At 49.4% G+C, this 260282-nt stretch overlaps 3 protein-coding genes across 8 annotated transcripts in view; 2 read left to right on the top strand and 1 right to left on the bottom strand.

The window, feature by feature from the left end:
• The first annotated feature begins 21169 nt into the window (after positions 1–21169).
• LOC149359615 (uncharacterized) lies at positions 21170–161450 on the top strand. Of its 2 annotated transcripts, none has more exons than XM_089571763.1 (3): positions 21170–21436; positions 159052–159837; positions 160637–161450. In XM_089571763.1, the coding sequence occupies exons 1-3, from the start codon at positions 21355–21357 to the stop codon at positions 161155–161157; spliced, it is 1389 nt and encodes a 462-aa protein (XP_089427889.1). In that variant the 5' UTR covers positions 21170–21354; the 3' UTR covers positions 161158–161450. The 2 variants fall into 2 exon arrangements, with proteins under 2 accessions (XP_089427889.1, XP_089427890.1); XM_089571764.1 differs by lacking the exon at positions 21170–21436 and adding an exon at positions 132686–132879.
• Positions 21453–38656, top strand: LOC149359616 (uncharacterized). 4 transcript variants are annotated; one of them, XM_089571766.1, is made up of 5 exons: positions 21453–27921; positions 28799–29122; positions 33051–34788; positions 35210–35316; positions 38417–38656. In XM_089571766.1, exons 1-2 carry the CDS (start codon positions 27843–27845, stop codon positions 28966–28968), a joined length of 249 nt encoding a protein of 82 aa, XP_089427892.1. In that variant the 5' UTR covers positions 21453–27842; the 3' UTR covers positions 28969–29122; positions 33051–34788; positions 35210–35316; positions 38417–38656. The 4 variants fall into 4 exon arrangements, 2 of the variants coding, with proteins under 2 accessions (XP_089427892.1, XP_089427891.1); XM_089571765.1 differs by lacking the exon at positions 33051–34788 and having other exon boundaries at positions 21456–27921; XR_016288790.1 differs by lacking the exon at positions 33051–34788 and having other exon boundaries at positions 21460–27921; positions 28814–29122.
• Positions 161451–216858: 55408 nt separating the features above from the next.
• The window catches only part of dgo (ankyrin repeat domain containing protein 6 diego), a 182131-nt gene continuing 138707 nt past the window's right edge, over positions 216859–260282 (bottom strand). The window contains exons 1-9 of one of the 2 annotated variants that reach the window (XM_089571761.1): positions 258529–258583; positions 240259–240360; positions 230106–230204; positions 229833–229931; positions 224934–225032; positions 224221–224319; positions 222735–222956; positions 221106–221297; positions 216859–219779 (exon numbers count right to left, since the gene is read on the bottom strand). In XM_089571761.1, the coding sequence (XP_089427887.1) occupies positions 218406–219779; positions 221106–221297; positions 222735–222956; positions 224221–224319; positions 224934–225032; positions 229833–229931; positions 230106–230204; positions 240259–240261 (2187 nt within the window). In that variant the 5' untranslated portion in view covers positions 240262–240360; positions 258529–258583 and the 3' untranslated portion in view covers positions 216859–218405. Of the gene's footprint in view, positions 219780–221105; positions 221298–222734; positions 222957–224220; positions 224320–224933; positions 225033–229832; positions 229932–230105; positions 230205–240258; positions 240361–258528; positions 258584–260282 lie in introns of those variants that run through there. The other variant, XM_089571760.1, reaches the window with a different exon arrangement.

Here is a 260282-nt window from a genome sequence, read left to right as displayed (position 1 = left end):
TCATGCTACTCTGCGATGGTATACCGAGCACCTCGTCGTGACCTTCCCTTCGCTCTCTTACATATGTCCGCCTCATCCGCCCCTGCGACAGCTTTGCACGTTTCCACTGCCGCGCTGTCCGTCATGTCGAGTGCAGCAATGATCGTTCCCCCGTGTAGGATCCGTTGTATACAAAGACCCTGGAACAAGCAGAGAAGGTGTATAATTGGACGTCATCTTCGTTTACCGCCGATGAAAGGGTCGACCAACGCCTCGACATGTCATTTAGCATGCGCGTCTCCGGTTTGTGCACGCCCACGGACATGGTCATCTTGACAGTGGTCAACGAAGCGGCAGAGCCAACTGCCGTTCAGCGTTTGCAGGTGGTTATAGTTTTACCTCGATCATCCCGACTTGACAGCATAAAGACTACCAATGCGCCGCAGGCAGTGATCATCCTGATAATATAGATGTGCAGCGGGAAGAGCACAGAGGGTGTAACCAGACTATAGATTAGCCGTACAGCCTTAGGCCCAGCAAGTTCCGTTGACTAACAAAGCACATTAGCACCTGGCCCTCGAGCTGCCATCTCAAATAAGCCTGCTTCTAATCCGCTTGCGCGCACACACCTCAGCACAAGACCAGGCATCATCCTATTGCCGTGAGAAATGTCGCGCCAGGAAGAACGGCCCGCGGCGGTACAAGGACCAATTTGCGGCCCCGCTCGCATCACGCGTCCGTGCACGGTTAGCCGGCTGTGGTGTCATCGAGGCACGAGATAATTACAGCCAATCTCTCGCGGCTGCATGAGCGCAGGCCGAGCGCCCGCCTTTAATGGCAAGCGGCGTACGGAAAAGAGAATGTCACTCGACTCTCCGGCCCTCTTCCGCACACACAGCCTGGCCCGAGACGTTACCCCTGTTAAGCCTGACTGCTTGCGCTCTGTCTTCGAACGCGATTATTGTGCAAGTATAGCCGAGTCTATATAATAGTCGCTCTTGCAAATACTCAGATGACCATCACGCGCACGCAACAACGTTAATCGCCAGCGCCTCTGCTTCTGTAGCTCGTCGGCATTAAGCTTATGGCCGTTGGAGTCGAAGCCTAAGCAATAGGAGTTGCGTAACTGCGGGCTGAGGATGAGCGCTTACGCCTCTCTCGCTCTCTCTATCTAGCTGTGCGTACGTGCCTCACTGTTCGATCTGTCAGATGCAGGTGAAATGCTATCTTGGCCGTTCGAAAAAAAAATTAAAATATAAAGGTAACTGAGCGCGTACGTGATTGGTTTTCGCGAGGTGAGGCAGTCAGGCGATTCCGCCGACGCTTTTCCGCTACACGGACACTGGGGGACGAGCAGTGAGTACAAAGAGCTAGAGACAGCCTTCACCGCGATAACTCGCTTTGGTTTTTGACGGCTCGCTCGCGTGCGTAGGCACTGAAGAGTTTCGACAGTCGACGGATTGATGTGGGCTGGTTCGGCGTCTTATAGCCCGCATCTTATCCGGTAGCAAACTGTCGTGTCCGGTCGCTGTGTTGAATGCAGCGAAAGACGCACACGGTACTTTAAGACTTCGTTTATTTAAAGCCGATGAGGGTGCGACCAGCGTCGACCGAGGCAGGAGCCGAACTGGCCGCCCGAAGAAAGGAGGGAGCGGACAAGCGTCCACGGGAGGGAGTGGCTTCCCAGAACAGGAGGAGGGTGCGGGGGCGCACCGTGGGGGGGCATCTGGCGACAGCGTGCGACGAGGGGCGAGTGGTCGTTAGGAGGAGGATTGAGTGGTCGTTAGGAGGAGGATGCGAACTGTCGTTAGGAGGAGGACGCGGGGGCGCACACACACAAAAGCAATAAGGGGACACAACACTTCCTTCCCCCTTAGAAAGTTGCCTGGTATCGTGCAGGGGGTCGGCGCTCACGCGTGGAGGCGCGCTGGCTTTGTGCGCTCGGGGGAGAAACACTTGTAGGCTGGCTGTTGTTCGCTGTGTCTCCTAGGTCTGTCCTGGGCGAAGTCTCTTCTTCCGGGAAGAGGTGCCAGGCTATGTGGGAAAATGGTGCACGTGTTCTCTCCGCTGGCGGACAGCTCTCAGACGGCGTCGTAAATCTACGCAGCTGGTTGAGATGTCGGCGTGCTACTGTGCCATGTATGTTGACGAGCCAAGAGCGCAGACCTATGCGTCTGACAATTGTAGCTTCCTCCCAGCGTGGCTTTTTCAGAAACTGTCGGGCGAGGACGCGCTGCCCCTCATTAAGCGTGCCGCAGCGCGGAATTGCTTTTTCTTCCCGGAACGTCTCTGCCTTTGGCTCGGGGAGGATGGCTGTGAGCTGGGTTCGCATTTCACGCTCGAACATCATTTTCGAGGGGGTCTCGCCTGTTGTGCTCTGAACCGTCGTGTGCTGCTTGAAGAGAAAGCGCGCAAGGCGGCGCTGCAGCGAGCCTGTCTGATCTCTTTCAAGGGCGCGTTTTAGCTCGGCTACGTAGCGCTCGGCTTGTCCGTTTGTCGCTGGGTGGTAGGGGGCCGATGTAACTGATGAGATCCCGTTGTCGCGATAAAACTTGAGGATCTCCGCAGACACAAACGGTGTTCCGTTGTCCGACACTACCTTGCGCGGCAGGCAGAACGTTGCAAATAGTGATCGGAGGTTGTCAATGACTGCTGCCGAAGTCGTCTGTCCCATTTGCCTTATCTCAAGCCACTTTGTGTAGGCATCTACGACCACAAGGAAAGTGCAGCCCTCAATTGGTCCTGCAAAATCAATGTGCAGTGTGTGCCATGGTGTGTCTGGCTTTTCCCATTCTGGGACAGGAGCTTTCGGCGGGGCGCTCCGGCTGCTCTGGCAAGGCTTGCATTCTCGCACCACTGTTTCGATGTCGTTGTCAATGCCAGGCCACCACATGTAGCTTCTGGCACACTTTTTCATTGCAACGATGCCCCGATGTCCGGCGTGGATGAGAGACATAGCTTGTGCGCGTAGTTCTCTCGGCATCACAACTCGGGACCCAAATATGATGCAGCCGCGATGGGTGCTCAACTCTGTAGCTCGCCTGCGGTAAGCGTCGAAGTTGTCCCCTTTGAGTTTATGCACGTTGCCTTGTTGAACAGCTGTGTAAACTAGCCGGAGAGCTGCGCACTTCTGCGTAGATGCTGCAACTGTGCCTGCTGTAAGCGGAGGTTCTGGCAGTGCTTCGAACATCAGAACGTCTCCTGGTGGAAATGGTTCGTCAACAGTTGCGTCTAGTGGCAGACGGCTTAGCGCATCGGCGTTTTGATGTTTACTCCCATTGCGGTAGACCAGAGCGTAGTCGTACGCTGAGAGTTTGATGGAATGCTGCGTCGGCTCGATGACACCTTGCTGCTCCAGTTTGTCCAACTCTTTTTCAACTGAATCTCGGAGAGCAAACGGCACCGGCCTGGCCTTCAGAAATTTGGGTTGCGCGTTGTCCAACAACTCCAGTGTGACCGGGGGCCCTTCGTTTCCTGGAATCTCTTCCGAGAATACTCTTTCGTATTTCTCTTGCAGTTGCTCAACCATGTTCTGGCTCGGCGTCTGGTGTATGCCGCATATCATCACGCCTAGTGGAGAAAACCAGTTTCTCCCTAGAAGGCTTGATCCTGTGCCCTTCACAACAAGCAGAGGTAGCGTATGGGTCTGGCCGTTGTAGTTAACCTGCACGTTGGCAGAGCCCAATAGTGGCAGATTCTGTCCTGACCACGTTCGCAGGTGCGTGTCGTCTTGTTGCAGGGCGGGTGCGTCAGATGGCCATGAAGTTCGGAACGTGTCCTCACTGATCAGAGTACAGGCTGCGCCGGAGTCCACCTCGAACTTAATCAGCTGGTGATGTACGCTTACTTCTGTAAAAATCTTCGGTCGCGTGCCGAGATTCATGGTGTTCAGGTCGTACAACACAGATGGTGTTGCTGATGTTGCTCCATGGAGATCAGATAGCGGCGTATTCTCTGAGGCGTTGACGCTGTGATTAGGCTGGGAAGGTGACTTTATCTTGGCAAGTCTCCGTTTCGTAATGCATGCTCTTTCGATATGCCCTCGCTTGTGGCAAAAATTACACGTGGCTGACTGGAATCGACATCCCTGGGGGTTGTGTTGGTCGTCACACCGCCAGCAGCGTTGTGCCTTTTTGACCGATTTTACAACAACAGAAGGCTTGCGCACCTGGTTGCTTGTCTGGTGTACCGGCTCGGTGTTCCGGCGAATCCCTCTCTGCTGGTGACCGGCGCTCTCCGCTCGAACGGCGATGTCGTAAGCTTTGCTGAATGTGAGGTCCTTCTCAGCGAACAGGCGCTGCTGCAGTGACTCGTCACTCAGTCCGCACACAAATCTGTCGCGTAACATCACGTCCAAGGGAAGCATGGTGGTGTTAGCAGAAGAAGCTGCGTCTCCCTCCTGCCCGGTAGCTGTTGTCGACAGCGTTCCAAAATTGCAGTCGGCAGCGAGCTTCTTGAGCGCGGCTACGTAGGCGCTCACAGTTTCTCCTCCCAGTTGATCTCGTCGTTGGAAGCGAGCCCGGCTGTAGACCTCGGATGGCCTTGGGTCGTAGTGCTTTTGCAGCGCTTTTACGATGTCGTCGTAAGACACTGCCGCTGGTGTGCTTGGCTGAATAAGGGCGCAGACAGTATCGTAGGTCTGCTCCCCGCACAGCGTCAGCAGGTTGGCCCTCTTCAAGGCTGGGTCTGTGATGTTGTTAGCTTCAAAGTAGAACTGAAGGCGTCCAACCCACGATGACCACGATGAGCCGTTGAATTCTGGTATCTGATTGGGAAACCCTCGCGTAGCCATGGCTTGTCAATAGCGTTGCGTAGCGCGGGTCGAATCCACTTTCTCGTCGCCACTGTCGTGTCCGGTCGCTGTGTTGAATGCAGCGAAAGACGCACACGGTACTTTAAGACTTCGTTTATTTAAAGCCGATGAGGGTGCGACCAGCGTCGACCGAGGCAGGAGCCGAACTGGCCGCCCGAAGAAAGGAGGGAGCGGACAAGCGTCCACGGGAGGGAGTGGCTTCCCAGAACAGGAGGAGGGTGCGGGGGCGCACCGTGGGGGGGCATCTGGCGACAGCGTGCGACGAGGGGCGAGTGGTCGTTAGGAGGAGGATTGAGTGGTCGTTAGGAGGAGGATGCGAACTGTCGTTAGGAGGAGGACGCGGGGGCGCACACACACAAAAGCAATAAGGGGACACAACACAAACGTAGCAAGGCGCAAGAAATAGTCTGTAACAAGGTACCCATGTGGGCTAGTTGGTGTACATCAGACATAACTTCTCCAGCGAAAGAACGAGACACGAGGAGTAGAAGAACACAGGACAACGCTGGACTAACAACTGAAGTTTACTCGAGAAACGGCCAACCTAGGTCACCAGAAGACGCATGCGTATCAGACACACCGAACAAAACAAACAGATACATAAGTGGCAGATCACCGAGGAGTGGATACACGCTCCGACACTGGCAAACAACAAAATACAGATAATATGTCTATCAATCTTTCACGCGCACACTTCTGCTTAGGAAATTAACTTCCTTGCTAGTGAGATGCAAGGACGGTGCATCACTAGTCACGGTGTATCAATAGTCTGTATAGGCAGGCGCTGCGTGTGATTTGGAAGAGAGCAATAAGGGCGAGCAGGCAGGGAGGAAGGTATAGGTAGGTAGTGCACGCTGTTAGATGTCTCGCATTCATCAGTATTCGACGACCAATAAATTACAAACCTCTCGTGTCTTCCCTGGTGCATTGGAATTAAGAGCATTGTGTTGGTGTCGTAGTGTGGAACGCATGCCGAGGAGCTCGCTGGCATTTTTCTACTAATAACTTTAAACCATTTGCTTGCCGGGGAGAAACGACTCCGAAGGAAATAGGCGCAGCTCACGAAAGTCAGGCACCTGAGCATCAGGGCACGCGCTGAATTCCACCAGTACCCCTTTTTCACCCTGATGCGAAATGCCAAAGGATTTGCAACTCCGAAAAATAAATCTTTTCAGAGAATTCTCTCACTCACTTCTCTTGCATAAGCATTAGAACCGCGGTGTTGGGAAAATCTGTCCGTACGTCTGACGCCTTGGTTGGCCCGTGGCAAAGTGGAGAGAGATAAATCCCCTTCTGCGCTTACAGAAGAGGGGGCAGGAAGTGGGAAAGAGGGAGAGTGAAGACGAATAGTGGGTTGTAGGCGATGGGTGGAGGTGGGGCAAGGGGGTATGGCGTGTGACCACGCCAGATGCTCGCGTGATCTGAACCCTTCAGCGGAAGCGGCTGCTCTGTCCAGTGGGAATATCAATGGTAACGCACAGTGGAGGAGTAGTGAAAGGATATTTCCCTCTCATCGCTCTGGCACCTGCCAACCAGGCCTTCAGACGGATGGACAGACTTTTAGGCATGGAGGTTCTAATGCTGGGGCATTAAAGAAAAGGAACTGACTATAAATAATACATTGCTAAAAAGATTAATAAAATTACCGTCAACCATATCACTCGCAGAAAATAAGCAATTCGTTAGAAAATTTCAAAAAGGTAATTTATTATAAATGGTCAATTACTTGCAGTGCTTTGCAAAAAATTCAGAAGGAGCACGTTGGAAGCAGCTTTCGTTCCACCACTTCATTTATGTGTGTGCGGCTTAATAGCCAGAATTGGCTCTGTTATATAACGTGAACAGTGCGCATCCATTCATTGCATGCAATTCCACTCCGATCCTTGCAGGAGCTAACTGACTGTGCGAAGCTCCACAGTCTCAGTTGCCATAGCAAGCAACGCAGATACGACGACATCACGACAACTGTGAAAATTATTTTGCGCCATATTTGCGCACTTCTTCGGCCTGGAAACCTCGCAAGCATCATGTACATGTGCAAGGAAGCAGAACATTAACAGCAAACCGCTACTCTCCTGCCGTTTATGGAATGACACACTCACTGTAAATAAAAGGAAACAAAAATTATATCGCTGTACGACAGATACTACGAATGGTCTTTCATCCAGGCTCATGGTTCTCAAGGAGGAGTTTGCGCTACAATCCGACAACACGCTTTTCTGTCTGCTAGCCAGCACACGCAAGCCCCTCTGCCATGTTCCAGCTCCATCCTCCGCGCGACCAACCTGTTCCTTGCTCGCCATTGCCGAGAACTTACATTGTGACACCAAGACGCACGTACGAAAAGCACAGCAGTTGAAGCGGACTGAAATGCGTAATTGGGGCCGGATGACCGAGGCCGTGGCGAAAGGAAGATGGTCCGGAGGGGGAATAAATTAAGAAAGCAAGAACACTCCGAAGTACTATGGAAAGAGAAAGAGAACTGAAGGCGGTGGACACACACATGTGCTGCCAACTTCCTGTCACCCGCACGCGACCCAAGATAGCAGTACGCTGAGCTAGTTGTGGAGGAGGGGGCATAGTACGTCTCGTCAGGACACATTGTCTCCGCCTCGTAATTAAGAGCAGTCCCGGTGTGGTATGGAGGGTGCGGGTAGCAATCAATGTGGCAGGGACCCTTTCCCCCCTGGCACGTCTTCTCTGAGGAGATCAGAGAGCACCCGGTCCCAGGTTCGTTGGATTCGAGTGACCCCTGTCCGCGGCGACAGGGCGCTTGGTGCTTGCGCGCACACTGACGCTGCTTGGGTGAGCGATGACTACTGCGATGCATGGCCGGCGTTTTGGTCGTGTTCCTGACCTATTCTTTTACCTTATGGTCAGTTGAATTTTACTAGCGGGAGAAGCAAACCACTCCCTTCGACGCAATTCGTACTGCAGAAGTCAATAAACCAGGCACCGGAGTGGATGCTTTGCAGTTTGTATCCTAACAAGCACTCTGGCGCTGTGCCTGGGACTTCCGAGTCCAAGATATTGAAGAACCTCTGAAGAATAAACCGGGAAGTTTCGAAATTGTGCTGAATGTGCAAGTGCGCGGCTTGTCAGTGTATGCCACAACCCACCACTTGCCACTAGGTAGAGCAAAAAATGTAAAAATGGTGGCATACTGTTCTGCAGTTTGTGGAATTCTCAGTTCGTTATACAGATCCCGGCGAGCTACTTATCCTGCTTACGTTAGTTAAACTAGTTCAGGAGATAGTCTGTACAGACTATTGTTGGCCTGATTTTTTTTTTTTTTTGCGACAAGATATGCTCTCTCAAGTAAACTAACGCAAACTAACCGGATGTGGGCTCAGAGAGACGGAAGAACAATTTAAAACGTATTTTTTTTTTTCAGCATGGAAATGTCCCTCTCTTCTGGTATTCGGCGTCTGCAAGCGCTGTAATTACTAATGCGACGACTGTACTCCCCATAGGCGGAGGGCAGTCGTCGCATAATGAGCGTGATATCAACCCAGATTCATAGGATTTATTGAAGGTATAGTTGAGAACTCTAATCTGGTTTAAAAAGTCCTCTCAATAAAATAAGGTTGCTGGCACCTATTACAGACACCAGCAACTATTTTTAGTGTGCTGTTACTCATAGTGGCCCTTTCCCGCATTTAGGCGTTGTGTGTTTGTGCGTTTTTTTGTCTGTCTGTCTGTTTGTCTGACCAGTTCCGCATATATGGACATTAAGCCATTATTGCTATCGAACTGCCATCAGTGAACACTGAATCTGAACACCGGAACCGAAGTGAAAACCGGCCTAACTATACGCAAATCGACCATCCTTTCTTTTTTCCAGCAGCGGCACTGTCGAGGGCCCCGCCACTCTTGGCAAAGCGTCATTCTGCCTTTTCAAAACATTTTAAGAGATTTTCAGAAAGTAGGGCTGAAGACAGCAAGTAAGGGTGACTAGTCCTAAGCAAAAAAAGAAAAAATATATTAGCCGGCGCCTAGGCAATGCCCAACGTTTGTCAGTAATCATGCCGGGATCGCCAATCATGACCTGGCACTACCACAAGTGTTCCATACACGGATTGAAATAGATTAGCCGCGATTTAGTGCACGAAGAAGACGGTGTAATGCACTGCGCATGAGTGCTTTGCAGTTTAGCACATAGGCGTGTTCAGCTCCTTGACTTGAAGCCTGTCAGGGTGGGTGTACTTCCATGCAGTAAAGAAAAAAACTTAGGCGAATTCGTAGTGTTTTCGTGCAAAGGCCTGAGCAGCTGATCTGTTCGCGCCACCTGGAGTTCGACTCACAGTCGTGGATGTTTATTCTATATGTAGATATTTATTTTATATTTTTTTATTTAATACTCTCACTTGGCACAAACCCACAAACGCGGCAAGCATACAAACATCTGAAGATTTTCCTCGGGGCTGACCTATCTCAATACTGCTTTCTTACTAACAGTTCTTGCTAGTTCTCGCGAACTCTTACTGCACTTTAGTGCGTACATCTTTGTTTTGCTGTGCATTTCCTATTGTAATTGTTGACCCACAATGTTACAGGATGTTCGCTTAAGTGATAAGTTCGCTCTTTATGTCATTAAACTCTTATATGTGACATTAACCTCATTCACCGGCCTCTTCTGCTGCACATTCGTATCAGTAACTAAATTAAATCCGCACAGGCACGTAGACAGATCAGAAACGTTGGTCGAAGAGTCAAGACAATTTCTTCCGTTCGTGCAGGAAGCCCCTTAGCTCAGCTTATTCTTTTTGTCCTCGTGCTTGATGACGCGGGTTTCATTTCAACAAAAAAGCGCGAGAACCCATCACGTTCGCAAATAAATGGAACAATAAGAAGACAGAAAAAGAAACGCAGAGGAACTGAGAGCGGCCGAAAATGCATTCGCGCGGTCTCTGCTCTTACCCCTGCATGGACGTATAAGACTGGTGTGGCATCGTATCCGCTGTGTTCCACATTTGGCGTGTGCTATGATATAGAGCATTATCTTATGCGCTGTCCAGTATACAACGCGGAAAGGTATGTATTGTTCGCTTTCCTCAAGAATACAGGATACCCTCATAGATTCCTTCATGACATTGTCCACCCGCGCGGAAAACAGTCGTGTAGACGGGAGGCTTCATACCCTCTTTCAAAGTTCCCCCAGGACTCGGATTTTTACTCCAGATGGTGGCAGCAGGAGTTGACTATTAACTTATAAGTGATCGTGTTTACAGCTATGCGGATCAGTCAGGTCTCACGTACGTGCTTGATCTGTGGACCTTATTTAGCGCTTAAATGATGCATGGTAGCGTGGATTGCGGGCACTGTGGAAAAACGTCTCGGCTATGCCATGCTTCACAGGAACGAAATGAAAATATTCAGGGGGCACTTTGACTGTCTAAAGTGCGTAGAGGCGAAAGCGTTTTCCGCACCACTTTGACTGCTTCTGTGGCACTGGTGGCGTCACATGTAATTGAGTGCTAATTACTAAGTGACGACATATCACTAATTAATGGTTAATTACTGATTCGTGCCTGAATACTAATTAACTGCTAATTAATGACGCTTAAGCTTCGCCTTTAGGAGTGGAACGCGACAGCGTGTTGTAGCGCTGCCAGGGAGTCCACGGAACGCCACCACCCGTTCGGCGCGATGCCTTGCCCTTTGAACGCTTTTTGAGGAAAGGACATGGCGCAGTAATTCTCTGTCATCTCGGTGGAGACCTGAACCGCACCGTAGAGGAAGGAAGTGGGAGTGGAAGAAGAAAGACAAAGATGGCCCGTAATGAAGAAAATGAACATTGTATTTGAGGAAAGGAAATTACGCAGTAACTGCCTCACATATCTCGGTGGACACCCGTCAAAATTCAGAAAGGGCACTTTTTTGACCTAAAGTGTGGGCACTGATGTGTGGTTAAGATGTTAAGCTTCGCCTCTAAGAGTGGAACGCGACAGCGTCTTGCAACGCTTCCAGCAGTCCATAGAACGCCATCGCCCATTCGGTTCTATGCCTCGCTAGTCGGCAAATCGGTTTTTGAGGAAAGGAAATTATGTGTCTCTCATATCTCGGTGGATACCTAAACCTCTCCGGAAGGGAAGGGAGGAGGATGAGAGTGAACGAAGACACCGTATTCACTACACGCGCCTTTGTTCATTCAAAACCATCGAGCTGGCATGGAGGAGTGGATAGCATGCTCGTCTCGCAAGCCGAAGACCGGGGTTCGATTCCCGAGCTCGACCAATTTCCTACTCGGTTTTATTTATTTATATGGCCTGACTAGTAAAGTTAACTAGGCTAATTGGGTAATTAAGCAATTAACTAAGCTCAGTCTCACTTACTTGGAGCATCACTATACGATCCCTTCAATTGGTTGCATGGTTACTAGGCAAAATACAATTGGCCCGTTTGAAATTCGCGCACTGTGACGTCACGACCGTTTCGACCAATTGAAAAGCGTGACATTTTCTGTCGACAACTGCTGCTTACAACGATGAGGCATTAAAGGCTTTCGCCTTAAAAAGTTTGGGGGGCACTTTGCCTCTCTAAAGTGCGCAGAGGCGAAAGCGTTTTCCGCACCACTTTGACTGCCTCTGTGGCACTGGGGATGTCACCACTGGATGACATCACACATAATTAACGACAAATTACTAAATAATGCTAATTATTGATGAATTACTAAAAACTGATAACTGCTAATTAATGACGCTGAAGCGTCGCCTTTAGCAGTGGAACACGAAAGAGTGTTGTAGCACTGCCAGGGAGTCCACGGTTTTGGCGCGATGCCTTGCCCTTTGAATGCAACGCTTTTTCAGGAAAGGAAATGGCGCAGTAAGTCATCTCGGTGGACGCCCGAACCGCACCGTACCGGAAGCGAGGAAGTGGGAGTGAAAGAGAAAGAAGGGCCGTAATGAAGAAAATGAAAATTCGTATTTGAGGAAAGGAAAATACGCAGCAGTAACTGTCTCACATATCTCGCTGGACGCCCGTCAGAAGCTTGACACCTCTGCTGACAAGCTTCCGCCGACAGCATTCTGTCGACAACGGTGAGGCATTAAAGGATTCCGCCTTAAAATACGCCGGCAGAGCGGGAAATGGAATTCGGGAATTTCGTTGGCGGTTCCCTCCATTCCGATCGGGCGCCTTCGTGTGTGGTCTGAGGAATGCCGAGCGTAATCCATTCTTGCTCGGCCATTTTGGCTCGACTCAGAGTACTGAGTGCAATATATGCCGAAATCGTCGAATTCAGCGCAAACTTATTATATCCGGCTTCAGAGCCACAAATTACAACACCCATTTTAAGAAACAATATGCGGCGTGTAAATTCGTCGCCTTCGATCTCGTATTACGTCATTACCAAAAACTATTGAGTTCTTCTGGCAGTCAATATGAGGATGAAGAGGGAAAACTTTATATACGGGGCCATTATTGATACAGCCCAGGGAAAAAGGATTGCGCTTGCTGCTCTATGGCCTGTTGGTCATCTGCAGAGTCTGAGTGAAGCTAGCACTCTTTTAAGCTAAACGAAATACACTCTCTAAGCTTTGACTTTGTATTGGCCCTTACAAAAAAGCTTTGGACAGTCTATAGAGTGCCTGTAGACTTCTGTCTATGAAGTCTTTAGACTGGTTTGGTTAATGAGGTTTAACGTCCCAAAGCGACTAAGGCTATGAGAGACGCCGTAGTGGAGGGCTCCGGAAATTTCGACCACCTGGGGTGCTTTAACGTGCACTGACATCGCACAGTACACGGGCCTCTTGAATTTCTCCTCCAAAGAAATTCTAGCCGCCGCGGCCAGGATCGAACGCGCGTCTTTTGGGTCAGCAGCCGAGCACCATAACCGCTGAGCCACCGCGGCGGCTCTTTAGACTTTAGTCTTTAGACTGTCTATAGACAAATTCTAAAGAACAGTCTATAGGCAATACAAATGCCATAGGCAGTCTGTTGACAATATATGTGTTTATGGCCAGACACTTTTAGTGGACTTTTATCTATAGGCAGTCCATAGACTATGGATAGACAAAAAGCAATATATGTAGGAAGTTAATAGAGTCAGTCTACAGCGCCTACGGAAGGGGGCAAAACCACATATTGAGACAAGACGACGAACTGTGCAGCGGCGCGGGCAGGAGTGCTCGCGGCAGGCCGTTAACCATTAAACGATATCATAGCCATCTTTCATCACGCCCAGTTGTTCGGCTTGCTGCCACGTAACAATTTATTTACGACGGAAAGAGCAGTGTGGGCATCTACGGGCAGGCCGGCTATAGCAAATCTATATGAACTGCGTGGCGCGAGCGCTTGCGGTCAATTGCTTTCCTTAAGAAGGCGTAGGAAGCCTGTTTTTCGGAGAACATATTTCTTTTATGTCTATTTTTATGTACAAGAAAGAGTAAGCGCGTGCAATATCCCATGCCCAGCCCATGAATCAAGTGGCAGCGCGCCGTACCTGTACATAATCCCGCTTACGTCGACTCGGCTAATCGCCTAGCGTGGGCGCGAGGGATGAAAAACGCCGACCTGGGTGGTGAATTACGGTGCGTAGAGTGTGTAGCGCATAAGCTTGCGCACACAGCAAGGTCTCGTTTGCATCGGCTGGTATACGACTCCGGTCTGCATGCAATCGCGGCCGACGCTCAGTTTACGCGCTCTGTGCACGATATTCCGCAGCAACCACCAGTCGATCGCCTTGCGCGAGCAGTCACTGCCACTGTCGCTGCATTAATATCAGAGGCCGCAAAAGCGAATACAGCACAGAGCGTACGCGCCTTTCAGCATGTCGATTCAAAGAGCCGTTTACTTCAGATCGCGAACCGCGGAGCTCTATCTGTACTTCCATCCATTTGATCAGGAGGATAAAAAATGTCTCTAAAAAGGATGGGAAGTTGAAAGAAGCCCGGGCTGTTTACATTCCAATAGAGTGAGAGAGAGAGAGACTTTAATGAATAATGGAGAGGTCTGCCTGGTTATTGGCCTGGCATGCTACTCCAGATGGGGCTGAAAGAAGAGGGTGAAAAAGAGACAGAGAAAAAAAGGTGACAGTGAGAGAGAGTTAATAAAAAAAATCTCTGCCTCCCCCGTAAACGAGAGTAGAGTAAGCATGAAATGTTTACGGGCCTAATGTCAACTCGGTGGACACCCGAACCGCACCGTACAGGAAGGGAGGAACGCCACCACCCGTTCAGCGCGATGCCTTGCCATTTGACCGCAAGGTTTTTTTGAGGAAAGGAAATGGCGCAGTAATTCTCTGCCATCTCGGTGGACACCCGAACCGCACCGTAAAGGAAGGGAGGAACGCCACCACCCGTTCGGCGCGATGCCTTGCCCTTTGAACGCAGCGCTTCTCCCCCGGGCCCCTGTGCGCCTGCGCGGCTTTGCTTCGATGCGCGAAGCCGCTAAGAGATCACGTATGACAATGGAGTGTAACGTGGCATTTATGTGCTTTTTGCACGCGTTATTAGAAATCAGAAATTATAATTCCGTGCATTATCAAACCCACAGCTCCACTGATATCTTGATAAACATTGAGAAGGCACTGGCAGCAGTTATTTTTTGTCTCGTTTGGAGACCAACCGGCGCTTGCATGCCGGTCGCGTAGGAGGGCTTAGAGAGTCTCGTTAAATCTCGTTAAGTCTCGTACGGTGCCCGGATGTTCTCGTTTCAGAGCCCGGATGACTGGAATTCAGTGCCCGGATGAGTGGATTTCAGTGCCCGGATGACTGGATTTCAGTGCCCGGATGACTGGATTTCAGTGCCCGGATGACAGGATTTCAGTGCCCGGATGATGGCTCTCTGTCTCGGCGTGACGTCACCACACTGCCGACAACGGGGGCTAAAAGCATTTCATGCTTAAAAAAAATTCAGGGAGGTGTACCAGGCAAAAATAAAAATCTCTTTTCATGAAAGGTGGTCGAAATTAATTCATTGAGCTCCACTACAGCACCCCTTTTTCACTTTCTTCTTCCATTCCGTCCTTCATCCCTTTTCTGTGAGAGATGTGAGAGAGTTACTGCACCCTTTGCTTTTTTCTCCTCAAAACCTATTGTTATTTACTACTTGGCTAACCTCCCTGGCTTTCTTTGTTCTGTCCCTCTCTCTCTTTCTATCCGAATGTAAACATCCCGAGTTTTGCTAGTGCGAAAGTACTTCTTCGACAGAGCTACGCTCATATTTCTCATTAGGGAGAATCGTAACCGCCCTTGAATTTTTTTTTAAATTCAGTGTCTGCCTTTCACTCTAAAAAGAACCGCAGCGTCGAAAGTCCACATTTTATAGCAACCTGAAAGTCATACTCCGCTTCACTAAAGGGAAACGGGTAACACTCACCCGAAAAAAAAAAATGATTTCTCAACGTGTATTGGGATTTGGAAGCACATACGCAAAAAAAAAAAAAAGAAATGTGGGAAAACTAACGTTCATTTTCTGTGCCACTTCATTTCTATAAAAGCCGACATGTTCGTAGCGAGAGGATTAAAGTAGCGCAAAATGCCTCAGAAAGAAGAAGCGTTATGACAGGCAGTGGTGGAGGGGGGAAGACTACCGAGGCGTTCCTCTGCCGCATTCCGATGAAGACTTCCTGCTGCTAGCTCTCAATAAATGTCTATAAATTGAATTATAAAAAAATGCAGCTTAAGATATTGGAGAAGTACAAGAGTATAAAGGAAGACGACTAATTGAGTACTACAGAAATTGTCGGGGAGATTGTCTATGTCCACGCAATCGACACTAAGTATTGCCGTTCCCGTGCAATACGATGCAATGAGAAAGGTGAAGGCAATGCTACAGGCTTTCCTGCTTCTTCCTGGTCGCAACATTAGCGTTAGCCAATTTCGCCATGCACACTACCTGCTGAAACGACTGATGTGTACTGATTATTCGTTGCGTTTGAATGGTACTGGGGTTTCTAAATTAAATTCTGCCTCTTTCCTAGGGAAACCTTCTCCTAGAGAGAAAAGATTGTTGCTGTGCAAAGCCTTCCTGTCCTGCGTTGGTCTGCACCAATGTCTTAAAGGAGGAACGCATTTAATGGCTACATTTTCACCTCTCTTAGTCCGCAGAATTTTGCCCGTTCGTCCTTACCAAGAGAAAATGACTGCGTCCATCTGGGCCACTATCGCCGCCGCGTGGAGACAGTAGGAATATTAATCCCCTCTGGAAAAACAGGGGGGAAAAACATTTATAGACGCTTAACAGCGCAGGAACATGGGTGCCGCCATATTTGGTCACGTGACCATTCCGCCATGCTGCCAGGGAGTCCACAGAACGCCATCGCCCGTTCGGTTGTACGCCTTGCTGGTCGGTAAATTGCTTTTTGAGAAAGGAAATGTATCTGTCTCGCATATCTCGGTGGACACCTGTACCTCGCCGTAACGGGAAGGGAGAAAGATGGGAATGAACGAAGACGCCGTATTCACCAGACGCGCCTTTGATCATTCCAAACTATCGACAAAAAAAAAAAGAGCTGGCATGGCGGAGTGGTTAGCGTGCTCTTCTCTTACTCCGGAGACCCTAGTTAGATTCCACAACTCGACCAATTTCCTACTCGGTGTTATTTTTTATTGATGTGGTCTGACTAGAAATCAGGCTAATTGCTTAATTAACCGATATCAATCGAATGCCATCGCCGGCTAACGCCGGCTTCGAAGCCCAGAAATGGCGGACTAAAGCCCCTCGATAATTTATGGCGGACCTCTTAGTGGCGCCATCTGTCGTAGACAGAGCAAACTGCTCGGCGCCGCTGCCGCGCGGCACGCCGACGGCGCTGCCATCTGGCGGAGCGCGCCTGAAGCAACGCTGTTCAAGGTCAACCGTGGCCACCGCCGGGGGCCCACGCGAAGGCTCGAAACCTGATACAGTATTGCTTACGCAATAAAAATTGGACTCTTAAGCTTTGCCTTTAGGAGTGGAACTTGACAGTGCGTTGCACGCTGCCAGGGAGTCCACGGAATGCTATCGCCCGTTCGGCCCGACGCCTTTTCCGTTGGAAACACCTTTAAACGCAACGCATTTTGTAGCGTGAGCTACATTGACCACAGACTCGCCGTTTCGCGTGCTCTCTTGCTCGACCATATTGCGCATGCGCAAGGAGCAAGTGACGTCACTGCGCACAGGTGTCATGCCTCACCGCGCGCGCTTGCCGCTGCGGGCTACTGCGCATGCGTGAGGAGATAGCGCCGCATGTATAAATGTGGAGGGATACACAGCTACTGCGCCGTGTTCCATGCAGGGAAAAATTGGCAGTTGCTTAGCTCTGGTTAAGCCTGGATATACAAGCGAAAAGCTGCAGTTATGCTTTGTTTGACGTCATGGCTGTCGCAGTTCGCGCACAATGCACGGGGAGCACCACGATAACGGTGTAGGCAAGCGCGTTATATAGTCACGTTGTAGTGACGGCAGTCCAGCGGTCAGGAATACAGCAACAAGGCTTGCAAACGAAGCTCTTTATTTGGGCTGACTAGCGCCCGCTCTTAATGGCTGTGATCAATCGAGATTAGTCCGGTCGCTTCTCGCTTCACAAACAAAAATGACAACACCGCTTTCCTGCTGCCTTGAGCGCCAACGAACGGACACTACAATGATACGTGGCAATATAGCCCTCCTTCCGCATGAGTAGTAACTGTGGTAAACACGTGGCTGCAGCGAAAGGTCAAACGGTGGCGAGGGGCTAGCGCGCAGTAGTAGCGGCGGTGAGGAGGCGGCGCACATGCGCAGTAGCGTGCGGCTGCGCCGAAAGGTCAGGCGGCGGTTGCGGCGGCGGCCGCTCCGACCACCCGCGCCTTTCTGTGGCGTCACTCGGTTCTGCGCTTGCGCAGCTGTGGCTGCCAGACCGGGTGTTGATTAGCCTAGTGAAGCTTTTCGCTTCAAAACGTCAACGGCAATGAACACAATGAACGCCAACGGCCTATGAAATGAAAATTGGTTTTTCAGGAAAGGAAAAGGCGCAGTAACTGTCTTACGTATCTCGGTGGACACCCGAACCGCGCCGTAAGGAAGAGATAAATGAAGACTGAAAGAAGAAAGGCAGGAATCAGCGCCGCGTTCCTGGCACAACGATTCAGGCGTCCACTGACCCAGGGAGCCATTATGCGCACTTCTTTTCCATAAAATTATCGCAGTGTAAACGTGTCAACGCCAACTCCAATGAACACAACGAACGCCGACGGCCTATGGCTTCAGCGACGCCGATGGCCTATGGCTTTACCAACGACGAGAACAAGAGAAACCATTAAGAAATAAATAAACGGTTCACTACTGATACTGCACATTATATCATCTTTAATTTAGTCATAGTTACACGTACCGGAATTTCAAGGTTTAACAGGGAGGAAACCCAGCTAATCACAACAAGCTTAACCACGATATACCAATACCTCACGCCTCACGCTTATGTATATCCTGAGGTGGAGCGAGCGCGGCTTCGGCCGCTTATCTGTTTTTTCAGCCAGCCTCCGCTTCGCGGACGCGGTTGTTGCTGCGACGCGCGTCTTTTTTTTTTTCTCTTTCTTCTGATCTTTTAACTCTCCTCTATCTGCACGTGGCAGCGGTGGTGGCTCGGCTGGAGCCAGTTGGCAGGCCCGTGCAATTTCCTTTTCATCCTTCTCTCAGTCGCAACAACATTAACAACAACACAACGTATATCCTGGCATAGCAGACAGAGCTAAGCCACTGCCGATTTTTTTGAGGAAAGGAAATGGCGCAGTTAGTAGTCTTCTGTGTGTGATTTTACTGATCTTCAATAAGCTATGACTTTGGTTTTAACAATTTGTTTTTAGTTCCCCTCTTTTGATTGAGGCCTGCCCACTGCTTAGACTGTCTGACTCTGATTTTTACTAGCACCTGTACTGTGCTGTGGCAATGATTTACTCCGCATTGAATGCGCGGCTTAGAAATCTTGTGCAAATAGCACTTGTTCGTGAAATAACTTGCAATTAATCAATGTTGAGAGCAATTGCTTTCCTAAAATAGGCACTGCTTTTGCACGAACCAAATCACAAGAAAGGAAGCAAGGATTGATATAAAAGGCACCGTAAGCAACAAACCGACCGTCGCTTGTGAATTTGCACTTTCTAAGAGGGAGGGACTATCCCTATGTATGAATAATCAGTCCAATAAACAACTCTTCAAGGCCTACGCTTCGTGATCCGCTCTCTGTTCCGTTCGAGCATAGTTTCGGTCCTCCTCCGCGTGATATCTTGTCTGCACCTTGGGCACATTGTGTGTGCTACGATGTCCGAGTGCTCTGTCAAGTTCTGTGTGCGCGCGAAGGGGGCGTCTAGGGCTGGGCCATGATATGATGATTTTAAAGAGGATTATCAGGGTGGTTAATATAGTCGTTGGAGGTTAGTGGAAACCTCTGGTGGAGTATGGGATCCAATGAAGCGTTCGAGAATGGGTGTGGATGAGGTTGACGTCCGAGAAGGGAGCGGCGAAGGTATGAGGATGATTTTCGATGTAAAGTTCCTGTGTCGTTGCGGAGTGCTTGCATTCTCTCGCGGAGCTGTGTGTTTTGTGACCTCCGTGAGCTACCCGGTGAAAATGTCTCTGGCAGCCACGCCGCTGCGCTAAGCCTCGCCGGCGCGCCGCGTTCCTCCCTACCCAACAGCCATGGAGGAGTCCGTGAGTAAAGTTGTGCCGGTGGTGTTGGTCCGGTGGTTTCCAGCAATTGGATGCACCGCTCGAAGGGCTTCTCGATGAAGTGACTTCCAGGCGAATCGATCCAGGGAGAAACGAAGAACTTTTATACAGGCTATTTGCAGATGGGTACAAGATTCAGTACGGCCAAACTATCCGCGGCCGGCCTAGCCGACCGCCTGCACAGAGGCGAGGGACACCACGTCCCAACAGTCGAACTGGCGCGCCTTGCACCAGCTCTCAACGGCCGCTACCTCCGCGCTCGGCCCGACCGAGCGCCTGACAGCTACGAGTAGCTAGAGCCAAAAAGCCCTCGGGCGCGGGTCTCTTCCCGAGTTCACCCCGATCCCGCGCCCCTTTTCCACACGCCAAATTTGAACTGTGTTACCGCTTCCCGCCTGACATCAGTTTTAACGAATGGGAAAGCTCAGAACTGATGTCAGGGTTTTTCCCTCACCCTGAAATTCCTCCCTACGTGGTTTCGCAATCCTCCGCCAAGTGGACCGGATGAGCGCTAGACATCTGGAGCCAACGGACACTTTCGGTTCCTAACGGGGCTGGCCTAGTATACCGCACGTCGCGTAACGCGACGAAACCGAGACCGTTCTCGCTTGTTTATGGCCGGCGTCTTCTCCCCCCGGGAGGCAGGATTCCTGGAAGATGGGGGACAGGAGCCCAAGGTCGATGTCGGCAGGTGGTGGTGGTGGTGAAAACATTTATTACGAATGAGCAGGAGGTATGTTTAGATCAGCCCGTAAGGGACCGATCCTTACAAACACTAGGTGGAGGTCCCTAGTATGGGACCCCAGTGGCGGTTGCCGCCGCCCGGGCGCGCCCGACTAAGGCTTGTTGGGCCTGTAAGTCGTGGCAGCCGAGCAGGGTCGCCTCCCAGTCCTCCCGGGTTGGGTTGGGGATGGGGGGAATAGCGGGGTTGGAGGGGCAGGCCCACACCATGTGATAAGTGTCAGAAGACACTGCACTACAGTGTGGGCAGCTGCCGCTAAAGGAGGGGTCAAAATGTTTTAGCGCTGCCGGGCACAGCAATGTATTGGTGAGAAGGCGGAGAAGGAGCCGCTCATCCGCCTTCTTCAGGCCTTTACATGGGCTAGGGTAAAGGCGATGACAATTTTGATAATATGTTGTAATATCTTTGAATGTATAGACCGGATTAAAATCGGGTTCCTGATCGGACGGGGAGGAGAAAAAATCTCTGCCTCTCCCGTAACCGAGAGTAGAGTAAGCATGGAATGTTTACGGGCCTAATGTCATCTCGGTGGACACCCGAACCGCACCGTACAGGAAGGGAGGAACGCCACCACCCGTTCAGCGCGATGCCTTGCCATTTGGTTTTTTGAGGAAAGGAAATGGCGCAGTAATTCTCTGCCATCTCGGTGGACACCCGAACCGCACCGTAAAGCAAGGGAGGAACGCCACCACCCGTTCGGCGCGATGCCTTGCCCTTTGAACGCAGCGCTTCTCCCCCGGGCCCCTGTGCACCTGCGCAGCTTTGCTTCGATGCGCGAAGCCCCTAAGAGATCACGTACGACAACGAAGTGTACGTGGCATTTATGTGCTTTTTGCAGGCGTTATTAGAAATCGGAAATTATAATTCCGTGTATTATCAAACGCACAGCGCGACTGATATCTTGATAAACATTGAGAAGGCACTGGCAGCAGTTATTTTTTGTGACTCGTTTGGAGACCAACCGTTGCTTGCATGCCGGTCGCGTAGGAGGGCTTAGAGAGTCTCGTTAAATCTCGTTAAGTCTCGTACGGTGCCCGGATGTTCTCGTTTCAGAGCCCGGATGACTGGAATTCAGTGCCCGGATGACTCCATTTCAGTGCCCGGATGACTCGATTTCAGTGCCCGGATGACTCGATTTCAGTGCCCGGATGACTCGATTTCAGTGCCCGGATGAGTGGATTTCAATGCCCGGATGAGTGGATCTCGGTCTCGGCGTGACGTCACCACACTGCCGACAACGGGGGCTAAAAGCATTTCATGCTTAAAACAGCCCGGTGAGAGAGCGCGCGGGCGGCTGCGTCTGCTGCCTCGTTTCCTGCCAACCCCTGATGAGCAGGGGCCCATATGAGGTGACGGTGTGCGGGGTCCGTATCCCGTATGCAATTTTGGTATATTCGATAGGCTAGGAAGGGAGTGCAGCCTTGTTCGACGTTCCGACAGGCCCCTCGCGAGTCGGTGATTATGTATTTTGAATTGGAATGTGAGGCCGCGAGAGCAATCGCGACCTCTTCTGCTTGTGTTGCACTGCGGGCTCTGAAAGTTAGGCCGTTAACTGTGTTGCTGTTGTGAACTACCGCGGCCGTGTACCATCCCCCGTGGTGAGGGCCGGAGGCGTCCACGTAGTATACACCTGTTTTGTTGCCATAATATCGGGCTAGCGCTTCCGCTCGTGCCAGGCGCCGACCATTATGGTTTTCATGTGACATGTTTGCTGGAAGAGGCCGCACGTGGAGGGCACGTCTCCACAGTTCCGGGATGCGAAACCTGTCTTCCATTGGAGGGGTGTGTTGGATATGGAGTCGAGCAAGAAGGCGGCGACCCGACTCCGTTAGCGACAAGCGCGTGTACTGGTTTGTAAGGTGCGCCTCCCGGAGTTCCCGGAAAGTATTCACCACCCCAAGAGCCATAAGCCGGCTGTTTGAAGTAGTGATGGGGAGGTCAAGGGCACGTTTAACAATTTTGCGAAGGATGACCTCAAGGGCGTCCTCCTCTTGTTTCCGTAGGTGGAGATAAGGAGTCGAATAGAGAATTCGACTAGTTACGAAGGCGTTTGCCAGCCGCAAGGCATCCTTACTTCGTAACCCTCCGCGTTTGTTGGAAACCCGGCGGACCATGCGGCCCCCCTGGTCCCCCACCTTACGGAGTTTGGCCAATGTAGTGTCTGGCCGCCTGTGTTTGTGGATGTAGAGTCCGAGTACCCGTATCTCATCCCTTTCGCGTATGGGACCACTCTCAAGAGAGAGAGATATTTTAGTTGTGCACTTCTGTGAGGGGCGGAGGTGCACAAATTCCGATTTTTGAGGGGAACATTGAAGACCGCAGCGGCGGGCGTAGCGGTTTACTGTCGTCGCCGCTGTTTGCAGGCTGGTTTCAATGTCTCCTGTGCTGCCCTGCGTGGCCCACAGAGTGATGTCATCGGCGTACAGGGCGTGCTGCACGCCGGCGACACCACTCAGCTGGGCCGGTAGGTGCATCATGGCCAGATTGAAGAGCAGCGGGGAAAGTACCGCGCCTTGAGGGGTTCCCCGCGTGCCGAGTAGGTAAGGACCATGGTCTCTATCTTGAATTCGAATGTAGGATTGACGATCTATTAAAAATTGGCTTATGTATTGGAATGTATTGAGGCCACAGTCGGTGTGACTTAGGTTAGTGAGTATGATCTCATGTGTTACATTGTCAAATGCCCCTTTAAGATCCAAGGCGAGTACTACCCGGTCATTATGGGGGCATTCGACGTGGTCAAGGACTTCCCGATTGAGTTGCAGGAGGACATCCTGTGCCGATCTGTGTGGGCGGAATCCGAACATGATGCTCGCAAAGACTTGTTTGTTTTCAAGATATGTAGATAACCGATCCCGCACCATCGTCTCCATTAGTTTGCCCACACATGAGGTGAGAGAGATGGGGAGGAGGTTATCTGTGTCAATTGGTTTGCCAGCTTTAGGAATAAAAGTGACCAAAGCCGTTTTCCATGTCGGCAGAGAGCCCCGCCATCTGGAGTGGCAAGGGAAAACGCAAGAACGAATGGGGAGACCAACCGAAGAGCATGGGCGTTCGAGCCGCTCCTCCCCTTCCAACGGCACGCACGAAAACAAAACAAAACGAAACAAAACGGGGCGCGCAGCCTAGGCCACTATCCTCTCGCGGAATGTTCGTAACACATGTACAAAAAGAGGCGGCAGCGTGCCGAACCCTACACCTTCCCCCCAAGACTCGGCTAGCTATATAGATAAGCCGAGGCAACAAACAACAAAAAGGGTTCGGCAAGTATAGCAGTTCAGTACATCGGCACGAGTAAGCTGCAGGAGCCTGTGGGCCAGCATGCCGCGGCCTTTCGCCACACACTTCACAGATACATGCTAGAGAGTCCACTAAACAAACACACACAGAAAACTACCACTTTCGCTGGGTTGGATCAGGGTGTGTCTCAAGTCCAACGGGTCAGTGTGCACTGTTCCCTGGTCCAGTTTCCCAGCGGTCACTGCGGGACGTCAGCCAGTGTACTATTCCAACAAGCGTTGGGGATCCTAGACAAGGCATCCGCGTCACCGTGGTCGACTCCCCTGCGATGCTCAATGTTAACATTGTAGCGTTGGAGCGCCAGAGCCCAGCGCGTAAGCTTTGCACTTTGGGGCACGCTGCTTCTAAGAAATGAGAGCGGATTGTAGTCAGTGATGGCTGTCACGGTGGCGGCAAACACCTACGTCTCAAACTTTTATTTAATGCCCAGAATAACCCGAATTCCTCCCTCTCGATTGCAGCCCCCAGCATTTGCAACGGTGTGGCTGGAGAAGGCTCTTGGCGCCTCCGTGCCGTGGCCAGAAAGCTGCACTAAACATGTACGCACTGCTACTGCCAACACGTCTGTAAAAAGCAGATACGGCTTTCGCGGGTCCAGAATGGTCAGTGAAATCGCCTCGCGCAGAGCTTTCCTTACGGCATTCAAACATTTCGTAACAGGCAAACGCAGTTAAGGGTGGACTGGCCCCGGCCAAAGCAACCGACGATTTCGGCGGTGTCCTCCCGGGTCGAACACCCGCACTTGCCGTTTACGACCGAACATCCCTGCGGCACCGGCAGTGCGCGCAGTGACGATATTCCCCTTTCGCAGCGCTGTTTTTGCTTCAATTGTGACACCGGCCGTCAGCGCACTCAGGCCGCGGGTTGTCACTCTAGACGCACTTTTGTGCGCTGAGGGCCCTCTCACGCACGGCATTCTCAGCTTAAAGTGTGCCGGTGTTCCTTTGTTCTGGCCACTGTGACTGACACATTCCCTGTCACCACTACTGCACTTCCTTTCATCTGGTAATCGCTCTGCTGCCTTATTGTCTGTACCTGCATTAGCTGTCTCAGAATCAGCTCTCAGCAGCTGCGACACGGGTTCCTCGTGCGCCACCGCTGCTACTGAGGTCGCTGTTTGAACCACGTCATCGCTGCAACACACCTGATGCACTGTTTCCACGTCGGTGGGCGACAAGAGCTCCCACGGGACACCAGCGCCTGTCCAGTCGCTCGTGTCCTCATGCTCATGTGGTTCAGCGCAAATGTCTTCCACGCCCTCACGCGCGTCGGCTACCTGGCCACTTTCGACGACATCTTGCATGTCACCCAGCACGCTCTCGAAGCTCATTTCAGTACAGGCAGGTCGGGATTGCTGTTCTCTTTCAACCTGAATGTCCGACTCAGCTACATCCGGCAACTCTGCGTCAACACTCTCTGAAGTACTAGACGGGACGCGCCATTCGACTCGCAATCTCTCAATTTCAGCCGGCTTCATGCCGTCGCGACCAGCCCGCTCATCTGCAGCATTGATCTGCGCCTTACTGACATCTCTATCTGAAGGGGATGATCGGCTCCGAGTTCGCTCTAGCTCATTACCGTCAGCCATCCGGTAGGGTTTCGCATTCGAACGCCAAGACTGGCTCGGCGCCTGCGTCTGGCCCTGATTCATCCGGTCTGTCTTCACCTGGCGGCGACAGAGTCCAAACCGCCTGCCCGAGACCCTCGCTGTCCGTTTTGCGCGAGCTATGCAGCCGTTTCCATGCGTCTGCGGAGATTAGACAGTCGGCGTGCGTGAGCTTGTCAGTGAGCGCACACGTCACCGGTGTCGCATCGTCCACGTTTTCAATAAAGGAAGCACCTCGATACAGCTTCAACGGAACAACTGCCAGCTTCGCCTCTACTTTTTCTCCGAAGGCGGAGATGAGATCGATTGTCCCATTTGGGGATACAAACTCCTCAGGTACAAGGCTTTCGCGCACTACGGTGATATCTGCGCCGGTGTCCACAATGGCGCTGATAACTGCTTCCCGACAGCTGATTTTAACGTCCCTGACCGTTGGACGCGTGGTTTCCATGGCATGGGTGGACACGCGTGCCGTTAGCTTATCCTCGTGCGGCGGATGCTCTCGTTTGTCAGCTGGGTTCTCACGATCAAATGGGCAGTTCGCAACAATGTGCCGCCAGCTCCCGCATCGGAAACAGCCACCCGATCGCGATGCCTTTCTCTTTTCTCCTCCTGGCCTGACTGCGGCTTTTCCGTCTCCTCGTTCTGCCCCAGGCTTCTGCGCAGGTGAGGACTCAGTCCTCGGTTTTGGGCGGTTGTCGAAACCCTTAAAGCTGTCGGCTTTCCTCTGTGCGCTTCCTTTCCCGGCGGCTTCCTCGTATGTCTGTAGCAATGCGGCTAACTCATCCGCGTTCAGCCATTTCTCACCCTCGCGCAGCTTGGCATATTTGAGTGCTTCTTCTGATAGCCCCTCCTTGAGCTGGTCGGCAACCAAGAGTTTCAGTAGTCCGTCAAAAGTCGACACGCCCCGAGACTTTAAATAAAAATTTAAATAACTCTGTACGCGTGTGACAAAACCCTTCCAAGTTTCTTCGCGCCGCTTGGTGGCCCCTGAAAACCGCCTTTGGTACTCTGCGGCTGAAAGTTTTAACTCGTCTAGGACCACCGTCTTCAACTTATCGTAGTCCCTGTGCTGTTCTGCGGTGAACCGAGTCGATAAGTAAGTCACCCGCTCGGCCAGCACTGGGAACACAAGCTGCGCCCAGTGTTCCTTCGGAACGTTGTAAGCCCTGAGCGAGCATTCCACTGATTCAAACCAGACGGGCACTTCACCGTCTGCAGGCAATTTGGGAAACGCGCCGGCGAGTAGCTTAGCGTACTGTCTCAACCGCTCGTCTTCGGAAGGCGCAGCATTCTGGCTTCGAGCACGAATGATTTGCATCTCAAGCTCCAAGGCTTTTATCTTTTTTTCGTGCAATTCCAGCTCTTTATCAATATTTTGGCTACGCCGTGACCTCAAGCCCCCACTGCTGCCCTTGTCACCACCGTCCCCACTGTCACCACTGTCACAATCGCTGTTCATTGTGGATGCCTTGTCGGGGTTAAGATGCCCAAATCGGGTTATCATTAACTACGCCCGCCGTAGTCCAACAGTGACCGCCAAGAAAAAGGAACCAGGGAACTCACTCGGAGCTGCTCGCAGTGTCCTCTTTTCGGGCAAGAATGGAGTCGACCTCTTAAGGTGCCGATTGAAGCCGCTAGCTGCTGCCGTTGCTCGGGGATGCCACTTGGCGTCCGCTGAAGGTCGTGTCCGCTTCAATTTCCCAATTGCCGCCGTTGCTCAGGGATGCCACCCTCTGTCCGCAGAAGGCCTTGTCTTCGGCGTTTCACGCCCGATGCTCCTCACACCTTCGTACCCTTAGCCTGTCGTCCACTCGGTATCTCGCCGATACCGAACTTCGTCCTCTCCTGGGGGCCGCTGCAGTGCACCAGTACTGTCGACTGCGCCAGTAAAGTTGTGCCGGTGGTGTTGGTCCGGTGGTTTCCAGCAATTGGATGCACCGCTCGAAGGGCTTCTCGATGAAGTGACTTCCAGGCGAATCGATCCAGGGATAAACGAAGAACTTTTATACAGGCTATTTACAGATGGGTACAAGATTCAGTACGGCCAAACTATCCGCGGCCGGCCTAGCCGACCGCCTGCACAGAGGCGAGGGACACCACGTCCCAACAGTCGAACTGGCGCGCCTTGCACCAGCTCTCAACGGCCGCTACCTCCGCGCTCGGCCCGACCGAGCGCCTGACAGCTACGAGTAGCTAGAGCCAAAAAGCCCTCGGGCGCGGGTCTCTTCCCGAGTTCACCCCGATCCCGCGCCCCTTTTCCACACGCCAAATTTGAACTGTGTTACCGCTTCCCGCCTGACATCAGTTTTAACGAATGGGAAAGCTCAGAACTGATGTCAGGGTTTTTCCCTCACCCTGAAATTCCTCCCTACGTGGTTTCGCAATCCTCCGCCAAGTGGACCGGATGCGCGCTAGACATCTGGAGCCAACGGACACTTTCGGTTCCTAACGGGGCTGGCCTAGTATACCGCACGTCGCGTAACGCGACGAAACCGAGACCGTTCTCGCTTGTTTATGGCCGGCGTCTTCTCCCCCCGGGAGGCAGGATTCCGGGAAGATGGGGGACAGGAGCCCAAGGTCGATGTCAGCAGAGAGCCCCGCCATCTGGAGTGGCAAGGGAAAACGCAAGAACGAACGGGGAGACCAACCGAAGAGCATGGGCGTTCGAGCCGCTCCTCCCCTTCCAACGGCACGCACGAAAACAAAACAAAACGAAACAAAACGGGGCGCGCAGCCTAGGCCACTATACTCTCGCGGAATGTTCGTAACACATGTACAAAAAGAGGCGGCAGCGTGCCGAACCCTACATCGTGGATGGAGAGACCTCTAACCCGTCGGACTGCCACCCTGGTGAGTGAAAAACTGTGCTCCATGCATACCGTAATCGGACCGTGGATTCGAATTCGCCCCCAAAACACCCGGCATCGGCCTCCGTTGAACCAAAGCCAAGCAATGCAAGAGCGGGGCTAGTTGGCGCTTCATACTGATCACTTCGCGCTAAAAGGCACAGACAAACAAAAACACAAACGGACGCGCTTCGTCCGTTTGTGTTTTTGTGTGTCTGTGCCTTTTAGCGCGAATTGATCGGTACAAAGCCAATCCCCAGCAACGCCGGCGCGCCACCGGACGCTGCGTCTGGGAGCTCCCGAAACGCGTTCAAGGAGACGCCGCATCTCCTACGCATGACGCGCGCCGTCGTCCATAGAAGTAAGCAACTCGCCGCACTGCCGGCGGGAACCATCAGAGTCGTCTTTCGCCCGCGAGGCGGTCTCTCCCTGGAGAAGCTCCCGGCTCCCAGTATCCTGCAAGCACTTCACTCGACGCTCAGCTGTTCAGTGATAGCCGAGTTGCACATAAGAATCCATCCAACTAACACCTTCACAGTGGCGACGGTAGCGGAGGCAACAGCCCTGGCATTGGTCAAAATTGAGCAAATTACTTTAGAGGGACAGCAATACCCGGTAGCCGCGTACATCGCGGCCCCTCCAGCGGCAGTCAAGGGTGTCATTTCCCGGGCGTACTGGAATGAGACACCTGAACAAATCCTTAGTGACCTCCAGTACAGAAACCCCGACGCTAACATTATAGCGGCCCCACGCATGGGAAAAACAGCATCCATCCTAATCACCTTTGCCTCAGGTCCCGTGCCTCACACAATTAAATATATGTGTGTGGTACACCGCTGCACCAAATACAAAAGTAGCCCCGACGCCTGCACTAACTGCAGGAAACCTGGACACAGGTACGACGTGTGCCCTCTCCCGAAGGCCTCTGCCTGCGGTGTGGCGAGAAGCACACCCTTCAAGAGACCCCGTGCACGCCAAGCTGCATTCTGTGTGGTGGTTCCCACCTTACCGGCCCAGGCTCGTGCAAAGCCAGGACCCCTCCACCTCGTAGACAGACCGCGCCGAAACTCAAGCAACCAGTGCCCACGCCAAAGGACTTTCCACCGCTAGTGCCTCATCAAGATCGCCAGCGAGCCTGGACCAAACCCACCGGTACACCCCAAACCTCACAGCGGGAGGAAGAGATAGCTCTCCTGCGGGAAGAGGTAAGGCATCTTAGGGCAGCCATTAATTCTATCCCTCCTACCGTTTCTCCACCCACTCCTTCACCAACACCCCAAACCTCTTTACCTACACCCCAACCCTCCACACCGCCTCCACAAAAGAAACGCAGGCCAGACGACATTCCAGACATGGATTCTGAATTGAAAAAACTTCGCCCAGCAGCTCGAAGCCAGTATTCTGGCCCAGACTCAAAATCACATTGAAGCCGCCATCACTAAGCTTACAGAAACCATTATCAGTCAGGTAACCACTGCCATTTCAAAACAAATTCCACAAAAACTGCTGGAATGTCTTCACATATCCCAGCTAGCAACCCCATAGCTGCTGCCATCTTTCGCCCCCCCCCCCCCCCCACTCTCCAGCATGGCCCAGTTGACGGGCAATAATCTCCGATTAAGCATCCTACAATGGACCTGCAGGGGGTTTCGTCGCAAACGAGATCCCCGCTGAAGTGAAATTTACAGGACAAGACGAAATTTTTGCGGATCAAACATTTCTCATGAAATAAGCCCAAATCAGAAGCACATTGGACTGGATAGCGCAGGAACAATGTTTATTTCCAATGATCAGTCATCTGTGGCATCTTCTGCAGTTTCGCCGTCAGTACTACTCGATTTTCACGCTCCGTTCACACCTGGATCGTTACTTCGCCATTGCCTGCGGCCCTACCATCTAAGACCCTACAGAAAGCGCGGCCTGATTTCGGAAACCTGATTTAAAAATTTGTACGAACATTTAATTCGACAACAACAACAAATTTAACCTGAAGCTTTTACCTTAGAAGTGCCTTGGAGAATGGAGATCAGTCGCTTCCGCATCATCCAATTGCTCCGGACGTCAACAAGCATTTTGTCGACACCATAAAAAGATAATAGCGATGCCGCCGCACTCACGCGCTTCACACTCCGCGGCCTAATCGCTGCACCACAGATGACCCCATGTGTTAAGTCGAACTTCAAATGCACAAGGGACCATGAAGTAGAAAGATAACTAGACTAGACATAGGTTCGTGAGTCAAACTGGTAGACACATCCACGCCAGGCACTCTCTCAGCTTTTAGTTTCGTTATTATCGCACTTCGCGTCACCGATCTCTGGCTGCTTACACTTTGGAAATTGGATGAAATGAACATAAGCGAATCGTCAGTTAATATTGGTATCGGTGGTGAAACTCTGGGCCATGAAAAATCATGTTCCGTGTGAGTGATGGCTGCTTTTAAGAAGACCGCCATTTTTGTCTCTTCATGGTCTGGCGTACCTAAATGTTTTCCAAGATGCTCCACTGCCTCCTCTCCGTGTATTAGCAAAGGTGTTGCCAAAGATTTCCTCTGGGTATAACTACAGCTTAAATATAAGGACATGCGGTAACACAATGAGCAAGGTTTCTCACATCCACAGTGCGTTTACTGAATGAGAGCCCAGTGGGAATGACAGTGACATCAGTTAATATCAGCCACTTTTGGTGAAGCCAAATGATATGGTGCTCAGAAGGCCTTCGAAAGAGTTAAAGTAAACCAATTAGCCTGATGTTCCCTCCTTGCATCATGCAATAAATTCCAAAGTTTACGTTTAGTTCACAAACTTTGTTGGAGCGGAAAACTGGTATGTAAATTTTTCACTAGGGCAAAAGCAGTTACATTATATTGGCATTACAGTACCATGCAGTTAGCTGATTCGGAAACTGCGATAAGTTCTTGAAGCTTAAATTTCGCGGTAATGCAATTTGCTGTACCTGTATTGCACTGTGGTGCTGAACGTCTATGCCTGATCAAACTGCGCAAGAATCATTGGACCTACATCAATAGCATTTATGGCAGGAGGAAGGAGCGGAAATGTGCGCACCGAGATTTGAGCAAACGCGACATTTTTAACAAGCAGAAGCTACGATAAGCATGCGTCTGAAAGACAATGCAGCTACGAAGAGCTGATTCACCGGCTATATCTTCATGGGGCTTCACCCCTGACCGGTCCGCTGCCTGACGAGTCAAGCCACAATCCGCAGCTACATTACTGTACTCGTATCTGATGCAGTTGTACCGCCTACGACAAAACAGAATATACACCCAGCTACTGGATATTGACTTCTCTTGAGTTCTTGTGAAGAATCTGAAGATACAACGCTTTAAATATATTGCTTATTCCTTGGTATTTCGCATCCAGTTCTTGCATTGGGAAGGGGAGGGCTCTTTCGTGAAAGGCACGCATAGCTGCCTGCGAGTCTTAGACCACGAATGTGGGGGCGGGGGTAGGGTTGTGAAGGGTGTGGTGAGCAGCCTCGGAGCAACCTAGGAGGCTGGTGGGCCACCTAGGTCACGTGACCTTGAGGCATCATAGCAACCGGCCCACCGGATAATGAGAAAACTGCCCACCGTGGCAGGTGCCAGTTTAATGAATGATTTGTCTCTTGGGAAGAGCAAACTGGGTCGCACAAGGCCCATCTCAGGGCAGCGCATGCAACTCAATCTCACGCTTACTTCGCCGCGTAGTATTAAAACATGCCGGCCTCTCCGAGGCACACGCCAGCCGCCTTGCTCAAGCGCTGACCCTGAACAGATTCCTGTACTACATCACTGTACTACTGCCCCTTTACACTGTACTACTGCCCCTTTACAGGCACACAAAAAGACAAACTAATCCGGGCCCTCAATACACTATACAGATCAACACTAGGACTCCCCCTTCAGGCTTCTACAGACACCCTGTACAGAACAGACCTTTCCATCCACTTCAAGCCCTCCTTAACCTGCACGGGGAGAGACAAATCACCCGCCTGTCCAGCTCACCAGCTGGGCGGTGGATACTATCCCAGACTCCCTACGCACCCATCCCTTCCCCAGGCCCACCACGGTCACCGATCTACGCCCCTAACCGCCGCTTCGCATCCATTCCACCCAGCATGCCTGCACACACACACGGAGGCCGCCGCCAAGCATACCAATACACCAACAAGCTACCCTTGAACACTACGGTGGAGACCGACACAGACGTCTGCCTCACGGAAACCGCGGGCTCCACAGCAGCCTTTTTCCTTCACCCTTGCCTCTTTACAGCCAGCACTCACACAACCGGTCCATACACCTCCCCACCCTCCACTCTCGCCCTAGAAATACACGGGATTGCCGATGGCACCACACCCTTCACAACCCTACCCCCCGCCCCCACATACGTGGTCTAAGACTCGCAGGCAGCTCTGCGTACCTTTCACGAAAGAGCCCTCCCCTTCCCAATGCAAGAACTGGATGCGAAATACTAAGGAATAAGGAATATATTTAAAGCGTTGCTATCTTCAGATTCTTCACAAGAACTCAAGAGAAGTCAATATCCAGTTGTATTTATAGCAGTAGCGTTAAAGGCCCCGTTTACCGGGAAATCTGGTGTCATCGTTTTGAGAGAAAAATCATGGCCATGACTCTGACAGGTTGTCCTAGGAGGCTGGGAGCAGCCTCGGAGAAACCTAGGAGGCTGGTAGGCCACCTAGGTCACGTGACCTTGAGGCATCATCGCAACCGGCCCACCGGATAATGAGAAAACTGCCCACCCTGGCAGGTGCCAGTTTAATGAATGATTTGTCTCTTGGGAAGAGCAAACTGGGTCGCACAAGGCCCATCGTAGGGCAGTGGTGCATTGCATAACTGCTACACCACTGTGCCATGAGGGGTATGAGGACTCCCAAGGATCTATCAGTGCAAAGTAGAGAATGACCTTCTGCATATATGGGAGTTAACCCATTACGATATCGCGGCATACCCTTAAGGTGGAGCAAAAATAAAAGCGAGAGGAAGAAGAGGAAGAGGGAAAGCACAGATGTGAGCGATAGCTAGGAAGGGCAGGGAGAGTCGTAAATGCGTGTGAACATTCACTAAAAGCGAAAGTAAGATGGCTACCACTAGCTTCGATCTCTCCGACTCAGGACCCTTCCCGACAATTAGACTACGAGAGGAAAAGAGCAAAGACCGGAGAACGAGACCAGAGTAGGAGCGGCGCGGCGCCGGTTACAGCAGCAGCACCAAGAGCAGCTGCTTACGGAAGCCTTGTATTGTGCAGTGAAGAGCCCAGCTCTGTAAGAAACACTGCAACAGGTTCGGCAGTGACGCGCGCTGGTGGCGAGGAGAAGACGAAATGGTCTTCGCCGGCAGCCCCGATGAGCGTGCTGTTTCCACTCGGCCGTACCGAGAGCTCCTTCACTGAGGAACGACGAGGAGGAAGAGCTGGAGCGAGGGAAGGGAGCCGCCCTTGCCTACTCCTCCATCTGGTTCGGGGCACTTGCGTGGCGTGGATCGCTGCCAGTCGCGGAGCGGCCGGCATGCTTCGCTCGTCCGCGGCGGGCTCTGTGGCCGAAGCAGGCGATTCCTCCTTCCACCGTGCTCTTCACGTGGTGTAATGTCTCCCTTGGTGGCTCTGTTCAGAGGGTGCTGTTGACTCCCGGTTAGAACGTGCTGCAGAGTGCTCACGAGGATACTCCAGCCAGATAACTTGGCCTCTGAGTGGCAGTGTTCCCGGCCAGTGATGAATCGTTTGGATACCGAAGACGATGACGATGATGAATTTTTATGGCGCAAGGGCATCTGTGGCCAAGGAGCGCCATGACACAAGGTTTTTCTTTTACTCAAGATGGGGTCAAAGACCCATTTTCCAAGCATTTCAACCTAAACAAGCCGAGCACCAGGAAGGGGAAAGCTTGTACCGATTGTATGACCGGTGGGAACCCGGCGACACTGGGGATCGAACCCCGCACCTCCCGCATGCGCCTCCCGCCTAGTCAAACGACTAGGCCACCGCTGCGGTCTGCATCACTGGGATACCGTCGGAGTTTTGTAAACCTCTCGGGATGTGTACTACGTCTTCCAGACATGGCGTGTTGCCTTCTTAAGGCCGGAGAAGAAATAGCACAGACCAATGTGCCCTCGTTGCCTTCGATCGGTGGCCCTGGATGGCTGTGACAAGGACAGGCAGTGGTTAGGCGCACCTGAGACGCTCTTTGTGGATGCAGCCATGTAAGCAGGTGAGTTTAGACGCCTCTGAGTTGTACACTGTGGGAATACTCTTCAGCGAAATTTTGTGTGTTGCACGCCGTGATTTCCAATGCGGCAATCAACGTTGTTTCGTAAATGGCTGGATTCCTCGGCTGACGCGCCCTCTTTTGAGTGATGGAATAAAACTGGAATTAGCGATGCTTAAGTGGGCACTGGAATGTTAACACCTACTCGTGTAAGCAGGCTACCGCCATGCGCTGTGGGCTGCAGGTGGCGGTGGATTGCTGTAGGGTAAAACATTCGCCCCTACGGCCAACCACACATTCCCGTAACCTTGTCGCTCACCAAGGTGGTAATATACAGGCAGGGGGCACATAGCAGTATAAAAGCGTGATGACGCGAGAAAACAAGAACAACACATAAAGACAGTACTGGCGCCTGCGCGTACGCAATTCATAATTTTTTCCAGTCTCATTTGTCCTTGGTAGGTGCGATAGTGCGAGTCACGGTTCTGACACCAATGTTCTTGTGCGCAGGAAGGCCTCCCTGAAGAGCAAAACAATACTAGTTATAATACTAGACAAGCGTAGCAAGCTGAGGATGAAAAAAACAAGAGATGGGACTTCAAAAAGTTTAGTACCCTGCCAACGGTGCCAACTGCATTCGTCAAAGGAGGTGGCGAGCGACTTTCTATTTCTTCGTTTAGGAGAAATTCACTGAGACACATTTAGGAGAGGTCCATTGCACTAACCACCTTTCAACTTTTGAATCATCAGAGCAACACTTTTTGACGAGGCAGTTGGTTCATCCTCTTTGAAAAACAACAGTAGGTGTGTCGTGTATGTCACCCTCTGTCATTGTCTGTTAAGCGCACTGTTGTTGTTTATTTTTAATATAATCAGTATTCTGCATTTTTACATGAACGCTGAAGGCTGTATTGGATTGTCAAGCGTTACAGCATGATTGCTGGACCTATTGCTAGCTTCCGAATAATCTGAATCCTCTGCATCGGCTTGTTTTCCGCTCTAAATTCGGGGGTTTTTCGTTTAGTTTTGTATGCTTGTTACAATGACCCTTTTATTCTCTTTTGTCGCAGGCACTATAACTGAAGCAAATGCGAGCACAATGATGGAGCTGCGGATTGTGGCTTGACTCGTCAGGCAGCAGACCGGCTAGGGGTGAAGCCCCATGAAGATATAGCCGGTGAGTCAGCTCTTCGTAGCTGCTTTTTCAATCGGACGTATGCTAATCGTAGCTTCTGCTTGTTGTTAAAAATGCAGCGTTTGTTCAAATCTCACTGCGCACATTTCTGCTTCTTCCTCCTGCCATAAATGTCATTGCTGTAATCCATTGATCCTTACACAGTTTGGTCACACATAGACGTTCAGCGCCACAGTGCAACGCAGCTGCAGAAAATTCCACGACCGTGAAATTTAGACTTCCCAAATACATTGTGATTGCCCCATCAGCAAACTGCATGGTAGTATAATGCCAATATAATGTAACTGCTTTTTCCCTAGTAAAGAATTTACAAACCAGTTTTCCGCTCCAACAAAATTTTTGAACTAAACCGCAACTTTAGAATTTATTACATGATGCAAGAAAAGAACTTCAGGCTAAATGGTTTACTTTCCCTCTTTCAAAGATTGAGCACCATACATTTGGCTTCACCAAAAGTGGCTGATATTAAGTGATGTCACTGGCATTCCCACTGGACTATCATCCATTAATCTCACCGGGAATGTGACAAACCTTCATATGATGTTGCCGCTGTCCTTCGCTGGGAATATTTAAGCTGTAGTTACAGCCAGAGGAAATCTTTGGGAACACCTTTCCTAATACACGAAGAGCAGGTAGTGGAGCATCTTAGAAAACATATAGCTATGCCAGACCATGAAGAGATAAAAATGGTGGTCTTCTTAAAAGCAGCCTTTACTCACAAAGGAACATAATTTTTCATGGCCCAGAGTGTCCCCACCGATACAAATATTACCTGACGATTCGCTTATGCTCGTCATCTAAGTTCCTAAGTGTAAGCAGCCAGAGATCGCGGACGCAAAGTGCAATAATAACGAGACTAAATTCTGAGAGAGTGCCTGGCATGGATGTGCTTACCTTCGACTCACGGTCCTCTGTCTACTTTAGTTATCTTTCTACTTCATAGTCCCTTTTGCGTTTGGAGCTTGACTTAACACATGGGGTCATGTGTGGTGTATCGAGGAGGCCGCTTAATGCGAAGCGCGTGAAGACGGTGGCATTGCTATTATCTTTTTATGGTGTCGACAAGAGGCTTGTTGATGTTCGGAGTAATGGGTTGGTGCGGAAGCGTAGGAATCTGCAAAAAATCACTGATCTCAATTCTCCGAGCCACTTGTAAGGTAAAAGCTTCAGGTTGACTGACTTTGTCGTTGTTGTTGAATGAAATGTTTCAGAAACCAGGCCGCGCTTTCTGAGGGATCTTAAATGGTAGGACCGCAAGCAACGGTGAGGTCGCGAATCAGGTGTTAACGGAGTGTGAAAGTCGAGTTTAGTCGTAGCACTGATGGTGAAACTTCAAAAGAAGCCATAGATGACAGATCTGTGGAAATAAACATTGTTTCTGCGCTATCTCGTCCAATCTTTTTCTGATTTGGAACGATTTCATTAGAAACTTTTGATTCGGCAAAAAATTTTGGTTTGTCTTTTGAATTTCACTCCAGCGAGATTTAGAGCGCGCGTAATCTGCAACTTCATTTTAAAAGCGATGTTTTAGAGCGCTTTGCTCTCTGGCAAGCACAAGTGTGCACAAGCAGTCCTTCATTCGTTTGTTTCTACCTTTTTTACTTGTAAAAGACTACTGCTTGGTGGAATATTTGGCCTGCATTATTTTAAAATACAGATAATATCACCTGGCGCTTCTACAGTACTGAGTGTGTGCCTATGGTCTTAGCCTGGCTGTCGCCAAAGAAACTTTAAGCTAGAAGGAAACAGCTTCCAAGACTGCCCTCTCTGTAGTGTTCCAGGAGCGGGCGCATTAGTTTGCAATGAAGAATACAAAGTTTCTTAGGTTCAGTGTTATTCAGTGCATGTGTGTGCATAAGTGCGCGTGCATACTTGTGTCCCTGCTGCCAAGCAACACTTCACATTTGTCAGTGGCTGTTCTCTCTTGCAGAATATAGCAACCAGGAGCAGTGTTTCAACTTCATTCGCGTGGAACTTTACTGATTAGCTGAAGCGGTGGCCTGGCCTTTTAGGAGTGACGAGTTCGCCGCTGTCTTCACGGTTTGCTCTCTGGCAGACGGCTTTTATAATCGTAGACCTGCTCATCTGTAGACCAGTATATCATAGTCAAAATAGCAGCTTATGCAACTGTCGCGACCTAACCTTCCTGCTGCTGCATAGTACGTGAACCTGAGCTTGCGGGACACCTGCTTTCGCTGCCTGAAACAGCCAGTTCTGAAGACACTGCCTAAAAGAATCGAAAAGTGAGTGAGATGGGATACATTGTCGTTTCCACAGTGAGAAATGGAAAGGTCAAGACGAAAGAGACTACGGAAGCTCCTTCATCGTCCTTTAAACGTGACGGCATTAAGGGTACCGTTCAGCGTAAAACCCGCTGCCGCGGGAGCAAACATTCCCAGAGAAGCAACCAAGGTGGGTCCCTTAGGTAACGTGACTTTGAGGCGTCATCAAAACCTGGCCACCGGATTGTGAGCTAACGGCCCACCGTGGTAGGCGGAAGTTAAATTAATGATAGGTCGCGAGTAAGTGGCCAACCTGAACCTCACAAGCACCACCGTTGGCAGCACTTGCTATCGCAGGACATTGGCGCATCACCTAACCTCTGTACAACTGCGCCCAGATTAGAATAAAGACTCCCAGTGATTTATGAGCGTAAAGATTTACCAATCCCGCAATATGGGCGTCAACTCATTAACTCAATCGCGGTATACCCTTAAGGTGGAGCTTAAATATCCTCTTACCTTTCTTCTCTCTCTTTTTCTGGCTTCTTTGCGCGGCAGGAACGTGCCACTGCGCGAGGTTAGATACTGAGCACAGATATCGCGAAATGAATATTCGATGATGCGCAAACTGCAGCTCTGACCTCGCGGCAGAAATGATGCACCACAAGACACCTGCCCTGGGGAATGCGGTATCGTCTAGCCTCAAGACGGAGCCTACATACGAACGCATCTGAGCTGCTTGAACTGTCCATGTGACCCAGGAGGGCAAACATAATTTGTGTCGGTGCGTTTAGACATCTAAAATGTTTGCTAGCAATGCATATAGCTTACAGTGCCTTCTATCGAATTTTGCTGCCCAGGATACTTGGCGCATGGAGAGCGGAAATCTTGGCACTGTCATTTGGCTTGGCTGGCGTCTGCAAAGGCGGAGGTGGTGCTTCCACTGTGTTCATTAAAACAACTGCAAGTCGGCCCCTTTTTTCGGACGGACAGATTCCCGGAGCAGAAATGTGAACTTCTTTGTCGGGTTTAATTAGTCTTCGAGACATGCCTCTACCGCATTTTCTTTTATAATGCCCACACTTCGTATTGTTCTTCACTGCCAATGTAAATATTTTTGGTACAATAAAACCTTTGATATTATTCATATGCTAATGTACAGTGTTTGTACATTTGTACAGGATTTTTTTTCTGGAATAAATACGTAAGAATGTCCTTGCGTTTCTCTCTTCTTTTTTTTTTACTGTATCACTCTTTTCCATTGCGAAGTTTTTTTTTCCTGGGCAGTATTCTGGAATTATCACCTTCGGTAACCATTCTTGTTGTCATTTTCTGGCATGGCGCTTCTTTTCTGACAGAGGCATTCATTAGCATAGCGACAGTCCTTCTGGTCAGGAGTGTTCAAAGTAACCCACCTAGTAGGTCAACATGAAGGTGTCAAGTTCAAATTTTGCCATACCAAGTAGTTGGTGCTCCTCCGGGAATGTCATCCAAGCAAGAGTAACAAAGACAGCAACATTCTGCTTCCCATGCACTTCACTGCCTCTTGAGACACTGGCTGTTTCATAAATTCAATAAAACGCCACTGCTAACTTTGCTCACTGAAGTAATTATCGCATTTGGTGTCCCTGTCATGAAGGCACCTTTCATGTCCACTGAGAATGGATTGAACTCGATGCCTGCTGACCAAAACTATACTGTCGCCTGCAATAAATATTAGTGACCAATATTCTGAAATACTCTCAGAAACGGGCTGTGTCCCACTAGGCATAGAGGAAGGCTGCTGTGTATATTTTGGTTCCCTGAAGACACCGCCATCCGAGCTGTAAAGAGGAACTGTTCATCAAGCATGCACTGTTCATAATGGTCGGGCCACAGCCGGCTTAAATTTATGCTGTCCCATGGCTGCTGTTATGTGAAGGGCGCTGTCTCAGTTCTGAAAAAAAAAAATCATAAGAAAGAGTCCACACTTTTCATATACACCACGGAAATGATAATCGACAAAATCTAGCCTATGCAAATAGCACAAGCCGCTGAAATTTTATAAAGAGTGCAAATGCTAGAACAGCGCAATAATGAATTCATCGGGTAGTATCGGCGTTTTTCTTCACTGTGAGCATTGCCACATCAGATCGCCTTCGATAGACTTCATGTCTAAAGGCAACTGCCTTCTTTCCTAACAAAACTATCATTTTTCATTGCCTGATCATGCAGGCTACCATCGCTTGTATACTCTACGAGCTTATGACATGTGAGCCTTCCTTTTCAGGTGAATCTAAATGTTATAATTATTACAGTAGAGCAGACATACATGCAGCTGACTCAAGCTGTCGTCTGCGAATTAGCTCGAAGCCGCAACAACGATACAGAAGTTCATGCAAGCACGAGTTGTCCCGCTGTTGGAAAAAAGTGGCGGCTGAAGATGAAGGATGTGAACCTCCGTGGAAGGAAGTTTATAAGTGACTTTGTTTCTGCGTGAAATCACTGAGAAAATGGCGCGCAGCGAAGAGTGAGAGTAAGAGCGGCGCTGTATCACCTTGTTCACTTCGCTGGCGTTGCAGAACGCGCTGATGAGTATCCGGAGCACCCCGGCGTGACCGTAGCGCGAGGCCGTGTGCAGAGGCGTGTCGCCGTACTGCAGCAGAGAAGACAAAAGAAAAAGATAATTGGGGCTGAAAACTCCAAAGTCTTAACCGGAAGCGCTGAATCTTTTCTTACAAACACTAAAAAAAAAAAAAACGAAGATTAAGAGCCGCACTTCGGCGCCGCACTGTTTGTTCCCTATTACGAACACTTTCTCAGTGACAAATTGGGATGGGTGCGATGCTACGGCTACAGGCAGAAGCAGTCACGCAGAGTTCCGATCCCAGCTTTAAGAGGCAATTCGTTCAGTATTTATTGCCGATTGCAAAAGGATAGCAGAGCGCATGCTAAAGGCCCCGGCTACACACCGGGCATTCGAATATAGCGGCAATAATAAAATTAGAGACGCGAAGCGCCATAACGCGATAAGATTCGGCTCTTTACTTTTGGTCGGCTATAAATGCTGCCGCGTCTGCCGGTTTCGATCCCTAATTTCCTAGCAGAGCCCCTGTTGTAGCATCTCGCTTGCGCGCTTTGGCGTGCTGGTTGGTCGTCACACCACCCCCTGCGATCGGAGACAAGCTCGTTCTTCGCACAGATGGCGTTGCTCACGTCGTCGTGACTTCTCGCGACGACGTTTCGGTGTTTCGAAGATTATGTACGAGTCGAACGGCAGCACGCGATGAAGCTGACTAGTCAGATCGTCTAACGCGAGAATGCACGCAGTGAATATCCGCCAGAAGGCAGATCTGTGGCTGCAAAGAAAACTGCGCACTTCTGTCAAAACATTCTTCAGAAAGATGTGCTACTTTCGAGCCGTGCGGGTGAAGGCCAGCTTGAGTTAACGAACCCCTGTCTGACTGCCAGTTTATAATCCTTTACTCTAAAAAACATATTTCATATTTCTGTGAATTGCTTTCAGCGCCCCAGAACCGAAATTCACCGCTTGGCGCGCACCTATATGTCCTGTTGGTATGTACTACAGGGCGCTAGCTTAGCCTAAATGCATATCACCGTCGCAACTCGTCCGGCTAGTGAGCTCACGTACTGTTGCATCATGGCAGCAATAACCTGGTTGCTTTAGTACATGTGAAACACACTGTATTAAATGGAAGTCACTTTTATCTTAAGTGCGTTTCCTGAAGAATGCTACAATGCGTAGGTGTTGGTCTCCTTAGTTTAAACTGAAAATGAAAAGATAAATGTTGACCAAATTCAATTTTAGTAGTTCGGTTTTCACCATAAAACCTAGCTCCATGACATCTTTTGAGTAGGAATCGTGGTACCGTTGGCTCAGGCAGCGTCCTCATGCGTTTTTAAGTATTCCTTCGCCACGTTACAGCCTCTGAAGACCGGAAGGATCTATCTCTTCGGCAAACGTAGACTGCGAGAGTACCGCATTTCACTCTAATCACCCGCCCAGGTCAGTTACTTAGTCAAGTAGGCTTCTCCACCGCATTTAATGACACTGACACAAAACGTACGTAGCCAAACAGTCACAAAAAATTTTGCGTTCTGCCTGCCCCGACGGGTGAGCGGAAGTTGAAAGCCCGCCGTCAATAAGCAGACTACGTTATGCCTTCTCCTGTGAACGCGTCCTGTGTACTTCTGTCCTGTGTCTTGTACCCTGCTCAGTTTTATGTTTTGTAATAACGGATAAAAGCTCTCCCCCGGTCTGGTACTCGTCGTATCTGGGGTGAAATGCTTGGAAAATGGTTCTTTGACGCCACATTGTGTACACGAGAAATACCTTGTGCCATGGCGCTGTTTATCAAAAGGTGGCCTTGAGCCATGAAAATTCATCATAATCATCACCCCCGTCATCATGGACACTACAATATATTGATACGTGGCGTCGTCCTCCCAGCGTCCGTAGCATGACCCCCCTCGCGGCAAAAGCACCGTCCCGGTGCGCACTACACAGGCCAGCTAGACGGCGAGTTGTAAGGTTTGAGGCGGGACACATGGACGATGTCGGTGCGGGGAGCAGCGGCCGAGGATGGCGGATGTAGCGGGGTGATCTCGTACGTCACCGCGGTCACCGGACGTACGACCCGATAAGGGCCTGTATATCGGGGAAGCAGTTTTTCACAAAGGCCCACACGGCGGGAAGGGACCCAGAGTAAAACAAGAGAGCCAGGAGAGTAGGTGACTTCACGACGGCGACAGTCATGACGTCGTTTCTGATTGACTTGGGAGGCTGACAGCCGCTGGCGGGCGACAAGACGGGCAGCGTCGGCGCGAGCGATGGCGTCCCGAGCGTAAGGACTCGTGGAGGCGGTGGCGGGCAGCACACTGTCGAAGGGCAGCAAAGGATCGCGGCCAAAGAGAAGATAAAAAGGGGAGAAACCGGCTGTATCGTGACGCGTAGAATTGTAGGCGAATGTAACAAATGGGAGGCTAATATCCCAGTCGCGGTGATGGTCGGAGACGTACATGGAAATCATGTTGGTGAGGGTACGGTTCAGACGTTCAGTGAGCCCGTTCGTCTGCGGATGGTAGGCCGTGGCGAATTGATGACGGACGGAGCAGAAGCGGAGCAGTTCGGCGACCACTTTGGAAAGAAAGCAGCGGCCGCGATCGGTGAGTAGGTGACGGGGAGCACCGTGGTGGAGTATGACGTCGTGCAGGAGAAAGTCAGCGACATCAGTTGCGCAGCTGGTTGGGATCGCTCGGGTAATAGCGTAGCGCGTGGAGTAGTCCGTCGCGACCGCGATCCATTTGTTTCCCATAGCAGACACCGGAAAAGGGCCGAGCAGGTCGAGACCGACACGGGAAAACGGGTCTTCGGGGATGGGAATCGGCTGAAGGTGTCCGGGAGGGAGAACCGAGGGCGTCTTCCGTCGTTGGCACAGCTCGCAAGCGGCCACATAACGGCGGACAGAACGGTATAGACCGGGCCAAAAGAAGCGGCGGCGCACGCTGTCGTAGGTGCGGGAGACTCCAAGATGACCGGCCGTGGGAACGTCATGAAGCTGCTCAAGGACGCTGCGGCGCAGGTGTTGCGGGACCACGAGCAAGAGGTCAGCGCCGTCAGGCCGCATATTGCGCCGGTAGAGGACGTTCTCATGGAGCACAAACGGGGCAAGGGACGCATCACAGCGGTTGGCAGTGAGGCGGTCGATGAGGGAACATAGAGAAGAATCCAAGCGCTGTTCTTGCGCAATGTTGCGGAAGGCTGAGATGGATAAGACGCAGGCGTCAGCCTCGCATTCGTTGGAGGTAGGCGCATCGACAGGGTAACGGGACAAGCAATCCGCGTCCTGGTGCAAGCGGCCGGACTTGTGGACGACACAAAATGTGTACTCTTGAAGGCGAAGAGCCCAGCGCCCCAGCCGGCCTGTAGGGTCTTTGAGCGAAGAAAGCCAGCATAAGGCGTGGTGATCCGTGATAACTGAGAAAGGGTGCCCAAACAAGTAAGGGCGGAATTTTGCAATAGCCCAAACCAGGGCGAGGCATTCCCGCTCGGTGATAGAATAGTTGCGCTCTGACACAGAAAGGAGACGGCTGGCGTACGCAATAATATCATTAAAAAAAGGTATATTCATCCGTAGAAAATATTACTCGCCGACAAACACCGAGAACTCTATTCTGAAATAAACACTCCAAAAAGTCCGGCAAACCAGAAGTCTGGCAAGAAGCCTGAAATGTCTGGCAAACCAGAAGCCTTCGCGATTATTAAGTACGTTGGTTAAATAGCTAAGCTAACACGCTTGCTAGCCACGCCTGTGTTGTTTCTCTTAATTTGTCCTGTGTTTGCGTTGCTTCCCTTTTTGTCATGTTATACCAGTTAGCCTGCAACAGCACCCTCGTAAGGCATTTCGTACGCCATGCGTGTGCGTCTGGGACGCAAGAAATGCACATTGAGTTTTCAAATCGTTTATTACAGAATACAGTTTTACTGCCACTCTGCACTGATAAAACGAGCGCTGCCATGCGTCGGATGATGCGCTTCTTGTGAATGGTAAAAGGATCGTCATTTTTACCCTAACTACGCCCATGTACAGCAGTAAGGATGCCTCCCCATATCCTTCCAAGAACGTGGTAGCACTTTTTCATGGCTTTATGCGGGAAAAATATATGTAGTTATAACGCAAATATAAAACTGCTTTCAAATGAAAAAAATTAGTTGCTGTCAGACTAGCGAAATGTTGCTGAAGTTTTGCTTTCGTCCCAGACAAACCAAAGCAAGGCGATTACAGCGGTGTTTCGCTACAGTCAGTGATCTAGTAGCAGATTTTCTTTTTTATGCGCCATATCTGCAAGTACATTCAAGCCTTGGCGCCTGTAGACGAAGCTGGCTGCCTGCCATCTGCTACCAAAGTTTGAATATGTTTGCTTCTAGCGCTACTCTTGCTTATGCCATATCTGTGAGTTGGCGCACTGTGTTCTATTACCAGCCGGCCGGTGAGATTACTACGAAGGCGGTCTTTTCCGGTAAGCAAAGCAGCAGCGCAAAAGTGAAGCACGGTATTCAACTAAACACCAGACTCACGCCAGCGTCATTCACACGGAAGGACAGTAACTCCGGTTATCATCTTTTGCACCCGGAAATACCACTGGCGGATATCCCTACTGACGGAGAGAGTACTTTAGTTCTTCTAGGTCCGTTGCTCCTGTGGAAGAAGATGCTCTACTTCCCCGTTTCTGCAGACACGCGGAGAAAAACACCCAAAAATTCTGGTCAAAACCATTTTGGACGGGAAGGAGTATATCGGAGCATTTTTTTCATATATTCGAATATTTCAGTATAACAATCAATATATCTGCACACCACCCGTCGGCAACGTTTCATTTTTTTGCAATTATAACGTTTTTGTTATCGTCATAAGCGTTCCCCCCATAGTTTTCTATGGCAGTCTTAACTGCCCGAAGCGAGCGATGGAAGCACTATACAAGAAAAATTTTGCTACATATCGCAAGAATGGCCTATTACAATCAATATTTCTGCACCGGTACCTTACCGTGTTCCCATAGTCAAAATTTTTGTCCTAGAATGTTGGACATGATGGACACGAAAAGCAGGAAGCTTTCTCGCATATGCAGTGCGCCGTCTCTCTGATCCGAATTGCTAATTCGCTATTGCTATGCAGGACGCGTAGATCAGGAGCTGAGCGACCTTTCGAAGGCACGGGAGCTACAAATGCGCGTGACCGAAGAGAAAAATAAAACGGCATAGGCAGCGCAACCGATCCCTAAGCACCTAATTTACCTGACGGGGTTTATTGTCAGTGGTCCTGCTTCTCGGCATCGCGGCAAAAATAAAGGTGTGCTCTGGAAGGCAGACGCAATGAAGCGTTTTACGGCATTGGGGGGTGCCGAAGAAGTCCACCCGGATGGTGGAAAGAAACTCTACGGTGGCCCGGTTGTCTCTATATCGACGTCGTAACCTGAACGTGTCTGAACCTTATGTATGGTTCCCGGTGCCAGCCGGACACGATGTTATCTGCTTGCTGAAGGGACTTTGTAGTATACGGGTCAGTGACTCCGCAAAGTTTCGTTTTCTAAGTAGGAAGGATCAAAGCGGGGCCAAATGACAGACACCAGTGGGCAAGCTGACGTGGCACCAACTTTATTCTTGGTGTCAGGTTTGCAGCTAGCGATGAGGAGGAGGAGTCTCGTACTCTGGCGGTTGTGGCGGCCTGGCACGCCAAGTGCAGTGGCGAGAAGCAGCACTGTTAAGCGCCAATAAAAACTGTTCACTCACCAGTAATCTGATGGCGAAGTTACGCAAGTTAACGATGAAATAAGATGTTCTTGCAAGGAAGCAGAATCGGAGAAAATCTCTGAGCAGTGTCCTTTTATATATTTCAGGAGGGAGCTTGTGAATGCAGACAGAACACTCACCTTGATTTTTTTATTCATATTTTAACCACGCAAACCAATAGCGAGCAAGACAGAGAATTCTAAACAAAAAGAAGTAAAAAGGGAGCAAGGTGTTCTCTTGCACACTCTCTATTATGAAAGGGTGTGCGCAAGACGACAACTTACTGCATTTTGCTCCCGCGTAGGCATATTAATGTTTGTAATGAAGGGACAGAGCAAGGCGGTTAAACTATGCATTCCAATTCGAGTCATCAACTAACCCGCCTTTCTGTGTTAACTTTGTGCGCACGTTAGCCTCGTGCTTGCAGAGAATTCCGATTTTTAGACTGTAGCTTTTCCAGGCAGCTTCGTGCGGAGCGGTATTCCCATTCTCCATTAAAGCCATAAATGGATGCCATGCACGCTGCTCGCATGTACTTGTCACGATGTTTCGAGAAAAGTTTGTGAGTGTTGGGATATGCAGTAATACAAGGAATATTTTTATGGAAGCCTCATTTCAAAACTCGGCAGTCATCAAAATCGTGGCATGCGGTCAAAAAACGTGCCCTCGCCTTCTTACTTAATTTGTTAGACATTGGACTAAGACCTGCCATTTCTGTTTTCACGTTCTCTAACGACATGTGAGTTTTTAGACGACAAGGATGCCGCTTCAGCAAATGAAAAAAAAGCCCACGGCACATTTGAGCAGACCCTGTACATGTATAAAAACCTGTTGGCAAGATGCTCCAGCGCGGCGAACTGACGCTGCCGCATCACGAGCATAGCTTCTCCGAGTGGGCGCTCCGCGTATCGTCTTACAGGTACAGGATGCGTCCCGGGAATAAATGGTTTTTATGTGCCTTCCGCGTCCTGCGGCACAGCCGACTGAAGCCCACGGAAAGGTTCTCCTTTTCGTTGGTGCCTTCACCTCGGCTGGGTAGGGTTACGTACTCGCAAGGCCGTGGTGATGAGCCTGACAGCGACAGCTGCACACTGCGCAGTGACCCCCTTGCCGGAAACCAAACCACCCGCACCTCACTCTTACTATACATAATAAAACATATATCAACTTGCGGCCCCAGGGTAACTCACACGTTATGAGCGGCGTGTTTCGCATTCTCGTCTTTGTAAGTGAGAGAATTATCTTTATGAGAGCACATATTCACTGTGCCCTCATGCACTGCGCCCATTCATTGCGCAAGTTCATGCTGCTTGAACATGATGAGCTGCCCCCAGGCGAGAAGAATGGATTTGAGCAAGTCGGTTATTTATATTTGACAAGAAAAGCTAGCCCTTAAACGAAGAAGAGAGGAGATACGACACGTGGACAGGCGCTTGTCCACGACTAGTTCGATCTTGGTTTGCGCGCCGCTTTCTTAAGCATCCAATTTTCTCAGCCCTCCAGTTCCACTAGTGCCAATCATTTGTGTTCTTGCCCACTGCATTAAAACTGCGAAGGTATGAAACACTCCCGAATTCAGCATGAAATGAAAATTCAAAGCTGATTAGCTTTATTATTTTTTCTTTAACTGGAAGACAAGATGCACCGGCAGAGCGCAGGACTCGAGCGAACTATGGCGGCACCGTAATACTTAGTACACCGCCCACGCATAAGAGAGCATCATGTCTACCTAGGCCCTTGTTGGCAAGTTCCAAGAGCAGGTACACCGTGCAGTTTTCAGAGCAACATGCTTGATAAGCGATTAACTGTTTTCGAGATAGAAGCGCGGTTGACTTTAAACAATCTAAATGCGCCCCAGAAGCGTTTATCTTCCAACGTTAGGGGGAAAGTAAGTGGTTTCGTGTGCAAAGGTTAACCTCCTCGTAGGTACGCCTAGGAGATGCATGTTGGCGACGAGAAACGTCCAACTGGAGTGCCACGGATTACCTGCATTAACGCGGTGATTTGCATTGCTTCCATCGCTGCCGAGATGCAATCCCTCGACCATGCGTTCAGCGACCATGCGACCATCCCTCGACCATGCGATCCCACTGCCATGCGTGCATGAGAGCCATGCTTCGGAGATGGACTGTTTAGCCGGAAGTGTATAACGCTTGAATGCAAAAAAAAATGCGCTGTTAGCCGAAACATGCCTCCTCACAAGACTACGAACTCTCTACCACGTAGCAAGAACAAAGCGTTGCGAGTTCACGGTCACTGGCCTGCTGGCTTCATTCCATGTTGTCAGCTTACGTCTGCGGCCCCGTCTTTCGCTAAATGGCCACGGCTTCGCGCACTGAGGAGTCGACTTGGTCCCTGCACCAACAATCGAGCCCCTCCATGCCCTGATCTAACTCCTAGGAGACTTAACCCCAGAACCCGTCCGCTGCCCCCTGCGCAAGGGCCGCGGTCGCCCATTCCATCGCGTCGCTACAGCGGCCACTCGGAAGAAATAAGAGGAAGAAGGGAAGGGAACCGGTGAGAGAGAGAAAGTGAGGTAGCTGACTTGGTGCGCATTTTGTTTTATGGGCGTCGTGCGTGGCCGTAAAAGGAGGGAGGGCGGAAGCAAATGCTGCCACGACACGCGGTGGAGACAGCAGCGTTAGAGGTGGCGCGGCGGGTGACCGCCTTCACCTCGATGGCCGCCTGCGTCGCAGTCGCTCGGCCTTTAGCTCCGCACTCTTACAGCGAACAATGAGCGTGTGTTAACGAGGATGAAGTGTCCTTTGTTTATTGGGTGCAATTCGTAATGGTTAGCCGCCTTTTCTCCTCGTGGAACATGCCAGTGTTTGCGGTTCCATCGAGGGAGACGACGAGGGTACGACGAACGGCATTTCTTGCCAGTCAACCCGGATGTCACAAGGGGACTTTGCGACCATAAAAGGGGGCAAAAGAATAGTTCACGAAATGAATTTTTGAAGAATAGGGCCCCAGAAGCTCCTCTTGTTTTTATGGAAGAAGCAGGTATTTGAGTTTTTCTTACCTGAATGGTTTTCGGATGCCGCTATCTTCTCAAAAAGTCGAAATCATCATTATTCCAAGAAAGCATTATCAAAGTTGGTGGTTGAATGATCAGCCTAAAAGTGTTAATTGTGTGAACTGCTGGGTTTAAAGTCCCGCAGCGATACATACGTTTACGAGGGATGCAGTAGTGGAGGGCTCCGGAATAATTTAGACCACCTGGGGTTCTTCAACGTGCGCTGACATCGCACAGCACACGGGCGCCTTTTCCGTTTCGCCTGCTTCGAAATGCGGCTTCCGTGGTCGGTATTGAACCCGCGACCTCAGGATCAAACGCCGAGCGCCACAGCCACTGAGCCACTGCGGCGGGTCGATAAGGTGAGAACCGCTGCTGGACGGTTCTTTACGGATGGTAACGCACTATAATATTTCCATAACGGAAGCTCATGCACGAAGTGCTTTGACGGCTTGGGTTCTCATAACTGCACCTTTCCCCCGCGCTTCGTGTGTGGCAAATGCGATTATCCATTCTTAGACCGGGCTGCGTTTATGCAAGAGCCGGATGAAGAACACGTTGTTGTATACAGGCAAACCATGTGTATAAAATACAAGTGTTCGCTTTGACCGGAATCAGTGCCAAATATGCGCAGCACTCATCTTGTCGTTTTATTTTGTGCCCCTATACTTTCTGGCGGTGATAAAACTATCAATAGAGGTAAACCTGGTATATAAGTACGCTTGTTGTCGTTGGTGGGGATAACTAACGGCTAAAACGACGTAGAGCTGTCTGATAGGGAGAGGTGTAACTTGACCACTTAGTCTCACAAAAAGGAATGCACTGCAGTGTTCACCTTCACAATTAATTCTTCAAATGATCTCGTGATGTGCACACTTGCGCCTCCCAATGTCCAATGGCCTAAGTGAATAAGCAGTCGTCTTGACGCAGCCCTTATCGAAAGCTTAACTGCTTTTCAGTTTGCACTTGGTTCATTTTATGGAAAGGGACATATGCTGCAGCTTTTGCCACTTTTCCTTCTTATCCCTAAATGCAATTTAACAGTAACCATAGAAAATTTATTTACCTCCCATGTATAAGACTGAAATGGCAATAGCGCTACAGCAAGACGTACTCAAGAAAGTTTAACGCAGGATAGAGCATGTCCTGCGTCAGACTTTCTTGTGTGTGTCTTGCTGTAGAGCTATTGTGATTTCAGTCTCAAATAGTGCACCATCTAGCCAAATTGGCGTTCTTCCCTCCCATATATAAGCTTTAGACGTTGGCGAAGAGATATATATGCATTGGTGCATCACAGAAAGCTTGCACACGTCTCACTGCACATAACGTGTACGCGGTTGAAAGTTAAGCCAATAAAAAAAAAACGAATAAGATGCTCTAAAGCAAGCAAGCCATCCATACGTTAGTGCCTCACCCCACTCTCAAAATTGTTTTCCTCGGCTCGTGACGGCAAAATCACAAAAAGAAGCTCCTCTCGGACCGAGTCAAGGGGGTGCGGTGAGGGTGGGGGTGAAACAGCGGCGAATGCCTTTGTCGATGACACGTGCTCGCCCGGACCACTTCCTGTATCCGTCACCTCGAGGACGGGGCCACTCTCTACTAAGACCGGACGCCTTCGCCTCTTACCTGACTCGGCTACAGGGCTGGGCTTGGCCCTTTGGCGCTCCGCGGGGACCAGCGCTTTCCGAAACCTCGCTCAACCGTCGGCGTCTGTGTGGGCGCGGTTAATACCCGCGGTTTAATGGCTAGGCTTTTTCGTTGTTGTTGTTGTTGCTCATGTGTTGTTGTTTTTTTAAGTCTGCTCCTCTTCACAGTAATGGTTGGCCTTTTGAACCTGGAAGAGTGAACCCATGAGGGCGCAGCCGCATAACGGAATGCTTTTAGGGGACCTCTTTTGATTTTTGACCTCAGCTCTCACTGACACGCCCCGCTGAAAGCCACATAACGCCACGCGGGTCTTCGCCCTCAGCATTTGTATAGGAAGAGCTGACCGGCCGCTGTTTCAAGACGACGTGTTTCAAGCCGACAGGCGGAGATATACTTCCGCCCCCCGCTGACGACTAACGAAGTGCTGCTCAATGCGAGGCGCATTCTTGGGAGGAGAGCGACCACCCCTTTCTGTGAGTGCGCATATTCGGAGTTGCTTTTAGCAGTATGACGCGTTTGGTGAAGCATTTGATTGACGGAAGAGGCTGGCAAGCATTCCCACGCTCTTTTCGTTGTTTTTGCTTCGAGAGGAAGTCGTATTTGATTCATAACGAAAAGGAATACATTCCACAACACGCGAACTACTAGATAGAAGTTCATTGGTGCTGACTAGTTCCTTCAGAAAAACTGACGCCTCGGAATCGCTACGCGTCCTTTGTTCGAAATGAGACAACCGCGACTATAGGTCGGGTTCTGTCTCACATATCAACGTCCCTAATGATTTGTTTATTATGTTATGCGTTGTTAAACTTATCAGTAATTCTCACTGCCTATTAATCGTGCGCATATATATTGTCTGTCTAAATGTGCAATGACGTGCATCTTTCCTCTCTTTTTGACTTTCAAAGTGCCTTTGCTTTCGCACTGTTCTCCCATAGAGTCGAGCCCAAGCAAACGAATGTAGCTTGCAGGGGAATTTTCGGAGCACAGCGTAAGGTCAAGCTACCCGACGTTCATGCTCGTAGGATAAGCAGTGGGGTTGCTTTCTACTGCCAGAACTCCAAATCTCTCGAGTTAATCGAACGATCTTCTTCGTACTTCCAGATATTAGTGTTGCAAGCGCATAAAAAGACCGCCACTAGGTGACCCAGTCGCAGTCTCTATAACTTTTTAGAAATTTTGTTCCTGCGCTTCTCTCTTTTTCCCCTTCATACGTCCCCTCATGGCGCGGTTCAGGTGTCCACCCAGACTGGGACACTTACCACACCCCTCTGATTCGCCTCATAACCTGCTCCCACCAGCTCGGGTAGCGTTTGTTTTTGGAGAATCTCATTTGTCAATGCTTCATCATCTTGCCGACCGTAGCGGCCATGTATCAGTGGAGGAGACACGCAAAGTGTCCGTGCACTGTAATGTTGCAGAACGTTAACCGGCTGGTCGGACAGAATACATGGACCCTGTGGCCCCTCCATTTAGGTATATGACACGACGCTCTTTTGGCGCGCAAGAATGAACTGGTTTAAACATAGCGGAGCAATAGCGGCCTTCTTTTGCCGATATATATATATTGACGCTAGCGCTCGTGCAGATGAAAACGCCTTTGAAGAACAGGAGGAAGTGTGTGTGTGCAAGGGTTCTGGAAGCGTACGTCCTGGGGTACGCCGCTGGGGTACATGACAATATATATATATATATATATATATATATATATATATATATATATATATATATATATATATATATATATATATATATATATATATATATATATATATATATATATATATATATATATATTTCAATTTCAATAAATAATAAATGACCGGTCCGTCTTCAAGGTGGCTGAGTGGCTTGTTGCCAACGTATAATTTTCGCTCATTTTTTTGGTCCAGACGTTTGCCTAAAGTCACGTATCCGTTTTCAGACCTCTCGAAGGTGTCTAACCAGAGGCAATCACAGCTCAATATCAAAGGCGTGTACGATTGTTCCTACTGGTTAATACCACTTTAAGTCTATCAAGAAGAAAAAACAGCGAAAGAGAGATGAAGAAAAACAGCGTGATAACAGAATAAAACTGTAACTCCCCACCGGCAGTTTTGATCAGCTCATGGTACAAACAGACGTGGAAGCAGGACGCACGAAAACCAGTTTAGAAGAGATACCGCGCATAAACTTCGCAGCTAGCCGACCGGTCAGATTTCCATTCGCCAAGAAGCAAACCAAAAGAAAGCCTTCCCTAAAGTTTTGTCCTGAGGCGCCGCAAAACTGTGTCGCAATGACTGATCATCGCCGTCGTGATCTTATCGCGGTGCGTAAACCGGACACGAAGACGCTGCTATACGGGCCGCAGTTGACAGTTCTCGCACCTCTTTGTAGTGCACCGAATCCTCCTTGCCACCTCCCCCGCATTTTATATTGAACGACAAAACAGTAAATGATTGAAGAGAACGCGTTCAAAAAGCATGCACAAAGCAGCGTAGAGACACTGTGCTCTCCTGTGGCCATGCTGTTTCGTCGCATTGTTGTTTTGTCGATGCAGTGTTTTGACGGGTGTTGTTTTGACACCATAACGCTTTTTTTTTATTTTGCTCTTCTAAGACCATCTCGCTTTTTCGGCAATGTTCTGATAAATGCTTTTTTGTCTTTATATGAATGACTCGCTGATACAGATATCCCAACCAGAAAACAATCACAAGAGGAGCGCTGACAGTGCACGCACTTTTCTTCCTGGATGTCGACGAGGCAGCGGTGCTGCCTGAGTGGCCGCACGACTTCCTCGTGGGTCTCGGTCACCTCCTGGTGCAGAAAAGAGTAGCTGCACTGCTAGAGAAGAACAGAAAGGGGTCGGAGGTGAGCACTTCGCGGTCCCGTACAGATGGCGCTGATTTAATGGCAGCAGTCGCCGATGCAGACAAACAGAAGTCAGCTTCGTACTGAACGTAAACCTAATGACGTGACGACATCTGCTAATAAAAATAAGCAGTTATCGGTGTTGTGACGAAAAGAAACTTAGCTATGTCTGCAGTTGGTTAAAGAAAATGGAGGTCAGCCGCAGTGAGATGAAATGTTGCTTCATGGTGTTCATCGGTGGTGTTGACAGCAGTCAGCGCTGAGCAAGTAAGATATTCAACCGGAAAAGAACACATGTACTTTTCTGTGTGAAGCATGAATGCCATCGATTGTAACGAAACTAGCACAGACAGAACCTCACCGGTCAGCGATGCTCAAAAGATTCTGAAGTGAAGTAGCCCCTTCGGTTTTGCAACCTTTCGCAGTAAGCTGAAACAATCCAGTTTACGTAAGCAGTAAGAGGTCTCGAAATGACAGTGCTGTACAGGTCCCTTGATGCTCGTTGACACCCTAAAGAGCGAGTCTCAGTTCCATCCTTTGGGAACAAAAACTAAACTGCGCAGCGGCAAGAGAGGCATGATTGTTTGCTCAGAAAAGACAAGTCCACGAACAGGCGCGCAGCGCGAGTACTGCGCATGCAGTAGCCTGCTGCATCGTTAGACTTTATCAAATTTGCATATAACCAGATTTGCCACAAGACCTCGACGTGTGCGACGGCGATAAGAGAGTGCAGACAGGTCAGAGTAAGGGGAGAGTGCGATCGACATTTTTCATTGACGGGCCGCTCGTCGGTCCTCACGCGTTAAATCCAAGACCCGCCGCTTCCTTTTCCCCGTGCGAGCACGGAGTAGCGAATGCAGCTCGATCGAGTGGTTGTCAATCCACGACGACGCGCTTCTTCGTGCGTGGGCCTTCCTTCTTTCCTTACCGTGAGGTCTTCGAGGCAGAGCCGTACTTGTCCCTGCGTTTCGGAGCAAGACAAAAGCAGTGCTGTCGTTCTGTTCTACGCAGTCTATAAGCTGAACAACACTTTTCTTTTTGCCTCTGCTCGAAGGCTGGTTTAGGCACGCCTACGAGGGCTTTGCAGCGACGTCATTATTTACGACATAATCTCTTCCTTTTATTTTTGTCACCCTTTTTCTCGTGAACTGGCGAGCAGCTAGACAAGAATTGATCTCCTCTGCCCTCACAGGCTAATCCCAGCCCACCGCGCTGCGTCATTGTGTATGCAGAAGCCACGGACTTTTTCATACCCGCCTTCCTTGATGCGCTCTTCAATGGGCCGCTTTATCTATCGTCCTGTCGTTGTCCTAAATCTTGCGTCTGCGGTAGGGTGGCCGCCTGTCAGTGTTCCGTGAGCAATGAAGATGGCTGGGCGGGTTTGGTGTTGCCGCCAAAGTGTGGGCAGTCCGCGTACTGTGGCCAGGAACGCAGACAAATGTGCGGCTTGTTGCTCTGACGAACGCGGGTCATCGCACGCCCCAGCTCCATGTATACGCTCGGTTGTGCTTGGAATCCCCGTCCGAGGAGTTGCCGAAGTAGCTCCCGCCCAGCTATTACTGACAGCGTGCGTCTATATATGATATAGTTGCACGTGGCCGGCCCTGCATCTCTCCTCGCCCGCATGCAGCATGAAGCTGCGCCAAGAGCGATGCCAAAAGAAATAAATAAAAGTATATACCCACTATACTGGGATTCGAACCCGCGGCGCCGTGAACACCAAACACCATGAGCTCCGCTGGCCAGGGCGCGCGCGCACGCACGCACGCACGCACGCACACACACACACACACACGCACACACACACACATACACACACACACGCACGCACACACACAACACGCACACACACACACGTACACACGCACACAACACGCACACACACACAACACGCCACACACACACACACAACACGCACACACACACACACACACAACGCGCGCACACACACACAACACGCGCGCACACACAACACGCACACACACACACACGCGCGCGCGCTGCGCCTGCAGAAAACAGTGCTAAACCGCCAGCCACGTTTTTGACGTTGTACTTGTAGCTGCAGTATGGAAGTGGCTTGATTCATACGTCTGGGGTAAAGGTCTACCGAAGTACAGCCTTTGTCAAAAATATACAGCCCAAGGGGTTTGCTTCTAAGCCGTGTAGCGGAGCCTTTAGCACATTTGACAGTCCTAAGCTTGGGAAGGTTGCGGCATTTAGTTCCTCCCGCCTTCGTGAGATTAGGTTACCTGAGTTTGCAAGAGGAGCCGCGCTGCAGTACTCAGAAGCAGACCCCTTGGGCTGTATACTTTTGACAAAGACTGTACATATGCATAAACAGGTTTGTATCGGATCTTCTTTAATTTATTTATTTATTTATTTATTTATTTATTTACTTATTTATTTATTTATTTATTTATTTATTTATTTATTTATTTATTTATTTATTTATTTCTTTATTTATTTATGTACATACTGCAGACCCTGGTTAGATCCAAGCAGGACGGGCACTGTATAGAAAGCGTAAGTCAGAAAAATCACATGGCAACTTGTAGTTTACAAAAAGAGAAAAATAACACATGCATTCAGTGACAAAGCGTGGCTCATGTCATACAAGTCAGTGTTGGTCCGTGGGGGACAGAGAGTTGCAGTCCGCTATTGTACAAGGAAAAAAAGAAAATTTGAACAGATTTGTGCGTGCAAAGTAAGGTGCTATCAGGCTAGTGTGATAGTGTCGCGTGCTTCTTGCGGGTTGAGGGAAAAGATATGATAATGGCTCAAGTCCCAACTTACGGTTGAGCAACAAGGAAATAAAATCTAAACGGGCACTTTTTCGCCGATACTCAAGGAGGAGGATACCGTGAGCTTGCATCATTTCGGAAGGTGAATCAGATTTATAAAATTTGGAGAACACAAACCTAACAGTTTTGCCAAGGTAGATGTACTATGGTAGCGTAGGCTGCATAGAAGCCCATACGTTCAAAACATGGCGGCTCATGGTGCGCAGCCAGCGCCGTCTTCGAAATGCGTGGACAACTAAAAAGTGACGTCATAATTAAAACAAAAACGCGACGTTGAAGTCACGTGTTTTAATGACGTCATATTCGTGACGTCAGCGTCACGTGCTGCTTGGCGGGAAAAATAAACTGCTGAACGCCGCGACGCTTCAGCGCGACACCCGACACGAGAACGAAGAAAGAAGACACGACGAGCGCCGACCACCAACGCTATTTTAGGTAGTCAGTTCTCGGTGTGCCTTTTTCCTTCGTCCTCGCCTCAGGTGCCGCGCTGAATGTCAGGAAAGCGATGAAATGCGACGCCGCCAGAGTGGCACTCGGCTCACAGCCTTCGGGCTGCGGCCGTGTATCTTTTTTTTCAGCCAGCGTCCGTTCCGGCGGACGCGGTTGTTGCGACGCGCGTCTTTACTCTCTCTTTTACTCTGTCCTCTTATCTTTGAACTCTCTTCTATCTGCAAGTGGCAGCGGTGGTGACTCGGCAGGAGCCAGTTGGCAGGCCCGTGCACTTTTCCTTTTCATCTTTCTCTCAGTCGCAACCAACCAACCAACCACCGCCAGACAGGTTATCGCTCGCACATCGTGCAACCGCACACCTCTTTTTTGCGTACGGGGGCCCCATGGCCACAGACGATGCCCTTTTGGGGCAAAAGCGACAGAACCGCACCCAACCGCACGAAACTACACAGAAGAGCTGGCAAAAGGGAAAAGCGGAAACTGTACACGAACGATGCACACCAAGAACTCGAGCAACAAGCAACGAGGAAAAAGTAGGGCTAGCAGAATCGAGTTTCAAACAAAAGCAAGCAGAATGGTCAGAAGATATGACAAGGGTATGACATCAGAGCACCGTCAACCTTGGCATCGTCCCGCTGCCATTGCCGCTGCTCTGAGCGAACGCTGTCATAAAATTTTTACAAAGCAGGCGCTATACTTTCTAACAAAATGCACACAACTAAAACATTTTAAGAAGGAATCACTGCAATTGTTTTTGAATGCTTTTGAAACACAAAATATATCCTAATTATTTTCCTCTTCTAGTCGTGTTTGTCCATTCATTTCATTTTGGCGCTTTAGTTCCACCACTAATTTGATGTCGCTAGCACTTGGTTCTGGACCGCATTCAAGCCCCGGCTTCGCGACCTATTTCAATTGACCTTGGCGTTGCTTTGTATTCTTTCAATCTTCTTTATGTTAGAAGTTGTATGTGGATCCCAGACTATACACGCATATTCGAGTTTTGGTCTGATCAAAGCTAGAGACTTAAGAAGCAGTCGGTGACGCACACATGCGCACTAACCACCAGCCAAGCTTTGGGTAGCACGCCACTATCCGATGCGCGATAACCCACTCGCCCCCTTACGCACCGAGTGTGCTATAAAAACACTCGCTGAATAAAGCCGTTCGTTCACTGTTCTCTGGCTGCGTCCACGTTTCGCTTCGGACAGTCGTGAAACGATACATGGTGTCAGAAGTGGGATGATCCTCAAGCCTGCTGTTTGCGGATTCCACTCGTAGTGCTCACCCGCCGACGGACGACCCGGAGCAGCTTTGCAGACATGGAAAGCATCAAGCCTCCAAAACCACTGATCCTGTCCGGACACGCCGGAAGAAGCTGGAAGCTGTTCCACCAAAGGTTTCAACTCTTCTTGGAGGCAACGTCACCTCAAAAACCAAGGACCGAAGCGGCAAAAACGGCGCCCTTGCTCAGCGTATCAGGCGAAGGTGCGATAGACATTTACAACAATGTCTCGTTCTTGGAGACAGAAGGCAAACAGGACTACAAGGTGGTTGTCGCCAAGTTTCAGGAATAGTAAGCCGAGCAGGAAAACGAAAGGCACGAAAGGTATGTGTTTCGTACACGCGTGTAGCAGCCGGCCGAACCTTTGGAACATTTTTTGCGAGAGGTGAAGAAACAGGCGAGGTTCTACAATTTCGGGGCCCTAACGGACGACGTGGTTCGTGACCAGGGGGCGTCCGTCGGAGGGGCAACTCGCAGGATCACCGCGGCAGGAAAGAAGAGACCTTCCCGCCGTCCCCTGCTCCCTTTTAACCCTCCGACATTCCACCCTACCGGTCTAGTGCGTAGCGACGTCACATCCGAGCTGGGCAGGAGAAGAGGGGCCAGGTGCCCTCTCTCCCCATGCCTGGCGGCATGCGGGCTCGTCACGTGACTCGGCGCGGGGGCGGTGAGGGATACTTGTATATCCCACAAGGTATTTGACGGTCTTTCTGGGGTTCACGTGTATGTTGACGATGTGTTGATTTGGGGTGCAACCCGAGAAGAACACGACAAGCGCCTACGAAGTGCACTAAAAGCAGGTGAATCCGCACGGCTTGAGCAAACATAAGCATAAGCAAACAAGTCAAAACCGCCGTTCCCCCCCCCCCCCCCCCCTTTCAACGCAACGACGTTGTGTGAGTCAAAGGGACGTCATGATCAGAGAGAGCCAAGGTATTAATTAACCTCATCTGCGCCACGATCCTTCTACGTCCGCACAGGGACACGGAAAATACTACGCCGCAACCGCCAGCACTTGCTGGCCACAAAAGAATCCTTCAATCCAGACCTGGCGGCAACTGAGTCGGACGATGAACAAGGTGACCAAAATACCCGACCTGTCTGATGGCGCACAGATACCATGGATTGCATCCCCATTGGCGAGTGTGAGATCCGCGAGTCCTCAAAGTTCTCCCCTAATGTTACCCAGGAGATCGCAGAGACAAGCCAGGCCGCCAGAACGCCTTGCATATGACGCCAATTTCGATCAAATCACCTCAACACGCTGAAACATTTATTTTTCGTGAGAAGGGAAGATGTATGGGATCTTCAGACGGTGACCCACGCATGCGCGCTAACCACCGGCCAAGGTCCGGGGAGCAAGCCGCTATATGGTGCGCGATAACCCACTCGCCCTCTTACGCATCGAGTATGCTATCAAAACACTCGCTGAATAAAGCCGTTCGTTCACTGTTCTCTGGCTGCGTCCACGTTTCGCTTCGGACAGTCGTGAAATGATACAAGGTTGTCAAGCAATATCTCACTGCGAAGAAGGAAAGCACAGTATGTGCGTTATCGCGTTTCATTCCGGCCTGACTGCGCGAACTCACTAACAAAGCGTAGACGCTTCCATAACGCCGCTATGGAGCCCAGATCATGCTAGCCCCTGCCTATGAGAGGACATTGATCGCCGTCACGGTCGACGCGGGAACACGCAGCGGTGGCACTTCCTAGGAAGTCGAAGGCTCGCGGAGAAAAACCGCTATTCTTCGAACAGTGGCCTTACGAAATAGGGTAACGACGCTGGGCAGGCTCCTTGCTCCCGCATGTGGCAGCATTGCCACACAGGACGGGGACAAACGGCCGCTCTTTCCCGGTTTCGAGGGCTCCTTGGTTCTTGGGCGTTCTCTCATGCCATTAAGTTGTCTGACCCCCGTCGCCTCCGGCCGCGGCTATAAATTCCTTCCCACTACTGTGAAAAGTCATAAATGAAACTCAACGGGCATCATATACAGCGAACACAGGCGCGGTAAGCATGCACAGTGTGACAAACTTTACACGTTGTAACCTTTGAACCATTTGTAATGTTTGGTGTCGTGGACCTTTGTCATGCAGTGAGTGTTGTGAGGAGGATGATGATGGTAACACCAGTGAATTGGCGCCATTTTTGGTGTTTTCTTCCCCGTGTAATTCCCTTCTTTCATGGATACTTTTCCGCCCAGTCTCTGACGCCGTAGAGCCTTGGCGACTAGTAGTACTTGTTACAGTTAAAAGCGATCACGCTGTAGGCGGAAACCACAAATAGCACAGTGGCGAAACAAAAGAAATGGAAGAATAATCTTTTTTTTTCTCAATACGGTTCACTGCAGGACCGGACAAGACAAGCAAAGTGTCTCGGTAGTTCTATATAATATATATAAAATATCGGTTTTGGTAACTTTAGTGGATGCTGGTAGCAAACTGCTTGTGGCATGCTGGCATGTTTTTTTTTTCTTTACTGGAAGAAATCTGCCGAGAAAAGAATCAACGACGGACACTGATAGTTGGACGACCACATTCCAAAATGTCGTGTGTGACACCGCACAGCAACACAAAGAGACGAAAAGTGATAATGAAACGCGAATTCATGCTTACGACTGGCACTAATCAAGTCTCCAAGTTGTCCCGATCATACAAGCTCTAAAGGCTCCAGCGCACGAAAAAATTTCGGTTAATGCTTCAAAACGACGCTCAAGGTAAAAACGAAGGAAAAATAGCGCTCCGCAGTCAACAATCATCAGCCTACGCATAAGAAACGCCTCGTAATAAACTATAGACACGCATACCTTCCTGTGCCGCGTCCTCCCTGCGTAAGCGGTACCGCGTCCTGTTCAAGGTACCGGTACGCGGCTGTAATTATACCACATCGCCTTTGCTGTTAGCTTGCTACTTGAACAGCAGAGCAAGCCCTCCATATTCATGCACTGCCCTGGACACGGTTCGGCAAACTGCTCTGCTACATTCGCGTGTATGCTGTTCCCCGGACGACACGATCCTTAGAAGTATTCTGGACACCCATGGACCCGCCGCGGTTGATGAATTGCGCGCGGTCCGAGGCGCTACCGGAATCACCATGACGCGGTTCTCGCGCATGATCAATGGTGCGTTTAACGCGGGCCGATCATACGACCGCCTCGCCGCCACTCGACCTCCCACCAAAAAATTATTACTCCCAAAGGACATTATTCACTAATTGACGACAGGTTCGCGTCATTTCGCGCAGCTGTGTGTGAATCGGAAGCATTTCTGCTCTCCCGGAAGTCCCACGCGATGTACCTGCGATGTTCGCGTGCATGGAAGGGTGACCGATTGCAGTTAGGATGGTAATGAGTGAGGAACTTCACCTATGCTGATCGGAGACTCTAGTAGGCAGTGAAAAAAGCAGAAAGCTTGCGTTTTCAAGCACTGTTATTTTAATTCCGTGGTTCTTAGCCGTTTCGCCAGCATTTATGCAAAGGCCCGGGCATGATGTGCGGCCGCCCTGTAGAGTACAGAGCAGAAGTTGATGGACCAATGCGGAAGTGTTGATACTGACCTCTCACAAACAGTCTCGCGCGATTTGAAGCTGGTCACTTCAGGCTTAACCTATCCAGATTAAACTGCTCTAATACAGATAATTTTTGCATGAACGCTACAAAGCATACTTGCGCGTGGCTAGCGGCTGAATTTCATGTCTTGCGCCTCATGGTTGTTGCGGAATAAGTGACCCCCACGCAAGGAAAAATTCCTTGGTTCGTATCATCCGGAACGATTGTGATAACCTTCAAATCGTGCTTGACTGTACATTAGATGCATGCAGTTCTTCAGCGCCAGTGCAAGCAGATTAGGCTGTTTAATCGTGCGTCTTCGCCATTGTTTTAGTACACGGTAATGTGCTGTGAGATCGTAATGAGGCGTTAACTGCGCCTATATATACGAACAAAGCACAATATTTTAGCTTTCCGCTATAGTATACAACTAGCGAGATTACGTTTCTCTATAGAGAGGACAGCAAATTGTTTATTCGTAAACCGGTTGCAGACGAATATTTTGCTGCACAGCAAAGAAAAATGCGGCATAGTTGTGTTAAGAGTTTCATATCAGCCCTATAATACATTTGCTGCTTCTAATTAACCTTTAGCATTCAGTCCACTATGGATCTCCAGGCTCCACGCGGAAGTTCTGGTTCGTTTTCGCTGTGCTATCCTGTTCTTTATTTGTTTTTTTTTTCTGTACCGTTTTTTAATCCTAACAAGAGTTTGCAATTGAAGCATGTGTGAATCGTATGAGTGTCTGAGTACAAGCTACCGGCAATCTCGCACTCAGTCTTTTTTGTTTTAATGGGGGAATTTCGGCTGACATTGTAGTTGCCTTGCGCGTTTTTCTGTACACATGACTATAAGAGTTGGCCACGATCCTCCTGTAAGCGTAGCTCACTGCCTACACTTGCAGAATCAAAAGGCCCAGTCAGGCAAATGTTCACATCAAGCCCGACCCCGGGAATCATGATGTAAATGTTCAAAATAAGCCAATAAAGAAACGGTAAGGGAAGCGCATATTTTGGGATCCTTGCTGCTTAATCATAGTACTTAACTTTATAAGCTGACCACAGACAAATGCATATGAACGAGGCCAAGCACTGCTCTGCCACCCAGAAACGTTTGTTAGTTCGTGTTGATGGCAACCCCTTATATCTCAGTTGGTTGAGGAGCCAACTGCAGAGGAATCAATAAAAGAAGAACGCTCTAGGGCCTTATTCTCTCTTTGCGCTCTGAAATGAATATCACAATTGCCCGGCCACCCAGCTGAAAATAACAGCCCATATTAATGACCGTTGCTTAAGATCATTGTTAGGTGTGCATTCAGCACGCGCTATGCTTAAACGTTATGGCAGGTCCATCTTGAGTACTCATACCCACGGGAGTTGTTTTCCTGCAGGGAACGACCATTGGTTCAAGACGTCACGATGCCCCTGGCGATACCGAGCAAGGGTTAAATGCTGGTTGTTCTCCCCACTGTTGATCGCGAAGAAAGTTAGAGGTGCTATTAAGGCAGACTTTCTGAGAGCACGACTCCTTGCCCTCTTAGTTCTGTGTGGTCCTTCGCAGCACGTGGAGGCCATATCAGTTCCTCGATGTACATCCGTGACGCTATAATGCTGGTGAGTGTCCGAATGGAGAGGTGTTTGGAAGGACGCATTCAAGAGCCACGCCTCACGACATTGCTAGCAGCTTTACGAGCGAAAGCGCCACTGTTACGAGGCTAACTCTTCCGGCACGACTCCATTATTCTGGGCTATGAGTCCGCGCCGAATAGCAGTTTGGCAGGCTATTTCTCGGTCATTATGCTTGGTAAAGGGTTCCGAAGTAAGAGACGAGAAATCAGATTTGATAGCGAAGTGATGGGCTGGTATATTTTATGTGTATACGTGATGTTACAACAGAGCGTATTAGAATGTCAGGGTTGATGCTTTCTCCGATTTTAAGAAAGATTTTCGACACTCCCGTACGCCATAAACTACGTTTATTGTCGAAACGATGTTCAAAATACATCGCCACCATAAGAGCTGGCTGTGCATGTGCTTACACGCATACGCAGTTCCTTGAAGCATGGGTTGTATACGGTAGATGTAGAAAGGTAGAGGTGAGCTTAAACCTTCTACTAACGGCGCATGCTTTCGGTACTCGTGTATATCTAGTGACTTTCCGGTAGGCGGCATCGGAAGGCTGAAGCTTTTCAATGTAATCCAGAACTAAAACTAAAGCTAAGGAAGGCAGCGACGATGCTTATGGACGAGGGTATACGGGCGATGCGATTTTGGTATGAGAGGCAGTGCCCACGGTATTCCCCGCAGTGGCTGGACACAATGCCTCCGCCGAAAGTAGGACTGCATTTATGCACATCGATAACATTCTAAGTCCGATATCGTAAGGAGATGGAGAGAGAGAGAAAGAGAATGGGCTAAACTAAAGACTCAAGTAAGCTGACGTAAAGAAACTTGCTATCTCAAACAGTGTTGGTATAGGCGACACCACAGATGCCACTTATTGATTTGATCCCAACGTGCCGACTCTTTGATGACCTTCGGATTCGCAGCGTAGGTCTCAATGACGAACAAGCAAATAAACTATCGCTCTTGTTGCGCTCCTCATAGGCGATCGGACAGAGATAGGAGAGCAGGCCCCTGCTCTCCACCATTGCGTGGAAAGTTGGCTGTCGGTGTAAAAAGTTCCCGGCATAAACATATATACCGCAAGGAAGTAAGCTTAGAGGACTGACTGTCGCTGACCACTTTGACGAAAAAGGAAAAACATCCCGCAGGAAGGAAAGGATCCTCGCTCAGTGCGGATGCCAACTTGCAGGGCGTAATGCATGTGGGCGCTCGACTGTGACGCCCGCTTGGGGGCAGACCTACCACCGTGCCTTCTTTCCTGATGAGGTCCTGACCCGCGAAAAGCGGAAGGTGGACACCACTGTGAACCCCACGTTTCTGGCTCGTTTTATGGTTTCCTCCGTTCCGTTTGTCCTCTCCTCGCTTAGCGCCCGGCACCCTTGCGAAGTACTACGTACACGCAGTAAATGCATGTTAAACGGCACAGGCACATTCGGCGCAGCGGGAGGAAGAGATGCCTCTCTTCCGGACGGCTGATACACCTAGCCACGCTATGAATTATTCGAACGCCCTTTCTGTGCGCGCAGTGAAGACAGAGACGGCACGGAGTGTGTGTATACCTTGCGTAGATCACTGACGCCTGCCGAGTTACGTCTGCTATAGAGCGCGCATTTGAACGGGGTGTCTGGCGTTGTCGGTCGCTGTGGGAGAACCGTAGCTTTACGATCGAGAGAGCTGGGTTGAGGTCTGCGGGAGAGGTTAGCAGCATTTCTCATCGGCTATCTTCGCACGACTCCATCGCAATCTCATGGTATGACTTACACGGATAGTGCTAGTACTTGAGAGGAAGTGTCCAGCCCACTCGCTTCATTAAGAATGAACTTTTTATGACCTACACCTGGACATTCCTGGACCAACAAGCAAATAATCACGGGTCCAAGCATGACACAGCCAGCTTCGCCACCGCTGTTCCCCGCTCTAGACTCTCCTCTCTGGTTCTTCGAAGGGACGCAACTGGAAGACTGAATCTAGAAGGGCCTTGCTTCCACCTGTTCCCCCATCCCGTCTGCCTGGGCAATTCCCATTCCTCCTTTCCTTCTCTGCATAAAACACGTTGACTGACAGCAGTGGAGAACGTTCGTAGTAAGGGTATCTCTCGCTCTCTTAATTTCTTAATATCAGCGATGTTATTGGCCTTTCTTCACATTGCGAGCGACGAATACATTCATGTTGTTTCTCTGAGAGACAGCACTCGTCATTGTTCTCTGAAACTTCTGCGTCGCCGTCAGGAGTAGCCTGAAATGCTCGTTGGCCTATACCTCGGCAGCATATACAGGGTGTCCCAGCTAACATGGACCAAGATTTTAAAAAAAGCTAAGCGTCCTTCAGAGCTGAACCCACGTGGATGTTGTTAGGGATTATCTAAAGTTACAGTACCATTTTTTCGCTCCTCCTATTTGAATATTTAGTCGAGATAAATAAATTAACTTTTTAAATATAGCTTGAAACGTTCAGGCGACAATAGGAAAGTTGTGGAGCTCCACAAATATTGTCCAACCGAGGCACTTCCAGCAAGATAGACTTAGCGTGGCTGTTTTTATTCGACAGAAACGAAAGCCCGCGGAGTTTAAAAAATACCACGTGACAGCGCGCTCCGTGCGCCCGAATGCGCCGCGATTGCAGCGCTCTCATCCGTGCTCCGTAAAAAACACTCGCTTCGCGCCTTTCGGGCTACCCAAGACAGAACTTCGCCGATTGCTTGGTTCCAAGATAAGCGCCTGTGGGTACGGGCGGCAGTTGAAAGCCCGGCTCCCGTTTCTGCAGCGATAATTGCACTCTCACGTTAGCAGAATGCATGTGGAGGAACGATGACACTAATGACTTTGAATTTGGGAACAAGATCACAACAAGCACAGACGCATACAACAAGGATGATAACGTCGTGTGAATTACGCTGAAAAACAGGAGCCGCGTTTTCTTTCGATTGCCGTCCGAACCCACTGCCGCTTATCTTGGAACCAAACACAACACGAAGCCCCGTCTTGAGCAGCACGAAATGTGCGAAGCGGGTGATGTTTTTTACAAAGCACGCATGAGAGCGCTGTAATCGCGGCGCATCCGGGCGCACGGAGCGCGCTGTCACGTGGTATTCTTTAAACTCCGCGGGATTTCGTTTTTCCCGAATAAAAACGGCCACGCTAAGTCTACCTCGTTGGAAGTGCTTGGGTTGGACAATATTTGTGGGGCTCCACAACTTTTCTATTGACGCCTGAACGTTTCAAGCTATATTTAAAAAGTTAATTTCTTTATCTCGACCAATTATTCAAATATGACGAGCGAAAAAATGTTACTGTAACTTTAGGTAAACCCTAACAACATCCACGCGGTTTCAGTTCTTAGAACGCTTAGTTTTTTTATAAATCTTGGTCCAAGTTAGCTGGGACACCCTGCATATATATGAAATAGTACCTACCTTTCTCGTTATCTCATCATTCTTGTATGCACATCCTGTCCCACGCGCAGAGCTTGCATTTTTAGCATGCGTCTGCCCTAAAATGCAATACTTGTACTGATGCAAGCTGACAAGGGCAGCTGGTCAACCCTTAAAGTGGCTTGGTCGTGAATGTGGACACGCGGAAAGCAAGGAAATAAAAAAACAGCCCTATTTACGTGACGTGCAATGCACACCCTTTCCCCATTTTTTATCAAGTTGATCCAGCAGATGCGGTCGCGTAATGTCGCTTAATCGGACATAATTGGGCATTTAGTCTCGGCGATTTCTCCGCCTCTTAACATTTGCTAGTTGCCGCGATTATGTGCACGCGGTCACGAAGACCCGCGCAAAAACATCAATGTGGACAGCCGAGCAACCAGCGGGCAGCCTCCGTGACGAGTGTAGTCCAGCGAGTTTCCAGTGGGAATCTCGCTGGACACGATTCGTCCTACCTTGATCAGCGCCAAACACTAGCATTCTGAACAAAAAAAAAAAACGCTCCTCGTGCGTTACGTGCCCGGAAAACAAGAGTGGCTGCCAGTGTGCGACCCGGAACAGTGGAGCTAGTCGTGCGTGTAAACGCCGTGGATTGCGCGGGTGTGGAGCCCCGTATCCGCCTGCAGAAGATGGAGAAGGCCTTGAGTGGGAACGTCAAGCGGGCGCGCGGTTCCCAGGCATCCTGCCTTGCTCTTCACACAGTGCGACTACGCGTACGGCCGCAGAGCATGCGAACAGCGCAGAGCCGGGCGGGAAGGAAGACAGGCAAGCACGCATCCCTGAACATGGAAGGCAATGCAGTGAGGACGTAAAGTCTTTGTCAAAAGTTTAAAGCCCAGGGGGTTCACTTCGAAGCTTTATTTTGGGGCTCCAGGAGCATTCATGGAAGTCCTACCTATCGCAGGAGGCAGTACCAGAAATCTTCTTATGTCCAGGAAATTTGGAGCGCTAGAGATCCATTAAGAACGACACAGTGTGGCTCGAAAGAAAACCGCCTGGGCTCCAAACTTTTGACAAAGGCTGTACGCGCCGAGCGCAGATTCCACGGAAATTAGCCCGAGACGTTACCTGTCCGGTCGAATCACGCAGATTGCGTTGGGGGAACCGAGCGTTGAAGAAGACTACAATTCATAAAGCAGTACTACTGCATCCGCTTAGCGGTCAGGGTAGTGCCGTACTGCCTCCGTAATGTCACAAAGAGGAGGGTTAACAGATCAAGAAAAAGTTGTAGGGTTTTAACGTAGTCAAACCGAGTAGACATGCGAAAGCATATATTTAGCCCGGTTGGCTCATGGTTTTGCTTTCTTGGTTGGTCGACATGTCTGGCGACATATTAGACTCAGGTTAAGCTCTCATCGAGGTTAATCTGATCTGATCTGATCACGCCGCGGATGGAAGACGACGATATGCAATGCACAGCGCGAGAGCGTTTTGCAGTTTAATACAAGGCGTGACCGGCTGCGGCGATAACCTCCTGAGAAGTTGATCTGTTCACGCCGCCGCGTTCTTTAAAAACAGTTTCCTCTGCACCCTCAATGGACGCCACAAGATTCTTGGTTGAGTTTGACCCCGTGAAGGAGTGCTTTCGGACAAAAATTACCGTTTTTTTCTGAAACCAAGAACAATACTCAATGCTGCAGCCGCAAGCACCCCTCTATGCACTGTCTAAGTCTACGTAGTGTCAATGGTCTGAACATTTGCCTGGGCGCATGCGCATGCAGCGAGGCGCGTAGCACAGGTGCAAAAACAACTCGCTGTCTGCAGTGAAAAGACGACGTCGACAGAGCAAAACAAGCAATGGACGTTTCTGAAGGGAATATTAGTGTATGTCAGGTTATCAATGTTTAGTGCGTTTTATACTTTTCATTTGATTATGTGATTGTTTGCTGGTAAACAAATAAGAAAAGATTCTTGCATCAGTGTCGCGTGTTTTCAGCTGCAAAAGTATCTGACCTCTTAAACTCGCATTCAGGTTGGTTTGGTTTGGTTTTGTGGGGTTTAACGTCCCAAAGCGACTAACGCTATGAGAGACGCCGTAGTGAAGGGCTCCGGAAATTTCGACCACCTGGAGTGTTTGCAGACACTTGAGAGTACACCATGTTTCATTCAACAACAAATGATTTCAGAGTGGCATTTATGAATTTTCTTTACTTTTTTTAGACTTTTGTGTTCACACTGCACCAGAAAAAGGCCTGTACGCTGTTGTGAGCTGAACAACTAACGACATGAGGTTGTATTTTATGATTACTTTACTTCGGCTGTGGTATTACGCGAAGTGTATCTTTCATCGTTTTTTTTTAGGCAAGTTAATATTTGTTGTGTCCCCATATTGCTTTTGTGTGTGTGCGCCCCCGCGTCCTCCTCCTAACGACCACTCGATCCTCCTCCTAACGACCACTCAATCCTCCTCCTAACGACACTTGCCCCTCGTCGCACGCTGTCACCAGATGCCCCCCCACGGTGCGCCCCCGCACCCTCCTCCTGTTCTGGGAAGCCACTCCCTCCCGTGGACGCTTCTCAGCTCCCTCCTTTCTTCGGGCGGCCAGTTCGGCTGCTGCCTCGGTCGACGCTGGTCGCACCCTCTTCAGCTTTAAATAAACGAAGTCTAAAAGTACCGTGTGCGTCTTTCGCTGCATTCAACACAGCGACCGGACACGACAGTGGCGACGAGAAAGTGGATTCGACCCGCGCTACGCAACGCTATTGACAAGCCATGGCTACGCGAGGGTTTCCCAATCAGATACCAGAATTCAACGGCTCATCGTGGTCATCGTGGGTTGGACGCCTTCAGTTCTACTTTGAAGCTAACAACATCACAGACCCAGCCTTGAAGAGGGCCAACCTGCTGACGCTGTGCGGGGAGCAGACCTACGATACTGTCTGTGCCCTTATTCAGCCAAGCACACCAGCGGCAGTGTCTTACGACGACATCGTAAAAGCGCTGCAAAAGCACTACGACCCAAGGCCATCCGAGGTCTACAGCCGGGCTCGCTTCCAACGACGAGATCAACTGGGAGGAGAAACTGTGAGCGCCTACGTAGCCGCGCTCAAGAAGCTCGCTGCCGACTGCAATTTTGGAACGCTGTCGACAACAGCTACCGGGCAGGAGGGAGACGCAGCTTCTTCTGCTAACACCACCATGCTTCCCTTGGACGTGATGTTACGCGACAGATTTGTGTGCGGACTGAGTGACGAGTCACTGCAGCAGCGCCTGTTCGCTGAGAAGGACCTCACATTCAGCAAAGCTTACGACATCGCCGTTCGAGCGGAGAGCGCCGGTCACCAGCAGAGAGGGATTCGCCGGAACACCGAGCCGGTACACCAGACAAGCAACCAGGTGCGCAAGCCTTCTGTTGTTGTAAAATCGGTCAAAAAGGCACAACGCTGCTGGCGGTGTGACGACCAACACAACCCCCAGGGATGTCGATTCCAGTCAGCCACGTGTAATTTTTGCCACAAGCGAGGGCATATCGAAAGAGCATGCATTACGAAACGGAGACTTGCCAAGATAAAGTCACCTTCCCAGCCTAATCACAGCGTCAACGCCTCAGAGAATACGCCGCTATCTGATCTCCATGGAACAACATCAGCAACACCATCTGTGTTGTACGACCTGAACACCATGAATCTCGGCACGCGACCGAAGATTTTTACAGAAGTAAGCGTACATCACCAGCTGATTAAGTTCGAGGTGGACTCCGGCGCAGCCTGTACTCTGATCAGTGAGGACACGTTCCGAACTTCATGGCCATCTGACGCACCCGCCCTGCAACAAGACGACACGCACCTGCGAACGTGGTCAGGACAGAATCTGCCACTATTGGGCTCTGCCAACGTGCAGGTTAACTACAACGGCCAGACCCATACGCTACCTCTGCTTGTTGTGAAGGGCACAGGATCAAGCCTTCTAGGGAGAAACTGGTTTTCTCCACTAGGCGTGATGATATGCGGCATACACCAGACGCCGAGCCAGAACATGGTTGAGCAACTGCAGGAGAAATACAAAAGAGTATTCTCGGAAGAGATTCCAGGAAACGAAGGGCCCCCGGTCACACTGGAGTTGTTGGACAACGCGCAACCCAAATTTCTGAAGGCCAGGCCGGTGCCGTTTGCTCTCCGAGATTCAGTTGAAAAAGAGTTGGACAAACTGGAGCAGCAAGGTGTCATCGAGCCGACGCAGCATTCCATCAAACTCTCAGCGTACGACTACGCTCTGGTCTACCGCAATGGGAGTAAACATCAAAACGCCGATGCGCTAAGCCGTCTGCCACTAGACGCAACTGTTGACGAACCATTTCCACCAGGAGACGTTCTGATGTTCGAAGCACTGCCAGAACCTCCGCTTACAGCAGGCACAGTTGCAGCATCTACGCAGAAGTGCGCAGCTCTCCGGCTAGTTTACACAGCTGTTCAACAAGGCAACGTGCATAAACTCAAAGGGGACAACTTCGACGCTTACCGCAGGCGAGCTACAGAGTTGAGCACCCATCGCGGCTGCATCATATTTGGGTCCCGAGTTGTGATGCCGAGAGAACTACGCGCACAAGCTATGTCTCTCATCCACGCCGGACATCGGGGCATCGTTGCAATGAAAAAGTGTGCCAGAAGCTACATGTGGTGGCCTGGCATTGACAACGACATCGAAACAGTGGTGCGAGAATGCAAGCCTTGCCAGAGCAGCCGGAGCGCCCCGCCGAAAGCTCCTGTCCCAGAATGGGAAAAGCCAGACGCACCATGGCACACACTGCACATTGATTTTGCAGGACCAATTGAGGGCTGCACTTTCCTTGTGGTCGTAGATGCCTACACAAAGTGGCTTGAGATAAGGCAAATGGGACAGACGACTTCGGCAGCAGTCATTGACAACCTCCGATCACTATTTGCAACGTTCGGCCTGCCGCGCAAGGTAGTGTCGGACAACGGAACACCGTTTGTGTCTGCGGAGATCCTCAAGTTTTATCGCGACAACGGGATCTCATCAGTTACATCGGCCCCCTACCACCCAGCGACAAACGGACAAGCCGAGCGCTACGTAGCCGAGCTAAAACGCGCCCTTGAAAGAGATCAGACAGGTTCGCTGCAGCGCCGCCTTGCGCGCTTTCTCTTCAAGCAGCACACGACGGTTCAGAGCACAACAGGCGAGACCCCCTCGAAAATGATGTTCGATCGTGAAATGCGAACCCAGCTCACAGCCATCCTCCCCGAGCCAAAGGCAGAGACGTTCCGGGAAGAAAAAGCAATTCCGCGCTGCGGCACGCTTAATGAGGGGCAGCGCGTCCTCGCCCGACAGTTTCTGAAAAAGCCACGCTGGGAGGAAGCTACAATTGTCAGACGCATAGGCCTGCGCTCTTGGCTCGTCAACATACATGGCACAGTAGCACGCCGACATCTCAACCAGCTGCGTAGATTTACGACGCCGTCTGAGAGCTGTCCGCCAGCGGAGAGAACACGTGCACCATCTTCCCACATAGCCTGGCACCTCTTCTCGGAAGAAGAGACTTCGCCCAGGACAGACCTAGGAGACACAGCGAACAACAGCCAGCCTACAAGTGTTTCTCCCCCGAGCGCACAAAGCCAGCGCGCCTCCACGCGTGAGCGCCGACCCCCTGCACGATACCAGGCAACTTTCTAAGGGGGAAGGAAGTGTTGTGTCCCCATATTGCTTTTGTGTGTGTGCGCCCCCGCGTCCTCCTCCTAACGACCACTCGATCCTCCTCCTAACGGCCACTCAATCCTCCTCCTAACGACACTTGCCCCTCGTCGCACGCTGTCACCAGATGCCCCCCCACGGTGCGCCCCCGCACCCTCCTCCTGTTCTGGGAAGCCACTCCCTCCCGTGGACGCTTCTCAGCTCCCTCCTTTCTTCGGGCGGCCAGTTCGGCTGCTGCCTCGGTCGACGCTGGTCGCACCCTCTTCAGCTTTAAATAAACGAAATCTAAAAGTACCGTGTGCGTCTTTCGCTGCATTCAACACAGCGACCGGACACGACAATATTATACTGCGTGCTGAAGTGCCAAACTTTTTCCAGGGAATGACATGATTGTATCGAAGCCCATTGTCCCAAATGTTGCGAGAAAACTCAGCAAAAATCTAGATTTTTATTTTATTTATGTTCCTTTGAATAGCTTCGCACCGACGATTGGGCACCTTCCAGGATTATTTCTGCAATGAGGAAGTAATCGTCTTAACCAGTCACGTCTGAACGGCGCTGCGATGCGCTACAACTGCTGTGCCGCCACGGTCGATACAAATGTATACAGTTTTCGCCAGAGGCAACCAGGCTGTATGGGTGGTTTCTCACTCGTGCAGTAGAACTTTTACGGCTTCCCTGGAGATCAAGTGGTCTTGGAAGGTAAGGACAAGGGTTCTCTTTACCTTGCAGAGCTTTAGAGCTTGAAAGCTGGCATAAGCGCTCCACTGTACGAGAGTGAAGCAACCATGCGGCTACCCCGCCCGCTGAGCGGATTCCGTGACACAGCTTAATGAATTCTTGTGATGTGATTTCCTTGTGCTTTCTGCAGCTCATGCGGCATAACGCAGCCGGTGGCGATTTCCGGCGTCAAAACATCTCGCTATGCCTCTGTCTTAATACGAAGTAATTAACAGATGCGTTGCTTAACATGTGCTTCGTAGTCATATTTTTGAAATAAAAATGTGGCAGCGATCTGAGTGGTATTTCTCAACGCTCCTTCCTTTCTCCAAAAAAAAAAAAAAGGCGAACAGAAATACAGCGAGAACAACGCAATGAACGTAAAACAGCAAGGGAATCCTTGGCGCACACTGTGCATTACAGACCATAGACGCTATGTAGATGAAGACTGCCCACAGATAGGTACTACCCCCGTCAAAGGTATACGGCCCGAGGGGTTTGCTTGTGAGGCCTGCTGTATGCCTCATTATGCATCTTCAGCAAGCGCAACCTCTCGATAGAGGAATGGCATCGCGTCCTCAACCCTCCCAAGCTTTGGACTGCTAGACATGCCCGCTAAGGAGCTTAGAAGCAAACCCCTTGGGCTGTATACTTTTGACGGGGGCTGTACATGCGTGGGCAGCACCATGGGGCATTCCTGTTGCTTTCAGAAAAGCGGTAATTATTCTATGCCTGCTAACAGTCCTCTTTGTGACATTGCAGAGGCAATACAACACTACCCCGCCCGCTGAGCGGATGCCATGACATTGCTTTATGAATTGTAGTGATGTGGTTTTGTAAAGACAGATTTGTTCACGTATGGACCCTTATCTTCGATGTCTCTGTGTTTTTATTAGCGTGCTTGGATGAGACAAACCGGATAAAATATGGGAAAGCTCGAGAAAGATAAAAGAAGGGCTTGGCCGTACCCATATTTATCGGTAGTTCTCTTTGACCTTAACCTGAAGCGCCACTGTCCAACAGCGATCAAAACACATCATCGCCCTGCGCTCTACAAGACCGCATCGTTGAGCCACTCCACGGAAGATTCGGCAGACCGCTATTCTGTCGACCGCGCAGTCCCTCCCCTCAATTCCTCCGCTCATCGATTCGGCATCGTCGTCTGTCCTGCGCTCCGAATAGTTCCGTAATTGGCTCCCGCAAGGCGTGCGGCGGCAGCTCGAGACTGTGTTGTCGGCGCACGCGACCTGGCGGCCAGAAACGATGATTTGGGTGGCAAACAAGATGCTCATCGCGGCGGGGAAGAGAAGAAACCGTGGAGGCCGAAGAAGGACGCAGAGACACAGTGTAGCAACTACTTCAGTGCCCAATCGCGCGAGGTCGCGTCGTAATGAGGCATGAGAACCAACCATGCGGGCGGGGCATCACGCTGGACCAAGGATCGAGGAAATATCTATATATGTTGTGATGCGAAGGCCGCTGCGCGGTTGACATTTGCCCGGAGAGGCGCTTTAAGACTGCTGGCCGGAACTACGTCACTCGACTGAGGTTTAAGGAGATGAGCTGTAAAGGATGTTTATTCTATAGGTGCACTTCGCTATCAAGCCTTTTGTATAGAGATTAAAGGGTGCGACCTGTAAGATGGTTTTGGGGCAAAGTAAACCTACCTGAGATTTGGGTAAATATACGGTACTTGGGCATTGCTGCCCCAGGCAAAAAAAAAAAAAGTGCAACTGGGCTTTACAATTCAACAATTTCAAATTACGTAATTGAACCCAACGGGAAGCTCTAATTCGTACGTCCAAATTGAATGACTGCCCATTTAAAGAAAAGCCATTGGCTTGCAAATGGAAGATTTCCAATCCCGAAATCGTAATTAACTCGAAGCTTCAACTGGAAAGCATGCCTCATCAAAAAAAAAAAAAAAACACCATTGAATCTCAATTAGGAAATTTCAAGTTGTGTATTTAGAACGAATTACAGATCCATTCTGAATTTGCTTACGGGGAATTTCAAATGGACCTTACACCTGGGGGCTCAGACTGGAACACTTATAAAATTGGCTCTCAACTTAAATACTTCTCCAAGTTGGCCAGAGACATGTATGCACGACACGTAAACCATAAGGACACTATAAACCTAAAAAGGCAGAACGGCATAAAAGAAGCAGCATATCTCAACAGAATTAACTGTTCTTTTCAGACTTATATGCCCCATGCATGGAATCCTCCCCTCAATGGCGCCTGTCCGTCGAGCGAAATTATTTGATTTAATGAGAAGTGCAGTGACGGTGAACATGATGAAAACAGTTCGGCACATCAATCATCCGACATTAATATGCATTAATCTTTTTACAAGAACCTAATTAGTTCACTGTTATGCATTTGTATGGAATGATATGCAGATCTCAATCAAGGAAAACATTAGCTTGTAATGTACTTTCTAATTAGAAAACGTCCAGTTTTGTACATTGAAACAATTAAAAGCTCTGACTGCAACGTACAGTTGGGAATTCGAATAGCACCACCCATTTGGACGATCTAAATGCATTGGCAGAACCAATGGAACAAATTGGGCTACCTTATTAGATTCATCATTCCAATTGGCTCTCCTGCAGGGTCGGTCTGATTCCAACTGGAATGCTTAGTTGTACCCAACCTCGTTTTTTTCTTGTTGGCCAGCAAATTTAGCAATTTCCTGCTCTGTTCTGGTTGGCCATCGAGTAATCATACATACTGTCCTCGAATACAAATTAGTGGGAAGAGAAGTGCGCTGATCGCACACCCATGTTGTGTAAGGATTACTTCTGTGAACCTAGCACTACTGACTGCGTTCCTTAGCGCGTCATCTTTTAGCGCAACTTCCTTCGCATGCTTCAACGCAATCAGGAGTTAAAAGAAACCACGGTTTAACTCTCCTTTAGGTCTCTCAAAACCACAGAGCAGAAAAATAAGAACACGAAACTTGACTTGCTACAACTCAAATGTTTGCTTTTCTAAATAGGATAAAAAAATCAGTGGAGATGTCTTCGAAGACAGGCAAATGTCAAAAAGTTCTATCATTTGGCTGATTTCTTCATGTGCTTCTCACTCAGAACCGAATTCGTCCGCTAACACACAATCTTTTTCATCCGAAAGCAAGCGTGCGCGACGGGGATCATGCCAATAAAGTAAAGTTAAAATAGCATAAATGCAGTCATCTACTTTCGTCGCCTGCAGCAGACTCACCGGTTTATGTTCGAATCTAGTGACGTCCACTCCACAAGAGCTCAGCGCTCCTGCACACCGCCAACTAAGGTCAGCGCAACTGAAAAGAGGAGAGGGACAACTAACGGCGGGCGCTTTTAGCGCACCTGAGTGCCACAGGGGTCACCATCATCATCATCATGATCATCATCTCCTCTCAATTTGCAGCCCCGTCGACGCTGCACCCGTCGGCAACAGGAGCTCTTTCAGTGAATTAGAGTACCACACCCTCAACAACACCAAAAAGAAATCTCTACTCGTCAAGCCATCAGTGTGTCTAGGATGCGATGACCCGAGTGTGCAACTGGGGCATGGATAGTGCGGGCACACTTCCGCGATATTTGCGCGCTCTCAGCAATGACCGTCAGCAGCATCAGAGCTCTTTTGTTCTTTTAAGTCTGGGGGGGAGCGCCCGCTAGATAACTGTCCATGCTTGGGTGGCTGGCTGCCCGATATAACGCTGTCAGTGGAACATTCTTTCTCTCTGTATTATGTAAACCTCGAATTAAGGACGGCGCGATCAATTTTCTGTGTAACGATGGTAACACGTCCCAGTCCCGTACACTCCTACACGTTTTATCTCTCCCTCTTTCTCTCTCTCTACTCTCACTGTTTCGTGCTCCCGATTCGCGCACTTCCGCTTTTGATGAATTTATGACTGCCGTCCCAACCTATTTCTTGTTTCTTTTTTTTCCTTTTTTTTTTTTGCTACGCGTCTCCGTTCGTCACATCTCAGCTTCAATATCGGATGATTCTGTATATTTTATCCACAAGCTGTTGTGCCAATGCGGCTATTCTTTTTTTTCCCTGTGACATAAAGCCAAGACTTGCTATATTACATAAAACAAAAGAAACAACAGCCTATTCCTACCCGCGCACTCCTGACTTCCCCTATTAGGAAAGGAGGGACGCTGCGCATTAAATATGTACACATATATACATATATACAGCACAAAACGAATGAGTGCATAGGGCGACCCGTGATAGGTAACGTTAAATAAGAGATGAGTTGGAGCGGAACTGGCTTAACCAAACAGCATATATAAGCAAACAAGGGAAGGGGTGAGGGGCTCGTTATAAATATGACAGAAGCCAACAGCCACAGAAACCAAGGGGCACAGGGGATTTTTTTTTTAATTAATTAATTTATTTTGTGCTGTTGATCAATTTAAGGCCCATTCACACTTGCGAGTCGCAAAGGGCACGCGACCAGCAGTCGCTTGCGACCAGGCAGCAGCTCGACAACACCGTTGTTCACACTTGCAAGCGCGACCAGTGGTGGTGGTGGTGGTGAAAAACTTTAATCAGAGAGAGCTTGAGGGTTAAAAAAAAAATAACCCTGCTGCATGGTCGGTATCCTTAGTCCGGGACACCGCATGACGAGGCCCCGTCTCGCGCCCGCTTGACCAGAGCCCTTTGGGACTCCAGTGTGGAGCAGTTGAGGAGGGCAGTCTCCCATGCCTCTCGGGTGGGGGTGGGGGAGGGGGGAAGGTGAGGATTCTGAGTACATGCCCACACCATGTGAAAGATATCGCAGATCTCTCCACAGTGCGGGCAGCGCCCATCTGTGTTCGGATCGAAGTGTTTTGCTATTGCAGGACAGAGAAGGGTTCCTGTCTGCAGGCGCCGCAGAGTTCGCTCCTCCGCCTTACTCAGCCCCTTGGCAGGTGCCGGGTAGAGACGGTGGCTGTCGCAATAATAAATTAGGATTTCGCGGAACCGCAGAAGCGGTTTATGAGCTTCTGAGCCATGAGAGCTAGGATGAGGAGCCCGGTGTGTGAGCGCTCGGGCGGCCGCATCAGCGGCCTCATTGCCTCGTAGACCCTGGTGGCCAGGAGCCCAGATCACTTTTGTGCGAGTTGGATCGGCGATAGCGCGTCTTAGAATTTGCGAGGCCAGAGGTGATATTTCGCCTGCAAGATAATGTTCACAGGCCCGGCGAGAGTCTGTGATAACCGTTTTCGATTTTGGATCGGCGGCAGCGAGAGCTATTGCGACTTCCTCCGCTCGTGTTGAATTTGGGGCCCGAAAAGATAGCCCATCGACATTCATTCCCCGGTGGACTACGGCAGCCGTGAAGAATCCCGCGGGCGACGGCCCTGTGATGTCCACGTAATAGACGCCCTCTTTATACCCATATTGCCTCTCAAGCGTGCGAACCCGCGCTTGTCGTCTGCCTTCATGTGAAGCCATGTCCATGTTACGCGGGAGCGGAGCGACCAAGAGCATGTGGCGCCACAGCACCGGGATGTTCTCCGTCCCCTCTGGTATGCATGTGTGTTGGATGTGTAAGCGGTTTAGCAGGCGGCGCCCAGGCACCGTCTGCGATAGCCGCGTATATTGGTTCACGAGGTGGGCCTCCCGCAACTCCTGATAGGAGTTTACCACTCCCAACGCCTTCAGTTTGGCGTTGGAGGTAGCCACCGGAAGGTCCAGTGCTCGCTTTGTTGCCTTCCTGATGATGGCGTCAATGCGCTCGTCTTGTTGTTTGGTGGTGCGTAGGTACGGCACGGCGTAGAGGATCCGGCTGGTCACGAAGGCATAGGCGAGCCGTAGCGCGTCCCTGCCCCGCAGACCACCCCACTTGTTGGAAACACGGCGGATCATGCGCCCTACCTGTTCACCTATGCTCTTGAGTTTCGCTATAGTAGAGTCCGGCCTAAGTTTGTTATTGATGAACAGACCCAGGATCCGGAGCTCCGCCACTTCTCTGATGGGACCGCCTGACAGAGATATGTGTAGAGACGTGTTGTCCTTGTGGTTTGTCCTGACGTGTAGAAGCTCTGATTTGGCGGGAGCACATTGGAGACCACAGTCGGCAGCATATGCTTCGACTATGGTGGCGGCCTGCTGAAGGCGGTCCTCTATCTCCCCAAGGCTCCCCTCGGTGGTCCAGATTGTAATGTCGTCTGCGTAGAGTGCGTGTTTTATGCCATCTACCTGAGCCAGTCGGCCGGGCAGGTGCATCATGGCGATGTTGAAAAGGAGCGGTGATAACACCGCCCCCTGTGGTGTACCTCGTGTACCCATAGAGTACGGGCCGTACTCCTCGTCCTCGATCCGGAGGAGTGCCTGACGCGCAGAGAGGAAGTCTCTGACATAGGCGAAGACCTTCGCCCCGCAGTTAGTGGTGTTCAAGTTAGAGAGTATGGTGGCATATTTAACATTGTCAAACGCCCCCTTAAGATCGAGGGCGAGAATGGCCTTGTCGTTTTGTTGCATGGCTGTGGGTCGTATTATGTCCCTGTGTAGTTGGAGTAGGACATCCTGTGCAGACATGTGCGGGCGGAACCCGAACATAGTGTCTGCAAAGAGGCCCTTACCCTCCATGTATGGAGAGAGGCGATCCCGAACCATCGTCTCCATGAGCTTTCCCACACACGAGGTTAATGAGATGGGTCTCAAGTTGTCCGTAGTCACGGCTTTACCTGCTTTGGGGATGAACGTTACAAGGGATGTTTTCCATTCGAGTGGGAGCGGACACCCATCCCAGATCTGAATTATGTATTGTAGCAAATTGAGATATGCAAAGTCGGAGAGGTTCGCCAACAGTTTCACTGTTATGCGATCCCGACCCGGTGCCCCACCTCGGCGCATTTTAGCCAGGGCCGCCTTAAGGTCATGCACCTCAAAAGGGGCGTCTAAATCCTGATTTGGCTTGCCGGAGTACGTGTACTCGGGCCCAACCGGGTCGTTTGTGCGGCAGAGATACCTGTCGCACAAAGTGTCCGCAAGTTGCGCCGTCGTACCTTGGTACCCGTGCAGAGCCCGCCGGAGCTGTTTTTGCGTCTCCCCTTTCGTTTGAGAAGGGTCGATGAGGCTGCGCAAGAGACGCCAAGACCCCTTCGAGCTCATCTGACGCGCTGCCGAGTTGCAGCGTTCTATCCAATTGGTGTCTGTGAGCTGGGCGGCATATGCCGCAGCCTGCTCCGTAAGTTGTGCAATACGAGCTCTAAGCTTGCGATTCGTCTTGTGTTTCTTCCATCGTTTTGTTAAGCTCCGGCGCGCCTCCCACACCAGCGGGTCGCTGTCTCGTTAGATTCTCGTTTGAAGCGATAACTCTCGGGAATGACGTTGTTCGCGCGCTTTCGAGAGTTTCGTCTGTTTTGGCTGCGCCTCCTGTACTCGCGTTGGGTCGTCTAAACTGCTATTCGCAATGTACTACAACGACCCGAGCGAATATTAGGTTGTCGTGACGGTTTTGATGTGCACCGCGGTCGTACAAGCGTCATGATGACAGAGGCGCGCTTCTCTGCAGGGCCGGCCTACCAGCCTGCAGTATGCCGGCCGCCGGCGTCAGAAAAACGCGCCAATACTGCTTGTTCGCGTTCATACCAAGCCCTTGGGTACAGGAATGTAAAAAAATGAATCATTTTTGAAGATCGCTGGCCACTACCGAGCTGCTGGTAGAAGTGATAATTGCGACACAAGCAAATTTCTTCCCATAGCCGCTTTGCTGCTCCATGCGGCTCGACTGCTGTTTGCTAGCCCCGCTGCTGAAGGCGTCGCGGAAGTCGAGCATGTCTTGATATTATTATGACACGAGGTCCACAATAAAGCGGAGACGAAAGCAGCATCTTAATTACTAGCGCTGGCCAGGATCCGAAACGCCCTCAGCTGCGGCATCGATATCAAGCCGGCTAGGCTTAGCGACTACTAGGGCAGTCAGCTGGGAGCAGCGCAGGTCGTCGCCCGGCGCGCCCGCGAGCGGTGTCGTTGCCGGAAGCTTGGCTCGCTCGCTGATTGGTTCAGCGGTTTGCGACTCGCAGTCGCGAGGCTGAAAAATCGAGCAGCGAGCGACTGGCCCGCGACTGTCGCTTTTCGACCAGGGCGACCGTTTGCGACTGTCGCTTTTCGACGAAAACAGTCGCGCGACCTCTGCGACTCGCAAGTGTGAACGAGCCTTTAGAATATTACTGAATATGTTATACATATTCAGTAATACTCAGTAATATATTCAGTAATATTCTAAATTGATCAACAGCACAAAATAAATTAATTAATTAAAAAAAATCCCCTGTGCCCCTTGGTTTCTGTGGCTGTTGGGTTCCAGCATTTTTTTTTTATTCGAGCTGTTTGCCATCAGGCATAATGAAAAAGGAAAGGAAGTTATAAAAAAAAGTGCAAACAAGCCTCACTTAAAAAGCGGCAAAAGTTCGTGATATAGCGATTATCTAGAGTCCACTTGGTATAGTCGTCTGCAACGTCCCATCGCAGGCCAACCTTTCTTAGTAAACGTCGTCTCACGGAAGCTGTAGCCGGGCAAGTCCACAGCAAGTGTTTTCAGAAAAGCCGTAAAGGAACGGCTTTTCTTCTTGGCCCCTTTCACAATGTGTACGTCATGTTGTGAAAAACAAATAAAATGCATGAATGAATGAATGAATGAATCACACTGGTCGGGCGCAGCACCACAATGGGGACACTTGTCTGTCACTTCGTAACGTTTGTCACGCCACCGATGACGCACACAAGGAGTCAGAGCCGCTCCTGCCCGAATCCGGCGCACAGATACCTCCTCCTCCCGAGTGAGACTCCGGGGGAGAGGGTACGAACACGGAGGAATTAGAGCGCGTGTTCGCTGACGCAAAGACTGTTTCTCGGAAACATGGGACAGGAACGGATCTGAGGGAAGAGGGGAAGGTGGCGGGATATCGGATGTGTCAAGGTGTGTCATTGCATCCACATGAATATTATGCGGATCCTGGGCATGCCCGCGAATCCAGTGTATACGCATATGTATGAGCGTTAGCCATAGCTGCTTGCCAATGTTGAAAATTCCTAAATATTTCAAATACGAACAGATATAAATATATTTTATTTTCCGACATTCGTTCCTTCTTTTGATCTATCGAACTCCTTTCTAGTTTTGTTTTCATTGTTCGTGCGTGAAAATAAAAAAAATATGGCGCATTTTTTTTTTCTTAGCAGATCGCATTCCTTCCCTGTTGAAGGTCGCTAAAGGCAGGTAACCACTCCTTGATGGATGCCTGTGATCGCCGAAGGATACTGCGCCTGCGCGTTGGTCTATTAACGTCTTTCACTGCAATAGCATCTATGCTGGTAGACACAAAAACAGTCTACGAGGCACTCTAACAAATGAAATTTAACCCTGCACTTGCCCAACGATATTTATTTAACTCAGGCGTTCACGCGTTGGAAGACGGGCGATGTGAAGAGCTCTTTAATCAACGAGCTTTTTATGCTACACACAGTATAGGATGGGCGCATTAGAACGCGTGTAGTAAGACAGCGAGCGCCCCCTAGAACTGCAATGAGTGAGCGTCAACAGCAAACGCATTCGTGTACGCAACCTCAAAGTCCGAACGGTGTACACTATAAGCACACACATCATTGAGGCCAAATTGGTCGGCACTATTCGTTTCTGCTAGGGCAATCCAATTAACTCGCTCCAGCACCATAACGAGAAGCCACGATGAGATGACGGCGACGACGACGCGTCTCTCCGCTACCTTCCCCCCACCGATGCAGGCATACAGGCATATAGATTATCGATATTCCAATCACAGCCGCGCCTATGTAGAAGCAGGCTTCACGAAGCGAGGATTAATCGAGATCGAACCGCGTCCCGCATCTGGCTCGGATGTAGCACAGGATCGGGAGCGCGATGCACCGATTCTTTTTCTCACTCCTGTTCTGGATATGCAGCGCTGATCATGCTCTTTTTTTGTTGTTGTTGTTGCTGCAGTAGCGGCGTTCAAGTTCTATTATGCGGTCGCTTCTTCTCCTGATCTCGTCGAGTACGATGGAATGCTCTAATTCAGTGGCGCTCCGCGCATGACTACGTCCAAGGCAGCTGCTGCTTTTTTGCGCAGCGGACTCGGAAGTGTAAGACCCTGTATAGGTTCGCGGCGCCGGACTGGTTTAGTGACTGCGAATGGATTAAAAGGAGCACCTGCGTGGTCAATAAAGAGAGAGCTCGTTAGACATGCCTCATCTGGCATGCATATATGGGCCGTGTGCTCACGTGTAGTTCACATTTTTTTTTTTCTTATCAGCAGGGAGGCGGGCGTATGGCGGGCCGTGTATGGCGGGCGCTGCGGTAACTGTTGGGTGTGGCTGACTTTGTATAATGAGACCTTCCAGCCCCGAATTTTATTAGTACAGCGCTGAGTGTCGGTATTAGCGGGTATTGGTTTTGAGCACCACGTGTCATTTCTTCTCGGAAGTTACGTCCATCACCACAATGATTTCTCAAGAAAAAGCTGTTGGACTAGCATGACCTGTCGACCTCGCCTTGTGCCGAAGCAGAAAAAACAAACGGGCACGGTGAAAACACATTAGCGATGATGCTATTTCGACACACTGGCCTTGTTCCACTAAAATCAAGTCATGATCATCATCGTCTAATGATGTGTCTTTCCTTTGGTTGGCGTTGGTGCCTGGTACGTTTAGGACATCTCAAATAGTAGTGGACAGTCGCGACGGTGGCTGCTTTTGGCAATACTCATTTCCAGAAGCTCAGAAGAAGCGTATTTTTCTACCCCGATTTTTTTTTTTTTATGAACGCAGCTTTCTTCTGCGAACACAGTATGGCGGACGGTGAAAGTTACGTTTGCAATAGTGATACGGTCTGGTGATGAGAGCTGGTAAGGGCTCGAAGCCGAAGAAGATGCTTCGTGTGAGCAGCTAAGAATTCTGCAAGAGCACAGCTCCAGACGTTTCGATCAGGAATGGGAGAAGTTTCTCACGCTTTCAAATAGTCCCCTCGAGAGGCCGTCATTAATAACCACCTCGTGGAATGGCCTTAGCTGGCAAGCACATGACCAACCCTTCTCGGGATTTTTTTTTTTTTTTGTGCTTCTGATACTGTCCACGCTCCCTCCTTGGCACTGCGAAAAGCGACTCTGTACCGGACTGGTTTCAACAAGCTACGCACCATTTACTGCGCCATTATTTTTCGTCGTGGCGATGTGTGTTGACAAGGGCGTCTGCGGGTTGAAAAGTCTGGCGATTGCTTCTCTACTGAGGGACATAGAACGGCACCCGTGCATGTGGACGTTCATCCGGTTTCGGCATAGTTCTGTCAAGTTTGGAACTTTGCTCGACCCACGTGGTGTCCGGGGTGCACTTGTTTGGGAAGCTTGGCTTTATATGAGCGTTGCAGAGTAGTCGGGCTGGGAGGCGCCGTGTACAGCGTTCGGGTATGGCATCCGGGCTGTGGCTGCCTATGGAACAGCTGTCGGCTTGTCAGTGCTGAGCGAAGCCGCTTTTGCTGGCCCGAGCACTGGGCCTCTGTGAGCTTGTCTAGGCTGTTAGGGAGGCCCAGGCAGATGACTCCGACTGCTGCTTCGCTCAGCACTGACGGCGGCTGTTACATAGGCAGCCACAGCAGCCCGGATGCCGTACCCGAACGCTGTACACGGCGCCCCCCAGCCCGACTACTCTGCAACGCTCACATTAAGCCAAGCTTCCCAAACAAGTGCACCCCGGACAGCACGCGGGTCAAGCACAGTTCGCAAACCTGACAAAACTATTCCGAAATTGGGTGGACGTCCATATGCCCGGGTGCCGTTCTGTGTCCACAGACGGAGACGGCGACGGCTACGTTCGCGGCCGAGTACCTTAACGACCGCAGTGGCCGCCCCCCCCCCCCCCCCCCCCCCCCCCGCACAACCGACGTATACGAGACGGAAGTAAGACTATGGTCCTCGCCATAGAACACGTTTTCAAGGTACAAAGCCACACTTGCAAGGCACAGAGGGAGGCGAGAAAATCGCTCCCGCGAAGCGACAGCAGCAAGTAAGTAAGAAGCCACGTTTTTAAAACGCTTCCCGCAACCATAGACGCCCCGCCTCCTTCACTACAAGCGTCGCTGCAAGCGCCGCTATATAGCGCGAGGTCAGCGCCCTCTGTGCGGCTGCCGGACGAGCCGCGCTCGGCGGTGGCGGCGACGGACCGCTGAAGTAATGCGAGCATTTTTCTAAAACCGGTTGCAGCAGCGCCCAACTGCAAAGACATGACAGAAGAAGGTTCCGCGCCAGTCGCTGCTACAGACGGCCCGAAAAGCGTTCACGTGTGCGTGTGCGAGCATCTTGTTTGCTTCTCGCGCCGGCCTGACTCCCGTTACGTCCAAATGGTCATTTTCGGAGGAATAGCCAATGGTCCTTGAGAGGCTGGCAGGGATAGAGATAACTATACGGAGCTACCAGACGAGCTAACTAGACGCGCTAGCTAGCAGATACAGCTGAAGACGGAGTGGATAACCAGAGCTAATTATGGTTGGCTACTCTGTACTGGGGTGAGGAGATGTAAAGATGAACAAGGCTGCCAAAGACAAAGAGGTGTTCCGCACACACAAGAAGAGAAAGACACGACGCTGTCTCTGCAAAACTGCAGTCAGTCTGCAATGTTACTGGAGAAGGCATACAAGGTGATGCACCTGACGTAACGACCCCGCCACGGTGGTTCAGTGGTTACGGTGCTCGGCTGCTGACCCGAAAGACGCGGGTTCGATCCCGGCCGCGGCAGCCGAATTTCGATGAAGGCGCAATTCTAGAGGCCCGTGTGCTGTGCGATGTCAGTGCACGTTAAAGAACCCCAGGTGGCCGATATTTCCGGAGCCCTTCACTACGGCGTACCTCATAGCCTAAGTTGCTTTGGGACGTTAAACCCCAATAAACCAACTAAACCTGACGTAACGATGAGGGATGAAGGGTCACACGCGCACAAAGCACAAACACAAGGGGTGGCTCCGCCGGGTACAAAAATCACCCCTGCGTGTATGCGTGGAAAACATTGAACGAAAAAGAATAAATCGAGGTTAGTTGAGTGGGCCATCATACCAGGAATTCATTGCAGTTTGCCGCCGCTCTTTCCCGCTTCACAAAGCAAAGCTGGTCTTCCGAGCCGCTGTAGAATAGTCTTCTTTCGATGAAAATGACGGCGGCCGACGGCCCGTGCGCTTGGCGCGTTGCTCACGGTTATTCCGATCGCTGAAGGTTCGATGCATTGCTGACACAGCTGGCGCCATCTGTGGGAGTCTTTCGTAAAAACCGCTTTTTTAACAATCCGGACTTTCCGGTACCGCCAACGGCAACGCCGACGCCGACTTTTCTGCAGAACAGGGCCCCTACGTTGTCGTGCAATACGCGCCTGTGGCTGCGCTCTGGCACTTGTTACAAGCCTCCAGTCGTGTAGACAGCAAGGCATAAAGCGTGAAAAACACCGGGATGGATTGCACAGCGGTTCACGCACTGGAAAGCGGGGGCGCGCCGAGGGCGGGCCACTGGATACAAAGCGTACGAAGGGCACTTGTAAGGTCCTTAATCAAAAAAGCTGATGAGCTAGGCAAACAAAACTAAGTGGTTGGTGTCAGAGGTGAATTCCCGGGGCAGGCAGGCTGAGAAACTCGAGATATAGCTCCGCATATCGGCGCTGAATCGAAGGCGTAGTCCACATACATCAAATGTCAGGATTTTTTTATCCGGGGTGTTTTGTTTAGTGTATTAAGAATGAGGTCTTAACATCTACAAATATCTTAATGAAGATATCGAGGTGCCTACGCCAGAAACACGCCGGCCCGTGCCCAGAGCAAACATGAGAGTTCTGCCAAGGCGGAGACGGGCGCGCCCAGACCGCGCCTGGCCGTTCTCTCACGCGCGGAGGAGACCGCTATCTGGGTTACGCCTGCCTGGCCGCGCGCCCAGCAAACGATGTTTACGAGATTCCCATCGCGTGCGTTATTTCTGATCAGCCGGGTTACGAGCAGGTCAGATCTTCATCTTTTTTTTTTTGTGTGTGTGTGATGAGTTGAAAGACGGAGGGGAGGCTGGGAGAAGTTAGACGTGAGGGCGAAAACGTAGCGACTACGCCATTTACTGACCGCGTATTATCGGTTCTCACGCGAAAGCGGGCTTCAGCTGTGCGTGTCACGAACGACTTCATGTAGGCAGTAGCGCGAAGGACGAAGAGCCTAGGGAGCAGTGTGACACGACACGATTCGCGACCAAATATTTATTGGAAGAACACAAATATATAAACCCAACTTGCAAAAAATAGCAAGAAGAAAAAAAAAACACAAAAAGGCATAAATTTAAAGATAATAATGACCACAAAAAAACGGTTTATTATCAAAAAGCCTGCTTCTTGTCGTATTTCCTCCCGTTGTCCTCGTTCTTCAAGTAGCTTCCATCATGAGTCCAGTTGGACAAGCCCCAGATTCCCGCATTAAATCTGACGAAACATTGGTCATGCTTCCATCGAAGGGCGTTTTGAATATCTGAGCCAGGGCCACTAACGAGTTCTACGCTAGGACGCCGAGGGAATAATGCTCCTTTTTTTTTTTTTTGAGTGAAGCCAAGCGGAAGTTTGTTGGCGCATTTGCCGCATCTGATATGCCAGCGTGCGGGGGCCCCGGATAAGGCGTATGCGCCCAGGAACCAGCGAAACACGTACGACCAGCGGCGTCGTTCTCTCTTCGGGTGGTTCAGGAGACAAAATTCTCGACTAACCATCGAGACATTCGGCCTACGTCCCAAGCTTGACCTGTAAGCTGTCCGCAGCACAACATTATATAGTTAAGCATTTTGAAAGCTTGTGATAATATGGAAATAACCAACAGGGGAGCTCCGAGAAGCTAAACTACTTTTACTTGGGTTTGGTGTTTAATAGCATATCATATCCATCATCAGCTTACATCCCACCTATAGCGTTGAGGATGAATCAGCGCCACATGGCACTCTTAAAACAAGTTTTGTGACTTTGCAGGGGGTGATATTTTCTAAGTGGATCTTTGCAAATTCGTTCTCCTCCCCTCTCCTCTCCCCAATACTAATCACAACCACCTGTGGCGTCACGGCTGGCGTCAAGCAAAGTATCCGAGTGAGTATGGGGTCCGGTATCCGAGATGGTGCACAACTAAAGCAAACAACGTATAACAAAACGAACGCGTCACAAAATACGGTGCATTGCGATTCTTCTTCAGTTTTGCCCGTTCGCAGCGTGCAATGCCATCTTAGGCAGGGTTTGCTAATGAAAAAGGCAATAATCCCCCGGATCAGACCGAATCTTTCTTTAACTACAGTGCTTTTATGGCAGCTGTATAGCTTGCGTTGAATCCGTATGGCTGCACTTTGGTGGACGCTAATGAGTAATTACTCCCTTATTACAAATCTACTCTAACTTGACGTATTCCCATAAAAAAAAACTTCAACTAAGGACGAATGAACTGGAAAACGAGTATTTAGAAAACACGGCTTACAGTCCCCAGGTGTTCGCATCAGCATCAGTTCATTCTCTCCTTGCGCACTGCCTAACGCGTATACCGCATGAGTATCGTATGTAGTATGTTCCGGAATATGTGTGTTTTACCATTCCAGGTACGAATGCGCTTCGAACAGCAGTTGGGCAATGTAAATGCGCCAGAAAGGAAAGCGTTGTTCTGTGTACTGCGTGCTCTTCGGCAAAAATGCATTCTCGATGAACAGTCGTTAGATATCGTTTCTGCATCGCTGCTGCTATCCCCGACAGTCCTTAATCCCCGGGGGACAAAAAAAACTGGAAGGGACGCTTAAGCTCCTCCTTAACTAGTATGACACGATAGCGTTAATGGGTTAATGGTCGTGTGAGCGGAATTGTTCATTCTCAACTTTACATTCATATGTCCCTGGGAGTCCTCATACCACTCCTGACGCATTGGTGCAGCGGTTAAGCGGTGCGCCACTGCCCTGCGATGACAGGTGCTCCCAGCGGTGGGGTATTGTGCAGCACAGGTTGCTCTTCCAAACAAATTACAAACTCCAAATTCTAAAATTCCAAAAAACTCCAAACGAATTCTTGCTTTCCAGACGCATCATTTATTTACACAAAGCACACGTCGCTTGACCGATACACAGCTGGCGCGAGCCAAGAAACACCGCGCAGGCGACAGTAGTGCTCGATAGATTCCCGCGGCTGCAGGAGCGATGTTCGATTAATGTTGTCTTTTAAAAAAAATCCACCGCCCAAGAGAGAAACACTCAAAAGAACACGACTACGAACATGAGCTGGAGCGGATGCTCCTGCTTAGACAAGCACAGTGGCGGGCGGCCCCACAAGCCAGCGTGGCAATCATGAATGCACCAGCAACCAGACGGCGCTGCTTCTTCAATACGACAGCGCACTTGAGAAAATGGTCTATAATGAAGCCTCTATTTTGTGTTTCTGGCTGTGTCTCCGTTCAGCTGTGTATTGATGATGAAAAAAATGTTGAAGAAAGAACAAATATGTGTCTGTTCTGCCTCACTACCGTTACCAGAGTTCCACCAGCTGCAGCTTTGAAATTGGGTGCAGGTTGACCCTTGCGCAAAAATTGTTGATGGACCGACCTGTGCCAAACAAACCTTGAGTTTTAATGAGTCAGCACTAGGGCTAGTAACCACAAAAATTGTTCGACGACTGAGGATACCGAGGGGCGATGAAAGAGAAAGAATCGAGACATGTAAAGATGCGGACAATAAGATTCGAACCCACAACCTTCAGGGACGGGAACCGAGCACACGTCCCACTAAGGCAGAGCCCACCTCTTGATAGCAGAAAAGGAATACCTTTACGCTGAGGCGGCGCTGGTTGTCGTCGCGCCACGCGCTTAAACGAAAGCAATTAGCAACAAAGTTTAAAGAAAACAAACAATGCAACCAGGCCTGTGTGTCAGCCTACGCAGAAGCAGAGAGTCATGCTCATGCATTAACGTCTAATCAGTCAACCGATCACCTGTTATTTTTTTTAGCAAATGGTCCACTAGGATCACCGAGCGGATTCCAAGGGAGGTTAAAAGTTGTTAAAAGGCACACAGGTGGCAGAGAGTGAGGAGGGAAAGTGCGACCAGGAAGTTATGGGGTACAGCATGGCCACAGCTGGGCCAGGAGAGGGCTAGCTGGAGATCAGCGGATGAGGCACACGACGACTGGTTTCGGCGATATTTTTTTCCCGCGTAATAATAAAAAAAAAACAGCATCTTGCGTTGGGTATTCCATTCTGCTATATTAAATTATATCTAGTTAGCACGCCAAACCAAATAAGCGAAATAATTTTTTTCGCTTTATTTATATGCTTATTATGGTGCAGTGTGACCGGAATCCTAGTAGCTATATAGCTACTACATCTTCCACTCCAGCCTCAAACTGGTTGAGAATCCGGTGTCGCCGCGTAATGTGATACACCGCGCCCTGTCTCGATTCCGGAGTAATCAGAAAATTGTTTCATCATTCAATCCATATTACCCGTGTGTTTACTGTGCAGTCTGACGGTTCTCAGAAACTCGCGCGCGTGCGTACGTACCCTTGCTTGCGCAGAAATCTGCCACGACGCGATGCCAAGAGCCCGCCACCACACCTTTAGTTTCCTCTGCAGATTCTATCAGGCTTGTTACGCCCGAATAGATAAGGTCTTAATATATAAAGTTTCCTCTTCAGATTCTATCAGGCATGGTACGCCCGAATAGATAAGGTCTTAATATATAAACTACGAGCCGCGGCGGTGGCTCAGTGGTTATGGTGCTCGGCTGCTGACCCAAAAGACGCGGGTTCGATCCCGGCCGCGGTGGTTGAATTTCTTTGGAGGAGAAATTCTAGAGGCCCGTGTACTGTGCGATGTCAGTGCACGTTAAAGATCCCCAGGTGGTCGAAATTTCCGGAGCCCTCCACTACGGTGTCTCCATAGCCTTAGTCGCTTTAGGACGTTAAACCCCATAAACCAACTGTTGTGTCCCCTTATTGCTTTTGTGTGTGTGCGCCCCCTCCTAACGACCACTCGCATTCCCCTCCTAACGACAGTTCGCATCCTCCTCCTAACGACCACTCAATCCCCTCCTAACGACCGCTTGCCCCTCGTCGCACGCTGTCGCCGGATGCCCCCCCACGGTGCGCCCCCGCACCCTCCTCCTGTTCTGGGAAGCCACTCCCTGCCGTGGACGCTTCTCCACTCCCTCCTTTCTTCGGGCGGCCAGTTCGGCTCCTGCCTCGGTCGACGCTGGTCGCACCCTCATCAGCTTTAAATAAACGAAGTCTTAAAGTACCGTGTGCGTCTTTCGCTGCATTCAACACAGCGACCGGACACGACAGTGGCGACGAGAAAGTGGATTCGACCCGCGCTACGCAACGCTATTGACAAGCCATGGCTACGCGAGGGTTTCCCAATCAGATACCAGAGTTCAACGGCTCATCGTGGTCATCGTGGGTTGGACGCCTTCAGTTCTACTTTGAAGCTAACAACATCACAGACCCAGCCTTGAAGAGGGCCAACCTGCTGACGCTGTGCGGGGAGCAGACCTACGATACTGTCTGCGCCCTTATTCAGCCAAGCACATCAGCGGCAGTGTCTTACGACGACATCGTAAAAGCGCTGCAAAAGCACTACGACCCAAGGCCATCCGAGGTCTACAGCCGGGCTCGCTTCCAACGACGAGATCAACTGGGAGGAGAAACTGTGAGCGCCTACGTAGCCGCGCTCAAGAAGCTCGCTGCCGACTGCAATTTTGGAACGCTGTCGACAACAGCTACCGGGCAGGAGGGAGACGCAGCTTCTTCTGCTAACACCACCATGCTTCCCTTGGACGTGATGTTACGCGACAGATTTGTGTGCGGACTGAGTGACGAGTCACTGCAGCAGCGCCTGTTCGCTGAGAAGGACCTCACATTCAGCAAAGCTTACGACATCGCCGTTCGAGCGGAGAGCGCCGGTCACCAGCAGAGAGGGATTCGCCGGAACACCGAGCCGGTACACCAGACAAGCAACCAGGTGCGCAAGCCTTCTGTTGTTGTAAAATCGGTCAAAAAGGCACAACGCTGCTGGCGGTGTGACGACCAACACAACCCCCAGGGATGTCGATTCCAGTCAGCCACGTGTAATTTTTGCCACAAGCGAGGGCATATCGAAAGAGCATGCATTACGAAACGGAGACTTGCCAAGATAAAGTCACCTTCCCAGCCTAATCACAGCGTCAACGCCTCAGAGAATACGCCGCTATCTGATCTCCATGGAACAACATCAGCAACACCATCTGTGTTGTACGACCTGAACACCATGAATCTCGGCACGCGACCGAAGATTTTTACAGAAGTAAGCGTACATCACCAGCTGATTAAGTTCGAGGTGGACTCCGGCGCAGCCTGTACTCTGATCAGTGAGGACACGTTCCGAACTTCATGGCCATCTGACGCACCCGCCCTGCAACAAGACGACACGCACCTGCGAACGTGGTCAGGACAGAATCTGCCACTATTGGGCTCTGCCAACGTGCAGGTTAACTACAACGGCCAGACCCATACGCTACCTCTGCTTGTTGTGAAGGGCACAGGATCAAGCCTTCTAGGGAGAAACTGGTTTTCTCCACTAGGCGTGATGATATGCAGTAAACATCAAAACGCCGATGCGCTAAGCCGTCTGCCACTAGACGCAACTGTTGACGAACCATTTCCACCAGGAGACGTTCTGATGTTCGAAGCACTGCCAGAACCTCCGCTTACAGCAGGCACAGTTGCAGCATCTACGCAGAAGTGCGCAGCTCTCCGGCTAGTTTACACAGCTGTTCAACAAGGCAACGTGCATAAACTCAAAGGGGACAACTTCGACGCTTACCGCAGGCGAGCTACAGAGTTGAGCACCCATCGCGGCTGCATCATATTTGGGTCCCGAGTTGTGATGCCGAGAGAACTACGCGCACAAGCTATGTCTCTCATCCACGCCGGACATCGGGGCATCGTTGCAATGAAAAAGTGTGCCAGAAGCTACATGTGGTGGCCTGGCATTGACAACGACATCGAAACAGTGGTGCGAGAATGCAAGCCTTGCCAGAGCAGCCGGAGCGCCCCGCCGAAAGCTCCTGTCCCAGAATGGGAAAAGCCAGACACACCATGGCACACACTGCACATTGATTTTGCAGGACCAATTGAGGGCTGCACTTTCCTTGTGTTCGTAGATGCCTACACAAAGTGGCTTGAGATAAGGCAAATGGGACAGACGACTTCGGCAGCAGTCATTGACAACCTCCGATCACTATTTGCAACGTTCGGCCTGCCGCGCAAGGTAGTGTCGGACAACGGAACACCGTTTGTGTCTGCGGAGATCCTCAAGTTTTATCGCGACAACGGGATCTCATCAGTTACATCGGCCCCCTACCACCCAGCGACAAACGGACAAGCCGAGCGCTACGTAGCCGAGCTAAAACGCGCCCTTGAAAGAGATCAGACAGGCCCGCTGCAGCGCCGCCTTGCGCGCTTTCTCTTCAAGCAGCACACGACGGTTCAGAGCACAACAGGCGAGACCCCCTCGAAAATGATGTTCGAGCGTGAAATGCGAACCCAGCTCACAGCCATCCTTCCCGAGCCAAAGGCAGAGACGTTCCGGGAAGAAAAAGCAATTCCGCGCTGCGGCACGCTTAATGAGGGGCAGCGCGTCCTCGCCCGACAGTTTCTGAAAAATCCACGCTGGGAGGAAGCTACAATTGTCAGACGCATAGGCCTGCGCTCTTGGCTCGTCAACATACATGGCACAGTAGCACGCCGACATCTCAACCAGCTGCGTAGATTTACGACGCCGTCTGAGAGCTGTCCGCCAGCGGAGAGAACACGTGCACCATTTTCCCACATAGCCTGGCACCTCTTCCCGGAAGAAGAGACTTCGCCCAGGACAGACCTAGGAGACACAGCGAACAACAGCCAGCCTACAAGTGTTTCTCCCCCGAGCGCACAAAGCCAGCGCGCCTCCACGCGTGAGCGCCGACCCCCTGCACGATACCAGGCAACTTTCTAAGGGGGAAGGAAGTGTTGTGTCCCCTTATTGCTTTTGTGTGTGTGCGCCCCCTCCTAACGACCACTCGCATTCCCCTCCTAACGACAGTTCGCATCCTCCTCCTAACGACCACTCAATCCCCTCCTAACGACCGCTTGCCCCTCGTCGCACGCTGTCGCCGGATGCCCCCCCACGGTGCGCCCCCGCACCCTCCTCCTGTTCTGGGAAGCCACTCCCTGCCGTGGACGCTTCTCCACTCCCTCCTTTCTTCGGGCGGCCAGTTCGGCTCCTGCCTCGGTCGACGCTGGTCGCACCCTCATCAGCTTTAAATAAACGAAGTCTTAAAGTACCGTGTGCGTCTTTCGCTGCATTCAACACAGCGACCGGACACGACACCAACCAACCAATATATAAATTACGAAAAGCCTTGGTGCAGCGTGTTTACATGACGAAAAAATGGCTGAGGCTTAGCTAAGGTTAAGCCTAGTCAGATGCGAAGCATATTGATGGCTAGGCTTGGTAATACATGGCTTTCCTTGGTTGACGTTCATCCCGCTCTTCATCGGTCTCTGTGGCACGCTGAAGCTTTCGCTTCTCGTTCAAATCAGCCCTGCTTCTAGGCGGCATCCCAACACCTGGCCGCCTCGTAAGTGCCCGGAGAGCGAGGCAAGCTCAGCTTTATACTGCTGCTGTAGCGTCACGTGGTCAGCTGCAGCGCCTCTGATGTGGAGCCTCCACCTCCGCGGCCGACCGCGCGAGCCGGCAGCCCATCTCTCCTCTGCTGTGACGTCATGTTGTCACGTGGTGTCACGTGGTCACGCTAAAGGTCAATGGTAGCTCCACCGCCGCGCTCGACGGGCTGTAGTGTAGCTCTAGTAATATGCTTCGCATAAAAAAAAAAACGAGGTGTGCATATACCAGGCACCCGGAGCATAAGTGCAGATGCGCGAATTTGGAAGCTGCCGGAGAAACTGGGCGTCCGCCACATGCCACACCCACCGATTCATCTTGGCGCGCATGTAGTCGGAAAATTATGCCGCGTAGCGGAAGCCGTATGCAGAGCTTGGTTGCCGCGCTTATGGCGACGCCTGGAGGCTGAAAGAAGAGGCTCGGCTTTAACGACTCCGTTGCCGCGATGAGTGGAACAATCACCTTGAGTCTCTCGGGGGTTCGCACGCGTGGAGCTGCTATACGTGATGATGTACGGCCGGCCGCAAGAGCCGAAGATTAGAGGCCAGCCAACATGTTGCGCATGCCAGCTAACACCTCTCGAACTACCCTACTTCAGCGCCCCCCCCCCCCCCCTCTCCTTATACTTCTCCATACAGCACCCTGGTGTACTTGAATGGGCACCGCTTTTCTATATGTATACACGTACACCCAGCGAGTGAACCTGTAGTTCGGCTGCGGAATCTTGTATGCCCCGTTCGAAATGCGCTCGGCGCACCATTCTTCTCCGGTGCAGTTCTGTTCGACCGGTAACTGTTAAGTCGTACGCCTTTTGTGAAGCCGCATGATCGCCTGCGCGTTTAGAGGTTTTTGCATGGCGCATAATCATCTAACAGTGAACGAGCTCACTTACATGCCCAGGCGCACCTTCAGGTAACGTCTGTATTTCCCTGCTTCTGCGATTAGCGTAATTTCTAAGCTCTGCCGCCGCAGCATTGAGAGCAAGTGAGGGTGCGCAGTTCGTACATAGTATGCGGTGCGCTGCGAGTTCTACAGATAAAGGAACAAGTTTTTCTCGGTCATGATCCGAAGAGGCTTGCAATCGACTTGCGTTTGCTTGAGTTGTCTTTGTGTGTGTGCGTGTGTGTGTGCGCGTGCGTGCGTGCGCGCGCGCGCGTGTGTGTGTGTGTGTGTGTGTGTGTGTGTGTGTGTGTGTGTGTGTGTGTGTGTGTGTGTGTGTGTGTGTGTGTGTGTGTGTGTGTGTGTGTGTGTGTGTGTGTGTGTGTGTGTGTGTGTGTGTGTGTGTGTGTGTGTGTGTGTGTGTGTGTGTGTGTGTGTGCGTGCGTGCGCGTGCGTGCGTGCGCGCGTTCTGCGCGTATCTCTGGTGACGACGGTGAGAGCATAATGAACGCTCACGAAAACTGCGCACACGAATTGGTGCAAAGATAACCGACAGCAAATGCTGCGTGATTCAAATTCAAAGAAGTACCCTGACGCGCGAAACTACTAAATCAGAAAAAGTGCAGGCTCGACGTACGGTCAGTGCGTTTATACCGGTTTCTGGTAGGTCTGGCTTTGTGCTCCGATTGGCTTAGTGCTTCAGTAGCAGTTCTGCTTCCTCATGATCAAGAAAGTTTAATAGAAAGGTGTGGGTTCGGGAATCCGTGTTGAAATAAAGCATAAATGAATGTTCGTAGTACAGGCAGCCAATAGAAATACAAATGTCTCGAATCTTGTGTTCACGTACCACTACTTAATTTCATCCCGGTTTCTGTTGTTGATTTCGGAAGTGCACATGCTAGTTGGTGTAAATATTGGTGCTAAAATTGTTCTGGTTAATGTTGGAGGTTTTGATTAATCGGGTCTTTTTGTTATCTGCCTGCCAATTTTCAACTTCATCCAAAATACCATCGAAGAAAAATGCGCAATTGATCATGCAATGTGGTGCGAGAAATCTGCGTTAGCAGTACTGGTCGTATATTGCGCTTCTATTATTTCTACAGTGATAGCCCTTGACTTTCGTCTTTGAGGTGTATTTCACCGTCACCTTTTCATTCCAGAGCTGCGTCGGCTTCTGGTGGGTGGAGGCGTATAGAAGATGGAAGTGGATGAGTGGTGGCCAGGCCCATCTGAGGGTTGGCTGTGGGTGGTTGGTGGCGGGTGAAGCTTCTCCGGTATATGTGGAATCGTTTGGTGGCGGGTGGCGGCTTCTGGACGGTGAAGGGCAGCAATGGATGGGCAGTGGGTGGACGTCTTATAGAGGGTAGTGGTGGGCACATGGTGGAGACGAGTGGGGGGTGCAAATGTGAAAGGTCGAGGGGGAGGTCATGAAACAGCAAACGGAAAGCTTTTGCGAAGATAAGGGTAGTAATGCTAACGCTTTATAAAGGGAAAAGGACCACCTGTTAGTGTAGACAGCGTGTCTAGATCGTAGCAGAGTTACACAGCCCCAACAGTCGATACATAGTGGCGTTTTTTCGCAATAAGGGGGCAACAATCAGATTAAGTTTATTGTAGGGTAACAGAGAAGCTCGAACAAGAACAATTTTCTTGTAACGCAGGTTTTCCGAGTGGTAATCAATGTGGATCATGAGCCGGTAGATAAAAAAAAAGTAGTAAAAAATAACGTGTCGTAACGAGCAGCTTTTCAGTAATGTTACATGCGTATGCTTCCGATAGGCTCTGCATGGAAGCACATGAATGCATGCGCTCTCAGTCTTCCAGCATTGGCGGCGAACGAGGCGAATCCCTGGCCCGGATGCGGACAAGGCCGGTGTCCGGCACTTAGCCTCAGCTGGTTCACAAACAGCGCGTACCCAGCTGTCACTCTTTGTAGAGGCGGCGAGACATACGCGTCCTAAAGGAACGTGCAGCGCCGACAAAAGCAGAAGCCGTTCCTTCCACAACGTTTCTTGATTCTCCCGCGATCTCCGCGATAAGATTCTAAAGAAGGACCGACCCAGCGATGTCCTATACGGCCACAATATACTCCCCATGTATCTCTGGTCTCGACGAAAAGTTCAGAACCACGCAAACGGCATTGCGACGCCGTACACGTTTCCAGACGGTGCAGATAATAAGCGCTCGCTTAGCCAACTCTTTCAGGGTTTGCGAAAAGAGGCTAGGCTCAGAGAGGTAGTAGAAGCTTTGGGGTACCCGATGGGCTGCAGAAAGTATGCTGAAATTAAGAATAAAAGTAAGAACTGTAGCTTTCCGGAACTGTCGCCGGTGGAAGCGGTTGACTAGTGCGCCGTAAAAAACGCGCTCATTTGCTCGCTGTTCGGCTCCACCGCGGCGGGGCACTCTGTTTTCCAAGCTCCGTGAGCGTAAATTTAACGGCTGCGCAGACGAGATCGTAGATTCGTGCGTGACGTTTACGCGTCCAGACCTCACGGAAGTCCTTGCGGCCATCTCAGACCGCACCGCGTCGAGGGCATAGTGTTTATACTGCTGCGGTGGTGTACGTCAGTTTAATGAGGCGAAGGTAGCTTCGACGTCGCAGTTTCAATCAGCGAGTCGTGGCGGTGCATAGTATTTGCTACCCAAAAGAAAAAAAGGAAAACAAGACACGCGTAAAACGCTGGGTGTGGCCAAGCTGCGTAAGCCTTTGAAGAATGGCAATATATTCAAGATGCGAGGCGGCTCTGAGAGCTACGACTCTATACCACTGCTGTCCTCTCCTGGAGATGAAAATCTCGAACCTGAATTCAGTTAAGCCTGCAAATGACTTCAGAGAACTCAACATCGTGGACTTTCATTTTACAGCTGCCGCACTTATTAAACTCGCTTTCAGCCCGGGCCACAGTATTAGCGTTCTCTAAGAATCTTTAACAGTCTTTCATATTGTTACGTTGCCCGAAAGGCTAGTCACAAGCAAGGGCGACCGGAGCGCAGAGCGAACAACACAGGAGACACCGAACAATAGCACGCGCACACCAGTCAGGCACTTCCTTCACATCGTCTTCTCTGAATATCCGTTGCATGGCCCCCCGTCCGGAAAAACACCGTCACGGTGTACTGGATGACGTTGAGGGGCATGGCAAGAGGTAGGCTTTCAGACGAGAGACGTGGGCGATATCACGTTGAAGGTGGCGGGAGGAAGCGTGCTGGAAGGCCGGAGCGATCTCGTAAGTGACAGCAGTAACCTGGCGCAGGACACGGTACGGGCCAACATAACGGGACAGAAGTTTTTCTGAGAGGCCGACGCGGCGAGATGGGGACCAAAGCAAGACGAGGGAGCCAGGAGAGAAAGAGACTGTGCGGTGACAGCGGTTGTAGAACTCCTGCTGGGAGGCCTGCGAGGCGAGAAGTCGGGTGCGTGCAAGTTGACGGGCGTAGTCAGCACGGGCAATGGCGTCTTGCGCGTATTCAGAGGACGGAGCAGCAGGAGTAGGCAGCAGAGTGTCCAAAGGCAATTGGGGCTCGCGGCCGTATAAAAGGTAAAAAGGGGAGTAACCGCCAGTATCGTGGCGGGAGGAATTGTATGCGAAGGTAACATACGGGAGAGCGAGGTCCCAGTCGCGGTGATCGGGGGAAACGTACATAGCGAGCATATCGGTCAGAGTGCGGTTGAGACGTTCAGTAAGTCCGTTTGTCTGCGGGTGATAGGCGGTGGTGAGCTTGTGCTTAGTAGAGCAGGACCGAAGAATGTCGTAGACAACCTTGGACAGAAAGCAGCGGCCGCGGTCGGTAAGAAGTTGGCGGGGAGCGCCATGGTGCAATATGAGGTCGTATAGCAAAAAGTCCGCAACATCAGTAGCTGTACTGGTTGGCAGTGCCCGCGTGATCGCGTAATGGGTGGCGTAGTCCGTGGCAACTGCAACCCATTTGTTTCCAGAGGTGGACTCTGGAAACTGACCCAGAAGATCCAAGCCGACGCCATGGAAAGGTTCTGGGGGCACGTCAATAGGTTGAAGTGTGCCAGCTGGGAGAGTAGCAGGGCGTTTGCGGCGCTGACACTCATCGCAGGCTGCAACATAGCGGCGTACGGAGCGGAACAGGCCGGGCCAAAAGAAGCGACGTCGCGCACGGTCGTATGTACGCGATGCACCTAAGTGGCCAGCAGTGGGGAGATCATGGAGTTCATGAAGGATAGCAGGACGAAGGTGCATGGGGACAACGAGTAGAAGGTTGGGGCCATCCGGATTGAGGCTGCGGCGATACAAAATTCCGTAAGAGAGCACAAAGCGCCGCATCGAGGGATCAGACGGAGTGGAATTGAGGCGGTCGATAATTGATCGCAAATCGTCATCGCGGCGCTGTTCTTCGCCCATGTTGGCAAGGACAGAGATAGAAAACAAGTCGGCTTCGGTGGCAGTGCCAATCAAGTCACACTGGCCAATGGGGTAACGGGAGAGGCAGTCGGCATCTTGGTGTAACCTGCCAGACTTGTAAGTCACGGTGTAATCATACTCTTGCAGACGCAATGCCCATCTCCCAAGCCGCCCTGTAGGGTTCTTCAGAGAAGAGAGCCAACATAGCGCATGGTGGTCGGTTTGAACCGCAAAAAGGGCGGCCGTATAAATAAGGACGGAATTTGCCAACTGCCCAGACAAGGGCTACGCACTCACGTTCTGTAATGGAGTAATTGCGCTCGGGCGCAGAAAGAAGGCGGCTGGCATAGGCGATGACACGGTCCTGACCGGATTGTCGCTGAGAGAGCACAGCGCCGATGCCGTAGCCACTGGCGTCAGTACGGACTTCGGTTGGGGCCGCAACATCAAAGTGCGCCAAAACTGGTGCGGTGGTCAGCTTGGCGATCAAAGTGGAGAAGGCTCGTTCTTTGTCAGGCCCCCCGACGAAGGTGGCGTCTTTCTTCAAAGGGTCGGTAAAGGGACGGGCGAGGTCGGCGAAGCCCTGAATGAATCGACGGAAGTACGAGCAGAGCCCCAAGAAGCTTCAGACGTCGTGGCAAGATCGGGGAAGGGGAGTCTTTCACGGCCCGGATCGTATCGGGATCAGGGTGAACCCCCTGGAAATCAACGACATGGCCCAAAATAGTGATCTGACGTCTCGCGAAACGGCACTTCGAGGAGTTAAGCTGGAGGCCGGCACGACGAAAGAGGGAAAGAATCTGGGAAAGGTCTTCGAGGTGGGATGAAAATGTAGGCGAAAATACAACGACGTCGTCTAGATAACACAGGCACGTGGTCCACTTAAATCCTTGCAAAAGGGCGTCCATCATGCGCTCAAATGTGGCTGGCGCGTTGCATAGGCCAAAAGGCAGTACTTTGGACTGATACGGGGACGAGTTTACTTTGAACGGGGACGAGTTTCCGATGGCGCACAAAGCCGGAGGGAGGTTGAGAGGGGCGAGGTCTTGCCGCACGACAGCCTGAATAAGCGACACGGAAGGCAGTGTGTCATTAGGTGTGGTCGATGATGTTACCACAGGGGCTAGGGCTTCGAGTTCACGGCGAACAATTCTTGTCACTGTGTCGGTGACAGGAGGAGACTCTGAGGGCACTTGAGTTCGAAGTCGTTGGTCCTGGCAAGAAGATGTAGCGGCTGTGTTTGGAAGTCGGGAAAACTGTTGAGAAATGCGACGGCTTTTGATTTGTTCAAATCGACGGCACTCCTTGATAATGCTGTCAACAGTTGTGCAGTCTTTGCAAACGAGCAGATGAAAGGCATCGTCAGCAATGCCTTTCAGCGCGTGGCCCACCTTGTCGGACTCGCTCATGGTGGCGTCGACTTTGTGGCTAAGTGCCAATACGTCCTGTATATAGGCCACGCAACATTCCGTCGACGACTGCGCACGAGAAGCAAGCTGTTTTTTCGCAGTGATCTGCCTATCGTTAGGTCTTCCGAACAGTGCTCGCATTTTCTCTTTGAATATATCCCAGCTTGTAAGTTCTTCTTCGTTGGTTTCAAACCACACCCTCGCCGTTCCATTCAGATAGAAAATTACGTTAGCAAGCATTAACGTTTGATCCCACCGGTTATATGCGCTTACTCTTTCGTAAAGGCTTAACCAGTCGTCGACATCGGTGCCGTCGTTTTCCGAAAAAGTACTGGGGTCACGGGACGAAGCCATGACCACGAAAGGAGCAGCAGAAGTGGTCGGCGACTCGCCGGGTGGGGCCATGATGGTAGTAGCGCCTGTTTGACGACCGCTTCGGAGCTCCGTGGTACTGGGAACGATACCCAGCACCTCCACCAAAAATGTTATGTTGCCCGAAAGGCTAGTCACAAGCAAGGGCGACCGGAGCGCAGAGCGAACAACACAGGAGGCACCGAACAATAGCACGCGCACACCAGTCAGGCACTTCCTTCACATCGTCTTCTGTGAATATCCGTTGCAATATCATCGCAATTTCGCCCAATCAGACAGTGATCAGTAGTTGCCTGTAATTAGACATTGAAGTGGAGATAACAATGCGCCACCTGCTGAGTCCTGCATTGATTGTTTGGAATCGTTGTGATTATATAGAATTAAGTTGCCTGCGAAGGCGTCTTGATATTCAAACGTCACGGTTATGCATTAGAGGGCGCGCCCCACCTCTCGAACCTAAACACGATCCGAACAGTCGGCTTGCAGATTCCAAGTAAGGCATGCTACGTTCTAACAAAGTCAAGATCCTATGAGCATGTCATTTCAGTTGGCAGCACTCATGCTTGCAGTGTATAACGTTGCGATGTACCCAGAAGGAAGAAAATTTTCGAACTTCGTAAAAAGCAAGATGGTGTTGGAATGATCTCGTTGACTTATCATCCAGCAGTGGTAGTCGGTAATATTCTGTGTAATCGGATCCATCATTTCGTTGATCAGTCGAATTAGGTTTAGTTCAGGACAGAGGCCCAGCCATCTCCTCCAATAACCTCCATGTAGGGCAAGCAACCGGGAGCTTACCCACGCGTTGGAACTGCCCGTGCCACTTCTAATTCGTGATATGGAGATCACTTTGAAGTCAAAGGAAAGAAGTAATGATGTTCCATGGGGCAGGTTGGTCAAAAGTCTCTAGGCCACGGGATCTGCTCAATGAAGATGAAGGTCATCATGGTCTTCAGAGATTAGAATGGCAATCCTCCACGCTCTCCACAGATTCGGGCCTTCGAGCGGGTCATAAATACCCCATTACAAGGCTGACACAGATATCCCGTGGCCTGGGGAGTTTTGACCAGTCCTGTACACCAGCATGCTCTGATTATGCTTAAGACACGGAGCAAATCCAAACTAGTTTTCAACCCGCGGAGAGCCTGCAAACTCCCTATCGAAACCGTGCACTTGTCCAAACGCAGTCCACGTGCAGCCCATGCATGAATGAAATCAAAATGTTATCGAGACGGCACCGTCGCTAACGATACGAACAAAGTTGTCATAGCTAAAAAATGGGTTCGCTGTAATAAGCGTAGCGCCCTTTCTAGAAGTAAAGGCATGGCAGCCACAATGTATCCGGCACCCAGCTTGACAGGCCGTTGAAAGGGTCCCGCCTCGCAGCGCACGCGTGTGCAGGTGAGAAGACAGAATCGAACTGGGCATTTCAATGGCGTCGACAGGAGGACATGACAGGCAGTAAGGGCGCGCTGAATGGCTGACCCCTGCGCGCTGGATTACGGGGCAGAGACGAAGCGCCTGTGCAGCGGTGAAGGCTGTTTAGAATTGCTGGCTCTGACACGCGTTTCTGTCCGTCTGGTACCCGTGGAGAATGGAGTGCCTGCCATAGCACGCATGCGTGGCTGCATAATATTGCCGTGCGGAAGGACGGGGCCCACCTGTGTGGTCTTTGAGGCGCACAAGCGCATTTGCTGGTTCCAGCGCGGGAGCGCGAAGTGGCCATTGGATCACGCTTGCGTGGCGTGCATGGCGAACGCAACCCTCTGCTTCTCTCTCATTTGCCGATAACTGATTACGTAGCTACGCTCGGCAATGGAAGTGTCGGCCGCGCACATGCGTAGCACACACCTCCCTATAGACTTTTTACTGTTCACAGCTTGACTGAGCGCGCATGCGTGTTGGGCTGTGCTGCGCATGCGCAGTAGATGCCTGATTGAAATCCGCCAATCAGAACGCTGCTGGCACAGTCCAGTGGTAATACGGCTGCGCTCAAAAAAGGAAAATGTGAAAAGGTCTACATAGGTACACGGCACAGTCGCTCGGCAGGGTACCTTCCCCGTGTTTATCGTTTGAGGACAGGAGTAACATAGTACCGCACCGTTTACCGTTCGTTTTTTTTTTTTTACTCTTCGTGTTTATCCCTCTGTATAGCTTTTTAATATTTCGAGCTGGGCATCGTGTGGCATCGGGTTGGATTTCCCATGCGCTCTTGAAGTGTTGCTCCATAGCTCCATGGGAACCTTCAGGTGCTGGGACGCTAGCTTAAGCTAGCATTGCCTAATTAGACAATTGTGGTGTCATTACGCGAGCGTGCGGATGCTGGGTGCAACGGCAGCCGCAGGAACGAATGGTTTGGCAACACCGTACGTGCGGATACATACGATATCCTACAGTGCGATATGCCCGAATGGCGTCTTTCGAAAACGCATTCGAGACATCGATGAAGACAAATTGTGGAATGTCCAGCATCGTTTCGGCAGTACTCGCCTACGCGTACCACACAGATTGTTTGTTTGTTTCGTTGCTTTTGGTGAGACGCCACATCTTACTCTAGACAACCACGCCAGGGCTTTATATATTGACCTCTGCGCGACGATAGTTCGAGTTGAATCGACATCACAGCCTGGAAGAGAAGCACATATTTCGTCGGGCTGAATTCCAAAGACTTCAATCACAGATGCTCTTGCCATAAAGGAGAGGGTCAATCAAAGTCCAAGGTTCTCACGTCTAAGTTTTCCTCACTCTGACGAGATTTTGAGAGGGCTATAACAAACGGCCCACTACATGGCTCAGAAGTAGACCTCGAGTAGCCTGGGAAGTTTTGATGAAACCTGCACGTATAGGAATATACCGTTCGACACAGTTTCTCTACCTTCTTTTACTCAACTCGAACGGTTTTTCTGCAAAGTGGCTTTTGCTAACGACAGTTTCTGAATCTCAGCCTGTGTCGAAAGTCTGCTATCAGCGGACGATGCAGTGCGCATGGTTTGTTCTCGCAAACGCTGGCTTTCCCTTCACCGCTGTGACAAAGAATAGAAACACGACAGATGGTCTTGTTTATGTCTCGGCAACAAATATGGTTTTCGCAAGCGCTTTTAACGGCTGGGAACTGAACGTGCAAAGAAGGGCGAGCACCGTCACATTAGAGGATCAAGAAGATCAAAACACGCGAAGAACGTGCGGCACGCTGGACGCGACTTTACGTCGCCCTGCGTCCCAAGAACAAAGGGCCGGCTACTGCTTCTCAGCTCTTCCGAAGCGTAGATGAGGGTGTTCCGGGCCAAATATGGGTCAAGCGAGCATTAACGCCGGTGCCGTCGGGCCTCCCAAAGCAAGAGCAGTTGGAGCTACCGCAACGGCCACCGCACTTGCATTCCAACGGACGCGGCTAGGCCAGCTCCGTCAACGGAGGCGTGAAGGCGGTACAAAGCTTACGCGAGCACTGTTTTAAAGAGACCGTGCACAAATACGTCTACAGGCTTTGGAACCTGCTTATAGAAGAATTGTTTACAGGCAGCTATGTTAAGTTAGAAAACAGAAAAAGCTTTTGTGGTCGACGCGGCAAGGTCGAGCTCCACTGGGAGCACGGTTGTCTATTCATGTAACCCAATGGATGAAAAACTTAAAAAGTGCTACGGTTTTAACGTAGCTAAGACCAATAGAAGTACGAAAGCATGTGTTTAGCCTGGGTGGCTGATGATTTTGCTTTACTGGGTCTCCGGTACGACTGCCGACGATATTAGACTCAGGTTAAGCTCTGATCGCGGTTAAGACGATCCGATCTGTTCGTGCCGTAGACTAAAGTTGATGAAAGCGACGACGGGCGGTGCAAAATGCGAGAGTGGGTTGCATTTAACACCGGCGCGGCGATAGCATAGTGCCCTCGTGCAACTGCAAGCGAAGTTAACCTGTTCGTGGTGCCGCGGCTGGATATGGCTGGATCCAGCCCGTATTTATGGCTTTCACTTACGAGGAATAACCGGGCCTTTTATTTCTTTGTCATTTCCTCTAGGACCACATATTCAAAGTGCCCGCTACCCGCACAAGAGAAATTATTCGTTGAACAAAACTTTTGAACAAGCACCAGAAGTGACAGGTCGCGTAAGCGGCCTCAAAAGCACTGATGCGAAGCAAGAGACCCGGCCTAATTTTCGTGAGTCGCCTGAACGGGCCGAAAGCGGCTCAGTACTGCTTGCACCGCTGGATACGTCACTGACACCTGTTCTGCCTCTTCTCTTGGTAGTCGCTCGTCAGAAAGCGCTTAAAGTCCCCTTCTCGGCATAGCAGAGTGAAGGCATGGCTTTACTAATGGCGACCTGCGAAATGGACTACGCCCAGTGCGAGAGCAGCCAACAAAGCGTTTTTTGCAGATCATGCAGCGGACGCACTACCCACGAAAATTAGGGACGTACGCTCAGGACCCAATTAGCAGACAATCCCTGCCGCTGCTGCCGTGTACTCCGCCGTATACGTGTCTGTGATGCGTTCTATGTGAACCTCTCCTCCCACAGAGGGAAGTTCCCTCCACACTGTCTCACTGCATACGCAATTGCGGGGGGTCATTACACCGATGGCTATTCAAATATAGCCTTTTTTCCTTTTATCTTTTTGTTTAGCTTCAAGGGTGAGATGCGTGCGGATGCATGAGTGCCCTCTGGACATAGTCCGCGCCATTTTGCTCGCCTCTAGTTGTGCTGTTTGCATTTCAGATGCGTGTCAACTGATGCGCTGCCGGAATGGGTTGAGTACACCATAGCACGTATAAGCAGCTCCGTTGATAGCCGGCACAACGACATCTAAACAAAGGGCCGTTCTCTTTTCCTCGTTGTAACCTTCCACGTCGTCCGCGCGTAACTGCAGCCTGCGCTGAAGGGTCGGTAGCCCTTGATTAGCGGGACTAGTGTGTCTGACCTGTCCTTGTGAGTCTTCGCTGCTGGCCGTGTTTTCTTTGCGACTTCGACAGGACCCGTTCGCTCCCCGCTCCTGCTTTTTGTCCGTCGTGTTGTTGGGCGCCTATCTGGCCATTGTTTCAGGTGACCGGTCTAGTCCTTGATACGTCGGTAGAAGTCCCCGTCGATCCTGAGGCTTGGACGATAACGGCACCGCGAGTGGACGGACTGAATGAGGCGTAAGTGGCAGGTCGCGGATTTCTAGACAGACACCGTGAGAGGCACGCCATAGCTTGGGACTCCCAAATTACAGCGGTCCATCCGAATCACCTCCCCGTGCGGCAGAGGCTGGGTAAGCACGGAGAAGGTTTATTACCGCGCCGAAACTAGTATGTCGTTGTTTGTGTTTCCGATGTCCTAAACGACGTTGCTTGTTTTACATAGAAGGAAGCTGCCTCGATGGCTAAACCACAGGACTTTTATTTTTGTACTGGTTAGCTCAGACGCCGTCCTGCCGCTACTACAGCGTGCCCCGGGGTCATCGGAGCTGAGCAGTCTTCTTGATCGCGTGGTCCCGTGCAGTTGAAGAACAGCAGTCGGGCGCATACGCCTTGAGAGCTTTCCAGCCGCTTACTAAAATCGGGTCGCAGCTGAGCTATAGGCGGTGCGTAGGGATTGAATGGTAATTGAATTTGCTGATGTGCGGCCTAAAAGCAACCTGTTATAGCGAGTCAGCGAATGAGTCTAGAGTTAGTGAAAATAAAGGGCGAGTGACTCATATGACAATCAGTTAGGAGAGAACGCAACAGTGTTGAGAGGGTGTCGTAGAGGGTAGGCAAGTGCATACAGCAGCATGCAAGGTAAGGGAGGGAGAGCTATCGAGCTGTCAGTGACCGATCCAGCGACTGCGATTCTTAGTGAGTGGTTCTCTGAATTATTGATGGCTGAGAAGACACAAAGTATACCCACTCATATACAACTGTAACATGATTATCATATAGTGTGCCCCATGAGCAGGGAAAACCATATACGCTAAAATAAAATAAAGCCAAAGGTCATACAGCTCTGACCAGGATATAGGTGGCCATAAAAGATGACGTCCTCACGCAGCCTGCCAGGTGGAGTTTAAATTAATGATTGGTGATGCGAAGTTGCTCGGGAAGAGCAACCTGTATCACACGAGTCCCACCGGTGGCAGCACCTGCCATCCGAGGGTAGTGGCGCAACCCTTAACCACTCCACCACTGCGCCAAGAGTGGTATGAGTACTCCCAGGCATCTATGATTGTTCAGTAGAGATGCCAATTCTGTATACATGGGCATTAAACCATTAACTATCGCGTCATACCCTTAATCTTCATGATGTTAGCCGTTAGCACAGACGCTTGGTAGCACCCTTGCAGAAATGGGCGTGGTCTTAAAATATTAAAATTAAAGTTTTTCTCTCTCTCTCTTTCTCCATCACTCCTCTTTCGGCAATAGGGAATTGGCCTAAGGCTTTCTTCTCGAACTAAAAGCGCTTTATCTGCTAAGAACTGAGAAAAACGGTGGAATTCAGTTGTCGTTGATAACATCACTCAAAACCAAAATTCCTTCCAGTGGCCTCAGTCGTTGGGGGATGGTCACAGTTCTTCACTACATGTTGCCTTCGCACTTTGCCTGAATTGTTAGCACACCATGACATAGGGTTAAAAATGTTCATGCAAGAAAATATTTTTACACGCCAAAAGAACATCCTGTTCCTTTTAAAGTTGCCAAGTCTATTGACTTGCTTGACAAGAGGGAGACGCGATTCAATCTGGACGAAGCCTGGGCTTCTCTTGGCCTCACATTTTGCATTATGGCTAAACTGGAATAAGTTATTTGAACCATGCACAGGCGGCGCGCCAGTTCTACAAGGCCCCACGAAGACTTGAATGGGAGGACAGAGGTGCGACACGAGCAAAGATGCCATCTGCTTCAACGTTACTGCAAGTAGCTTCCTCGACGTGAACACGACATTCGTAAAGGCATTAAAGCGTATTCCTCGGTCCCTTTTTCTTTTTTTTTTCAGAGCATATGCTTACGGGACAGGCGCACCAAAAACGTATAACTGCTGCATGCTAGGACTGAAAAAATGCTCTGCGATCACGCTTTCTCATTCCTGCGTTTGACGAGCCCAGCTGTATCTCAAGCGTATTTCTTTTTCTCTGAGCTTTTGTGATCTGCGATTACATAAAAAGACTTCATTAGCATCTGGGCCGAGCGCGGTCGGACAATTCTTTGCTGATGGCGACGTCACGTACCCTCAAGCGATAATCCACGTGACCGGTCTCGTGACATCGTTAAGTCACGTAGACGTGCTGGTCGCATGATGTGCTACGATAACGCTAGACTAGAACGCTCGCTGCACAAGTAAGCCACTACTCTGTAAATCTGCCCGCTGCTCCGGTTGAACCGCATTTAGCACAATATAAAGTTTTTTGGAGTGCTGACGTCAGCCAGAAGTTCGTGAGACAAGAAACCCAGGACTGCGGCTCCGTACATTTAGAGATCCCATTGTGTAGGGTACAACACACTGAAATGCCGAGACGTCTGCACCGGAGCATTCATCACGCTGGCCTTGGAGTACCCCAGCGCGGGGTGTGTTCTAAAACTCCATATGCAGAGTGTTCATGCCATCGTCGTGGCGTACGTAGTCTACGCCTTCGGTGGTCACGGCGGTCATGATCGTTCGTCACGCCCAGTGCATGTTCCACACTCTCGCGCCGATGGTATGCACCCTTCTCTATCTTCTCCCTCAGCCTCATCGCGCTCACTGGACATTCATACACCGCGACCAGTCTTCCTCCTCTTTGGTGTTTTCTTTTTCAATTGATCTCTTTCGCCGCTTTCCTGCCTGTACAGTCAGGGACAAAAGTCTCCGGACCACGTGTTCCTCGAACGAAGATTGTAGTTCAACTATCAGACAGCGGCTGGAGACCGTACTTGTGATGATGAAAGAACAAAAATTTAACTTTTACCTCCACAAGTGGGGTCTCCAGCCGCCGACTAATAACAGAGCTATCGGCTTCGTTAGAGGAACATGTGGTCCGGAGACTTTTGTCCCTGTCTGTACAGCCTTCTACTTCATATGCTTTGCTGCGAGCGCTGACGGTGAGGAAATCGTATGTACGGCGCGGATCCAGAACCCGCTTGTCTTGTTCTTGTGGTTGATTTTTTTCTACCACAACCCGCAGATATTATAATCGGTAACATGACGGCACTGCAACTGCGAGGCCCTTTGTGGAGTGTCGAGCTTCTTGGTATGACGCGCGGTGCTTGGCAGAAGCGCGCCGGATTCGCGTTTTCTTGCAACAGTTTTTTTTCTTTCTGGCAGCGTTAGAATTTTGATGACAGCGACGTGCCTATTTCCCTGCGCTCGATGTTCACACCCATGCAGACTTCCTGCGATAAGCCTATCTTTCGAAAATCAGTCGCAGAAGGAGTGCGAATGGTGTGATACGAATATCCCCTGTAACAGCAACTCGAGGAGCTGCACCCAACTCATCGAAGTACGTCCCGCTAACTGAGTGGCCGACTGGAGGTAGTCATGGCTAGTTGAAGTGAATACGCAGCCAGTATGTGAAAGAGCTGCTTCATTAAAACTTTGTCGACGGAACGAGCCACAAGCCCACCTGCAGACCCCTCGGTAGACAAAAGTCAGGCAGTGACATGCCATCGCCTGCAAACAAACTCATCTCCTAACCCGGTTGCTTGCAGCCATTATTATCCAGGGCAGTACACTGATAGGTGGGAGTCACGCAATGGCTGGGCTAATCTCAATCGTAGGTTAAGGGAATGCCGACAGGCGCCACCTGAGGGTCGCAATATTAGGACGCTAGAGCCATGGGGGACCCTACTACTCAGCTCTGACCAAGAGACTCAACTACGGATAGTCCGACTGTCCGAAGATGCCGCTGGAATCCAAGGACTCCTAGCCATCCTCTAGGGGGGACGGCGAAAGGCCTCCCTGCATTTGTTGGACATTAAAGTTATTCCATCCATCCATGAGTAAAACGGTGCATCTGCGAACTGGTGCCATTTGGAGCGTTCGTCGTGTCAGTCCATAACCAACAAGCAAAGTACTAAAGAACGAACGGCAGATGAAGCGCGCACACGACTTCAAGTTAAACGCCACCAAAAGAGGTGGATTAAAAGAAACGCAAAAATACATTTTATTTTCACTTTTCACGTGGTGTAAGAAAGAGTATATGTGCATCTACAGAATCATGCATCGCTAGCCGGTTCATTACAGTAATTCAGCGCCTTCGTACGGTGCTGAGGGATGGTGTCTCAGGCCCAATTGATGGCAACAATATTGTGCAATGCGTGCACCACTTCCACCAATAAGAAGAGGGTGAATAGCACTTACTGCATCCAGAGCGTTGACTTTGACTCCGGCTAGGATGAGTGCTCGTGCTGTGTCCACGTATCCGTTGGCTGCAGAGCCGCGTGCAGAGCCGTCCGGCCCTCTTGAGAACACAGGAAGACATGGACATCGGTTACTCGTCGCCGCACCCTTTCTTTAACCTTTCTAGACATTCTTAAGTTACACCTTGAGTCAGGTTGCCTTATTTTATGAAGCAGGCATCAGAGCCAGCAGAACGTATAGGAAGCGCTGCGCCGGCTATGCCGGTGAGGTTTTAGCAAATTAACTGGAATATATTCCTCGTGTTTCCTACCATTGCCTTCTGACCGCTGAGTAGTGCAACGAGCTTGATCGTCAGCCGCATCTAGATAACACAAAGGTCCTCTCCAGGGCTAAAAGTGATGCTGAAAGGTAGATAACTGAGGCTGTTCTTATTGCGAAGAATGTGAACAAATTTGTCGGCACGCCCTTCATTATACTTTCGGCTGAAGAAATCGAGTTTTTAGAAGGTGTCACTTCGCGCCGTCAGTTTTACTGCTGTGTTTCGTTGGAATCTTCATCATCTCCTTTACTCTTGTTACTTCTTGTTTCCATAATGTACGCCCATTTGGCTTTAGATTTGGTTTAGCTTCGGTTTTAATTGTTTCCACCCTTATTTTTTACCGCTGTTGATGTCATCCCTCGCATCCATGCTTTCAGCAAATCACAGTGTCACTTTATTGTGGTTTCTTGTTTGCATCTGTCTTTCTCAAGAGAATTATTTCTCCCCTCGTACCTTTTACCGCCGGTGTTTTTTTCGTCTACCGGCTCCTTCTGTTTCGGTTCTTTTTCTTTAACGCCTCTCCCGTGTTCTTCTCGCCTCGGCATATCGATGCGTGCTGTGTTCCCTTCCGCTTGAGTTTTTGCTGTTAAGGCTAATTAGCCACCTGCATCCCAGCGTCTAATGTGGTTCAGTCAGATTTTTATTTTTGTTTAGTTCTTAGTTCTTTTGATTTTTTCGCGCCTACGTTGCTAATTGATCTAGTCGAGCGTATGAAAAGACTGCCTGTCACCACCTTTGGAGTTGTTGAGATCGGAGAACACGGGCCTGAGAAGAATTACTTCCAGACGTGAGTCATCGTGAAGCAAACATGCAGCGAAGGCTGGAGACGGCGGCAGCAGCGGCGGAAGCAACGGCGATGGCGGGGGCGTCAAGTGGCCGAGTCTACCCTCGGGTCGCCGGACGACGGAGTGCTGCTGCACAAGTTCAAGCTGTTGCTGTTAATTAAAATACGGCTATGTCCTCGACAGAGGTATCGTGCTTCGGACATCCGGCAGGGTAGTAGGAGGGCGTTCGTTCACTTGCTGGCAAACTGAGGGAAATTCCTTTCCCACGGAGGCAACGAGCAGAAGACTTGCCGCAGTGGTCAAAGTGACACGTCAGTGTTTGATGAGTCTGTCTTTACCCCTTCCCATCGACCGAGCTGCGAGAGAGCCCAGCACCGCCACCTGCCACATCTGCCCACCTGATTGGACATCGTTCTTCGAACTTTATTCCCCAGTCAGGGATCTAGGGAATACGAACCCTATTTAACGGGATGTTGTTCGGTGACCATAGCACTCCCATCTCGACTATAAATATGTAAAATAAACCTTCTGCACAGTTTCCTCCATAATGGAGTTCGACACCGTCCTTCGGAGCCGGGACCTGCGGTATAGAAAGAGTCAGTCAACACCAGGGCCCATCCGTCTTTATAGAGTTAAAGTTGGAAATCTGCGTTATGTGCATGTCCTCTTTCCTTCTCGCTTTTTCATGCTCTTTTGAAGACGAACTGGAAATATAAACGTTCGTAAAAATTTGTGTTTACGCCCTCCTTGTTCACTAACAGATACGAGGGACTGTCGGCGCCACGATGAAGTAGTCACCAACAGCACTGAACGCTAACTGCTGCGCATCGCTATTTTAACAACCATTTGCGCTTCCAACTTTGGTGTACGGCACCTTGCCTTCTAACTTCACTGCCAGTGTTTCTGGATCTCCACGGGGCGCACGAAACCTCTTCGCACTCTCCTTGAAGGCAAAAATTAACAACTGCCCCGCCAAAACGAAATAAGCTGACGTCAGTTTCGTAAGAACGCGACTGGCCCTAGGGGGGAAGAAAGCACCTGCGCGGCGTATGCGGACCTCGTAAGCATCGACCCTGCGGGTCACGTTTTGCGGCTTATCGCTACATTTCCGACTCCTCCTGTGGTCCATAGGTGCTCTTTAAATTGGCATGGTTATCTCTACCTTTTCTTTTCATTTCCACCGTTTCTACTCTCCGTCTTTGCCCCCCCCCCCCCCGCCCCCCTCCACCCCCCCCCCCCTTTTTTTTTTTGCTGTCGCACTAATCTCTGCCGTCTAGTTCCGCACTATCACCATTTTCATTTCTTCGAAGAAGACAGGAGGAGGGCCTTCACGCCAAATTAATGGCAAAAATCACTTTCGTTCTAATGTTTTACATTATTTACAGAATTTCCGTTCGCCCCTCTCAAAGCTCTGTATGTCACTATCTTTTGCTGTTTAGTGTGAAGAATTGGAAACAAACAAATCATTAAGTATGTTTAAATACGCGTAGATGCGCAGGAATGTGCATTAAACAAAGAAATTGGAATTGAAGACACAAGCAGTAGTCATACGCAGGTGGCCCACTTTAAAAATATGCGCATCCCTTCACTTCGAGCAGTCCTGAGTTTGAGATTGGGCCTCGCCTCTATGACGAGTATCTCGTAGAATATATGGATATATTCATGCACTGCAGCGCGCGTACGTGATCGCCGCTTGCGATTACGTACAGTCACGTATATGGCAAATATATATGGCACGTATATCTCCGGCGCCAAAGCGAAACCGTTAGTCTGTGGACGGGCCGGATGCGCTTCATTCCTTAATGGCGCAGAAGAGAAATGCCGGTTCATAAGCGCTGGAAGTTTTGATTTACTGGCCGCATCTTAATGAGCAGGCGCAGCTGCCGAGGATCCTCCTTATTAATGTGGCGTGACCAGAGTGAAGGACATGATCGCAGAGATTGTTTGATATATTATCTGATTTTTCTTTCCGCGGGCCCTTAAAACGTGCACGACATTCGCTACGCTCTCAACTCGGAACTTCGTTTGTTGTGAAAGCTTAATTTTGCTGTGAATCGTCCCACGCCGCCACTTGTATGTTTGGCGGGCTGTCGCTGAGATAGCCTCGTTGGATGCAAGATGTGAAAGAAGAAATAGTGGAAGCATCATTTCTTAAGATACTTTGCTCACTCATGTAAACGTGCATGGGTTTCAAATTTGTTCAAAATATAAGGGCGGAATTTAAAAAGTATTATTAACCTTGGAACTCGATTGCGCCGAACCGTGCATCGGGACTTGCCGTCGTACTCGCGTTCTTACCGATCGTGGCTGCCAACCGGGCATTTCTCTGCTATTACAGAGGCGATCAACTACGAAAGGTTATGTGTAGATGTGTCTGTGCCGTTTATATAAACCACATTGCATGCTCAAAATGTAAACCGCACTGTTAGTTGTAGACACAGCTTTTTGTACCCAAACGGCCGCATAGGAGGCAAAAAAGTACGACCAGATTCTGATCATATAGCCGAAGTGCCTGCGATATGAGATTCAAATATTATTGCCACCTCACCACTGACGCGGATAAAAAGATTAACAGATCAGGGGCTGGAAGTAGTGTTTAATAATCTAGAAACTAGCGTGGCTTCACAGAGTAATTTAAAAACTACGCCAGAAGTGTTTGGTGACGTGGATGTAAGAGGTGCAACGAACTCGCTCCAGAGCCGTTCTTACGACCCTTCCTGTTCTTGTCGGAACCTTGTGAGTAGTCCTCACCTATCTACTGTCTATTTCACCTCATTGCGCTTTTACTGCTTCCTTGGCGCATTTCTTTGTACAAACCAAGAAGGAAAAGTTGTGTTACTGTGTACCAGTGTTACTGAGTGTTTTCATTCAAAGCAACTTTCAGGAAGTGGGCTGTGGTTTGCTTAATGTTGCATAAATGAAATTCTGCTCTACGTTTGCACTTAACTTTCGCAGTATAAATCCTTATGTGCTAGTTGGAATACACATGGAATGAAGCATGAGAAGTCGTCCGTTGTGAAAAGGCAATAAATATTGAATAATAAGCCTACATGAAACTACAGCTAGCATACAGTGGCTGGCATCAACGCACGAATGATTAATAAAACCCTGTTATTCTCGACACTTTATAAAGGCACATATGAATCAGGGCAACATACCAAGGCCGAGTCGCTACCAGTGCCGTGCCTTTAATACAATGAGCGCAATCAAACATCTGCGGCGTAAATTATGATGATGCTTTATTTACGTGAGCTAGCGGAGGAACAACGAGGCTACGCTGACGGAGTGGGTTCTGCTCGTAAGCATAGCGAGTTTCCGGCATTGAAGAAGGATGCGCAAGGTACGACCACTCGGTCGTCGTATAAACTCCCGCGCACATGCGAACACACACACACACCTCCTGCTGAGGAAGCACCCGCCCAGCAGTTGTATACTACGACGCACCCTGCGAAGGTAAGTATTTAGACGCAGTACGTGGCCCACCGAGCAAGTCCTCTCTTTACGAAGAGCACGATGGCAGACTGGGCTGATGGCTGTGGCGGCCCTGCCTGCGTGTGTGAGCTGCCTTGTCCCGCCGCCATTGCTGCAAGTGGGTCACGTGTTCTCTTTCTGGCCGGAGATAGCACGGACAACTTTCGGGCTAACCACGAGACTCTGTGCTGTGGCCGTATCTCGGTCGTCAGAAAGCAAACATTGAGCGCTGTCTAGTCTGTGTGCACAAGTACAAAAAAAAGTGAAAAGGACAGCCCATTAAACTGCAGTATTGAGCTTGACGGCACCTCAGATCCCCTGACGGGCGAAATCGAAGCCTACAACAGAGAAGCGATGCATCGTCATTAAAACTTTCACCCTGGAAGCCTTAATATTTTTTAGAGCGCAGCTCTTTCGCGCCCGTGTCTGCGTTTCGCGTCGTCGCACAGCGTTCCGGGGGGTGACATACGATTTATCGTTCCGTATGGCTTACATATGCTGACCGAGTTGGAGGCTAGCTTACGACTGGGATTCCAACCTATGACGTATGCACGGTCAGTTGTATGCCTTCCCCGGTTCTTTACCTGTTTCTTTATAGTGGGCAGTTGATGTATCCACCGAGATGTGAGACAGCTACTGCGCCATTTCCTTAAAAAAAAAAAAAAATTTCGAATCGTAGTTGTGATGCAACCATTCACCGTACAGCGTTCCGAGTGCTGTCATGCGCGCACGGGTGTGCATTGGTTGCAGGTGTGTGGTGGGTGTAAATGCACTGAGGGACGCTAATGCTTTCGTATTCCCACACGTAGACAGCCTTGAGAGTCTCTGCCGAATTTTTATTTCAAAATACGGCACGCCATCATTTTAGCGCATGCGAGACGGGCTATACAAATGAAGGTAATACACAGCTGCACAAGAAAAGCCAGTTCAGATGGTTGTGATCAATAAGACCAAAAAAAAAAAATAGAACTTTCATTCACTAACAGAAATGCCGTTCAAGAGCTTTTCCATGACTCGAGGACTGGGAAATGATTCCCGAAAACATGCACGTTCCAGTCGGAAATGTTCCGGGGGAAAAAAGTGTGCTTCAATTTCGTAGTCCTTGCAAAAATTTGTTCAACCAAATGCCTTCTTTACTGTCCTCTCGATATCTGTTTAAGAATTTGGGGATGAGCTATGCTTAGTTGACGAGTTGAAAAGTTACGTATAAACAACAAACGGGACATTCTTCTGTGTATTTCAAATAGTGAAATGCGGTTTGTTTTCACTAGTTTCGTAGGTGAACCTAACCTCCTCTATTTTTGTAAACAAACCTAATCGCTCTCCTTTGAATCATCTCAAGTTGGTAAATCCCTTTTTTTATATACACGTGTCCCGTAAGACCGAAGCATAGTCCAATTCTTACTAATAAATGTTCTGTAAGCAATACACTTGACCTTACTTGGAGCACTTCTAAGCTGCCGCTTTAGGTAGCACAACTTGGAAAATGCCGAGGAACAAATATCTTAATACAGGCAGTCCATGTTAAATTGTTTTTAAAATAGCACCTTATTATTTATTATGTGTAGCCACCATAATGGAATGATTTAGCAAGCTTTGATGTAGAGACTAGAATGCTTTTCATGCAATGTTCGTAAGAGGACCGTTTTATCTAGGTTTTATTCCACATCTCTTTCAACACATCATGGATGAAGAGCTCAAAGCCAATTTTTTAAAGAGATAGTGATCATTCTCTTCACTATGCTCTGGTTTGGTTTGGGTTATGGGATTTAACTTCCCAAAGCGACTAAGGCTATGCGAGACGCCGTAGTGGAGGGCTCCGGAAATTTCGACCACCTGGGGTTCTTCAACGTGCACTGACATCGCACAGTACACGAGCCTCTAGAATTTCTCCTTCAAGCCTCTAGAATTTCTCCTCCAAAGAAATTCAACCGCCGCGGCCGGAATCGAACCCGCGTCTTTCGGGTCAGCAGCCGAGCACCATAACCACTGAGCCACCGCGGCGGCTTCTTCACTATGCTCTTAAAAGGAATGAAGTCATTTGCAAAATACCTGGCAGAGACATATACCACGCACCTACCAATACCGCGCTTTTCTTTCTCTATCCTCCACGCCACCTTACTCCTCTAGCCTCTTGATATATGCATGAGCGCACTCATTCACATCGCCACTTCGACCACGCGACCATAGATCTCAAATTGTGAACATTGTGGTGAGTGCCTTCTGGTTGGTTCTGACTCTCTTTGGACCGGCATCTGGTTTTCTCCTCAATTTCTCTTTCTCGAAGGCTGGCCGTCGAGTAGCGTGTTGAGCGACAATGTGACAATACTGTTTTCGTTCGTATGGCCGATGCACCAACGGCACTCTATACAACAGCCTTTGACTGTGTTTAACCAAGCAAGTTGACCATGCCCTACTGCAAGGGTTTCAATGCAAGGGTCACAATAACCAAACAATGAGTATGCAACAAAATATAAACCAAAAACTGTTGAACGAACGCGTCATAAACAGGAATTGGCCGCCGCGTAAGCTCAGTGGTATGGCGCTCGGCTGCTGACCCGAAAGATGTGGGTTCGATCCCGGCGTGACGGTGGAATTTCGATGGAGGCGAAATTCTAGGGGCCCGTGTAATGTGCGATGTCAGTGTACATTAAAGAACCACAGGTGATCGATGTATTTCCGGAATCCTTCACTACGGTGCGCCCCTCATAGCCTGAGTTCCTTTCGGACGTTAAATCCCTATAAACCGATAAACCTAAACTGAAGTCCGGCCATTTCATTGTGGTATAGTTCGGTCACTGAGGGGCACAGTGGCCGTTTAAGTTTTTGACATCGTACTTTTTTGTTTATGTTTCGTACTTCTTTACGAGTGCAAATCGTAGTAGCGCTTCCAGAGTATTGCCGCGGGAGCGGAGATTTAAGACAGGAAAGATTTGTACTCTGATATATCACAAAAGGTGGTCGTTACTGGCGCACAAAAGCAACGCAAGTCTTCCAAACAGCGCTCCTAAATTTATCACTGCTACCAATCGTTTTCGTACACACCCGTAGCTACAAACTTCGCAATGCCGCTTTTATAGCCGCGATGTGTTATAAATGCCCGCTTGCTTGCGCCGTTGTGTAGCGCAAATAAACAATGATAAAATCCCCCTTAAACACCTTTTAGGGGCCCTCCTTCTCACACCCTTACAGACCAAGCGATGGCAGATGCAAGAAAGTACTTCACCGGAGATGGTTCCGTTTTACTTGTTGGGTGGGACAGGCCACCATTGTCTTGCGAGCCAGCCATTGCTCAATCTAACCAAAGAAGAAGAAACAAAGGAAGGAGGGTGGCGGCACAGGCGTCGCCGTCTCTCATCCGCGGCCACCGGATACACGCAACGCCCTTGGTCAACTGCTGCTGTTGCTTCGTTGCCTGCAGAGAGAGCGGCGCAGCTCCCGCACCTGCTGCACTTGTTGCCGGTGCTAAGCCTCGCTAAACACCCGGCCTGATACGTGGCTTGGAGCGGGGCATGCAGGCTACAGGGCCTCGGGCTACGACCGGCTGCCTTCGTGGTCCGCGGCGAGGTGCCTTTAGTGATTTCCCCCGTCTCACGACGGAGGCTCACAAGTTTCAGGGACAGCGTTGTTGGGCGAGTCGGTCAGACATTTCAACAAAGGGTACTGCTCACACACAAACAACGACGAGAAGGTTAACACAAGCGCAGAATCGCGACTCACGAGTTTCCTTTGTCTGGCCTCGAGGAGCGCTGCAAGCCAGGGTCGTCGCTTCGTTTTCTTTCTTGCATGCCCGTGGTGCTTTGCATTGGATACCGTTTATACTGAGCCGCAACGCTGCTGCTGCTTGCAGCATTTGATAGAAATTAAGCAATACATGATAAGCACACAGGCTTGGTATGGGTGCTCATTGACAAAGAAAAGACTGTCTGCCTAACTTCAGGCCAAATGACGTCGCGGATTTGATTGTAATGGCGCGAGAACAAGTTAGTCAAAGAACATCAGGGCTGCCATGTTTGTTCCGCGTGTGTGTGTGTTGGGGGGGGGGGGGAGGAGTTGAAAGGCCCATTGTGTGGAGCATATCACCCCAGGGAAGCCGAGCACCAGGCCAAGGCAAAACTGTACCACTTGTACAAAAGGCGGATACCCAGTGGGGCTGGGGATAGAATCTCATACCACCCGCATGCGAGGCAGACGACAAAATCCCTAGGCCACCTCTGGGGTGACGTCAAATGAATAATGACCGGTTACTTTCCTCTTGCCATGAGGTATAACAGTGTGATGTACAACAGGAGTCTTGTGTTTAATAATTCGGGAAAAAATGATGGTGTACGAATGAAAGAGCAAATAAACTGTTGACTATTGCTCATTATTATAACACTGGATGTAATTGGCCACGAGAACAAATGCACCTATACTGTGGAAGCACAAAAACGGATCCATCTCTAGTGCCGTTAGACGGTGCGTCACACTAGAGTGACCGCTTCCTAAACTGATTGCTTCATATTTTGAAAACTACGTTCATCGATCTGTTAAGCGTCCGAGCTTTATATGTAGCCTATCTTTCTTTCGCACACCCAACAGCGAAAGCTTCTGGAATCAGTTCCACGGAAAACCTCAGTAAACAGCTCCCATGCGGACTGATTTGGCGCGTCTGCCTTTGCAGCCCAAAGCTGCCATCAGTCCGGTCAACGGTCCGAAGCGCCCTTGCTCACATCGATGATATCCCGCGGGGGGGTTATTTAAGTTAGGTGGCTGGCTGGAAGCACTTATGCGAATTAATCTCAAGCCTGCAGCTAATTATCTCTCACCTCGTAGATGGTGCTGCACTTTCACTTAGCGGGGCAACCATCGGACACACTCTGCAGTCCAGCCTCTAAGCTACATACACGGTGAGAAGAAACGTTGCTGCTTGTTTATTAGTTTCCGGATATAAAACCTGATCGAAAACGAGCTCGTTCTCAGTCTTGCCAATAGCCTTCTCAGAAGGAAAGCAAGTGTTGCGCATGCGGCACGCATGTGGCACGCATGTAGCGGCAACATTAAGATCAAATGTTAGTAATCGCGCTTGCTATACTCGGCAGCCCTTCTAGCTACTAGCTACCATTGAAATGTTAGACGAAGGACATTGTACGAAGAGGCCTCATGCAGCTAAGGCCTTTTGAAATTGCACGCGTGAACACGTCAGTCACTGAAGCGCTCTCGGTGGCGCAAATTTCATCGAGTTCCAGCCAGCTTGTACGGATTACAGCTGCTATTTTGTACACAGCTCTATACACGTCGAATGACTGCAGTTAGATTGAACGACGTTTTTCTGGGCAAGCTTTATTGTTATCTACTTTTTTTTTTAGAATGCGGGTCTACTACTCCGAGATAACCTATATTTTTTTTTCTTTGAGCTCAACGGGTCATCATCGTGTTAAGCCAGCGTTCTTCATTTTATACCATTTTTGAAGCACAAGATAGCGTCAACTATTAGACGTGTGCGGCGGGCTGATGGATTCTACGCAATAACGATAACGAAGGTGTCGAAATACAGCCGTTTATGGCAGTGCTACCGAATATTCCAAGCTCAAAAGGGTTGAAAATTGGGCGAGTTGGTACGAATTCATACTGGTGTGGCACCACAGGGACAGGGACAGAGACAGAGTGACTACAACACAAGACAACAACACAACAAGTTGTGTTGTTGTCACTCTGTCTCTGTCCCTGTCCCTGTCCCTGTGGTGCCACACCAGTATGTATTCCAAGCTGCAGTGTGTGGAAATAAAAAGCTACCGAAATCAGGTTTGGTGGTATTGTAAAACACATAAAAAACGTTGCCTCTAACTGCCTCTTCACTCTCCAAAGAGGAAGGAAAGGGAAATTAATGCCCTTACGCGATTACATAGGTATAAAATCGTGTCCGCGAGGCATTAAAATAGACGTCAATTTACGCACGCAACGCCACCCAAAGTAGCCTAGGGGCGAAAACATAAATCTTGTTGCCGTTGCTGTGCCTCAGCAGGAGAGCTCAACGTTGCGTCCATAAAAAAAAATGCTCCCGCTTCGATCGCTTATAAATGTGCGGCTTCACCGAGATGGGCATAGCATATATATATAGGCAAGCTTGCGAAAAGCCGATAATGCATCCGCCATAATTTTCGCCATTCTAAACGAACGCGCGCATCCCTTCCCCCAAAAAAGGGCATAGAGGCGCGTACACACTCCTAAAATTAATGCCCTGGCAAGGGTACCCGACAGGACCGGGAGCCGCGCTTTCACGAAGGCCGTTCATCCTGTCCCTTGCACTTTTTTTTTTCTTTTTGCCTTTCGAATTGATGGCGGTGCTTTCACTATACTGCCTCTACACTCGACGTATTCTTCTGCCAGGTGTGGAAGCGTCTATAATGGAAAGTGACGGTGCGAGCTTCATTGGGCATTCGCGACACTTGTATACGCGTAAAGTGTGTGCGTGAGGGTATGTGCATGTATTTTCTGAGTTTCTGTTGCGTTTCCGAATTTTTCGCTGGGACAGTTATGGCACACGGTACTTTCACGCACTGTTTGGGTCCGTAGCCAAAGACTAGTTTCGGGTCTAAACAGGGGTGTTACATGATGCAATATACGTTTGAAAAAAACAAATGGCATGTCTGCCTGTCATGACTATCGGTTAACGGTTGAACGCTGCGGCTTTACGCTACGTAAAGCAGTGACGGTACTGACGTCACAACCATACGGTTCCTACACTTTCCCGTAACTTCAGACTCTCGGAGACACAATAAATACATTCCAAACATACAGAACGCTTTTGGGACATATTAAAGAGACGATAGTTTTGCTCTCATAGCCTCAGTCGCTTTGGGACTGAGGCTATGATGGACTGATGACCTCAGTCTGCAGGGTGTTCTCTTTGAACGTACTGGAGAGCTCTTGAGTGGCCGCACTAGAGAAGTGAGCGCATCCCTCCAATTATTTGACCACTCTTCCAGTATACCGGGTGTCCCAGCTAACTTGAACCAAGGGTTTAAAAATGAAATATTGGAGTCAGGAGAGTGAAACTACCTGCATATTGGGGATAGGCATTTGGCGCACCACGGGAAATTTTTTGTATCGCAATTACTTAACTAGTAATTAAGATAATTTTTTTAAATTTTTTAATATTGACTTTAGACACTAAATGTGATTCGCAAAGTTGGAGAGCACTTTCAGAAACCCGCATTCCATTATTCGCCATAAAGAAAACCTTACGTGTACCTCTTTTTCCGAGCTCGAAAGAAAGCCCGCGAAATACAAAAAAAATCACGTGACGAGCACATTTGCGCGTCGCGATCGTGCTGCTCTCAACCGTGCTTTCAGTGAACGAAATCAGCTCCGGCCTTTATTCGACGGCCCCGTTGCAGCGGCAGGCCGATATCTTGGCGGGGGTTTTTCGTCCGCGTCAGCTAGTTGGCACCCGGCGACGACGACTTAGTCCCAATCTGATAAGATACTGAGATGGCGAGTCTGCTTTGTCACTCAGAAGCAAAAGAGAAATACAGGGAATAATGTTTCGCCGCGAGGTGTTGGCGGCTGTGTGTTGCAGTTTCCTAATGAGGATTTTGAAAGCTGGAAGCAGCGGTGAAGCACAGTTTGTCGTGTGCTCTTCTTATGCCACTCTCATGCGAGACTGAATCTTTGGTGTAGTGATTACTAGCACTGCAGACATGCCGTTTACAAATGAAGAGAAAGCAGACATGGTTCTGGCTCTAGGTGCATGTCATGGGAACAGAAGGCGCGCTGCAGACCTTATGCAACAATGGCACCCAGGCAGGCGGCCAAGTTCAGTAACGATCCTGCGTGCCTTCGAGACGCTGCGACGGATGGGCAGTTTTACGTCCACACGACACAGAGCACCTGTTTTTGACGAGGACTTCGAGACGCATATTTTATCGCTGTTCGCTCTGGAACCCCAAGCAAGCGTGCGCAGCGTGAGCGAGGATACCGGAGTCTCCAGGTCATCAGTTTGGCGAATACTGCGCAAACACCGCCTGCATCCGTACCACGTACAGCTTCATCAAAATCTGTTGCCACGGGACTTCCAAAACAGGACCGATTTTGCTAATTGGATTCTGATAAAGATGCAGGACGACCCGGATTTTTTGAACAAAGTGATATGGAGTGACGAAGCTAGTTTTTCGCGCAATTCACAGGTGAACCTGCACAATGCTCATTACTGGAGCGATTCAAATCCCTACTGGGTTTTACAGACGCAGCACCAGTACCAGTGGTCATTTAGTGTTTGGTGTGGACTTTTCGACGGTAGTTTGATCGGGCCTGTGTTTTTCGACCAGACGCTGACAGCAGATCGCTACACCAATGATATCCTCAGAGGACCCGTTGACGACTTCCTTTCGGATCTACCGCTCGCCAGGGCCACAAATGTGTGGTTTCAACACGATGGCGCCCCCGCGCACAGCAGCGCCAAGGCTCGGACCTGGCTCGACGCAGCGTTCCCGCAGAAATGGATAGGACGACTAGGTCCCGTGAACTGGCCAGCCAGGTCTCCTGATATGACACCTCTGGACTACTTTTTGTGCGGTCATATCAAGGACAAGGTGTACAGCACACCAACTTCCACACCGCAAGACCTTAAAGACAAAATAACGGAAGTCTGTTTAAACATGCCTGAGGCTGTCATACGAAATGCAACGGCTGATTTGGTTACAAGATGCCATAGCTGTATCGTCGCACAAGGTGACCTATTCGAGCACTTTTTTATAATTGGTAAGAAACCGAAATGAAATGGAGTCAGGACAACCGCATGCCACGGCTGTCATCGCCGCACAGCCAAGCCATAAACCGCCACTTTTATTTTCTTTGCAACTGGCAAATAAAACTCCTCTCATTTGAAAACTTCGAGCTTGGCAGTCTTTATCGCGACTGCAAAGCGCAGCGCACTCGCTGCAATTTACACCGTCACGCGCGAACTGGCTGACACGGCCGAAGAAACCACCACCAAGATATCGGCCTGCCTCTGAAACGGGGCCGCCGAATGAATACCGGAGCTGATTTCGTTCACTGAAAGCACGGTTGAGAGCAGCACGATCGCGGCGCGCGAATGCGCTCGTCACGTGGTTTTTTTTGTATTTCGCGGGCTTTCTTTCGAGCTCGAAAAAAGAGGTACACGTAAGGTTTTCTTTATGGCGAATAATGGAATGGGGGTTTCTGAAAGTGCTCTCCAACTTTGCGAATCACACTTAGTGTCTAAAGTCAATATTAAAAATTAAAAAAAATTATTTTAATTACTAGTTAAGTAATTGCAATACAAAAAATTTCCTGTGGTGCGCCAAATGCCTGTCACCAATATGCAGGTAGTTTCACTCTCCTGACCCCAATATTTCATTTTTAAACCCTTGGTTCAAGTTAGCTGGGACACCCGGTATGTATTCCTTCATCCGTAACAGCAGTCAAGTACACAAAGCTGTTTTAGCGTGCTAGATATCCACAAAACCAGCCGCAGCTTAACTAGCCATGCACTAGCCCTTTGGTTTCCAATCACTTTTACTTTAGTTTTCCCGAATTTCAACTCCCAGTTTTTGAAGTTCTTTACATCTTTCTAGCGCAACTTTTTCGCGAGCATTACTGGCAGACCACCAAATACAATGGTTTCAGACGGCTTCTATATATAGCGCAATACAGCGGTTTGAATACATAGGTCTGACTTTTTTAACCAAAAAGGAACTTTCAGAAAAATCTCGCCTTGTAGTTCCATCTGTTTAGAAATTTGCAAACTCTCCAACCGATAGGTCGGGATCCTTTCACAATATACGTGAAGCAAATGGGTCAGAGCCCACTATAGAAGACGTCTGTAAAGAACGATGACGCCTACTCCATCCGCTGGGTATATGTTGTCGAAGGGTGTTTGTTGTCTTCTAACTTATTGAGGGATTTGTGTGGTGTTGGGTACTGCTTTCTGGCTGTTCTGTATGGCGCGAGATTTTCAGCATACACTGCTAAACCTATCAGGTCGCGGCACCCTTCATGGTTATCAGGGGGAGACGCCCGGTATAGAAGCGCTCGGGCATGCCTGTGAGCGGCTTCGTTTCCTCCTGGTAGTTCCAGGTGACCGGGAAACCAGATGACTGAGGCTTGGTTGGGTGGATGCTTAGTCAGCAATGACAACCCTGACCTATGAATTAATCCGTAATTGAAGTTGCGACAGGTGCTCTGGGAATCAGTGAGCACAACGGCGTTGGGGTTAAATGCTACAGCTAATGCAATAGCTGCCTCCTCTGCGTAAGTGGAGTTAGATGTTCTTACCGAGGCGCAGTTCACCATCGAGACTGAAGGCGTTGAGACTACAATAGTCATGACTCCATTCTTTGGTCCTGCTGCGTCCACATAAAGGGTGTTAATCTGCTTGTCCCATTTCTTCTGCAGGGCTTCCCCTCTTGCTTTCCTCCTCTCGATGTTATATGCGGGATGCATATTCCGCGGAATGGGGTGCTCGTTGATGCGTCTTCTCACATCGCGTGGGACCTCATCCCTTTGGTCACTGTATAGGGCTGATTAACATGGATCTTCTCTGAGCCGGGTTTTGTAAGTGCGAGCCTATTGAGTTGCGAGAGCCATTGTGCTTCCCACATCTCTGAGGGTATTTTTCCGACCTGGAGAGGTTAACGAATGCCGTCCCGTACATTATCCGCGAGATCACGAAAGCTTGCACTAACGTATGGTGTCCATTTCCTTCATGCCATGGTGTTTATTTCGGATACGATGTACAATCCGTAGGATTTTCTCGGTGGATGTTGTAAGCTTCTTCATAGTGGTGGTGTTCTGTCGCCCCTGCGTGATATACTGCCCTAGGATCTTGATCTCCGTGGGTTTCTGTACTGGGTGGTTCTCTATATACACCGAGATGTTCCGCGCTAGGGGTATCCTCGGGTTCTTCAGGATTAGCAGCTCGGACTTTTCCGGCGCACACTGGAGGCCTCTTTCCCTGGCGTACCGGTCCTCCGTGTCCGCTGCTGCTTGAAGACGCTCCTCGATCTCGGCGTCACTCCCCGAGTTGCACCAGACAGTGATATCATCCGCATACAATGTGTGTTTGATGCCGGGGATCTTGGAAAGAAGGCCTGGTAGATCTTTCATAGCCAAATTGAACAAGAGGGGTGACAGTACCACCCCTTGCGTGGTTCCTCTCGGGCCTAGAGTGATGGGATCCTTGAGACACCTTGATCCTTGGATCCTTGAGTGAGGTGTCCTTGAGACACCTCCCAAGTCACAAAGAAGGGCCATCCAGGCACTTGATTTGAAAGGAGCGTTCGATAACGTTCTACATAAAAATATCCTGCAAAGCCTCGCCGATACCAACTGTGGCGCAAGAACCTACAACTATATGAAAAACTTCTTATCAGCCAGGCAAGCCATTATAAACTTTGGTGGCACCAAGAAGATTATGGAAGAGTTCGAAAAAAGATTCCCCCGAAATCAGCGCAGTGGTTGCGGTGATCAACCTAGTATATGCACTACAAAACATGACAATGGTCTGATTTTTCCTCCCTGTATATGGCTTATGGTTTAAATGGTTTAACGCCCCAAAGCGACTCAGGCTATGACGGACGCCGTAGTCGAAGGCTCCGAATAATTCAGACCCCCGGGGGTTCCTTAACGTGCGCTACATCGCACAGTACACGGGCCGCTAGAACTTCGTCTCAATCGAAATTCGACCGCCGCGGTCGGGATCGAGCCCGCGTCTTTCGGGTCAGCAGCCGAGCGCCATAGCCACTGAGCCACCGCGGCGGGTCCTCCCTGTGTAGCCAAGCTCTGTTCTTAGATAGATGTGTCAGGGCGACTTGGTTTGGTTTGGTTTATGGGATTTAACGTCCCAAAGCGGCTAAGGCTATGAGAGACGCCGTAGTGGAGGACTCCGGAAATTTCGACCACCTGGGGTTCTTTAACGTGCACTGACATCGCACAGTACACGGGCCTCTAGAATTTCTCCTCCCTCTGCCAAACTTACCGTTTATAGGTCACTGGCTCCTTCGACATTCGAATGAATTGTAGGGATTTGGAACCATCCAACCAAATCACTCCCATCCGCTTTAAAAGTTTACAACCTTGCAGCTAGTTTGTTGTTAAGAACAGTGGCCAGGCATCACGTCTCACACTTGCGACAAATACGTGGTCGTTATAAAACCTCTTCTACTACGTAAAAAGGTAACACACCCCTGCTGTCTTTTTGTTAGGATCCACAACCAATATCCTGCTTTATAAGGTGATGACCTAGTTCTGCTCACTTGTGTTTCATCATGACTCGATCTTCCGCATTACAGCACCAATTCACTAATATTCACTAATAATTCACTGCCGCCGCGGTGGCTCAGTGGTTATGGTGCTCGGCTGCTGACCCAACAGACGCGGGTTCGATCCCGGCCGCGGCGGTAGAATTTCTTTGAAGGAGAAATTCTAGAGGCCCGTGTACTGTGCGATGTCAGTGCACGTTAAAGAACCCCAGGTGGTCGAAATTTCCGGAGCCCTTCACTACGGCTGTTTCTCATAGCCTCAGTCGCTTTGGGACGTAAAACCCCATAATCCAATCCTATTTTACCAGCGATTAAACGAGCGAATTATTTAGTCCTTACCACTGAATTCGAACGCTCTCAGAGAACTGGACAATATACTGCACTCTAGTGAAACATAGTTACAAATGCATTTTATTTTCTCCCCTGTCACCGCGTTAGTATTGTGCTCACCTGCGGCGTCCAGTTTCTTTTCCAAATGATTTTTCTACTAAACTATGGAACGGAGTTTGTTTAAGTGCTTTACTACCTTTGCAGTTGGCTGGTTTCGTTGTACCGTCCCCAATCTGTACTTCTCTTAAGAGCGCCCTAAGGGCCACGACAGCAGCTTTAATGAAAACAAGAAAAAACAGTCACTGAGAATGCAGCGAAGTTTGTTCCTGAAAACTTTTCTCACTCCAATATCCGCATTTTATGAGGCGACGGATGGGTAGCATAGTGGAATTTCGAGCGAGTGTTCAATCCACTAAGGCGCTCCGCACGAAGAAAAACCCGATTCAACGGCGGAAGCGCGCCGCTCCTGCATAACAACGGCCGCCACAGGGAAGCCGGCGGACGCCAAAACAAAGCGACAGCAGCGCTGAACGAACGAGCGGGCGCGTGATGAATTGTTCCCGGCATCCAGTGGAATGGCCTCTGCCCAAAACGAGGCTATGTGCTCTGACGGCGCGCCAGCGAATAGATGTCAGTGGAGCGAAACATTGTCCCGGAAGAAGTGAGGTTATAGCGATCTCCCTGACAGAAACTCTCGCTGTGACGTCATTGGGAATTCTTTCGTTGCGTCGCGAGTCCTCCAGGGCTTTAGTCTATTAGAGTGAAAGCCCTATTCCGATGGTTAAACACCGAACAAGATATTACGATGTTTGTCTGTTTGCGATGTTTGTGGATTTGCGCCAAGTGAAAAAAATTAGAAATAAATAAAATAAATATCCACCACTAGGAATCGAACCCGCGGTGACGCGATCAGATCTCCTTCGCTGGCCGCTTCGCGAGAGCATTATGCTATTTTTTTTCTTTCATGGCATTTATTCTACATGGTTCTGTACACAAAGGTTTGTGTGTGTCACACCCTTATATATATATATATATATATATATATATATATATATATATATATATATATAGTTATCGAGAGCATGAAGTACTTGACTGCTTACACGAGTATTTAGCGAAGTATACGCTTCGTTAAAGGAAACATATTTATTCGACTCGACGTTTCGATCGGAAGACCGATCTTCTTCTGATCGGTCTCCCGATCGAAACGTCGAGTCGAATAAATATTCTGCCTCTACCTTGAGTCAGCTCTCGTGAAGTCGTGTCACCATGCTATGCCGGCGAGTTTTGATAGGCAAGTTGACCGGTTGGTTTCGGCGGGGTTCCCATGCACGGTTACCACAGCAGTTGCTGAAGCCCTCCTAAGAAAAATTAAGTGTGCGATGTTTCAGAAGTCGACTGAGCCAAACAAACAGTCTGTGAGACCAGAAGTGGTGCCTTATGTGCACAGGGTCGCGCACAATGTGAAGAAGGTAGCAAAAAGACATGGCGTGCCGGTCGTGTTTCCTGCCCCACGAAACCTTGGCCAGCCATGCGCGCGCATTGGGGGCGATAAAAACAGCTCCTGCAACAAAAAGCATGGCAAGCAGTACGTGAAGTGCTGCACAGGTGTGGTGTATGAAATACCACTGACCTGCGGAAAAGCCTATGTGGGCCAAAGGGGCCGGCATGTTAATGACCGCGCGGCTGAGCACGCACGATCGCTAACAAGTCTAGGACGCGCACATCTTTCGCACCACTGCGCTGAATACTTCGTGTGTAATCGTGCGGCAGAACAGGAGCCGGGGCAAAAATGATGCCAGCAGTGCAAGTGTGAGCCACGGCTTCGGGAGATAAAGATTCTGGGCAGGAGTGGAGATATGAAGGCGCGGGAGCTTTTGGAAGCATTCTACATTAGTAAAAGGGGATTAGATTGCGTGAGTGATACCCTGGTCCGCCTTTTTAAGGCTGAGATATCATATCTTGAATCGTTTTGTTGATGCCTATTGTACCGGTGTTTTTTGCGCATGCCTTGAATTTTTCTATATATTTGCTGGCTTTGCAGTAAATAAAATCAGATGAAGTTAGCGCATGTCCTGTGTCAGTCTTTCTTGTGTACGTCTTATTACAGCGCTATTACCATTTCTGTCTCGAATAAATATGTTTCCTTTAACGAAGCGTATTCTTCGCTATATATATATATATTAGGGGTTTGCGAATATCAAATTTTTCGAATACGAATCGAATACGAATACTGGGTTCCGAATATCGAATCGAATATCGAATAATCAAGGACAGACGCATTTAACCACTACAAAACATTTATTTGAGTACCTAAGAACATCACAGTTCAACATCACTATCAGTGATGAAATGAGCACAAAAGGTGTGTGTGGCTGCACAAAAAGTATCAAAGTCTCGAACATTGTTCTTAGAAGAGTGAGAAATATCAGAGAACATGGCTAGTACACAGTATTGATCAAGGCTAGCTTGCCATAAGCACAAAAGTACGCTGCTGGGATGAACATAAAAGGTTGTCGTGAAGGAAAAGCGGCTGCTCCACATGGTCAAGCAGAAGTAGTTCCCTTCTATAGTAGGATACAACTTAAAAAAACAGCAGTTGCTAACACTGGGCCGCGGTCCGCGGCGTCCTGTATCACTCCGCTGGCCAACCGCAACTGTAAACGAAATCAGCTTTTTAATGCCTGACTATATCAAACAATCCACGCGTCAAAATCCTAGAGCTTAAAATTTTGTTTCTTGTGATAAGCTTCTTATTTACGTAACGAGAAACGTTTAAGCAGCGGACTACTTTTTCGTCGTGGAGGAATTCTGTGCGCGGAGGCTGAATGTGGGCGGAGCTCCACTGCAGACTTAAGTTGTATCCGACTATAGCTGAAACGACTTCGCCAGCCACGGAAAATGCCCTTTCAATTGGCACTGAACTGGCACTTATTGCGAGGTATTTCGTGCACAGCTCTGACTATACCAGCTCGCAGGTATAGCCACAAAGAAGCTCATCAGCGCAGTCAGCTACTGCATGGCCCAACGTTACGCATTGCTATGGGCGCCGCCATGTTGTTATGTCTCTATCGATAGGACTTGCGGACCGAAATGAACGTCGGTGCTCGCAGTAGAATATTCGGCTAGATACGAATATTCGCGTAGTGTCGAATATTCGACACAACACGAATACTTGGATTTCGAATCGAATACGAATCCTAAAATATGATATTCGAATTATATTCGCACACCCCTAATATATATATATTAGGGGTGTGACACAAAAATTATTTACAGAGCACCTAGGTAGGCGCTACGTGGCACAAACATGATAGAAAACATACCAGAACGAAAAGGCCGGCAAGGATATACAGCGCATCAGGAGAGGAAACCAATGCGGTAAAAAGTCAAATTCTTTGTAAATATCCGTTACCTGCAGCAACATTCGCTAAAATGAATTCTGGGCGAAACAACAGGTTCAACGTCTTGCATGCGCGTTTTCCGAAGGCAATGAAGTCCAATCAGAAAAATCATATCAAAGGGTTTCGAGCCAGGTTGGGAAACAGCAACGTCGAGCACACCGTAGGATTTGAGGAGAAAATTGTTCTGTAGCGTCCTCTGCAACACATCCCAAAACAAAATCGCGTCTTTGCAGTCTGTAAAACAATGTTCAATTGTTTCAGGCACATTGCACAAGCGGCAGTTTACAGAAGACACAAAAATGTTTTTTCTATCGAGCCACGTGTTGACAGGCAGAGTTTCGGTGTGTAATTTATAGAAAAATATTTTGGTGCAAGGAGGAATTGGCATTTTACGCACTCGCTTTCAAACATCATGACCCATGAGCCCAAAGTAGACAGAACGATACAGTGGGGGCGGGAAGAGCATCGTTATTAAATCCCTGTATAGATTTTTGCTCGGAACCGAATATAATACTAATTTGAAAAACTGAACTTTCAAAAAACGTACGGAGGCATAAACTTCCTGCATAAAGCCTAGTAAACGGGGGCGTTCAGTAAAATTGGAAGAAACTACTAAGTTTCAAAGTATAGTCATGAAGTTAACCTGCAAGATTGCTCTAATAATCGGATGGGAACAATCACGAAAAAAAGGACAAACTAGGCACTAGAACTAGAAGAACTAGAAGAGCGCTAGGCAACGCTGCTACATGCAGATGAAATAACAGGGTTTGTATAGGCTCGCATTTGTTCTGCGTTTATTTTCGCAAACTCCACGTGTGCACGGGAGAATACATACGGGAAATATTGTCGAAAATATGTAGCACATGGAACTTATCAGGTCATGGCGAAGACTTGAAAAAAAAATACTAAGCAGCAATGTTAAACGAAAGAATCGACGATAGTGCTTTCCGTATTTTGCGATGGCCACATTAAACTTCCCGAGGCGAGAGAAGCATGCAGTCACTTCCTATCTGGCATCAAAATTTATCACATACGAAAAGCGACTTCGAACGCAGACACCGAAACGCTCCGCGCCTCGTGTCGCCGCAGGACTCGTGTCTCTAACGGCCCCCGCTGGAGTGCCATTCGCTCGGCGCTTATCACCAATCGTATCGTTGGAGGCCGCTGGCGCTCGCGTAGAACCCGCGGCCAAGGTCAACAAACCACTGAACTCAGCTCTCCCGTCAGCTTCGCGATCGTACCCGTCATTCTACCACCGCGGCGGCGCCCAGCGTGTTAGGATCGTAGGGTGTTTCGCCTGTGCTTAACGCACCTGCGCGGGAAGTGTTCGCAAACACGGATCACTGAGCTGCGGCCTGCTTCGTTTCATTATTCTTTTCGGCACCAAACCGGCAGGTGCTACGTTCAGCTAAAGGCGGATATGCAGCAGCAACTCCAGGGGAGCGCATCGCACCGCTTGCCGCGTAAGTTCAAGGAATGTTTGTACTTTCTTGAAGAAACATTTAGTGAAGAACGACGCGCCGTCTGCTAAACATGAGTTCTGCATAGCTTTGTAAATTTCGCCAGTAAAACGGAGTGTCGCAACGCGATGTTGCAGGCCTCGCAATCACATAGCCCCTCGAAAAAGCTTCGCCGGGCTTGTACAGTGCTTGCAGCCTGCAAAAGAATGGAGCGTAGTAGTACCTGCGCATGACATCCTGTGAATCTGATCCGCGTAGAAGCATAGACTCTGAGCGGAGCTGAATAACGTGCGATGAATGCAGGCACTCTCGCGGATTTTCTATTCAAGCTCATTTTCAGGGAAAATCTTACCACTGCGCCTCGCAAAGTGGTCTGTGCTATTTAAGACGCACGCTTGGAGTGCTGTCTTTATAAATTTGTAACTAACCACGATCACAGGCCACGGCTACACATCTTTCCGGAACGTTTCGACATAGCGTGCCACACAAAGAATAGTGAGATAAAACTGCGAACAATATGATATCAGTCATTTTGATAATCTGAGGCATTTTATGTTTATTCAGAAAATAACTTCCCCTAACATTTTTGTTTTCATAACGGCCATTGCCTGGCCTTGTTCAAACGCACATTTTCCAAACTTCGCTCGACATTAAGTAAAAATTCAGGGGGGCACTTTGTTGACCTAAAGTGCGGTGAGGCGAGTGCCTTAAGCGCGGTGTTGCTGCTTGTGTCACTGATGTGTGGTTGAGATGTTAAGCTTCGCCTCTAAGAGTGGAACGCGACAGCGTCTTGCAACGCTGCCAGGGAGTCCACAGAACGCCATCGCCCAGTGATGAAAGCCACTTTTCTTCGGGAATGAAGCGTCCAGGCAGCCACTGTCATGCCTAGTTAACAGGACGGCCTGCGTCAGTAGAAGTAAACGTGTGAATCGCAGCACTGACATTTCGCCGGTTCCACGCCCCCCTCGTAAAAGGGGCGTGGTTCCAATCTTTTTCCGACTCGTAAAAGATTGGAAGTTTGCACTGCTGAAGGGAGAGCCATTATCACTACACAACTTGGCTGGGATGCCATGCGTCGCGAATATTTCCGCACTTGCATCGATTACAGCAGCAGCGGATGTCCGATTAGGCGTTTGAATCTCGAAGAAAAACGAGTAAGCGTCTACAAGTATGAGGTACTCATTGCCTTAGTGGCGGAAAAGGTCGGCACCGACAATTTGCCACGGCAAATTTGGTAACTCATGGCTAAGCATGGGCAGTTTTGCATTTCTCTTTTTGTACTTGTCGCAAATGGTGCATGACTTCGCTGCAACAGCAATGTCCGCGTTCATGTTTGGCCAGTACATTACCTGTCTGGCTCTCGCCTCCATTTTATCTTCGCCACAATGTGCAGTGTGCAGCAGGCCAAGAACTTCTCTGCGCATGGCTGGAGGAATGACAAGCTTGTTGCTTCTGAGAAGCAGCCCATCCTCGACGTGCAGCTCATCGTGGTAGCTCCAGTAGGCCTTTAAGGCATCCGGCAGTTCTTGCTTGCTTTATGGCCACTCTGTGCTTGCATAACGGCATAGCTCGGTCATGAGGGCGTCGTTATTGGTCCCATGCTTGATGTTCAGGAGCTGTTGATCTGAAATAGGCAGCGTAGAAATAACGTTGACGTGAAATTGCTCCGTTTCGCCCACCAGCTCAGTTTTACACGGAAAGCGCGACAGGGCGTCGGTCAAAGCGACTTCTTTTCCAGGTGTATAGATCACTCTGATTGGGAACTTTTGAAGCACCAGCCTCATGCGTTGAAGGCGGAGAGGGCAGTCGCAAAGCGGCTTCTTGAAAATTGATTCAAGTGGCCTATGGTCGGATTCTACTGTGACCTCTGGTTGCCCGAGTATGTAGTCCCTGAACTTCATACAGCCATGAACAATGGCTGGTGCCTCTTTTTCAATTTGTGCGTACCGTTGCTGCGCGTCAGTTAAGGAGCGGGACGAAGAGGCTATGCGATGGTTGTCTTGTAAAATCACGGCGCCAACACCGTACTGGCTCGCGTCCACAGACAACTTTACAGGCTTTGATTGGTCAAAGTATGCCAGGACTGGCGCTGTGACAAGGCAATCGCTCAACCTTTGGAAACTGCTTTCCTGTACTTCTGTCCACGTCCATGCGACGTCTTTATTCAGTAGCTCTCGAAGAGGCGCGGATGTAACGGTTAGATTCGGGATGAACCGCGATACGAAGTTTATCATGCCAAGGAATACCTGCAGCTGCTTACGGTTCTCTGGTTCTGGCACTTGCATGGTGTCTTGCACTCTGTCAGGGTCCAAGGAAAGTCCTTCTGTGGTGAGGATGTGGCCCATGTAGCGTACTCTGGACTGCAAAAATTGACAATTTTTTTTTATTAAGCTTTAGGTTGTGTTGTCTGCAGCGTTCAAGCAAAGCGGCGAGGTTCCTGTCGTGTTCTTTCCTTGAGGTCAACCAGACCAGTATATCATCCATCACGACAGCTACGCCTACCAACCCTCTAACCACCTCGTGCATTGCGCGTTGGAGAACCTCTGGTGCCGATGTGATGCCGAATGGCATCCGCAGAAGCCTGTACCTTCCGAAGGGAGTGCTCATGGTGCAAACACGCGAACTTTCTTCATCAAGGGTGATTTGCCAAAACCCTGACGCCGCATCGAGGGTGGGAAAATATTTGGCTCCTTGCAGCCGCGGTAGTACGTCTTCCAAAGTAGGCATATGGTAGTGTTCTCTTAGAATCGCCTTGTTTAAATCTGAAGGGTCCAAGCATACGCGCACCTTTCCATTTTTCTGCATTACAACCATATAACTGGACCAAGAGCACGGCTCTGTCACTTTTGCAATGACGCCGTCGTGTTCCATCTCATCTAGTTTTGCTTTCACGGGCTCTTGCAGGGCAACAGCAATTAATCTTGCTGGTTTTACGGTGGCTCGTGCTTCGGGCTTCAGCTGCAGGCGATAGGTGATACTGATACTCTTAAGTTGTCCTAGGCCTTGAAAGACGTCTTCAAATTCATTTACGAAGTCCCGAGAGTATTCTGCGTCGACCGCATTTATGCGTTTTATCAGGCCCAATCGCTCAGCAGCATCTCCGCTCAACGTAACTGGCACATTTTGAAGAACAACGAAGAATGTTACTTCTGTACTTTGCGTCTTGTTAGAGACGAGAAGGTTTATCTTCGCGATAGCCTTTTTTTTGTGAGGCCAAAAAACGTACGTAATGTAGCCGAGCAATTTTGCGCTGGCGCTGTTGCTACCTTTCGAAAGATCGTTTCTGGCATGACAGAACAGTTGGCTCCGGTGTCTATCTTACATTTCACTGCGACACCGGCAACATTTACCGTTGCTGACCAGTGCTCGTCGCTGGCTACTGCATGAACTTCCAACGTTTGAAGAAAATATTCTTCGTCCTCGGCGATTTCTACTTGCCGTATGCGCCGTCCTTCTGGCGGCGCTTTCGAGCGGGATGTGCGGCACACTCGCAAAATGATTTCGGTCGTTACATTTGTTGCAAAGCCTTCCTAATGCGGGACACCTTCCGGTTTTGTGCTGTTGTAAGCCACATCTTGAACATAAGGTCGTCTTTGCTTTTACCGCGTCTATGCTTCTTTCTGGCGCAGAGATGGGACGGTTGTTGCTTAGATCTGCGCGAACTGCTCTTTACTCTGTTTCTTAGCACGACAGATTTCTACTGTTTTGGTATAGGATGGATTTTCTGAGATGTGTCTTTGCTGCAATTCCTTGTCTCTCATACCGAGGATTATTCGGCTGCTTAGAAGCCTGTCCTCAAGTTCTCCAAATTCGCATGGCCTCGCGAGAGTCCTGAGCTCTATGAGCCAATCGTTGAATGACTCGCCATCCCGCTGGTTCCTGGAACCAAACCGGAACTCGTTGAACGTGAGGTTTGTGGCCGGTTTGTAATACTCTTCAAACTTCAGGATTAAAGACTTTAAATCCTTTTTCTGCTCCTCTTTTTCAAACTTGAAGGTACGGAATGTACGCCTTGCCTCTTCGCCAATAGCCATCAAAAAAGTAGCGGCCTGAACATCTTCGGGTTGTTCATTCAGCTTCGTCGCAGTTGCAAAAAGTTCGAACTCACATTTCCAGACAGTCCAGTTGTCGACAATGTCGCCTGTACCGTCGAGAGGCCTTGGCAGAGGGAACAGCGTCGAACTCATCGTTGTGGCTGTGTTCTAGAAGACCAGCTGTCTCGAACTGGGGCCTTAGGGACACACGCCGGTCATTAACGTGGAAAGAGTTTATTTTTTTCGATGGCAACAAAAATACAAAACAAAACTGCTGAACACAAAAGGTCTGATCATACAAGCACATGCGCCGTGCCGCTACACTGAGCACGTCAATAGGGCAGTAATGAGGCCGACACTCGACCGCTGCGCAGGACGATGAAGTATGTCGACCATTTGCGCAAAAACTCAGCCTCGTTCATTGACAGAGCGTCCACGCATGCTTGCTCAAAGAGGCGCGTGCGGAGGCGCTGCAACATTGGAAACATTGTTCTTTGCGGACGCCCATTTAAGGAAGCCACTCCACGCTGCCGCCACAAAACGAACATGCCGACACACAAGAGCATATTTTTAAACACTTCGGGTGAACTAGTGCGCGCTTCCAGGCGGGTTAAAAACATGCGTGCACTAGAATCCAAAAGGTTCGCGCCACAACACACTCAAACACTGCGTGCTAAGGTAGCAGCAAAATACGCGATAGCATTTTCGCGTGTTCTGCAGCGGTGTCATTGGTGCTAAAAATATGAGGGTAATTTGTGTCGTGAACTAAGATTTGCAGCTTTGTGCCAAAGCTTGGTTCCATGATTTTTCTTTCTTTTGATGTCGAAAAAGCTCAGTAACTAATTCATGGGTGCATTTTTTGTTTATTTGATTACTTTGTCATTACCAGCGGTCTAATTTGCGCAAGGTCCGCCTCCATTGGGTCCCTAAATATAAGATGCCGCCTGTGGTCGGCATCAATGGCTTATCGCCGGATGCTGCCGGCGAGCTTCGCCGCGCTTCACTCTCTCCTGAGGTGCTTCAAGAGGCCAAGAAATCAGCTTCGCTGGGCAGCTCTGAAGAGCGGCGATATCTTTCAAGGCGATATATATATATATATATATATATATATATATATATATATAGCTAGCAAAGGAAGGGGAATGAGGGGCTCGTTATTAATATGAGGAAGCCAACATCCACAGAAATCAAGGGAAACAGGGGATTTTTAATTTATTTTGTGGTATTGATCAAATTAGAATATTACTGAGTAATATTCTAAATTGATCAAGACCGCAAAATAAATAAATTAATTAAAAACCCTCTGTGTGCCTTGGTTTCTGTGGCTGATGGCTTCTATCATATATATTGCCACGCGCCTAACGCGCCGCGCGGCCTCCGCGCTGAATCGAAGACGACGACGAAGCGGCGGTGGACTCTCGCGGCGCGCTTGTTCTGTTTTGGTGTCGTGGAAGCTGGCTCTATAATTAAAAGAAGGCTCCCAGTCTTGGGTTCTTGCCGACACCTACCTTCGCGGCTCTTCTGTTCGTGACACTGGTGGAGGTGCGTGGTAATGCTCCCTACTCCTGAGGACGACTCGACGCGCCCGCCTCTTGTGACCACCCCCGTCCATCGTGCCAGTCGGAGGATCCGAGGCCTGTCCCCCGAGGCCCTCCCTGTTGTCAGCGCGCCTTCAACTACCATTCCACTCATGGCGACGCCACTGCCCGCCCTGCCTACGACCGTCCCTACAGCCAGCCCCACCTATCTCACCCTTCAGACTCCACGCACGCCTAAGTCCTTCCACGGTGACCTGTTTGAAGATGCCGAAGACTGGTTGGCTCACTACGAACGGGTCGCGACCTTTAACTGCTGGGACGACGCTACAAAGCTGCGTAACGTGTACTTCAGCCTTGAAGACTCCGCACGAACGTGGTTCGAAAACCATGAGACTACTTTCTCTACGTGGCCGGACTTTCGACGTCAGCTCCTGAGTACGTACGCCAACAGCGACCGCCGGGAGAGCGCAGAGCGTACACTGTCCTCTCGAATTCAGCTTCCCAATGAGGGTGTTGCCATGTACGTCGAGGATGTGACGCGTCTTTGCCATCGCGCCGATCCGGCCATGCCTGAAGAAAAAAAGCTGCGGCACCTGATGCGCGGCGTAAAACAACAGCTCTTTTCCGGCCTCGTGCGGAACCCGCCCAACACCGTCGCGGAGTTTCTGGCCGACGCCGTGCACATGGAGAAATTGCTGCAGCAGAGATCCCATCAGTACGACCGGCAACTGCGTCAAACTTCGACTCTATCAACGTTGGACCGGTTCGACCATGAACCCAGGCCGAATCCGGACTCCCTTCGCGAACTCATCCGTTCCGTGGTCCGCGAGGAGCTGCAGCACCTTCAAGCCACCTTTGCCCCTCGCGTCGATTCCGTCACCAGCGTCATCCGCGAGGAAGTCCGGCAGGCACTCAGGGCACAAGACGCTGCAGCTGTGCCGGCGCCGGAACCGACCCCATACGATCCCGCGTCGTACCCGACTCCTGTCCAGCCAGTCACGTACGCGGACGTCGTGCGCCGCGCGGCCCCACCTCCTGGGCCTTCGCCTTACACCGCACCATTGGTCGCGGTGCACTCTGCCCAGCCGACACCTTACTGGGCGGATCGGCGCCAGGCACCGCGGAAGACTGACCTCTGGCGGACTCCGGATCAACGCCCGCTCTGCTACCACTGTGGTGAGGCCGGCCATCTCTACCGGCGGTGCCCCTATCGCGAAATGGGACTACGCGGTTTTTCCATCGACAGCCCCCGTCCACGCCCTGGAGAGCGCCCTCAAGACATCGCTGAGTATGTCACCCGCCAGCGTAGTTCACCGTCTCCTCCGCGCCGCGAGTCGCGATCGCCCTCTCCACGCCGGTCTTCGCCCTCTGGGTCCCGTTTCGCCCCAGGACAACGTGGTTCCTCGAGCCCTCGTCGGGAAAACTAGCTCCGGCGGCCTTTGGAGGCGAGGCCGCCGAACGCCGTTCCGACGCAAAGCTTCCACCGCCGCAGCAACTGAATCGCCCCGACGTCGCACGCCGCATCGCTGCACAGTTTTCCCCGACGCGCCTTTCGTATCGCCGCGATTCCGCAACCCCGATCGCCGACCCGCTTCCGCCGCCGCACCGACCCAATCGCCCCGACGCCGAGCGCCGCATCGCTGAAGAGTTTCCCCCAACGCACCGCTTGAATCGCTCCGACAGCTCAACCCCAGTCGCCGACCAGGTTCCGCCGCCGCACCGACTGAGTCCTCCACAACAGCCATCGACGGGCCGTGCTGAAGGCAGGGTCTCCTTGGATATCCCTGTTCTCGTCGACACAAAGGAGGTCAGTGCGTTGGTCGATACGGGCACAGATTACTCTATCCTTAGCGGACGGCTTGCGACGACCCTGAAAAAAGTGACGACACCCTGGGACGGCCCCGACATACGCACGGCAGGCGGACATCTTGTCGCACCACTCGGCATGTGTGCGGCCCGGGTTACGGTTCGAGGCTGCACATTCGTTGCCACTTTTCTCGTTCTCCGCGAATGTTCTCGCGATGTCATCCTTGGCATCGACTTTCTTCGCGAGCACGGTGCTATCATAGACCTGCCGAACCGCTTGGTGACGTTTTCTACCGCAATGGCCACAGAAGAACCTGCGCACCAGGGTTCTCGGTCCGCCCTGCGAGTCGCCGACGATCACGTTACGGTGCCACCACGTGCCAGCATTCTCGCTAGAGTTACCTGCGACGAGCCACATAGGGGACTCCGGGTTGTCGAGCCTAATGTCTCCCTCGTACTCACTAAGGGGGTTGCGGTGGCACGGGGCCTTGGATCCCTTCATGACGGTTGTACAGAGGTCCTTGTCACCAACTTCTGCAATGAGCATCGACATCTGTTCCGTGGCACAGCCATCGCTTACGTCGACCATGTTCAGGAAGTGGCCGAATGCTTTGCTTGTGCGGAGGACACACCTGGAGCTGACGCCGAAGCGGTCACCAACGTAGACATAAATCCAGGCCTTCCACCGACTGAAAAAAGGCAACTTCAGGACCTCTTGTGGGAGTTTGGTGCGTGTTTCACGTCGTCGTCTAAAGTGCGCCAAACGTCGATAGTTAAACACCGCATTATCACGCATGAAGGAGCCCGACCCATCCATCAGCAGCCCTATCGTGTGTCCCCTCGTGAGCGAGATGCTATTCAAACACAGGTCGAAGAGATGCTCACAGACGGCGTTATCCAACCGTCAAGCAGTCCGTGGTCGTCTCCTGTCGTCCTCGTGAAAAAGAAAGACGGGACACTACGGTTCTGCGTAGACTACAGGAAGCTGAACAGTGTGACCAAGAAAGATGTGTACCCGCTCCCGCGTATCGACGATTCCCTCGACCGACTTCGTCAAGCCAAGTACTTCTCTTCGGTCGACCTCAGAAGTGGTTATTGGCAGATAGAAGTTGATGAGAGGGACCGTGAGAAAACCGCCTTCATCACACCGGACGGGCTGTATGAATTTCGTGTCCTCCCATTCGGGCTCTGCTGTGCTCCTGCCACGTTCCAAAGAATGATGGACACCGTTCTCACCGGTTTGAAGTGGCAGACCTGTCTTGTTTATCTTGATGATGTCATCATTTTTTCCGCAACGTTCAAGGAACATCTGCACCGCCTCAGGACTGTCCTCGAAGCCGTTCGATCCGCCAACCTCTCCCTCAAACCAGAAAAATGCCACTTTGGGTTCACCGAATTGAAGTTCCTCGGGCACGTCATTAGTGCTGACGGAATCCGCGCTGACCCAGAGAAGCTTGCTGCCGTTGCTGCCTTTCCGGTTCCCGCCCACAAAAAAGCAGTCCGACGCTTCCTGGGCCTGTGCTCCTACTATCGCCGCTTCATTAGAAAATTCGCCCAGCTCGCCAGCCCCCTGACACTCCTCACCCGTGATGACACGTCATTTTCCTGGGGCAACGAACAGCAGACTGCCTTCGACGAGTTACGACGCCTACTCCAATCGCCGCCCATCCTGGCACATTTCGACGAAGATGCTGACACGGAGGTGCACACGGATGCGAGCAACGTCGGTCTTGGCGCTGTTCTAGTACAGCGGCAAAATGGCGTCGACAAAGTAATTGCCTACGCCAGCCGCGCACTGTCGCGCGCTGAGTTGAACTACTCTACTACGGAAAAAGAATGTTTGGCGGTAGTCTGGGCCGCCGCTAAGTTCCGCCCATACCTGTATGGTAGACCGTTTCGTATCGTCACCGACCACCACTCGCTGTGCTGGTTGAAAAATTTAAAGGACCCTTGCGGCCGCCTAGCACGTTGGGCATTACGCCTGCAGGAATTCGATTTCACCGTCACCTACAAGTCAGGCAGGAAGCACACCGACGCTGACAGCTTGTCACGCGCTCCCGTCGAACCTCCTCCAGAAGGCACCACCGATGATGATAGCTTTCTTGGAGCGGTCAGCACGTCTGAGCTCATTTCCAGACAGCGTGCCGACGCCGAGCTGGGTCTGCTCATCGAACATCTCGAAGGCGGGCGACCTGAAATACCACGATACCTAGCTCGTGGACTATCATCGTTCTGCCTGCGGAGAGGGGTGCTTTATAAAAAGAACTCTACTTCAAGTCCGACAACTGGGGGAGTAGCTCATGTTACTCCGCCAACTCCAAGTCAGGCTGCACAGACCCCCGGGTCGGCGGGCCTCAAGACCTCTTCCCACAGGTCGAGGTCAAACTCTAACGTGAACGTGCCTTCTGCACGGTCATCCAGCGCCTCCGCAGAGGCGATGGACACGACCCCGGGCAGCCCCGCGCCGTCCACGTCGGACGGTCGGCGGAGCTCTCTGGATCGATCAAAAAAAGACAGGCCCCGAGTCACGGGGCCATCAAAAACTTGATCTAGTTTTTCACCCGATACAAACACAAAAATAAGATGGCTTTCATAATACAATGGAATTGTAGAGGACTTTTACACAATTACAGTGACATAAAAGACATACTAGGAGCACACGCTCCTGTCGCCTTATGTCTATGTCGTGTCCGGTCGCTGTGTTGAATGCAGCGAAAGACGCACACGGTACTTTAAGACTTTGTTTATTTAAAGCTGATGAGGGTGCGACCAGCGTCGACCGAGGCAGGAGCCGAACTGGCCGCCCGAAGAAAGGGGGGAGTGGAGAAGCGTCCACGGCAGGGAGTGGCTTCCCAGAACAGGAGGAGGGTGCGGGGGCGCACCGTGGGGGGGCATCCGGCGACAGCGTGCGACGAGGGGCAAGCGGTCGTTAGGAGGAGGATGCGAGTGGTCGTTAGGAGGAGGATTGAGTGGTCGTTAGGAAGAGGATGCGAACTGTCGTTAGGAGGGGAATGCGAGTGGTCGTTAGGAGGGGGCGCACACACACAAAAGCAATAAGGGGACACAACACTTCCTTCCCCCTTAGAAAGTTGCCTGGTATCGTGCAGGGGGTCGGCGCTCACGCGTGGAGGCGCGCTGGCTTTGTGCGCTCGGGGGAGAAACACTTGTAGGCTGGCTGTTGTTCGCTGTGTCTCCTAGGTCTGTCCTGGGCGAAGTCTCTTCTTCCGGGAAGAGGTGCCAGGCTATGTGGGAAAATGGTGCACGTGTTCTCTCCGCTGGCGGACAGCTCTCAGACGGCGTCGTAAATCTACGCAGCTGGTTGAGATGTCGGCGTGCTACTGTGCCATGTATGTTGACGAGCCAAGAGCGCAGGCCTATGCGTCTGACAATTGTAGCTTCCTCCCAGCGTGGCTTTTTCAGGAACTGTCGGGCGAGGACGCGCTGCCCCTCATTAAGCGTGCCGCAGCGCGGAATTGCTTTTTCTTCCCGGAACGTCTCTGCCTTTTGCTCGGGGAGGATGGCTGTGAGCTGGGTTCGCATTTCACGCTCGAACATCATTTTCGAGGGGGTCTCGCCTGTTGTGCTCTGAACCGTCGTGTGCTGCTTGAAGAGAAAGCGCGCAAGGCGGCGCTGCAGCGAGCCTGTCTGATCTCTTTCAAGGGCGCGTTTTAGCTCGGCTACGTAGCGCTCGGCTTGTCCGTTTGTCGCTGGGTGGTAGGGGGCCGATGTAACTGATGAGATCCCGTTGTCGCGATAAAACTTGAGGATCTCCGCAGACACAAACGGTGTTCCGTTGTCCGACACTACCTTGCGCGGCAGGCCGAACGTTGCAAATAGTGATCGGAGGTTGTCAATGACTGCTGCCGAAGTCGTCTGTCCCATTTGCCTTATCTCAAGCCACTTTGTGTAGGCATCTACGACCACAAGGAAAGTGCAGCCCTCAATTGGTCCTGCAAAATCAATGTGCAGTGTGTGCCATGGTGTGTCTGGCTTTTCCCATTCTGGGACAGGAGCTTTCGGCGGGGCGCTCCGGCTGCTCTGGCAAGGCTTGCATTCTCGCACCACTGTTTCGATGTCGTTGTCAATGCCAGGCCACCACATGTAGCTTCTGGCACACTTTTTCATTGCAACGATGCCCCGATGTCCGGCGTGGATGAGAGACATAGCTTGTGCGCGTAGTTCTCTCGGCATCACAACTCGGGACCCAAATATGATGCAGCCGCGATGGGTGCTCAACTCTGTAGCTCGCCTGCGGTAAGCGTCGAAGTTGTCCCCTTTGAGTTTATGCACGTTGCCTTGTTGAACAGCTGTGTAAACTAGCCGGAGAGCTGCGCACTTCTGCGTAGATGCTGCAACTGTGCCTGCTGTAAGCGGAGGTTCTGGCAGTGCTTCGAACATCAGAACGTCTCCTGGTGGAAATGGTTCGTCAACAGTTGCGTCTAGTGGCAGACGGCTTAGCGCATCGGCGTTTTGATGTTTGCCGCATATCATCACGCCTAGTGGAGAAAACCAGTTTCTCCCTAGAAGGCTTGATCCTGTGCCCTTCACAACAAGCAGAGGTAGCGTATGGGTCTGGCCGTTGTAGTTAACCTGCACGTTGGCAGAGCCCAATAGTGGCAGATTCTGTCCTGACCACGTTCGCAGGTGCGTGTCGTCTTGTTGCAGGGCGGGTGCGTCAGATGGCCATGAAGTTCGGAACGTGTCCTCACTGATCAGAGTACAGGCTGCGCCGGAGTCCACCTCGAACTTAATCAGCTGGTGATGTACGCTTACTTCTGTAAAAATCTTCGGTCGCGTGCCGAGATTCATGGTGTTCAGGTCGTACAACACAGATGGTGTTGCTGATGTTGTTCCATGGAGATCAGATAGCGGCGTATTCTCTGAGGCGTTGACGCTGTGATTAGGCTGGGAAGGTGACTTTATCTTGGCAAGTCTCCGTTTCGTAATGCATGCTCTTTCGATATGCCCTCGCTTGTGGCAAAAATTACACGTGGCTGACTGGAATCGACATCCCTGGGGGTTGTGTTGGTCGTCACACCGCCAGCAGTGTTGTGCCTTTTTGACCGATTTTACAACAACAGAAGGCTTGCGCACCTGGTTGCTTGTCTGGTGTACCGGCTCGGTGTTCCGGCGAATCCCTCTCTGCTGGTGACCGGCGCTCTCCGCTCGAACGGCGATGTCGTAAGCTTTGCTGAATGTGAGGTCCTTCTCAGCGAACAGGCGCTGCTGCAGTGACTCGTCACTCAGTCCGCACACAATTCTGTCGCGTAACATCACGTCCAAGGGAAGCATGGTGGTGTTAGCAGAAGAAGCTGCGTCTCCCTCCTGCCCGGTAGCTGTTGTCGACAGCGTTCCAAAATTGCAGTCGGCAGCGAGCTTCTTGAGCGCGGCTACGTAGGCGCTCACAGTTTCTCCTCCCAGTTGATCTCGTCGTTGGAAGCGAGCCCGGCTGTAGACCTCGGATGGCCTTGGGTCGTAGTGCTTTTGCAGCGCTTTTACGATGTCGTCGTAAGACACTGCCGCTGGTGTGCTTGGCTGAATAAGGGCGCAGACAGTATCGTAGGTCTGCTCCCCGCACAGCGTCAGCAGGTTGGCCCTCTTCAAGGCTGGGTCTGTGATGTTGTTAGCTTCAAAGTAGAACTGAAGGCGTCCAACCCACGATGACCACGATGAGCCGTTGAATTCTGGTATCTGATTGGGAAACCCTCGCGTAGCCATGGCTTGTCAATAGCGTTGCGTAGCGCGGGTCGAATCCACTTTCTCGTCGCCACTGTCGTGTCCGGTCGCTGTGTTGAATGCAGCGAAAGACGCACACGGTACTTTAAGACTTTGTTTATTTAAAGCTGATGAGGGTGCGACCAGCGTCGACCGAGGCAGGAGCCGAACTGGCCGCCCGAAGAAAGGGGGGAGTGGAGAAGCGTCCACGGCAGGGAGTGGCTTCCCAGAACAGGAGGAGGGTGCGGGGGCGCACCGTGGGGGGGCATCCGGCGACAGCGTGCGACGAGGGGCAAGCGGTCGTTAGGAGGAGGATGCGAGTGGTCGTTAGGAGGAGGATTGAGTGGTCGTTAGGAGGAGGATGCGAACTGTCGTTAGGAGGGGAATGCGAGTGGTCGTTAGGAGGGGGCGCACACACACAAAAGCAATAAGGGGACACAACAGTCTACAAGAAACAAATTTAGGTCCCCAAAAAAATAACTTTCTTAAGAATTACACTGTTTTCCGCCGCGATCGGGAACAGGCGAGCCGACTATCGGGAGGCGTAGCCATTATAGTGAAAAGCGGCGTCCCTGCTCAAGAGATCAGACTGAAAACAAAACTTGAGGCAGTTGCAGTCAGCATTGTCAACTACAAAACAATTACAATCTGCTCTGTATATATTCCTCCACATCTCACACTAACAGTCCGCGATCTACAAGGCCTCATTGATGAACTTCCAGAACCATATCTAGTAGTCGGGGATTTTAACGCTCACTCCCCTTTTTGGGGAAGCGAGCACTGTGACTCTAGAGGTCAAATAATTGAAGATTTTATCCTCACAAATAATGTATGCCTTTTAAATACAGAAAAAGCCACATACTGCTCCCCTACCTCAGGGAAAATGACCTTTTTAGATTTGTCGTTTAGTTCACCTTCTGTTTTTAACGATTTTAACTGGGACGTCATTAACAATCCATATGGCAGCGATCACCTCCCTGTACTAATCACTTTAACATCACCACCGGAAATAATCCCCACAAGGCCACGGCGCTGGAAGCTTCACCTCGCCGACTGGTCACTTTTTAGAGCAAAGACAACTTTAGAAAATATAGTTTTAGAAAATCTTACTATCGACCAGATAAACGAAAAGTTTACTAATTGTATCATAACTGCCGCACTCGCAGCTATTCCTCAGTCGTCAGGAGTGACGCGACAAAACCATAAAGTTGTGGGTTCCTACGTGGACACAGGCCACCACCCACCGCGGGTTCGAGCTTCGCGCGAGCCAAGGGCCCCGATCAGCCGTCACCACACACACACTGGGACACCGCTGCAGCGCACTCAACCTCCGCTGGGAGGAGAGCGATTCGCCGCAAAGAAATAGGCCTCCAAGTTCACAAAGGAGACGTTTATTCACATCGTCCTCCAGCTGATACACACACACTCAATAGTCACCCCGTCCCGGGGGCGCGCGAGGAGCAAGGCTCCGCTGCGCGCACGAAGCGACTCGAGTAATGCGCACCGCTAGCACGCCGCTGCAGGAGAATGTCCCCGCGGCAGTGCTGTGATCTCTCTCTCGTGTCGGCCGTTGGGCCGGTTGCGAGAGAGAGTGGGCAAACAACGCAAGGTACGCCTGTCAGAGGTCGCTGGACCCCGCTGGACAGGCTCGAGCCGCTGCAGGTCAGAGGACACGTGCGGGCGAGCTCGAGTAAGCACTGGTCCGAACGGCAAGGCCGGCACGGACAAACAGTAACGTACGCACCTTACGCTGTCTCGGAGGGATCTCTCTCTCTGGGCCCCGCTCGGACGGTCGCGCGGCGCGCGGCCGCCCAAAGCGGGGTCCCGAATTCCCGCCAAAAGGCGCCAATGGCAAAGGCCCTTGGGGAGCCGGGGCGGAGCTGTGGCTAAATGACAGTGATTAGTCACCCAGCCGCCTCTCCACCGCCTGAGGCGGGGGCAAGGGAAAGAGGAGAAACAACGCGGGAGGCCGGCTAGCCGCGCAAAGGCGACGGCGGAAAGCCAGATTCCCACAAAGTATGGTGGACAAAAGAATGTAAAGAAGCTAAAAAACAACAAAACAGAGCTTGGGGTAAATTCCGTAGGTATCCGACGCATGAAAATATCCTAAATTTTAAAAAGGCAAAAGCTAAAGCTCGGTATGTCCGTCGCAGTGCCGAAAAAGCTTCATGGCAGAATTATGTTTCAACTATCAACAGTCAGATCCCATCTAAAAAAATGTGGGAGCAGGTTCGAAAAATAAACGGTAACTTTTCACCATTCACAATTCCTTTTTTAACAACACCCGGAACACAAACAAGCATAGACGAACAGGCAGACATATTAGGGGAACATTTCACTGCAGTTTCAAGTTCATCTTACTACACGCAGTCCTTTTTAAAATACAAAAATACAGCTGAAAAACAGAGGCTCCCAACAACTGGAGGTGCAAATGAAAAATACAATAGTCTAATTACCCGCCAAGAAATCAACAGAGTACTGTCTGCCGGAAAAAAAAACTGCTCCAGGACCCGACCATATACATTATGAAATGCTCGCACATCTCTCTGAGCCTGCCATAGAAGCACTTTTAAGATTCTTCAACACAGTTTGGATGTCAGGGAAAATACCTGAAGCCTGGAAGAAAGCTATTATTGTACCGTTCCTTAAACCTGGTAAACCCCCAACCTCTCCTAGCAGTTATAGACCCATAGCCTTAACCAGTTGCCTCGCCAAATCCTTCGAAAGTGTCCTAAATATCAGACTAACCTTTGTTCTTCAATCCTGTGAACTCCTTGACATCCATCAGTGTGGATTTAAGAAAGGATGCTCCACTACAGATCACCTAGTCCGTCTCGAAAATACAGTCAGAGAAGCTTTTATACACAAACAGCACTGTCTTAGCGTCTTTTTTGATTTAGAAAAAGCATATGATACAACCTGGAGGTTCGGGATCCTCCAGGACTTAGCTGAGCTCGGCATCCGTGGCAGAATGCTGAACTCCATTAAAGACTTTTTGTCTAACCGCTCATTTAATGTCCGCCTAGGCTCGACCCTTTCGAGGGACTTCATTCAGGAAAATGGAGTTCCTCAAGGGTGCATTTTAAGCACAACTCTCTTCGTTGTAAAAATGAATTCTATTAGAAAAATAATCCCAAGGTCCATTATGTATTCAATGTATGTTGATGATCTTCAGATAGCGTGCACATCTTCCAATATATCCACATGCGAACGACAAGTACAGCTTACAATCAACAAAATGGCAACATGGGCAGACAAGAATGGTTTCCAGTTCTCACCACAGAAAACAGTGGCCTTACTTTTTTCGATCAAACGAGGCTTGCACACAAATCCAACATTACACCTAAACCAAACCGAGCTGCCTTTAAAAAAGGAACACAAATTTCTAGGCATCACTTTCGACAAAAAACTTACTTTCCTGCCTCACATAAACGCACTGAAAAAGAAGGCGTCGCTAGCACTGAACATACTGAAAGTTCTTTCACGCAAACACTGGGGTTCTGATCGGGTATGCCTTCTACAGATTTATCGCTCTGTGGTACGTTCCATTCTAGATTATGGTTGCATAGTGTATGGATCAGCAAGGCCATCGTACTTGAAGCGACTGGATCCTGTGCACAATTTGGGATTGCGTCTTTCAACTGGTGCATACAGGACGTCACCCATAAATAGCCTGTACGTAGAAACTAATGAACCACCACTTGCAGACAGAAGAACAATGCTCACAAGCACATACATTTTAAAGATCCGTTCCCAGCCTAGACACATCTGTTACCCGCTCGTTACAAAGTGCCCATCTCGAACACTATTTACCAACAGACCCCTCGCAATCAGGCCACTTCTTCTCCGCTTTGAAGAGAAATGCCTAGAACTAGACATAATGAACACATTGCCTAATATTGCCCGCAAACCTGATCCACTCCCTCCTTGGTACTGCCTACCATCTGTGTGCGACTTCACATTAACACAATTTCGGAAGAAACACACACCGCACGAGCAGATATTACAAGAATATTTAGCACTAAATGAAAAATACGGCAAATACGAAGCATTTTATACTGATGGATCAAAATCAGCACACTACGTCGGAAGTGCTGTCGTTCAGAAAAATTGGGAAAAAATAGTACGGCTACCTGAGTGTACATCCATTTTCACCGCCGAGTGTTACGCAGTCTTGGTGGCTGTAGAAAAAATAATAAATGAGAACATTCAGAACAGTATCATTTACACTGATTCTCTGAGCATACTAACCTCACTTCACCATAGCAATGCAGTGACACCACTAATTGGTGATATCATACACAACATAACAAGCGCCACAATACAGGGACAAGACATAAAATTTTGCTGGGTTCCCAGCCACATTGGAATCGCTGGCAATGAGAAAGCAGATGAATGTGCTGGAAAAGCTCGAAAGAAAGAAATAAAGAAAGTGTACATTCCCTACAAAGATGGTATGAAGTTGGTGCAGTGCAAATTAAGAAATAAGTGGCAGTCGCAATGGAATATCGAAAGAAATAATAAGCTGCATTTAGTAAAACCCACCCTAGACGAATGGAAATCATGCTCACACCAAAAACGATTCATCGAAGTTATTTTATGCCGTCTCCGTATAGGACACACACATCTTACACACAACTTCCTGCTAACAAAGAAAGACAAACCTGTTTGCGAGCAATGCGGACATGAACTTACCGTAAACCACATACTACTATCATGCACAAAACTTGAATCATTAAGGAAAAAATATTTTGCCATATTTTACAAAGAACATATCCCATTTCATCCAGCGTTGATTTTAGCTGAACATGCACCCGTTAGTATACTTGATGTTTTTAGCTTTTTAAGGGAAGCCGGTGTTCTTCAAAACCTGTAATGTTCCGACCCTGTGCTTCTTTACTTAGAACGATACACCTCAGCTACTTTCTCAGTCCTGAGAAGGAGGCTGAGGTTTTTATGAGTAGTTGGGGGGCCTCGAGATCCTTGGCAAGCCAAGGATGTCCACGGAGGTGCACCAACTTTTAAAAGCTTCTGCAAACAGCCATTTCTAAAAAGTTTGTATTTAATCAGCCAGGTAATAAAAATAACTTTTAGGCCCTTTACACCACCGTTTTTATCAACTTTGTTTTCACACTCTGCTCAAGCCAACTTTTCCATACCTTGTTCTTGGCGCATGATAGCCTTAGCTGCTTATGCGCCAATAAACCCAACACAACAACAACAATCAAGTCCGACAACTTACCTGCTCGTCATACCGTCCGATCTCCGGGATGAAGTCCTCCTTGCCTGCCACGATGAACCGACTTCCGGCCACCTTGGAGTTACACGGACCTTATCCCGAATCCGGAAGAAATATTACTGGCCCAACCTAACTTCAAGTGTCAAGCATTATGTCCGGACATGCCGGCAATGCCAGCGGCGGAAAAAACCCGCGCTCAAGCCTCCTGGACTGCTTCAGTGCATCGAGCCACCACAAATACCATTCGACAAAGTCGGCATGGACCTTCTGGGGCCATTTCCTCTCTCGTCGTCCGGCCACAAGTGGATCGTAGTCGCCACAGACTACTTGACCCGCTACGCTGAAACAAAGGCCCTTGCTCGAGGTACTGCCGCCGAAGTTGCCCACTTCTTTATGCACGACATCGTGCTTAGACACGGCGCCCCATCGACCGTCATTACTGACCGAGGCAAGGCGTTTACAGCCCGACTTCTACGAGACGTCTTAACGCTTAGCCATACTGGGCATCGACCAACAACAGCATATCATCCCCAAACCAATGGTCTAACGGAACGGCTCAACAAAACATTGGCGGTCATGATCTCGATGTACGTCGACGTTGAACACAAAACCTGGGATGAGGTCTTGCCGTACGTCACCTTCGCATATAATACCGCGACGCAGGAAACCACCCAGTTCACCCCGTTCCGTCTCGTGTATGGCAGAGAGGTCCGCATGATGCTAGACGCCATGCTGCCGTATGGCGGCGCAGAGCTCCCCCCTGAAGCAGGCCACTTCGTGGAACAAGCAGAGCAGGCCCGTCAGCTGGCCCGCTTGCACATCAAGGACCAGCAATCCGCCGATGCCCGACACTATAACCTTCGGCACAGGGACGTGCACTACGAGCCCGGCGACCACGTGTGGGTGTGGACACCCGTGCGCCGCAAGGGATTGTGCGAAAAGTTTATAAATAGGTACTTTGGCCCGTACAGGGTCCTGCGCCGCCTGAACAGCGTCAACTACGAAGTTGTACCCCATGGAACTGTGATCGTCGGTCCTCAGCGTCAACGGCCTGAAATTGTGCATGTAGTGCGCTTAAAGCCGTACTTTTCGCGTGACTGAGCGCTGCGTTCACGCTGTGTTTCTTACCTTTTTCCCCTTATCCCACGTGTGACCTTGACTCTCGCCGCATTTCATTTAGCGCACGTTGTATAGTTCACCTCACCCCTATTCTTCTTGTTTTTTTGCTCCTCCTCCTCTCACTGTACATGCCCCATTCCACATCGAGACGATGTTAGCTTTCGCGGGGGGGAATAATGCCACGCGCCTAACGCGCCGCGCGGCCTCCGCGCTGAATCGAAGACGACGACGAAGCGGCGGTGGACTCTCGCGGCGCGCTTGTTCTGTTTTGGTGTCGTGGAAGCTGGCTCTATAATTTCTTTTCCTTTCTTTTTCTTTTTCTTTTCTTTTTTTTTCTTTCTTTTTCATGTGCTTACCTACTTACTCACTTGTTTTTCTTTTGAAGTGTTCACAACTGTATCTACATGTGTCTAAGTTTATGTTCCAACTTTGTTCTTTGTTCTTTGTGACTTGATTACTGTTCGACCCCCCCCCCTTATGTAATGCCCCCTGGGGCCCTTAAGGGTAAATAAATGATGATGATGATGAAAAGAAGGCTCCCAGTCTTGGGTTCTTGCCGACACCTACCTTCGCGGCTCTTCTGGTCGTGACAATATATATATAAAAGTTGCGAGAGCATTAAGTGCTTGACAGCCTAAAAGAATATATTGCTAGGTATACGCCGTTAAAGGGGCCCAGAAACACAATCTTAGTTAACTGTTTTGCCTGTTGATTGCATACAGTGAGTTATAATGGTGCTATTAGCGTCGGTAATACCGCGTATATTCCGTTTTTTAATATTTTAATGTCCTCCCAAAAACAACTTCATGGCTCTGATGGTGTCGCCACACAGTGGCGGGTTTCTAGCAGCGGATATGACATCACATGGCGCGAGCTTGATGATCGGACAAACAGTAAATATACTGCAAATTGTGTGAATAAATAGACACATTTTGCACCTGTCTGCGTTTTATATTAGATCAACAAAAACAACTTGTTTGTCTTAGATAAAAGCCCTGCAAAGCAAGTAAAATAAAAATATACCATCAGGGGCGCTCTGGCACGGAAACGACGCTGCCAGTCTCAGCAAAAACGAGTTACAGAGAGCAGGCAACCATGGAGTACAAACTTCCGCGACGTGCTCTGGCTGGCTGTTTTGATTGGTTGCGCCAGGTGCCGTCATTTGGAGAGCGAAATAGGAGTGGGAAGCCCCGCCAAAATCGAGTTGAGGGCAGCGTTTTGTTTGCTTGTATTTTGAAATTTCTCCACTGAATAACTCCCGTTCCTGTGCATTGATTCCTGTAATTCTTTTTAAGTCAGCATCTGTGTGACATAAAGAACCCACCTGAGGTATAGCCGGTATCGCCCCAAGCAGTGTTTCGCAGCCCCTTTAAAGGAAGCATTTATTTGACTCGAGGTCTCGATGGGAGGATTGAGCATTTTCAAGAGTGATTTGTCTCTGCTGATGTTTCCCCTTTTATATATTGTTCTGTCCACTTATTGCTTTTGTGTGTGTGCGCCCCCGCGTCCTCCTCCTAACGACAGTTCGCATCCTCCTCCTAACGACCACTCGCATCCCCTCCTAACGACCGCTTGCCCTTCGTCGCACGCTGTCGCCAGAGGCCCCCCCACGGTGCGCCCCCACACCCTCCTCCTGTTCTGGGAAGCCACTCCCTCCCGTGGACGCTTCTCCACTCCCTCCTTTCTTCGGGCGGCCAGTTCGGCTCCTGCCTCGGTCGACGCTGGTCGCACCCTCTTCAGCTTTAAATAAACGAAGTCTTATACCTGTGCTACACGGGTACTTTCGAATGACATCTGAGTCGAATGGCATTCGAGACTTGGAATGGCATTCGAACTCGACGGACTCCCGCGGTGCTACACGGCACTTTCCAAACGCATTCGAAATTCTCGGCTCGTTTTCAGTGTACAACGACGACGACGGTCACACTAGTCCGACAACGGCACTATCACGGTGAACAGCATCATGTGATTATAGTGAACTATCCAGTTCACTTTAATATTGTAGTGGGACAAGTTTTTTGGCTAGACGACACCGACGAATCCGATCGGCGGACGGTCAGCCTTCATATGCCCTCGGGAGTTCGGCGGCTGAGCGAAAACACGCTGATGAGGGGACAGTGCGAATACATGCGCGCTTATACATTATCCGTATTGGAAATAAGCGAAACGAACGGCTATATTTCACATGTGCACACTTGGACACTCGATAGCGATAACCACTTGCCAAATTAATTTCAGTCGACGACGACTCCGTTCCCTTCAGCGACGACTAGGCCTAGCGAATCCGCAGGGTTGGATCGGTGATTGCGGTGGTTGTGAAGAATGAATTCACAAGTTTTAGCGAATGCAAATGGTCAACGAGTGTAGTTTTGACAACAGGGACATGAAATCAACTATTGCTTACATCGCAGGACGCACATACGATGAACGGGAAGCGGCGGTGTGACACGAGCTGCCGAGCAGTGCTTTACGGCCAGCAGCAGTCGTCGCCGTCGCTAGCTTGTAACTAACAAGTTAGGCCATTTCAGTTAACGCGAACGGTCACCAAACATACTTCTGGATAAAGTAGCTTAAAATAAAGTACTGGGCATGTTGGAGGAAGCCGGGAAAATTAGCGAGAAGCGCCGATCATCCGATGTCAACAACCCGGCTGTCAAGTGTTTCTCAGGCGAGCGATCGTGTCGGCGCTTCCCACAGATTGTCGCACTGCGTAAACAAGCACGCGTACAACCGGTACAGAAGAGAAGAGATTATTTAATAGAACTAAAGCGCATATTTCGTTTTGTGTCTTGCAAACGAGCACAAGCTGTTCATACGAAGCGATGTAAACCAATGTAAACAGCAGTATGACTGCAGTCGTCCTCATCGGCGCACTCCTGGGGAAATTTCATGCTCACGCGGTAAATGTTCATTGGTGTACTATTATCTGCAAGCACTCACCTAGACGGAACACGAACTATTTGCTAAACAAACAGCAGAAAAAAGCGAGTAGCGGGTATCGAAATGAACAGCCGCAGAGCCGAAAGCAGTCGCGCGGCGGTGGGCGGGGCGAAGAGACGGCGGCGGCGACGGCTATTGGTTGGTTCGCGCTGTGTTCGCGTTTCGAAGGCATTCCAAAATCTGGAATGTCTCCGCGGAGCTCCTTCGACTGGAAAGTCATTCCAACCGAATGCCGTTCAAAAACGTCGTGTAGCAGCGCACGTTTGGCATTCGAGTCGAATGACGTTCGGTTGGAAGGCATTCGAAACGCCCGTGTAGCAGGGGTATTAAAGTACCGTGTGCGTCTTTCGCTGCATTCAACACAGCGACCGGACACGACAGTGGCGACGAGAAAGTGGATTCGACCCGCGCTACGCAACGCTATTGACAAGCCATGGCTACGCGAGGGTTTCCCAATCAGATACCAGAGTTCAACGGCTCATCGTGGTCATCGTGGGTTGGACGCCTTCAGTTCTACTTTGAAGCTAACATCACAGACCCAGCCTTGAAGAGGGCCAACCTGCTGACGCTGTGCGGGGAGCAGACCTACGATACTGTCTGCGCCCTTATTCAGCCAAGCACACCAGCGGCAGTGTCTTACGACGACATCGTAAAAGCGCTGCAAAAGCACTACGACCCAAGGCCATCCGAGGTCTACAGCCGGGCTCGCTTCCAACGACGAGATCAACTGGGAGGAGAAACTGTGAGCGCCTACGTAGCCGCGCTCAAGAAGCTCGCTGCCGACTGCAATTTTGGAACGCTGTCGACAACAGCTACCGGGCAGGAGGGAGACGCAGCTTCTTCTGCTAACACCACCATGCTTCCCTTGGACGTGATGTTACGCGACAGATTTGTGTGCGGACTGAGTGACGAGTCACTGCAGCAGCGCCTGTTCGCTGAGAAGGACCTCACATTCAGCAAAGCTTACGACATCGCCGTTCGAGCGGAGAGCGCCGGTCACCAGCAGAGAGGGATTCGCCGGAACACCGAGCCGGTACACCAGACAAGCAACCAGGTGCGCAACCCTTCTGTTGTTGTAAAATCGGTCAAAAAGGCACAACGCTGCTGGCGGTGTGACGACCAACACAACCCCCAGGGATGTCGATTCCAGTCAGCCACGTGTAATTTTTGCCACAAGCGAGGGCATATCGAAAGAGCATGCATTACGAAACGGAGACTTGCCAAGATAAAGTCACCTTCCCAGCCTAATCACAGCGTCAACGCCTCAGAGAATACGCCGCTATCTGATCTCCATGGAACAACATCAGCAACACCATCTGTGTTGTACGACCTGAACACCATGAATCTCGGCACGCGACCGAAGATTTTTACAGAAGTAAGCGTACATCACCAGCTGATTAAGTTCGAGGTGGACTCCGGCGCAGCCTGTACTCTGATCAGTGAGGACACGTTCCGAACTTCATGGCCATCTGACGCACCCGCCCTGCAACAAGACGACACGCACCTGCGAACGTGGTCAGGACAGAATCTGCCACTATTGGGCTCTGCCAACGTGCAGGTTAACTACAACGGCCAGACCCATACGCTACCTCTGCTTGTTGTGAAGGGCACAGGATCAAGCCTTCTAGGGAGAAACTGGTTTTCTCCACTAGGCGTGATGATATGCGGCAAACATCAAAACGCCGATGCGCTAAGCCGTCTGCCACTAGACGCAACTGTTGACGAACCATTTCCACCAGGAGACGTTCTGATGTTCGAAGCACTGCCAGAACCTCCGCTTACAGCAGGCACAGTTGCAGCATCTACGCAGAAGTGCGCAGCTCTCCGGCTAGTTTACACAGCTGTTCAACAAGGCAACGTGCATAAACTCAAAGGGGACAACTTCGACGCTTACCGCAGGCGAGCTACAGAGTTGAGCACCCATCGCGGCTGCATCATATTTGGGTCCCGAGTTGTGATGCCGAGAGAACTACGCGCACAAGCTATGTCTCTCATCCACGCCGGACATCGGGGCATCGTTGCAATGAAAAAGTGTGCCAGAAGCTACATGTGGTGGTCTGGCATTGACAACGACATCGAAACAGTGGTGCGAGAATGCAAGCCTTGCCAGAGCAGCCGGAGCGCCCCGCCGAAAGCTCCTGTCCCAGAATGGGAAAAGCCAGACACACCATGGCACACACTGCACATTGATTTTGCAGGACCAATTGAGGGCTGCACTTTCCTTGTGGTCGTAGATGCCTACACAAAGTGGCTTGAGATAAGGCAAATGGGACAGACGACTTCGGCAGCAGTCATTGACAACCTCCGATCACTATTTGCAACGTTCGGCCTGCCGCGCAAGGTAGTGTCGGACAACGGAACACCGTTTGTGTCTGCGGAGATCCTCAAGTTTTATCGCGACAACGGGATCTCATCAGTTACATCGGCCCCCTACCACCCAGCGACAAACGGACAAGCCGAGCGCTACGTAGCCGAGCTAAAACGCGCCCTTGAAAGAGATCAGACAGGCTCGCTGCAGCGCCGCCTTGCGCGCTTTCTCTTCAAGCAGCACACGACGGTTCAGAGCACAACAGGCGAGACCCCCTCGAAAATGATGTTCGAGCGTGAAATGCGAACCCAGCTCACAGCCATCCTCCCCGAGCCAAAAGCAGAGACGTTCCGGGAAGAAAAAGCAATTCCGCGCTGCGGCACGCTTAATGAGGGGCAGCGCGTCCTCGCCCGACAGTTTCTGAAAAAGCCACGCTGGGAGGAAGCTACAATTGTCAGACGCATAGGCCTGCGCTCTTGGCTCGTCAACATACATGGCACAGTAGCACGCCGACATCTCAACCAGCTGCGTAGATTTACGACGCCGTCTGAGAGCTGTCCGCCAGCGGAGAGAACACGTGCACCATCTTCACACATAGCCTGGCACCTCTTCCCGGAAGAAGAGACTTCGCCCAGGACAGACCTAGGAGACACAGCGAACAACAGCCAGCCTACAAGTGTTTCTCCCCCGAGCGCACAAAGCCAGCGCGCCTCCACGCGTGAGCGCCGACCCCCTGCACGATACCAGGCAACTTTCTAAGGGGGAAGGAAGTGTTGTGTCCACTTATTGCTTTTGTGTGTGTGCGCCCCCGCGTCCTCCTCCTAACGACAGTTCGCATCCTCCTCCTAACGACCACTCGCATCCCCTCCTAACGACCGCTTGCCCCTCGTCGCACGCTGTCGCCAGAGGCCCCCCCACGGTGCGCCCCCGCACCCTCCTCCTGTTCTGGGAAGCCACTCCCTCCCGTGGACGCTTCTCCACTCCCTCCTTTCTTCGGGCGGCCAGTTCGGCTCCTGCCTCGGTCGACGCTGGTCGCACCCTCTTCAGCTTTAAATAAACGAAGTCTTAAAGTACCGTGTGCGTCTTTCGCTGCATTCAACACAGCGACCGGACACGACATATATATATTTTTTTGCTTTCACTTACTACCATTGGCTATACGTATGCCTGTTCAATCTTCTTTCAGAGAAAAGGACAGCTTGGAATTCACTTCATTAATACTGCAAGGATGTGCTAACCCGTTGAATTTTGATTGCTTTTCATTTATCTTAATTTATTTTGTACCTTACTTGGAAGTGCTTAGTACCATTTTATTTGATTTGTTGATCAGCACGTGTTATGCAGTGTTTCGTGCTGTTTTTCATAGTTTTCTTCCCCGTTTTTGCATAAGAGCTGCGTACCTAAGTACATGTTAATAGCGAAATATATCTTCGCTTTCTATATTCAGAGATATCCTTTACTTCTTTGGCTATGCAGGCCCGAAGGTAACCGGCGAGTCTTCCCTGGACTACTTCTGGCACAGGCTAATACCCGTGTTCCTCATCGTCTTTGTGCCGAACCTTCTAGTGTGTGCCATCTCCTTCGTAGTCACTTACGGTTCATCTGTGTCAGAAGCCCTCCAGCATGGATTTGTGTCATTCTGGTACGACGCCTGGACTCTACACGGCGCCGGAACGCCACAGACCTGGGTCTTCTTGGCTATCTTCACCGCATACAGCGGCCTATCTATTTTGGTTCTACCAGGAGAAGTCTACTACGGGCCGCCAACATTAACAGGACACAGGCCAGTCTACCGGAAGACAGGTTTTCTGTACTACGTCATCACTATGGCCATAGCCGCCTTCATCCTTCTAGTGCAGGATGCACGGGCCTGGTCAATATACAGAAACCTGCCGGGAGTCGCTGTTTCTCTCACGGTCATCGCCTACGTCGTTCCGGTACTTTTGTACATAAAGGGCAGACTTAAACCATCCCCAGGAGAGCATGGAACCACGGGTAGCTTTATTTTTGACTTCTACTGGGGCTTGGAGCTGTACCCTCGCATCGGAGAGCGGTTGGACATCAAGCAATGGACGAACTGCCGGTTTGGAATGATGATCTGGCAGCTGCTCGTGCTGGTCAGCTGGAAGGCCCAGGTAGAGACGTCGGGTTGGAATTGGTCCATGGCAACTACGGCTGTGCTGCAGACAGTATACATCGCCAAGTTCTACTGGTGGGAAGATGGTTACATGCAGACCATCGACATCATGGTGGACAGGGCAGGTAAGTTATTATTATGAGGATCGACCTCGAGATGACCGCTCGAAACATATGCGACCGCTCAGCTCGTAAATGAAAAGCTTACGAAATAGTTGCGCACTGCCTTCTTCGTAGCCTGCTGCGAAACACAGAACCGCCACAACTGTCGCTCTGTCGAAGCAGGTGAGGGGCAGCTAAGGCGTTACTGTCTTGTGCGCACATGTGCTTTGTGGCGGTTTTTATACTCGAAGAAGAGCATAAAACGTTGCAGTCGGCCTAAATCAAACTCATTTTTTAACTGCTGCAGTATATCATTTCGTTTTGTTCCGAGGTGATCTATCTCCACGCTTCGTTAGAACACAAAACAGAACCTGCTTCCTTCGTGTCCCAACTAGTTTAATTTCGAGAAAATGCCGAAGCACAAGCGTTACCTCTTTTAGTACCTGATAGCTATACAATTAAACTTTTTTTCAAAACATTTAACCTCATTTTTATGAAGGCTTACTTTAGTCACACCTATTTTCTAAAACTCTAACTAAACCTATACCGATGCGTAATAGGAGGACGAATACGCTCAAGATAGGCGACGTAAAAAGAATCAATTTCGAAGTAGGCGCCTCACGTCCAATGTTTGTCATACGAGAAACGCAAACGGCACCAGCAGAACAGTGTCATCTGCCTCAGTCAGTTTTACTTGAAGGCAGATTAGCTGTCCACTTACATTTTCTTTTAGCTCCTGCATTTATATGCGATTGTAACCAGAACGTTGCATTTATCGATTTGCAATCTACTTAATATCCATATCTTTCTTTTTTTTTTTCAGGGTACTACATATGTTGGGGTTGCATCTGCTTCCTGACTCTCTGGTACTCGATCCCGAGTCTTTACATGGTCGAGAACAGTCCTGATTCTAGCCCACTGCAAGCAGCCATCATTTTCATCATGGGGGTCTTCATGATAGGCCTGAACTACTGGACGGACTGCCAGAGGCAGGTCGTGAGGGCCACGAATGGAAAGTGCACCATCTGGGGATCTCAACCGAAACTAATCCAGGCCTCGTATCGGGACTCAAGTGGCAAGCAGAGGACCAACTTACTCCTGGCGTCTGGATTCTGGTCGCTGAGTCGTCACGTGAACTACGTGTTCGAGATTCTCGGCGCTCTCTGTTGGGTCCTGCCCTCCGGAGCTTCGAGCATTGTGCCGTACCTGTACGTTCTCTACCTAGTCGGACTGCTCGTGCACAGAAGCTACAGGGACGAGGAAAAGTGCTCGGCAAAATACGGAGAATACTGGAAGCAGTACTGCGACCTAGTGAAGTGCCAGCTTGTACCCTATTTACTTTAACGTGCGCGATTATGGCCACTTTCAAAAAGAGTGAGCGTCTGTGTGTGTTCGAACCTTTTGTGTGGTTAATTACTGTATTTTGAAATGCTAAAGATGTAAATATACTCTAAAGGAAAATATCCGAGATTTCCGTGGTTTTCAGCACGAATCTTCGTTAATTGACTTTTTTGCACTCTCTCATCCTGCCAGTTTGGCTTTCATTGCATAATATTTAGCCTTTGTATTTGTCCTCGAGAATATAGCAAGCTTGGAATCTGTTGCATGTACATGTGGACATTAAATTTCAAAGGCTGGTTTTATAGTCTTCTTTCGCGGAATGAAATACGCGCTGAATAATTCCATATTAAGGTTACTTAAGTTTGCGTTATCGTTCCCCGAAGTATTCGAACGATTATTGTGTGGTGTAACTCGGGAAAAAGAAATTAATTAAACGCTGACTCCTTGCCTGGCATGTTAAAATTAGGTGAGAATTTACATCTGGCTCGCCACATCTCCAACTATAGGGTAGCTGCAGCACAGAGTTTCGGAAACTGCCAGCTAAAGCCTTAGCGGTGACGACTTTCTACAGGCATATGTTGAAATGATTATTATTGTCTTGGTTCTGTGAGCCTATGCACGCCACTTTGTATTTAAAAATCGATGGGCAACGGCTTTCGCCGTTAAAAGAACAAGCGAAGTAATGTCGCCATATAGCGGTAATGCGAAATATCACAGGATTACTTTTCAAGGCAAACCATTTTTCGATTACTCGGCCGCAGGAACCATTTCAGTCCAAGTGTCCGCGTATATTTGGGAACAACAATGTGGTTAATTTGAAGAAAAAAAAGTGGCGTTCGCCGAGGAATGAGAAACACCACCCTTCTGATAAACGCGCTAATAGCTAGTTACCATACTCAGTAATGAGGCGTGAGCTGAAATATATAGCGCCTTCAGTAGAGGTGCAGGGACTCGATTCATTCCACAACAGTCGGCGCGGCAGACGCCATACTAACGGTCGCTGCTGCGATAAACGCGGCAATTGCGGCCAAAATCTCGGTGATCTCGGCGCCGCGTCAGCAACGGACGACGAGCGGGTAAACGAATGGATTGTGTCGGCTTACTTGACGTCTCCTACAGTCGGCTGCGGTGAAGACTCGCGTCGCCCATGGCGTCGGCAGCGCTATCAAATGGTGTCATCGACGCGATTGCGCCCACGTATGTAATGAGCACTGCTTGAAGTGAGTGCCTGACAGGAGTTTCTTCGGGCCCCTACGTCTTGCGGTCTCCGAAACTGTGGCTACTTACGCTCACTTCCATCGTCCTATCTTCTCTCTGTGGCAACCGCAACGCTTCCTTCTGGCTGAATCCTTCCGTGTCTTTAGGGCCTTTGGTCAGCCTTTTTTATTTCGCTTTAATTTGTTCTTCCTCTGACATTAGCGGCCCAACGCGGGCAGAATACTCGCCTAAAACGCCCCAGCCGCAAGGGCCGGACTGCACGCGTGACATAGGGCGATAAGGCCTGGTTCGTTGAACGCAGCTTGTACTACGTGACCATGCGCAGTGACATTGACGGCATGGCTCACATGTTCACATGAAGTTATCGCCAAATGTATCTGGGGCTGTCCGGATAACGTAGTCGCAAAACCAACTCTCCAAGAGGGTATCAAAGGATGCCCTTGATGAAACAAATCCAGGTTACGCGCCTTGTCGTAGACGGTCGTCTTTCCCTCTGTACTTGTACGCGGCTACTCCTGTAATATACCGCGGAGAAAGGCTTGGCGCGTCCGCGAATTTTCTTTGGTGTCGCCGTAAGAGACTTCTACTTTTTATCGCACTCAAACAATGTGCAATGAACTTTACATAGCATTACGTGCCAATGGGGGGCCGACTGCCAACAAACCCACTGTACATAAATATTACCAACATATAGGAAGATCTCAGTGCATTTTTCGAATGCCAGTTCGAAGGCATGCACGCAGAAAGCCAGAAAGCAGACCCAGTCGTCAGGCTTGCATTGTTTTTGCTATTAGTGTTTTTGCTACCATCAAAAGCGTTCGCCATCGGTTCTCCAAGGCAGTCTTAACTGCTCGATGTGAGCTATGGAAACAATTTAGAGGAAAAATTTTGTTGCACATCGGAAGAATTGGCTGTTACGTTCAATATTTCCACAACAGTACCTCACAGCTTTCCAATATTCAAATTTTTGTCCGAGAATGTTGGACGTGACTCAGCACTGGGGCATAGGCCGCAGGCGTACATTGCCATTGACAAAAAACCCCTGAAGACACGCATAACTGTTTCCCAGGGTTAATGGACACCTTAATAGTGCTTTCAGTCAAGTACATAGCGCTGGTAAGCACCTGCCAAAAAAGGTGCTTTCGCACAATATTTCATGCTTCGCAGTGCTAAACCGCCAGTCATTTTTTCTCCTCCCAAGAACTGGCAGACAGCGTTCTGTCAGCCTGGCCCCACACAGTGGATAGGTATTTGATACGGTTTATTGAACACATGGATACTATTAAAGTATAAATCAGCAATTAAATTGAGTCGCACATTGACGCTGTATTCAACTCGGCGCAGCGAATCAGGTCATGGCGCTACTCAAGTTTTACGCGGCCTGTGAGGCACGGCCGTTGCTACCAACGACATTGAAGCTGCCAGCCATCAACATAATATACATTTAATGACCTTAGGCTGCATATAAAGACGACCAATTACAGCGCCTACCTGAGGATAAAGAGGCACTTCTGAATTTATGCATCTGTGAAAACAGTCCAGGAAACTGTTATTAGTATTAATGTGTTGCACTGAATCCATGCTCCTTATAGCGATTAAGCTGTGTTCTCGTGGCATGTCTTTACACCATCAACGAGGTCATCTTAGCAGCAGAGGCAGCAGCAGCTGTTTCCGCAAATGCTCTGCAAATGCTTCCTGGGACGTCCCCTGCGTACCCCGGGGCCCCGGTAAAGAGCTGTAGAGCACCGAACAGCGGTTGAACATGGCTCAGGTCGCGAGGCCGCGTGTCCTATCAGCGTTGTTGCGCGCTGTACTCTTTTGTCGCAGCAGCGGTGACGTTTTGGCGACGCTTGCCGCCGCGGTGGCCCGCTTCCTTTGACGCGCGAACCAGTTGCGGAGAGAGCGAAGCATCCCGCGGCGGACGTACGGCGGAAGTCAAAGATCACGTCCTTACAAGAGATGTGGTGCGCTGACAGTGTTTGTCGATGTTGTACAGATGCCTACTGGCCCTTCAGGAGTAGATTAAGGGAGGAGAAGGATGGTTGGGGGGTAGGGGGGAGCTTCAAAGGGGTCTCTAGGAGGGTACCCACCTTGAAAATACGTCGTCTTTGTGGAGACAAATTTAACTAAGCTGAGCGTAAAACCAGGAGATAATAAAACGACGGAATCGACCAGTTAAATCTCATATCAGTTACTTGGATTAAAATTCGACAGTTTTGTTATCAGCGGATAATGGTAGATTCACAAGAAGGGAGGGAAACAGGCGGCTGAATTAAAACTAGCAGGCCAACTGTAGCTCATTTCCAGCCAATTGATCAAGGATTCCCAGAGTTTCCCCTCTCTCACTGAGTAACGTAACAGTGATAGCTTTTCCCCTTACTCCTTCCCAGCACCGCGTGACGGTCCAGTCCACTCTAAGGTCTACATGGAACATCGCTCTCGTGATGAAACGTTCTCGAAAACTCCCTGCTTTGACGGCACGTATAACATGCTCATTGTCAGTGAGGCGACGGTGAGAGTTTTCAGTAAAGAATTATTGCAACCGCGACGCCGTTCATTCCAAAGAGAGTCCTCCGTACACCCCCAATAAGATCCCTGTCAGGCACTACTATGCTTACTTCTCAAACCGAAATGATTAGTCGCACTTAATTACAGCTCGACAGTTTCTGAGACAGAATTAATGAAGTGGCGCATAACATCACTCATTCATTTTTTTAACTTGATGCTGTGCACCAAAAAAAAACTTGCTTGTGGTGAACTTATCGGTGCCACATGTGTCAAGCAGAAACCCTCCCCTGGTGGATTGCTTCCTGCTTATTAATAACTCCACATGTGAGCTGCGTGAATTTCCTTTAGATGAGGAAGGTGTAGCTCCCATTTCTAAATTTGTCCAACCTTCTTCACATGACGTGGCCGTTCAAGACGAACTCTACTGCCTCAACCACTCCCAAACCCACCCCAACCTCGCGGGAGGACCGGATGACCGACCAATGTGGTCACTGGGAAGTGAAGTCTAGCGTACCACTTTGAGGCTGTGGCCGGCACCATTTTGGTCCAGGGATAGAGGCACTACTCAGGGGCTCAGCTAGCCATCCATCCATTTTATAATGCTTATTAGAGCTACCTTTAGACTTTAACCGAAAAAACTTCAAGAGAAAAAATAAAATGCTATGCTTTTGCACTTACTGACGTCCACATCCGCAGCATCCCCGCCACATTATTTCCTAGTTAGAGGTTTGGTTCAAGCTAGGCGGGAAGAACATGGAGTACACATATAGAGAGAGCCCTATAGAGCGCGCGGCTGCACGTACACACACAAAAAAAAAGTGCGAGAGCCATCCCCAACTTTTTACCGCACCCTCGGTAATTAGGGCACCGGTTGCATATATTTCAGTTACCTTCCAATCAAGTGTGTGCCAACACGTCTTGGGCATCGACGCCGACAACAAATATGGTCGACCCAATGGTCAGCAGCGCATTGCGCTTCTTCAGTCGGCACCCGGCCGCCCTGCTTAAGTGGGAGCGTGATGATCAGCCTATCGGGCATCGAATGGTTTATTGAACCTGCAATTAATGAACCGCGTAGCGGCACTCTTAGTTCGCCGGCGTTCCAACAGGGGGCGCATTGCGTCAGCACCACTTCCGCCATTTTGGCGGCTACGGCTTTAGTAAGCTGACGGTACTCTACACAGGGTCGCGGGATAGCACAGGGTGTGGCATTCGGCATTGGAGGCATCTGTGGTGCAACAGGGCCGAAGATTACACGCCTCTCTCTCTCCCTCAACTTCTCCTCCTTTCCGTCCACATTTTATATTTGTGCTTCTTATTTTGAGGCTTGCGGGCCGTCCAAAGCCGGGACAAGAGAAGCGTCAGTTATCTTTCTCCCTCCCGCCTATCTCTTTCTCTACGTACATTTAGGGCGTTCAGCTATTCCTCGCGTGAACCTCACGCGAAGATGCCTTCCGACCTGGCTCATGTTGAAACCTGCCGCGAATGGTTTCGTGTTGATCGTTCCGTACAGTGCACACGAACGCATCTGAGACGCCATTTCGTTTGCACTGCGCCCAGCGGATGAGAGCGTCACTTCTCCACACAGAGTGTTAGTTCATTGTTCCCTAGCGTTCGCTTGTTTCTAAGCGTATTTGTGGATAGGCCGGGCAGAACGGCATTAATACCCTTCTTTCCGGGAAGAATGGCATGCTCTGCGGATATTTAGTTTCAGACCACGATCACTTCCCGCGGTTTTTGCAGTCTCTCATGCAGAATAACGCAGTAGTCTGCCGGAGATGCAGCGGCAACGCTCGAACGAAATGAAGCACAGCTACGCGCAGATAAAATTGTTATGTTTGAAGCGTTCATGTAATCGGCACGTCCCGAACTGTGGCATTCAACCCACAGTGTATCGCGTAAACCCTGCCAGCTAGAGCTCACTTTTCCATTCGAAAACTTCAACAAATTATAACTGATCGAGTAAATTGTGTGTTTGCAGAATCAAAAGGCCCAACAGATCAAGTGAGCGTTTAATAGTGAGCTTGCGTTCCATAACAAGGCCATGTGACAGTTATCACTGCAGAATAAATTAAGCTTGCTTGTTAGCTTTAAAAGCCGCTTGCTGAATACACATGTGCTCATCCACTGCTCGACACTGCTTTCCCCTTTCTTCCTCTATCGCTCGCTCTCTCGTTTATCAGTTCGCAATACGGAACTCTACAGCAAAAATACCTTGTCTTCAACAGAGCTCAGTAATACAGCTCGTTAAAGTTACTTTCAAGAAAAAACGGGGTGGCACTTTCCTGGTGACTTTCTTTGATAGCATTCCATCCACAATGAAAATGCCAGTGCGAAAGGGAACGTCGTATATGCATGTCTTCAATAGTGTTTGCCTGAAAATATAGATTCGGCTTTAAATATTGTTTCGCCGCGATGGTCCACACGGTGCACAGAGTAAATTATATAGATCATACGATTATTATTATCCTGTTAAATTAATTGCAATTAAATATTTGATATTTGGCCTGTATTGAAATCAACAATGCATTCCCAGAAGGTTTGCTTCGAGAAAAGTCGTATTATACCAATTGAATCCATGTTTTCTCATCATCATCATCATCAGCCTGACAACGCCCGCTGCATGGCAGAGGCCTCTCCCATGTCTCTCCAATTAATCCTCTCCCATCTAACTTTCTGCCGCCCCCTGCAACGTTTGCTTCTCTTGGAATCCACTCCGTTACCCTTAAGGACCAGCGGTTACCTTGCCTTCGCATTGCATGCCCTGCCCAAGCCCATTTCTTCCTCACTCCCTCCTCCCGCTTCCGATCTCATAACGTTGCACCTATCATTTTTCTTTCCATCGCACACTGCGTTGTCCTTAAATTAAGCTGAGCCCTCGTTTTCTGCCAAATCTTATATATCAGCCGTATGCAAAGCAAACACTTCCCGGCATGCGTGCGGCAGATAATCTACAGCAGTGCCGCCTTTCCCTGTAGGCAATGTTGAGAAAATTCACGTGTTCAGTCAGCTATGCCAGAAGGAAGATTGCGCTGGTTTTTTCCGCAGCGAGTTGCGGCGAGGAAAAGATAAGTGCAGCTTTCCTTCCTAGCTCTGGACATGTGGCATTACATCAGCACAAGTGCTTAACATAGGACTTGGCGCAGCACAATTTGTTTCCTCTTTACAGCGCTGCGCCTGCCCTCACCAGACTGTGGCTGACGTCGTCGCTTTCCTTGTTACGTTGATGAGCATCAACGTCTATTTTCACCGCTACAGCTGTATGTGGGGCTTTCTACAGGCGAAATTATTGCAGTCAGTACTTTTGTATTCCGAAACAGACCCCTGCAGCCCATACCCAGCCCCCAAACTCTGTTCTTCTCTCTCGCACCCATGATTGGGATGTTTTTCAAATGGGTTTTGGTGGTAAGACTTCACGAAGAAAAAGTGGTTTTCTAGTCCTTGGTAATGCGGTAATGATAATGATAATAATAATGGTAATGCAATGGTAATGATTAGTGATCTTGTGGGAGTTGGGTATTACCAACGTTTCCATTTTTTCACTGTGAGGAAGGATGACGAAAACTTTTAAAGGTATGTATACATCTTTACTGTTCATCTAGATACTATATTTGTGGCTCGTCGAAGTGTCTGCACGGTGATCTCGGGCCGGCGGAGAAGGTGCATGCAGTCAGCGCTTGCGAAGGGCTTCACGCAGTCGAACCAACGCATGATACCAGAACGACGACACGTCCCTCAAAGGCTTTGATGCGAATAATGCTTTGATGCGAATAAGCGGAGGACGGGGGATGAAGGCAGGTCGAGAATGTCCCCATTGTGAGGAGCGCACGCTGGCGATTTCGCACCCGTCTACTACCCTCTCTCTTGCGCACGCGAATAAATAGCGTCTACACGCCTGTGCGCAATGTCCCCCCTTTACACGCACAGCCATGCCCGCCGGGCATTCACTGCCAGTGCAAAAGTGATGAACGCACGCATCACGGTCCACGTGGACGTATGTCCCTCTTCCGTTATTAATGCTGTCCGGATGGTGTCAATGACCGGCCGGTGCATATCCGAGGGCTGTGCCGATGCTTTGTGGCCAAGTACGTGGTACACGCCTTGGGGATCGCTGGTAGATGTTAGTGAGTGACGAACAAAATGCTGCGTTTGTCGTCATCCTATAGTCTGACAGCCACATCTACTACTGTGTTCAGTGCCTATGGCGATCGGCTCTATGCGTGAGGCTAAAGTAGTGCACTCCGTAGCGGCCGCATTTTCAGGAAGGCGAAATCCAAAGACGCATGTGTGCTGAAATTTAGGCGCAAAGAAAATAATTTAAATGGTTGAAATGAATCCGGAGTGTGCCGCTCTACGGTGTCCCTTAAGATCAAAGCTCTTTCTACAGCAAGTGCAGACTAATAACTACGCCGATTAGTCAGCGTAAACAATCACTGTTGTTTACATACAAGTATAGTTGCTCTACGCATGATGTTATGTGCAAAACTGTGCAGAAATTAATGTATACAAACTTTATTTCAGCGCCACCTACCTTTGCTTATAAGCTTTCCTTTGCTAGGTTTTTCATGCCTTCGGTTCACTGCATTTTTTGCACAAGTGAATTCGTAGAACTGCAAGGTGTTACAGCATTAAAAAACAGATGCAGAAGGTTTAAATCACAAAATATAAGTCGCGGACTCAGGGTGTGTTAAGACTGCATGGTAACCGCAATTTGGTGTCGAGTCGTAGTTCCGAGCAGAGAACACGCGTTTAAAAGCCGCTGCGGTGGCATTTCGATGGAGGCGAGATGCTAGAGGCCAGTGTGCTGTGCGATGTCAGTGCACGTTAAAGAACCCCAGGGGGTCGAATTTCCGGAGCCCTCCACTACGGCGTCCCCATAGCCTGAGTTGTCTTTGGATGTTAAAGCCCCCTAAACCATTAACCACAAAATAAGCAGCCTGTATTGCTTTACTCACAAATGTATTAACAAAGCGCTCGCAAGATAAATTTACTGGAAGGAAACATACTTGCATCGCTAAGCGCACTTTACTATGGCCGCAGCTGAGCAGATTAATCATCTCATGGGATCGTCGGCTCGTAATGCTGTCTGTCTGCCAACTAGCTCGCTCCCAATAGCCCTGGCTCTCTGCAGACGCCATCAAAATACAAATAAGCTCGTCAAGACTAACCTGGCCTCATAGCATAAGACTTGTCGTTCATTTAAAGAGTTTTTTTTCTTTCCAAGAGAAAACTACTTGTGTGTATTCACGATAGCTGACACTGCAAATTAGTAGAGAAAGGTTCGCCAAAACGGAACGATCACTTTGTGGGCTTAGCGGCAATATTGCCGGTTTTGGTGAACTATATATACATTCCATTAAGTGTAGACATATTTGCTATAAGAAATAGCTTAAAAGACATAGAGGGAATGATTCACGAAAATAGAGGAATAAAGCGGCTCTAGACTTTGTATGCTTGGTCAATCTTCTATGCTAATACAGCATTTGGCCTAAAAGGCCGCATAAAGAGGTTGGACCGCAACCGACATGAACTCATCTGGGCGCAGATAAACCGTTTTTTTTTTGTTTTTTTTTTACAGCGGCCTCGGTGCCAAATTAAAAGCAAGTTTGACACAAATTCCAACCCCATTTAAAAGGCTGCGCTCTAAGTTAGCCGGAGAGAGCCGGCTCTTTGAGCTGACAGCTTGTTAACGCATAAAGAGAAGCAGCACGCGCAACATCAGTAGCATCCATTGCACTCAGAACGTCCGCAATAGTCGCTTCAGGGCAACTCCGCGTACCCAGAGGCGTTGGTCTCCCTCTAGCGCCCGCTTGCGAGAAATGCTCGGTGTCCCCGTTTGGAGCCTTCGTGCACGATGCCGTCCGCAGTGACTTTTATGTGTGTGTTTCGGCTGAATCGTGACCTGCCACTATTTCGTCCAGGGCGGTGCGCGCCTCTTCCAACGTCACATCAGGCGTGCCGTATGGGGAAGCGGAAGCGATATATGTCTGCCCATCCGTTTCTCAACGACCAAGAAAAGAGAGAACGGGCTTCAGGAAAGGGTTTACACACAGAAGGCGGAAGACTGCATGTCTTGTATGCCTGCTTCAGTGTACATATGGGCTTATCCGTATATTTGGAGGGACATTGTGAGAAGGATAAAAGAGCTGTGGAAAGGTGTAGAAAATATGCGTGGTGGTTCAAGCCGATACTCGCGGCTACCGACGAAACGAAAACTTGGCACCACAAGACGCTCCAAAATCCCGTTATCGACTCTGTTACTGCTTTGGGATAACCTTTGGAGCGCAGCCGTCGCTGCCTGGAGACCGAAGCGTCGCCACAAGACCGCCATCCAACTTTTTCCGCAGAGACTGCGCTCTGGTTAGTTTTGGCAAAAATGACACCAACTCGCCCACTTTTCGCCTTTCCTGTGCTGTAGCAGCTCGCCATATACTAGTGTTCCCCGACCGAGATGTTTTGTTTTATAACCGCTTCTGTTCCCCTCTCTTCTTCCAAGATTGCGAGGAATGCGAACCTCGCTACACCGCGACTGAGACTGTCAGCTGCCGCTCAGAGCAAACAATGATCAGCAATAATTATCAACAGTAACTGGCCCTTATTTCATTGATGAGCTCACTCCAAGTCGAAGATATGACTACACAAGAAGAATACGCTCCAAAGTTGCCATCAATTGTCGTTATTCGGTATTTAACACGGATTACGGGAGAGAGAGCGATAAAGCCTGGGATCAACACTTGAAAAACACTCGGTAGAGAGCACACAGCCTCCATCGAAGAGCCAAAATGAACACTAACTTCCCAATGCATCAAAAAGCGTCTAAACCACTCTTTCCTTAGCTTTTTTTTATTTTCTCGCTCGATTCGTCTTCGATGGCATGCCATGCGTCCTTCAGAACGCTGATGCGCTGTAATTGCTGCCTTGAATTACAGCTGACCTACTGATGGTTTGAGGTTCCATGCCTACTCAGATTTCGTATCTCCGAGTATCGCCCTGTGCTGAGGCTGAACCAGTTCCTAGCCCCGGGAGGGATGCTGTTTTCGTTTCTGTCACCGCTCTCACAGCGCCAAACCGCAGGGAGATATGGAGCGAGGAAGACTGAGGGGATTTTCGGACATCTAGCGTCCTTGAAGTCGCGGCCAAGCATGACAAATCGCTGATGCCACTCTCGCTGGGGGCCACGCAGAGATAGAGGAGAGTGGGAGCGGACAGTTGGCGGTAGGTCCTCTATGCCTCCCTTCTCATACCTGAGGCATATTTAGCTGCGAGCAGCATGCGCTGTCCTATCACCTACCCTTTCCCGCTTTTTTCTCTCCCTCCTTTCTGTCTCTCTATCTCAGCAATTTAATTCTGCGGCTCTCGACGCCATCTTGGTCGTGCAGGGCGGGAGGCCCGGGGTGGTTCCTCTTGTGGATGGAAGTTGGTGCGTTATTGCCCTCAAGTCTATGCCCCTGGCAGCGTTCAGGGTGTGTTGCCATCTTAGCTCTTCGCAAGTGATTAAAACGACATGTGACAGCGGCAATGCTGACGAGTCAGAGCTGCTGCCTCAATAATTTGACGTATCGAATACCTTGAAGGAGGTAACTGCATACAGTCTGTTGGAGCCTCGGTGACGGTGCGAAAAGGCAGCGGTCTCTATTATTGCGAACAGCACGAAAGATAACACCAGGGAAAAGGGAGACATCACGCGGCGCGTAGTGCCGACCAATTGCGATTTTAATTACACGGACACCATTACGCACGCTTGAGGAAACAAAGCGTATGTATTGCAGTTCTGACAGCCCTCATCTGCCCCGGTCCCTACTGTTCTTTTATTTTCTTAGCTCTGGAACTAATGTTCCGCTTGAAATTTTTCTAATGGTGGAATGATTAAGTAAGCGGTGTAATATAACGTGGTATGCTGTGCCCATTTTGCTGAACCAGATATAAACTGCATGTTTCAAGCTCAGTGAACGAGATGGACCCCTTGAGGGTGCTTTTCGGCACCCGTTACACGCTATCATCAAAACTGACAGCCGGAAGACTACACATGAATGGTTACTGATATTGTATCAAGTAATTCTGGATAATTGACACCAATTGCGTGTCCTACTACAAGGCCCGTGCTCATGTCATTGCAACGTGCAAGAGACGTCCGTTCCAATGTCTTGATTTTGCCCGGGCATCCAGAATGCTTTGTTGAAGCCCGCGCTTATACAGCAGACGCACGCAGGGGTGTATGAACGGCCCACGGTTAGCCAACTTCATTCCCACCTTCGCAAAGTACACTATATGATGCGCGCAAGGTTTTCCAGCTTTATGTTCCCCGTGCATTCAGATGGCGGTATCGTTCGTGTCTCATTCTCTTCTTGCCTTCACCGCTGCCTCTGGGCACCTCTCTTCCGCAAAGCATCCTGTGGACACGCCCGGTGTTTTGTGCACCTTCCCGGACATCTTAACGTTGAGTATCTTCTACCTCTCGCGTACCGAATAAGACAAAACGTTTGAACGATCAGCTCATCGAAGCGTGCCATACACGAAACAGTTTAATGTCATTGTGCGCTTGCAAGCCCTAGCGACCGGCGGCGAAATTCTCCTTTTGTTGTCAGTATTCCGGTGTCAGAGGAAATGATGCGTTGTGTTATAACGACCTTGCGACTCACGGTGAGCGTTTTATGCTCACTATACAATTGGAAGCCTGGAGCACGTCGCCACCACTGGCAACATGAGTTCCCTTCTCAAATATGAAAATGTCTTCTTGCTATGACCACGATGTAGGGTTCCTTTTCGTCTTTCTTTTCCTCAACTTTCCAGTCTTTCTTTTAAAGCCCGCTTGCAGCCTTCCTAAAGCATTTTTCATCTGTAATGAACTCGTGCTGCGACCTCACTTTCGCGAACATACCAACAATGGGGCCACGGTGGAAGTTCAGATGGGGCGCTGTTATGATGGAAATAAAGGTGCATTATATAGGCTTCACTCAGACTGGACGCCTCCCCTGCGGGAGGTTGTGGATGATAGAGTGAAAGAGCGGGAAAGAGAGAGAGGGAAGGGCTGGTATCGTATACACCAAGCAGCAACATTTGGAGCAAGAGTGACTCAAAGAGAGGAGATAAAGACAAAGTAGGTAGGGTAACCAGCCTTACGTCCAGTTGCCTTTTAAGAGAATTTATTGTTTACCAAAAGATCTACAATTCAACAGACATGTTCAACAAGTTCACAATGTGGACTGCATTCAAAATCACATCACAAGTGGTCGATTTTTACAGTTCAAGATAAGAAGAGCTGGTTTTATGTAAACCCATCTCGTACTTATGTACAAACAGGCAAACGGAAAAAACAGAAAACACAGCACTTCGCAACCTTCCTAGTATGGAAGTATAGGCGTGGTGACTCTTTTGTTCACAACAACAATGAATCTAGTGGACCAGTGCAGGAGGAAGGCTTCCTCCCCCTGCACGACAAGTCCCTCATTTAAATGTTTCAAAAGCAACGTTCGGAGGCGATGCAACAGAGGAAACATAGCTCTCTGCGGGCGTCCCCGCAAGAGAGCCAGTCCTCTCCGTTTCCAGAGCACATAGGTGCCAATACACATTGCCTACCCTGCATTGGGCTAAAGGGCGCTAACGAACAAAAACGAATTACAGCGAAAGAAACCGCTGGTAGAGCATACATCGCACACACATCATAGTGCACATGAACAGTGTCAGTCAACTGGCTTTCGATAAAATGGATTGGGGAAGTTATGGTCCATGTATCTGCATAGAGAACAAAGACTCTAGCCCCCAGCGCAGTCTTATTCAAGGAAGCGGGAAAGAAGAAAAATGTTCGAAAAATTTGTTCGCGCTTTCCTTTCAAAACATGTTCTAGAAGCATCCTCCCTAAAAGACGAACCCGCGGAAACAATCGACGCATGCAACCTTTCGAGTGTGTATTCCGTTTTAAAATCCCTCGATGCATGGAGTGGACATTTTTTTTTTTTTTCCTATTCTGACTTGGAGTTTCATTCGAACGTCTCTTGCGATCGCACGAGAACACCTCAGCCACCAAAGAACACGCATTTATATGTTTATTCAGTATTCAACGTTGTTACATGCGTTCTCGCGTGGTCCCTTCAGCGCCTAATCATCGAAGTCCTCACTGCCCGGAATGGATGAACATAGATAATGCATGCCGTTGTGGAGATGGGGTTCATTTAACCAAGACGTTACATGCCTTACCACTGCGATTCATTTTTGTCTGTCCAGCTTTCGCATTAAAAAAAAAAAAACAAGCACGTCGGCCCGCGTAATCCGACAACGCTTCAAGTTTACCGCCTATGTCAGATGCCAAATGAGCATATGCTGGCACAAAATCGCTTCCTTTATCTCCCGTTCCACTCTTCGGGACTCGATACGTAAATTGCTATGTTTAGAAGTGACCGCAGCACAGGCCATAGATGGAAGAGCAGCAGAGCCCGTAGCCGCGCATTATCAATTAAATGCATGAATGCAAAGCGTGCGCTCGGGTCCCCTTTCTCTTCTCCGTAGCAAATGCATAGTCTCATCCTTTGTGTCATCGCCTGCGATGGTACTTTCCCGCGCCTTCCTCTGCGGCGTGCGGTTCCTCTATGCTTTTCCTATCTTAGTTCCAGCCCCGCGCTAGCGCACATCCCTATCGACGGCTACGTGAACCCTTCAGTTAAATGTGGCTGAAAGGCACGGGCTCCTGACCTTTTTCTTTGCAGTGCATCCATCCAGCTGTCGTCACAGTCGCGAGACGCTGTATTGTTAAGGTATATAAAGGACGACCGATTCATGTGGGCGTTTCTGTCTGTGCTCACTCTGATGTTTGGTAGTAATTCGTGGTGTGAGGTCGAGGCTTTCGCACTCTGAATGAGAATACACACTTACGGGACCCCTGTACACCTCGCCTTTGTGGCAAGTCTGTGTTTTTGAACTTTCAATGGAAGCATCCTGTTCGCTTGTATCAGAGGCGACGATGGTTCAGTTGTGCCGTGCTGAGAATAGCCCCTATACAATGCTTTGAAGTACTTCTTTCGGGTGACCTTTCTCAGGTGGTCGGGCGTTGATCCGGTCTCGGATGCAGGTTTATTTAATATTTTCTGGACGGCTGAGCTAGAATGTGCAACAACCAACGCAGCCGCACGTGATTCCTGCGGAAACACTGGCAATGATACAATCGCGGTCCTGCTCGGAGAAGATGCCACGGTCAAGAAGTCAAAAGGCTCAAGCAGAGCGCACTTTGTGAACCTAGTGGGTTCGTTTTATATCATCGCATTTTATTTCTCTCTTTCTTGTCTTTATTAAGAAGTGAACAAAAACAGGCGCAGGCAGTGGTAATGGTTAGATGAGTAATCTAGATCCCGATTTAAAACTGGAACTGTTCATTTCATTCTCGGTACGTCATCTATCACGACAAGCTTTTTTCATTTCAGTTGCTTCGGTGATCTTTCTTGAGCCCATGTCTTCATTCCTTCTAATCTAGTAATTTTCAGAATGCGCGTGACATGCGATGCGATAAAGTGGATAAGCACTGCATCGATATTCCAATCAAATTAGCAAATTATTTTCTTTGGGACACAAAAACACACGGTAGAGAGTCTGTTAGGAGGACTCTGAAGCTTTCCTTGTGCTTGTTTATAGCAATATCGAGACACTGCTGTCAATAAAATGAAAAGCTGAAGCAAGCTTTTGCCCTTTATTTGCATGAATCCATAAATTTCACTGCCTGCGCCTTCATCCGTGCTCTTAAAAAGCTCTGCCGTACCGACCATTCCAATAGTCTTTACTCACAGACACCATCTGCTAAATATAAAGTTAAGAATCAATTCATGCCTGTCTCCTCTTTCAAACAAAACATCTCAGCGACACGGCACATGACTAACAGAATTAACAATGCCCTGCCGCATCTCTTAATGCCTGCATCTCTTAATCTGTGCACATTGAGTCCGCTGCGACCGTACCGCAAGGGCATCCTTAGCGCGCAAACCATCAGTGCTGGAAATATTCACTGCGATTCAGACAAACCGTTTCGTTAAACCCGTAGCCCGTCGATTCCGATGAAGGCTCTAAACCGCCGACTTGGAAGGAAAATGGAGACAAAAATGAACGGCGTGCTCGGAAGCGCACTACTGAAATTGAAGGTATTTAAGCGAACAAAAAAAAGAAGAAATGGTACCAAAGTTGTAGCCGCAGTAGATTCGAAAAAGTGACGTATCACCTCCCATTATCTGATAAATGCCAGTTCGTCAATTCAACCGTCTTATCGACTCATGGTGCCCACTCGTTCGGTGCAAGCGTTAACGCCACGGTGTGGCCAATAATACAATCCCAGCCTCGAAGCTTATTTAAACTGCAAGCTAATCGAGGCTGTGTACTTCATGATCACTTTTGGAGCGTTGCATGCTATAGTGGTTCCCGAATCGACGTCTAAATATCTCATGGACAGAGAGCGGTGTGTGCATGGCGGAGCTGGATCGTTGGCATTGAAGGGCACTGTGATTAATGAGTACCGCTCAAGATCAGGCTCTGTCCGGCGCTCCTTTTGATCCTCTAAGCAACGCTCACCAACTCATTCAGTAATAAAGTGCGCGCCTCGCTAAATGAGAAGCAGTAATTATCCCATGATGGAAGTTATGCTAGCAATAGCTCCCTGTTCGTGCAACTTCATTCCTAAAATAATTGCAGTACGTTTTGTTTTTCCTAACGGCATACACACACGTGCGCGAACTTCATTTTTCGCCGAGCGAAACCGGTCACGCATATTTGTACGCATCGTACAACCGCAGAATTCTAAAATAGGTCAGAGTGATTCTCGGTACGCACTCATTCTAACTATTTTATGGCCATGGAAAAAAAAAATCGGTGGATACTTCATTTTTCCTTCCTTCTTATTTCCTTTTAGTAGGTTGCTGGCACTTTAAGCATGCCGCGGTCAGTGTCCCACGGGCCTTTTTCGTAAACGCAATGACAGAAGCTATAATAAGAAACAAGTATGTGCGCCACAAGGAATCGGCGAACACACAGGTACAGTTACACGTAGGTGCACTTATATGCTCCTATGCTTGGATACACTTAGGTAAACTTACGCAAATCTAGTTTTAGTACACTAGTTATAGTGCACACACTTTTAGCAATAGAGCCACCGCGTTGGCTCAGTGGGAATGGCGCTCGGGTGCTGACCCGAAAAACACGGATTTTACCCCAGCCGCTGCGGTCGAATTTCGATGGAGACTAAATTCCAGAGGCCCGTGCACTGTGCGATATCAGTGCATGTTAAAGAACCCCGGGTGATGGAAGTTTCCATAGCCCTTCACTGCGGCGTCCCTCATAGCCGGAGCTGCTTTGGGACGTTAAGACCCCATGAACCCTTAAAAAACTTTTAGGAATAGCTGTGCATGGTATTAATAAAAAATTAGACAAAGAAGAAAAAGTTGGAATGATATTTCGCTACGATACCCTAGTTTTGAGCATGCTGATCTTGCAGTGTGCGTTCTATTACACGCAGCCTTTGCCGCAATTCTCACGCCCCGGGCTCCGCTAGAGTTAGCCGGCATGCAGCTGCACCCTTCGACAGCCTTTGGACCTCGGGTAATTCGTGAGCCGCGATAGCGGGGTGCATACCTTACAAAGGTGTCGTTGACTGCGCCCAACAACAGCTACGTGGCCGGTACTGCATATATGCACAAGCAGCGGGCGGGCAACCATCGTGGAACGTGACAACCCTTGCTCGGGAACGTGCTCGCGACAGCCACGCTGTGGTTCCCGTAGTAGGTATACGAGCGCCACGCTGCCTTTCGCCAGAGAAACTAGATTGCACCCGAACCCTGCTGAGTGGAGTACGATAACGTTCACAGCGTGCGTGCGTGGACGCGTGCTGTGGACACAGGTCGTGGACTATCTGATTTCACCCCTCAAGGTAGTCGAAACCGGGTTCTCCGTTCAAGACGCTTGTTGGCGCTGACAGTTGTCCGCCTGATAAAGGAAGGCCGTGTAGAGAGAGAGCTAGATAAACGGAGTGGGAGAAAGGTATATAAAAATTAGAGTCATGGAATCAGGGAGGCGGAGACAAATATGCTGATATTAAAATGAGGGTTTCAATGCCGTAAATTTGATACAGGTTTGGGAGATGCAAGAGCAAGTTCTATGGTAAGGTGTCTCAAGTTAGAAAAATATATAAACAATATATAGCAGTTTGAAACCTCAAGAAATACAGCTGAGACTAACTGGAATTTGCATGTTTCCTCTATATATAGAAAGCATATGTCATAGGCGTTGAAAGGCAACACTTGTTTTTCTTGGTCTGATGGGCGACATTCCAATAGAAAGCCTTGCACGAGCAATCAAGGAAGGAAAACATGCTCGGCAGTCTATTGTTTTCTCCTTGCTGGTGCTCCTAGTGAAAGAGATGCACTGAATGCTAAACGCGCTTAGCCGGAGGCCTACTCGAACGGTCTCACCCCAGGTCTCATCCTAGGACACGTACGCTCTTTTTTTTTGTACCAGGTGTCCCAGCTAAATGTAACCAAGCTTTTAAAAAACACGGGATGTCCTAGCCGTCTGAAACCAAATGAGGGTCGTTTAGAGTCGCGTGACCTAGTCTGCCTTATTTTTTTCATTCTTCAAGGTTGACTAATTAGTTAATCTTAATTAACTAACTTTTTAATTATTGACTTGAGGAACAAAGTGTCAATGGAAAAGTTGTAGATCGCTTTGAGAAACAGCTTATTTAGACATTTGCAGCAAAGTAATATTTACATAAAGTAGTTTTTTTTTACCGGCCTTTAACCATAACCCGCACAATAAGAAAAAGCTTCCACATGACAACTGTGCCACTCAACGTCCCAAGACGTGCCTTAAAGAATAAAATCCGTTTTTTTCTGAAGTACTCTCCTCGATGAGACCTTGGGTGCACGTTGGGGCAGAGAAGTGAGCGAGCAGCTGGTCACGTGATAACTTTCTTTTAAGGCCAATAAATGAAGCTACGTAAATCGTAACTTGACGGAAGCAGCACTACTTGCGGTTTTTCGAGGTGATCTAAAACTTTTTCATTGACACTTTCTTCCTGAAATCAATAATTAAAAAGTTAGGTAATTAAACTTAACTAATTAATTAACTTTGAAGAGCGAAAAAAATACTAAGACTAGGCCACGCGACTATGAACAACCTTCAGCTGGTTTCACTGGACTAGGACACTTCGCCTTTTTTAAAAGTTTGGTTATATTTAGTTAGTTAGTTAGTTATACGGAGTTTTATGGCGGATAAGCAACTGTGGCTATCATGGTTATATTTAGCTGGAACACCCGGTATATGGGTAGCTAGCCGAGCACAGCGGAGCGCGCTGAATACTGTGTGGAAATATCTGGTCAAAGCGCGAGGGATCAGCAGTCTAGAGGTTTGTTTTCTTCTCGGCAGCTTTGGCTACGTATATGACTATTCTGTGCCAAGTTTCGCTCCTTAGGCACAACAGCTTGGCCAAGTTTGCTGACGGTCGTGAGCAGAGTCATTACTTTCTTACTGCCTTACACGCAACGCTCGCTGGAAAACCAGCCATGCATAACGCGGTCAGGAGTAAACTCTCGAACTTGCGCACCTGCACCCGGCACATATAGTTTAGGTGCCCTCACACACCTGTACACAACTGCCAAGGTAATCGGTTCATGTTGTTCTGCAGGGCCCAGTTTTAATTATTCTACTCGATTCATTATTTCTGCTTATCTGTTTACGCGTTAGTTATGGCGCTTACGGGAGCTCGCGCAGTGCGACTCCGGCGGCGAAACCGGCGCGATGCGGTCCAGAAAGGGAGAACCGCAGTCACGAAGTTCGTGACTGCTCCAGCGCAGTTCGGCGTCAGGGCGTGCCAGCTCGACTGAGCTTCCTCCTCGGGTGAACACTTGCCTTGGCCTTCTCCCTCTCTCTTTTCTTGTGCGTGCCTAATCTCGCTGCAGAAGCCGAAGTTCCCTAAGCCCGACCCGCAGACTGCTGCCGTTGCTCACGCACGCAGGCTGTGTTACGGCTGCTGCCGTCCCTGTGTTGTTCAAGGAGCACAACAGTCGCCCTAAGAGCGGGCAAAACAGTCGCGTATTCTGTAAGGCGGTAGTAGAATGCACGCCGCCAACTTTAACCTGACGCTTAGAGGAGCAAGCCTCGCACGGTTGGGGTTGTAAAAAAAAGAAAGGGCATGCATTTTGCGGGCATTCTTATTCGTAAGTACGTTCTTCTGAGATAAAAACACCGAGTTCCATACCGTGATCCATACTGCGGTGAATTTGAATTACTTCGGTATTATGCGGATGATTGCGTTTGCATCGTCTTTCTTTGTCTTTCACCTGTGCGGAAGAGGCTCCGATGTACGAAAGGTGGCACGCATGACTGCTGATCTTAACGCTCTGAAATGAACCTGCCTGGGTGACCCCCCCCCCCCCCTCCCCCCTTGAGTTGGCGGTAGTAATATACGCAGTTTTATACGCGATCCCGCGTTGTTTCCAGGCCTTCGTTGGATTATGAAAAGACAAGAAAAGGAAAGGAAAATGAATGTACCAAGAGGCAGAAGAAGACGACGAAGATCTCCATAAATGTGGAGCACGAGTGTGGTTCTTGAGGGCTTAAATGGAGATCGATCGAAGGAATCTATTTTTATTCATGCCGTGCATAGGTACACTTTTTCGGCCGCAGGAAACCTGTTGCAGAAACGGCTGCGAAAAATGGAACTCGCACGCCCGGATATAATCGCTCCTTGAACCTCGCACAGTGTTCCAGTTCCTCCGCTAATCTGCTTATTAGACGACTAATTAGCCGGCCTTAAGCCATGTTCCATTTCCCACGCGGATAGCGAAGTACCACGGCACCGTATGACGCGCATTCCCAGGCATCGTATACATGACTGTACCGGATCAACAAGCCTTATATAGACAACCTCCGGCCAAATAACAATGGTTGAATTGCCATAGAAGATTTGTTACGCAGCCTTGACTGCTTCGAATTCCTAATGGTTGTTCACCCAGGCGACAGACCATTAAGAAAAATCCTTGCGATAACAAAAGCTGTTTACTTGAACTTCTCGCTTTTTGACGTCTTCCAGGGCCCATCAAACCAAAATAAATTGAATTAAAAATTTTTTCGTCGCTTGCGATATTCAGTCTGCACTGCCAGTGAATGGCTTTTGAATCGACTATATTCGACTATAATTCCGAAGAATGACATATCTCCCCCCCCCCTTTTTTTTCCACTCAAATCATCAAACGATGGAAATAAAATCCCTTTTACCTGCCGATGCACTCACTGTATATGACGACTTAAAGGTAATTTTTTATAGTATTTCCCTATTTCCTGCGCATCCTAGAGGATAGTTAAACATGCCGTTCATTTTAATGAATTTACCAAGGCGACCCAGTATACACGCGTATTTGTACTAGGTGCCCACAGAAGTTTTTGGAGTACTGAAATCACGAACAACCTTACTTCGTCAGGTGCTGCCAGACCTTGAAGGATCCAGTGTGCAGATCCTGCAGGAAAGTGCAAAGCACACCCTTCAGTTCGGAGGTATACATGCCTAGATGGCCCAGCAGTTAAGATTCGTTGTAATTTTCACGTTCTGAAAATTTTGCACGCATAGCGCATTTCACCCGTCCGCCTTTCCCCTGACTGAATAATATGCGTAGGCTGTGCGTTTTGCTTTGTATTCCGGCATGCGTGACAGACCACGTACGCGGTCTTAGACACTCGCGTCCTGGCTGCTGTGTATAGATTGGTACGCCCGATGAACCGTGTATTTTCCACGCCTTCATGCCAACAAGCTACGCCTTCGAACGCCGGGATAGGCCCTCCGCCGAAGTCAGTGCTCCAGCCCAATCTATATACATGGTGTTTCACCTAAAATTTTGCACATTATTTTAAAATAGACTTTTTAGTTAGAAAAAAGCTTTTTTCGGCAGAGCATTCTCAGCGGTGTAATGCATCAGAATACAGCTATGATGTGCTAACTAGCAGGCTGATTAAATGATACTGAATAGTTAACGTTTTAACTATAACTGTTAGACTCTTAATTATTTACATGCATGTAGCCCATCGAAATTAATGTCTGTAGCATTTTTTATAATTTCGAAAGCGTGGTTGCCCTCGACGCTGTGGCCCACCCTTAAGAAAACATCTATTGACTTTCTTTAGAAAGTCTAGGGACTTTTTACATCAGGACCCTATTTCTTTCTCATGATTTCCTGGTGATTTCATTAATGAATTCCCGATGGCTTTTAAAAACTAATTGGCCACCGTGGTTCTAGTGTGTTCTTAATGTATGCTTTTCTAATGACTTGTTCTTGACTCTCTCATGTCCTACCGGACGTAGCGAAACCCGATCCGAATGTGGGGATCAGTATCGCAAAATAAGAGGCAAAATAAAAAGAAGTGAAGCAGAAACAAAAGGAAAAAATGAAAAGAAAAAACTGCCGGCCTACACGGGGATTTGAACCACTGACCTTCAACACCAAATCTTACCACACTAACACTAAACCACGCCACCCTTTCTTTTTTTCTTTCATGGTATTTATTTACATGGTTTTGTATACAAAGCATATATATACATATGTGTGTGTGTATACACACACACAAAAACAACTATTTACAGATCACCTAGGTAGGCGCTACGTGGCAGAAACATAATAGTAACATATTATAACTAAAAGGCCGGTAAGGATATACAGCGCATCAGGAGAGGAAACCAATCCGGTACAAAGTCCAATTTTTTGTAAATGTCCGTTACCTGCAGCAACATTCGGCTAAAGTGAATTCTGGGCGAAACAACAGGTTCAACGTTGCGATCTTGCATGCGCGTTTTCCAAAGACTATGAAGTCCAATCAGAAGAATCATATCATAAGGATTCGAGTAAGGTTGGGAAACAACAAGGTAGCGCACACTGTAGGAATTTAGGAGAAAATCTTTCTGTAGCGTCCTTTGCAACACATCCCAAAACAAAATCGCGTCTTTGCAGTCTATATAACAATGTTCAATAGACCGATTTCACAAAGCCCACTGCGCATGCGCGCGTTTACCGGAAGTAGCCAGCCGCCATCTTGTTTGTAGTCCTTCGTGGCGTCGTCTGCACGACAGCCCACATTACTTTGCGCCTTAACAAGCATTATACCCGGCCGCACTTTCCGCAGTTTCGTTTATTGTGTTGAGCTCTATAAAGGAAACAAAGACTCCATGGCGGAGTTTCGAGGGGTGCAATGCTGATCGCGGTAGGAGCAGCGCAGAGAGGGTGGTCAGTTGCCCCTTGTAGTGGAGTGAACGTGGTAGCGACGCTGCGCTTGTTACTAGAACCTTGCTTTGGAAAATGCTGCAGGTGACGATGCAAACGCGCTTGACCGCCGCTTTCGTTAATTTTGTCAGCAGATTATTTCAACGCATAGCGATGCACGCGATTTTATTAACGTCTTCGGACAGTATTTACATTTCTTGCCACCACATTTAGTTGTTCCAGTATTCGCTGTATTCATCGAGGCATTCGCTATAGACGTGTCACACAGCGTTTGTTGTCTTTATTTTTTCGTCATAGCCCTTGCTGAAAACTGGCCATGCGATAGTTTTTTTTATTCACATAAACACATAAGTGTATTCACGATGTGCTTGGCGGGTCACCAGCAGGAAAGATGAGCATTCGAGCGAGCTATGCCGTTTTTCTAAATGGAGATGTGACAAATGCTTGTGTTCAGTACAAAATGAGAAAAAGACAAGCCAATCGGGGAGCTATTGAGTATGCTTAATTAGGGTTTAGGGGTTTTTAATTTCGTGACCAATAGTTTTATTTTGATTATTGCTACACTAATTACTTTTTTATTTAGGTTAATATAATCTTCTGCCGGGGCGTCTCCCGTACGACTCACTCTCGCTATTTTCGCAGTACGAGTACAGTAGATGGCCTTTTTTTTTCGAAAACAACGGGCAAAATGTGGATGATATCCCGGCATAAATGGTATGTGGCTGATACTGGAATGCCACTTATGCTCAACGACCAGTGAGCTGGAAATATTCCACGTTCCTACAGTTTTATAGCCTCGCTTTCTCATTCCGTGAAATAGAGAAAGCATTACCGCTAGTATGGCAGCTCGAGACATCAGGAGTGAATACGTGTATCAAAAGAACATTGTGGGTTCCTGAATATGACAATAAATCTGAGCACACTTGTTCCCTTACAACCTTGCGCCGGGCAGAAATCTCTGCAAGGACGGCTTGACGACGCTGCACGAAGGCAAATCCGATCGCCTTCTTTTTAACAATTTAAGGGACCGCCTCAAAGCTGAGCGGCGCGTAAAAGACATTTCATACAGCTTCAGAACTTGAAAATTTTTCAATGTCCACTGATCAACAGGGACAATACGGCTAAATGCACTGAGCAGGACTTCTTCACCTGCCTTTCGTGAACAGCTTCTACGCAATGTCTTGGGTACTTTTTCTCTTCTATAAAACGGAAAATCCGGGACCCTCTGCTTCGCACAGTTGTCGGAACTCATGACACCCCTGAGGTGCCCACAGTGCCACAAATCTAGCATTCATGCAGAGAAACACCGTGTGGCGACGCAAACAGGGCTGCTTCTTGCGCGTGCGCCATGCACCGCGCCGACGCGGCCGCCGGCCGGAGTACCACAACTCCCAGAGTGCATCGCGGCGGCGGTGGCGTAGCGCAACTGCTTGTGAAATCGGTCTATTGTTTCAGGCACATTGCACAAGCGACAGTTTACAGAAGACACAAAAATGTTTTTCCTATCGAGCCACGTCTTTGAAACCCTTTTTTTTCTTTCTTTCATGGTATTTATTTACATGGGGTTTACAAAGCATATGTATATATATGCTTTGTAAACCACGCCACCCTACAGTAACGAGTTAACTTATTTGCCGTGATATGTGTGGTGGTTACACTTGTTTCCTGTTACTTCCATTGCGCGCAAATGTAGCAGCAGCTTTCATATGCTTGCACGGGAAAACACCATTGTTCAGAAGGTTCTTTCAGGCCTGTTGGGAGTGCCAACTTATCCGAGCCTTGGCGTGCAGCGCATTGGCCGTGTCAAACCGCTTGGGAAACTACAAGTCTCAGAGCGACAGCTCTCCGTATTACTGTCTTCGCTCTCCTAATCCTTGGTGGAGACCACAGCGTTGTGTAAAACTTCGCTGCGGGGCATAAATTATTGGAATAATGAACTAGGTAGCTACACAACCTGCGAGCATGGTAGCGACACACATCTTTCTACTCCAGCTAAACGTTTGCATGCAGTAAACACACATGATGAGGTGACTGAAGATCGAGAGATTGCGCTGTCTTCTTTTTTATCTTGTAAATGGGTACTTCGCATGCTTGTCACTTGGGTTTTTTCTTGTTGTGTTCCTTTTTGCACTCTTCGGAGTTATACTGAAAACAGCGCGCGCTTACGCTCGCAACGTGACGCACTATATGGAGCCTGCGATTGGGCGAGCCTTTCATATTACGTTGTTCGTTGCTGTATCACAGCGTCTTCGAGCCAATATTTCGCACTTTGCAGACAAAAAAAAGTTCTTCCTTTCACTCTTGCTTGTATCACGTTTTTTAGTCACTCACATTAACGCCACCACGTGATAAGTTCAGCTCATTGCATAACGACCAGAGGTAACAACCACTCAACTGGACACTAAAGAACAAAACAAAAAGAGGCAAATTTTCCGTGCAATGTTTCAATAGACAAGCGTACTGTTTTGTTGTTGTTTTTTCCAAAAAAACCTTCACTGCCAAGTACCCAACCTCTTTCTTTCAAGACCGCGAGACTGTCATAAAAGCATAAATTAAAAATTAAAATTAAATGTCTTGGTGCGTACCACAAAGGAATGCATGGAAACAACATAAGAGTTCTAACATAACGAAATCTTCTGTATTATTGCAAAAGAGTCTCTGCTGAGTTTTTATTGTTGAAAGACATGAATACCTGACTTCGTAGTGACTCTCTAATGTGTCACGAGGAATGCATGAACATGACACCAGAAACTCAACGCTCATTTTTGTACGGGCAGCAAAGTTTGGTCATTTCGACGAGTTGCCTGAACTGGAGAGGTTGCTTTGCCTGCAAACTTCTCTAAAGCGCATGTATTTTGGCGCGATGTAGCCAGAATATGTTGGGCCACAGCGCCGAGGGTGACCGCGTTTTCAAAATTCTAAAAGCTGATATGGATATCAATTAAGGTGGGCTGCAGGCTGTCAATAATTAAGCAGCATAACTGTGGTAGTTAAAAAGATAACTATTCAATATTAAATGTATTCTGCTGGACTATATCTCACAATGCTCTGCCGAAAAAGCGCTCTTCTAACTCAAGAAGCCTATTTTTAAAAATGATGTAAAATCTTAGGGGAATCATCATGTATATACAACAGCAGGTGTTGTCATTATTCTCTCCTTCAGGCCTTTGTTGAGCCAACCGACCTCGCTCTCCTCAAACCTCGTCGTTAAGCTTATACATACATAAGCGCTGAAGCTACCGTGTTTCTTCTCTTCCTGGTCGTTCATATTTCCAGCTTCCCTCTAGCAGTCCTCATACGTTCCAGCATGGAAACCAGAAGCGATGCTCCAGAAAATGAGTGGAAAGACAAAATGAGGACGTCGGGCAGGCGTCGGCGACGGTCGTTCTTATCTTTTTTTTTTTTAAGTGCTGCTGCTTTTCTCTATTCTGTCGCTTGTCGCTTCTGGTTTTATGCGTGTGTCATGTCGATAGGAGAGTAGCTGTTTTTGTGAGAGCAACTCCGTGAAGCGGGAGCCATTCGGAGACGGCATTGTGCGCCGGTCACTGAACGAACCTTTCCTCATCTGAAGCATTTGAATGAGCGATGACTCATTATTCACTCATTACTAAAAATCATCCACTGCATTCATTTCATTTTGTATAAACCCCTGTTTTTTTTTCTTGCTGTAGTCACATTTTAGAATCAAATGAGCAGGTTTAAAACTCTTAATCGAACGTGATGTCGATACCAATATGTGGGACAGGTAACCGTAGCTAGACAATAGACCATTGGAAGGAACAATAGGAAACAGACCAGTAAAGCTGCACGAAGTGCCATGTACACGCATCAGTGACTCCTCACAGAAAACAAGGCCGACAACTTGACGCGTGCTCAAAAAACAAGAAACACTCAGCGTATGCATATACGTGATAGTAGTTAGCTACGAGCTTCTAGAAAAAGGGCGGAGAAAGGCGATCCGCCATTTCGTTTCTCCTTCCATCAGGAAGCGCATCAAGCGTCACGAGCGCTGGTGCGTCCCTTGTTTTGCACACAATGAATCACCGTCGTGTTTTCCTTAACAGGCGAGTTTTTTCTTCCTATTTTTTTCTTCGTCCCTTCTCGCCTCGTTGGAGTGAGTTATGTGCCGCGCTCTTCTTACGGAGCATTGTTTTCGCTATCGTGGATCATCGGCGCGTGCAGAAGCGCTCCTCGCCTCCTCGGCGCCCGTGGAAGTCGCCGGCACGTCTTCTTGTCCTGGGAGAAAGTCGCTGTTGACTTCATAGAATGAGGCTGTTGTTCACTGCTTGGAAGGCGGGGCAGGTCGTTTTCATTGTCTCACTGAGCCTCCTCGGAGGTGGTGTTACGCCGCGCTGGATGCCATGAATGGGACGAAACATTTTCGAAAGTGCACGAAGTAGATACACGAGGAAAAGAAGCAAATGAGGGAACAGAGCACGTATATGTCATGTTATGTTATGTTATGTTTGTTATGTTTGTTATGTTTGTTATGTTTGTTATGTTATGTTATGTTGTGTTATGTTATGTTATGTTATGTTATGTTATGTTATGCTATGCTATGTTATGTTATGCTATGTTATGTTACCTTGTGTTATGTTGTGTTACCTTGTATTATGTTGTGTTGTGCTATGTTGTGTTGTGTTATGTTAGGATGGATTATCTCGCGTTTTTTGTGTTAGGTTTTTCCGGTAAGTTGTGTTGCGTTGTGCTGTTTTGTTTCGGCTGTGTGCCCCGCGGGCGGCGTACATTTCCTTCACTCGCCACCGGCTAGCTGGCGGGACTGGCGAGTAAGCACGGCAAGCTTCGTCAAACAGGAGTCATGCTGTGTGCACGTTCCAGCAGAAACGAACACAGATGCACCGATGCACCGCCGCGGAGATGAAACAACCTCGTGCAGAAACGGAGCCCATTCTTTTTTTCCGGCTGGAGGGCGCACGCGTTTATTCTGCGGGCCGTGTCCGGTTTGCCAATTAACTCTCGCCATTGCTCGAGGACCCTCCAGAAGAAGCAACAGCGAACCAAAGAACAAATAAAGAAAACAATGTTCTAGCGCATGGCCACTTTTTTGGTCTCCTTTTTTTATCCTTTGTCTTCCATTCTCTCTCCCATTATCTTTTCCCGGCACCAAGCTTCTCAACCTCTGTCTGGGCGAACAAAGGAGCGAAGTCCGAAGACCAATTGGCTCCGGTCAAACGAGTTGGCTGCGGAATAATTAAGAACGGGACTGAGTAAAAGGAGAATTTTACTCGGCGAAAAGCGGCGTCCGTGCGTATACTACACGCCTCCTGCCGTCTTTAAACAAAGAAAAAGGGGGGGGGGGAGAAAGCGGTCATTGTCTCGCCCTCAAGAGTGCGGGGAAGAGACGCTGCGAGAGCCAGTATTCCGCGACTGGCTGTCGGAAACACCACCCGAAACGAAGCCCAAACTGCGCTGCTCCTTGTACTGTCTTGCCCGCTTGTTAGCTGGAGTTTGTTGTGTGGTGGCAACATGATAACCGCGGCGAATCATACTGCGATTGCAGGGAAGAACGGATGGTTATGTGAGTGCAGGAGGTGCCACTAGGGTCTTCGCGATTAACATGGCAGCGTGGCCATCAATCTGTCCAACTTTAAAGGGCTGATAGTTTGCTTGCAACTTGGATATTTCCACGCAAAAGGCAATGTAAGTGAACCGCCTTTCCTCGTGTCCACACGTCTATTTGGATTCGTCCAATTCAATGCATGCCCAAGCTGTAAACCAGAGCCGATTTGAACGAAAACCTGAGCGTAAAAAAGGTATAATCAACAATACTGTTCCCGAGCTCCGCATATGTTGCTGTACGTCTGCAAGTTTTCTCACGCACTTGATATTGCTTTCAGGCAACGTTAAATTCGTGAGACTTCTTGATTCTCCAGTCCTCTCTTTAAAATATAAAAAAAAAACAAATCACAACACTTCTAACATGCCCAACAATTCTGGACAAAAGCATTATTGAACGGGAAAGACGTTATGAACGCAATTTTTTCATATATTGGTTTTCGCCGGCAGTCTTCTTAACTGCGAACGATAGAAAAAATGAAAATGAAAAATTTTGCTGCACATCGAAAAAATGCACCATTATCATCAATATTTACATAGCAGTAAGTTGCAATTTTCCAATATTCGAAATTTTTGCCCAAGATTATTGGACATATTGCCACGTTTTCTCTCAATAATTATTTCCGCTTCCCTGGTGCGCAGTTTTCGCCAACTTGTGTTTCCACCCCTTCAAGCCACTCCTCTTTGTCTCTACTAATGAATGTATTGAACTCTGTGTCACTCTGGAAATAATGCCCTCAGTGAGATGAGGATGACAAAATAAGTGTCATCGAAAAACGATAGAAATTTCAATAAATGAAAATTCACCTACATCGAATGGCGATCCCGTGGCTGTGATATAGTCTGGGAAGTCGTGCTCCGCAAGCCGAATGCCGTAGCGACACAGCCAAAACTCTTTATTTATTGCGCCACCACATCGGATAAGAAGCAACCATACATTGAATGGTCCAGAGGTCGTTGGATGGAAACCGAAGGAGACATGAGAAAGCAGAGGTAGGAGAAAGGGGTAAAAAAAAGTTAAAACAAGAAAAGAAGAAAAAGCGAAAGGGGTCCAATAAATATAAACAACAAAAAAGAAAAAGCGGGCAAGGAAAAGTGGGTAAGCGTGGCACGTCCAAGCGCGACACAAGTGCCGGTTGCATACAGCACGCGCCACTCGGCACGGTGCGTGAAGGCACGTTCTTTACTCCGAGATAACGGAGCCGTAAAAAAGACTGAAGCGTTTTGCATTAGAGGCACAGAAAAAGCAGTTATCTTTTGTTCTGCGCTTTTCTTGGTCAATGCAAGCGTCCCTATTTTTTTTTTTAATTTTTAATTATTTTTTTTTACTGGAAAGACTTCTCCTGTTGTGTCTTCTAAATTTTGAGCACAGCGCTGCGTGTATGCTGCTATGTTTTCATTTGAGAGCGACATGTGGATGAGGGACTCTCTAAGGCAAAACCTAAGTCCTAAGGTTCACCATGAGCACGAAGGGAGATATGACCCCGCGTGACATTTTGACAAGGGATATTTATCTCATGGGACACGTGCCCTGAGAAACATGTGTTCAAAAAAGATATGCCCAAGGAACAAGTTCTCCTTGGGAAATGAGGAATGAAACTGCATCCTAAGCCAGAAAGGACTACCACAAACATGGACTACCATAACAGCCATTCCATACTGCTGATGGCTGGCCCTTCATCATGAGGACTAAGTAAGCAGTGTGTCCCATTGTACTAGTTTATTTTAAAGTGCCCCGTCCTGCGCAGCCATCGATATTGCTTCTTCCCAAGAGAAATTAAAACCCCGAGAACTTTTCTTTTATTTAAGGTAAGGGAGGGGAGGGAGGTGGTTTATAACAGAAATACACTTGATATAATCATAGTACTACCCAGCTAGATCCAAACGCAAACATCCAATACAAACCGAACAGGACCAGTTCGAGTTGGTGCTAGCCGATCGAAATACTTCATCCTTTCCACATCCGTATATCGAGAACAGCTAGCGCGGATATTGTTTTCCTGTAAAAGGTCTTGTTGAGTGTACATTCACCAAACGGTACTCCATCGATGCCGCGCTTCAAACTCGAGGAATCGGGTACAGGTGTGCTGGTGTGTCCGTACAGCGAGGGTAAGCACATAACATGTATACAGCCGTTCGTATTAGAGGAAATTATAGGATATATATCGCCAATATTCCTTGTCAAATATAAACGGCCAATTTTTACACTTTAAAATTAAGGGACTCGTTTGCTACACGAAAAAAACATCAGCGGTGTACACGACCAATAATTATGCATCCGAGTTCGTGTCGTGAGCAGGTAGTTAAAAAACAGCCTTAAAAGAAAGCGCTCGACCACCGTTACCACCGAAGGAAGAGCGCGAATGGTTCGGTCTTCGAGCTGCGCAGTTGAAGGCAGGGAGGGCAGAGGGTTCCGGGCGAAGAACGGGTTGTGAAAAGGTTCACGCGCCGCGATGGTCAAAGGACGCACATTAAGATTCTTCAACACTTTAAACTCCACCAGGGGCGGGGCCCTGAACCCGGCCAAAAAAAAAACAAATAAATAAACGCCTTAGTATGAAGTGCAACAAAGGTAAGAAACGATTGCCCGCGCCTTTCCCAGAACCACTCATTGCCAGCGCGAAGGCGTCAGCACAAATTGAAGGTCGCCTCCGTTTCTTTTTTCTTTCTGCTGGTGTAATGTTGCGCGCGTGTAAGTGTATATGCAATACCTAGAACCGGAGCGGAAACCTATACTTTTTTTACTGTTATCAGGCATTACCCTGGATCTCAATCTGCATGACCTCCATAATCAGGCACACAAAGACGATTCACGCCTAATAGCAGCTTACATGAGCAACGATAAATAAAAAAAAAAGATGAATCTTAGATGAAGCCCGTGGTCAAACCAGCTGAAGCTTGGTTCCTTTGCAGCAAATTTGGTTATCTTCTTCAAGCATGTTTTGTTACATGTAGACCCCTTCTCTTGGACAAGGGTCACGTCCAGCTTTCTTGAACAAAAATTTCGAATATTGGAATATTGTAAGGTACCGTTAGGCAGATGTCGAAGTTAATGGTCCATTCTGTTGATGCGTAACAGTTTCGATGCGTAAAGTTTGTAAATCGCTCGCACTGAGCTGTTAAGATCGATATAGAGAGAGGGGAAAGGCAGGGATGTTAACCAGAAAGCTTCCCGGTTGGCTACTCTGCACAAGAGAAGAGAATGAGGGGGTTAAAGAGGGAAGAGAGAAGGAACGGAAAATACAGTCACAATCTGAAGAGAGAAGGAACGGAAAACACAGTCACAATCTGTCAATCAAGGCAGTCTCTTTCAAAAAACAAAACAATTAGCCTTGATGGCAGTCGACTGTTGTGGCCACGGACCGAGGATATTGGCCTCTGTGAAAGGGCGAGGATCAAGGCGGTCCAGAGCACAGCGCAGATCACGTCTTTCGTTCACAAAGACAGGGCACTCACTCAAGAGATGATTGATTGTCTCTTCACAGGCACAGTTTACACAAGAAGGGCTGTCGGCCATCGCGATACGGGAATCAAACTGATTTGTGAAGGTAACGCCGAGCCATAGACGACGTAGTAATGCTGCTTCACGACGCGCTACATCACATGGAAAACGGAGGCGCAGTCCAGGATCCAATGCCCTGAGGCGGCGCTTTCAGAACTCTCCTGTGTTCCACGCTGAAAGTGTGAGCTCCAGCCTCAAGGAACGAAGCCCACACGCTGCGTCAGCTCTCGTTACAGGGATATTGACAGGGATTCCGTCCTTGTGGGCAGAACGGGCAGCTTCGTCAGCCTGATGATTGCCATGTATGCCGCAGTGGTCCGGCAGCCACTGGAACCAATGGGGAACGATTTTGACGATAGAAAAAACGTTATAATGACAAGAAAATGCAAGCCGGCCGACAAGAGTTCTGAGGATATATTGATTGTTTGTTAAATCTCACAATTTATAAAAAAATTGCGCTGATGAACGCTTTCTCGTTGAGAAATGCTTTTGTCTGGAATTGCTGGATATGAGCCGACCTTCTGCCTGAGGCTAGGAACGAAACAGGCATTTCTTTTTTATCAGTTCTGCAAACTGTCCATTCCATACGCACTTCGCTACGTGCGCGAGAACATGTCGATTGTAGCCTCCCGCTTTTGTCTCAAGCTAGGGCACGGTGTCCACTTAGGCGTTCTTTCTTTCCACCTTCCAGCCACTTCACCCTTTCTTTCCCGACGTGGTTGGGTTGTACATTTAGGCAGTCACCTCGCCACTGCTTCCTCTTGAGCCTCCTGCGAAAGAAAGAAGAAACATGATGGCCCCCATGAAAGCAAAAAGAAAAAGTGATTGTCGAGTTGGGCAGTTATGTCAAATGAGAACTAGCTGTGCTAGCACTTCGGTTTTCATTTCGGTTCCGGTGTTCGGATCCATGGTTCACGGTTGGAAGTTGTTCAGATAGCAATAATGGGGTTAGTGCCCATAAACGCGGAATCGATCATTCTCTAATTTACAATCCTATATCCCTGCTTTACATTCATGGACCAGGCTGTAGTCGTTATGAATTTGTCCCGTATATTCATTGCAGTTGCTTCTTATTATTATCTACGTCTCTTCTCAAAAGTTGCTGTCATTCGACTGCGGACTGCCCCAACAACAACAGCAACCCCTGCGGCCCACCAGAGGGAAAAGTGGGGTGGCACCCAAAAATATTCGCCAGCAGATCAGTCGCCACCATTCTTCTGCGCTACGACCACACAAAATGGAGTACGAATGAAAGGCCCTTTTAAAGCGATCGGTGCACGCGATAGATTGAAATAGTTTTGGTTTCGATAGGTTGAAATGGTTGCACTGACCGCAGTTGGGTGGATAAAAAAAAAAGTGCTTTGAGTATGAAAGGATATCGAATCTTCAGGCACTTTTCCTCCTTTTCAAGGTGGCCAGAAAAGAACCAAGAAAACACCAAAAGTACGAAATCGAATTCAAGCCCATGACAACCTCTTGCGAATGATACTAATATCAACGCACGGAACAACGAAGGTGAGATACGTACGGTGGAAATAAAATGTAAACAAACCGAATATAAAAGAAATGGGCTCAATTCCGCCAATACAGCCCTTACATGCGATGTAGCAGCTACTACGTCCCTCTCCCTCTGTCTTTCCCCCCACCACTGAGGGCGACTGTCACTGCTAAATTTACAGCTGGCCGGTCTCTCCCCGTGGGAAACAGGTCACCGCATCACGCCTTTCGGCCGAGGCGCGGTTCACGCACTGTCCGTCGCGTTTTTTGTTTGCGATATATGGAGCCGTGCACACAACTCATTCACCGAAGCAGCCGCACGTGACGACACAAATTCGGTCCGCCTTGGCTCGTGTATCTACGGGCGAGTATGAAGAGGGAGAGAGAACAATGTTCTGCGGATGACTGGTCGACCAACCCCGTCAGATAAGAGCGGCGCGCACACACCTGCATGCAGTAGCAGTATGAAACTCCGCGTCGCTGTGCATTAGCTTTGGTTTATTGGGGTTTAACGTCCCACAGCGATTAAGGCTATGAGGGATGCCATAATGAAGGGCGTCGGAAATGTTGCCCACCTGGGGTTCTTTAACGTGCACTGAGGCCGTGTATTTCTGTGCAGTTTTCCTAAGCGTTCATCGGGATTGTTTGCCACTGTCCGGCTCCATGCTGTCAAACAACCGCTGACATCTTGCTCAACAGTTTTGTTCCAATGTTTAGGGGAATCGACCAAAGTAGGGTAGATTTCGTAATTAAGGAGTAATTACCCATTGAAATTCACCTAAGTGCAGCCAAACGGATAAAGCTATACATCTTCCACAGAAACTTCGTGGTCAAAAAGAATTCGTCCGTTTAGTTGAAGTGTTCTAAATACTAAGCACCCAAGCAGATAAAGAAGGTGGACGCTGTCCTGAGGGCAGGAAGACATACATACCTTCGAGTACCAAGGACGTGGTGAAAAGATTTTCGAAGCGATGTAAATGGGCGATGAAAAGATTAATGCCGAAAGATACGTGGGAAAGGAAGGCGGGGTTGCGATTGCCGGATAAGAAGCCAGCAATGGGTGCGTCGGGTGATCTCAGTAAATCAACTGAACACGCCTCTCTGCTAACCCTCTGTGAAGCCAGGAACAGGCACGTCCATGAGCCAGCCTATATATTTGTTACTGGATATTTACTTAGGAAGCAACATGAGCCCTTATCGCGATCTCTCTTTCAGTTTTGTTATATTTCTGCTGAAAACAGGCGCTGCATAGTTTCTGGCCAAGAACGGGTGTAACTTCATAAACGTTCACAGTATGAGCTACAGAAACAAACACAAATGCGTGAAACCTGTAAAACAAAATGCAACATCAGATCAGGCATAAAACACCGATGAGGACGAAATAAGACAATAAACGCTTAATTTGGAAACGCACTCCCTATGCTGCAGCATTGACGCTCTGGGAATAAGGCACGGCGACTCAAGTTCAGAGCTACTCCACTTAACTACTTCCACAAAACCAAGCCAGCAAAGGCGTTCATAGAAAATCCGTCGGGCCAGCTCGACATGCATTCCGCAGAGCCTCTGATGGATGGCGGTGCGGTCTAATCTAGCCCGAGGCGGCTTCTCCGGTCGAGCAACCGAGAAGGCACGGGCACTCGAGATTCAATAAGCCCTGAATGGCCGCCGGGCATGAGCGGTCAAGCAAGATAGGGGTGAGAAAAAGAGGAGGGGGAAAGGATGCTGGGGTGGCTCGGTCCAGACAGGCCGCAGGAGAGCTAAGCGGCTCCGAGAGTAGGAACGATGCTCGATCGAGACAGCTATACACAGCAGGATACGTTCGTGCAGGAGGCCGCATCGATGTCGGCGCGCCATTGCCAGCTATGGCTGACGTTTGTACTTTATTCGTTCCTCACGCAACTCTGTTTGCGGAGGGCCAACGCTTTGCGAAACCAAAGGAGTGGTTTGCTCATTTTCTCGGTGTTGTTCGAAGATGAGACAGTCTTAACCGCTAAGGCTGTGATGATATACCCGGCGCCCCGTCGTAACCTTTCCTTCGCTCTTTTATACAGCCGGCCTCATCCGCCACTACTACAGGTTTGTATGCTTCCAATGCTGCTCTGTCCGTCATGCGATGTACAGCAATAATCGTTCCGCCGTACAGGATCCGTTGTACACGATTACACAGGAACATGCCGACCGGCAGTATAACCGGATGTCGACAGTGTTTACCGCCGAGGAACAGGTTTGCCGTTCACTTGGCGTATCCCTTGTCATGCGGATTCTCGGTTAGGTCACATCTACTGACGAGGCCATCATTGGTACTCTTCAAAGTGGTCAACAAAGCGGCAGAACCGAACGATCGTTGACCATCTATAGGTGGTTATAGATCCACCTCCGTAATTCTTGAGTAATGATGCAAAGGTTGTGTATACGGAACAGCCTTGGGACATCTTGGAAATGTAGATGTGCAGAGGGAAGTTATGGGAGGGCGTAACCAGACTGGACTGGCTGTACACCCTTCGGTTCAGCAAGTTCCGTTGACTAACAAAGCACATTAGCGCCTGGTCCCGGAGCTGCCGTATGCAAACGATCTTGAAGTAGCCTCACCTCACCCTTACGCACTTATATACACACAGCGATACCCGCACACGCTCGAGCAGTGCAAAATGTCGCGCCACATAGAACGGCCTGCGGCGGTACAATGCCTATTTGCGGGCTCGCTCGCGCGATGCGTCCGCAGGGAGCCGACAGTGATGTCGCCGCGAGGCGGGATAATTACAGCGCTTTCGTCACGGCAATGCATGCGCGGTTGCATTTACTCGGGAGCAGCGATCAGAAAAGAGAATATCACTCCAGTTTAGCTCCGAGCGGTTTTCCGCACACACCCCAGCCTAAGACATTATATGTGTTAGACCTGCCCGCGCTGTTTCTTCGCACGCGATTATTACGCAAGCAGAGCTGCGCGTATATAAGCTCACTCTCACATACGCGCACGCAACGACGTTAATCTCCGGCACCGCTGCTTCTAGAGCACATCGCTATTACGCTTACGGGCGTCGGATTCAAAGCCTAAGCATCGCATATAAGGAGGACGAAGAGGCAGGAGTTGCGTGATTGCGGGCTGAGTCTGAGCGCGGGCACCTCCCTGCCGGTATGCTTGCGAGTTTCTTCGTTCCTGGTATTAGTTGCAGTTGAAATCCTCACTGCTTAGCGTGTTTGAGAAAGGCAAAAACGAAGAACAACTCACCGCTGATGTAATTGCATTTCGCGTGCTGGAGTGTGTGTACAGACGCGCGCTGGTGCAATCATCTCGTACTGCCAACACTATCTCGCTACACTTGAAAGAGGGGGAGAGAATACAACGAGCCGTCAACGCGATAACTAATGGGAGTTGCGATCTACACTCTTTGTGCGGGACGCGTTGATGTTTGTCGGTTTGCTCGCGTGCGAGCAGTCTCGACAGTTGGGAGATTAATGTGAGCAGGTTCAGCGTCTTGCCGCGCGCATCAATTCCGGTAGCAAGACCGAGCTCGGCGCAAGAATACGTGCAAGTTGGCAGGAAGTGCCTCTGATTAGGAAACTGTAAATAAAGGCTGGCGGGAATGTAGGCAGGCCGGATGTTTCAGATGTCTCGCATCCATCTGTATGCGACAGTCAATGAATTACCACGTCGCGTGTCTTCCGAGATGTGCCTTTTGGTATTCAGAGGGTCATGCAGTGCTTAACGCATGACGGTGAACGCGCTGCGTTTCTTTCCTTGACAGATATAAACTACTTGGTTAGGAAGGAGCAAGTACTCGACAGGAAATACTCCCAGCTCGAGAGCTTGGCGAATCTGAATGTCCGGGCACATGCTGATCCTCAGCCGTACGCGACAGGCTTTGTAACTGTAAAATAAACTCCCTGTGAACATTTTCTCATGTATACATTGACACCCGTAAGCATGGCTGCGAATTTTCAATGAAAGGTATACCTTGAGAGAAAAATATTAACTGAAAGTAGGCGAGGAAAGGCTACATCACCAGCGTCCTTAAGAACGAGAGCGAGGTGACTTCAACAGGTCCAGCGTTATCAGGTCGTGATTGCCTCGGCATGTTCAATCGCACTTCCCAATATGCGTGATGGGCGGACAGCCAGTACAGTGAGGGACTCCATTAGAACCGACGGTGTCCGTATGAAGTGTATAATTCGTTAGAAAAGCAGTAGAAAAAACAACCACATGCCGCCGTTGCGTTCTCGCCGTACCCTACTCTTATGCGGTAACCATCCTCCGTTTGGGGATTCCTCCTCTCTCGCCACATCCTCCTCCTTCCACGGTAAGCACCCTGCGGATGGTTCCGGTAGTAACCAATGACCGGTTACGCATTCCTCCACTCCTGTTATACACTTTCGGTGCGTGGCCTTGTAGAAGGGCGCGAGTAGACATGCTTTCGCATGTCTACTCTGTTTAGCTGCGTTAAAACCGTACCACTTTTTTCAACCCGGCATATTCCCTCTATGCCCCGATCTCAGCGCGGGCTTGATTTAGAACAAGTAGCAGAGAGAACCCCTCACATCGGAGCAACTAAATAAAAAGCGCCCTGTAATTTCGCATGAAGATGCCCACCGAAACCACGGTTCGCTTCACCCGCACCCACGGGCAAGAAGAGAGCCAGTTCTATGCTCGAGCTGCATTTCGAGAAAGGGGCAGTTTAACAGCGCGAGTATATATGCGTAGTCCAGGAGTGCGCTGCCGCGTCTGCAGAAATGTCTCGCTTTTTTCGAACAGTTCGCACGCACGGCCACGTCGTGAGTTCACGGCGATGCATTCAAGAGAAGCGTGAAACGAAGTGCTCACGTCGCTCCCGCTTTATAACAAACCTCACGAAGCCTGCAGCAACGCAGCGGCGCCCAGGAAGCAAACTGCGTAGCACCCAACCCCGGCGGGTACCTACGCCGGTTTAAAAAAGAAAAGCAATGACGTAAAAAGTAGCCAGAGAAAAGGAGGAACGCGGGAATATCCTTGCCGCCTTAATCCGATTCGCGCTGTCGCCGAGCCGCGGACTTTCATGGCCGAAGCAACAGCACCTAGATGTTGAAGCGACCCGACGGCTATGCCGGGTCTAGAGGCACGGCGTCGGCAACCAAGGATCGCGTGGAACGCTTCACGGCGCACGTCGATTTGCCTTCGATCTTGGCATCAATGGGCCCATTAGGCGGCCCCTGTGAAATCATGCGCGGTAGCGTGAAAGCGGGAACCGTGAAGAAACGTCTCGGCCGCGCCGTGCCCCGGAGGAGAAAAGTGAGAATACGCTCGCGAGCAAGAAGGCATGTCTTCACATGCGCCCGTCGGCGGCTGCCGCGTTGATTCCGATCGGACGTCTTCGTGTGAGGTCTGAGGCACACGCTTAGTGCCGGTCAGGCTTCCTCGACTTTTATGCATTGAGTATTTGGTCCGGTATATAAAGCAGTCTAGTTCGACGCATCCCTTCTAGCTCAGTCCTCACAGCCCCAAATTACGACCATAATTTTACACTCTAAACAACAATACGCCTATATGGGATCAAAAAAAAAAGAGTAAACTGTCCTCTAGAGCACTGTTTGTGTAAAAGAGAATTCGCTTTAGAGAACAGCTTGTTCCCTTTCCTCACCTTTCTGTTTATAGTGTACGAACTAACTTTCTTCGGCATCACCTGCGCCTCTTCCGGTGTTGTATTATGTCGTAACCAAAAACACTTGCGTTTATATGATGGCCATTATGAGGCCATTGTCCAGGATCACGTTTGGTCACGTAACGGGACATCAGTGGCGGTGCATTTACTGGTGCGCTCAACTCGACTGCATAGCGAAAACCAATGCCGGGGGAAGAACAGCGACAACGTGACGCCTTTCTGACGCATTCGTTACATTGCGTACCATACGTTGTGGCAGAGGGGCTACGCCTACAACTTCCATGCGCGCTCCGAGAGAATCACGATGGAGTCAAATCTCTGTATAACTTGCAACAGGGATCCGTCATGAAGACAGCGCAGGCAGTTGTTTTCTTTATACAGTCGAAGTAAACAAGGGAGGGGAATGCCTCAGAATGCTTTCAAACGTTTCGACAAGACGTCTTTGTCTGGGCAAAGCGTTCACCAATGGCGGGTTTTAAATAGAACCTTCACGTCGAGGGGGAAGGCCCGGTTCGATAGGTAGTGCGTTGACCGCTAAACTACGGCAGCGAAAACTAAAACCAGGATTCGTTAAACCAGTCTAAGGAAAAGCACCAGAAGTCAGAGACGAAAACCTCTATAGGTATAGGTGCATAGGTTTCCCACTTCAGCGGTCTTTCCTCGGCACGCCCTCTCCCCAAAGGCCGGAGTGTATTTTAGATAAGTGCACCTGCTCGTACCGTCTTTACCAAATGTAACAAGGCGGCGGGGTTAGCTTCTGAACAGTAATGCTGAGCACCCACGGTCTCGAAAGGTGAGGACAAGGGCTATCCTTAACTTACACAGGTTTATAGCTCTTAATGGGCGCCATAACTTTTCCGCTTATGGCTTATAATTAAACAACCAAGCAACCCCGTTGATTAGTTATTTTCGACAAAAACGACACTTCTCTGTTTTGGATGATATTTTGCCCCTATAAGCCTCGAGAGAGTGCCTGGAGTGTAACTGCTACTAATCAACTAAAATCTTGCTATTGCTAGCCCAGTCACTTCGGTTAAACGAAACCCTCTTCTTTCTGAGTTACGAGTCTGCACTAGTCTACATGAACGCCTGCATATTTAAAACAAATCTGAGACTACAATCACGGTTTTCTTGCAAACTAGAAAAAATAAAATACGCAAGAAGCTGAAATAGGCTGCAACATGCCCTGAATGAATGAATGAATGAATGAATGAATGAATGAATGAATGAATGAATGAATGAATGAATGAATGAATGAATGAATGAATGAATGAATGAATGAATGAATGGATGAATGAATGAATGAATGAATGAATGAATGAATGAATGAATGAATGAATGAATGAATGAATGAATGAATGAAACGGGAGGAAACTGCCTTCTAGAGCACGCCCTTCTATACACGGATGTGCGCTAGAGGACAGCTTGCTCCTTTTTACTTCCATATAGGCGTATTCGTGCTTGCAGTGTGTTATACCTACGAGGAATAACGCACTGCGCGACCCTAGGGAAGGCCGTGATTACCGTAATTTTCGGCGCACTGTCTACGGGCTGTACAGTACATGTTTAAAAAATGAAATTTACGTTTTGCATTTTATGTATGGGTGCGGAGTTTACAGCATTTTTTTAATATTTGAGGTGCTTGCGATGCACGCGCAAATGGTTTGGTTTGGTTTGGTTTATGGGGTTTAACATCCCAAAGCGACTCAGGCTAAGAGAGACGCCGTAGTGAAGGGCTCCGGAAATTTCGACCACCTGGGGTTCTTTAACGTGCACTGATATACATTTATATTTGCGGGCTGCACACTTGGCTCCTGCGACTAATCTACCACACGGGAACGAAATAGAAGAATATTTTTTTTTTTTTAAGGAAAAATTAGTCCTGCCGGCTATACACTGGGTGTGGACTGTATACCGAAAACTACGGTTTTAAGAATACGTGCTCCGCATACGCGGCGGGCAAGCTTGCGCTCAGTAACTTCCCGTAGGAACGCGTGAGCTCTCGTGGGAAGCATGTTCTTCGGAGAACCTTTCCTTTCTTGTTCTGCTGCAGCGAACGAACCAGCCCGTGCACTATAGCGTGTTCAGCCAGCACAGCCCGTGAGTCAGGAGGCAGCGCGTCGTGCTCATAATCCAGCTTACCTCGATCGGCCCGTTTGCTCGACGGCTCAGCTAATCGCACCGCGTGGGCGCGGGACGTGAAAAACGTCGACCAGGGTGCTGAATTACGGCTCCGCGCTCTGGGCGAAGGACGTGCGTTGAGCAAGCCTGCGCACACAACAAGCTCTCGTTTGCATCGAGCGGTGCATGCGGCACGGTTTTACGGAATAGAGGCCGACGTTCGGTATACTATACGCGCTCCGTGCACGATATTCCGCAACAACCGGCTATGGAACGACTTGTGTTGCTGTGCCGGTCATCTGGCCGATTTCGGTGAAATAGCGCCATAAATATCGGCCGGCGTTAGAAGTGAAGACAGCCCTGTAATTTCCCGTTGGTGTGCGTACGTGCGCGGCATGTCGATTCTGAAGAGATGTTTACTTGAAACCGCGAATCGCGTAACTTGGTCTACTTGCAGTCCTTGCCTCGTGAACTGCTGCACCAAGCGGAGGTGTTTTTTGAAAAATGGAGGGAGAAGTGAAAGACGTAAATACGGTGCATTAAGGCAGGGTGATTTTAGGGCTTTATTTAAGAAAGAAAAGAAAGAGTTGCAGGCAGTAGAGTTGTTGGAGTTTTTTTTTTTTTTTTTCACCTCGTAAATAGGCGAAATTCAGTTTTTTATATATATATATACTGCGAGGTTATTCGAACAGGCGTCTTTATTCTGGGAACAGCTCGGCACACACCGCGTTCTGTCGAAAACAAAGAGGAACGATAACTAGTATGGGTAAGGTCACTCAGCGCGCTGACGATATATTCAGAACCGTTGGTAACTTCGATACTCGAGGATTCAAAACGCTACCTTGTATCACTGCGACGGAATAAAGAAGAGTGTGTTGTTTCAGCTCATCAGAAATGACTGCCGCAAAGCACGCAGGGCAAAGAGGTGTTCAGCTAATTAGAAAGCAAGGAATGGAAAAACGACTGCTGTAGCTACCAATGTCAACAAAATTACGGCACTCACTCAAAAATGGCCCATCTTGTCGTCGAGAGTATATTTATAAACATGAGGTGTATTGCAGGAAAGGCGTATCTTTTTCTAGACAGTTCATATAAGATGGTATCTGCCCTTGAGTATTGGTCAGGTCTCCCCCCCCCTTCCCACTCTTACGCCCTTTTGTAGTCTTGAACCGGTGGTGCTTGAGGAGACTCCGCAATCGGCCATTTTTTCTTAGCTCGATGGCGTGCTCCACTCCTTTCTGCTCTTTTATTGCGATACGCATCGCCGCGTTCAGGCGCTACTATTTAACTTTGGGTAGCGCACTCGGCATTTCTCTCTGTTTTCATTCGATGACTTGCCACAGCCCACGCCTGCCCTCCAGCAGCGCTGGAAAACATTAGTGGCGCAGAAAGGACGGATGAACAATGACGAAGGCATCGAATACATTGCCGGAAAGGCTATCGGTCAAAACAAGCAGCGTGAGAGGATACGGCAATGGCCTATATAGTGGTATAAGACACCGGGATCCAAAGCTCTTCCGTTTCTACCGCCATTAGTTGAGATCCTTTCCGCGCCCATATTCTGACAAAGTTTATCTTGTACTGTTTTGACTGAAAAGTTCGGAATTTTCCGGATAAGTTCGGCTTGAGGTTCGCTGCAATTTCCCGGGGAATGTTCGCCTTAGTTTGCCGAATATGGCGCTAGAATCCTTTCATGCTCAGTACATTACTTTTCAAACGATATTACTACAGAAAACCGTCTTCGCTGATACCTTTGCGGCAATAACCGCACATAGTTTATTAACTGCACATTAGTGTAGAAGAAAGAGCAGAACAGATATGAATCGTATTAAAAGGTTCATGGTGGCAATGGTATTTCTCGGTAAGCTTTTCTCACGCGCCTGTTCAGACGTGGCGTATATTGCGTATTCATCTTTCATCTTCCTTTCTGGACTGTTTATTTACTTTCCTGTTCTTGACTCTAAAAACCGGCACCACCAAAAGTACACACTTCACCAAAACCTGCACGTCGACTTTTAGTATCCTACTCGCCAAAATGAAATCGGTGTCACTAATCCTTGAGAAAGGTTCCTCCACGCATGGTGCGTTTTGAAGTAATATGCAATAAAAGCGTAGGAAATTCATATTTCATTTTCTGTGTCACCCGCCACGAGTTCCAGGTACTGAGTCATTTGTATAAAAGATGACCCAAGTATGCACGTCCTCGTTTCGTCCTTCGTTGCCTTACACTAGGTTGTGCTTGTTTGCAGCGTCTGCACTAGAAAGCGAAAGCAGTAGCCAAAGGGTTAAAGTGGCCTCGCTGAACAATTTATCAACTTGTGTCTATTCCAGGTTTGCGAGTTTTTATAGTTGTAGCAAACACCGGTAGAACGATAAACGTTCGCCATTCTGCGATGTACCCGCTAGGACCCCCTAACGGATGATAAACACGTTTTTTATTGAGCGGTTCGAAGGAAAAGTGAATAAAACTGCAAAGACGACATAAATATGCGGCCATGTACATTAGAGATTCCTTCTCTCAACCGTGCGCGAACGTTAGACATTATTGCGCCAGCCGGCCTTTTACGTACGGCCTCTGACCGCTGACGAGTGTGAGTGAGTGAGTGAGTGAGTGAGTGAGTGAGTGAGTGAGTGAGTGAGAGCGAGTTAGTAAGAGTGTGAGAGTGAGTGAGTGAGTGAGAGTGAGTGAGTGAGTGAGAGTGAGTGAGTGAGAGTGAGTGAGTGAGAGTGAGTGAGTGAGTGAGAGTGAGTGAGTGAGTGAGTGAGAGTGTGAGAGTGAGTGAGTGAGAGTGAGTGAGTGAGTGAGTGAGTGAGTGAGTGAGTGAGTGAGTGAGTGAGTGAGTGAGTGAGTGAGTGAGTGAGTGAGTGAGTGAGTGAGTGAGTGAGTGAGTGAGAGTGTGAGAGTGAGTGAGTGAGTGAGTGAGTGCCATCCAGGATGGATTTTCCGAAGAAAAAGAGACATACCATCAGCAAACGCAACGTTATTCTAAACCAACTGGTTCAGCAGCGAACAGCTCAAGTCATAGTAACCACCCCCTTCATTCTTAAATCACGTACGCGCCGTTCTAGAAGTCGCCTTCAACTTTCAGTCCTGAGAAATAGACTTCCAGCCTATCGGCAGCGAGACGGGCACGCCAGCGCAATAACCACAGTAGCCTCGGCAAGCCAGGAAGTCCACGCATAAAGCCTGCACTGCGGGCCGGAGAGCCAAGTCTATCCGATCTCGCTCGGGCTCTCCGTCTCACGAACGGTCGGTCGAGGTCGCCAGCCCAGCCTCGATTTTTCTCTTGAAGCCTGTTACGTACGTCAGGTACTGCTGAAGCCTCCGAGCTGCCGGTCTCATCCGCTGCGGTGTGACCGCTCGGGAGACCGTGTCGAACTGATCGCAGAGTACGTTGCCTTCTCGAATCGTAGTCAGCAATGGTGTCGGCGGCACCGATCAAGGCCTGCACTGGCGGCGTGTTCCGTACACGAGGGGGTTGGGGGTCGTACAGTGTACGTATTAGGGCGCATGCATGAAGAACCCCAGGCGCCGACCGGGACGCCTTCTTCGCTAGAGGAGATTAACGATCGCTTTGCCGCTTAGGCTTCCAGCGCGGCCTCCGCTGAGCGCTGCTGCCGCCTTTTTTTCGTTCCGAAGACGCCCACACTCCGGAAGAAAAACGCGAGGTCAATCCGCTCCCAGCTAGCGGCGGCGCCGATTAAAAGCGTATTAATCAGTGAGCGGCCATTAGGTTGTACACACCGCCGTGTGTTGGGGTGGTACACCTGTAGGTAGGTACTAGCCAATACACAGACTGGAAGGTGTGGTGCAACGTGGCGCTGTAAGCGCTTCCGCGATTTACTACGTGGTGGCGTCGACTACGTGGTGGTGCAAATACCGCTGGGATCTGAAGCTTCCTTTTCTATATATATAAAAAAGACGGCTGCTAATGGACCTCAGCTGGCCGAACAGTATCCGCACTGGAGCAAAATGGTAGTTTGAGCTAGTTGGTACATCTTTAAAACTTCACCAGCGCTGCGACGAGGAACAAAGACAGAGAAGGAAGGACAAGGACAAGCGCTACTAAGAACTGAAAGTTTATTTTGAAAAAACACAGATTATATGCACACAACTGACAACCCAAAGCGCCGGCGCTTCCCGCAAAAAGCACGCAAAAGAAAGTTACGAATCTAGAAACAATATTTCACACTCATGTATGTTTACAGATGTTGTGCTAACGCACGTGTCGCTGTTCTTGTGAATATGATAGGCTTCACACAACTCCCTAGTCAGCTGATCTTGTTGTCTAAATTTAATCTTAGCCCTGTTAAGCAGTGGAAAGCATGCTTTTTTTATTAGACACCTTTGTTCCTCGTCGCAGCGCTGGTGAAGTTTTAAAGTATCCGCACAGATCGTGCGGTCACGGTATCCGCTCTCAATCGGAGTCTTTGTAACCGCGTCTTCGCTCCTTCGCGGCAGTACGCGTGCGTGTACTCAAGAATGAAGATTACTGCTTTGACTTACGTGTTCATAATGACAAGAAACGGCGCCATAAGCCCCCAATCTCTGCACCCATCTTCGGTTCCAAAGTGCGCTTCGCTACACCCGGAATACGCTCACTTCCACTCCAGGGATGACCACGTAAGCCGCGTGCGCTCGAGGGTGGTCTCCTTCTGAGTGTGTGAAGAAGCCCGCGCAGGCCGTGGAGGCGACTACACGTTTCCCATATAGCCGCTGGCGAACGTTGGACACCGGGCGTTTTCCCTGTATCGCAAGCGGCGACGGTGACGTGGAGCAGGATACTTCTAATTTCGCCAAATTGGTGCCCGACCTTGGTTCATTACAAAGCAGCTAAAGAAATCGCGGTGGGAACAGCTTTGGCCATTATCTATCCGTATTTGGCGATGGTGTCTGCCTTGACCACCGCAACGGCTGAGCTTGAAACTGCAGGCAACTAGCAGCAGAGAAGTTTAGGAGCACCGCTGGAGCTTTCCCTAGTGGTAGTTTGGATACTGAGCGGGAATTTGAAAAGGTGAGCATGCGTCTCAACGAGGATGAGGAGAGGGTAAACTTAAAACCACGATCAATGGTTCGTATAATGCACAAAGCCTCTTCCGCTGCATGAAGTATGAGTACTTAGTACAACCAACACAGTGCGCAAATCAACAGCTAAAAAAGGACAAAAACAAAGTGACTCAAGGATGCAAAGGGCACAACAAGAACAAAAGCATGAGCGTAGTTTTGCTGCATGACTGAGTTTTCATTTCTTGAGAGAGACAGGAGCTCTTTAATTGAGATGATGATGATGATGATGAAAACTTTATTTGTAACTAGGGAGTTTTGGACACGTCGGTCCTTGGGCCCCCGCACGGCCCCACTGCACTCAAACGTTCATGTCCCGGAGGCTCATGACGCTGGCAGCCCGGCCGGTGGCGATGGCTTGCTTGGCCGGGTCCTCGGAGCGCAGTAGGGTCTCCCAAGCGGTAAGGTGCTCCAGGCCCCGCGGGGGAGGATCCGCCGGGCAGAGGAAAAGAATATGGTCGAGAGTGGCTTTGGGGTGGTGGCAGAGGGTACAGGAAGGGTTCGTGTGGACTGGGTGATATCGCGAGCGTATATAAGAATTCAGCCCGCATCCTTTCTTGCAAAATGCCGTATTCTTTGGACATAACACCTCACTTCTTTTCTAAAACAAAGAAACACACTGCGAAGAGAAACAGAGGAGGAAATCTATGAGGTTAGGTAGAAGAGCTAGTTTTGTAAGATGCTAACCGAGAAGAAAGGACATGTTTCATGAAGTTTCACGGTGTTTACCGACCATACGTACCTATGTTAGGTGCTAGAAGTTCGCTTGGACATTTTACACCGATTAGATATACGGAATACTTAATAAACCGCGCCTGCAAACGTAAAAGGAAGCGTGCTGCTCTCACGAAGCATTAAAAATTAGCTGCGGTAGCTACTGATGAACCTGGTTAGAAAGCGAAAGCTGTGGCGCGTATTGGGCAACCATAAGCGGCTTGGCGCCCGTAACGTTCAGTGCGTTCCGGACACTGGACAGGATGCGCACCCTGCCACCCTTGCAGGTGGCAGTGAATAGTTGATCGGGAAAGTTTGCTCACCCAATGAACGCTGCGGCCTATTGCAGCAGTTCCGCGTGTCTGCCACAACGATGTCAGCGCTAACTCATGCAGCCCACATCTCTCTCTCTCTCATCACCCCACGTACCTTTAAGCGCAATACAGGCGTCCCTCTGACCAAGGGAGCCAGTTTTGCGCACTTCCTTTCCTTAAAATCATCCTAGTGTAAAACGCTGTCAGCGCCAACGCCAGTGACCACAATGAACGCCGACGGCCTATGGCTGCAGCGCCGCGTTTCTGGCACAACGTTGTCAAAGCCAACGCATGCAGCGCAAACTTGTCGCTACCACCACTTAGCTTAAAGCATTACTGGGGCAAAGCATTACTGGAGTAAAGCATTACTGGGTAAAGCATTACTGAGACAGCACTGACTTCTTGAATGAAGGCTAATTACACGTCCCCGAGGCGTTTGTGGCTGATTCGTAGCAGATTACAGAAGGCGCAGGTACGAGTCACTGCAGGCTCGCTTAGCGTAACGTCCACTACAGGGCCAGCCGCGAAGTTCGTTCACGGCTCTGCCTGCATGCGAGCGTACTCTGGAAAGAATGTCCAACTATCTATGTAGCAGGAAGTCTACGATCACCGTACGCGGACGACTGATTGTACAGCTCTGCGTTCGCTTTAACGATGCGCGTTCTACTTGTTATCCTCTATTTGTTCCTTTCGCGAAATTGAGCCGCTGCTCTTGATTATTTTTCCCCTTTACGGACTGAGACTTCCTCCGGCAACCATAACTCTTCCTGGTGCTCCGCACGCATTCGGCTTTGAGAGTAAAACAACTGGCGCTATTATTCAGCCGCTGGCGCGAAGCGAGGAACGAGAAAGGGCTTCGGTTTCAATGTGCTTACGGCGAGGCTGGCGTGACCCAGAAACTTTTTCCAAGGAAGGAAAAGTAGAATCACCTCCGAGCTTCTATGACGTGTGAACGAGATACGATCGCAGAGGCTTCGCCTATGAAGCGTGCCATGATTTATTGAGTTCCTGCCACCCCCGAGTCCGCCTGCCTTCGTATTGCTGAGAGAAGTATGGATGGGAAGGAGGCAGCTTCGCCTTGTTAGTTCATCAGAGCGTGACGCTGAGCCGCCTCTGTAGTAACGAAGGAAAGGAAAACAATTTAATTTGGAAAAGTAATTAGCATGGGCAGTTGCGAGTGAAGCGATAGAGCCAGAAGGTTGACTTCATTGTTTTGTTGTTGTTGTTGTTGTTTTGCTGCATTCTAAGTATTTACTTTGCGTGCCTGTTGAAGAAACTGAAGAAAGTGAAGTTTATTTCCTTCTAGGGTATAACTGAAAATTTTACCAATTAGCTGAGAAAAAGGAAGACCTAATTACAGGGAGTAGCTGAGGGAGAAGGACTACAAGAGCGTTCCATAGCTGGCTTCCATAAGAGTGACTTTTATTATTTATCTTATAAGTACCTTTAGATGGGCTACTGTACTGTAAACAAAGAAAACAATCTTCAGGTACTTTGTGGAAAGCAACTGTACAAAAGCAACATATAAGGTGGCACTAAATGAGTCCGACCTAAATTGCTAAGATAATTATCTGTACCCCGGTGCAAATTCTTCGCTTGTCCCCGCGATCAACACTTAGTGGTGCCGTTTCCAAGAACTATGATGCTTTTTGGAATGGGACCGCACTGCTGCTCAGTGAAAATTCTCCGCACTTCAGACTGCTAGATATGCTGGCCTTAGATAATGTGGCCAATGAACGCTTTGCTGAAACCACTGCTGTGAGAAAGATACAACGGCTGAGTAGAACCGTTGTTTTATGCGAAGCATATTACTAGAGCTACACTACAGCCCGTCGAGCGCGGCGGTGGAGCTACCATTGACCTTTAGCTTGACCACGTGACACCACGTGACAACATGACGTCACAGCAGAGGAGAGATGGGCTGCCGGCTCGCGCGGTCGGCCGCGGCGGTGGAGGCTCCACATCAGAGGCGCGGCGGCTGACCACGTGACAACATGACGTCACAGCAGAGGAGAGAGGTGCTGCCGGCTCGCGCGGTCGGCCGCAGCGGTGGAGGCTCCACATCAGAGGCGCTGCAGCTGACCACGTGACGCTACAGCAGCGGTATAAAGCTGAGCTTGCCTCGCTCTCCGCGAGCCAGTAGGCAGGCCTGTGCAATTTCCTTTTCATTCTTCTCTCAGTCACAACAACAACAACAGCTCTCCGGGCACTTACGAGGCGGCCAGGTGTTGGGATGCCGCCTAGAAGCAGGGCTGATTTGAACGAGAAGCGAAAGCTTCAGCGTGCCACAGAGACCGATGAAGAGCGGGATGAACGTCAACCAAGGAAAGCCATGTATTACCAAGACTAGCCATCAATATGCTTCGCATCTGACTAGGCTTAACCTTAGCTAAGCCTCAGCCATTTTTTAAATTCCTTTCTGTCTCCCTCATAGATCAGCCTTCGCCTAGAGAGGGAAAATTTCTGCTCTGCAAAGTCTTCCGGTCTTGCTTTCGTCTGTGCCAAGCAAAATTTTTCGTTTTGCTTACATTCAATTCACCTGATCACTAACCTTACATTAGAAACATTGGAACGGAGAGGTAGTTTACAGGCCATTTCCTTGCGGCATTCCGGGAAATCAGACAGGAGGCGGAATAAGCGCAACACGCTAAGCCTTTTTGCGGGTAAGGTTTTCCGCTCTTTCTGCATGTCTTCTTCTTTTCATTCCTCTGACAAACGACTAAGGAACACTTCCCTGTGGGTGCCCATTATGGCAAAATTAAAAGTTGCAAAGAGCACAGCTGGGCCCCCACATGCACCAAGGTGGTAGGGACATGAAGGAAACAGGTCGGTATTGAAGGTCGTACCGCTGAATAACGGCCTAGCACAACCGCCTCACTCTGCATACGTTTCCATTCTTTCCCTCGTGATGACCGAACCAGAGTACAGGCAGGTGCGGCCATCAAGGAAACGCCGAGCGTCGAAAGCGAAATAAAGGTCGCGTAAGTCGGTGCAATCAGCGCAAGCGTTTTCAAATCGCAGCAATATTTGTCTTATATCTACGGGGGCTGGGCAGTTCTTTCGGTGCCACCAGATTTGCTGCGCGCACCGGCAAGCTCTGTTTGGGCGCTCTCTGTGCCGACGGACTCGAGAGAGCGGCTACTCAGGTCTGGTGTAGTGTGTGTAAGTGCTGCGACTTTTTTACACTACACCATGGCATGATTAAAAGTGGTGACGCAGGACATGGCTGCTCAGAGCCGGCCGTGCCAGGAGAACTGAGCTACTTGAGTGATGAATCGTGCAAGTGCTCGTCCTGGCCTTCGTGTATGGCCACGGGAAAACAACAGAAGGCACGCGCGAAAAATGCAAGTGTCAACATGTAAGGCAGCCAGAACGAATAAACGGGGAGCGCTGTCCAAATAGAGTGGAAGCCCCCGTGTTTTCACGCGTCTGGAGAGCATGATGCAGTAACGGTAAGTGCGCTCTTTTCGAATAACCAAGGCTGTAGTGGCCGCGGAAAATGCAGGGTGGTGGCCGAGCGGCGACGGTGAAATCACCATCTCTTGTCTGCTGCGAGGGTTGCCTTCATGACGTGAACCTGCGCCTTCACAAGCTTCTTCTCGATAATAATAGGTCTACCGATAGCATGAGAAGCAGTAATGGCAGCCTGGATACTCTTGGAAAAGACGATACATATCGCCGTGATTCGTGTCCTTGGAACCGACAACTACCCGTAACGCTTTCCCCTGGTAGCTAGACCACATCGTGAAGGTGGCGTTACGAAGTGTGCCACTATACTTTTGTGACGAGGCCTCCATTCTCTGCATTAACCATCTTGTAGTGTAACCGATGTTGGTCAAGCCTTGCCGTTTTGCCCCTTCCCCAATGTCTATACTTTCTGCTGCTGTCTATATGATGCAGCTTGAAAGAATGTCTAAGAAATTCAGTATAGAAGATTGTTTTCCCCTTTCCTTCGTTCTGAGCCCCGTAGTTCTTATGGGGCTACGCATGCTTCGCGCTACTAAATAGGCTGAAAGCTAATCCAGTTCAAGAGAAAAACTAGGTTTTATATGTCTCAACACCGGAGGTTCGATCAAACACGCAGCTTTACTGCAATCGTGGTTGAAGACACCAAAAGCTTTGCCTTCACTTCTGACTTGTGGCAATGCACAACGCCTGGAACTTGGATTACGCAGGGGCTGATGGTTATCGCCTTCACACATAACAACCGGCCTTCCGGTCCAGGAACTTAAGGTGCGAACGCACGTCAGGTGCTCGCCACTATTTAGAAACCCGGCCAATGAAAAGGCAGCATACACTCACGCAGGCCCAAACTCGTCGCTGGACTGCGGCAGTTTGGAGAGGCGCCGCACGACAGTAGACCCCATAGGTGACCGTGGACCTCCGCCATTTACCATCCTTGACCCCGCAAGCTTGATTGATGCCACGTCGACCTATTCTATGGAACTTGCCTTGTTGGACGCTCGCAGAGGGCTCTAACTGCTTCGAAGAGGTCATTTCGAGGGCCATTATGAAGAGGGTGGAGGCGGGTAAGCACGCCGCCAGCTCTTCTGGAACTACCAAAGCCTCGTGTAACGGCTGCTTTTCTTTCTTTTCCAAGCGTGAAAATTTTCTTTTCCCATTTTTAAAGTTTCGGGGAGGTGGGAGGTGGGAGGTGGGGGAGCTAGTGACAAGTGGCCCGTGCAGAAAAACCCACGAACCGATTAGGAAGCGACAGACCCATCCGCGAGGCATTTTGAAGTCGTTTTGAGAGAACGGTTTCGATGGGTGTTCGCTCACAGCGCCCACGGCTGACTGCCTCTTGGACCCCATTGGATCGTTGAGCCAAAAGGGGGCAGTGAGCTCGTAAGCACTTTTTTTCAGCAATTTCCTGAGTAACTAAATGTAGAAATAGGTACTGAATTATTACTGTGATTGCTGTATACGAATTTTTAATACCTTTGGTATCGTTCTTTTCTCCTGTAGATCCCCTATTTGAAGTGTCGTATTAGGAGATCGTCTATTTAGAGCAAAAACGAGTTTTTAAGTGCCTCGAACAGTGGAGCTTTGGAGCACATAGAGGGCCATTCATCTATGTAACTCCAGACCGGTGGCAATACAAAATTAGTGTATCTAAGCTGCTACTAACGTGCGCCCGTGGCTCCTGCTACGTAGCATACTACACACGTGGAGATCAGAGGAACGCTGTCGACACGGACACGAAGGGCGCATGAACGACGCAAGCCGGCATATCCGATGCTGAAACTATGTGCAATGCGGGAAGAGCAGGCTTTACGCTTCTGAGAAGGACCGGCTGTATCTTATCAGAAGGCCTCCCTTGAAACCGTCCTGTACTTCGTAGGTATCGTATACCGTGCTCGTTACCATCGCTGGTATTCTGGTTGTATCGCGTTACGGTTCAGAAAATCGTATTTTGAGTTGAACAGTTATGAAAATATGCAGAACAAAGATGCAGCAGTGCACTGCGTCGAAGTTATAAGAGATGGGTGAATCCAAGCAATGCACCGGAGAGTTCTGTGGTTTCCGGGTCAATTATCTGGCGCAGTGAATAAAATGGCAGCAGACTGCTTTGATATGTTTAAATGCTATTCACTACATGTGAATTTAATGTACAGCCTGCAGCAAAAGTTTGTGGGATGTGTGTGTGAGGAGAAATATTAATTATTTCGGCGAAATGACGCAAGCCAGTAGCCTAAAATGCAGGCAGGTAATACAGGACATGCATGGCCCATCTGCTGGTATCAGTACAAGGAGACTGAGTATCGACGTAAGCCTTCAGCAAATTTCAATGCCTGAAATTTTTTGTTCCTTAGCATACGCATCCTGTAAGCTTTTGTTGCCACTGTACTGTTGGTTTCAAGTACCGGTTTGTTTCATGTTTTTTACAAGCCGGTAAGCGTTCGTAGTCCGAAATAAAGCGATTAGAGACAAAAAATATGTCCAGACGGTTCAGTTAGGAACAACTTAAGAGTGCTTAAAGTTCTTCCCATGCCGGTGCTAAACCCTTGTCGTCTTCAGGGACATCTTGCAATTACACAAAGGTGTTAAGCGCCGGCATATCTTCCCAAACACGTCATGCTGTCATATGAACTAATAAAAAAAACTGACAAACATTTGAGGAGAGTGAGCACGGCAAGTAAATTTTTCATTTATCGTTTTTTTTTTATCTTCTTCAGCTATGTCATCATGCTGTCATTATTAAGGCGGAAGCCTTTATGCCTCATCCTTGTAAGCAAGAGTTTTCGACAGAAATGTCACGCTTTTCAATTGGTCGAAATGGTCGTGACATCACAGTGCGCGAATTTCCAACGGGGCCAATTGTACCTTGGCTAGTAACCATGCAACCAATTAAAGGGATCGTACAGTGATGCTCCAAATAAGTGGGACTGAGTTTAGTTCATCGCTTAATTAACCAATTAGTCTAATTCAGTTTTCTATTCCGACCAGATAAATAAGAAAAACCGAGTAGGAATTTGGTCGAGTTCGGTAATCGAACCAGGGTCTCCGGAGTGCGAGACGAGCACGGTAACCACTCCGCCATGCCAGCTCGATGGTTTGGAATGAACAAAGGCGCGTCTTGTGAATACGGTGTCTTCGTTCACTCCCATCTTCCTCCCTTCCCTTAAGGCGACATTCAGGTGTCCACCGAGATATGCGAGACAGATACATTTCCTTTCCTCAAAAACTAATTTACCGACAAGCAAGACGTAGAGTCGAACGGGCGATGGCGTTCTGTGGACTCTCTGGCAGCGTTGCAAGACGCTATCACGTTCCACACTCAGAGGCGAAGCTTAGCATTGTAACCACACATCATTGACACTAGCAGCAACACCGGGCTTAAGGCTTTCGCATCTCCGCGCTTTAGAACAACGAAGCGCCCTCCTGAATTTTTGTTGGTTTGGTTTGGTTTGGTTTATTGGGGTTTAACGTCCAAAAGCGACTGAGGCTATGAGAGACGCCGTAGTGAAGGGCTCCGGAAATTTCGACCACCTGGGGTTCTTTAACGTGCACTGACATCGCACAGTACACGGGCCTCTAGAATTTCGCCTCCATCGAAATTCAGCCGCCGCGGAGAACATCCGGTATCCTTTCGCTCTTAAGGCTAATTTTAGTTGCGGAGAGAGAAGATAGCTTCAAGGAGCAAGATGGACGCAGGATCTGAGTGAGCAACAATCCTCTGTACGAGAAACTTCTACAAGACTGCGAGTGCGACTCAGGCTACGTGGAAGCTGGGCATTATCCTGAAGAAACCATACTCTTCTTGTCTACAGAGGTGATCCTGACATGTCCATTTCAAGAAACGCTGAATAACTTTTAATATAGCTAGACCATTGATTTTGACCGTCTCAAAAAAATAATTCTTCTAAATTAAGCCCTAAGATCAATGCGACTTTTTTTTGTTGCTGTTGTTCTGTATAAAACGTGCACCTTTTTTTTCTTAACTGACCATGTACATTTCCACTACATGCGCTTGCATTTCCTATTCTGTTTTTTGTGTCTATTTTTCAACAGAAACTTCCGTAAACTCCTGTAAAACGTGCTTGCTGAAATAAATCAGAGCTGTCCAATCCAGAGGGATTTTATGTTCTTGTCGCGGCTGAAACGTAACCCATAGTTCCAATACTTCAGAAAGAATTAAGTGATAGCCCCAGCCACACATATACCTTCGTGTTGTAAAGCTTATGACTTGATTTTAATGGTACCAGCACTATTTGGTAAAAGGGCACATGACTACCGTGTGTTGACCTATTAAAAGTGCAGTCAAAGTTCCAAAAGGGTACTCGTCTGGGCTAGTCAGTGCATTCCGCAGGAAGAGGTACAGCGCATAATATACAGGACTAAGACGCGGACAGACACAGGCGCTGACTCACGACTCATGATTTTATTGTTATGATGACGCAATAAATAGGACAAGCTAAGCACAGTCAACCCGTGACGTTGCATCACTGATTGAGTATGTCAACAACAGGAAGAAAGAAGGAAGAAAGTTCCAAAGTTTAAATTTTTCAAAGGATTTCCCACCAGGGAAGGAAGAAGCCCTTTGGAAACCGGCCTTTTGATTTCTAAAGGCAAGTTTTCTAAACGGCAAGGTTAATGCTCGCTGAGAAACTTGGTAACCACTAATGTTTTGTTGCAGTTTCTGGTTTCCAGTTGTAACCTCTAGTTTCCGGTTTTCAAACGGCAGGCTAATGGCAACTTGTAACCGCTAGCTCAATGGTTGCTTACCTGTGCTCGGACGCCTTGCGGCTTCTAGACGTCCTCCTCGTCGAGTACTCAAAATGCAGTTACTAAAAGTTGCGTCTGTTGTTGAAACACTTGGCGGCATAAAAATGTTATGGCTTTATTACACGTCTTATAAGAACTGTACACATATTCTGGTGACAATATGTAAATTCTTGCATGTGAAAATGATTTCTCAGATGACACAAAATGCAGTATGATGTTTGCACATATTTGTATCTTTCTCACAGGCTTGCCTTGAACTCTGTGGATAACGCCTGCAAAAATGAAAATAGCACTTCCATCCCGAACACGGAGGCATACGGAGCTCTTTGTGGACTCTAAGAATCGGTGAGCCACTTTCATAATATGGAGACATGGTTTGCAAACTACGCATTTAAGTGCAACATTTATACATTCGAGAATTTGGCAGTGAGGGGGCTTTGTTCCGTTGTTAACACATGCAATGAGATGAGAAGCGATTTGTATCTTTGGAGAAGTGTACAGCGTATTTACTGTCGTGTAAGAATTTTGTAGAAATCATCAGAAAGCGCACGAACGTTGCCCTGAAAACGACTTCTAGGCGATGTCCCCTACAAGGACTAGTATGCGCCGAAGTCGTTTCCTATCTCCTTTTCCCGGACTTGCGAAGTTCAGCTTTTCTCGTGGGAAGAGCTGCATCACAACACAAGGAACAAAACTCAAGGTGTCATTCATGACGCTTTAGAGAATGTCTTTTAGACGAAAAGAGAATACGCTTATTGGGGCCCAAACTAGCATGTTAACGCAGGATCAGGACAAAGCTAAAAATGGTTTGAGTTTATTAAGCGGGAAGAGAGAGCGAAATATACTTGCATTAAATTTACTTTCCAAACCATGGTTTCCTCTAGCCGACTAGTCGTACGATGAGTGGCTTGGCATGGTAATAAAGCATGGTTTTTGTTACGTTGAGGAATCCTTTCCCAGTCTGTTCATGGTCAATTTTGATTGAATGATATTGAGGATGTGGGTGAAGGGGGAAAACAAAGTCGTAGTCCCCCATACTCTTGACATTCTATTGCTACCATGCCCCGTTAAGATGTAGTCTGAATGATGGCATACCTCTTGATTATGCGCCTGAGAAGACTGCAGTTATTCATATTAGCTACCCCTTCTTTTAATAACATATCGATCTATGACAGCTTACTTAAAGCAACTAGTTCCGCTCAAACAAATCCGAACGTCTTCGCATCTACAAATAAGCTATATTCCATACTTTAATAAAAATCCTTGGTACCCAGACTTGAGTTATACACCGTGTAACTGGAACAGTGAATGTTTTTGGCCACCTCCTCATCATGATCATTGTTAAGAAAGAACAGATGTTTTATGAAGGCAATGCATCGACAGTCAAATGCAAAGAAAAAATATAGTTCTCGGTATGACACACCATAAAATCTCTACATTGGTCCATAAGGTGACGTATTCACCTGTATGATGTCACGGCAGGTCCATCACACTCTCCTTACTACAGCGGTGCGCGCACTGAATGTCAGCATAAATAAGCAGCACGAAAGGGCGTGCACGCACGCGCTCTGAGTTCTTCCTCCTGGACGGGCGTGAAACGCATTCTGCACAAGCGATGTGTTTGAATTGGGCGGAGAGCACTTTTCACACTTCACTGGACGGACATCCGTTCTCACCGTCCACCGTGAGGCCCTCGTTAAGTTTACAGAGTTGGTCCTCCACCGCACCACCGTTGGCACTCGCGTAGGCGGCACCACCGTTGTAATATCCTGACACGGTGTCAGCCCCTGGCGTGGCAGCGACTTCGCTGGGCGATGGCCCGTACGACACCCGCAGTGGCCTCGCTTGACTGCTCGGCGTCGAGAAGCGGTGCATGTGGCTCGAGTAAGGTGGAGGGTACATGGGCCTCGGCATCAGCGGAGGCTTGGCAGGCTTCGGCTGCGTCGGCGGTGGCGTCGTTGCAGTCGTCGTCGTCGCCTGCGGTGCTGTCGTATGCGCCGACGGCACGTCACCGTTGCTGATCGGCTTGGGAGACTGGCGTAAACCACCACCGCACGTTCCGTTGGCCGTGACGGGCGGAGACGGTGAGTGGTTCGGGCTCACCTCTTCCCTTTCCTTCTCTTCGTCCTGGAAGTCCTCCTTCTTGAACTTCGCCGCGAGGTCGCCGTTGGTCTTGAAGCCCCTAACCGTTACCGGAGACGGCTGGTCTCCGGGACTTCGGCGGCCGTCGAGCTCACCTCTGCCTCCAGGCGGAGAAGGTTGCTGCTGAGCTAGTAGCGCCGCGGGGCTTGTTCGCTCCCCAGCGTGCTCCCACAGCGGGTACTTGGGCTTCGCGCCGAGCTTCTCAAAGTCCGGCCTGCTTCCTCCCGCCACCCGGCTCGCTAGGTGAGCCGGTGGTGGCGGGAGGCCCACTTCATTGCCGAACAGCCCTGACGGCAGTGGTGCCTGCATCGGAGGTACACGCACGTTGAGCGCTCGGTCGTTGGCTGCCAGTTCCTCTTCGTCGAGTCCGTCCGCCCCGTTGAAGTCTCGGAGGACTTCCTCCGACTTGGCCCTGGTGACTCCACCGCAAACGCCGTTTGGCCTGAACCTCCTGGGAAGATGGGACCAGTGGGGCACTTCGCTGAACCTGTTCTTGCAGTCGGAGGTTTGTCCCAGAGGGCTGCAGCGGTAGTTGACCTGCGTGACCCGCTCTCGAACGTAGCTCTGGAGTTCGTTCCGGAGCTCGGACTGCTGCGCCTCCTGTCGTCGCTCCCGCTCGAGTCTCTCGCGGAGCGCCACGCGCTCGACACGTTCCTGGCACTCGGTTTTCTCGGCGGCTAGTTTCTCGCGCACTGATTGGTTGAGGTTGAAGAGTTGGTTGCGCGTCTTACGCTCGAGGTGCGCGATCTTAGCGTTCAGGTCTTCGTGCGCGTGGTCGATGTGGTCGATGAGCTCCTGCTTGTCCGCCTCGAGCTTCTTCTCCACGTTGTGGAAGAAAGGCGCGCAGTAGCACGTGTAGCCCTTGCCCACTGGGCCCTGCACGGCGAAGGACAGAGAAGCAAAGAGGTTATGAGGTGCCTTTAACGAGGCGCATGCACTGCTCGACTGTGCACCCTTTCTAAGAGCGCGCTTATTACCATTGAATAAATGTAGTTGATAGAAAGAATAAGTGCTGGCAAAGATTTTGCTTTCATTTTGTGGCTCATTTCTCTGCTTGCGTTCACATTAAGAACTTGGTGAACAAAAGCGACCTCCTTACGCATGCACATTTGTCCACTTCTTTTAACGCAATGAAAGAACGTTGTTTTACAGTGCCTAACTAGATCATTCTGGTTGTTCAGGTATATATAAGAATTTATTTGATACCTAAGAATAAAGCGGTGTCACTAAACATCAGTTTATATGATGTCGACATAAAACTAGAAGGGCACGTCGGCGTTAAGTCCACTAGCCCCTCTCCTGATGTCCGCGCCATGAACTGGCTCCCCAAAACGGGCCTTAAAACCTTTTGAATGAAATATCGGCACTTGACGAATAACAAAATTCATATCACTAATTTTCATCAGGCGCAATGAAAAAAAAAACGGCGGGCTCAACTAAAAAAAAAAAGAAAAATGGCCGCCTGAATGGAATAACAACCTCTTCGTAGAAATTCCTGGTGCATAGTAGGGTTTGGAGTGCTGTGGACATGCAATCTATCATTCAGTGGAAACAGGGTGCGCTCGTCCTTGTGTGTCTTACTTCGTGCCGGTCTAAACTTGCGCTGGTTCTACTCAGCGGATTACCAACTCGCCCCAGCTTTTTTTTTTTAGCTGTCATTCGGTCTATCGAAGGCCTTGTATCCTATATTATGTCGGCAATTCTATCAGGTTCCTTTTTGTAGCAGAGTATTTGTGCTAAAGTAAATGAAAGCGCAATAAGCCTTGTTATAGCTCAGGTATAGTATAATCCTCTGGGAGGATTATGTCGAGCATGTCGGCCAGAGCTAGTTGCACCAACTCGCCGAAACCTTTACGCAGTAAATAATCGTGGATGTGGTGGCGGCGAAACATTTCAGAGGGGCTAACTGTAGTTAAAAGAAAGAAAAGAGACAGAATGTGTAGACTGAAGAAAAAGAAAACAGAAAGAATTACGCGCTGTGGAAAATAGAGCGCTATACGAAAAAGTTTTCGATATCCTACCTCCCCCCCCCCCCCCAAAAAAAAAAAATATCAACGAGCCTACACATGTGAACCAAGCCAGTAGAGGTATAAGAAAGATTGCAGGTACCAACAGCTCAAGTGTCGGCTGCGTCACAGCACGGCAGTTTGCTTCCAGAGGACTTCTGCCAAAAAAAAAAAAAAAGCTTGTCCGTAAGTATACCTTTCGTATGTTTCCGGCCAGGTCGAGGAAGTACTGTTCTCCCTTTCCCAGCGGCTCGGCAGGAAGAGTCTCCAGTTTTGGTGACGGAAACGCTCCCAGGTTTGGTGTCTGGTGGCAGCCGTACGGGCTCAGCTTGCCCTTGCGGTCCTTCTTCTTTTCGTCATCGAAGTGCACCTTGTGGCCGTGCTTGTTCTGTGCAACAGGAGAGCAAACGTCCGTACACAGATTCAGTTGCAGTGGGTGTATGTGGAAAGGCTCCGTAAACGGGCTAGCATTCATAGTTACCATTAGATAAATAGATACAAAAACAGCGTCAAGCAAGCAACAGTACAGAAGAAAAATGACGTAAAGCGAGCACCAGATGTAAACTTGGCGAAGCCGATGGTCTTCTCCGGCTGTCAGATGCCTTAAATGTACTCCCACTCTTGAAGACAACTTTTTCCTAACTCCTTTTTTTGTACTGTTTAATGCTCACGTTCTAAAGTTCGCAACAGCGCAACAGGGAAGCGCTGATAACTTTGTGCATTCCTGCGTTCTGCATCGCATGTGAATATCCGCAGTTTCTCCTTTTGACGGCGTTGTTCACCACATCAGAGGCGGCTCGGTCTGCGAGTCGCACGGTGATGCCACCGATGATATTTATATTAGCTACAAGCACATAGTGGTAGACCCTTTAACCAAGAGGTGTGGGATGTCTGGTATGTAGGCAAGGACTCCGAAGTTTATTTCTGAGTTAGGGGGCAAGACTTCTGGTCTATTTTGTTATTTATTTTATGTTGTACTTACATATTGAATTTATATTTTTGTTCATATTTTTTTACTTTGCACTCGTCAGATATGTGTTTAATACATAGGAAACTTGAATTGAAATGGGAAGTTTTATAGGATGCACAAACAAACAGTGGCCGACTGTATTAAAAAAATTTGTACATAGTCGATCTCAATTCTGCTCGTCATGCGCGTGAACAGGGGTTAGACAGTCAACGTGAAATGTTATTTTTACGTTACTCAAATCAAATCCTTTCGGACTGGTTACGAAGCCTATTAGCTCAGCCCCCCTATGCTTTACATTAATAACGTCCTAGAAATGAAGCACTTGAAGAATTCAAGAGAATTATGATCTTAGTGCAAGCAGTTTAAGAATTGGGTGCGCCGCCCCCCCCCCTCCCCCCCTCCCCGCCCTCGCCCCTCTGTTCCAAGGTCCCTCCACGCTGACGTCGAGTACACGAGGGATGCTTTTACTGAGCCATTTTATGGTACCTGCCAATTCTGTACTTATTGGCCGAATAACTAAGCTCACATCATCGAAATCAAACAGTCGGGCTAGGTTAAGGAAGAACCAGTTGGCTTTTAAATAATTTACATCAGTCTAGACCGTTCCTCGCGCGCTAGAACCGGCTGTTCCGCACGTAACTCGGCATGAGTGTATTATAGCGCTGCACAACAACTCGAGGTCTATTAAGTGTGAGGCCATAGTTCACGTTGAGGCATACTTGAAACAGTCAGGTAACCTTGAAAGAACTGCTGACTGATGCATAGCATCCAGCCTTGACGATTTGACAAAAGTATACGACACACAATATCATACAGTTTATAGCTGCGCCTCTCAGCCTATGGCCCGCCCCGTACCTTCTTGTTCTTGTCCCGACGGCAGCCGGGCTTGTTGTGCGAGCTGTCCTTGCTGCCCTGCGAGGTGCCGCTCTCCTTGTCCCGCTTCTTGGCGTCCTTGCTCTGGTCCAGGGGCGAGGAGGAAGTGTCCAGCTGGATCACTTGCGGTGGCGGGTGCTCGATGAGGTCGGCCACCTCGTTGAACTCCTTGCGGCGGGCGATGTCCAGCGCCGTCTCCCCTTGCTGCACACCAGCCGTGCACGGACACACACTCACTCAGGAGGTGGCAACAGTCTATTAAAAAGCCTAGGATGCGAAGCATACCGCCGGCGGAGGCTGCGCGTCCGCAAGCGAGCGCACGAGTTGAGCCCCAGCTTTCAAAGCTGTTGTGACGTCAGCGCCCCTAGCGGAAGGAGCGGGAGTTAGGCCGCCGGCGGAGGCTGCGCGTCCGCAAGCGATGCGCACGAGTTGAGCCCCAGCTTTCACAGCTGTTGTGACGTCAGCGCCCCTAGCGGAAGGAGCGGGAGTTAGGCCGCCGGCGGAGGCTGCGCGTCCGCAAGCGATGCGCACGAGTTGAGCCCCAGCTTTCACAGCTGTTGTGACGTCATATCACGCGGTGCGCCGATGTAGGTCAAGTGGTAGCTACGCGGCCGCGCGCGGTGCAGCAAGGAAGAGCTCGGTTGTGCGGCTAGTATGCTTCGCATAAAATTGTTAGTTCTATAGAGACAGGACTAAAGAAACGAGATACGACTGTCACAAACAGTTTAAACTACTCTACCTCGCCGTCTCGTTTTTCGCTGTCGCGCCATTTTTGTGCGACAGCTCTACTTAACGGCATCCCAACCAAGAATCTAGCGCGAAGCCTCGGACTAACTCGGGTAAGCTCAGGTTTGTTCGGAGGAGCGTCGCGCAAGCCGTATCCAATGGGAGGGTGACCATGAGGGTGACCTGGCCAAACCTAGCATAGCAACAACACGTGCGGAAATATAGTAAATATTGCCGCGACTGGGTTTCAAACCCACGGCGGCACGAACTTCGCTGCAGCCACTGCACGAGGGCACTATGTCATCGCCGCAGCCCATCACGCCTCGGGTTAAACTGCAACACCCTCTCGCGCAGCACATTGCACATTGTCGTCTTGAACCAACTTCGATATGAGGCGCGAACAGATCAGATCAGCCTAACCTAGAACAGCGCTTACCCTGAGTCCAATATCACCGCCAGACGTGCCGACGACGCAGCAAAGCAAAACTATGAATCAACCAGGCTAAACACATGCTTTCGCACGTCTACTAGATTTAACTACGTTAAAACTATGCCACTTTTTTTTTCTTAGCGTGCAACACGAATTAGCCCTGCAACGATGCTCTACAACAGATCTCGCTATCGCGCCATGTAATGAGCTCATGTTTGCCAAAGCTTGCGCACCACACTACCCGCTATGTGTTACTGGTGCAACGAATTCGTTCCGTGAGTCCTGAGAAGCGCAAGACACTGCGCAGCGTACCTTGTTCGTGATGGTCGGGTCACAGCCGGCTTCCAGGAGTATCCTTGTTAGTTTCCGTCGTCCCATGGCTGCTGTTATGTGGAGGCCACTGTCTCCGTTCTGTAAACAAAAATCTTCTTCACCGATGCGAAAATAGTCAAGGAAAAATATGTAGCCTATTCAGGTAGTGTGAAGCCACGGAAGAGTGCGGGTGCTATAAACAGAACCTATAGTTCACCACATAGTATAAGCTATTTTTTTTCACTGTTATCTTTTACTTCAATGGTGCAAAAGGAACTGTGGCGCATCACGAATATCGCCTTTATATGATCTGCATGTCTCCAGGTCAAAAGGCAAATTCTTGTTTTACTAAAACAACTCATATTCCAATGCCTGATCGTGCAAACCGTCATCGCTTGTATGATCTACGATCTCATGGCACGCGAGCCTTTGTTTTTAAACGTATCTAACTATTATAATTATTGCGGCACAGTCTACATATATGCAGCTGACTAAGACAGTTATGTGTGAATTAGCTTGTAACTGCAACCGCGGTGTACAAGGTCTTGTCCGCGGATGAAATTTTCCGTCCTTGGCACGAAAAAGTGGCGGCTGAATTGCCAGGATGCGAATCTCCGTGGAAGGAAATTATAAGTGATTTTGTTTCTGCATGAAAACACTGGGAAAATGGCGCTCAGCGAAGAGCGAGAGTGAGAGCGGCGGCGCTGTATCACCTTGTTCACTTCGCTGGCGTTGCAGAACGCGCTGATGAGTATCCGGAGCACTCCGGCGTGACCGTAGCGCGAGGCCGTGTGCAGAGGCGTGTCGCCGTACTGAAATAAAAAACAAAACAAAGCATATTTCGTCTGAAAGCTCCAAAGGCTTGACCGGAAGCGCTGAACCCTTTCTTCCAAGCGCAAAAAAAAAAAAGACCATGTTTAAGAACTGCACTTTTCGCCTCTCCCTCTTCTTTCCTTTGTTTCTGATGCGGTGTTACCACAGGCTCAAAGTAAAATGGTTCAAGGAGACGTAGTTAAATATGTGATATGCAGGTCGAAAGTTGACACGCACGATGTGTAGTTTAGTATAACGTTTTGGTTTGGTTTGTGGGGTTCAATGTCCCAAGCCTACTCAGGTTATGAGGGGCGCCGTAGTGGAGGACTCCAGAAATTTCGACCACCTGGGGTTCCTTAACAATTGACAATCCCCTTGGTTCGATGGCAATGTAGGTTCTGTCAGAGTCAAATTTAACGCGAACAAAACAACTGGAACGCGACCACAAAAAATCAAGCATATTAGAGGCTGGAGATGAAATACAGGCGTGGGCTATTAACATTTCAGAAGAGCGGTCTTTTCGGCTTCGATGGGAAAATGAACTGCTCATGTATTTTGCCTCCCTAGTATAATATCTGCGAGTTGTGCTGTTCGCGTTTCAATTGGCTTGTTCGCGTTTCAATTGACACTGATAGTACACCTTGCGACAGTAGACCGGCGCTAAGCTACGTGAAGGGCAAGAAGGCGCAAGGAACACGTGAGAGGCAAGCTGACGCAGATCTTTATCATGCGGACATGCGTATAGAGGGTAAATCGGCTGGTGTATACACGAATTAGCGAAACAACTAGGGTTTAATAGGTTCGTAGTTTAAGGGCTCGCCAATTACCCATGGGCCTCACTCTTCTGCGTAGCTCAGCGATCTCTTATGTTTTGCATGTGCCAAAGTCTCGCGCTGTTTCCGTGCCTTCACCGCACGTGTTCTGAGGGATAGGAAGGGTCTCGATTCACCGTGTTACCAGATAGTCGCCGTTTCCGCGTATAAAGGCACGATGTACGTTCATGTTCAGAACACTATCTTCAGGCACGGTCAATTGCGCAGATTGTCGTTCGCGCAAACGACCTAGGAGACTCATTGCCTCTAACAGCATCCGGAATAGCAAACACGGCAAATAATGAGGTAAACATGTACAAGACGAGAGAGCTGAGAGCAAGGATATTTTGCGAGAGAAATGTGCCACCGCGCCTCGCACCGATTTTTCCGCGCAGTGACGCCTCGTTTCACGAGTGCCTATTACAGGCACTTTCTCAATGACTCTGACTGGAAAGCGTGCGATGCGACGGCTATACAGGCAGATGCCGCCGTGAAGAGTTCCGACTGCAGCCTCCATGGGCAATTTGCTTAGTATTTATTGCCGATGGCGAAAGGAAGGTAGAGCGCATGCGCAACTGCCCAACACACACACACCGGTCATTCGGCATATGGCGGCAATTATACTTTTTGCCGGCTATAAATATCGCCGCATCTGCCTGTTTTGTTCCTTAGAGAGAGAGAGAGAGAGAGAGAGAGAGAGAGAGAGAGAGAGAGAGAGAGATAAAGAGGAAGAGGGCAGACAGGGATATTAACCAGAAGGGTGTTCTCTAACTTTCAAGCGGCGCCTCTGTGGTTCCCTCTCGCTTGCGTGCCGTGAGGTGTTGGTTGTTTGTGAGCTGTGCTTTTATCTCGTGAGAGTGGTCGCTGCGATTGGAGATAAGCTTCTCCGCCATACGAATGTCTTTTCTGACGACGTGACCCTTCGCGACTGCGCATCGCCTGGAAGATAGTTCGCGAAGGTATAGACTTGGGAATATGTCGGACGAAGCATGCGATAAAGCTGGGGAGGCATGTCGTGCAACAAAAGAACTCATGCAAGGAATGTTCACCAGAGTATAATCTCATCCACCCACATAACTTTCTGCCGCCCCCTGCTACGTTTGCCTTCTCTTGGAATCCACTCCGTTACCCTTACAGACTGACGGTTATCTTGCCTTCGCATTACATGCCCTGCCCAAGCCCATTTATTCCTCTTCATTTCGAGTAGGATTTCGTTAACCCGCGTTTGTTCTCTGACCCACTCTGCCATCTTCCTGTCCCTTAGCGTTACACCTGTCATTTTCTTTACCACTGCTCGCTGCGTTGCCCTCAGTGTAAGTTGAATCCTTTTAGTTATCCTCCACGTTACTGCTCCATGGGTGAGTACCGGTAAGATACAGCTGCTGCATACTTTTCTGTTAAGGGATATAGGTAAACTGCCACTCATGATCTGGAAGAGCCTTCCAAATACGCTCCACTCTATCAAAGAGCGCATACTGCAGAGCAAAAGCATAGCCTAATACGCATTGCCATCTCAATTAGTCGGTCCGATCAGCTAACGCAGCGTATCTTCACGACAATAATAAGATGATTGCTCTAATTAGTCCGACTCAAATACACCGTGCTAACTGCAAGTGTCTTATCTCCAAAGTAGGAGTATTCCTTGAAGAGCGCTACACTGCCAGAGTCAGCCGCAAGCAACAGTTGGATTATACGATTATACCGTAGCGCATTTCGTATAATAATACTCGCATAATCGTTGTCCTTGCTTTAGACACGGCTATGGTTCTACGCGGAACACTACGGAGGGGATGTTGTCTGATTTCGACTGGAACTCGGCCGTTGCACGCAGTGTACGTTAACTGACTGGTTAATGTGCGCAGGGCTCTTCACGCAGTGAATCCCACTGCTGCGACATAAGCGTGTGTGCCAATGGCACTGATCGCCGTGACTGCAACGCCAATTTGTGCATCCTCGGCAGAGTTCCCGAGCCGCCAATTCGTGGGGCGTGGTCAGCATCTAGCAGCTGCGCCGGACCAACGAAGATGTTCTTAATGGCCGCTTCTGTCGTAATGCATGCTGTGTACGGAAATCAAAGCTACGCTACCGTCTCGCATTCAGCCTCGAGGTGTCAGTTCTTCTTTCTTGTTTTTGGATTCAAGGTCCTTGCTTGACCTCCGTCTGCTCTCAATGTTCTCCCCAAAGGCCACGCCTGGAGATTCTTTGCTTATTGCCCATTAGTGCACGAACGGCGTTCGGGCTCATTCGTAGTACATTAAGAGGCCCACAGCGTCATGATCGCAGATGTTGCAGCACCCCTCGTTGTGTCGGAAAAGCCAGAACCCGTCATGGTCACAAAAACGCGTGGCCAAATAGCAAGGCTAACGTACGCGCTAGGATTTAGTTCGTCGTAGCTGTACTTATAATAGATTTCGCTCGCCATGTGTTTGCCACTGGGGCACAAGGAATGCACAATGCGTTTTTGCACCATGTGTTACAGAATATACCTTAGCCGCGGCTCTGCAGTAATAAAATGAGTGCTGGCACGCGTCTTATAGTGAGCTTCGTGTCAAAGATACACTTAGCGGGCCTACAGCTATAATTTTGTGCCTTGAGAGAAAGGTATAGTTCGTGATATATTTTGTTCTTTGGCTGGGCGTTGTGCAATGCAAATGTAAAACTACTGTGAAATGATGAGAATGAGTTGTTATCAGTTGTTATCAGTTGCTCGAAATGTTGTTTCAGTAGCTTGGTATTCGTCGAATACACACCAAACCAAGGCTATTCCAGCGGCGTCCCACTGCGCTCGTCTATCTGGTGGCACATTCTATTTTGTACACGTCATTTATAAATATCCGCAAGTGCGCTCCAGCCTTGGCGCCTGCTTCTAGAGCTGTCTGCCGTCTCCCTTCAACTTCATTTCAGTGCTTTTCGCTGCAAGCCCTAACATTTAGTTATACAATTTCTACGAGACTTCATACTTTATTCTATTACCAGCCGACAGGCGGAACAACTGCGAAGATATTGCTTTTGAGAGGGCGAGGCATCAGCCTAAATGTGAAGCACGTTATATTCAACTAATCACCAGACTACCAACGTCATTCGCAGCGTCATCCGCACGGCAGGCCAGTAATACCAGTGCCACTTTTTGCATACACGTATGCCGCAACGGGCTGTCCATACTGACGTAGTGTAAAATTGCTCTGTTATGGTTTACAGGAAAGCGTTTCTGAGAGAGAACTTCGAAGCTTCCAGTTAGGCTGTTCATCGAAACGAAGATGCTCTATTTCCCGGTTCCTGTAATCGGCAGGCTAGAAACATCACTATGTTGCGTTAAGGAGTTTATCCTGAAGCGCGTAACGTGAGTTGCTTGGTATGGTAGTATCGCTTACATGCACGGAAAGAGGCAAAGCCTACACACGAGAGGCACGAACTGTGTCGCGTGATAAACAGGAAGCTCTCTCACAAATCTTATACGCTGTCTCTTCGATCAGAATCGCCAGTTAGCTATCGCTATGCAGGATGCATAGGCCAGGAGCCTCGTTGTCCTGAACCGAGTGACTTTTCGAAAACACATGAAGTAAAAATGCGCGTGACCACAGAGAAAAAAAAAAAATATATCGCGAAGAAAGTGCACCAAATGCAAACCTAATCCTCCGGACGAGGATTATTGCCAGTACACTTCGTTCTCGGCATTTGGGCGAAGATTAGGGTGTGCTCTGCAAGAAAGCCGTAATGAAACGTTTTACGACATTCGCGAAGTCCTTCTTGGCGGTGGAAATAAGATGTACGATAGTCCGGTTGTCTGGATATCGACGGCGTAATCTGAGCACGGTCGAACGTTATATATGGTTTCCGGTGTCAGCTGGACGCGATGTTATCTGTCTGCAAAAAAAGACACCGTGGAGCGGCTCAATGGCTCCGGGGTGTTTTAGTTCGGGAAGAGCAAGAAGCAAAGTGAAGATAAACTGAGAGACACCCGTAGGCAAGGTGCCACGTGACACCTACGTTGTTTTTGATGTCCGGTTTGCAGCCAGCGAGTAGGAGGATCCTGGTGCTCTGGTTGTGGCCGTTCTGGCACGCCAGGTGCAGTGGGGAGAAGCCCCCCTGCGAAACAAGAAGAATCGTTCACTCGTCATTGATCTAATAGTGAAGATATGCAAATTAGCGATGAATTAAGATGCACCGGCTGCGAAGAAAAAGCGGTAGAAAGTTCTGTGCAGTTTCCTTTCTGGGTTGGGAAGGAGAAAGAGAACTTGCGCATGCAGGCTCAACGCTCACCTTGTTTTTTATGTACACGTTCGCCTTGTTCTTGCACAGAATTTCGATCGTCCGACTGTAGCCTTTCCAGGCAGCTTCATGGAGAGCAGTGTTCCCATGCTGCATGGAAACCAAATAAAGAATCATGCATCACTGCGCACGTCCGGCTCTCACGATTATTCGAGAAAAGTTAGTGAGCGCTGGGATATGGACTCATACAAGGACTGTTACGAAACGCACGGTTCAGGACTCGGCAGTCGCCAAAGTCGTGACACATGATGAAAAGCGCGTCCTCGCCTTCCCAGTTATGTTGATGGGCCTACGACTAAGTGCCTGCCATTCCTATCTGCACGTTGCTTGACGACCTGTCACGAGTTTTCAGACGTGAAAGGTGTCACTTCAGCGATTAATAAAAAAAAAACTCTCACGCCACATGAGAACAGACCTTGTGTATGTAAGAAAACCTGTTGGCAAAGTGCTCGAGCGGGGCGACCTGGCACTGCCGCATTGAGCGCATAGCTTCTCAGAGTGCATGCGCGCGCCGCAACGCGTCTGACAGGGCTGCAGGAAGCGTCACGCGAATAAAAGGTTCTCGTGTCTCTCCCGCCCCCTGCGGCTTCGCGTGCCGACTGAAGCCCGCAGAATGGCGTCCGCTCTTCGCCGCCTTCGCCTCCTCTGCGAACAGTGGAGTACTTGCGACGCCGCGGGGATCAGCACGGCAGCGACAGGTGCGCTCTGCGCACCTCGACGACACCAATTTCAGATGTGCAATGTTACTGTTCATACATTTAGTCGTCGAAGCAATAAAAACAAATTCGGTAGGGTTTTAACGCAGTTAGAACGGGTCAACGTGCGAAAGCATGCGTTTAGCCAGGTTGGTTCATGGTTTTGTTTTGCTGGTTCGTCGGCACGTCTAGCGCGATATTAGTTCGATGTTAGTGAAGGATGTTTATTGGAACATGACAACCGCCGGCAACGACGACTTTTGCGCAGGTAATCGATGAAGCAGCCGGGCGAGAGGCATGGGTCACAAGGAGCAGTTGTTGTTGTTGTTCTTGTTCTTGTTGTACTTGTTCGTGTTCTTGTTGTTCTTGTTCTTGCTGTTCTTGTTCTTGTTGTTCTTGATCTTGTTCTTGTTTTTGTCGTTGTTGTTGTTGTTGTTGTCGTTGTTGTTGTTGTTGTTGTTGTTGTTGTTGTTGTTGTTGTTGTTGTTGTTGTTGTTGTTGTTGTTGTTGTTGTTGTTGTTGTTGTTCACCTCGTTCTCCGTCCATCTCAAGACCTTCTTCGTCGCTGGTGTCTGCGCATGATGATCTTCGTCATTAGAGTAGTGTTAGTTGAACAAGATGCGGTAATGTGCAATGCACAGCACCCGAGTGTGTATATTAGTTCCATGGTAGTCGTATTACTTGAGAAGACGACGACGTGCAATGCACAGCGCGAGGGAGTGTTGCAGTTTAACACGAGGCGTGATCGGTTCTCGTGCAGCGGCAAGCGGTGCTTATCTGTTCGCGCCGCCACTGGTTTGAATCACAGTCGCGGCGGTATTTATTGAATGGTACGGCAAAACAGCGCTGACGGACGGGACGGAAGAAGATGAGGCAGACACATGCGCTGAGCATGTGTCAGCGCATGTGTCTGTCTCATCATATTCCGTCCCGTCCGTCAGCGCTGTTTTGCCGTACCATTCAACGTGAACCAAACAGCCCGACTCAGCCCTCTCCTGGAAAGTGGTATTTATTTTATTTATGTATTACTTGGCCAACGCCATCATCAAGGTAAAGCTTCAAACAAACTCAATGAGCCGGTTTGATCTCATAAAGTACTGCTTTAGCACTAAGACAGCGTCGGACCAACAGTAAGACTGTGCGGCCTATCCTGTGCGCTCTTGCTTTGCGCAAGCCTGTACATTCGCTCAGCCCGCCATTTTTTCTCCTTACGCTAACTTACACCGCCAACACCACCAGCGTCTCTCGCCTGTCCTCTTGTCCAACCCACGCCAGAGGAGCCAGCAGTCGAGCGAACTCTCATGGCGTCGCAGGACTTCATTCGTCAACAGCGCGTTAAACTGCGCTTGTTCGCAGTTCCTAGTGCGATCGACAAAGCCTATGCAGACAGTAGCGATATAGCGCCAGCATCACATATATGTTGAGCCGTTACTTAACTGTTTTCAACATGAAAGCGCCACTCCCATTAAAAATTAAATGCGTCCTGCTAGCGCTTCCCTTCTAACCTTTGCAGAAAGGTAAACAGTATGGTATGCGGAGGTTAACCTACTCGTGAGAAGTTAACCGCTATGAGAGACGGAGTACTCTTGGGCTCCGGATTAAACCCGACCTCTTGCACTTCTTCAACACTATACAGCACGCGGGCGGTATCACATTTCTACTCAATCAAAATGCGGTCACCACAGCAGGGATGCGATCCTCAGACTTTGCGCACAGCAGCCGGACCCCACATACTCTTAGCATCGCACCGGGTGTTTCGCATAACGCTTCAAAGGATAAAAATTCTCCGTTCGTTCAAGCATGTCTATACAACCACGACGGTCCACCACGTTGCAGGCACTGAGCGATGCGAGTTCACGGTCAGCGCCCGGCCGGCTTCACTCCGTCTTGTCAGCTTACGTCTGCGGCCCCCTCTTTCTCTAGATGGCCACGGCTTCGTTCACTCGGGAGTCGGCTTGGTCCCTGCACCAACAATCGAGCCCCTCCATGCCCTGATCTAACCCCTCGGTGACTTAACCTCTGAACCCGTCCGCTGCCCCCTCCACAAGGGCCACGGTCGCCCATTCCATCGCGTCGCTCCGGCGGCCACTCGGATGATATGAGAGGAAGAGGAGAAGGGGAGAGGCGAAAGAGAGGGTGAGATAACTGGCTCGCAGCCCATTTTGTTTTATGGGCGTCGTGCACGGCAAGGGAGGGGGGGGGGGTAGTGTTGGCACGACAGGCGGAGGGGACAGCATTACAGGAGGTGCGGCAGGCGCCTGACCGCGTTCACCTGGCCGGCCGCCTGCGTCGCAGTCGCTCGGCCCCGCCTCGGCACCGCTCTCTTAGAGAGCGTGGTTGGTCAAATGAGCGTGCCCTTTGTTTGTCCATTTGGTGCAGTTCGCAATGGCTAGCAGCCTATTCCCTTCGCGGGACATGCCGGGTTTCGCAGCTGGATCGAACGAACAGCACCGGTTGTCGCCTGTCAGCCCTAACGTCTCAGACGATACCTTCCTTCCAATCATAAGAGGCAAACAAAGAATTCACGAAATGAATGGTTCCAAAATACGACCCCCGTAGCTCCGCTTGCTTTAACAGAAGAAGCAGCTTTTCAAGTTCTCCTTCCTACAGTGTTTCCCGCGTGCCATCGGTTTGACATCACTCACAGTTGGTGCCTGAATGATCAGCTTAAAAGAGCTGATGGTCTGTTCCTTCCGGGTGCTAACGCGCCTGAATATTTACATAACGAGCGCTTATGCGAGAAGGATTTTCACGGCTGCTGCTCCGATCCGCCCGCCTTTTTCCTTCTCTTCGTCTGACGTCTATTGTTTCTCTGTCTGATCTTTCAACACCGGTGTTAACTCTCCCCTGCACCAGTTGGGCGAAGAACATGGGGCTATATAATAAGTAAATTTATCAGTATAAGTTTACCTGGTATGTAGACCGGCACATGTGCTATCGTTAATGTTGCTTGCTAGCGACAAAAGCGACACAGACGCACCTGATCAGGTTAGGTATGATTTGACCACTTCGTACTAGAAAACTAATAGAGCTGCAGTGTTCGCCTACGAAATCAATTCTTCAAAACAACTAGCAAGGCGCACACTTGCGCCTCCCAGTGGTCAGCGGCCATAGCAAACACGGAGTCGTCGTCGCGACGCAGTCCCTTTCGGATGCTTAACTCTATTTCACTTTGCACTCGGTTCTGTTTATGCAAAAAAGAATACGTTGCAACTTTCGCGCACTTGTCTTTCATTTCCTGAAATGCAATTTAACAGCAACCGTAAGGATTGCACAGCCTTCTATATACGCTTTCGAAGTTGCTGTATAGCCGTGGCGCAATGTCGAGGTGCATTACAGGAAGCTTGCACGTGTATCGCTGTATATACCATGCATACGCTTCAAGAAAATAAAAAGACGAAGAAGACGCTCCTGAGCGAGCAAGCCATTCATGCATTACCGCCGCACCCAGCTCGCAAAGCAGTTCCCTCAAATTCAGAAAAAAAGAAACTCCTCTCGTACCGAGCCAGAGTGGTCAGGTGAGGGTGGCGAAGCAGCGGCAAATGCCTTTGTTGATGACACGAGCCCGCCCAGACCACTTCCTGCATCCGTTACGACGACGACGGGCCTTCTCCAAGTATATGCCACGCGTCTTCGCCCCTTCCCTGACTCCGCTATGGGGCTGGGCTAGGCTCTTTGGCGCGCCGCTGGAATCATCGGTCTCTAAATCCTCGCTCAGGCGGCGGCGTGGGTGTGGGCGCGGTAAATACCCGTCGACTAAGGGCGACATATATTCTTCTTTCGTTTGTTGGCTTTTTTTAAATGAACTTTGTCCGCATGGCTTCGCACTAGTGCTTGGCCTTTTGACCCTGGAAGAGTGCACCGATGGAGGCGCAGCAGTATAGTGGTGCGCTTTTACGGGACTTCGTTGAATCTCGGCCCGCAGCGCTCACTGGCACGCCCCACTAAAAGCCACGCCACGCCATGTCACGAGGATAGCTCGGCCTGCAAGTCTGTATGACCAACCGCCACTTCAAAGAAGTTTTTTTGCGCCTGTAGAGAAGAAGCACTCGCTAACTACCTCAGCTGACGCCCCGCTGAGCGTTCAAACTGCTTGCGAGCATTCTTTCGAAGAGAGCGACCGGCCCGTCCTTTGACAGTACGCGCAATGAGAGTTGCTTTTGGTTTGCAGTTCCGGAGTTGCTTTTGATACTTCTGATGTTATGGTGCTTTCGGCGCAGGAGTTGATTTGTGGAACTTTTTGGCAGGCATGCCCGCGCTCGCATTGTTGTGTATCTTTGTGAAGCTTTTCGCTTGCAAAAAATGGCGTGTTTCATTCATGGAGTGGGGGAAAAAAAACTTGCCGTAATGTAGATGCAAATTCATAGGTCACTGACCAGTACCACGAGAAAAAATGACACCTCGGGAGTGCTACGCGTCTCCACTGCTCGCAAAGAAGCAACCGACAGTATGAGTGCGGGTTTTGTATCGCATGCCAACGTTTTTAATGAGTTAGATTAGATAGCGTGTAAGCTGCCACCGGTCCCGTTTAGTGTGCTAGGCGCTGTGTGAATTATTTAGGACTCGCACCAACTACGCGTAACCGATACTGAGCAGATTATGTGCATACAGATTTGCGTTTTAAAGAGTGCAATGACGTCTACCACTAAACTCTCATTACAAGGGATTTGGGGCAAGCGCTTCTAGTTCCCTTGGCTGCCCCGCCGTGGCGCATGGCTTTTAATATGCAAAAATGTCGCGTTGACTTCATACATGATGTAAGAAAGAGAGATGTTTACTGAGTGGCTGGAGAACTGAACGTGATATATCGCTAGGCTTAGCGACACTGGCTGGGCACTGTCCCGAATTTCTGGTGATATTCTGGCCTTCAATATCCGCTAGCCTTTTTTTTTGTTTCTTTGTTTAGCATTCGCTCTATTCTACTATGCAAGCATGCTTATCTGAAGATTTCTGCCTCGCAGGGGATTCTGTGGTGCGCTGCCTATGGTCAACCCCACTGGACGTCTTCGTGGATTGTCCAGGATGGCTCGCTTTCTATAGCCAGCGCTCCAAGTCACTGTGGAGAGATCTGCGATATCTTTCACATGGTGTGGGCATGTACTCAGAATCCTCACCTTCCCCCTTCCCCCAACCCCACCTGAGAGGCATGGGAGAATGCCCTCCTCAACTGCTCCACACTGGAGTCCCAAAGGGCTCTAGTAAAGCGGGCGCGAGACGGGGCCTCGTCGTGCGGTGTCCCGGACTAAGTATACCGACCATGTAGCGGGGTCTTCTGATCCCCAAACTCTCTTTGATTATTAAAGTTTTTCACCACCACCACCAAGTCGCTAGAAAGTGTAGGGAACGGTCGTTCTCGCTCTTCCTGATGTTACAGTTGAAGGAGGACATAAAGAGCGCCACTACGTGACCCAGTCGCGAACCCTGCTGCCTGTGTATTTTTAACGCAATAGCATTGAAGGCCCCGTTACACAGAAAATCCGACGTTGGCGTTGTCGGCGTAGTGAGCGATAAATAAGATGGCGTAGTAAAAGTAAAGGCGCCAAAAAACCACACACACACACACACACACACACACACACACACACACACACACACACACACACACACACACACACACACACACACACACACACACACACACACACACACACACACACACACACACACACACACACACACACACACACACACACACACACACACACACACACACACACACACACACACACACACACACACACACACACACACACACATCACACACACACACACACACAAGACAAGAGAACGGAACAGAGTGCCCGATGGCGTAGGTTGGAAGATGGACGATGGGGTAGGTGGGCCCAGGCAGCCACAGAGAAGCAACCTAGGTGAGCTAAGTGGGTCACGTGACCTTGAGGCGACATCGCAACTTACCGACCGGATTAAGACCACTTTATAACCACCCTAGCAGGTTGCAGTTGAATAGAATGGCTTATCGCGAGAGGCTGCTCGGGAAGAGCAACCTGAGTCGCACAAGCCCCACAGGTGGCAGCACCTGCCATCACAGGGCAGTGGCGCATCGCCTAACCGCTGCACCACTGCACTAGGGGGGGTATGAGGACTCCCAGGGACATATGAGCGTAAAGTTGGGAATCACCAATTCCGCATATATGGTCATTCACTCATTAATGCTATCGTGTCACATTCTTATGGTGGAGCTGAAGTGTCCCCTCCAGTGTTTTTTTTTTTTTAATGCGAAAGTATTTAGGTAGCCGTCTTGACAAAATAACGCAGTTTCTCCGTAAAGGAATCTCCTGAGTGGTCTAGGATAATTGGTGTTATTGATACTGAACCGCGTTAGCAGTACAGCTTTCTGCTGCCAAGCAAGGAAGTCGCGGGTTCAATTCCCTATTGTGGTAACCGTGCCTCAGTTGAGAGGAAACGAATAGTGCCTGCGTACTGATGTTTTCTTGACCCTTACCAGGTCGACTGCAAACAGCACGCAGCCTTATCCTGTGGCCGCACCAAAATTGTAGGACAGGGCGCTCTCTTGGTGCGCAAAAGACTTGGTTTAAACCTAGTGGGACAGTACAGCGCACTTCTTCTGTCGATGCCCTGCATTTAGTTTTTTCGGCATAGGTTATGTATTTCCTAATCGAAACATCTGCATGACTCACTTTACATCAGGCGTGCCGCTGGCTAATATTGATAGGATTAATCATTCTATGGAGTATGGTTTGGTTTGGTTTGGTTAATGGGGTTTAACGTCCCAAAGCAACTAAGGCTATGAGAGACGCCGTAGTGAAGGGCTCCGGAAATTTCGACCACCTGGGGTTCTTTAACGTGCACTGACATCGCACAGTACACGGGCCTCTAGAATTTCTCCTCCAAAGAAATTCTGCCGCCGCGGCCAGGATCGAACCCGCGTCTTTTGGGTCTATGGAGTATGATTTATGCTACAAAACACACTGAGCGTCACCAGTAGGCAAGCAATTGGTTAAAAAAAAGGAACTGGACTACATCTTTCTTTTTGAGCGTTCCAAACCGCTTTCAGGATTGAGGTCGGCGTTGAGAGAACATACTTAGGTGCCTATAGCCATTTTTTCGTTGTCACTGAAACACATACGACGGGCCACTTTTAAATGCGAATGATTTTGTTTTTCATTTTTTACTTTTATCTAACTTAATGTATCTGCTTCTAGACCTCTCGAAAAGGTTTAATAGAAGGGAACCATATCTCGAAATCAGAACCTTAAGCCGCGGCTGCAAGTCGTTAAAATGCGAAATACCACTTTGAAGCTGTCAAATAAAAAAAATAGAAGGAAAGAGATGAAGGAAAACAGAACACAGCAACAGCATAAAACTAAAACGCCGTACCGGCAGCTTTGACGAGTTAGAAATACCGCCAGCACCGCAAGCAAGACGCGCGAAAACCAGTTTAGAAGGGACACCGCGAATCAACTTCGCAGCTAGCCGACCGGTTAGATTTACTTACGCCAAGGATCAAATCGAAAGAAAGCATTCACTAAAGTTTTGTCCTGAGGCGCTGCAAAACTGTGTCGCGATGATTGATCGCCACCGCCATGATCTTATCGCACTGCGTAAACCGGGCGCACAGGCGCTGTTACGGGCCGCAGTTGGCAGTTCCTGCACCTGTTTGTAGAGCACCCAGGCCTCTCGGCCTGGGGTACTAGAAAACAACAAACGACTGAATACCAGGTGACAAAACTGCACACACAAAACGGCGTGGCGTCACTGTGCCGTCCGTCCTGTCACCGAGAGCACTATGCTATCGCCGCAGCCTATCAAGCCTCGTGTTAAACTGCAACGCACTCTCGCGTTCTTCTTCTTCTTCTTCTTCTTCATCTCTTGTGCATTGCACATCATAGTCTTCATCAGCTTCCATCTGCGGTACGAACAGATCAGATTAGCTTAACCTCGATCTGATCTTAACCTGAGTCTAATATCGTCGCCAGACGTGCCGACGACCCAGCAAAGCAAAGCCATCAGCCAACCAGGCTAAACACATGCTTTCGCACGCCTTGTCGGCTTAGCTATATTAAAATCTTTCCACTTTATTTTTATGGATGCGTCCAAGGACTACTGTCGAGAATAGGCAGCTGAGGAGGCCACGTTCTTTCAGATTCATCCGTTCCTTCTTGTTATGAGTACGCCTCTAACTCGCGACATTTTTCCCACTCTTTTTCTTGTGATGGCATGTTTGTTTATTTGTACTTCTAGGACTTTTTCCCGTTTCCTTTGGTTTGGTTTATGGGGTTTAACGTCCCAAAGCAACTAAGGCTATGAGAGACGCCGTAGTGGAGGGCTCCCTTTCCTTTGTTGTTTCAGTGTCAGAATATTATAACGTCATGCATTCTAGGCACAAATGACAAACCTTCTCCTGAGTGAAAAATAAAGGAAAAAAACTGTGCTTGGTGGCATGGGAAATGCAAAGAGCGGCTTGAATTAGAGAGGGGGGGGGGGGGGGGCATTATGGAAAGAAAAGAAAGGAGGGCTGAGGAAGAAAACCTATCGAAGATAGACTCTTGCGAAATATAAGTCGGCTAATTTGATTTTCCGGTTTACTCGAACTAACAGCTTCGGTCCCGTAATTAGGTGTGCATTCAAGAAGCTCCGCTCAATTACGATTCTACATAATTCTAACAAATTGTCGGTGCCCTTCGAGATCGATATATTAAGAGCTGACTTAATTGTCTTGTGAAGGAAAACGCCGACATATTTTCGACATTTTTTCCAGAACAATCTTTCTTGGAATTATCACATAATAAGAAATGTTCGTCCGCGTTTAGAAAGCGATGTTTCCTTGGACGTAAACTTAGAAATTATCCTCCTAACGTAAAACTATTGACATATAACACATACATTACAAGTTCTTCCTTAAGCAAAAAGCAACATTGCTTGGAACATTGCACACATTGTTCCTCGAGGGGAAGAGCATTAGGCCAAAGCTCGAATACGTTTCGATGGTATGGCATCCATTTACTAAACTTATCATTACCGAAATAGAGATAGGGTTGAGAGAAAAGTTGTTCGGTTTAGTTATTGAAAGCTTAAAATTACCGACTCCCCCACTCCGCTCATGGCGGTCAATAATGTTGAATCACTTGAAACGCTTGAAACGCCAGTGCAGCATGGACATGGAGCGTATTTACGCATCCTGAAATGTTTCTGCCCCAGCCAACATGAAGTCATTTTCCACGCCTTGCATCACCGGCAGTAGCGGTCAGTGACAGAGGACAACACAAAAAAAAAAAAACCGCTGTAACAAAATAAGGCCCCTTGATATATTTCCCACTGAAAAGGGAGCGGGAGTTTTCTGTCGCGACATGCTACAACAGTGGCACTGTTCACCACATAAAGAGATCCTCACATAAATATCCCTGTAAAGCATCTACTCCTTCCGCGCGAGAGAGGACAGCAACACTAAGGAGGAGTCATGCACGCACCATTTCATCCTGAATGTCGACGAGGCAGTTGTGCTTGCAGAGTAGCCGCACCACTTCCTCGTGGCCCTCGGTCGCCGCCTGGTGCAGAGGAGAGTAGCCGCACTGCAAGAGAGCAGACAGAAGAGCAAGGGTGAGGAATTAACACTTCGGGGTCACGGACAGATGGCCTTCTGCTGATGACAACAGCCGCCTATCCAAACTAAGAGGAGCCAGTTTCATAACGAAGGCAAACCTCACGGTGACAGCTGTTAACTGTAACGACACCTCTAACTGCGCCTGCAGTTGATTAAAAAGAGTGTCGATCGGTCGCCGGGTGATAGCAACGTTACTTCTTGGGATACCTCAGCGGTGTGCACGCGACACCAATTCGATCTGGGCATGTGGGAGATTCTATAGGGAAAGAAAGCGAGAAATTTGTGAACGGTAGGTAACGAAATTTGCCTCGCCAGTCGAGAACATTTCTATATTAAGCTGAGACACTGTGGTTCTGATAAATGGTAAGCATTTTCGAAAAGTCAGCGCTGAACAAGACGCACTATATATTAATGCTCGTTAAGAGTTCGTTAGCCTCAGTTCTTTCCGATGCAGAAGAAAGCGAAGCAGTGCATCATCTTGAGTTTGTTCGATCAGTAAAGACAAACCAGTTTGCACACACACATAGTGCGAGGACATCTCAGCAGCCCGCAACGCTGTTGGCCCTAATCGAGTTTACATGTAATCAGATTGGCCACGAGACCCCCACGCACGCGACGGCAATCCGCGGCACAGACTGCAGGCCGGCCAGCGAACTAGCGAGGAGTGCGGTCCTCGAGAATAATTCATTGAAAGGCCTTCTTCTTCCACGTGTATCGTGCAGCGGCGTGATGCATGTAAATCCACTTCTTGTTCGCGAGCGAGTATGGGAGCAAGCAAGAGAAGCTCGTGCCAGTGGTTGTCAATCCACGTCGACGCACCTCTTCCTGCATGTCAGCCTTCCTTCTTTCCAGTGAGGCCCTCGAAGCTAGTCTGGCTCCTCAGTTTCGGAACAACCAACAACAGCGCTGTCGCAGTGTTCTATAGGTGCTCTAAGCTGAGCGACTTTCTTTTCCTTACTTGATGAGGCAAGCGAACATGGACCCCACAGCGGCGTCATTATTTACGGCACGCTCTCTGCCGTTTTTTTTTTCAACCACCCTTTTTCTTGTGCACTGGTGCGGAGCTACCGAAGAATTTATGTTCAACCCTCTCACCAGGCTAATCCCGGCCCGCCGTGTGATGTGTATGCAGGAGCCATGGACTCCCTTCTCCTCACTGGGCCTCTTTATCTTTCGCCCTGTCGTTGTCCTAAATCCTGTGTCTGCGGTAGGGTGGTGCTGGCTGCGGTGGTCTGAGAGCGATGAAGATGGCAGGGCGGGGCTGGTGTTGCCCACAAAGTGCGGGCGGTCCGTGCCTCACCGCAGCCTCGAGTACAAACAAATGCGCTGCTTGTTGCTCTGACGAACGCGGGTCTTCACGTCGTACCCCAGCTATTCGTACATGCGCTCGACTGTACTTAGAATCCCCGTTCGAGAAGTTGCTGAGGCAGCTCCTGCACAGCCGTTACTGACAGCGCCCGTCTATATATAGCAGTTGCACGTGGCTCTGCCTGGATTTCTCTTTGGCCACATGTATACTCCGTTTCATACATAGCAGGCAACGCTGCGGAGGTTGCTGAAGTAGTGCGTCCGCGAAACTATATTACTCCGCCATGTATCATTCGTTCTTCTCGAAACTCCGTCATTTTTTGGACGAATACAAAGAGCGGTATAAAACGATGTAGTAGCATTGAAAATCACGGTCGAAGCTGTGAGGCGCTCAGTGTTCGGGATCTCTGGCCATAATTTTCACGGAGTGTGAACTACTTTTTGGGCACGGATTTAGTATAAGCAATTCACCCTACCAACCTCGTATCATACCGCCACGTATACTTTTCGCTTCTCGAAATCTCTACAAGTCGCAGTACGAAAATGTGGCAAGAGGTAAAACGAAGTCCTGGAGATGCCAGTCACGGCACTTAAGATTTATCGCTACGAAATATGTGTTCGCGTTGGTTGTGTGGCGAACTATTTTTTGTGTGCGGATTTAGCCTGCGCGAACAGGCGCGCTAGCTTTGGCAACGTTGCCTGCTATGTATGAAACGGAGCATAGCATCGAGGTGCGGGTACGGCGATGCCTCACATTGGAACGTTGCTTGCTGGCCTACGGACGCCCCTTTACTCACGGAAGAACCCCACGAAGCATCGGAAGTGTACCTCACTACACGAAGTTTTTCTAACAGGAACAGAGAACCGGCGTAATTTTTTGCTGAAGCGAAGTATCCAGGCAGTCATGGGAATACGTGTTGCATGTTGAAGTTGAGTTCCAACGGGTAGTCTTCCTAAACTATGTTTTAAAAAAAGAAGATTGGCACTAATATATACAATTACAAATTTCAGTAAGAAGATCTCAAGTTCACAAAAATATGTAAAGGAAAAGACCATGAGATCGCAGTTTTTTCTCTTCGTGGCTCTGCGTGTTTCATTACGTAAAAAGCTGGGACAGGCAGGGGTAGACAAACCCATTTTTCAGCGGGAAATTGCTCGCTGTCATCGCCTAATCGCTGCGAAACTGACTCGGTTCGGCGGCTTCCCTGGCGGCCGGCCCAGGCCGGAAGTCGAGCTACCAGAATGCATAGGCAGCGAGCGAGCATTTTAATTAATAGACCCGCCGACACGAATGTAACGCCCTGGTGCCGCCATTTATGCATCGCGCTTTGCATTTTTCGGACAGTGAATTTACGTTGTTTGTCTTTTATGCGCTGTCAACTATCAGCAGTCTTTGGGCCGGTAGCACGCTCAGCCCTCTGAAAGCATTGCCGCGATTTGCATTCCGCGTGTGAGGAGATTAACCACAATAATTTCACACGTGAATTGCGCGGTTTAAAGTCCATGATTACGGGCGAGTAATGTAATTATTCCCTCCTTGCGGTCATTGCAAATTATATTGCGAAAAGCAACCGGTTTTGTTTTGTTCTTTTCTTTCGTCTACGACTACACTCTCTCTCGGCAGGCCACCATGCCTGTACTGAGTGTTTAACCTAGACCGCGCTGCGTTCTAGAACTTTTACAGCTGGGTCCAACTATTCCGATCCCACCTCTTTCCTAAGAACGAACCGGGGTCGGTCGGAATCCAACTGCTGGCTACAGTACGTGAGTTGCGCTAGGACGCTGAAAGATAGTGAGCCGCTGGTTAGCTTTTTGTTTTTAATTTTGCTTTATGGACTCTTCGTATAAAATGAGAACGTTTGTTAACAGTAGTTCAACAGTGTAGAAGACAAAGAATTCACTAAGAAGATGAAGGACATCAAACATGGGGAGGCCTAGCATACGGTGACGGGAAAGTTGTTGCAGTATATCCAATGAACGCAAACGATGCAGCTGTACCGTTTGCTGGCAGAGTTTGCATTTTTTTTTTCGATCATAAGGCGTCTTCAACACCCAAGTATTAGCCGGCACCTTGGGCTCGCTCATGGACAGCTGCTTGAGTGTTTTCGTGTTTGGGTACGGTTCCAATCTGCAGGATCCAGTTTAGAATCAGTCGCGAAATAAACACCTCAGGCATTCATGCTGCCTTTAGGTTTCCTTTCGAAAAAAAATAGCAAGGTACAGACAAAATAATCGTCAGTTACAGACAGATTTCTTGCGTCATAAACGAATTCGACACTAGGAAGCGCAGATCTTCATTTTTGCCATTGCTAAAAATATTCGAACGTGTGCAACGAATAGCGGTCCGCTTACAAAAAGATCAAAGCAGCCACCTAGAACAATTAGAGCAGCAGTAGAATATCCGTACCTGTCGCATGTATCTCGAACAGCTTGTTTCGTATAAGGCGTTTCATACAATAGTGAACAAAATACGCCTTTAACGCGGGACTTCCTTCTTTACATTGTTTTGCAAAAACCGCACTGCAGTTCCGTCAGATACCATGCTTTTTCTCCGTAGCGTGTACCTCCAATGCTCTGCGCTGCTCTTTACTAGAAGACTCAGTTTTTAACCAGCGAGCTGTGATCCTTTGAGGCGCCATTGTGCTCCAAAAAATGCAAATGACGCGATAAAGAGGGCGAGATACCGTAGAAATGGCCAGTAAGTGTGAGCAATTCCTTTACGAAAATTTCTTTACACAGTCTATAGACTGTCCATAAACTTATGTTTATGAAGTCGATAGACTTTCTATGGACAAATATTACAGACTAGTATGTACGCAAAACAAATCCTATAGACATTCTATAGGCACGCTATCGATTTATGCCCATCTACTTTTATAGACAGTCTATATACCATAACTAGACAACAGGAAATATTTATATAAAGACAATAGAGTCTATAAGAAGTCAACAGATACTCTACAGACCATTTTTATAAGGTAGGCAAAGTCATTATCTCCATTTCGTTTTCGTTTACATTGATTTAATAATAAGAAGAGATGCTCGATCGCTAGCTTCCGTAGAAGGTATTGGCTACTCATCTCGATCGCTGCGCTGGGAACGAGTACTATCTTTCGTTTTGATCCAAATGAAGCAGCCGCCGCGGTGGCTCAGTGGTTATGGTGCTCGGCTGCTGACCCGAAAGACGCGGGTTCGATCCCGGCCGCGGCGGTTGAGTTTCTTTGGAGGAGAAATTCTAGAGGCCCGTGTACTGTGCGATGTCAGTGCACGTTAAAGAACCCCAGGTGGTCGAAATTTCCGGAGCCCTCCACTACGGCGTCTCTCATAGCCTTAGTCGCTTTGGGACGTTAAACCCCATAAACCAAACCAAACCAAACCAACTGAAGCACGCAACCAAAAGCACACCCGAGGACGCCCTACCTTCTCTTTCCTTCCCCTCGAAATCTACCCCCCCCCCCCCCTCCAACGCCTTATATTTTTACGAAAGATTACCACAGAAGAGACAGGAAGAGGACAGAGTCGACATCCTGGTCGAAATCAAGAGGAAGAAATGGGCCTGTGCAGGTCATGTAATGTGAAGGTAAGATAATCGATGCTCGTTAGGGTTAAACGACTGGATTCCAAGAGAAGGCAAGCGTTAGAAAGTTAGGTAGGCGGATGAGATTAAGAAGTTTGCTGGGATACGGTGGCCGAAGCTGGCACGGGACAGGGTTAATTGAAGAGATACGGGAAAGGCATTTCTCCAGCAGTGGGCTTAGTCAGGCTGATGATGATGATGATCGGAGGCAACCCCCCCTCCTACGCCAGAAAAAAAAAATCCTGCCTATGTACCCAATACAAATAGGACCAAAACGTTACAAATTGTTACAATTGGCACAACTGCCATGAAAGGGTCGGTACGATACAAATGGCAGCGTAAATGCATGATACCATTCGTTTCTTAGAATCCTTTGAAACCGTTTGTGAAGTTTTGGTAATATTTATAACGCTTTGATACTATTTGCAACGTTTCTTCCCCGATCAAGTATCCTCCTTTGTGGCCATTAGTCAGCCCCATCTTTCATATTATAGAACTTTGGTGACTGGCATTGCTTACTATAGCTATAAGCCCTGAAGTCACAGGCGTTAACTACCAATAGTAAAGGCAAAAAATAAATGAAGCCGTAAACGACCGTTACCCAATACGGCCTCGGGGGGTCCGCGCAGGACCGGACGAGACAAGCAAACAAGCACAAAAGTGTTATCGTAAAATCTCGCCGATGCATGTCCTGCGAATGATGGAGGCTAACTGTTTGTCTCACCTTGGTTTCCTTTACTGGCATGAAAAAACTGGATGAAGAAAAGCCATAACGAAGATTAATGGCCAACCACGCCGAAAAATGCTCTACGAGTACGACATCGTACACCGAAAAAAGAAAGAGCTCAAAACAAAATGAGCCCAAATGGCTTCGATGGGCGCAAAATTCCTGTTAGTGCATCAAAGCGACGCCGTGGGTAATAAAATAAATATTCTACGCGGCATCAGCGCACGGCATGAAGGGACGGACATTCGTAAACTATAGTAAAAGCAGGCCCATGAAATGTCCTCCTCCCTTAAGGGGTAAAGCGTCCTCTCAGAATGCTCTTACGCGACAGTAATTATACCATGCATGTCGTTTTTGCTGTTCGCTGCCTGCTTCGATAGCCCAGCAAGCCCTTGATATTCACGCATGGCCGTAGACACCGTTCCCTCCACCGTCCAGTGTGCTTTGATACATGGCTACGTGTATACTATTTCCTTCCTTAGGCGCACGGCAGACACCCACAGAACAGCCGCTGATGATGAATTGTGCGCGGCCCCGTAGAGTGTCGCGCGGCGCTACCGGAATTACCGTGACGGTGTTCCCTCCCTGTCCTGCGTATGATCAATGGTGCGTTAAACGCGGGCCAATCACACGGCTCCCTCGCCGCCACTCGACCTCCCACCGAAAAATTACTGTTCCCGAGGGACATGATTCGCTAATTAATGACAGCTTCGCGTCATTTTGCACGCGCAACCATCTGAGAACCTGAAACTTCCCTTCAAGCCCCTGCGGTACCATGGGATGTAGACCAGCGATGTTGGCGTGGGGTTGCGACCGTCTGCTATTAGGCTGAATATGAGCGAGACATTTTCAATTGTGCCACTCGGAGAACCTATAGCGTTCACTGAAAAGGGCAAAAAGCTTGATAACGATGAATTCTTAAACCGTTACTTGTAGGTAGCGTCGCCAGCTTTTAAGCACAGGTCAGGTGATAACTTGCCTGCTTGGTTAGGGTAGACCAGAGGGTGATGACCTCTGCTGATGTGTTGATATCAAGCTCTTATGTGTTAGATTGATGCAGTGCTTTAGCGGCAGCGTAACAGGTTCGCCGCTATAAATGTACGTCTTACAACACGCTGCTGCACGTCTGCTACTTCTGATAAATCTTACGCACTCACTCCACTGCTGGGCGCTGCACTAAGCGGGACAGTGCTGGTCCGTTTTCGCACCAATGTCCTGTTTTTTTCCCTCCTAGAGGCAGTTTGCAGTTAAAGCAACGTGAGTTGTGGTAGCGTCTGAGTACGCGCTGCCAGCAAGGTCGTGTTCCGTCTCTCTCTCTATTTAGGGGATACTTTCAGTGACGTCACCATTTCATCTGGACCACTTCTTTGTGAGGGAATGTGAGGGTGGGCCACGACCCCCCACTAAGAGTGGCGCCCTTACATAATCAAGGGCCCAGTGAGGCAAATGTTCGCTTTTAGCTGGGCCCCGGACAGATTGTTGTAAATTGTTCTAAGGAAACGAGTTAAAAAAAAAAAAACAGGTTTCTGAAACGCGCATTCCGAGTGCCTTCTCAGTCATCATAATACCTCTCTTGCAGCTGCCTACTGAATGCTTGTGAACGGGGTCGAGCACTCCTTTGCTGCCCTCAAAAGGTTGTTGGTTGGTGTTGATGGCGATATCGTATATCTCGCAAATGGAACGAGAAGCCAACTGTACAGAAGCCCATAAAGGAGGAACGCCTCAGTCAAGGCGCTCATTCTCTGCTTGCACTCTCAGATGCGAATCGCAATTATGCTGCCACCTGGCGGCAAATAACAGCGCTACATTAATGACCCTTACTTAGGATCGTGCTTTGGTCCCCATTTAGCATTGCTGGAAAGTTACACGTAATGCCCAACTGTTACTGCAGCGCCATCCTCAGGCGTACCCAAGGACGTTTCTCGCAGGGAATGATCAACGGTTCAAGACGTCACGGTGTCTCAGCCGAAGCCATCCAAGGGTTAAAGACTCTTATTTCTTTGTTGCCTTTTACCGCAAACAAAGTACAGCTATTATTAAGGCAGACTCTCTGGGAGCACGATTCCGTGCTCTCATCGTTCTGTGTGGTCTTGCAAGAGAGCATTCTGAGGCCATAACACTTCCTCATTGTGTATCCGTGACGTAATAACGCGTGTGTTAGTCTTTATGGAAAGGTCTTCGGAAGCGAGCGTTCCCGGACCACTCGCCATGGCACTGCCGGCGGTGTTGCAAGTGAAAACGCTATTGCTATGAGGTTAACGCTTCTCGCACGACTCCCTTCCGGGCTGTGAGACTGTGCAGGTAAGAGTTCGTCTGACTGCTTGTCTATCATCAAGTATGGTCAGGGATTGTGAAGGAAGAAGTGAGAAAGGGGTTAGGCATCGAATGGAATGGCCTGTGTTTGTTTGTTTCTTTCTTTTTTCTTTGTTTACTAGTTTCTTTGTATGTCTGTCTGTCTGGTTGTTTGTTTATTTGTTTGTTTGTTAATTTGTTTGTTTGCTTGTTTGCTTGTTTGTTTGCTTGTTTGTGTGCTTGTTTGTTGGGGAGCATAACTTTTAGCATCCCGTTTTGGCTGCCCACGTGTATCCCGCGCATGCGTACTTCGTGCAAGGTTGGGTCAGCGTAGGCGTAGAGCAGTAACGCAGCGATGCACTTTAACCTTTCGCTAACTGCGTGTGCCCGCAGTACTTGTCCTCATCTCAGCGCCCTTACATTGTACGGGAATTTTACTTTAGACGCTCCAAATTGGTCATTAACAAAGATAACTATACATACGGTGAGAAAGGAGACAACGCTGTGTACTGACAGAGTGGTCTGCGCAACGCAATTTTGGCGCGAGAGGCATCACACAGGATTTCGGCAGACTAAAGCTTGGCACAAGCAGTCGCAGCGTCAAAAGCAGGGTAACATTTCTGCGCATCGACAGTCGTTTCAGCTACGACCAATTAAGGAAGCAGCGAGAGAAAGGGAGACAGAGATGTGGTACGCGGGGCTCAACGCCCAAAAGTGAGCTACGAGGGACGCCGTAATGGACGGCTCTGGTTGAACTTAGATCACCTGGCGTTCTTTAACGTGCACTGACATCGCGCAGCATACGGACGCTGTTGCGGGGGCCCCCTGACTGCGGGGGCCGCACTTTCCTTCTCTTTGTAAAGTCAGTTGCCGTTATAAAAGTTATCTGCACAAACACAGTTACAGCAAGAAAGCAAGATGGAACGGCTGACCGTCGCCGACCACGTTGAAAGAAACAAGAAAATATCCAGCAGTTGTATCCCAGTATCACGGAGCGTATAATAACTTTTGGTCACTTCAAAACGTAGTTACGCTTGAAAAGCTGCGCACTTTGTTCAGATGAACTTATTCAAGAGACAGCTTTTGCAGACCAATGATACAGAGCCCTTTATATCGCTTAGAGAGCGCGCTAATGTGCTGTTTCCAGAGCACTTGTCTCGCTTAATGCGCACGGCGTCTCTTATTACGCGTTTGAAATCGCAGTGCTTCCTAACTGGAAAAGCAGAACGGGGGAAAGAGAGAAACGAAGAACGGAAGGGAGATGGACGAAGAAACGCCAGGTCAAGATATAAAGTGGAGAGGGGACAAGGGGGACGAACGCGCGGATGTTTTGTAATACGCAGCGTGCCCCATTACCCCGAGTGATATCACGGCGCAGATTGCAGTCAATTAAGTCACCTAATGTTAAGGCCCGCGACGTGGTCGGGGGATTGTGTTTCCCAGAGCAGCGACCTGCGCGGGGCAACTGGCAACAAACCGCTCCGCTTCTTCTCGGTGCGAACGACCTATCTACTGCGCGGTCTGCATGGCGGGCACAACCTCCGCATGGCTGCTGACGCCGCAACCTCGATGCGGAGGCAACAACCCCAGAACACAAACACGCACCGCTCGTTTTCTAGGGGCCGGCGAACGTGACCTCGCACCTGCTCCAAGAGTGGCTGCAGTATTCAAAGCACCTCCTTCTCCTTTGCAGGTTCAAGCAGAGTCTTTGAATACTGCTTAATTCGCGAGCATGTACTGTGGGTACATATAGTTAAGAGTGCTGCACAAATTAGTGCTGCACAATCGTCTTTATTATTTAGGCAAACTGTCCGGTCCTGCGGCAGAATGAAATGAGTCGCAGTTAGGAACCTAATCGTAAGCATGTGGCGCACGAGAAGACTCGCGCCTGTCCGCTTGTCTCACACGGAGCAGGAAGCGACATCCTCAAACGAGCTGGGATCATCACCATCACACTGGCACTTGCTAGTGAAGGTCCTCAGTTGCAGCGTAACATCTTATTTCGAGGCGAGAAAAAGATATGACTTGACTTGAATTACTATGAGGTATTCTTGGGGGGGAGGGGGGGGGGGGGGGGATACTGGTTCCGACGTATGTTGACCAGATGGTGGCATCACTCTTGGGGACCAGGGGAAGGGGTAGAGGGATGTAGGGGGAGGGGAAGGGAGGGGGGATGGTCATCGCCGTGACGGGAGCGGTCCGTGTCTTCGCAGGGGGAGGGGTCTAAAGATATGATTATGACGCCCCACCTCCATGAGGGATCACGTGAAGACAGAACACGTATATAAACAGATCATACAAGGTCTGTTAGAAAAGTATCCGACCTTTGGCAGAAGAAAACAAACTGGCATAACTGGAGCGTTGGAAACCTAATCATATTCAAAGTAGTCTCCTTGGGACTCCACACACTTCTCCCAGCGGTGCTGCCATTGTTTGAAGTATTCCGAAAAGGCCCCTTTCGGAATGGAATTTACGTCAGCCATCGTTGCAGCCATAATGTCCTCTCTTGTCTGGAATTGCGCTCTTTTCAATGGCCTTTTGATTTTGGGAAACAGCCAGAAGTCGCAGGGGGTCATATCAGGAGAGTAAGGTGTCTTTTGAACTACAGGAATCTGGTTTTTAGCCAGAAAAGTCTGTATCAAGCGCGAGGAATGTGCAGGAGCATGGTCGTGATGGATGCGCCAATTTCCTGTTGACCTCAACTCCGGTCTCTTGCGCCGCACAGCCCCACGTAGGCGACGGAGGACATCCCTGTAGTACTCTTTGGTCATTGTTTGACCCTGTGGGGTGCGTACTCGCGGTGTGCCACACAGAGGGAGTCAAAGAAAGCAGTCAGCATCACTTTCACATTGCTGCACACTTCGCGGGCCTTCTTTGGTCTTGGTGACGTGGAATGCTTCCACTGTGACGACTGGAATTTGGTTTCCGGGTCGCACCCACACACCCAAGGCTCGTTACCAGTGATTATGGTTTCGATGAAGTCGAGGTCACTGTCTGTCCTTTGAGACTTCAACACGAAACTGCTTTTGCTCCCCTGTGGGCAGCTTCGGCACGAATTTCGCCGCAACTCTTTCAATGACCAAATCTTCAGTGATAATGGAATGTGCAGAAAAACTGCTGATATCCACCGCTTCCACAAATTCTCGGATAGTCACACGACGGTCCCGCATCACCACAGCGTTCACTTCGGCAATGACCTGGTCATTTCGGCATGTTTATGTCCGACCGGAGCGTGACTCTCTCTCCACTGATGTGCGACCATCTTTAAACCAGTTGTAACACTGCTTAATCTGTGTGCTGCTTATAGCATCGTCACTGAAAACCGTCGGAATATTCCGAATAGTTACCACTTGGCTGTCGCCCAGTTTCTGGCAAAATTTGATGCAGCAGCGCTGCTCCTGTTGCTCCGCCATTTTCCTTGCAATAAAAAACCGACGAGAGCACTGCGCACTGCCTCACTAAAACGCTGCATCCCAGCGACTGACGCTATTGGCAAGCGGGAAAAAATTTGTGCATGCGCAAGAAGGTTCAAGATCGGCTGATGCAAGAGCGCTTGCTTCATATCCATCAGGTGTTCGCAGAAAAAAATAAAGTCGGATACTTTTCTAACAGACCTCGTATATAACGATATAGAAGGACGCCACACTGTCTAAAGTTGGGTTATACGCGTACGGAATATATGCACATGAACAGGCAACTCCAATCACCGAGATGGTTGGGCCATTTTCCAACCCTCCAAAATAAGCTGTCTGGAAACCCACGTAATAACATCACTGTACCAGAAGCCTCTATACTCGCTATACACCAAAACACTAAGGTCTACATCTATACCGATTTCAGCAAAGTCATCGCAACATGCAATATAAATTACTAGAAACCCACCTTGCATGACATTTAAACGCATCCCATTACTGCAATCCGAACATTAGAAACACTCTGCGTTGGATGCTGGTCATGCTTGGATCGAGGAAAATGAGTTGGTTCATCAACTGGCCGGTGATATTGAAAACCTTGCGCCCTTGATTTCCTGGTCAGATCTAATATTACCGGAATACACAGCAACATATAAAGAACAAATAGGTGAACCCTAACCGAACATCCGGAAAAAAGCGCACAATTTAACCGCGGAATCTTCAGTCGCTTAACACGGAACAAGCACATATCCTTCGCAAAGTTTTAAGCTAGCGCTCGCCTCACCGAACTCTCTCTGGAACTTCGGATGGCGCGATAGAGCCCACTGTCCCAACTTTCCAGAGATCAGGTAGGGTAAAGAACACATTATATAGGCACCCTGCAATGCAGTTTGACCGAACAGGTCGCGCCCTCTGGCGGCCCACGCAAAAAGCTCGAAGGAGCTCGCACGCTCGGGCCTTGCATTGCTGAAGTTGCTTAGCGTGGGATTTCTGGGCTTTTTTCTTTCGCGTCCGAAGTAGGTGCGGCTATTTCTGCAGTTGAGGACCACACCCCTGCCAAAGATGCGAAGTGGGCGCAGGTATTGCTCTATCAAAGACTGCCACAGTCGCGAAAGAACGCCGGGCGTGAAGCTGTACAGCTTTCCGTCGAAGCCTTGGGAGAAAACAAGAAGACAGAAATGGATTACCGCCGTGCGACGAGTCGCGGAAGTGAATTCCTATTTGTAAACGGTAATTTCTGCACGTTACGAAAGTAGCCAAAGACGTGGTTTTCAGCTGGCTCAATCGGGTAACAGTTTTGTCAGGGTACGGATAGTTTGCACGAGGCGGATATCGTCCTGTTGAAATAAAGTAAATGCACTATGACCTCTGGCATGAGTTCGCGACGCACTTTTCTTCGTCTTTTGTGGCGCTTAATTGTTTTCTGAGGATGACGACCGAACTACTCGTGACATGTTCACCGCAACTACTATGAAAGAAGCCGTCCTCCGTTTTGGTCGGCATTTATTTTGTCTCGACACAACACGCTCTTCGCAGTGGTGCGTGGGTTCATGCCGGCGGACAAAAACTGCAGAGAATGTTTACTACATTCGCATCAGTTCGAAAGCTCGGATTTGTGCTACGTAGAAGACGGCGATGAGCGGGCAGTGCCGCGAGACGGAGTGCTCGCGCTAGGTCAGCTGCGGACGTGCAAGAGAATATTTTTCTCGGGTCAGAACCGGTGCCAAGTAGAAGGCGATGAGCGGGCAGTGTCGCTGTTCACTCATGTCAATTATCCCGAACTATTTATTGTATTAGTGCATAATCTGCTGTCCATTCTTAAACTGAAATATAGTTCCCGCACTCATGCAGGGGAGAAAACGGTGTGTGTGAAGTGTATGAAGTCAGTATAATACCTAGATAAATAATTTGTATGCGTAGCGCATTTTCTTGTTTTAATAATGACTCTTTCGTTGGCTGACTTAGCTACATATGTTGCAGCGCATTGATGGTAATTACTCGTGCTTTACTCGTTTAAGTTTTGGGGAATCCTCAAGCTGGCAGCCGAATAAGGATTCGAGGACGTGCTCCAAGCATTTTGTGAATGGCGAAGAAAGCACAATTTTTGAAAGCCACCCTGGCTATGTTCCTACAGTAATTAATTGGTACGACGAAACAGCGCTGACGGACGGGACAGAAGAAGAGAAAGACACATGCGCTGAACTAACAACCAGATAGTTTCTACAAAGTCTACAAGGTCCCACTGTCATGTGGCCGTTTTCACATCGCGGAGACCGGACGGTGCGTCAACCAACGCTACGTGAACAGGCGAAAGACACTGAAAACATGTCACGCCGAAATAAAATGGTCATTCATTCCGCAAATTGCGATGAATGTGGTGTGTTTCTGAAGCAAACCACTATCATCGCCAAGGCTAGAGATCACACCTCGCGCCTGATATCAGAGGCTTTTCACATGTGTAAGCCAACCATCGGTGGCTCTTTTCCCACAGGAGATAGCCTTTCTTAATCAGTGATGCGTTGATAGCTCCCGTATGTTCGTGCCGCATTTGCTTTCCATCTCTGCTTTGGCTTGCCCTGCTGCTTTATATTGCCCCCCCCCCCCCCCTTTTTTTTTCGCAATAAACCATTTGTTGTTAGTTCAGCGCATGTCTGTCTCTTCTTCTTCCGTCCCCGTCCGTCAGCGCTGTTCGTGGTACCAATTAACATCAACCAACCAGCCGACTGAGCCCTCTCCTTGGACTTACAATAATCCCGAGAGTGTACAAAAAGCATTCCACTTCGCCTTCTGCTCAGCTGGCTAGATTTAACAGGTAAGCTTGGTCTGTGATGTGCTGCTTGGACTCAAGTTTGCTGTGAAAACTGGGGATGCGTGTCTTTTTTATTTAGCTTTACCGTAAAGGCGGTTGGTCTCTACCAAGAAATCTGAATGTGTGCGTGCACCAATACAAAAGCCGTGTGTGCTGACAAGTAAGATTCAGTGGAATTAAAGCTTCTATTAAATGGGCAGGTGGAAACGGCGGCACTCTGGGTCATCTGCCCCCTCCTGCTGCCACTGTGTCACCTGTTGCCACTGCATCTCCTGCTGGCCTCGAATCAGCGTTTTCCCACACAGCTGAGGCAACAGGAGCAATGACACCAGCCCCAGCAAAATACTCGTTGAGGACGTCGACTGGCTTGAATCCGCAATAGACAACCCGCGACAGTTCGGGTAGCTTGCGCTTTCCGGATGCTGCCGATACACAAAAAAAAGAAAAAAAAAAACGTCCCGAACAAACGCACTTGTGGTGAAACGTTTGAGGATGTTCGTAACGTTACAGACACGGTCGGAAGCCACGACGAAAAGAGGCGCTGCAACGGCGCCGACACACGAAGGAGCGCCTGCGTGGTTGGTGACATCTCCGTTGGTGGCGCAGATGTCGGCGCGCTGGTGGCGCCGCCCGACGATTGCAGGTTGCCTATACTGATGTAACGTTGCCAGAGTAGCTTTGCGGAAATGTTAGATGAAGACGCAGAATTCGTAGATTTCGAGATAGAAGGGAAGCACGTGACTAAAGGTAGACGAAGATTTACTGGCACAAGCAGTAGAAAAAATAAAAGCAGAAAATTGGGTTCGCATTGAACGTGAGTGCAGGTGGGCGTATCGGCATCAACTACCTGTATCTGCCAACACGAAGTAGCGGAAGGCGACCATATGTTCCTCATTGCCCCCATATAAATGGCCGAACTTTCATGGGCGGTCAACTGTCGGGGATGTTTGGTGCTATCGAAATGGTCACTGGCTATTTGCAGCAAGAAACACAAAAGTTGCAAAGTAGAGATGAGTGTGCCAGGGACAGTCATTATCGGTTGGGAAGAAAGGATGCTCAGATCGTAGCTTGAGCCGTAGAATAAAAAAGCTGCTTTGAGGATCTTCATGCCCACTAATTGCTGTCCTGTGTTTAGTTATGCTCAGGTTAATCAAGACGTCGCTTTTTTCGCATGAAAATATCTGTGTGCTGAGGGCCATAGGGAAAAGGTCATGCGCCGTGTTGATGCGTATCGCAGTCACTGGGCCCTGGGGTCCGCATACGAGGACACATTCCCATCGTTCGGCAATCGCATACGCGAGCAACATTTTTAGTCCGGTTCGGTTACATGGCTGTTAAAGCAGCTAAATAAGTCAATAAAATGAATGCACAAAAAAAAGGGTTAAAGGTTAAAGGGTACTGGCGTTATTGTGGGAGTTACGTTTTCTGTCCATTTTCCTATCTGTCAATTTTTGTATCACCATGCGCAAACAGTCATGCTTCCTGGAATGTTCTACTACAGCTTCGCTGAATAGTGACATTTGCTGGTTGGCTCTAGAAGCGTTGCATGTGTGCAGACGCTGCATACTGCGTTTAAATTGTATGTTATACCTATGTGTTCTGTTTTGCCAAGGGCACGATACTGTGCTTGCTTCATTGTACCTGCTTTTGAATCTTGGGCAACGGTGAATACTTTTTATCTTGATTGCCCCGACAGGTACGCGTATAGATATGCCTATAGCTCACACTAGAATGATGGCAAAAACTGAAAAGACGTGTGTGATTAATTTCCGTTTTTTTTTTTTGTATTCCTACAACTTTGAAGCGGCTATAATCAACGCCTTTTTTTTTTTTTTACAGCAATATTCATTTCGTATCAAGGTAAGCTGCCCGTCCTTATTTTTTGACTACCGCTTGCACCAGCAGTAATCCCGAAACAGTCATCACGTAGCATAATACATTATGTGACACTGAAAAGTAGCACTGGTACACTCAAAGAACCGACCACTGCAGTAAACAGAACAGACGGGGACGCCGTTGTCATGTCTATAGTGTTGGAGCTCAACTTCCGACAAAACGAAGAGAGCCAGAGATACTCAGGTACTACGCACGTCGACGTGCGGGGCATAATGCACGTGGGCGCTCGCCTGTGACGCTCGCTAGGGGGCATATGAACCGCCGCGCCTGTTTCCCTTATGAGGTCCTGACCCGTGAAAGGCCAAAGGTGGCCGCCTCTGCGAATCCCACGTTTCTGGCTCGTTTTATAGTTTCCTCCCTTCCGTTCCGTTTGTCCTCTCCTCGCCGACGCCCGGCGCCCAAGCGTTGTACGCATGCACACAGCATTTGCGTGTTGGGCGGCACAGGCACGTTCGGCTTTGCGGGAGGAATGAACGCGTTTCTTCCGGGCGGGTTGGTGCCTCTTGCCGTGGTATGAAATATTCGAGCGCCCTTTCCGTGTGCGTTGTACGGACAGAGACGGGCAAGGCGTGTTTGTATGTCTTGCGTAAATCACTGGCGTCAGTCAAGTGGCGTCTGTTTTCCTGACGTGTAATGCACAGTGCTTCTATGGCAGGTGAGATTTAACGGGGTGTCTGTCGTGGTCTTTAGTCGAAGGAGGACCGCGCCCGCGGCAGCTGCATCCAGGTAGGCGGGAGAGGTCAACTGAGTATTCACATCTTCTCTCTGTGAGCTCACATGTCTTTTTACGTTTAATACCTTCTGCCAAAATTTCCTGTGACCATTCACTTAACCGCGACAATGTTGTTTGGTAACCTTCAATGTTCCTACTTGTATTATATCTCGTAAAAACAGGAGCGGTTGGTGCTCTGAGCACTGTTAAAAGGAGTCTTAAAAGCCTTCCCAGGACAGCACATCAACTCCCTCAGTCACTGCACTGTGTTGTCATGAGCACTTCAACTAAATAATACTCTTCTACACGCAGCAGAACACCCACAATCACGCGCAAAAATTGACGACCCCTTTCCGGTGGCTTCTTCATGCGACAGAACCGCCGCGGTGGCTCAGTGGTTATGGTGCTCGGCTGTTGACCCGAAAGACGGGGGTTCGATCCCGGCCGCGGCGGTTGAAATTCTTTGGAGGAGAAATTCTAGAGGTCCGTGTACTGTGCGATGTCAGTGCACGTTAAAGAACCCTAGGTGGTCAAAATTTCCGGAGCCCTCCACTACGGCGTCTCTCATAGCCTTAGTCGCTTTGGGACGTTAAACCCCATAAACCAAACCAAACCATCTTCATGCGACAGTGTATATCAGTTCAGAGGTGGCTATTGGTTAGATTCTTTCAGAAGACAGGCAGCTACCATGGCCGCGCCTAGTAAGCCGCTTACCTCCGGTGGTCCAGGAAGCTCCGCCCCCAGCGGTGGGGTCGGCGGAAGAACACCGACCTTTCAACGTGTATGAAGTGAAGAGAGCAGAGGGAAAGGCGCGAAGACGCTGAAGTTCAAACTTTGACTGCCAGTAACTCAGGTTCTAGAAAGCGCATTAAAAAAAATTCTTTCCGGAGTATGTTCGTGAAGCGCCGTCCTGTAACATGCTAGGGAGAGTGCAACTTTATTAAACCCCTTTAAGTGTGTGTACGTGTGTGTGCGTGTGTGTGTGGGGAGGGGGGGGTATAAGTGTGTGCGTGCTTGCGTGCGTTCACTTCATATTTCAAAACCCTTCTCATTGTTGTTGCAAGCATACCTCAGCAGTATGCACTAAAGAGTCCCTAACATTCTCGCTATCTTACCATATTTTTCGCCATTGCCAGACGCTCCTTTCTTTCGCACGAAGGGAAGCTGCGGACATACAATAAAGAATATTCAGTATATTAAGTATATTCAGTACATTCCCATAAAGTATATTCAGTTGCTCTAGTTGGTTGACATGATGAGACCTCTGTGGTAGCGCAACGGTAGTAGCTTTTCTTAAAGACAAGCAGTGAGGTAAAGCAGTATTCGGAAAACAACGCGATTGAGAATAATAAAAAGATGAGAAGGTGGCTGATAATCACGACGTACGTGCACGTAAACTCACCTAATCTGACGCAATCTGACGAAGACGTGTCGCTCGTCTCGTCCACTTCTCGGTCGCTGCCGGTTTTTCCCATATGGCGCGAATAAGCGCGTACGCAGTCACGAAACTCCGCGCAAAAGCGCCCAGATGCCGACTTGCGCGCCCCCAGTGGAGCCTTGCTCGACGCGACTCGTCCTCCCTTGATCACCGAAGCAAGCACCACCACTCTAGCAACAATCGCGCGTCGTGCGTTACGTGCCCGGAAAACAAGAGTGGCGTCCAGTGTGCGACCCGGAACAGCGGAGCTAGTCGTGCGTGTAAACGCCGTGGATTGCGCTGGTGTGGAGCCTCGTCTCCGCCTGCGGAAGATGGAGAAGACCTTGAGTGGGAACGTCAAGCGAGCGTACGGTTCCCAAGCATTCTGCCTTGCTCTTCACACAGCACGAGAACGCGTACAGCCGCAGAGCATGCGAACAGCTCAGAGCCGAGGTGGGAGGGAAGACAGACAAGCACGCATCCCTGAACATGGAAGGCGATGTAGTGAGGACGTGCACGTCGAGAACGGATTCCGCGGAAATTGGCCCGAGACCCGATCTGTCTGGTCGGATTCCACGGAATGCGTTGGGGCAACCGAGCACGGAGAGATGCTCAGTGGCCACTGAGGGATTCCCTTTTGGTTTTTTGCTGCCTCCTTCGGCCTGGCTTTCTGTTTGCTGTCTGTCTGTTCACTGAGAGAAGGGGGGGGGGGGGGGGGGGGGGGCTTGGCGTTCCCAAATGTATCGGTAGTTCTTTCCTCTAACTTTAAACGGAAATGGCGCTGTCCAGCAGTTTCGCTCCATTAAGGAAATGCTTCCTTCGGTGAATTTAAGGATCAAAATTTGGCGAAAAGGGAATCTTCACAGGTTTTCAGGGAATGATATGAAGCAAACCTTTACCGCTTCTTACAAACCGATGGGTTTTGCGAATGCGAACTGCTGCTGAAAAAAAAAAGGGGGGGGGGGACCACAAATGAGAAATCACGGGTCTAATTAAGGGAATTTCCGGTCACGGAATCAAACATGCATCCCAGTCCAACTCTAATCAAAACGCATCGCCGAGCTGAGCGTTACAATACAGAATTAAAAAGACAATCTACGGGAGACACGGGAGGACGCCCACTGAACCGCTAATCCCGTTGATCCCGTTGATCGCTCTCCTCGTCTATCAGCAAGACCGCGTTGGCTTCCCCTTCAATTCCTCCGCTCATCGATTCGGCATCGTCGTCAGTCCTGCGGTCCGAAGATTCCCGTAATTGGCTCCTGCGGCGCGTGTGCCAGCAGCTGGAGGCTGTGTTGTTGGCGCACGCGACCTGGCGGCCAGAAACGACGATTTGGGCACGAAACAAGATACACATCGCGGCGGGAAAGAGAGAAAACGTGGAGGCCGAAGAAAGACGCAGAGACACAGTGTAGCAATGACTTCCGTGCGCCATCGCGCGAGGTGGCGTCGTAATGAGGCACGGTTCACAGGCCTCGGGGAGGCGTGAGATCCAGCCATGCGAGCAAGGCATCGCGATGAGCTGAGCATCGAGGAAGCTTCTATACGTCGTGACGCGGAGGCCGCCGCCTGGTTGCATAATGGGACCTTTGCCCGAAGAGGCGCGCAAGAGTTTACTGCGTTATGCCGTTCGGGAGTAACGGCCTTTGAGCGCGGCAAGGAGCTGGGCTGTAACGGGTGTTCATTGTACAGGTGCACTTCGCTGTGTACGCCATCAACACCTTTCGTATTACTGAAGT

The sequence above is a fragment of the Amblyomma mixtum genome, chromosome 2, assembly GCF_055824585.1.
Source record: "Amblyomma mixtum isolate Tamu chromosome 2, ASM5582458v1, whole genome shotgun sequence".
Lineage (NCBI taxonomy): Eukaryota > Metazoa > Arthropoda > Arachnida > Ixodida > Ixodidae > Amblyomma > Amblyomma mixtum.
The sequence above is the reverse complement of the archived record's forward strand: the minus strand, read 5'-3'. Positions and strand labels throughout refer to the sequence as shown.

Excerpts from the sequence above, each read along its gene's own strand:
- LOC149359615 (XM_089571763.1), top strand. The coding sequence starts at position 21,355 with ATGAGTGGATCTCGGTCTCGGCGTGACGTCACCACACTGCCGACAACG. Across the intron at positions 21,437-159,051 it reads TTCATGCTTAAAACAGCCCG|GCCCGAAGGTAACCGGCGAG; the intron begins GTGAGAGAGCGC and ends TTGGCTATGCAG. Across the intron at positions 159,838-160,636 it reads CATCATGGTGGACAGGGCAG|GGTACTACATATGTTGGGGT; the intron begins GTAAGTTATTAT and ends TTTTTTTTTCAG.
- LOC149359616 (XM_089571765.1), top strand. The coding sequence starts at position 27,886 with ATGGAGAGACCTCTAACCCGTCGGACTGCCACCCTG. Across the intron at positions 27,922-28,798 it reads CCCGTCGGACTGCCACCCTG|GAAACCTGGACACAGGTACG; the intron begins GTGAGTGAAAAA and ends CACTAACTGCAG.